This window comes from Balaenoptera physalus (genome assembly GCF_965194825.1).
Source record: "Balaenoptera physalus genome assembly, chromosome: 4".
In the NCBI taxonomy this organism is placed as follows: domain Eukaryota; kingdom Metazoa; phylum Chordata; class Mammalia; order Artiodactyla; family Balaenopteridae; genus Balaenoptera; species Balaenoptera physalus.
Genome location: NC_138891.1, coordinates 80,240,383 through 80,484,175, shown reverse-complemented (window position 1 = coordinate 80,484,175; position 243,793 = coordinate 80,240,383). Strand labels below are relative to the sequence as shown.

Here is a 243,793-nt window from a genome sequence, read left to right as displayed (position 1 = left end):
GATTTTTTTTACTGATATAGAAAATCTATTTTGTGTTTTGATATTTCATCTGGTCACCTCACTGAATTATCTTAATCGTTGTATAAATTTATCTGTTGATTCCTTTGGAATTTCTTGGTAGATATCATATTATATGTAACAAGAGTTTTGCTCCTTCCTTTCTAATTTTTACACAGTCCTTTTTTTTGGGAGGGGGGGTCTTATTGCCTTTTCTTGGCCTTCCAGCACAATGCTAAGTTATAGCCATGACAGAGGATAGTCGCAGGGCTAATGTATACAGCTGTGTATGTTGTACACCACACAATTCTAGGGGTACCATTCACACTTAGATGTCTTAGGTATTCTTGTCATGTTCCCAATTTTAATTCATTGTTATTTCATACTGTGAACTAATATTTCTCAGTGATGTCTCTCCAGGATTCTATGGGGCTGGGGTTGTGCCCTGGTCACAACCTGGAAATAACACCAGAGTGTGTGTGGGACTCTTCTTGCACACAGGGGCCTTCTAACTGGTGTGATCTGAAGGGGACTGGGAAGAATTCTCTGCCACCCAATACCTGTTCATCTACCTGCCGTACCTCCTGAACTTCTGTGAAACACTGAAATAACAAACTGAATACCCAACTGAAAATTAAGATAAGGAGACACAGTTAAATCCCTCATGTAATATATGAAACGATTCTCCCGGATCTCCACAAATTCCTAACAGAGTCAAACTATAAAACCATAGGCAATAAGAGCACTTCACATGCATGTAAGAGACAGGCAGTTAAATCAGAGATCAGTGCACCTTGTTAAATACTGGAAGAGGGCACTGGGTGTACTTTTGACTTGGGCTGATCCATGTCTAGGAATGAACCTTCTAACCTCTTTGATGACTGTGTCCCAGGAAGCACAAAGGCCAAATTTCACTTATGGCCACCTGAAGATAGCAGCTGACCTCTCATAATTAAATTCATACAAGGTGATTTTTGCTGAGTTTCCTCTGGGTGTCTGTCCCCTGCCAGGGCCAAGGAGGGGGAGACTTTTGTTCAGAGTATTTGATTCATTTCCAAAAAACTGTAAATACATGAGCTCATTTTATCCCCATGAGTTTTGTGACAAAAATTTAACGTACATAGTGTAGTGTATCTATTTGCACTATAGAAAGAATCATAATAAAGGGGAAAGAAAAGAAGCTCTATCACTTACTGCCTTTGTGACCTTGGACACACCTCAAAGCTCCAATTTCCTCATTTGTTAAAAAGATAATACAACCTGCCTTGCCTTGCTCCACTGGTGATAAGCCCTGCTCTGCCCACCTCACAGCACCTCCACGTGAGATTATGATTTTGAAATCATTTTGTAAACAACAAAACCTGTGAAATGTGAGTTAATAAGTTTACCAAACTTCTCCCTTCACTGAAAAAAGCCAACAGTTTTATAAGCTTCATTGTTAAATTTTTAGAAATTCTATTCTTATATAATTTCCCTTTACCTGCTTTTTTTCCTCTTTACCCTCTGGCCACACACACACACACACACACATTAAAGTTGGAGAATCCCCATCCTAGATTACAAGCAGGTGCTGGGGTTACCTTAAGCAGTGGGGATTCTGAAGCAGATGTGGAGAGAAGGACGGGGGACAACAATCTTAAATGCCGCAGGCCCCGGCCTCACAGAGACTTAAATGTAGTTCAAGAACTAAGGTCATGCAGGATCAAATGCAGCTTAATTGACCTGGTTATCTTTTTATTCCTCATTGTAGTGCTTTTAACCATTGTTAGTACTTTCCTTTTTGCTGCTTCTCTGCCTCATAGCTTCGGCCTCCTCACAGCCCTTCCTGGCTTCATGACCCACCTTCTGTGTGTGCATATCAGAGCCCATGCAAGGCAGGACTGAGATCTGTGGGCACTCACACTGGTCTAATATTTTGTCTTTCTTTTCTTTTCTCCTTTCCTTCCTTCCTTCCTTCTTTCTTGGCTGTGTTGGATCGTTGCTGCTCATGGGCTTTCTCTAGTAGCGGCGAGTGGGGACCAGTCTTTGTTGTGGTGTGTGGGCTTCTCATTGCAGTGGCCTCTCCTATTGTGGAGCATGGGCTCTAGGCACGCAGGCTTCAGTAGTTGTGGCACGTGGGCTCAGTAGTTGTGGCTCGTGGGCTCCAGAGCACAGGCTCAGCAGTTGTGGCGCACGGGCTTAGCTGCTCTGTGGCATGTGGGATCTTCCCGGACAAGGGCTCGAACCTGTGTCCCCTGCATTGGCAGGTGGATTCCTAACCACAGTGCCACCAGGGAAGTCCCTGGCCTCTCTTTTAATATTCTCTAAATATTTGATGAAAAACTATTTAGTGGCCGGTGATTTTTTTTTAATTGTGTACAAAACACATAACATGATATTTACTATCTTAACCATTTAAGTATATGGTTCAGTAATGTTAAGTATATTTATATTGTGCAGTCACTCTCCAGACCTTTTTCATCTTGTAAAACTGAAACTCTATACTTGCTATTCCTCACAGCCCCTGGCAACCACCATTCTACTTATTTTTAACTTTACTGAAAAAATAATTGCAATATAATTATATACAAAGTGTACAACGTGATGATTTGATATACACATACACTGTAGAATGATTACCAAGATCAAAATAATTAACACATCCATTCCCTCACAAAGGGAACAAAGTTAACTCGTGTGTGTGTATGTGTGTGGTAAGAATGCCTAAGATGTGCTCTCAACAACTTTCAAATAAATAACACAGTATTATTAGCTGTAGTCACCATGCTGTACATTGCCACCATTCTTTCTGTTTCTGTGAGTTTGCCTACTCTAGGTACTTCATATAAGTGAAGTCATACAGCATTTGTCCTTTTGACTGGCTTATTTCACTTAGCATAATGTCCTTAAGTTTCATCCATGTTGTAGCATGTGTCAGAATTACCTTCCTTTTCAAGACTGAAAATATTTCATTATGTATATACCATAGTTTGTTTATCCCTTTATCTGTTGATGGATATTTTGGTTGCTTCCACCTGTTGACCGTTGTGAATAATGCTGTTGTCAACATGGGTGTGCAAATGTCTCTTCAAGACCCTGCTTCCAATCCATAAGTAGAATTGCTAAACCATTTGGCAATCCTATTTTTAATTTTTTTGAGGAAACTCCATACTGTTTTCCATAGCGGCCACACCATTTTATATTCCCACTAGCAATACATAAGGGGTTCTAATTTCTCCACATCCTTGCCGTCACCTGTTATTTTGTTTTTGTGATAGCAGCCATCCTCATGGGTGTGAGGTGAGGTCTCATGATTTTGATTTGCATTTCTGTAGTGATTAGTGATATTGAGCAACTTTTCATATGCTTGTGGGCAAGTGATGTTCTTCTCATACAAAATGTTTATCATGTATTTCATAGTCAAAATAAGTGATTTATCCTGTGCAATTTTCTAACCAGATGACTTCTTGGAAGGCAAAAGTGTTTACAGAGAATAAAATAGTCCACTCATTCCCTGCAAATAGCCCTACACCACACATGATTCTGTTTCTGCCTCTGCCAATTTCAGGAAGTTGTCCAGGTGGTTGGCTGGAGTGGCCCTGTGTATAGGCATATGAGTGCCCCTGATGGCTCCACAGAGACTAGTCTGCACTGTCAAGGAGTGTTTTAAATCTCCACCTCAGGGTGATGACTACCTTGGTAGGAAAGAAAACAATTTATGGTTTACCTCGTTACTGATCTATTCCAACAATGTTTTAGTGTCCTTTGAATATGGCAATAGCCCAGTCAGCGGGCCCTTTAATTTGGCCCCGTCTGTATATCTGATATTCAGATTCACTAGGAGAGGATCTGAACGGGTCAGTGGATCCCTTGTCCCTGGGAGAGAGCCATTACAGCATCCCGCACAGGCCCCAGGAAGCCTATGGACCCTTGGTTCAGGAGCCACTCTGAGGGCAGCTCTGGGTGGGAGAGGCCTACCAAGCATCCCCCCCCCCGCCCCCGCTGGGGTAGGGTCAGTCTGGGCGCGTTTATGAGTCTCCTTCCCAAGGACAGAGATGGAGGCTGTGAACACGAAACGGTAACGCCATTTATCCCCTCAGTAACTGTCTCACAAATGTCGGCATTTTATCTGACACATCCTGTCTTCTTTTGCCATGAGGGGACGGGAGAGTAGTACTTTTTTCTATCAAAAGCTTTCCTTGATCTCGTGCATTTCAAAATCCCAGAGCTCACTTTAAGTCCCACCTTGCTGCCAAAACCCACTCCTCCGGCTTCGGAGCTGCCAGAAGGAAGAGTGAGCTTCAATCATCGCCACTCGAGCGAGACGGAAGGGTTAACAGTGCGGCAAGGAGGCCGGCGGGGTCGGCCGCAGGCCAGGCAGTCCCACCCTGCCTGGTGCCTGATCCACGGAAGGGGCCTCTCTGAGGACTCTTGTTTTGCCATGTTTGTCAAGGCATTTGGACCTGATGATAGCATCAAAATGTAACACAGAGGAGACTGGGCAGCAAAGGCTCTGTCTGTTGATCTGAGGTGTAAGCTCCCCTGTGTGGCTTAGTTTTATAGGGGTGTGTGTGTGTGTGTGTGTGTGTGTGTGTGTGTGTGTGTGTGTGTGTGTGTGTGTTAGACGTGTGTAGTTTTACAGGTGTTGTATAAATATATATACAAAGTACATATATACGTGTAGGTTGACAGATACAACAGAACCAGAGCAGAGGTGGATTTAAGCTAATGAAGCTTAGGTTTCTGGCCCTTCACTTACATGTGCTCCTCCCCACGTCATATGCTTTTGTAACCCTTGCAAAAGTAAGATATTTAACCACAGTTGTTTTAGATGATTTCTACTCACTGTCATATTTTACCTGAAGTCAAGCGGGGATGGAATGGCCGTGGGCACGTCTGGGATCAGGCTAAGGGCAGTGAGCGGGGGATACACACAGTGTGGGCGCACGGCGGCAGTTACCGAAGCAGAGCTGAGTTACTGCGAGCTACCCAGCGTGGACGCAGTCCTGGGAATGCCCCACTCTGCCGGCTCATCCACCGTCCTGACAGGAACGTGCAGGGCCTGACTGTGTCACCACATCACCGCATCCTGTGGTGTCCAGCACAGGCTAAAGGAGGGGGTGGAGGTGTGAAATGTGTGGAGCGACTACTTAGTCTATGGAAAATTCTTCCAAATATGAACACTTATATGAAAAAAATCTTGATAGAGGTTTTCTTAAGTTGACAACAATCCTTGACGTAGTTGTGAAGATGAAACTTTTCTCTAATATCATAGTAAAAAGCAAATTTTGATCAGCAGTGCTAGAGGAAAGACCTATCTTTCTGTTCTTTATATTACAAAATGACATTACAAAATCATTGTCCTACAAGGAATACAATTCACTTGCTATTGCTGTTGTAATAATATCAGAAACTGGTGGCTTAAACGATACAAAATGGATTATCTTACAGTTCTGGAGGCCCAAAGTCCAAAATCAGTGCCACTGTGCTAAAATCAAGGTGTCACCCAGACTGGTTCCTACAGGCAGGCTCAGGGGAGAACCCATTGCCTTTTCCAGCTTCTAGATGCCACCCATGTTCTTGGTCTCTTCTTCCATCTTCAAAGCCAGCAACGTAGCACCTGACCTCTTTTCCATCATCACATCTCTTTCTCTGAATAAACCCAGGAAAGCCTTTTGAGAGCTCTGGTAATTAGATGGAGCCCACCTGGGTAACTCTGGGTAACTAATTCCCTGTCTCAAGGTCTGTAACCTCAATCACAGCTGCAAAGACCCTTTTGCCATATAAGGAAACATATTCACGTGTTCTGGGGATTAGGATGTGGATGTCTCTGGGGGCCATTATTCTGTCTCCCACAAGGAGACAATCAAGATATCATAGAGGAGTGTCAGGCAATTAATTAATTAAAATGCTAGGCTATTTTTCTGGATTTCATGATGTTTGCTACTTGCCCTTTTTAGTATTTGTTATTTATTGTGATTTCTCTTCTCATTCTTTCTCACAAATACATATTCTCTTTGGTACCTCATTATGTATCTGAAATTTTGTACTCTTTTTTGTAAAGAAGACTCCTCCAATTGTATAAGCCTCAGACCCCACACAAGCTGACATATGGGCACCTCTACTCACCCACTGACTCAACTGAACTTGATGAAATCTCTCCCGCCAGCTGGGGAGAGTCTGCTGCTGGCCGGGGTGGGCGACCCGTGGGCTCACAGGCCAGCAGGGGAGCCAGGGAGTGCTAAGTGGAGCTGACTGGTGTCTCACAGTGACCCTCCTTCTGTCTGGGCCCTGGAGAGTCACTTTCCCAGCAAATGCAGCACATGGACATGCCCTAAGGGCTGCCCGGAATGACATCTCTGCTAAATTTCAAAACCTAACAGGCAGCACCTTGGACCTCTCACTGGGCATCTTCTTTCTTGTACCTAAAGACAACCAATTCCCATGTCAATACCTGATTTCTGGCCCGTTGGCCTGGATGTAGCCACAGCACCGTTCCGGTGGTCTCTAAATATTTGATTCCAAAGGTTACTAGTTGATGGCTTCCCATCCTCCTATTTCCACCCCCAGGCAAAGTCCTCCCAGCACCTTCCTTCTACTCCTTCCCTTTCACATGTTCCTTCTATAGTAGAGGAGCGTGCATGTCACACATTTTTCTGATGTTTTCTAGTTTGGAGTCGAGATCAGCCACCTATCCCGCATCATTCATGCTGAGGGTGCTGCATCTCACAGCCTAATCCCCTGAGCAACAGGAAATGCCGGGTCCTGAAGCAGGGTATCAATTCAGCCTAGTTTAGGAACCTGAAATTGCTGAGTCCTCTCGCAGCACCAGGCTCCCTCTGTGAGCCTCCTGTAACCTGTCATCCTTCTCTGCTGCTCCCAGCTCACCCCTGGGCTCCATCTAGTTCCCATCCTCGAGGATGCCTCTGCAGTCCTTTCCTTGCTCCCTTTTCACCCATGAAAGTAGCACCCTGTGCTACTCTCCTTTCTCCCCTCCCTCCCCACTCCGTTCCTCTCCTCTGCTCTCCCCCCCACCCCCCGGCCCGGGGATCCTTGTTCCTTCTACTGCAGAAACAATTCACGTTTTCTTTAGAATTTACCCCCTTGTCCTCTGGTCTCGGTATGCACCACTCTCCTTCCTTTCTTCCTCCCCAAGCTGGAATCTTCTCCCTGAACAGCATGCTCTCCACCCACAGTGGTTCCCTCTGGGCCCACTTCTGAGGGACACGTGCCTCTACAGTTCCTCCTCCACTTCTCTTCTTGCCAGATCAGCCTGTGGATGGACACAGATCAGCTGGTAACATCCCCAGAAAGGCACACTCTCCTCTTCCTTTTCATGCTGAAGGCCATGTCGGCCTCTTCCAGCAGGTTCCATTTATTTATGAGGATCCTGAGCACCAGAGAAGTTAGTGAGTAGAGAGAGTCAAAGGCCGGTGGCAGGGGCTAGGCCCTCTTGACAATGACAGCAGGACAGTACCTGCCACATCTCCAGCCCCAGGGAGCAAAATCCAAAGTCCTCTGACCTCCAGGTGACAGTAGGACAGCTGGGTCCTGTTTGGTCACAATTAGTCATTCCCATGTGTACCCCCATGTATGTCATTCATGGAAGACCTTCCTTCTCCCTAATTTAATAGGAGACCTGGGGACTTCAGCAAATGAAGTTACTGCATATATTTAAATCAGCCTGGTCAGGCCACTGCTGCATGCACCCAGGACTGAGCCTTCAACAATGTCAATGATTTCTTAGGCAGCACACACTGTGGAACCATCCTGAATGTGCAGCCACCCCAAAGCTCTCCAAAGGTCCTTTGCCAAAGCTGTTTTTTCTAAAGGGCTTAGTAAAAGGCCCTGGCTGGTGAGAAACAAAAGAAAAAGCTCCAACATAAACAATGACGAAAATACAAAGGGTAAGAACCACTGAATCTGCAGAAAACAGGCAGCATCAGCCCCAGAAAAACTGCAGGTCCTTTTAGTGGTATGGCCATCTGCTCACATGAGCCTCTGCTTAGAAAGTGAAGGATGTGGAATACAGATGGAGCCTCCCTGGAACTGGTCAAGAGCCAGTGGATGGACACATGCTCCTCTGACTGTGAGAAGGAGGACCCGCAGCTCTCCAGAGGGTGCAGGACCAGGTGCCTCTGGATGTGGCTGGAGTGACAGCAAAGTTCCTTGGTCCCTTCTGCTGTAACCAGCATTGAGATGGCAAGAATTGAGGACCTTAGGGAATCACTTTCTGCCCAAGAACAGAGAGCTACCTCAAAGGACTCACATGACATGGAGGGCTCTGTGTGAAATGAACTGCCTAGGAACAAGTGTGCACAGACACGAAGGCGGTTTAATAAATGGTTCACCCACTCAGAAACACATCTTGTGAAGGATGCGGCACAATGTTGAATTAAGAACACAGGTCTTGGGACTTCCCTGGTGGCGCAGTGGTTAAAAATCCACCTGCCAATGCAGGGGACACGGGTTCGAGCCCTGGTCTGGGAAGATCCCACATGCGGCGGAGCAACTAAACCCATGCACCACAACTACTGAGCCTGCACTCTAGAGCCCACAAGCCACAACTGCTGAGCCCTCGTGCCACAACTACTGAAGCCCACGCACCTAGAGCCCGTGCTCCACAACAAGAGAAGCCACCGCAATGAGAAGTCTGCGTACTGCAATGAAGAGTAGCCCCTGCTCACCGCAACTAGAGAAAGCCTGCACAGCAACAAAGACCCAATGCAGCCAAAAAATAAATTAATTAATTTTAAAAAAAGAACACAGGTTTTGGAGTCAGACTGACATGGGTTCAAATTCTGGCTCCACCTCCTACTAGCTAAGCAATGCCAACTAATCACTCGCCCAAAGAGGGGGTGAGGATGTGTGCACTCAGGGCAGCAAGCCCCAGTCACATACAAACACTGTTTATTAATTTATTCATCCATTTATTGATGGCTCTTCCTTGCTGAGAATTTATCCCATCTTTGGTATTCAGCCTAAATACTGGATTTTACAATTAATTATTTTTGCAAAGGCCTCACTGAAGAAGTATTTTACTTTCATGGAATTGAAGAGGCGATCATTTCCACCCTCTGCTGGCTAGATTTCACACATTCCCAAGCAGCCAGGAACAGGTGCAAACCTCAGAGTAAATACAGCTGGATTGAATTGAAACGGCACAGCTAACTGGTCTTATTAAATTCACATGAAAGAGAGATGTGGCTGGCACATACCAGTCACCTAGTCACTGTCATCTTCCTGCCCACAGGGCATCATTCTGTAAGGAGGGCTGATGTAAGAGTGGAATAGGATCAAGACTGGGGGTGTCGGCTGGCACCCCATCGACCCCAGTCCAGATCGACATCTAACAAAGCTCCAGGCCGTCTGTTTCCATGATCTCTTGCCAAGTAACAAACCTCCCCCAAACTTACTAATTAAACCAACCACCATTTCATTTCCTGTCACGCTCCTGTGTATTGACGGGGCTCTGCTGGGAGCTCCTCTGCTCCACACAGCATGGGGAGACACTCAGCTGGACTGGGGCACCCAAAAGGGCTCGCTCACATGTCCAGAGCATGGTGGGGAAGCTGGAAGGCGGAGGCAGCTGGGCCTCCCTCATGCGTGTCATCCCAGGGCCCTCCCTTTACACGTGGCCTCTGTGCATGGCAGCAGGGTGGACAAACTTTCTCACATGGTGGTTTAGGCCATAAGGAGGTTAAGATCTCTAAAAGGCATCTACCCCCTTGTCTCCCTCCTGGCACAGCTGTGTGGGGACGTGTGGGTGCAGAGCCCGCTCACTCCACTATTACGGGTCTCTGAACCTCTCTGTTCCCCTGGGTCCATCAGGAGAATCTGTTTTTCCAAGGGGGAAGCCTTTGTCCAGTGAGGTAGAAAGCTTCCCATAGTCTACCCAGTCCTCTGGCTGCCCCTGGCCCCCCAGTCTAGAATGGGGACTGGGGAAGGCAGGGAGCTTCTTTTGTCTCTTATACTCCTGGAGACAGGTTTCCTCCGGCTCCCTCTTCCAAGAAGGAGAAATCCAGGAAGAGGCCGCCTCCACAGAAACCTGGGGGTGCCTGGGGGTGAGGGGGAAGAGGGCAGGGTGCGGGAAAGAGCGAGGCTCGGCCTGGCGCTGAAGCATCCCAGAAAACGGCTCTGGCGCAGGCCCTGTTGGAAGCAGCGCCCACCACCCGCATGAATGTTGCAGGACAAGTCTCCTCTCCCGCTCCCCTCCTCCAGCCGGCTCCGGGGCCCCTGGGGAAGCCCAGCACCCACCGACAGAAGCCTGAAGAGCCTCCGCCTGTACCCCTCCTGTGGCCCCGACCCAACTCAGAGGCAAAGGCAGGGCCCCCAGAGGGTGTGACTAGTGTCCGTGTCGGGAGGGGACAGGGAGCCAGGGTGCTCCACGCGGCCTACCTCTTGCTCTTTGTCCTCTCGCAGCACAGCCATGAAACGCAACGCCCGGCTCTGGTGCCCCTTCCAGAACGGCACCTACGAGATCACCCGGAAGGCCCGGTGGCAGTGCCAGGCCTGCCGCCTGCGCAAGCTCCCAGAGAGCGGCTGGAGGAAAGACGGCGCAGGCGGGCGTGGGCACGTGAGCCCGAGCAGGCTCGGGCCGCGGGATGTGTGCGGGCGCATGCGCAGACGGGCAGGCGTCGGCCTGAGACCAGGTGCCTCTCCTGAAGGGCTGGAGGGGTGGAGCGCGTCTCCGTTCTCTGCTCTGGGAGGCCAGGTTCTCTCTGGCCAGGGTCGTGCCCGCCTCTCCCCTCTGTTGCGCTTGTGTGATTCATTTTGTTCCCTTCATAGTTGTTTAAGGCAAATTGGGGGCGGTGAATTGGGGACGGGAAGCTGGAGACGCGTGGTGTGCTATGACCCCCCGCCTTCCACCAGCTTCCCAGCCCCGGCGTCCTCCAGAGGAACTGTGTGCCGCCAGTGACTGGGGGGTTCTCATTTCCCCTGTCCAGCTTTGGTATAATTGTGCTCCCAGGGACTCTGAGATTAAAGAGCATGCGGAAAAGGCTGGAAGCTTCCAGAGCGTATTTCTCTCCATCAATCACAGAGGGACCCGAGACCTTGGGCAGCCTTTCAGGGGCCAAGTTCCTTGGGCATTTGGGCAGAGAGCCTTTCCTGCAGACCAGCAGTCCCTGCCGTCCCCTCCCTGCCAGGATCCCCACAGCTTTGCTCTGCACACACAAGTGGGCCCCAGAAGTCCATGGAAGACCCTAAGGCTACCGGCTACATAGGAAGTGGCTGGAGTCGATATTTCTTGCTAAGCAGTAGTCCCAGCTCTCTGGGGTCTCGGAGACCCAGAGATCTTGGGGGACTCTGAGGAGTCTTGTTGGTATCTGATCCACCAGAAAAGAATAATCAGGTGCATTTATTGAACAACTATTATGTACCAGGAGCTGTTATTAGGCATTTCCTGTGCAGTGTCTGATCCTAACAGCAGTGTGAGGTGAGCACTGTCACTGCAGATTACCAAGAAGGAAACTGAAGGCAAGAGAGGTTAGGGAGCCTGTCAAGGTCACCACTAGAAAGTGGCAAAACCATCACTCAAGCCGGTGCCTTAAGATCCAGAAGCCTCAGCAATTCCCATCGCTCCACGAAGTTGTCTTGAACCCCACAGTCACAGGCAGCACACCCGTCCTTCCCCAAGTGTTTCTCCACAGGAGCCCAGAGTCCTCGAGAGTCTGGAAAAAGGCAGGTTTCTTGTCACAAGCATGTCCCCATCCCCTACTCCTGCTCGAGCCCCTGCAGGTGCCTGAGGCTGCTCCTGGCTATCCCTGCAGTGATCATGTCTGACACGGCCGTGGCGCAGAAGCGGGCCTTGATCAGGAGGAAGAAGAGGGAAGAGATTGGGACTCAGCCCCCTGGAGCCCAGGGTCTGACTGAAGAGCAGCAGATGATGATCAGGGAGTTGATAACCGCTCAGATGAAAACCTCTGATAGCATCTTCACGCATTTCAGGAATTTCTGGGTATGAGGCTTTAGAGACGGCTCAGCTCCTGTGCTAGCTCCTCAGAACTCCAACCTCATTCCCAGGGGTTCTCAAAGAGTGGCCCCTGGACTTGCGGCAGCAGCAGCATCCGGGAAATTGTAAGAAATGCAAAACCTCAGATCATCCCCTATCTCCTGAATCAGAAACTTTGAGGTCGGGGCCCAGCAGTCTGGGCCTTGACAAGACCCCTCAGGTGATTCTGACTCATGCTCAGGTCTGGAACTCTGCTCTCTCCTTCTGCAGCAGGTAGAAATTGAGTCTGAGCCATAAATGGAGTTATGGAAAGCTGAGTTGCCCCAGGGTTGCTGGCGTTCAGGGCTTTATGAGGACAGGGGCAGGACCTGCAGGGGGCAGGACATTTGTGAACTGGTTTTACTGAACCAAGAAACTCTAGTGATCTCAGCAGTGGTAGCCGTGTCTGATCCTGGTGCCCTCTTCCACCTGTGCTCACAGGTATGTCGGTGACCCGTCCAGCTCAGAGAGCTGGTAGCCAGTGGCCTCCAAAGTCTGTTTCTTTCCATATTTAGCTCCCAGATCCTTTTCTCTGAGTTTCCTGAGTGCAAGGTCAGGGATGCTTGGGACACACACGTGACCAGGCAGGGATGTGAGGGACCATGAATTAATAGATCCACCTGATAGGAGAAGACCAAAAAGAAGGAACAAGTGCTGTGTGTGGAGGTGGGGTGTACACTCTTGCCACTGTGCAGCCACTCAGGGTGCAGCTGTGGCTGTGTGTGCCTGTCTGGGGCCTGTGTCAGAACCTGTTTGGGAGAATATATGCTGTCTCTTCTCTCCCCCTTCAGGCTCATGTCCCAGCTGCCAGAGGCGCTTAGCAGTGCCCACAAGATTCGGAGTCTCTGCGGACTCAGTCAAGTGAAGAAGCTGCCAAGTGGAGCAAGATCAGGGAAGATCTATGTTCAGTGAAGGTCTCCCTGCAGCTGCGGGGGGAAGACGGCAGCATCTGGAGCTACAAGCCCCTGGCCGACAATAGTGGGAAAGAGATCTCTTCCCTGTTGCCCCACATGGCTGACACGTCAACCTACATGTTCAAAGGCATCATCAACTTTGCCAAAGTCATTCTCCTATTTCAGGTAGGACACAGGGGCCGGGTGGATGGTGTGGAAAGGAGCAGGAAATGGCCAACAGGTTCAAATGGTCTGGGGTAGATTCCTCTGAATTTGGGGGGCGTTGGTGCCAAAAGACCCTCCTTTACCTCTGCCCCCAGGGCACCTGGTCCTGCTGGGGAATGGAGCCCTCGCTGTCTGTATGGCTCATTAGCTTTGTGACTGCGGCCTGCCCTTTAACCTGTGTCTCAGCCTCCTCATCTGCTAGACAGGGGCTAATAATGCTGTACTGATGGCACTTAATAAACGTGTTCCTGTTTACACACCTGTTTTCAGAGCTCAAGAGTATGAAAGTGTCTGCTTTGTTTGTAACCACTTTGAGTAAAAATGCTGCATTTTTCGAAAATTACATTTTAACTAACTTTACATAGGGCATCCCACACCTAAGAACCAGGCTTAGCAAATATGATCCTGTGGTTAATGTCAAATCAAGGCAAGAGGACTTCAATAATTAACTTTTGGTTAGAGATTTAAGCCTTTTTTGGCCTTCCTTTCTGGGGGGAAAAAGAAATGTGGGGGTGGTGAAATAGAGATATTATATATTTGTATATATTTCTACATTTTTAATATTTATTTTACTATTGCCCTTTACATATCTGAAGACTGTTGGTGTGAGAACATAAAAATGCATTATTTGAGCTTCCCTGGTGGCACAGTGGATAAGAATCCGCCTGCCAATGCAGGGGACACAGGTTCGAGCTCTGGTCCGGGAAGATCCCACATGCTGCGGAGCGACTAAGCCTGTGTGCCACAATTACTGAGCCCGTGTGCCGCAACTACTGGAGCCCGTGTGCCGCAACTACTGAAGCCCGCACGCCTAGAGCCCGTGCTCCACAACAAGAGAAGCCGCCGCAATGAGAAGCCCACGCACCACAACAAAGAGTAGCCCCCACTTGCCGCAACTAGAGAAAGCCTGCGCGCAGCAACGAAGACCCAACGCAGCCAAAAATAAGTAAATAAAATATATTTATTAAAAACATGCATTATTTAACTTGGTTTGCTCATAATTATTCTATATAAAAATTTAAAATAAATGATTTAAAATGTAGTAATTAATTTTAAATGGTTAATATTTTGATTCAAATGAAGCTACAAGTTAACTGAATTTTAAGAAACAGATACTGGCTTAGCTTTTACCATTTTACAGGAAGGCCAAAGTTGGAGAACATAAATCATTGAGACTATAAATCAAAGCAAACAAACATATTCTCTGCCATCCCTCCAGCCTCTTCTGCATCAAGGGGACAGAGAACGCACTCATTTTTAGAAAAGAAACTGCGGGGAAAGGAGCTCCTCTTTCCAAACACAATGAATGCAGATTTTGCCCCCAGTAATTGTGTCTAATTATACTCATTTGGAAATATAAATGTCATTTAACTGTATTCATATATACATCTCTTCTTTCCCATTGAAATAATTTTGAGTGTGCTATTCACTCAAGAGCCTGAAATGGTTGTTAAACGTAGACTACGATAAGGTGACAGCAAGGTGAGATTAAGGTAGGATGTAGAGTAAACTCCCATCTCCCAGTATTGATTTTAAAAACACCTGGGCAGTTTCACAAACATTGAATTGATATGTACATATGAATTACATATATTATAAAAACTAAGTGCAGTCCAAGCACAGTTAAGATACAATGTTAGATGCACCAAAGAGCTCACACTGGATACTTCCTTTCAGCAGCTTTGTGCATCTCCAGTTTACAGGGCTAGGAGCCAGATTCAACTTTCCTACTCTCAAACATTTGAATTTCCCTATACTCCCTTCCCTGAGCCCTTGAGCAGTTGAACTAAATGTCCGTTTCTAGGCATCCCTGTGGCCCCCATTCTTTTTCTAGGTCTTGCTTCCGTCAGGTGAGGATGGAGTCAGTCTCCAAAGCTCAGGAGAAAAGCCCTTCTAAATAAGTTACTGCTTACCTTCTGGCTGCCCTGTTAGAGCCCTGCGCCACCAATCTCTACCTAGCCCGGACTTTAAGGATCCAGTTAAAGCCTTGACATCAACAACTCTTGTGGGAAGGCCCAGGGTGTCCTCTCCTTTCTGGAGAAAAGAGGATGTAAAGAGAAACATACATTTAATGGACCATCCCTTCCCAGCTTCTGACAACTTGTTGGCCTCATCATGCCATCTTCTACAACTGTTTTAGTTTTCCCCTTAACTGCAGCTCTCCTAGACCTGAAGGTGCTAGTGGGTGGGTGAAATATTTTTGCACCTGAGAGAGGGGTGACAGCCCCATCACTTTTGTTCACTTCCTTTCACAGACTTCTCCATGAAGGGGAGCTGCAACCTGAGTGCTCCCTTTCCTAACTACACTTCTAGAGCACCTTCTCAACTGGCATCCAGCATCACTGCTCTCCTGAGACATGATCCCGCAGGACTGGTTCGTCACAACATTTTGGAAGACCTTAGAAATTAATGATGCAGTCTTTCAGGAGTTCTTAAGTTAAAAAGATATCTTGCTCAATCCCAATTCAAATATGGCAGGAAATAAGATAGTAGTATATCCCAAACAAATGCACTTCAATGCCATCAGGAGACCCATCCCACAAGTGACATCTTGCATATTTGTGCTGATCCCCACCCTTCCCCCCAAACCCCCGCAACTGGTAAACATGTTAAACTATTTTACAAATATTAGCTAAGCCCACCACCACAATAATAATAAAGAGGACCAGAATTTATCCAATATAAATTTGTTTTTATTGAAGCAGCAGTCACATGACTTTATATCTAGCCTTTAGATTAGGCCTGACAGAGTGAGCCAGCCCTAAAAAAAAATGTTTCTTTTTTGCACTAAGAGACATAACATGTTTACATACATCATCCAGTATTGGAAATGAGCAGACTCAAACACAACATGTGTTGGTTACCTGGGAGGTACAGCCCCACTGTTTGTGGTGTTCATATAATTCACAGATACTCCCAAAGACCATTACTAATGGGATGAAAGTTAAAAGAAAATACAGCTACACCAAACCATGAACACAGTAATCAGACAGCAGCTTATACACATTTAAAAAATTTGTCCCTTTCAGGGATGTATTCTTTCTTTTCAAAGCAGTGTCTGCAAAGCTTCCTCTACATCAAAGCCAAAGGTTTCCAAGATGGAAGCTGCACCTCTTGGGGCTATACAATGGAATAAGATCATTTGAAAGAAGGAGAACTAGTGTTCACATCTTGATTTTTATAACAAAGATTCATGTTTCTCTAATTGGAGGAATGAAGTGGTGATGTGACTACATATTGCAGTGGCAGAATAGGTAGGGTGAAGAAAAGAAGTTTGGGTACTGAAATAAAGACCACACACTTGTGAATTTTAATTTCATTTCCAGGCTAACCTACTTTTTATTTAATGCAAATTACAGTACCAGTTAACTATTTCCAAACCAAGTCACATAGAACGAAATGTATTTACAAGGGAATGGGGAAAGGGAAAAAAAACATTGAGCATACTTTTCACAAAAAAGTTTATATTTAAAATGAAAAAAAAAAATCAGTCACAGAGGCATTCAAGTAGTAATAATGTTATACAGATTTTGCTTTTCCTTTATATCAAGACAGATTTGCACAAGTGTTTGCAATAGTTTGTATACAACCCACAGTCCTTTATATATATATATATATATATAATAAATTTTGTTTTTTAGATTTGATTTTAAGATGGAAGTGGTCACGCTAATTGGTATGTGTACAGGCCCAAGTGATCCATCGGCAACACATTTATGAATGCAAATTTTACAGGCAAGCACATTTTCATACATCTATCTGTATCTGCCTGTAGACAGATATAGTAAGAAAAAAAACTTAAAAATTAACACAAGGAAGTCTACTTTGTCAAGCTAACCCCTTATGTACTGGTTGTCATTTTGCTTTTATTGCAGAGGTGCAAAACGGAGCAACAAACTTGAATAAAATGTCATAACCCTTGTGAAAATAATCCAAACCCCAGGGATTACTTTCAAAGCCTCTCAAACATAGACCTTAGTCTGGGACTCTACTCTGCTTCTAGTTGTTTCTCTTATTTTCAGTGGCTCAGGTTTCTATCAGAAAAGACAGATTTTATCATAAAGCATGCTTAGTTTATTTTTCTGTATGGGGAGAAAGTGTTCGACTCTGTGATTAGATGATCACTAACATGAACAAGAAGAATCAGATACAATTTTGGTTTAAAACAAAGAAAAACCCCCAAACTTCTGGGAATCTGGCATTGGCCAAACTTCCTTTGGAAGATTCCAAAGTTAAATCCCTTAAAAAGGAAAGGGAAAAAGAAATGAAATGCCAGTGTCTTTATATCCACAGGGATAGAGAATACAGTAGTCCTCTCAGAAACCTTTGCATTGGTGCAGACAAGATGACTGGTTAGGCAGGCTTTGTTAAAACACAAATCAAAAATACATGTCTAAAAATTAAGAGGACTTAAAAAAAAAAAGGACACAGCATGTTGCTGGAAAGAAGGTGCAGTCTTCTGCTTTGCTGGAATGAACACGTGATATTTCAAAAATAGCAACCTTTGGTTTGGTAAAGTTTGTTTTTTTCTTCTACTCAAGACATATGGAGTACTTGGAGGCAAAACAATTTTGATTTTTTTTCTTTCGAAAAAGGCCTTCATGATGTGCACACAGTAAGAATTAAACTGATTTTTTTCAAAGATAAATTAAAATGACATTTCACTGAACAGGGGTAGAGGTGGCAGGAGGGAGGAAAGTTCCCTTGCGAAAACAACAGTCCTCATCATGCGGGCAGCAATCGTGCAGCAGACACTAGTAATTGCACCACAGCATTTTAAATCACTCATGTATCAAAAACTGATACATTAAGAAACTTTGAATTATAAATCGAATTCTCTCTCTATTTCTTTCTCTCACTTGGGAGGGAAGTAGACAAGGAGAAGAGAGAGAGAGAGGGTGGAAGTCTCCCGGAATCTGCTGTTTGTAAGACCCATGGTTAGGGTTTGGGGACAGAGACGAGCAAAATCTAATCTATTCAATATCCTCCAGCTCTAGGGCTCCCTGGCACTACACGAAGTCCCTGGATGGACCGAGTGAAATGAAACTGGTCACTGCAGCTGAGGAGGAAACAGATGTTCAGAACCAAATCAAAGGCAGGGCTTAAATGAAATGAGATTATGAACATGGTTTCCTCTTTCCACTCCTGAGCATGGTATCACTGAAATTAACTGCGGAAGGGGCAAAGATACTGTGTTATGAGTGAGCTATTATTTCAAAGGGAAAGGGGCGGGACAGGGAGACATGGATAGAGAAACCAATTAAAACTTCCAAAACGAAAACCAAAAAAACAAACACATGGAAGCGAAGGCACTCCAAACTATATAGATACACTATACATTGCTAGAGTTATTGTTACAATAATACAGGCCGGTACCTACTGTACAGAGTTAAAACTATATGGCTTTAAAAAGCTCGTCTACAATTTGTCTGATTATTAAACAGAATCACTGCCCTGAACAGTAACTTTTTGCTCATTAATAACAGTTCCTGGGTCCACATATTTACATACAAAACAATAAAACTTAAATTCAAAAACATTGAAAGAAAATATAATGTACAAGCTTGAATTTGGTGAGGAGCTTTTTATTATTATTATTATTATTATTATTTACAAAAAGATATTCAGAGACCTGGATCTCACTTGTATAAAAGAGTTCTGTGATCCCGCCATGATCCTTGAGAAAGAAAAATCATGCACCTCAGCCCTCACACACACACACATACAATAAAATAAAAGCATTTGACTTTTCTCTCTTCTTCTCTTACCCCATTTGTGGGGGGAAAGTGTTTCCTAAAACAAGCACAGATTTTTACGGACTTTAGCAAGTATACCAAGTCCAGAGTAGTGTCTGTGTCCAAATGTTTGGCTGGGCAGTTTGGTCTGAAAGTAGGTCCATTCCCGTGTCACAGACCTGCCGTCCAGCTTCTTTACAAATCTTTTCTGAAAATGGTCTATCAAAGCCATTCCCTTTAAGAATTATGCTGCCAAATACTTTGATTCAGACTTCTTTCAAATCTTAATTTGTTCTCGGAAGCTTATTATGCAAAGTAAAATTCAATTTGATTTGGTTTGACTGAGTGTGTTTCCTTTCTCATGAACTCTGATATAACCAGAGGTTTGAGAAATGCTTCTGTGGCTTAAGAGCTTAGCTAGACAGTGAGTGAAAACTAAGATGGCTCACAGTTGTCTCTCTGGGTACTGGTTCATGTCAGCAGGCAGTACGACTCTCTTGGAGAGTCACACACACTTTGTTAAGAAGCAGGATAGGGTGCTGGGACCTGCATGAGGGCTGCCAAGACACTCCACACTTCCAAATCACCTGGAGGGCGAGACCCCTAACATGTCCTAAGGTGGCAACAAGGAGGGTGAAGGGAGGTTACACACAATCTGGGGCTCAGCTCTGCAGCCCTACAGTTATCAGCTAACCTTGGAAGGTGTATGGGGAAGGAAGGAAGGTAGGCGGGAAAGGCGGCCATCACTCAAGTGACCTTTAAATGTAAAGTACAACTGATTGTGCCTTAAAGATTCATTAGGTCAAGTAATGGCCCATAAGCACCAAGGTGACTAAGGTTCATTTTAGAGTATATAAGGCCCGCATAGATGTCAACCTTAAACATATAAAACCAAACTAGTTGTGAAAATCTATTTCCTCACTGCCAACATAATCCTTCAATTCTCCTTGCTTTCCAAGGAATATTGCTTTTTCTTCAAAAACAGAGACTGATTCTTACACTGTTCACTGATTATACAAAGAAAAACAGAAACAAAAATTCTTAACTGGGTTTGGGGGGAAACATTCTTCTCATGCTTCAACCAGTCAATTTTGATACTGTGGACAAAAACAAAAAAACAAACAGACAAAAAAAAAAACCCCAAAACAAAAGGCAGTATTGAATCTATGTATATAACATATATACACACATTTATATAATCAGCTTTCCCATAAAGTCAGCAGGTACAAGTGACTGTTTATATCATTTTGATGTGTAGTTTTTAATACTCCTACCATCTAAAATCATAATGGTCTATCTCACATGCATCAATAAATAAAATTTAAAAAGCATGAGGTTAAAAAGGCTGAAATTAAATACAGATTCTAGATTTGGATTTAAAATCAGAACTATGTGCAGAATGTGGCACTTCCTGCAAGCTCATTTTGCAATTAAAAAATATGAAAAATAAACCAGTAGACTGTTACAGTTCACATTATTTAACTATGATGTCCTCTCAAGTGTATCTTTCCAAGGGAAGCAACTTTAGAAAAAATCGGGACAAGTTCATCCACAGTGGTGAGACCTGCCCCTGGCCTGTCCCCTTCCTCCAGGTTCGTCAGCTTTTGGCCTCTGCAGTCAGAGTGGCCAGCTCAGCACCCTTTTTAGTCTCCTCCTAGGTCACTAGATTAAAACTGTACTAAGATTTATAGAGAGCCTTTGGTCAGGCAAACAAAGATCCACACACAGAGCACACATGCTCCTCCTTTGACAGCTTCCTATGTAAGTTTCTTCACCACTAGCACTGATTAAGAGCAAAATAAAACCTTAACAAATCAATTAAGAATTTTCCCCTTATAGATTCAAACTTTATTGACCTCCTGGGTTACAAATGACACACATTTCCTTTTTTGTCTGCCACACCTGCCATCAACATGCCAAAGGCATGTCTTCAAGTACCCGAGGATATGGATTAATTTTACAAGTGACATTTAAGTCCCCATTGAGTTACACCTGCTAAGCTCCCAACCAATTTCAAGCTGTGCACTATACCCAAGTCTTACACTTGACTTTAAAAGAAAACAAAGTTCAAAAAAACTTCCGCACAGAACAAAGTTTTCTTCTTTTGTGGAAGGGGCATGAGGCAGGAGTCCTGTTTTTAAAGTATACAACAGCAGACTTTTGATTAAAAAAAGACTGTCGTGGGAGAGAGACTGTGTTCTAGTGCTCCGCTTTCCCCTCCCCGCGACCCCTCCCAACCCCTGGGTCTCCCTCAAAGTGAGAATACAATGAAGTTGGTTTGTATTTATAGATATTTTACAAGGTTAAATAAGGACAACAATAATAATAAAAAAATTGAACACTAAAATGAACAGGTTTTTTTTCTCTTTTTAATTTTCTTTCCAAATGTGACCAGTGTTGCTGAGTGACACTCAAGTAACTGGTGGTTTTTCCTGTGCAGCTGGCTGCTCGGGACTGTTCAGGTGGAGTTGGAAGCTGATGCGGAAGCGGCGTTATTGGTCTGTCCACGGTCTCCAGCATTAGCATCTGCAAATCAAAAGCCCCAAGAGAGAGCATGAACAATGCTGTAACACCCCAGAGAGAAAAGTACGTGGCCTCAACTGCAGGCTGAGAGCTATATCTGGAACATTGTTTTGAATATGGCCAATACTATGAAATCTTAATTTCTTTCTGCTTACAGTTAAGTATGTGCCTTGGCCAGGTCTTGGTGCAGAGAAGATGGTATCTTTGAGTAAGTTACAGACTCAGGGAGCCAGAGACCATTTCTGTCAAAGCTCTTGCCACAGCTGGGATTAGCAGAGCATGAATACTCAGCTGGAGTCTAGCTCACTTGAAAATAAATGAACAGTGTACAGCTGCGAAAACTTGCTAAAAATTCTGAACGGTGTTACAATATGCCATCTGCTTAAGTGGGTGAATGAGTGGAGGCAATGAAAGTAATATGGGTCAGTGGTAATGGGAGAAGCACCAAGCATAAATCAAACTCAGCTGCTTGCTTTCTAGGTACAGTCCCTCTTCGTTATTCATACAAATGGAAGACACAACCAGCAAAAAAGAAATAGCCATTGTAGTACCAACTCCCTTATTCAATTCAATAAAGCATCTTATAGTCAAAGGTCTTAGCACTTGAGCTTACTTTGCCTAATCCTTTAAAAATACATATAACTTTACAACTAGCTTGAACCCCTGCCCCCCCCACACACACTTTTTAAGGTCCATTATTATTTCACAGCCTCCATTAACATTTAAACAGACATTTAACTGTGTCCAGACTGGCACTCCATCTTGGGTAGGCAAGATACTACCGTTTCAGAGGCTTGTCAAGTTGCAGCCCTGTCATCACACACGTGACTGGGAATATACTGCTAGGCAAATTTTCTCTCAAAAACTTCACACTAAGCCCTGAGCAAGAAGGGAGGTGGCTTGACTGAGATGGGCAACTTCCAAGAGCCATTGCCCTAGAAGTCCACTGCCCTTGGCTATCAAGGCTAGGGACACCAAAAAACAGACTCAGAAGTTTTGTCTCTATCTGGAGACTGTAGGTCTCCTGTATCCTATGTTGAGTAGAGTAAATGTTATGGTTGAACGCAACATTTGGTCCTTGGATCGTTCTACTTTGAATTTTTTAATTGAGCAAGAAACAAAAGACCCCAAGGATATACACAGCAACTGTAGCTTAAGGAACTCTTAAGGATTAGCTATTCAGTTTATCATTTTGATAGCCACTCTTTAAAAACTATACTTCCTTCCTAAATTCCCGATTGTTCCTCAAAACAATCTACCCTTATATACATTTAACTCAGCCTTTGGGGAAAAAATGTTTACATCTCTTAATAAGAATGGTTGTGTTTAATTCATTTTACTTCCTTCAAAACATCTATAGCACTATTTTCATGAAAATAAGCACAGACATTATCACATCAGGATCCACGCGTTAGTTTCATATTGCCCATGGCATGGCATCATGTTAACTTATCTGCATGGCACATGGACAGGTGGCAAGAGACGGTATATGATATATAGCATATAACCTACTCTCCAAAGGCAGGTAAACAGCCTTTCCGAATAATTAGTCAGTAATTGCACTAATACTTCATTCATAACTCCTGGTTTTTCTTGGATATGCCCTACTTGGCAGGAGTTTTACTCTGAATGATCATCCAAATTCTGTGCATCAATAACCTAACATCAATTCCTATCCAGGCCACAGGTTCCTATAAGGCTTTCTCTGGAAAAATGTTCATTTTCATAATTTAGGCGCAGGCTACATTAAAGACAACACTCCTGAGAAAGCCTGGAAGGCACAGAGATATTTCAGAATTATAATGCTCCTCACAAACCCATGCTTATTGCAGCATTTCTCATGTTTTGGATGACACTCAGAACCTGCATGATTATCATCAAACAGCACTTCTCTCTCATTTTCAGCATGTGAAGATGACAGGTAAAACTGTCACATTCTGGTCTTCCTCAGGACTTAAGAGATCAGCACACATACCAGCAGTGTTAGCAGCTCTGGCCATAGCAGCCATTAGCTACTGGCCAACATTCACCCAGGCTCCTCTACATTGCCAGCCAGCCCATTACATTAATTTACTCTTTGGCAATATCTTATTTAGCTACTAATCTGCTATTGTCCTTTCAGCGGCTATTACCTATGAGCTTATGACATTCCCAAAACTAGTCTTCCCTTCCTTGGATAAATTCAAAGGCTGCTTGTATGATCATAATAAAAAGCATAAGCCTTTTAAGTGGGCATATAACCAGAAACAAAATCACGTTCTGAATAATAAAATTTTAAAAACATTCATATTCCTCAGGTTTGGAATTTAATGATCTCTTATTTTTCTTTGAATTATTTCCAAATCACCTGATGAGTAAAATTTTAACAGCTAATTATTTTGATTACCATTATCCTTGATATCACAGGATAATATAAAGTCACAGCACTGGACTCATTCATCAAAAACAAAGAAACAAAAACCCTTTGCCTAGTGCAATGAACTCTACTTAAAATCAAATTATACATGTCTTTCCTGAGAAAGGAGAGTTCTCTGCTTTTCAGAGGGAGACAAAGCACAGGGAGGAGAAAAGAAAAACAAACAAACGTGAATCTCCATAAACTCAATAGTAGCTCCAACAGACTGCCTGGTTTACTAAATGAGCAAAACTATGCTCTTAAAGTTCTTCTTGGTACATGCTTATTTTGATCTCACTGTCAAGTCTGTAAATTTATTTTACAGAGTTGAATCTGAATTAATATGGACCCTCTATAATAAAAATGTTCAATAATTTAAAATTCTGATAAACTGTCAATAGACTTAGATGTTTACTGCAATTTCTGTAACTTTTCTTCTCAAGCATTTAAAACAGTAACTTTTTCTTTGACATTCTTTTTTTTAATATTCTTTTCCATTATGGTTTATCAGACAGGATACTGAATACACTTCCCTGTGCTATACATTAGGACCTTGTTGTTTATCCACTCTATATATAATAGTTTGCATCTGCTAACCCCAAACTCCCAGTCCATCCCCCCCAACACCCCTCCCCGTTGGTAACCACAAGTCTGTTCTCTATGTCTAAACAGTAACTCTTTTAAAAGCAGCAAAGCTCATTTTGCTTCTCCTTCATTCCCTTCCCTTTACATATGTACTGGTAAAAGTGATGCAATCCGGCATTATGATTTAAACTAAGATCTTTTGATTATAAAGGATCCAACTATGAGGAGTCAAAGATTGACTATATAGTCTCCTGTTTTCAGTCTTGAGATGCTCTTCTGAAGTTCACAGTGATACATCTTCCTTAAATATAATCCAATTTCACGAGGTTGTACAACTTAATAACTGTGTGATTTTGGAACAAGTTATTTAACCTCTCTACCCCCAATTTCCCCATCTATAAAATGGTGATAATACCACCCATCTATGTAATAAGGCCTAAGAAGTGCTTAGTAATTGTCCAATAAATGGAAAGGTAAAAGAGACATCTAGAAATACACAGATGTATAGTTTAGTGTGACTGCAATAACCACCATCAACACCACAGTAAGTACCAGTGGTAGCAGCTGTTGACATCTGGGTGCTTACCAATGTGCTAGACATCATACTAAGTATGTTGTAAGCATGTCATTTAGCCTACAAAGCAAGAAACAGGTACAATTATTGCACCCATTTTGCAAATGGGAAAAAATGGATGCACAAAGCGATGAGATAATGTGTCCAAGGTTATAGAGCTAACAAGTGGAGAGCTGAGCACAGAGGGAACAGAGGAAGAATATGATTACCTTTATGCCTGTAGGAGACAAGCAGGAAAGATTTCCTAGCAAGGGGAGAAGAGAGGACTTTCATTCAGACCTAACCCCTACATAATCCAATGTGATTTCCAGAGGCCTATTTCTATTAACTAAAGAGTTACACTACATTAAAACAGGTGAATTTATAATATGAAGAATTAAGAGGATGGCTATTTTATTATCTAATTTTCAAACAGTCTGTATGGGGAATACAGAGATACAAGTGTTTTGGAAACAACTATAGAGCTGATATTTCACTGACTTAAAACATTCCTAGAAACCAATGCTCATTACCACCCTTCTGATACTGCTGCACAATAAACCAACCAACCAACAAACCAAACGAAGGATGGACTTGAGGGAGAAAGGAGAGAATAATCAGTTTTGGGGGAGGAAGGTATAAGACCATTCTTTTACATTGTGGTAGCCACCCTCAAAGATGACTTCAATGAGGCATGCACCTCTTGATGTCCATGCCCTCATGCAGTCCCCTCCCCCAGTAAATAGGGCTGACCTGTGTAACCAACAGGATACTGCAGAAATAATGGTGCGTGATTTCCAAAGTTAGGACATAAAAGACACTGTGGCTTCCACCTTCTCCTCCTTGGATTGCTTGGCCTAGGGGAAGCCAGCTGCCACAATGTGAGACACTCAAGTAGCACTACGGAGAGGTCCACATGGTGAGGGACTGGGCCTTCTGCATACAGCCAGCACAGATTCACTAACCACACGAATGAGCCATCCTGGAAGTAGAGCTTCCAGCCCCAGGCAACCAGCCTTCAGATGTTGGAAGCCCTGGCTGACATTTTGGCTACAACCTCATGAGAAATCCTGACCCAGAATTATACAGTTAGGCTGCTTCTGAATTTCTGCCCCATGAAAACCGTGTGAGATACTAAATGTTTATTCTTTTTTTTTTAATGTCTTCTTTGTCTTTTATTCTTTTTTTAAAATTTATTTATTTATTTTTTTTACTTTCGGCTGCTTTGGGTCTTCGTAGCTGCACGTGGGCTTTCTCTAGTTGTGGCGAGCGGGGGCTACTCTTCGTTGCGGTGCGCAGGCTTCTCATTGCAGTGGCTTCTCTTGTTGTGGAGCACGGGCTCTAGGCGCTCGGGCTTCAGTAGCTGTGGCTCGCGGGCTCTAGAGCACAGGCTCAGTAGTTGTGGCGCACGGGCTTAGTTGCTCCGCGGCATGTGGGATCTTCCCGGCCCAGGGCTTGAACCCGTGTCCCCTGCATTGGCAGGCAGATTCTTAACCACTGTGCCACCAGAGAAGCCCGAAATGTTTACTCTTAAGCTGCTAAATTTTGGGGTATCTTGATACACAGCAATAGATAACTAATGCATACATATAGGTCAAATAACTTAAACACCAGTTAGGGTTTGTGTTCACAAGCCCATGAACCAAGTCCCTCTACAAAATTAGGTATGCTCCTAATAAACTGTATAAGCAAGAAAGATTGCATCAGATGTTCAGTTGTTCTTCCCCTAATGCTGAGAAGAGTCTATGGTTCTATGACTTTTGTACTGGATATGGCAGAGGGAATTTGTGCATGTACCGTATTGAGACCAATTTTACTCTGTGTGACATCAGATGTAAAAATGACAAGTTGGGCAATCCCATAGTGAAACTAAGGGTGAAGCTCTAAGGTATTAGGTTCCCAACAGAGTCCACCAGGCTGCAATTTTTGTCCCAGAGTAAATTTTTATGTACAAAATTCCATATCTGATACATATATTTTTCAGGAGAGGATTCACAGTTTTATTCTCAGATTCTCAAAGATCTGTAAGAGTTGCTACATAATCGAGTCATGGATTTGATGGGCAGCTGTCTCAATTCCGAGGAAACTGCATCATCTAGTTGCTCAGGTGGTAAACCAAAAGTTCTTACCTCGATTCTTCACTCCCCAACCCCCGCCAATGCATCAGCAAGTCCTGTCCATTCTCCCTCCAAATGTGTCTGATCAATGTGTAAATGGGGAGGGGAAGGAGAGCGAATGGAAGGTCCCACATTTACAAACTGTCACCGAAAGGTTTAAATAGAAAAGCAGAAAACAAGGGAACAGGTCAGGAGGAAAGGACAGAGAATAAACAAAGGAGCTGGGGTTCCTAAGGCTCTGCTCAGTATTCCAGAACTATGGGTCTATAAAAGTTAAAACCTTCTAATTGATACAAGTGTTCATTGTCTGGCTCAACAGCAATAATGGAAATGTTTTGTCTGCACTCTCTAATAGGATGACTGCTAGCTACATATGGTTATTTAAATTTAATTGAAATTAAATAAAAATAAAAATGTAGTTCCTTATTTACCCTAAACACGTTTTCAGATTCTCAAAAGCTATAACATCATTATTGGCATATTAGTAGAAGAGCGGATTTCAGATATATCAAATCCTTTTTGTGCTTTACATGTACTTTACAAGTATACTTGGGAACTTTATGTATACTTTTATTTCCTTATTTCCTTTATTATGCTCTCCCAAGCCTATATTATGTATTTCTATTCGCCAGCTATCCTGTTTTTATAACAAGTTAGAAATGTCTCATGACAGGTCAACTCCTCTAAAAGATAAAGTTTTGGAGGCCTGGGCCACGTTGCTTGTACTGTGCAGCTAACTCAAGATGTTGCTATTCAAGCTGTTCCAAGTGGAAATGCCTCTATTATAAAACTATGTCTCAGACATTCATGTTATTAACTGACACGTGAACAAACAACACATGAACCATTACTCACAGAGAATTAAAGGTATACCCCAAAGTTATATTTAAACCGAAATCATAATCCACACTAATGAAATCAAAGTAGTATCAGTATTAAGGAAAAGGATTCAATTTTCACCTTTCTCTTTATACTGTCTACTATGATTTTGACAATTTTGTGTGTGTCATAATGAGGGAGAGGGAGGGGAAACACTCCTCAGCAAAGCATCACCACCTCTCGTGTCATATTATTCCAAGGAAAAGGTGTGGCACAAGACTCCATGGTGGCTTCAGTCATTTAAAAAATAGAACTGAAATTCAGGCGCTAGTGAGCCAATCAATCCAGCAGCAAACCTGGAGGGCTTATCAACAACACTGTTTATACTTGAGCTGCCAGCAGTAGAGGTCTTAGCTGCTGTGAGTTCAGGGGCAGAGCACATTTTAATTAGGAGGCTTGGCTGTTCAGGGTAAAAAAACTGAAGGCCATGGGGACACAGGATATATTTTCATCTTTTAAGTTAAAAGACTTAGTTTAGGAATAAAGAATAAGAAAAGGCATATGAATATAAACAGGTAACTTCAGGTAAGGAACTGAGGAACACTTGAAGAATACCCAGAAGAATGTCTTATAGGACACTCACCAACTTAATCAAGAAGGTTTTATTACATTACTTTTGGAGGAAGGAAGAAGAATGCAGGTAAAATTTTTGACTTAATAGGAAAGAACATGTTTTACATAAAAAGAAGCAATTTCCTAGAAGTGATACTTAGCACTGCTCTGGTGAAAATAATGACAAAGATGGTTTGACTTTAGGTACCTATATGCAAACTCACTAACTGAACTTGAAATTCTAACAGAGGGTAGATATAGTCTCATTGGTGTCAGTGAATTTGTCAAACTGGCACATATGGATGGAAGTCTGTATTTCAAACACAGAGCCAACAGGAGGAAATGGGTATAGCACTGTACCTACACCCACCTTTTTCGTCTACTAAGTTGGTAATGCATAAAAATACACGTGTGCACATGCACTCTGCACCTCCCCCACCCCACTCTGGGCTGGCTAGTGTTGAAGTAATAGAAAAATGAAAAAATATGTGCATTACCAATGTAGACTGGGACAAACTTTCTGGAAGGCAATTTGACAATATGTATTAAAAACTTAAAACTTCCTTATATCTTTTGACTCAGGAATTCTTCTAAAAACTGGGACACAACCCAAATGTCCAAGAATAAGGAATTAGTTAAAGAAATTATGGTACAGGCTTAGAATACTGGTTGAATACTAAAGTCATGTACTCCCCTTCCCCCAAAATAGCATAAGCCCATTAAAAAAATGGGACAGTTATCTCTGTCCACTGATAACTAGACTAAAATATATTAAATAGTGTTACCTTTGATTTTCTTTGGAAGTGAGAATATGGAGAGTCTTATTTTCTAAAATAATTATATATTGTATTTTTAATAGAGAAAAATCCTTGGGTTTTTTTAAAAGTTATATATTTTTATGAAATTCCACATACATTTAGGTTAAGACAAAGAGAAAATAGACAGGAAAGAGTACAGAAGATGAACACCTGAGGGCAACACTGTGGGTTCTGCAGCTAGACAGGGTATGGGTGCAGCTTTCCCAGAGCACGCTATACAAGTGCCACAGAGGCAAAGGGTAATCATACTTGCGGGGGGGGAGAGGGGGGATGAAGGGATGGTAACCATCATTTTAGGAAAGTAAGTATTTGATACACTGACTTAATTTAACCTTTTATTTTTCAAAATCAGTGGAAACAAACAATGGGAGAAATTATTCTGGGTTTAATTCTGCCCAGCTAGAAAAAATTGTCTGGTGATGTAGAAGGTGACAGGGTGACAGAAATTCTGGGGTAAAAATAACTGTAATAGTAAGAAAAAGGCATCACTAGCCCTGGCTAAACTGAAACATGACTTTAGCAAAACGCATTTCAAAAAGTTTAGGGAACAAATAGGTATGATTTTGTAGTTACAGTCTTCAAAAGGGGTTAATAACTAACAAGAAATAGAAAATTATGAAAATCAAAATTCTGACCAACCAAACAATTGCACACACTCTCAATGCAAAGTAAAAGGAGAAGAACCAAAGAAACCAACTAAAAGGGTTTTCTTTGATGGGCTCATAATTTTCAAAGTAGGGCACACATCCCAGGAAGAGTAGAAAATAAAAATGTGCACTTGTCAGAACAGGCCAGATTTGGTTTTAATGAGGTAACAGCAAAAGGTTTTCAAAGCAAGATCAAGAAACGTTAAGCCCCCTGACCAGGTAAAAAGACAGAGAAGACAGACCTTGTCCAACTCTTATCATGATTCCCTTTTCTGTTAGAAGGGTTTTCAACCTGGAAAGGATATAACAAAAATCCTAATAAACAAAATGCAGCCCAAGGAAGGTGAGGGAAATCTATACATTTTAAATGTCTTTAAACCCAGAATCTATAGTGCAACAAACACATTCTAAAATGGATTACAGAAATTCAGTTTACAAATATTTAAGTACTAGAAATTTCCCTAAGTCTTAAAAAAAAAAGAAAAAGATTTCATTTCCATCTTTGACAGAGTTTCTTTTTTGATGGAAAAAATCTGAAAGTTTTCTTGACAACAGCAAAGCATTTTACTTAGTTTTCATAAAATTATTATATAAATGAGTATTGTAAGGTTGGTCTGTAGTTAAGAGACCAGTTATTCAGAGACCATCAGAAGAATAATCCCTAGTAAGCGTTGCATAATCCCATTTAACTTATTTTATCAGTAACTTCGGTAAAGGCAAACAAAACAAAACAAAAAACTAGTAGACTCTGCCTTGTCTTGTTTAATATATTCTATTAGTTGCTTGGATAGAGGCAAAAAATTGATGTGTTTATGAAATGTGCAGATGACAAATAATTGTATAGAAAACCTAACATCCTGGTACTTTTAGAACATATTCAGGATTAGGATTTAAAAATCCTCATTAGTATGGAGGGGATGCTAGCCATCATTAAAATTTGAAGGACTTCTGCGTGCAAGAGTTGGGTTGGTTTTCTATAACCCCAGAGTAGGATCACTGAATGAAAGAGGTATAGGGGGACAAACTTCTAACAAAGTGATACAAAGATGGAATGTGTTACTGAATATTCCAGTTACTGAATATACACAAGCATGGGACACTAGTTCTCAGTAGATAATAAGGAAAGTGAAGTGAAATCAGTGGTTTTCAAATTTGTTTTAATAGCAGAGCCATTGCACTGGAAGAAACCTTACCCAGAAGACTAATATACAAAGCAGAGAGAAAACTGCTCTAGCTGAAATTCCCAACCACATCTCACACTTAACTCAGGTGGCACTGGATCAGATTATCTCTAAAGTGGTTCATATTTGATTAGCAAAACTATAATTCCTCAAGATCTATTACTCTAGATGGTCCAGATGAATGGTCTCCCAAATGGAATAATTGGGAGGATCTGTTGGGGGTGTGGAGAAAAATCAGGTATAAATATCAAAATAAGAAATTATACTTTATGGACTGAGAGTGGTATGTATACTTTTCAGGAGTTTCTCATGTCAATCAGAGCCACAGTCAGATATAATGCCCCCAGGCACTGAGGTATTCTAAAAACAATTTAAAAGAATGAAAGTTTTTGAGGGGAAAAAAACCCCACCACCAACAACATCCATACCCACTAATTTAACACAACTGTTTTAATTTCTGTATATTTGTATCTAGTTCCTATCCACACGCAAATACACATTTTGGCACAGTTACCAACATGGTACATAAGACTTTTAAATTTTCTCCACATAAATTAAGATGAATATTTCCACAAATGTAAGTTTCATAATAATTGTCTTTCATGGTTACATACAAATGGAGATTTCATAATGTACTGAAACGTTTTCCTACTGTTGACCATTCAGATCATATTGGCTCTCTTTTTTTGTTATTATATAATTATTCCTATTCATATCTCTGTACATGGTAGCTTTTTTTCTTCTATTAGATGTACCCTGAAGTTAAGATCCCTAAAGTGGGATTAATGAATAAAAAAGTATGAACTCTGCTGTGATAGCTCTTGTACATAGTAATGCTTTCCAACAGGTCTTTATCCATTCATCTGCAGTCACTACCGGAACCTTGAACACAACACATGGAAAAAGTAGTTGAAACATCTGCAAAAACAGTTCCCTCAGTATTAATGTCATTAAACTGATAGAAGCTATCTTTACTATTTTCAAGAAAGGTGAGAAAAATAGCTATTACTGTGATATTCTATTGTACTGATCAAGGTTCTTTTGGAGAGGCTAGAGAATAACAACTATATATTCCCAGAGTAATCTCACCTTTAGGCCATGGAATAATAACCTTTAGGCCACAATCTGGATAAGAAAAGGTTTACCTTCTTTGCTTTTCCAGAAGTAGCAATACAGAGACTACATTGAGATTTCTGCCTACAATGTATTTAAAATTTAGTAAGACCTAACATCTGAATACCATTTAATAACTTTGGCTACCAAAAGAAATTGACTAAAATCTAAAGCTTATTTCATGATAATATAGTCAGTATGATCCCAGTTGATGGCATCTTCATCATTCTACTTTGTTCCTCTTCTGCTTTTATCCTACCTACTTTAGGATTTAGCTTTGCTCCCAGATCAACATAAATGTCACAGAACTCCATTCTTATTTAAGCCAGCTCTAAACAACATAAAAGCTTCTGAGGCAGCCATCTAGGAGCCTCTGTATTCTGATGATCTTGCTCAAGATACAAACATGTGTGACAGAAGCTGAACTTCAGTGGTGCAGAACATCAGCAGAAATGGTATTTTAACAGATCAGAAGATAATTTCAATGCTTCTCTTCCGAAGTTGTATCTTAGTGATCTAAATCCAATGTTAGATGACTAGGAGGCACATTCTCAGGCTAGTCAAAGTAGATATTCTGCTTCTTGTTGATATGGTTTTGTCCTTAACTAAAAGTGGCTCTATTTTCATGTATATTCTCCATTAAATTGACTTAAACTAAGTAAGCCAATTGTTTAGTTAGAGGTACATACTGCAATTAATTCACCCAAAGACATATTGGGTTCTATTATTGTGGTGATGCACCTAGGGTGGGTGATTAGAAATTCTAATTTTGATAATTTTAAATTAGAAAAATTTCCAGGTTCAGATCTTCAAGGTCTGAGGCTTTGTAGCTTAACAGTTTACTTCTTCATACCTTGGAGCAGACCCGGAAATGCTTTGTGAGGAAAGTTTCAGTCATGTCAGCAGGCATTCATTCCCTCACTGCTTGGGTGGAGAGATGGGGTGTCTATTTATTCAGGTGAGGAGAGTCACAGTTTCTTTCGTAAGAATGATCCTTTTTCATAAGAGGATGGATGTCAACCTGCCTTTCACACGGCTGGTTTTTAACATTTCTGGATCTGTCCTGACTTGGCAATAACAGTAATAAAAATAGTGCAGCAGTTTCCTTTCACTGAAGGTCTACCATGTGACCAGGCGAAGTGTTAAGCACTTTGTACATTTTATATCTTACTTCTCACAACTATATGTAGTGGGTATTTACTATTCCTGTTTTATGGATAAAGAAACCGAAGCTAAGAGAGACAACAAAGAGCATGTATATTTTAAGGTCTTACTAAAGAATATAACTTATACTACCAAATTCTTATTTAAAGTATGTGTACACGCACATACATATATATTTACTTAAATACAGGCGGCCGTTAAGGTCATACAGTCAATCCCTTCATCTAGATGAGCATTTCCTGAGATATGTCTGGTGACATTTACTTTGGCTCTCATAACTTTGGCCCCAAAGAAAACTGTTTTCCTTTAACTACACTGTGGTGGTATGCCTTTGGCTTACACTGAAGGGCACTTAAAAAAGTATCCAAATGGAACTCACCATTACATTTATTGTTGAAACTTTATTGTTGAGAATTTCATTTACTCTTATCTCTTAGAGTACCAAATCTGCGGCCCTAAAGGAGAAATACTTCTCAAACAGCAGAGTCAGAAACACTTTGCTTCTCCTAAGCCACCAGTGTGCTTTTAATCTAATGAACAATGGAAATTTTTAACAGATATCATTTCTTTATTTACTTTAGCCACTAGGAGGCTCAGAGAAATATCTGAAATCCTTTCTGGTAACTATTAAGATACTCAAGGCATACATTGCTTTAATTTTAGCTCTGCCCTTAGCCTACTATTCCTCTATTAAATTCCTCATACCCTGATCTATTTCAACTTTAAAGTAAATTCTCAGGGTCAAAGTCCAATGTCAGTTTCCATATTTATGTTGAAATTCAATTTCAACAGCTATAAAAATGTATATACTACAATAAAATATTTTTTGATGACTGCTGTAACCTGTATCAAAGCAACATCAAAATCAGGTTATATACTAGGATCCTACCAGGCAGACAATTTGCCCAAAACCTTAGTTGCAATCATTAACTAGTTTAGTATTTCACATTTAGAAAATCATTTAAAATTACCCAAAACTTACCAATCATAATTCTCATTGTTATTCACAGTCTAAAACAATTCCTAGAAACTAGCTCAACAAGTAAATGTACTAGTTTGGGGTTAGGGCCTATTTAATGTTTTGAACAATCTGTGCAATCTAACCTTGGCCAGTGAATTATTAAGTTTATTAATAGCTCATCTAAGCAATTCTGTCTTCCTTCTAAATAGAGGTCATAGTTAAAAACAAAACCAAAAACAACCTCTATATTTTTACATTTAAAAAATTCAAAGCACATTTCAGTACATAATTGATTTGTACCATATTACTCTAAGAGAACACTGCCACTCATTTTATAGATTGAGAAAACTAATAAGACATTACTAAAACTAATAAAGTTCATATGACTTTCTCAAGGTTAACATGTGCTGATGAAACTAGAACTAGAAAAGAGACCTTTCTTTCCAAACTTTTTCTGGAATGGAGACAGGCCACAGATTAGAATGAAATGTTTTAAATCCTTATTAGCAACATTCTAAAAGAGTAAGATTGGACAGGAACAAACAACTCTTGTGTCAGACAACAGGAGAGAGATTTTGACCTCACTGTTGAATGCTAAGAACTAGTAATGCAAGATTTTATCTCTTGGAGCATAAACGCCCTTGGGCAAAAACGGGTCTGATCCAACTCAATTCAATGAAACAGATGATTAAATAAAAATGGAGTCAGCTCCTGACATCTGCTTTTTTGGTGCTGGTGGTGGTAGTGGGCTGTTGAGGGGAAAACACCAAATTCTTTGTGAGCCCAACTGTGCTACCTATTATATTTCTAACTTCATTTTAGCTGTCCTTCGGAGGACCTTCAATTCACTCAAGGGTTGGGTATTTTCAGAATATCTGTAATGACAGTAATTCTCACTAAATCAGGTCCCAACATTAGCTAGCTACAGAACCAGCAGTGTACCTGAGCTCTAAGCTGGGAGACCGTGTGGGCATTCTTTTCTTTTTGGATAGAAAAGATTTGGTCATATTCTGATCTAAGTCTTAGCTAAATGTATTGGCATTGCAGTTTTAGCCCTTTCAAATGATTAAATTACACCAATCTATATTCATACTTCTTGAAAATTTGCCTCTCTAGTATATTAATATAATTTACATTCAGGGTGATGGAATTAAAGTGAATTATCTTCAATAATATTACATTTGTACAGACTGCTTTCTGCTATAAGCATCTCACTTGACATATTAATCAAGAAATTATACAGAAAGCATGATTTTGAAAATAACAATTATGGTGACATCACTTAACATTATAATAAGATATTTATACCTCATATATAAAGTATTTATGGGGTCCTTTTGTGCTTTTTGGAAATTAAAGCAACATTTTATTCACATTTAATCATTTGGCTATGTTATGTTTTTGATACTTGGAAGGCACTAAATGTTCACATTCATCAAATGAGATAAAATGAAGCCAAAAACAAAATACGTTTTTATAGAAGAGACTTATGTGTTCTCACCTGAGGCTGCTGTGGTATTTGAAGGGGTTGAAGCAGCTGCTTGAATTCGAGCATGAGGAGGAATAAGGATGGTAGCTAGAGGTGGATTACTTGACAGTTCTAGAGAAAAGGTAAGACACATGTGTTAGAATCCACTCTTAAATTTTACGTGAAACTATTTTATTGGTAACACTAACAGAAGATACAGCATTAAAACATTGGTTTAACAGAAAAAAAAAGACATGATAAACCTACATCTGAAACTAAATCATGAGCTAGCAATTAACATATAGAGAAAGTCCATAGAAACGGTGTGATACATAACAAAGGCACTATCTGCTAAAATTAGGGTATCTCTGAGAACTAAAGATAGGCCGGGGAAAGGTATTGGTCAAAAGTTTGAGGGTAAGCATATTAATAAGATATATTTCCATCTTTTATTAACTTAAATATACTAGGTTTTCCCTTGGTACTCTGACAGTATTTGACTGCAGGGATTGAGGGTGACAGTGTCACAGAAAAGAGAATATAATTGCAGTTTGTACTTCGGCATGCACAGACCAAGTTACTCGATGGCAGGTAAGATTTATCCAAACAGTAGTGGAAACGGGATTTAAGGAACATCTGTTTAAATTCTCACTGCTTTTATTAAAAATGTCTTTACTGAATTCTACTTTGCTTTTTAACTTAGTAAGATTATTACTTTTTAAAAGTTTGAAATAGGCTTTTATCTGCACGTGGAAAGTTTCTGTCAACTGTATACAAACTGGTTTTCTTTAAAGAATTAAGTTCTGTATATGAATCTTGAGAAAAAGATGATATTGGACTTAATAACGTAAACAACTACCGAGACACGGTGGTGAGCTTGTACATAAAAGTATCTGGTGTTAACTTCCGATAATATGACTTCTTCTAGTCTGCCTGGAATAACCCTGGTTTATTCTTGTAGTTCCGGCATTTAACTAGTGAGTGCTTATTTCCATTCTAATAAGTGTCGCTATTAATAATTCTTACTCCAATAATTTGAAGGAATAATTATACGACCATACTAGCTAAAGGAAGATGTTATCCTCTGAGCTACAAGCAATTCACAGTTACGGTACGGACTAAAAAAAGTTAGGAAATAGTATTTTCTTTAAATTAAAGTAAAATTCACATAATATAAAATCAATCATTTTAAAGTGTATAATTCATGGAATTTAGTACATTCACAATGTTGTACAACCATCACCTCTACCTAGTTTCAAAATATTTTCATCACTCCAAAGGGAAACCTTTAAGCAACTACTCGCCATTCATCCCTCCTGCCAGCCCCTAGTAAGGGAAATATCGTTTTAATGCAGTACTTTACAAAGCCCCTGGCAATACTGATTTATTCAACTTGGTGCCTTAGTAGCTAAATTTTGTACTAAATCCGATACTAAATGATAACCAGATTCTGGTAAAAAGAAGCAACATGCTGATGTCAAGATATATGAAAAATGAATGGGAGGAAAAGCTCAAAACTGAAAGAAGACTATTCATTATCCTTTCCCCTTAAATGAGAAGACATATTAGGTCAGCTCATCATATAATAACCTTCCCTGAGTTGGAAAATCACTGCCCTAATGATCAGGTTTGAAGAGATGCTGTTTTCTCATAATCAGCTTTAGTAGCTGTTTCAGTTCTCACTGAGGTACAGAAAGAGCCAAGGTAGTTTTACTTCAAATCAGTCCAATTTTAATGCACAATCTTATACCTAGGAAAACAAGAGAATCACTGATAATTGCCATGGCTGATGACTTTATGGTTCTAAGAATAAAAATTAATGTAAGATGTGGTAGTTACTCTTCAGTAATCCAAAAGAAAGTCAGACTTACCATCCCAATTAAGATTAAAATCTCCTAAAATAGAAAAGCTTCTTTAAAATCCACCCATCCATCTACCCACCCACACCCTCATCCAACTAACAATACTGAGCATGAAAGACTGTGTTAGGTCCCAGGATAGACAGATAAAAAGATAGTTGTCTTTGTCTGTTCAACAGAAACAGAAAATGGAAGGACAATTACACAAATAAGCTGGCAAGAAAGGCATTCAATCGATTCGAGACTGGGACACTTTTAAATTAAAAGATCTCTATGACCATGCGCCCAACATCTAAAAGAAAATCCAAAAGAGGAAAAGATGACCAAAGATTTTAATATAAGACATTTTGACAGAGCTACAATTGAGATAATCTTTAAAATAAACTGAGTATCAGTGGTCTGTGGTCACATGAGGTCCATTTTCTCCCACTCACTCAATCTCTTTTACCAGATCACCTATCCTTGTGTATCTGCATGTCCAATTGAGGGCCATGGTGGTTTTGTCTTATTCTGGTTACGGTGTATGTATGCATACACACACACACACACACACACACACACACACACACACACACACACACACACACACACACACACACACACTTGCAGGGTTTGAGAAAAACAATCCTCTTTTTCCCTAGGTGGTAGAGGGGTAACTAATGAAAGTGAAAGATAGGAAACAGTAAAGAAAAGATGACGATAACCAAAAAAAAGGAAGCTATGGGATCCTGGAGGCTTTGCCACATCTAAAGACACAGGGGAGAGGTAAGTAAAGTTCATGAAACAACTTAAAAGACTAAGTTCTTACCCTAGAGTGAACAGTGGATAGCCTTTGGGGGCAGGGAGAACTTTTGTGAAATTTTTGAGTCACACATCCAAAAACTTAAGAAATTCTAAACTGGACAGCCACATATAGCTCTACATCTCTCCAACTTCTATACACCATTGTCCTTTTCCTCTTCATTAATTATATGTATTCCTTCAGGTCCACTGCTTTCCATCCATTAGCTCTTCTCCACTTCAGAGAGCTTGCTAACTGTCACAGCTTTTGCTTGTGTGAATGAGGAAGCCTCCATGTATTACAGCACTGTTTTCTACACTGCAAGTCTGTCCCTTTTGTGGGGAGAGACTATGGGCACTTCTGTGGGCTGTCACAAGTAGTCCAAAATGCTTGTAATTTTTTTTTTTTTTTTGCATGTAACAATTACAACCTACTCCCAATCTCCCTGTCTATCCATGGCACTGAATAGTAAGGAAACGGAGGCAATGAGTATGGATACAAAATGCACTGAAAGAAAGCAAAAAAAAAAGGATGGCATTTTGGAGGACAGAAAGAGCAAAGCAATAGACATTTTTAGAATCAGGGAAAGTATATGTATTCTTTTTTTCTTTAAATTTTATTGATTGATTGATTGGCCGTGTTGGGTCTTCATTGCTGTGCGCGGGCTTTCTCTAGTTGCAGTGAGCGGGGCAACTCTTCGTTGCGGTGCGTGGGCTTCTCATTGCGGTGGCTTCTCTTGTTGCGGAGCACGGGCTCTAGGCGCTTGGGCTTCAGTAGTTGTCGCATACGGGCTCTAGAGCGCAGGCTCAGTAGTTGTGGCACATGGGCTTGGCTGCTCCGTAGCATGTGGGATCTTCCTGGACCAGGGCTCGAACCCGTGTCCCCTGCATTGGCAGGTGGATTCTTAACCACTGTGTCACCAGGGAAGTCCCAGTATATGTATTCTTAAAGGCAGAGAATATGGAGTGTAGAAGAGATTGAAAATGAAAAGTTAATATTTATTCACTAAATATATGTGTGAGGCTTGAGAGCAGGGAGATTATTAAGGAAACAAGGAAGCCCATAATATAAAAGTGGGTCTAGCTATTGAAAAGAGGTGGGAAGAATAAGAGACCGCATTACTCCAGAGACATGGTTCAAACAAAATGGCAACAGGTTCCAGAATGTTTTAGAAAACTTCATGCATGACAAGGATTTCTTCAACCAATTGAAGATGCCATAAAACTACTCATTAAAAAAAAATCACATAGTAGTTTATGAGGAAACATTATGAATGTTTTGATGGTGTATCAATCATTATGTGGTCCACCATCAAAACATAACGCACAATTCAAACAAAAGTAAAATGAATTTAAAAATAGCTATCAATAAGCCAACCAAGAGAGGTATCAACCAACCAAAAGGTTAACCAAACTCATTTAAATAAATTTTGCTGCACTGTTGACACTAAAAACTATAGAAGAAAAATTCCCATGAAAAGACCACTGTAAGTTAAGCAATCTTTTTAAATGTTAAAAACAAGAACAGAACCTGAATCTAGTTGTTTTGGAGAAACCTGAAGTTTCCCTTAAAGTTTCTTTTCTTCCAAATATAAGATTTCTAAATTTATTGATAAGAAAGGGCGGGTTTTTGTTTTTGTTTTTTTAATTTGCAGGGGTGGGGGATAGGAGTAGGGGTGGGAAGAGGTATATATGTTTGTTCAAACTGTGTTGTGTGAAAGCTGAGGATAAATTTGAGAATAGCAATCAGTGTACAAACCAGAAGGAAGAAATCAACCCTTTATTAACTAGACCTCTTACAGTGATAATAAAATACTAGTCATAAGGTAGAAGGAAATCTTCTTTCTTTGTTATCTTTGAAAGGGCTCAACATACAGACTCCCAAAAGGAGTCACTACAAGAGGCAAACTTTCTTTTTCTTCTATAAGTAGTCTGAGGTTTTCATGTGTGTATCAGGTCTCTTAAGAATAAATGAAAATTGCCAGTGGTTGTCTATACAGTTAAAACTGCTATTCTTTTTCCTATTCACAGAAAATGACTTAACAATGGCATGGTACTTTTTTTCTGAGGAGTAATTCAAATGTTAGGATGGTGAACCTTGATCTTACACACTGAATTCTAATGTTGCTTGTTTGGATATATTTTTTTTAGATGAACAAGTAACCCCATTACAACTGTTTCTCTCCTAACAATTTCAAAGGGCCCAGGAAATCTCTGACCAAGTTCCTAACGTTGACTACATACTCCATACTCATTCAGAAAAGTAAACAAATACTAAACTAATCAGAAGATCAGACAAATAGTAAACAAATTACAAGGCTTGCTCCTGCTGCTTGGTAATATTAGCAATGTTTCATGTGCGGACTACATGATACCTGTAGAAACCCATGACTACTTTGCCTTGGAACTGCCCAAGAGGGAGCATCACAATTTATACCAGTCACCCAAAAAGGTGTGTACTACATTTATAGTAATGCATTGTGTACTACATTTATAGTAATGCATTTGTGTACTACACTTATAGTAATGCATTGTGTACTACATAATGCATTTTGTGTACTACATTTACAGTAATGATACATTTACAAGTTATCTAGCAAAATGTTAGTATTTTTAAAGTCCTGGTGATTAAAAAGAATAAGCTTTAGTAACCTGAAAATCTTAGAACTCCATTCTTGATGAAATGTATGTAATAAGTGTAGCATTTATGTTGAATTCTGCAGGAACCAGTTTGTGGGTTTTTTGTGTCCATTTATACCATGATTTTACATATCTTACCCTTTCATGCTCTATGTTTTTAGCTTTATTTCTCATTTTTTGTCTTTCTGGAGTCAACATTTTTACAATCAGAATTTTGGAGCTGTATGTGTCTTTGAATATCCTTTAATCCAACTACCTCATCTTTTTAAATCAGTAAACTCAGAGATAGTGTCTTGGCCAAGATCTGCACCTAGTTAGAGAGAGACTGGGAAGGAGACTTTAGGTCTGACTTACTCCATATGCAATACTGCATATCTTTATTGCCTTGGTTATAAATCACATACCACCAGTATTCTGGTCTTCCTGGAAGTATATCTGTCCAAACTACACACAGAACTTTAAGTCCAGACATTAGTTTTTCATTGTTTGTTCCTATAACATTCCACATTCTCTCCAGTAGTACAGTCGAGGCAGCAGAGACACTGAAATCTCAGGGAAAGGGAAAATAATCCTCATAAATAATTGATAATTTAGATTCTAAAATTTCGAATACAGTCAACACTGTATGTCAGTGGTACTCTAGTTGCCGAAACTAAAACTAACCTGCCCCCTCTTACTGGCACTCATGAATTTCCTAAGCTCTCCCTTGCAGTGTACTTCCTTGGTTTAGCTTTCAGTACCTAGAAGAGTACAGCTTACCTCGATATTTTCCTCTTCTAAATTATTCATAAAATATTAAAGAATAATTCTGATACCAATTCTCTTGATAAGTATAAACAGCTCCATCTCTCATTTATTTACTAGAATAATCCTTTTATTTATACCCAAATTTCCTCAAGTCCATTTATCAAGATCTTTTATAGCCATTTTTTCACCCAGAAGAACACAATAGAAAAACAGGGATAGCCACGTGAAAGGTTTATAGTTCAGTTAAAAAAAAAAAAAAAAGAGGGGCACTGCAAGTGAGAGCAGTGTGAGTTTCTCTTTAGGATTTGATTCATATCCTACATATAAATCAAGAATTCCTATCTTATGTAAATTTATTCTTGCTATTGTAAATTATAATAAATCTAAAACCAAAAAGTCCCTACTCAAGGTTAGAATATTAGAAGATACTTCATTACCTCAAGGTGGTTGAAACACTATGTCCACTTTATTTTTTTTTTAACTTTTTATTTTATATTGGAGTATAGCCCATTAACAATGTTGTGATATACTATGTCCACTTTAGATGTGGCTGAGGGTAAGACAGGCTAGAAGAAAATTCCCAGGATATAGAAAGCCAGGTAAGCAGGTGGGCTGACCATATTTATGCATATCACTATTTCATAACAAAAAAACTGGTTTAAAAATCATTGCTATAAAGATATGGAGCCTCCTAATTATCACAAATAATGAGTTACAACAGATTTTATAAATAAGTAGTCTACTGCTTTCAGATGAAGAAGTATAACCCTTTGGTAAGCTGGCCTTCTGTAACACTTGCTTTTGTTGCCCACCCCCAACTTGTCCTCAGCCCCTGTTTTCATCACTCCCCTTTCTTTAACACAGTCCTAAACTCATTAAAAAAATCTCTTTCTCTGATCCTTCCCCCATTCCCTTTGCTTTTCTCTTACTCTTCCTTTTACTGTTTTTTTTTTTTCACTTGATTTCTGGAACCCCTTTGCTGTCTCATCACTGTTTTCCTCATGTCCGGATACTCTTGTCCCTGTATCCCAAGACATCCGTTGTCTGCCTGAGTTTGCATGCTATTTTCTGAATGCTCCAAATATTCTGTTTTAACTCTCATTTAAGCAGTCCCCCCTTCTTCTGGCCTAACCAATAAGCCACTCTTCCTCCTTGTTCCCCCACAAAACTATCATTCCCTCAGATAACCCAGCTAAGTGGCAGAGCAGTAGACTCTTCAAACTAAGTCACACTAATGTAAACAGCTGATAATCTATACTTACACCTGCCCAACCCCCATCCTATCCGATGCCCTCAGGGGGACAATGTTTACTAAAGTAATTTTACTTGGTAAAATCTCATAAAATTAGGCTAGAAAATTGGAACTGGGGATGTGTGTGGTGGAATTAACTGGAGACACATCTTTAAACATACAAAACTACCTATTTCCAGTATATTCCAGCCTCGGAATAGGTAAGGAATTGGTAAACAAAGAGAAAATCGATCTCTGTTGGGATTTCCTGATTCTATTTGATTCCTAAGGTCTGATTAAGTTATGTTCAACCTTTGAGATCCAATTACTGAGGGAAAGGGAAAGAAGGGTATGGTATGCTAAAGGTCTGTCCTGGTTTCCAATGCCTAGATGCAGGTAATACTGTCAGTCAGGGGATCCTAGAACACAGAAGCCCCAGTGCCAGAAAAAAAGAGAGGTGTAATAGTTATGGATCCAGAAGGTCAGAAGGATCTCAAAGTTTTCTGTCCCATATCTGTTCACCTCTCTTCTCCCTCTAGCTGATCACAGAAACACTTGTTTTGATTATATGAAAGTAATATTAATTAACATTTATGGCTATTTACTCATGGCACAGTAACAAACATCAAACTGTAGTTAGCTATAAGCTTTACTATATTCTACTCAAGTGTTTAATCTTCATAGTTCTGTTCATATGGTAGGTTTACTTGACTAATTAAAACAACAGTACCAACAACTAGAGGGAACATTAGAAATGCCCAATAAGTACAGGTTGCATGAATTAATAAATACTGTGTGTATTTAAAGTAGCAGGTATCAATCACTCAAACAGTCATTGAGCACCTACTATATGTAGATCAGGGATTACCTTTAGTTTATCTGGGGAAAATAGTATAGACTTCACTGAAGATTTGCTGTAAGGATGGAGGAGGATTTTATTCTACCTACATACAGCAGAACCTCACTAATGACACCCTCCATCCCCCCCTACCTCTGCCCCCACGTTTCCTATCTCTGCACTCTCTCTAGCTATACAACCAACTGGAAAGTCAGTTCTCCTTCTTCATTCTCTTGAATTAGCCAGTTTTATTCTGATCATCCATTAATTGCTATTAATTAGTATGTGCTTTAAAGTTGCATCTGCACAATAGTTACATCTTTGCCCTAGTAAATAAGATGACTATTTGCAAAGACTGCTCCAAACTCAGAATAGGGAGGATCAAACAGAAATAACACAAATTGTTGACATCAAGTAGCACCTCTTTCCTGGACAGCTGTGTCCTTATATGGAAACACTGTTCAAGTATAATAGTGATCTAGAAGGATAGGGAGAAAGTACTACTAAGTGATCATAGCCCAGTTTCAGAATGGCTGCTAAGACAGGGCAGCATTTAACAACTTTAATAAAGAAGGGCCATATTACAAAATGATGTCATGTTCAACTTAATACATTGAGTTTTATGAAAAACCAATTCAAGGATATATTCACAGGGCCCATTCGAAGAGGTACAAAGATTCATGCACATCCTTTTCACTGATATCCACAGAATCACATAAAGAGTCTGACAGCCACAGAGACTGCATGCCACGTCTACATATACCACATCCATGTATACACATATTCTTCAACTCCTCAAAGTCATATGCACATTCAGACATACACAGAGTCATATTTATGTTTGATATTCTGGGCAAATATAAAAAGTCGAAATATCAAAATAAAACATTCTTCATTCCTTTTTAAAAACTTATAACTATTAGATATGTGTGAACAAAGTCTGAATTAAATTATTTACTCTTTAAAGTGAGCCTTTTCTTTACTTTAGTTGATTCTATTATTTGACAATATGAAAACTGCCCACTCACAAAACTCCTTCCAATATTTTAGAGACCATATTCTAAAATCTAAGCCAATTTACTTTCATGTTAATCTGTCTTATGAACACAATTTATTAAAGAACAGGTAAATTGTATTTACCAGGTTCTAAATCATTATATTGCAGTAAGCCTTAGGATCAAATGAGATACCACTTCACACCCAGTGAGACAGCTATTAAAAAAAAAAAGGAAGACAAGTATTTGTGAGGATGTGAAGAAATGGGGACCCTTGTAACATTGCTGGTAGGAATGTAAAATGTGCAAGCCATTGTGCAAAATGGTTTGGTGGTTCCTCAAGAAATTAAACATAGAATTACCATATGACTCAAAAAAACTGAAAACAAGTATCCAAACAAATTCATACTTGTACACAATGGTCATAGCAGCACTATTCACAATAGCCAGAAGGTAGAAGCAAACCAAATGTCCATCAGTACATGAATGGATAAACAAAATGTGGTATATCCCTATGCTATGGACTGAAGGTTTGTATCCCCTTAAACGTCATATGCTGAAGCCCTAATCCACAATGTGATGGTATCTGGAAGTGTAGCCTTTGGGATGAAATTTGGTCATGAGGGTAGAACCCTCATGAATGGGATTAGTGGCCTTATAAGAAGCAACACAAGAGAGGTGATCTCTCTTCACCATATGAGCAAGAAAGTAGCCATCTGCAAACGAGGAAGTGGGCCTTTGCTGAACACTGAATTTGCCGGCATCTTGATCTTGATGTTCCCAGCCTCCAGGACCGTGAGAGATAAATGTTTGCTGCTTAAACCTAAGTGTCCATCGACAGATGAATGGATAAAGAAGATGTGGTACATATATACAATGGAATATTACTCAGCCATAAAAGAAACAAAATTGAGTTATTTGTAGTGAGGTGGATGGACCTAGAGTCTGTCATACAGAGTGAAGTGAGTCAGAAAAAGAAAAACAAACATCGTATGTTAACACATATATATGGAATCTAAAAAAAAAATTGGTTCTGAAGAACCTAGGGGCAGGACAGCAATAAAGATGCAGATGTAGAGAATGGACTTGAGGACACGGGGAGGGGGAAGGGTAAGCTGGGACGAAGTGAGAGAGTGGCATGGACTTATATATACTACCAAATGCAAAATAGATAGCTAGTGGCAAGCAACCGCATAGCACAGGGAGATCAGCTCGGTGCTTTGTGACCACCTAGAGGGGTGGGATAGGGAGGGTGGGAGGGAGATGCAAGAGGGAGGAGATACGGGGATATATGTATATGTATAGCTGATTCACTTTTTTATACAGCAGAAACTAACACACCATTGTAAAGCAATTATACTCCAATAAAGACGTTTAAAAAATAAATAAATGTTTGCTGCTTAATCCACCTAGTCTATGGTATTTTGTTAATAGTTGCCTGAACTGATTAAGACATGATATAATGAAATATTATTCTGCCATAAAAAGGAATGAAATACTGATACATGCTACAACATGGATGAGCCCTGAAAACATGTTAAGTGAAAGAAGCCAGACACAAAAGGTCTCACATTATGTGATTCCATCATATGAAATACCCGGAATAGGTAAATCTATAGAGACAGAAAGCAGACTGGTGGCTGCCAAGGGCTGAAGGAGGGATTAATGGAGACTGAGTGCTTAATGGGTACAGAGTTTTCTTCAGGAGCAATGAAAATGTTTTGGAATTTGACAGAGGTGATAGCTGCACAACACTGTGAATGTATTAAACACCACTGGATTGTTTACTTTAAAATGGTTCATCTTATGCTATGTGAATTTTATCTCAGTTTTTAAAAAAGTTTAGAAATTCATAAAATAACAAACCTAGTTGTTTTAAATTTTATTTTCTTTAGTAATAATAGAAAATTATTAGCCAGTGACTAAAGAATCAAATGTAATTACTTCGAAAATGGTGCATGGTAACAGTGAAGCTGAATCCTGGATTTTTAAATCTGATCAAAGAAAGGTTTAAGCAGCATCTCATTTTCAATCAACACATACAGGTGCACACGCACATTGAAGAGTATGTATCAAAATATGTCTCAATTTAAGGAGAATTATTCTCCAAAATGTATCCATCATAAATATCATCTTGTATGCATTTGAGTTTCTACCAAGTTGTTCACTTGACAAGGGGCTGTCTTGATTTGTGTATTCTGAGAAACAAAGTACTTGCTGGAGAAGATACTTAGCATGAGAAAAAACTCAATCAAGGTTCCCTTCAAAATTTGGGAAACTTTAAAGTTACCTGACAAAAATGGTAAAAAAAGAGGTAAAGAAATTTAGCACATTGGGGCTTTCCTGGTGGCGCAGTGGTTAAGAATCCGCCTGCCAATGCGGGGGACATGGGTTCAAGCCCTGGTCTGGGAGGATCCCACATGCCGCGGAGCAACTAGGCCCGTGCGCCACAACTACTGAGCCTGCGCTCTGGAGCCTGCGAGCCACAACTACTGAGCCCACGAGCCACAACTACTGAAGCCCACAAGCCCAGAGCCCGTGCTCTGCAACAAGGGAAGCCACTGCAATGAGAAGCCCGCGCACCGCAACGAAGAGTGGCCCCCGCTCGCCACAACTAGAGAAGGCCCTCGGGCAGCAACAAAGATCCAACCCAGCCAAAAATAAATAAATAAATTAATTAATTAATTTAAAAAAAAATGAAATTTAGCACTGACTTAGTAGTTTCTGATGTCAAGACTCCACAGTTCCACTGGATGTCACTGCATACAAAAGCCTTTTAGATACCACTTTAAAAAGCAATCCACTAAATAATTATATTATGCAGACAATAAACATATACCTACAGTACAAAAAGGAAAACAATGTATCATATTATGTAAATGGATACATGTAGAATTTCCAATGGTGGTCTCAGACAGATTCAAAAAGTGCTTCATATTAAAAACTTCAGGTGATGTAACCTAAAAAACTATATAGATGGTTCAAAAAGTAGCTCTACTGATAACAAAGACACAGATGTAAAAGATGCATATAGAGTTTGAAAAAAATTGTTTTATGAAATTTGAGATGTAAAAAAAATTCCTAACCTAATATTAACTTTATATAATATATAATTTTAAATATATTCAAGTTAACAAAAAGAACCCTTTTGGGATATTCTACATGGGAAAATAGAGGATCACTTTATATTCAAGGATTACCAGCTTTAGCATTAGAAAAAAGATTGAAAAGAGCTACACCATAAAATGCTAAAAGTGATTATTTTGAACACTAAAAGTAATTACTTCGGGATTGTGATTTTAATTTTCTCTACTTCCTCTGCATTTTCAACATTTTCTTCCATCTACATGTATTACTCGATTAAAACAAAAGCAGTAAGAATTAAAAATAAAATTTATTTTCTCAAGAGGTCTAAAACTTGTATGACATGGAATCAATGAATTTCTGTTCTGGAAGAGGCCAAGAGTCTCCCAGTCTAACCTTCTGCCAAATCGGAATCATCTTATCTACAATATTTGACATCATCCAGCTTTTCCCTGATATACAGATCAATATTCTGAAAACAGCTTGTTCCACTATTACCAGTTGAAAACTTCTTTATTGATTCATCAATAATATTATTTAGTCTCTATTTATGCCAGGGGCTGAGGTCTTTATTTGAGGTATTTTTCTCAGGAGTCCCTTAAGTCTTCACTTTTCCAGGCTCTATATCCAATTCTGCTCCTTTGTATACCCTACCTGGCATTCATTAACATTCTTCTTAGAGAGGCATAGCCAGGACTTAAAACAACATTCCAAATGATTTCCGACCAGCCCTAGTCAAAATTAATAGTCCCAGGATACCTGAACATTTTTCTTAGATGAACGTAGACTACATCAGCATTGCCAGCATTACGTAATAGTGACAGCTTAAGATTATAGTCAACTGAATCATCCAGGTCTATTTTACTAGCAACTTAGATGTCCCAAATCTAAAGTTTAAGCAGCGCATTTTTCCACAATCAATTTTAGAAAAGTTTAAATATGGGGGAAAAATTGGGCTTTATAATAAAGGAAATATATCTATTTCCTCATCACAGAAAGCTCTCCATCCCCCTTCTACATTTTTGGCTTGACTAATCAATCAAAACAAGCAATCTATTTATTCCTTGTTTTATCTATAGGGAATTGTACACATTTAATGTTCAGTTTAGGAAGAAAATCATATCATCAAAGGCAGTGTGGTTGATGAATGAATGAAAAATGAACACAGAAATGGTGAAGAAATGACTATCCCTGGGCTTTTTAGAAACCACCAATGCACAAACTTAGTTTTCTAATCAGTGTTTTCTCAGCAGCAATGATGCCAAGTCCCAGAAGGGATGAGAATTTCTCTTCTACATCCCTTATATATAAAGTTATATTAAGTTCCAAGAAGGGGTTTATAGGACTCTAGTTTTCCCCTTCTGTATAATGTCTAAAATTACAAAAATACAGCCACCAATTTATTCCCAGGTTAAAAAAACTTGATATAAATCCTTGGGAAGCAAGAAATTTTAATATTCTAAGTTTCAGATGCAAAGCTGAAGGTTAAATTATACGTTAGTCTTACTAGTGATAAACCTCACTCAGTGAAATCTCTATATAACTTCTCCAAGTGCCAAGATTTATCATAATATGCTAAAAATTAGAGAAGCTATGCCTATTTGAAACTTTTTACCTGCCATTATTTTGTTCAAAACCATACAAGTGGTAGCCTAATAAGTGGTTAGATAGGATGCTTTCTACCTGCATAAGTACTTAATATGCCTACTTTTATCCTACACAGATTTAATTAACAGAGTGTCACTTCACACACATCTGTAATTTTCCCAGAAATGGTAAAAGAATTAAGTGTTAGGAGTTACCTTGAGTGGTGAAGTTGAAGAGTGCAGGTGTGTCTCGCCCATTTGGTAGTTTGACATTTGGGTCCCGTAATTCATCAAAAAATGAATGTGCACAAGCTTCCAGTGGTGTCAATCGGGCAGTTGGGGTATACTCCAGCAGACGGCTACATAGTGCAATCGCCTCTGGTGGAGTTCGAGGTCGGAAGACCTACAGCATAAAAAAAGAGAAGGTACAATTAATGTTTCCTTGTAAGAATCTTAGCAAATTATCCTCTGAGTACTGAGTTAATTCCCACCATGTACAAAAACATGGTTGCATTTGTGAAAGGAACCTTCCAGAATGAAAGGAGTTAACTGCATATGATTTACCACAGTGATGTGAACTGCTAATTAAAGACTATATGAGAAAAGCTCAGAGAAAAAACTAGGGGAAATGGAAAAAAATCTATATATGCTAATCATAAAGCAGTACAATCAAACATGCACACAAAATGTGACAGGAACAAAATAAAGCCTGGGTTCTGGAGGCAAGCACAACTAGAAGAATACAAAATTAATTTTAAAGTTTTGACTGCTGTGGCAATAGATAAAAGGTTGCCTCTTTTGTGTGATTTTTTTAGCAACGATTATGGATAATGGACAGCACTGTTCAAATTTTGGCAATTAATATCTTTTAAAAAAGAAAAGCTGTTTTACTCTTGGTCTATAAATATTAATGATTTGGTATTAACTCTTCAATAAGCAGAGACTATTGTTATTTGAAGAAATTCTTGAATATCCAGAACTTCGTAAAATGTCCAAAATTGTTTTCTCAGGTAGCTGTTGTCATGAACACGGCCAGTTTACCCTCATTTGAATAAATATTCTAGGGTTTTAATCAGGAATAGAGAAATGTATTTTTCATTAAGAGCTATTAACTCACAGAAAAAGTAAATTGAAAGCTATACTGAAGCAAAATGCAAATAAATAAATTTGCTGAAAGGAATAGAAAGCTTTCTACTCATCTATGTCTTAAAACTCCTAATAAATACATGAAACTATGAAAAATATACTGTGTTCTAAATTATGGACAGTTAAAGAATAACAGCAGAAGGGGAAAAACAAATAAACGAACAGAAAGCCTTTGAAACTAAAGAAAAATGAAACATATATCCCTTGACAGGAAGAACACAGAATCAAATAGAAGGTGTAGTAGTGGCAGTGGTGGAGGTGGACAGACACATAAAGAGAAAGAGATGTGTAAAAATGGAGGGAAATAGACCTAAAAGTAAGGAAAGGACATGTAGATTGTGACAAGGCACAGAGGAGCGTGGGAGGCTTAAGTTTTCCTAAGAGAAAGGCTCATGTAACATTTGGCTATTCGCCTAGGCTGAAAGCAGGAGAACTGGTTACTACTACAGAACTCATTAGGTTATAAGAGACTATTTATAAGAGTACTCTACTCTGAAAATCTTTTTTTATTCCTTTTGTTTTTACACAAAGTTTATTATTAATAAAGATATTTTCCATGGAAATTGAGAAATTGGTTGGGTAGGATATTAGAAATTTATTTCCAAACATTAAAGGCCTTAGTTAATTTATTTGGCTTGTTAGAAAACCCTGTCTCTAAGGTCAAAAACTGCTTTATCTTTATTCTTTTGAGTAATCTGACTTGCCTCAGTCAAGGAGTTACTGTATTATTTGAAATGTTTAGATCTTACACTGTTCTTAGTCATTTTCCCCTTTCTTGCTCCCCAGCCAGAACCATAATCAAAGTGTGAAAGAAAATAATCAGTGGAAATATTTAGAAAATTTTTCATAAAAATATTAAGCACTACTGACATATTTTATCCCTGAGGGCAATTTGCATTTGACAGCATATGGATTTATTTTGCTAGCTAGTCTAATAAAAATGTCTCTGCACCAATATGGTAACACATAAGTAGAATTAAAAGTACCACCACCAAAAGCAGAAATAAATATCTTCTAACATTTAAATGCAGGGTAGCTAGACAGTGAGTGTAGTTTAAATGAAAAAAAAATTTGTGTTATTGCTATTAATAAATCAGTATTGTAAGCTTATTTCTGATTATTAAAAAAAAAAGTCATCCACATCTTTCTGGTTTCTTACTGGCTACAAGTGACCATCCATGTTGGTACTAAGACACATATTAGCTTATTCTTGCCAGGGAATCCTAACTCACAGTATCAAAGAGTTAAAAACAATAAAGAAAAGAATTCATTCCAAGAGCCTAAAATCAAGACTTAACCTGCCTTTTAAAAATGTATCCATTATTAATTTAAACCCCTTGAGAGATTCTTGATGAGAAAAGTCTTGGTTCAGTAATCTATGGATAAAAGTTAAGTGGAAAATTATGTGGGGTCAAAACCCAGTGCACCCAAAGTCCAGATTTCTGACCATAAGACTGGGTGTGATAGCATGCAACTTTCAAAAATTACAGGCCAAACTAGAAATAGCTCTTCTGAATTATGTATGTGTCTAAAGAAAAGGAAACCAGTAACTATTGAGATTTGGCTTTTTTTTTTTTTTTTTTGGCCGCAATGCGTGGCATGCGGAACTTCCCCAACCAGGGATCGAACCCGTCCCCACTTCAGTGGAAATACAAAGTCTTAACCACTGTACTGCCATGGAAGTCCTTGGCTTTTAGTTTCTGCTGCTTTTCATTCCTTACTCATTTAAATTGCCTAACACTTGGAATTTTTGGTTCTGTGGATCTTTGTCATATTTATTCTTGTAAAAATAATAATTTTTAAACCCCTCAACTCCTAAACTTCGGATTAGATGTCAATAAATCACTCAGGAAACTGACAATCTAAATATACTATAAGCAAAACCTATACCATACAGTGAGTAAAAACAGAAATCACAGCTACCTACATTGTTTTTACTATTACATTTCAAGAATGAATAACTAGCCTTTCAAAAAAAGTTTTCCCCCTAGTTTTATAGACCTGCCCTGAAATTTTGGGAAAAAAAAATTAAGTACATACCCGAACTCCTGAGGTGAAATGTCCTGTTCCTGACGAATCCTAAAGATGAGAATGCAGTGAAATAATCCAAACAGGGGAAGTCAATCCAAAAGAGAATAGTCCAGCAAGGAAAAATATATCCAATGTTATAAGAAATCCATGGTGTGGGGGGGGGGACATAGAAAATGTTTATACAGTTATAAACTTTAAACATCAGTCTCCACAGTAGCAAGTCCAAGTTTTAAAAATTATTTCACCACAGTGTATGCAAAAAAATTTGATTGCGCAATGGTGAGGCACAGTAAAGAAACATTTTAATTTTAGTTAATCATGTTCCGATGCCAGTGCGTTTATTAAAAAAATACAAAACCAAAAAAAGTTAAAATCAAAATGAAATCTAGAAGTAAAGTTCCCAAAGTAAAGTGTTTGGTCTTCTACGACCTGGATTCATTGTCCATTGACATGGCTTGGGAGGGGGCATATCAGACTGCTTTTAAAGATACGAGTTCTCAATTTGCTAATTTTCTCTATTAATGAATTTCAGTACACAGTATAAACATTTTTTTCTAAATTATTAGTGATGAGAGAAAAGTAATAAATATATTTAATTTATATTACTATAGATTTCAAGCCAGATATTTTCAATTTGTGTGAGCTAAGAAGGATCAGGCCACCGCGGATTATTCTCCATTTTGGATTGACTTCCCTGCTAAGAGATATTTACTGACATTCTCATTATCTTAGAGGACTCTTCAGGAAATTGACATATCACCTCAGGAGTGCGGGTATAAACTTACTTTTTCTATTGTGGGCTTTGCCCCCTGATACCCTTGCACCCATTACTTAGGAAAAATCATGAACATTCTTTCTTTTTGGAAAAACTCACTGAAAAAAATTCTATATCTTTGAGCACTACAAATTCAACACAGTTCCATCTGCAAATATGCCCAATTCACCCACCAAAAGCTAAACAAAAATATATACAATGAACAATACAACTAAGGGACGGTCACAGTTATAGGTGACATGCATAGTAATGTACACCAACACCTAGGCACAACGGAGCCAATTATGCAAAAGGGAGGTAGTAGGGTCTATTATGTCTAGGTATTGAGAACAAAAAATGGCAGACCTCACCAGTAGCTGTGAATTCCCTTGGCTATTCTAAGAGAATTTAACATTCTTTTAGGATAGTTTCCAGTGGGGGAATTAAATATTTTGCAAAAATAAATAATCCGCGGATTATTTTTAGTCTGCAGACTAAAATTTAGTACACGGATTAAAATCCGGCCCATCAGGATAAAAATCTCTCATGAACTTAAAACACAACCAGGTGGACAAAAATAGAAAACCAGACTAAAAAAACTGAGAGCACAAAGTAAGACTCAACTGGGCCAACTAACAATTAGTGCGCAGACTAAATATGGCCAGCCAAGAATGTCAGCAAGGCCATGAAGAGCCCAAAACACCCCCTGTAAAAACTAAAACCAAAAATAAATAAATAAAACAAAACAGAACAAAGCAAAAAATAAATAAACAAAAGAAGGAAAGAAAACAAAAGAGAAAGGAAAAACTGAAAAGAACCAAAACACTGACATGAACTTTTAAGTGATTCAAATACTACCTCACCTGTGCAGCAACTCATTTTCTTAAATTGAAACAAACTCTCATCACAAATACTAGTCTATAGAAGAAACTAAGAGAAAAAATTCATTTTTTTCCAAAATAAATTCTCTGTGGTACTGAACAAATGCAAACGAATCCTTAACAGAAGAATTATTCAAAATAAATTTGCATTTGGATAACTCAGAAAGGACAGAGGTAATTTTCTCCTTTACATGTCCTAGAATAGACTTTTGCCATCAAACATCAAATATCAACCTGGAGCTAATTGTTATGACTGAATCATAAGCCCCTTAAAATTACCATTTATAAATGGTCATATATACCACATCAAGGCCTATGGTTGATTCTCATAGCATCAGCTTTCAACAATTCCACTGTATTAAACAGCCAACCAGAGCAATGTAAGAATGCCTATGGGCAATGATAATTAATCTAAGTAGAATGCAGAACAAGTACTGTGCCTGTTTCGAACAGCTACTCCTCCCAAGTTTTCATTGTGATAAATGTACAATACAGACACTGTTCTCTGGTCATACACAAAATACACAAGCATCCAATGTTAAAAACTGATACACCATGAACACTCCTGAAGAGCAACCCTAATATATAAAATTATTTGCAATTTGTAAGCCTAAATACAGGACTAAAAGTGAGACAATGCCATGGATTTGCTGACTAGTTAATTATGTTAATTAATCAAGTTAATTAAGAAAAGAACTTAAGTCTACTGAAGTGCTCATGTGCAGTACATAATTCATAAGAAACAAAAACATCCTTTCCTTAGCCACAGCAGAGCCAGCATTCAATACATTTCAGCTGCACTAATTAAAAGGCTTATGGAACTTTCCTGAGCTCTAATACACATAAGGAATATCATTCGTGTGTTGATATCAGCATTTAACTATGAAATGAAATTTCTCCCTCTAATCTCATTTACTGATAAAATAGTACTATACTATAGAAGTGTGAATTACCAAATGTCCACATATCCAATCTAATCTTTCATTGTTCATAAAATGGTTACTATAGTCAGGTTGACCTTCCTAAGAATATAATATTTTCTTTTCATCCACACCTCCTTATCTTAAGGGATAGTCCCCTAAACTACAGCAATTCCTAACTTTAGTGACACCTAAGCAAATCTAAATCCTCCTTCAACAGTACCCACCCTCACTCCCCATAAGCCCTTCTATCACCGTTAAAGGAGGCTTCCTTTTTCCCTCCACCACCCACGATAGAAATCTTCCCTATAATACCTAGAGTATGTGAAACACCTTTGAATACCAATAGCACATAATCAAGTATATGGTTATATATTATTCAATACTTGCTTCAACTGAGTCAGTTATATCATCTCTAAGTTTTTCAAAGAGGAGGACTATATATTTTAGTTCTTTTGCATCCTTTATGGTAGCCAGCACAGCACTGATTACATAGGAGATAAGTGTTTTAAAGAACAATTGATTAAGTCAGAAACAGATTTTTGCCTTCTTTTTCAACCCACCCTCAACCCTATCTTTTGCTCCCCACAAGTGATCTTGAAACTTATGTCTTAGCATTCTTTCTCTTTTATATTATTCTTCCCACATATGGACTAGCCACACTAGTAGCTGGATTTTAATGTGCAATAGTTTCCAAAGAAATAGGGGTAAAGCCAGCATAAACAGAAAAGTGAGGAGGTCTATTCACATAGGAAAATAGATGATGTAGGTAGACAATTCAGTAGAGAACGTAGTATATTTATGAGACAAGTGACAATGTACTAGTTGAGGTCAGCATGCAGATGGGGTTGAGTAATAATATAGAAATTGATTACCTAAGCAATAGAACAAAACAGACAAGTGGCAGACTTAGGAACCAACAGAAATCCCCAACACAGTTTTATGCTTTCTGGAATACATGTGAGCAAAACAAGGCAGATAGACCAGAAAGGTAGAGTGGACTTGCAAAAAAAAAAAAGTTTGACAGCAATTTTTGTTTTGCGCTCTCTAAGACCCTCTGAAGACATTTTTGGTAAAGTGTGAAACTGTAGTTAGAACAGGTAAGTTTACCAAGTGAAAAATCTTGTATTCAAAGGCTCAGGGAATAAAAACCAACATTATGAAGAAAGTCTTTTAAAAAAAATTATAGTGGGGCTTTTTGGTTTAGCTTTAAGCATAGAGAATACTACATATAATAAGCAGCTCATCTGGTCTGAGTCCTTGATGGTTGAAATAACCTCAATTTTCTGCTTACTCTATTAGCTAGCTGGAAACACTAGTATTCATTCATTTCACAGCATGTGGCCTGTGTTCTAAGAAATCAAGTATGTAAGGATTGATTTTTGTAGATAAGGCTTTCTGGGATATTTAACCAATGATCCAAGGTCCTCACATACCCTAAAGACAATTAACTATTAAGTAAACTTAATACTTAATATTAAGTTTTGGCATACATACTCATGGTATGCCAAAAACTCAGCAACAAACATTTTGAGGTAATAGATATTCATTTTATTACTACCATTACAAAAGAGAAATTAGAAACTGCTATAATACATATGGTATGAATTGATAGGTACTACAGGAGTTATGTGGTGGGAATAATCACGTAGAATTTGGATAATTAGAAAATGCTTCACGGGAGAAGTGAGATTTGAGGTCTTGACAGAAGGTCAAGACTTGGTAAGCAGAGAAAAAAAAACGTTCTAAGTGTTCACTAGGAAGAGGTAGAAACGAATGTGGCTTCTCTGGGGAACCATTAGGAGAACAGTTTGATTAGACCAAAAAATTCAGCATGACTGCGTGATCCCTTCAAAGTGAGGACAACACTGTCATATGTAGCTAACATATTAAACAGCAGCACTAGGTCAACTGAAAGAGACCAAGGCCCTTGGGATTCTAATCTACTTCCTACTAACCAGATATATCATTTATGAATTTCATTACTCTGAAAGAATATACAGACATCTGTATTATCTAACTGACCTCACAGGATTACTTATTACTGGGATAAAGGGGAATACTTGTTTTAACTTTAAACAAAACATTACTCAAAATTGGGAAGAAATTTATATAACTATTACAATGTAACCTTATTAGAAACCCTTAATCTACCCTAACTAAACACTAAGCTTTTAAATTCATTCCTTAACTGTATGCATTTAAGGGTGAAGGAGCTGGAGCACTTGGGAAAGACTGGGTTTAACGGACTAGATGCCTCAGGAAAGGTTAAGAGCAGGACAAAGAACTAAATCTCTTGTCTTTCTGGAAAGAAAAAGCAGAAATGATTAGGAGCAGAGTGACTGGATAATCTGTCACCCAAACTAGGACAGTGAAGAGTGTGAAGGAACGTGGCATTAATAATTTCACTGGACAAGCATAAATTGGGACACATGATCACTCTTGTCTTTATGTGTATAGTATGTCAAATTTGCCTAAAGGCAATGAGGAATCAGAAAAATTTTAAATAGGAGTGACAGTATCACATGTGCTTTTAAGAAAGCTGACTTTGACAGCAATGAGGGTGTGAAAGATATGAAGGAGGGAACTCAGGATGTAGGAGGTTGTTTTAACAATTCTATGATACAATGATGGGCTAAACTAAAGTCAGGGCAGTGGAGATAGAGAGGACAAATCACAGAACTACACTGGAGGTACAATCTTTACATTTACTCTGAACTAAAATGAACTAATCCTTTATATGCATATTTTGTTTTCAAAAGAATTTGGAGAAAAGACACAACAGCTAATTGCTATCTTACCAAAACAAAACAAAACAAAACAAAAAAGACAAAAATAAAAAAAAATTTGAGGCACAAAGAATGGGAGAAGTGCTTAAACTAGATCATTACTTCATACCTAATAGAACTGTCATTTGACCAAATCTCCATGTACCAAATGCAGAATATTTCAGCTTCTTCTCTTCTTCCAACCAATCTCCATCTCTATTTAATTCTCAATTTACTTTTATTATCACTTCCTCTTGCTTCCCATCTGGCTTTTATTCTTTTAAGTGTACACCATACACCAGTGGGGAGGTATTTATCCTCCCCACCGTCACTCTCAATATTGGTCCCTGTTTCAAAACATTAGAACATATTTCCTTTCCAACTTAAGCCTCAAATGCTTATCCAATGAATTAGGTTGTTATGGCTATTAAGTAATAGTCAAGGGCATCTTACTGGATTTCTACATTCTCAAGATTCCTGCTATATATCACACTAGGATTATTTCATTGTTTTGTTCTTCTGTTTGCTATCTTTCTTACACATCTTAATACCCTCACCTCAGTGTTTCCACGGTAGACATTTTCTCCCTTGATCTTTTTGTCTGCCTACAGTTTTTGAGAACAAGAGCTCCCGGATCTGGGGATATAGCTGTACTACACTGCCGCATAGGAAAGGAGGGTTTACATGCTCACAGCTTCAGGAAACGGGGCTAAAGTGGGTTTTAACAGAAGACCTCAATAAAGGCAAAGCAGGTTTTGTTTCCAGACTCCTGTTTACCTGCCCTCCAAAGGCAAAAAGCTCTTCTCTTTAGAGAACATTTTGTATGTTTTAAAAAAATAACTCCATTGGCTGCCTAGCATAAGAGAGCATTTCTCAAGTTGGTGTTCACTATCACAAGGCAGGGGAGAGGGGACTGAGTTCCCTCTAGAAATTTTAAATTTTGTATTATTATTTTGATTAACAATCTAGTTTTAAAAATCAATATATTCTGGATCACCTGGATGACACAGTAGTGCCATGGAATTTATATGTCTGAATTTGGTTTTGTGTTTACATCCACAATAACAGCAACCTAATGGTGTGCACTATTAAGAAATTAACATAAGTGTACTATTACATAATAAATGCATTTGTACCAAGTGAGAACCCAATTATGTTACATATATGAATGAAGAGTTCACAAGAGTTTGAAGAGACAAAATAGGTGGGGGAATTGAGTTATTATTCTACACATGGTACAGGAATGGAAGCCTAAATAAAACAAACAAGTAAAAGGGCTTTGTATAGTTTATTCAAGTTTGAAAAGCATTAGTGTAAGATATAGAAACATCAGGAATCCACAAAGGCAAAAGAAGATGTAAAGCATGCAAATTTACCACAAATCTTCTATTGCCTGCATGGCAATTATAATAAATCATTCCTCACATTCCATCCCGGCTAATACTTGAAGAGATATAATCCAGGGGGAAAAAATGCAGAATATGACACACACTAATACCGGTGTCAGTCTTGATTTAAAAAAAAAAAATTGAGGACAAGGACTACTAAATAAGATCTCATGACCTCATTTCAGCATTATATTGGCCAGAAACTCTATACATGTGATGAATACGTAGGTTAGATTCAACCAAAAAGAATTTTACTTTTCTTTCTTCATAAAAATAACATGCTTATTAAAGAAAATATGGAAATACAGAAATGCAGAACAAAGAAAATAAAATCACCGACACTCTTCTTACCCTAACTACTGTTAGCATTTTGGAATATTTCCCTGTATTAATTCAATACACAGAATTCTCTTTGCTTTTCGTTTCTCTTTAACATGGTTGAAATCACTTGTTATAAACACTTTAACTTGGAGTAACTTTGCTGGATTCAAACTGTAACTCAGCTTCTAAATCCAAACAGGCCACCTAGGATTCTCTGAGTTTAGAATGAATGAGAGACCCTAAATATCTTCTGACCCAGATTCAAAATAAACTTGAAGTACAAAGACCAAAGAATGATTTACATCAGAATATTTAGTGTTTATTGTAAACTTAAAAAGAGGATGGGGGAGGGCAACATCTTAGTAAGTGAAAGCTACAACCTATAGTTTTGGCACTAAAATATTACTGAGGTCTTTGATTCTAAACAATAAATAATTAGTAATAAGAGGATTTTCTGAAGTGAAGAGAGGTGAAGAGAGGTGAAGAGAAGTGAAGATAGTGATAACTCAAAGGAAAGTAACTTGAATCATAATACACCTTAGAGAAAGACACCTACTTTTAATCTAAAAATGTAAATTATTTCACCTAGCCCTAAATTACTTCACCTCTTATTATAAAAGATCTATAACCAATTAAATGAACTTGTCAATGATCAAAACATGTTATATATATATATTTTTAAATATACAAAGTCTCTGCTTGAAATACATATTAAAAAGCTGAAAACTTCCAACCCACAAAATATATAATGAAATATATGTAAATTGGGAAGGGGGATGCATGCACGGCACGTAACTAGAAGTTTAAAAGACCAGGCATTAAACACACACACACACACACACACACACACACACACACACACACACACACGAGAAGAAGCTTAATCCTGGCTTTGTCACAGCCACCTATGGAATCTTGGATAAGTCATTTGACATGTTTAGCCAGAGTTTCAGAATCTATAAAATGAGAGATTCACTCTAGCTATAAACCCTATTGAGATTTTTTCTTTTCCCTCTGCATACAATCTCACAAATCAAACTGACATGAAAACAACTTTGTAATAAAATCTCTCTAGAATCATTTCAATTAAGTATCAAAGCAAAAAATAAAGTCTTCTCATAAATTAGTACTTATGGCTCTTAGAATTGGCTCCGTCTAAATGTTGAGGTTAGGCTTTTCCAATGGCTAGTGACACGCTGTTGACATATTAATTGCTTTCAATGTATACTACTAGTATGATCAAATCTTCATTTTATTCCTGCTCCCAAAACACCAATAGGAAAGTAAACAAAAGAACACAAAATATCATCTATAATAAGGTCTATATATTAACAGTTTAAAAAATAACAATATATAAAATGTATATTTTCATATGCTATATGATACTGAACTAATAATAAACACTTCTGTGTAAAGAAATTACTTCTGAATTTTAAGTAGTCAAAATTTATATATAAGATCCTGCTCCTAATGAAATTCTTTATTTGAATGCTATGTATATGTACTGTCCTCATCCTACAAATAAAAACCCAGGCTGGAAACTTTCTACAGGAAGTCAGTGGGGATGAAACTATATGGTCAATGAAACACTGAAGTACAGCTATCTAATTATCTTTACGTGCAGAAGTGCTATTGTACTTTGTACTCTGGCAGCCATCTAGTCTCGAAATAGTTTACTTTAAGAACAAAGAGAAATCCAACTTCTAGTTAACTACTGGTTAATGTGCTTTTTAAAAAACTCTTTTGACTCACCTTAGTCCAAGGATGTGCCTTAATTTGAGGGAATTTGAATTCTGTGTAGTTTGGGTTCATTTCTCTAATTTGCTCCCTTGTTGGTGTCCCCAGGACCTAGATAAAGAAAGCAAGTTATTGCCATATTTTTCTATATACTTACAAATATAGTCTTTATGTCTTAATGCACTGGTTTTACTGGAAAAAGGAATTCCAAAGTTATAAAATACATAGCTCATTAAACAGAGCAGACTTTATAAAAAGACTTTAATTTCTAACTGACTACAGAACCCATGCTATACTACCGTATACAGACATTTATGATAATAGTAATGTTAAATCAGGCTTGTAAAAGAAAGATCACTCAAAAATATTCAAGTAAAAATCAGGCATCCTCGTTCTCTCTAGAAAAACAATCTATTGCAATGATGGCATCTGAAATGAGAGCATCTTTTATTCATTGAGTAAAGTGAGCCAAAGGTTTTATTATTAATAAACTATTGATATTTAGGAGGATCTTAGTCAAACATGGTCATCAATAATTCCATTCAATCACTGAATATTAAGTGAGTGTCCCTGTGTACTAGGAACTACACTATGGTATATGAAGGATACAAAGAACAAGAGATTTCCTGCTATGATAAACTTAGTTATTTGTGTGTGGAAAAAAGTCTAACTATAATACAAGATGAAAATATATCGAGTACTTCATTGCCTCCAGAGCTGTATTAGGCACCAGACAAAGGAAAGTATATGGACCTGAGTGCACAAAGCAGATGATGGGAAGAAACACTGAATACTAAAATGAGTACTTTGAAGAAAGATGACTTTTATTACCCATCGTTATAACTCTAGGGCCTGATATAAAACAAGTTTGTTAAAATAAAATGTTAAGTCATTTACAATTCAAGGATAGTTGTGCAGAAGGAGTAGAATGTAATGATAAGTACTTGATTTGTGGTGAATAATCAGGGCAAAGTAAGAATTTTAGGTTTTTGTTGTTGTTTCTACTTCTGTAGACTTCATTAAAACTTGCAGAACAATCAAAATTTTAAAAGTTTTATTCTTCAAAAGACACTCTTAAGAAAACAAAAGGTAAGCTAGACTGAGAGAAAACATTTGCAAAACATATTCAAAGGACTTCTATCTCGAATATACAAGGACTCTTATAATTCAAAAACAGAAAGACAACACTATAAAAATGGGCAAAAGATATGACCAGATACTTCACAGAAGACACAGAGATGGCAAATAAGTACATTAAAAGATGCTCAATATCACTGATCATTAGGGAAATGCTAATTAAAACTACAAGATACTACCTACTAAGGCGGCTAAAATTAAAAGGACTGACTATGTATACAAAGTCTTGTTGAGAACGTAGAGCAAGTGAAACTCTCATCCAGTGCTGGTGGAATTGTAAAAAAGTTATACTCATCATTCCCTCTCCTAGGTAGTTACCCAAGAGAATTAAAAGCATATGTCCATACAAAGACTTGTATACTGATGTGCATAGCATCTTTCTTGCCACTGCCAGAAAGTGGAAATAACTCAAATGTCCACAACACGGTGAATGAACAAATAGTGGTATATTAATACAATGCAATACTAGTCAGTAATAATAATAATAATAATAAAAACATGGATGAATAATTATACTGAGCAAAAGCAGACGAAAAAAGTACCTACTGTATAATTTAATTCATATGGAATTCTAGAACATTTTCTGCCTACAGTGACAGAAAGAAGATCCATGGTTATGAGGAGCTGGAGGCAAGTATTACAAAGAGGTACTAGGACATTTTTAGAGGTGATAAATATTTATAAACTTCATTTCCTTCTTGTAGTAGAATTCCAGCTTTACAGAGCGAAGCAAGGTGTATTGAGAAGGGAAATCTCTGATCTTTGTAGCTGTAACTATCAGATATTTAAAAGTCAGGAGCTATCTATACTTAAAATATGAAAAATAGAAGTTTTTATTTTTAAATAATAAAGCAAGCACTTATGTTCTAAATTAGACCCTTGATGAAGGGTGTACATGTGTAACATGTAATGGGGAAAACAGTGAAAAAGAAGGGAGAGTGAACTTATCGATAATTCTACCTCCTAAATGCAACTCCACTAGATTTTTTTAAGTGCTAAAGAAAAACAGCAATGACTTGAAAAAAAATGAGTATTTAAAATGCATACCTTCAGGGACTTCCCTGGTGGTCCAATGCAGGGGATGCAGGTTCGATCCCTGGTCAGGGAACTAGGATCCCACATGCTGTGGGGCAACTAAGCCCGCGTGCCACAAACTACTACAGAGCCTACACGCTCCGGAGTGCGAGTGCCACAACTAGAGAGAGAAAAGCTGCACGCCACAACTAGAGAGAACCCCACGTGCCACAACAAAAGATCCCACATGCCGCAACGAAGATCCCGTGTGCCACAACTAAGACCCAATGCAGCCAAATAAATAAATAAGTATTTTTTTAAAAAATGAAATGCATACCTTCAATGATGCTACAACCCACTAATTCCATTTTAAGGCATATACTCTAACCTAGAGAATCTCTTTCCATATATATATATATATATATATATATAGTCTGTAATATATATATGTAGTCTGTAATAATATAATATTGCAGGCAAAAACAAAAATCCAAAAGTAGAATTAATAAACTAAATTGTGGTATAGTCATACAATGATATACTAACTAGCAATGAAAATAAATGAACTAGAGCTACACATACCTCATGGATGAATCTCACGCAGTGGTGAGTTTTCACTCAATAATGAATACATATAGTATAACTGCCTTATATAAAGTTTAAAAACAGGCAACACTAAACTATATTTTAGTTTACATAGTAAAACCAAATCAAAAGCATTGGAATATTCATTAGAAAAATCAAGTATAGATTATTTAGCTTACTAGAAAGGATGTAGGAGGAGCATTACGATATGTTTCACAATAAACAAAATGACACTTAAGAAATGCCCACTCTCAAATCAGTGAGTATTTTTTGCACAGTCTCCCTATATTTATTCAATACCTTGTTAACACAAGGCATGGTCCTAACTCCCTACAAGCTGGTAAGAATGCCAAAAGAAATGAGCGTTGTATGCTATCTATTAGTAAATACATTTTTTTACTGTATGAACACAGATCACATGAACTTATCAGCCATTTGGCTGACTGTCCCATATTTACACACTATATAACTAAAAGGCAGGATGCTCCTTGAAGTTTCAATTCTTATGTTTTTTATTATAGCCTATGAATATTCCCAGAGGAAGTAAATCTGTGAAATATACACTAAAACAGCTGAGAAACTTATGACATGTACAAAAGGTTTGCTTAACATACAAATTTTAATAATTTACTTTATGTGAAAGCAAGAAGGTATACTGTATGTGTGCATATGTGTAGTAACTCCCATATTCTCCCTAAACTCACTGTCTCACAACCACTTAGATCTAAACATTTATCCAAAATTTTATACATGAAAAATCTGAAACATGAGAAAAGTTGCACCTTTTCTTAAATAGTGAAAATGCCCTCGCCTATACCACCTCGATTCTATGATTAATATTTTACCGTATTTGTTTCATCACATTTCCACCCCTCAATCCATATATCGATCCACCTTATTTTTTGATGCATTTGAAAGTCAGTTGCAGACACTAGTACATGTCAGCATACATATAATTAACTAAGGTTCAATATTTCTGGCATTTTCATCTAAGCATTTTTTACATACCTAGAATTCTCCTTCGATATACACCAGGTGCATGGATGTGGAAAAAAATCTTTTATCACAATGGGAAATAATCTGCTTTGATGAATAGTTATGATATAAAAAAGATTCTTAATTATACTTCTTATTAGTGGTCAGTTTAACTGTGTTCTTTACCTTCAAAATGTGGATATTTGTGACTTTTAAGAAACTTAATTACTAACTAGTAAATGGAATCATTGATATATTCACTATCAATTATTTAAAAGCAATTAAGCAAATAAACTAGCATGTTACCACAAAGTGGCAATAGAGATCTCCTTACTCCTTTGTTACTGCCACATGACCTTGAATCACTAACGCCATTAGATGGGGAAAGCGAAATTCCAATGTCACAGTCTGTTCTATGTTTAATTTCTCTTGCCAAATATTCAACTACTATAATAATTTTTCTACTCTTTTTCTTCTCACTTTTAAATCTTGAAAGCACATTCTCCCCAGGCTGGCTAACAGAGATGAAAAGTAGATGGGAGATCCACTAGTCAAGGGATTAGCAAACTTTTTTTAAAGGGCCAGAGAGTAAATACCTTAGGCTTTGTGGGCCATACAGCCTCTGTCACTAGTCAGCTCTACTACTGTAGCACAAAGCAGCCATAAATAAATAGGCAGCAGACTTAATTTGGTCCCTGGGCCCAGTTGCTGACCTCTAATCTAGTCTAAACATTTTTAGAGATGAGAAAAACTGAGGCCCAGAAAGAACAACTTTTCAGAGGTCAGAACTAATCAGAAGCAGAGCTAGAACGTAATTTAAATCTCGGGACTTCCCTGGTGGTCCAGTGGTTAAGACTCCACATTCCCAATGCAGGGTTCAATCCTTGGTCAGGGAACTAGATCCCGCATGCCACAACTAAAGATCCCGTGTGCCGCAACTAAGACCTGGCTCAGCCAAATAAATAAATAAATATTAAAACAAACAAATAAACAAAAAAACAACATAAGAAAGACAAATCTGGGCTTCCCTGGTGGCGCAGTGGTTAAGAGTCTGCCTGCCAATGCAGGGGACACGGGTTCGAGGCCTGGTCTGGGAGGATCTCACATGCCGCGGAGCAACTAGGCCCGTGATCCACAATTACTGAGCCTGCGTGTCTGGAGCCTGTGCTCCGCAACAAGAGAGGCCACGATAGTGAGGCCCACGCACCGCGATGAAGAGTGGCCCCCGCTTGCCGCAATTAGAGAAAGCCCTCGCACAGAAACGAAGACCCAACACAGCCATAAATAAATAAATAAATAAATAAATAAATAAATAAATAAATAAAATAAATAAATTTAAAAAAAAGAAAGAAAGACAAATCTTAAAAAAAAAATTTAAATCTCATCAGTGGCAAACCAATTTTAGGAGATGGTATGAAAGAATCTGTTTATTGACTTGGTTGGAGGACAGACAATTTCAGCTTTTAATATTGGTAGTTGTGAAAAATTTTGATGCTATTAAGTATGAAGGAACAGAGCTGGAAGAGAAAACAGTATTTAAGATATTCAAGAAGAACCTGGAGTTCTCCACCAAGTGGTGGATATTAAGTATATCATTTAGAAGTGAGCTTGAGGATGGAAAAACAGCTTTGGTAGTACCTGATGCACAGACGCTAGGTGGTTGTGAGAGTAAGAGGCAAAGCACGTTGAAGAAGAAGAGTGCTAAAGATGGGGACTCAAAAGACACGAATATATGGAAAAAGGGAAATTTAAAAAGAAGGTTGAGACAGAAGCCTAAGAGACTGGAACAGGTCCTACAGACGATGATACCATGGAGGACAAGGAAAGTGAACACTTAAAGGACTGAGAGGTGGGTATCTGACACAACGAGCCCAGGTAAAACAAAGCCCAAAAGGTGTTCACTGATGCTGGTCATGAAGACTTCCTTTCTGACCTTGGTGAGGTCACTCGTGAGAAGAGCAAGCAGACTATAATCATCTGAAATGAGCAAGTAAAGACAGCATACATAAGTTCTCCTTTTAAAAGGTACATCAGTGAAGGAAACGGGAGAACAAAAAGAAGAAATGTTTACTAAGTAACCAGTATTAAGAGCTCTATGCTAGGTATATTAATTTTCTTTTCTCGTTTAAACTTTACAGATACTCTATTACCCCATTTCACACTTAAGAGAAACCTAACGTTCACTATGGTAAACAGACTTCTCAGAGTTACAGTCTGCCAATGGTAAATAAGGGATTCAATGCATGTGTAGTTGACTCCCTAAAATGGTCTACCTAATATTAAGGGCAGGAACAAGAAAAGGTTTCTAAAAAATAATTTAAAGAGACTTCCCTGTGGCGCAGTGGTTAAGAATCCGCCTGCCAATGCAGGGGACATGGGTTGGATCCCTGGTTCGGGAAGATCCCACATGCCGCGGAGCAACTAAGCCCATGCGCCACAACTACTGAGCCTGCGCTCTAGAGCCCGCGAGCCACAACTACTGAAGTCCACGCGCCTAGAGCCCATGCTCCGCAACGAGAAGCCACCACGATGAAAAGCACTGCCATCGCAACAAAGAGTAGCCCCTGCTCGCCGCAACTAGAGAAAGCCCACGTGCAGCAACAAAGACCCAACACAGCCAAAATTAAATAAATAAAATAAATAAATTTATTTTAAAAGTAATAATAATTTTTAAAAAATCACTTTCTTAAACTCCATTGGTTATACCATAAAATAAAACTGAATTCTTCGGAGTCATGTGGAATATATTTAGATTTTATAAGATCACAAGGCTATAGTTAAAAGTTAAACAAAAAAGTTGGACTTTTCTTGACAACTTAAAAAAAACATGATTTAAATAAAATCTACCTATATCATGGTAAAATCTAACTATATCAATTTAATAAAAGGAGTATCTTGAACTGTTAACTTATGGATTATAGATCTTAGGCAACAGAAGAATAATATGAAGAAATACAGGCATCTATTTGTCTAAACAAGATCAAAAAGTGTAACAAATCTCAAACTTATTTTATAAATTTTTGTAAAAATGCTTTTAATAATTGAGCAATTTTGATAAATCACTTTCAGGCTCCTTTAGCTGTAGATTTTCACTGTAAATCCCATGCTTACTCATGCTTAAGCATATCTGCAATACCAAACATGTAAGTTTAGTACCTTGTATGTTAGTGATTGTTTCACACATGTAGAATTTAGATTGGAATGTTAAATGATGGACAAGTCCCATGGATGTGCACATTATAAGTAATTCTATTGCTTAGAATTTTTAATCTCAAGGCCTAAGTTACAGAAACCATTGTTATGGAATTGCTTTGGGTATAAATATTGTACATATCTAGCAGGGAGCCATAACTACTTTAAGGTGGTCTAATGTAAACTAAAAGCCTTATATAACATAGTACAATTCTGCATAACCTGGCATCAGTAGGTCAATAAATTTGGAATGTCATGCAAAGGCTTGCATTATTTAAAAAAAAAAAATTATCATGGACTTCTCCTTCTAGTCATTATTCAGTAACTGATACTAGAATTGCTCTCTAGAGTAAATAACTAGAAAACTAACTTGACAAAATACTCTTTAAAGAAAAAGGTAAATATGATCCAAAAAGAAGAGGGGGGAAAAACTGGTCAACAGGTACAGATCCAAAAATGACAGAGATGACAGAATTGACAAATAAGGACTATAAGACAGCTATTATATTGAGGAGACACATGGAGGATTAAAAAAAACCCAACAAACCACACAGTAACTGTACAGTTGAAAAGTATGACACGTGAAATGAAAATTTCCCTGGAGGTCTAACACATCACAGAAGACAATCAGTGAACTTTAAAAAACAAAAGAAAAACAAAAACTAGAAACTACCAAAGCTGAAGCATGGAGGTAAAATGGCTAGAAAAACATATGTACGTGTGTTTGGAGTCTGAGTAGGGTAATGGGGGGAAAGATGTAGAAAAACTATTTGAAGAAACAGTGGCCAACATTTTTCCAAATTTGATGAAAATCTCAATGAAACCTATGCAGTATAAATACAGAAAATAACATAACAAGTCACAATCAACTAATAAAAGCCACTGATAAAGGGAAAATCTTTCCCAAAACAAAGGGACACATTTTAGACAGCCAACGATAAGAATGACAGCTGACTTAGCAGAAACAATGCAAGCCAGAAGAAAATAGAGACCTTTCTAAAAAAAGAAACAAGAAACTGGAAACCAAGAAATTCTATATCCAGTGAAAATATCCTTCAAAAGACATTATTAGGCAAACAAAAGCTAAGACAGTTTGTCACCAGGAGATTTTCACTACAAGAAAATACTTTAGGATGAAAGAAAAGGATTCCAAATGGACATTCCTCTCTATACAAAGGAATAAAGACCACCAAAAATGGTAAATACAGGCTATATGTATGACATTTCCCCTTTGCTTTTAAATTGCTTTAGAAGAAAACTGTTTAAAGCAAAATAATAAAGTACTGTAGGAGTAAAAAATGTCTGACAACAAGAGCATGAAGGACAGGAAGGGAAAATGGAAATACATTGTTGTAAGGTTCTTACTTTATACGCAAAGTGGTAAATTATTATTCGTAGTCTGTGACAGAGTAGGATGCCTATTTTCAATCTTAGAACAAACTCTAAAAAAAATGCAACATGGTGATATAGCTTAAAAAGTCAATAGGGAAAATAAAACACACTCATTATAAGCCACAAGGTAGCAGTAAAAGAGAAAAAGAGAGAGAAAGGAACAATAAAAAGAAAACAAATATCAAGGTAGAATACTTAAACCCAAGCATATTAATAACTGCACTGAATGTAAATGGTCTAAACATTCCAATTAAAGGTAGAAATTATCAGACAATTTAAAAAAGAAGACCTAAGTATATATTGTCTGTAAAAAATGAACTTTAAATATAAAGACACATAGATTAAAAGTAAAAGGATGCAAAAAGATACACCATGCAAACACTAATCATAAGAAAGACGGAGTGCTTATTACATTAATATCAGAAAATTGTAGACTTCAGGACAAGGAAATTAAACAAAAACAAAGAGGGACATTTCCGAATGATAAAAGCAATTTTAAGATTAAACTTAAAATTATTATGAATACCGTATGTTGGTAAGAATGTAAACCACTGGAGGTCTCATACACTGCTGGTGGGAGTGAGAAACAGTGAAATTGCTTTGGAAAACAGTTTGATGATTTCTTACAAAGTTTACATACACTTATCATATGACCAGCAATTTCAGTCCTAGTTCTTTATTGAAGAGAAATGTAAACACATGTCTGCAAAAATATTTGTAAACAAACACAGAAACTTTACTCATAATAGCCAAAACAAAAAAACAAGTCAAATGCCCACCCACAAGTGAATGGATAAACAAATTGTGGTATATGCATAGAATACAACTAAGCATAAAACAGAATAGGTAATACAAATAAAACGATGGATGAGTCTCAAAAACATGATGTTGAGCTAAAGAAGCCAGATATAAAAATATATATATACTGTATGATTCCATTCATATGAAATTCTGGAATAGGAAAAACTAATCATCAGTGACAGAAAGCAGACCTATGGTAACCTGAAACAGAAGATGGGAGACTGCAAATGTATACAAACAAGGTGATCAACTGTCACAGTTTACCTGGGACTATCCTGACAAATCCCTCACTCCTGGGCAAATTGGGACATTTGGTCACCCCATTTTTTGGGGTGATTGATGGAAACGTTCTAAACCTTGACCAGGATAGTGGTTATATGTTTGTCAAAACTCATTCAACTGTACACTTAAAGTTGCTACGTTTTATTGTATGTAAATTAACATCTCTATGAAATTAATTTAAAAAGTAAAAAACAGACCATTATGTAATTTGTGATGACGTTACTACCCTAAATACAACCATATGTTTATCCTTCTTCTGTTGCTATCTTAAGGTTAGCATTAAAAGTTATCAGAGTCTGTCAAACCCTAAAATCAGAATTATTATTTTATATACAGTATGTTTAGTCTTTAAGAAAGCAAAGGTATGAGTTAAGATGCAAAGGAATGTAAGAATGCAAAGGTTAGACATAATTGAGAGGCATTTAAAAATTTTTTTCAGCCTCCTTAAGTCACTCACTCAACAAAGTTCCTATGCTCAAGGAGCTCCAGGGCAGAGAGACGTGTACATTATAAATCAAGTTCAAATAGCCAAGATCAGTACAACAAAATAAGCACAGATAATGGGTAAGGTGAAAGTGCTAACAATGCACTGGAGTAAGGAAAAGATTCAGGAAAGGATCCTGAAAGGAGAGGCAAGAGCTAATTTTACTTAAGGAATCTAGGAAGCAAGCGAGTCAGATGCACATTCTATGCGCTCTAGGTACGAAGTGGAGAACAGCATGATTTGGATAACTGTAACAGTTGAGTGCTAACAGAAAATAAGGATTAGAAAATGGATGGATGGCAACATTAAAGGCTAAAAGGTAAACAACTGACAGATTATGAAGAGCAAGATTCTGAATGCATCACCATCTACAATCAATACCACAAACATTTAAATAAATCAACTATCCCATTTCTACTTCTGAGTATATCTTTAAGTTTTATGTTAAGTTTCTATTAGGTTCAGAGTGTATTTCTACCTGATTTATTTCAGCTGATTTATATTTGGAAAATCTGAAATCATATACTAAAACTTTTTCATTTTATAGATTAAGAAAAAGCATGTTTGATGTGGACTTTATCACTTCAGACACAAGACAAGTCTTAGGATTCCGCCAAATATTAAGAGGTGGAAAAGTAATTTTTTTCCAAAACTTTTAGACTAAGGGTACACTTAAAAAATAATTATTATTCCTGGATTTCCTAAAAACTGAGTCCCCCACAACTTAAAGGAAACAAAACTGCACGTAATGTTTTATGCACTTTTCTGTAAGTATATCTCTCACACAATAAAAGGGGCGGACGTTCAAAATTATCACACCACTGGGAAGTGTGTACTCTGAGTTATCTGTTATTAGAATAAGATCTTTCCATTTATTGCAAAAAAGTATTTTTTAAGTCCATTATCCTAGAACATCATGTGGAGTAGGTGGTGGAAAGACTCAAAAGTACCAGAGATTAGCCTGTCACAACCCTTTGGCGATGCTATTCATCCCTTATGATTAAATCAATCATTTCATTTGTACCCAGTCCCATCATGCTTGTTTTAACATTTTTTTCATTCATTTAGTTGCAAATTTAGCTAACACCAATAAATATCAAGTCAGGAATTATGTCTTCAAAGAAATAAAACACAGCCAAGAATCATCTGACAAAAGCTCTGAAATACATTTCTTTCACAGCTTTGCGTTTTAATGGCTCAACACCAGAGGTCGCCAAACTTTAGCAATAGACCTGTATGTGCAGCCTTTAAAGCAAACGCGAAATAAAAGAAATTCTATTAGAAATCTGTTACTCCTCTGCTTAAAATCCTACAGTGGCTTCCAGCTGCTTACAGACTAATGTGTTCTGGCCACTGCCCACAGCTCCAGCCTTCTCTCTCCTGGTAAACTCATATTCTATCCCCACCATTCAGAACCTTAGGCTCAAACCATAAAGCAACACACAATAGACCTGACTTCACTAAGCATCCTTGTCCAAATTAAGCACGTATGTCCTCCATTCCCGTCCTTTCACTAAATGGTGAATATCTTTCCATGTTTCAAGAGTCAGCTCAAGAGTTACCTCTTCTATGAAGTCTTTCCAGATAGGATTTACCTCCAAATAGGATGCTCCTGCCTTTGTACTCTGCTCAGACTTCTGGGATCATACCTGCCTTACTTTATTGCCCTCATTTGTTCCCTTCCTCCCCTCAATGAGTCTCTGAACTCCTTGAGGGCAAAGACCCTCTATGTTCTAGCCCAGAGAGTTCACTAAATCAACATGTTGTTAACGTGGTATGTACCCTGAAAGACTAAAAGGATACATGACCAAGGCTATACATAATAAATTCAATCAAAGCTTTTTAAATAAGCAGATAAAAACTGTGTAACACAGAAGCAAAAGGGGTTATATGTGGCATGGCTGAATAATTAAACATCTTTATTTCCTTTCTGCATAAAAGAAATGTTTATTCAAATTGCATAACTGTCAAGTTGGCTGCCTATATCATAAATGTGACAAATTTCTCTAATTAGAAAACTAGAAAAGATGTTACTGAGCTATTCTATTTCAAAATATTAGTACTCTATTGACACTGGAATCATTTCTACACATTTTCACTTCCACAGGATTGATATAAAATGCTACGTCCTCTGGTATATTCCTACAATTTACAGGCTTTCCTTTTTTAAATCCACTAGATGTAGGTAGCCAAAATATTTAACTCTCAAGAGACACAGATTTTATCCAGTTTCTATCTACCTCTTTCTTACAATATATGAGTGAGATTTTGGTATAAGAATTTTGTTTTTTTGGTGGTGTATGCAATGTTTCCTTCTCAGGGTTCTCCACTGATTTCCAAAAGGCAAGGAACCCCACCCCCACCCCTTCCCCGGCAAAAAAGTGCAGCAATACAAATCTTAAAATCCCATTAGGAACATCAGTGAAGAAAAGAGCATCAAGCTGTCATGTTATTTGAACACAACTAAACAATTTGGCTAAAGCATTTTCTCAGCCTAGAGGGGATAAACTAGTACAGGAGGGTCCCTTTATGTGTCCATGCTGTACTCCATTTAATCCTGTGCCATCTGTCACTTAACTTGATTTGAGTCCTTTGCAAAACTATGGTCAGAGTTTATTGCCTTTCTTAAAATATGGTGAAAACAGCAACACGACCTGACCAAAAGTTCTGTAGGTAGATAGATGCCTTCACTCTAGTCTTCAAAACAAAAATCTTTCAGATATACTTCATATATTATGAAATTCACCCCTTTAAAGTATAGAACTGATTTTTTTTTAGTATATCCAGAGGTGTACAGCCATCAAGTGCTATCTAATTTTAGAACATGTTCATCACCCCAAAATGAAGCCCTGCACCCATGAGCAGTCACTCCCATTTCCACACTCCCCAATTCCTGACAACCACTAATCTACTTTCTGTCTCTACAGATCTGCTTATTCTGGACATTTCATATAAATGGAATCACATTAACATGTGGTCTTTTGTGTCTGACATTTTCTTTATCCATTCATCAACTGATGGACATTTGAAACATTTCTACTTTTTGGCTATAAATAATGTTGCTATGAACATTTATGTGCAAGTTTTTGTGTAGATAAATGTTTTCAATTCATTCCTATGAATGGAACTGCCGGGTCATATGTTAACTCTATGTTTAATATTTTGAGGAAGTTCCAAACCATTTTTTGTTTACACCATTTTACAATCCCTCCAGCAATGTATGAAGATTTCAATTTCTCCACATCCTTACCAATACTAGTTATTGTCTGTCTTTATTTTAGCCGTCCTGATGAATGTGATGTAGTATTCATTATGGTATTGATTTGCATTTCTCTAATGACTAACAATGTTGAGCATCTTTTTTGTGTATGTGTGCTTACTGGTCATTTGTATGTCTTCTTTCGAGAAATGTTATTTGGATCCTTTGCCCATTTTTCTATTGGGCTGTCTTTTTATCATTGAGTTGTAAGAGTTCCTTATTCTGGATACAAGTCCTTTATCATATATATGGATTTGCAAAAATTTTCTCCCATTCTGTGTGCTGTCTTTTAATTTTCTGGATGGTGTCCTTTGAGACACAAATTTTTAAATTTTGATGAAGTTCAGTGTATCTGTTTTTTCTGCTGTCACTTGTGCTTTTTGTGCCGTATCTAAAAAGTCACTGCCTAATTGAAGGTCACAAAGATTTACACCCATGTTTCTTTCTAAGAGTTTTATAGTCCTGGCTCTTATGTTTAGGTCTAACCATTTTGAGTTAATTTTTGTATACGATGTAAGAGGTAGGTGTCCAACGTCATTCTTTTGCATATGGATATCCAGTTGCCCAAATATCATTTGTTAAAAAGACTATTGTTGCCCTGTTGAACTGCCCTTGTCAAAGGTCAACGGACCATAAATGTAAAGGTTTATTTCTAGACTCTCAATTCTACTCCATTGATCTACATGCCTACACTCATGTCAGTACTATACTTCCCCCAACCCTTTCTTGAGGTTTAACTGACAAATAAAATTGTAAGACATACAAAATGTACACAGTGGTGATTTTATATACATATAAAGGATTTCCACCATCTAGTTAATTAACATATTCATCACCTCACACTTTCTTCCCTTCCTTCCCTCCTTCCTTCTTTTGGTGAGAACATTTAAGAGTGTTATCAACTATAGCCACCATGTTTTACATCAGATCCTCAGATCTTATTCATCTTATAAAGTCTGTCCTCTTTTACCAACCTCTCCTCATTTCCTCCACCTCCCTAAGCCCTGGTAACCATTTTTCTACTCTGTTTCTATGACTTGACTTTTTTCTTTTCTTTTTAGATTCTACACACACGGAATACCATGCAGTAGCTGTCTTTCTTTCTCTGGCTTATTTCATTTAGCACAATGCCCTAAGGTCCATCCATGTTGTCACAAATGGCAGGACTTCCTTCTTTCTTGTGTGAATAATATTCCATTGTATATGCACAATAAGTTTCAAAAATGGGAAGTATGACGTTACTCTTTTTTTTAAAGATTGTTTTGACTCTCATTTTTTCTTCCTGAATAAAATTTTATATTTGGCAACAAGTACCCTCCTTCCCCCCGAAAAAGGTGATTACTGTTTTGATTATGCAAATTATTCAACATAAAGTAAAAAAGTCATTCTTGGTTAATACATATTCACAGGAGTCAAAGGCCTTTTTTTTCCTAGGTGAATCTCAGCCATAGTGGTATGCTCAAGGTAGGAGTACAAAACAGAAAAGGGGCTAGGGGTGGGATTAGAATCTCTTGGGTTTAAAAAAAAAAACACCTCACTGTATTTCCCAAACTTTTAAAAATCACACTCCACTTTGAGACACGTAAACATTTTATACACACGTCACCCAGCTCTTGCTTCCTTTGAGAATCACTAACACTATAGTTCTTCATAGCACCACAAGCCAAGATATTCTTCATGTTTTCCTTCTATTATATATGTATCAATAAAATAAAAATTATGTTTTATAAATATGAAATGTCAATCAGTATGCTTTTAACAAAATAAATGCCCCTCTACAAGATTCCAGTGTTTCTTTATATTGGACCCTGAAATTAAGCAAACACACCAAAGAACTCAAAATGCAACCATGTGGAAGAATCTGCAGTTGATACGTGAAGTGTATTATATCCCACAAAGAGTAATTCTGTGGATGGTCTTCTGAGTCGGGTTGTAAACTATAACTATCAGTACAACAGTTTTGAGGTCACAGTGTCATGAAACTTAGGTCTGTGTGAAAAAAGTTTCTTTGCATAAATAAAACATATCCTGGCAACTTAGTAAATAGTTTTATACTGCTTGTTTTGGGGAAATTAAAGATTTCAAATGGATGTCATTATTCTCAAGTCAAAAGCTAAACTAGACCACATTGCCAGGAAATAACTTCTCTGTGCCTGGGCACACTTACATATAAGCGCACAGAGATTTAACCAAGTATTAGTATTACTGTAGAGTCAGTAAAATTTCATAGTAGTTACTTAAAACTTGATGTTTCTTCTGGTCTATGTACAACATATTAATGTAAAGATGTAGTTGAGGAGTTTTACATTAAAATGATTATTCTAATACTCATTTACTCATTCACTTATTTTTAAAACGTTGACATTATGTACATAATATTTATACTGCAGGCAGTTACTACAAATTGTAACCATAGTTCCTTGCACTAGTATAGGGATATTTAAGCTAGGGATTCTGGATGAGCTTCAGAAAGTCCAAAGTTCATCTGATATCATACGCAAAACTCTGGCATGACTGCATTTTTCTGGGGGAGAGTCCACTGCTATGAACAGATTTTCAAAGAGGTCCATGATCCAAAAGCTACTAAAAGTTGCTGCTCTAGTCAGTAATAAACATAGAAAAATTTAAACAATAATACAAGAATGAAAAAAGCAATAAATTTTTTTTTATATATTGCATACTATATTGATACATTACAAGTAAAAATCTGTACCACAATGTGTAATGGGGTGTACTTACTTGTTCTGGAGAGTGGAAAAAGGAGAGAGAACTAAGTTTAACATGCTGTCCCTGCAGTCTGTTAACAACACAAGAGCTCTATAATACGACAGCACAAGAAATATCACCAGGTAACATATGATTAAGCTCCAAATGCATGTTAGCAAAGATATGTCATGGATCCGTCAAAAAACTTAGGAAAAAAAGTATTTTATACTTATTAAATTCTGATTTAGTTAGTATCTGAGACCTCTATCTGAAAGACTGTTTAATGGTGAAAATGTTAAGACAGGAGAGAGTGCACACACAGGTGCTAAACAACTCATAATACGGAGATAACTGAAAGCTAAACTATTTGCTAAACAAAGATGATGAAAATGACACTGAGCTGTACTTGAAAGCAAGGAATCCACTATTACAACCTTGATTGCTTTAGATGAAGCACAACTAAATCTAGTCCAAAGACATCACAAACTGATTTCGTATACTCATTACAATAAGATTTAGGGGCTGTTTCCTTTATTTTGTGGTCACACTTTAAAAATACTAAATTAATGGGTTCTAGACAACAAGTTGACATTAAGTATCATATTGTTTTCCCCAGAGCTACAAAATACCATGAATAGAGTACACCAATTTAGCTAAAGATGAATCAGACAGGATTTTCCTACCACCCAACCCCTCCCAGATAACAGTAGTGGTGGTACTCATCTTTGTCATTATCATCTTTCTAGGATTAAGGTAAGGATTAAATGTGGTAATATATGTAAAGTGCTTAGCCCAGTGCCTGGTGCAGAGGAAGTTCTCACTGAGTGGTAGCTTTTATAATTAGCAGTATTTTACCAATATCTGAAAATGTAGACTTCTGAGGGGCCAGATAATCACTGATCTATTTGTCTATAAATTATACTGCAAAGAGCCGTCAGTCAAACTGGAAGACCAGGAAAACAATGATTTAGACAGACATTTGTAATAAAATGCAGCTCTCTTAACTCTATGTAACTGTTTTTATTTGTTTCCTAACAAAAGATTCTGGCACAAAACAACTGAAAACATCTATTTTTTTCATAGTTCCTGGGATTTCAAAAAGCTGATTGTTTAAAAAACAAATCAACATCACAGAACAGTAAAAAGTGAAAATCCTCTTTTTTCCCTCTCTCTCCTTAATTCCACTCTCCACTGCTCAACCTTTTTCTACTGATAGGCATCACAAGAAATGAAGTCCACTTACTTAGCTATAATAACATAATCAAAAGATTATTTGGATCTGTTATTTACTTTCAAATTTCTAAAGTTTCTGCTAGAGATAAGATTTTACTAGTTCTTACCTGTGTAAAAGCCATCTACACAAATATCTAAATTGAGTAATTATTGCTAAGAGAAAATTAAACAATAGCTTAGTAAAGTTATTTTAAAAGGGAAATTATGTAATTTTAATTGCCTTATAACAAATTATTTAAGTATGTTTTACACCTCAATGTTCATATCAGAAATATTTACAACAGCCAAGACATGGAAGCAACCTAAATATCCATCAGCAGATGAATGGATAAAAAAGATGTGGAAGATGTGGTGTACGTATTTACACACGCACAAAACAGAATACTATTCAGCCATAAAAGGAATGAAATAGTGCCATTTGCAGCAACATGGATGGACCTAGAGATTATCGTACTAAGTGAAGTAAGTCAAAAAGAGAAAGACAAATACCATATGATATCACTTATATGTGAAATCTAAAATATGACACAAATGAACTTATTTACGAACAGAAACAGACTCACAGACACAGAAAACAAACTTATGGTTACCAAAGGGGTAAGGTTACCAATGGGGGAGGGATAAATTAGGAGTCTGGGATTAGCAGATACGAACTACTATATATAAAATAGATAAACAAGGTCCTACTGTATAGCACAGGGAACTATATTCAATATCCTGTAATAAACTATAATGGAAAAGAACATGAAAGAATATGCATATATACGTATACCTGAATCACTTTGCCGTACACCAGAAACTAACACAATGTTGTAAATCAACTATAAAAATAAAAAATTAAAAAAAAACGATCTATATGTTTAATGTCATGTTTTTCTAAAAGAGATATATCCACATTTAAAAGGCTAGTTACTACAGTTATGAAAGCTATAGAGAAATTCTATCATCTAGAGGTGGACTCTAACTACTTCTGCCTTTAAAGCTCTTCCATTAGAAAGAAATGGTCAAATTATTACAAAGCATAAGTAAATGTTTATGGAATAAATCAAAGTATATCTCTAGGAACATTAATACATTTAAAACTTGAAATTCTACAGAATGGTTGGTTTCTTTCAAATATTAAGTTCTGTGATATTTTAATCCAAAAATTCAACTCTGGACTGAAGCTTGCCTTTCCTTACTTGAAATTTACATTTTAAAATTTGGAGGCGGGAAAGAAACTATTAGTAAAACCTACAGCATTCCCAGGTCCAGAATTTCCTAGACTGCTTCAACTTCAATCCATCTGGGGAATTTTGGGGACCTCTGTCATTTATATAAGGATGTTAATGATCAAATCTTTGAGAAGCTAAATATGTAATTTCTTTTCAAAAGCAATAGTTTATCACTTTATATTATTCTTTTCAGAATCAATTATGTATTCAGAATAGAATCTACAATAGAATCTATGCAGTCATTAAAAAAATCAGTTAGTCAACATACACTTCTTCACATGAGAAATACATTTAATTATTTAGTAAAAAAAAGTCTACAAAACAGATGGCACTTTTGTTTTAACATACATACGCACAGAAAAGTGTATAAAAATATTCACAGAAGTTATTTTTCATGATGTACCAGAACAGAAAGTGATTACTTTTGTTCTTTTCTTTGCATTTGTGTCTGGGTATATTTTCTGCTTTGAGCATATAAAATTATAGCATATATAATTATAAAAAAGTAATCATCATTAAAACATACTACCTTTTCCAAGTCTTCAGAAGACTCTTTAACCCCACTGCTATGACTTATGGCAGAGGTGCCAAAGGACAATGCTATATCACTGAACCTATGGTTTGTGAAATTCCTGACAGATGTTCTCCCGAAATGTTTTATTTTTATCCAGGTATCTGAAACCACATCAAATATTTCTTAAGGGTATTTTAACTAGTACGTTAAGGAAGAATTTAAGAAAAAAAATCTTATTATCTGAGAAGTCCCAAACAGAATCTGTTTACAAATGCTTTGAAAATCCAAGCACTTTTTGATACTCAGAGATTAACTGGCATAATGAGATTCTGATCTGATAATCCTATGTATGAAATCAACTTCAGAAAGCTAAGTGCTTTTCATGCTTAAAAATGATTTCTCATGACTTTCAATTCCATTCTGCCTTATACTTCTAACTTACTCTGAAGATGTATTTTAATTTTATTCTAAATATTTTTCAAAAGCCTTATTTGAGGGTAAGTAGGGAGGTTAAGGTTAAGCTAAGTTAGCTCAGTTCAAATATTACTCTGTGTTACTCATTCTGTAAATTATTGGCATGGACATCCAAGCCAATAAAATTTAATAAACAACATATACAACAACAATCACACTAACTTTTCTTATTAATTCCCAGGTAATTCCAAATTCATGAATGAACAATGATCTAGTAGATTAATTCAATTTAAATACTTACTGAAAACTATTTTGGTGTCCTTGGATATTAAAACACAACAGGGGCTTCCCTGGTGGCGCAGTGGTTGAGAATCTGCCTGCCAACGCAGGGGACACGGGTTCGAGCCCTGGTCTGGGAGGATCCCACATGCCGCGAAGCAACTAGGCCGTGAGCCACAACTACTGAGCCTGCGCGTCTGGAGCCTGTGCTCCGCAACAAGAGAGGCCACGATAGTGAGAGGCCCGTGCACTGCAATGAAGAGTGGCCCCTGCTTGCCGCAACTAGAGAAAGCCCTCGCACAGAAACGAAGACCCAACACAGCCAAAAATAAATAAATAAATTTAAAAATAAAATAAAATAAAATAAAACACAACAATAAAAGAAAGTCCCTGCTCAGAAAGTTTATAAAATAATTAGGGAATTCTACCATTTAAAATTTATAAAGTTTGCTGTACGATTGTCACTTTTTGCATAAACTCAAAATCAGAGAGAAGAGTACCTATTGTACTGGGGGCAGGGGTGTGGGGGGCTGCGTCAGCTACCTCCAGATACTCCAGAGGAATACCCATGAGGCTTTCAAGAGAGAAAATGGAAAGAGCGGAAAGGAACAGTGACGTAGATTCCCTAGTTACCGAAAGGACTAAGTGTGCATGACTAACATCTCAAAAAAGCTGAGACTTGAGTTGGGCAACTGTGAGACCACTTTTCACGGAAAACTCAAATCTATTCTTGAAGTCCCGATTAGCAGAAATGACAATATTTGCTTAAAATATAAAATGTCTTAATACATTTAACTTCGAAAGTTAACCTATACAACTCTTTTCTGACATACAACTTAGATCAGGAAAACTGGAACAGTTATATCAGAATTAGTTAAGAGTTCTTATTTCAATGAAACATCACAGATATTCAATATGTAAAGTACAGATACACAGACAGGATCAACAAGACTTAGAGCTAACAAACACACAAAATCCCTAAAAAGTTTATTAACCTCCATGCAATAAGATTTAGAGCTATACTATACACACATACACACCCCTCCCAATACAATGTCTATTAATTAACCTCAATGTAATGTATAACTTTAGGTCACCAAATGGGTGGTAAACTAATACTGATATATCATTTATCCTGGGTAGTACTGCTTAAAACTGTAAAAGGGACTGAGAAGCTTGATATCCCAAACTGCCCTGGGATGTTAACTCCATTATATCATCTTCAAAACATCTATAGAAAGTGATCTTGGAACTTCAGTAGGTGATGACTATGTATAAATGCAAGATGACAAGATAACATATAAATGAAAAGAGGGTTTTGTTTTAGAGATGGCCTGCTACAACAAATTAATCATGGACAAACTTGCAACAAATAAGCCCTAAATAAAAATGAAGTCTTAAACCATCAGTAACAAACTGACAGTTTCTACTAAAATTAAATAAGCACAGACCAATATTACAAGGACTGACAAAAAGTGGTGAAATAAGCTCTGGACTTAAAGGTTTATAAGATATGAGATATAGGATTTATCACAGATACTCAGTTCAGCTTCCTAAACAATTTCATTTGTGTCATGTATGAATTCATTAAAATTAATGACAAAGAATAAACCATCACACAGTTCTAAACTATAATCAGTAGAGAAATGACGCAGTTCTAATAAGCTAAACATATTTGACAAATAGAATGTCAATACGCCAGGAGAACTGTAGTATGGTAAACTCAAGCACATCAACTGAAAGCCTGGGGATACAAGAAATGCTGAATGGTTGTACTGACTAAGGGTCAGCAAACTATGGCCCAATCTCTGTTTATGTAGGAAGGGCCCAGGAACTAAGAACTGATTTTAAAGATAAACATTTGCAATCAATTTGATGATACGAAACACTGACTTTGAACCCCAATTAAGAGAAATGTTATAGCCCCCTCAAAAGAAATCCATTCCTCTAATTAGCAGACTTGAATTTCATCAATGAAAAATTTGTGGAAATTTGTTTTTTTGTTATATTGAGTTGGCCAAAAAGTTTGTTCGGTTTTAAGTACAAATAAAAGACACATTTTTCATTTTCACGAAGAACTTTACTGAACAACGTGTTCAGTAACTGAACAAACTTTTTGCCCAATCCAATATATCTCAGACATCCCTAACTTTCATTTTAGCCCACGAAGCCTAAAATGTTTTATCTAGCCCTTTATAGAAAGTTTGCCAACTCCTGTATTAGAATACTAATTTGAATAATAATGAAGAATACATAGGCTTTTAGGAAACAAGGAAATCAAACTATCTGAACTTAGATCTGAGTGTAGTGTGGGAATCAGGAAGGAAGTAGATCTGTTGAACTAAGTTTAAAGTTTCAATTTGAAACTAAAAGATGGTTACTAAAAAAAGACAGCAAAATATTAGTGATCTCAAGTGCAAATCATAAGAAATTATATAGATAGTAAGGAAGATTCTTGATCACACATGGGTGTTTTCAACCACACTTGCACACACTGATACCTAGCAAAATCATTTTATCAAAAGTAACATATTCTTATAAATGAAGTACAAGGATTTTAAAATAACTTAATCACCGTCCTGTGTATAACTAGAAAAAGCTACTGAGAACCAACAAGGACCTACTGAATAGCACAGGGAACCCTGCTCAATACTCTGTAATAACCTAAATGGGAAAAGATTTAGAAAAATAGATAATGTATATGTATAACTGAATCACGTTGCTGTACACTTGAAACTAACACAACATTGTTAATCAACTATACTCCAATATAAAATACAAAAAATTTTTAAATGAATAAATAAATAAATAAAAAAGCTGCTGAGGCTCAGCACAATAAACACTAAATTCAAGCTGCCCAGATACAGAACAGGCTGCATTCCAAAGTAGCGATCTGATGTTGGAAGTATTCAAGAAAACACTGAAAAGTCATGTCAGGAATGTAACTAAGAAGCTTCTTTCATTGGATGGAGAATTGGACTACATAACCTCTAAGGAGATTTTCAATTTTCCACTTCTGTGAAACATTTGGAAAATCAAGAATAAAGGCTAATAGACAGTAGGTGTTGTTGCTTTGGACAAACTATAACCTTAGAATCAACCAATCTAGTGGTCTAAATACAGAGACACTAGATATTACTAAAGGGGGGGTGAGAACTTATTTAAGATCTCAAATATTAAAAACTTTAAAATGTCAGTGCTGCTGTTCTTAAGAGACAATATGAATTCCAAAATAATAATACTTTGGATCTGATGTTGTTAATAAAGGTGTTGACAGACCTAATAAATAAAATTATAAGTAAAAATTTACTTAAATTATAAGTAAAAATTCTGTTTCTATCAAGTGGTCTAGTCATACATACTCATTTTTTCATTTTATAAATATTTAAATATTGACTAAATACAAGCATCTCCTATGTGCTCAGCAGAGTATTATGAGCAGAGAGCACATGGTGAACAAAAATAGACATAGCTTGGGTTTTCATTCAGTTTATATACATTTTAGTGATCTATTGCTTTTAAGTACTTTAAATAACAGATATATCCCTTTCTTGCATCAGATAGCCAAAATAGCTTTTCTAGGGTCACATAACAAGAGAATAACTCAATTAGAAAGCAAAAGCTGGGTTCTTAAACTTCTTCCATAGCTGAACTTGCTATGTGATCTTAGATCACGTTCTCCATTTCCTCAGTTTTTCATGAGTGTGTGACAGATATGGATTCTTAGAGAACAGCAATAAGATTCCTTCCAGTTCAAAAATTCTGATCCAATCTTCTCACCTTGATTATTTCTACCAATTGATCCACACCACTGTCCCCTGGAAATATTGGTTGTCCTAGCAACAGCTCAGCCAACACACAGCCTGCAGACCATACATCTGAAGAGAAAAGAAAACAAAAGCTTATTAATACTCTGTAGCTTAAGTTGCATTAAAAACTGTATTCATTTTCTAATTTTACTTTGGTCAGAGAAATATCACAAGGAAAAGACTGTATAATCCAAAACAGAGGGAAAAAAGTCATCAAACTATCCTTAATGCATTTTAAAATTGTGTTAAACTTACTAAACAGGAAACAGGACAATAAGAATATTCTAATAAAGGGTAATATCTATTTAATTATCAAATACCAGATGTTCAAGTCTTCAACAACCAAGATAGGGATTATAGAATGAAAACATAGCACATGATTATTTACTTATTATACTTAAAAATAAGTCAAAGTGATACATTCTCTTCACATTGACAGGTACTTATACAGAGTAGCAGAAAGCAAGGGCTTAATCTCCTATATACAGGGTTGTAAGCCAATGGAAATTTCTGAGAAAAAATTTTAATACTTTAAATGGTTAACTTTTGTCTTGTAATATGACTGACAAAAATGTGCTTAAACATATGAATATTTTAAAATGCAAAGATAGAAGAATACATTTTATTCTACAAATTACAAAATATAATTCACTTTTAAGTCAAAGCAGAAACCTCAATCTTGGGAGAAAACTTTAAAAAAATAATTTAATTAATAAATTTTAATAATTTATAAATAAATTTACTAAATAAAAAAAATAAAGCGTACATCCTGGCTTACCCACGATGGTCCTGGTCTAAATGACTGTCCTGGGATAATTATGAAGAGCATCCCCTTTCTCTCTTAAAAAGTATTACCAAATGAAAAGACAAATTATATGGGTACTCTATTTAGAGCCCATTACCTAAGACTTCCTGCAAGAAAAAGCGAATTTTCAGTTTCTGGATTCCTGGGTTTTGTATGAATCAGCAAACAAGTGTTTTAGGGAGATGAACATAAATCATTGCTGGGCTTTCCATCTACCAGTAGGGAAGGAGAAGAATGGTGAATGGCATGGGGACAACAAATAATTTTATCAGTCTGATGTGGTAAGATGCACTAACAAGAGGAATTCGAAACTAACACAACATTGTAAGTCAACTATATTCCAATATAAAATAAAAATTAAATTAAAAAAAAAAAAAGAGGAATTGGAAATCCCTGCTCCAATGACTACATTTTACTGGCTTGGAAAAATAATGACAGAAAATTCATTTAAGAAATTCAAGTTGATTTTGTCCAGCTACTCTTTCACTTTTAATACCATTGTTAAAAATATTTCCAAAATATATTTGTATTAGAACACTTTTAAATATATTTATTTTTGTTTATTTATAAATCTTCCAGAGTCTTAAGAAGCAAGTATCCTAAATCTAAAAGGGAAAGCCAAATCTAGGCTTGTTAGGGTTCAAAAGGCCCCAGCTGTATCAGTGGCCTATGGTGAGTGCTACGCCTAGAACATCAGAATCTGGTTTTAGTCATGCAAAGGAGGCTACTGGAAAGCAGATACTCATAATATCCAGAAAATTGATTCCTAGTAGAGGAAACAGATTACACTGGCCCTTTTTTTGTGAGAAGTATTCCCAAAGGACTGCTAGGCACATGGACATTTATAGAAGTAATATACTCTTAAGAGGGTTAAAGGTTTATGTAAACATGCCTTAATATGTCAGATAATATGGTCATGACTTTTTTAAAAGAAGCAAACCAGGACTTCCCTGGAGGTGCAGTGGTTAAGAATCTGCCTGTCAATGCAGGGGACATGGGTTCGATCCCTGGGCCAGGAAGATCCCACATGCCATGGAGCAACTAAGCCTGTGCGCCACAACTACTGAGACTGCGCTCTAGAGCCCGCGAGCCACAACTACTGAGCCCACGTGCCGCAAATGCTGAAGCCCGCGCACCAAGCCCATGCTCCACAAGAGAAGCCACCGCAATGAGAAGCACATGCACTGCAACGAAGAGTAGCCCCCGCTCGCTGCAACTAGAGAAAGCCCGTGTGCAGCAATGAAGACCCAATGCAGCCAAAAATAAAATAAATAAATTAAAAATAAATAAAAGAGGCAAACCGCATTTATTTTTTTGTTTGTTTGGTATTTGTATGCTTTTGGACTAAGGAATTCTCTTCAGAAGCAATATATAACAATAAAATAAAGTTGACCTCCACCTGCATGCCACCCTAAGGTTGCTCCTTTCTTAGCTTCCTATTCATGTCCAACTGATCGTACTCTGTATGTGCACTACTACTAGTGGGCTAAAATGAGGTAGACGAGGAGGTCAATGAAGAATGAAGCAAACTGTCTCTATTCAATTCCTTCTATCATTAAAGGTCTTTTGTGACAAATTCTACAGAATCGGTGGGTTTATCCAAACTACTAATGAAAAAATCAGATTGTTCCTTTTGAGCTGACTTAAATAACCAACTGAGACAGCACAGCAGGAGTGTCAGTAATATGGTCATCCTACCACTTTAATCATAAACTTAATGGATGCAAATTCTCCAACTGGTGATCAAGCTCAGAACGGAATATTTCAGGGGAATTTTTTTTTTAAGTGAAGAAAAGGCATACTTAGAATTTATTTAAAATTTTAAGTTAAAAATAACTGTAATCCTAAAGAAATCACACAATCACAAAGGAGTAGCTTATAATACAAGAAACGTAAAAGTAGAATAGTAAATATATCTTAAATTCTACACATTTTTGCATATCAATCTTTAAGAAGAAATATATTTCAAGGCATATTTATATTTAAGTACAGATTAGTAATACTAAATTACTAAAAACAAGATGCAATAAATAATTACAAGCCATTATATTCAGGTCCATTACTTACCTATACTAGAGGTATAATCAGTGGCTCCAAAGATCAACTCTGGTGCCCTATAGTACCGAGAACAGATATACGAAACATTGGGTTCTCCTCGGACCAGCTGCTTTGCACTAATAAAAAAATCAAAAGCAGAAATTCTTTAAATTAAATCTAAACCGTATCATTGCTATCGTAAACTGCTATCATTCGCAGCACAATGCTTATCTAAGATTCCCATAATTCCAATCATGCAATATATAAGAAAAAGAAAATATAAACCATAACTGTCTCTGACAAAACAAACTTATAATTTTAACATATCACTCTGAAAAAAGAACAGTAACTTTTAAAGAATGCATTTGTTAACTGTCACCTGAGGAAAAAGATTTTTAAAAAATCACAAAATGATAAATGTTGAATTTCTTCTGCTCTTGTTCCCTGAATTCCACCTTTAAAATACAAAGAAGAAAGGGCAGAAAAATGAGAGGTACTTCCCCTCACCAAAAAGCACAGTAATAGATTATAATATAAGAATGAATACTGCTTACCCAATATGTTTTTTAAAAAGGTAAGAAATTGGCCACTCTCTCAAAATTTGACTTCTGACTCAGAGTGAGTATCCCAAGGCTTGCAGATCCAATCTACTTTATTTTTTCCCACCATTTGGTCAATTTATTAACTGTCTAAACATTCGTTATCCAATAAAAAAAGATAGGCCCTTTCCTGTAGGGCAGAGATAATTCACGGTCCATGAATTCTAATTCTGCTGTCGTAAGTTAAATCACACATTCTCTTAATCCAACTTTCCTTCCCAAATACTTTGTGGCATGTATTTTAAATATTAAAATTAGTTTCTTTTGAAGTACCTCTCAAGAAAACTTGAAGGCACACTGAAATAAATAAACTGCTATAGAAGCTAACCATTTTGACATAAAATAAAAGGAAAGATAAATACAGTAAATAAATACAAACAACAAAATCAAAATAGTAAAAAAGTAAGTAACAAGAAAAGGTAAAAAAAATTTTTTAGGCAAAGGTACAGGAAAATCAGAGTAGAGATAGATGAAAGTAGTCACAAAGGTTTCAGTTTGAGCTTTCTTTTCTTCCATTTATTTCTGGTCGATGATAAGTCTGACCATAACCTGGTCTTCCTTCATCACAAGTTTTGAAGGTGGGAGGCAGTTTATTTAACATTCTCACCAAGGTTTGACATACAGCAGCCATTTCATAAACTAATAAATACTAATCCCTGTTTTTAGGCTGCGTGAAAATTAAGACACTTTTTCAGCAAAACTGATAAAACCTTTCTACCTTATAAAGAATTTTCTAAATTAACAAGACGGATTCCAATTATTTAGTCAGAAAATTCACTGATAAAGAAGGTAATATTAGAAATGCCACTTGATGGAGCTACCTTCAAAGTGTATCCCAAACTCTACTTGCTCAAACTGTCCATTAAAAACAAAAAAGGCAGCTTTGTTATCAGAGCTATTAAAAGTGAACTAGGCGGAGTCAAGATGGTGGTGTGGGAAGACACAGAGTTAGCTTCTCCCCACAACTAGTGTGCCTGCCAGCCGCTGGTGGGGAACGCTGACACCCAAGGAGATAGTAGGAACCCCAAAGTGAACCGGTAGGAAGTAGGGGGACTGAGGGGGGCGAAGCAGTGGAGACCAGACAGGATTTGCGCCCCTGAGGCCAGGGAGATCAGGAGAGGCAGGCGGGAGGGACTCTCTGGGAAGAGAAGGACAGGAGCAGAGGGTGATCACCTGGCCCACTTGGGCTGGGGAGCCTGCTGAGCTCTCAAGCCAGTACCCCGCCTCCAGAGCCCCAACCAGGCCATGTGGGTCCTGGGGGCATAAGAGGGAGGCTGGGGAGATGAGGAGTGGCAGGTGGGAGGAGCCATCCAGGAGGGACAGGAGAGAAGCAGAGGGCGACTGCCCCGCCCACTGGGGCCCCAGGCAGCCTGCTGAGCTCCCAGACCGATCCCCTGCCCTCCAAAGCCCCCTCCAGGTCTCGTGGGTCCTTGGGGGCATAGGAAGGAGGCCGAGGGGAGAACAGGAGAGGCAGATGGGAGGGGCCCTCCGGGAGGAGAGGGAAAGGAGCAGAGGGCAACTGCCGCACCCACTAGAGCCCAAGAAGATTGCTGGGCTCCCCTGTGAGGTCCCCCCCACCCTCTGAGACCAGGGCTGGGGGGGCAAACCTGGGTCCCTTCTGTTCCTTGAGCCTAAGCCCCACCCCTCACAGCCCCCAGGGCCTTTTCCAGCCCTGTCAGTCCTGAGCATTGGCTCTGCCCACCGCCCAAACCTCACCTTTGCTTAGGCCCCGCCCTCCACAGCCAAGGCCTCCCCCCGCCCCTTTTTTTTCTTTTTTCTTTTCCCTCCTCCTCTTTTTTACTATTATGGTACTGATGTGCCTTCTGGTTGTTAATTCATCTATACTTTTATTTTTATATTCTTCCTAACATATCTGTTTATTTTTTACTTTGTTACTGTTTTTTTTTTGCTGCCCCAGGCAGCTTGCGGGACCTTGGTTCACGAACCCAGGGTTGGGCCGAAATTCCTGCGGTGGGAGCTCCGAGTCCGAACCACTGGACTAACAGAGAACCTCAGGCCTCAGGAAATGTTCGTTGGAGTGAGATCTCACGGAGTTCCTCATCTCAGCGCCAAGACCCAGCTCTACCCAATAGCCTATAAACTCCAGTGTTGGAAGCCTCAGGTCAAACAACCAGTAAGTCAGAAACACAATCCCACCCATTAGGGAAAAAAAAAAAAAAGAGATGGCTAAAAAATATGTCACAGATTAAGAAGCAAGGTAAAAACCTACAAGACCAAATAAATGAAGAGGAAATAGGCAATCTATCTGAAAAGAATTCAGAGTAATGATAGTAAAGATGATCCAGAATCTCGGAAATAGAATGGAGGCATGGACTGAGAAAATACAAGAAATGTGTAACAAAGATCTAGAAGAACTAAAGAACAAACAGAGATGAACAACACAATAACTGAAATGAAAAATACACTAGAAGGAATTGATAACAGAATAACTGAGGCAGAAAGACGAATAAGTGAGCTGGAAGACAAAATGGTGGAAATAATTGCTGAGGAGCAGAATAAAGAAAAAAGAATGAAAAGATTGAAGACAATCTCAGAGATCTCTGGGACAACACTAAATGCACCAACATTCGAATTATAGAGGTCCCAGAAGAAGAAGAGAAAAAGAAAGGGTCTGGGAAAATATTTGAAGAGATTATAGTTGAAAACTTCCCTAACAGGGGAAAGGAAATTAGTCATCCAAGTTCAGGAAGCACAGAGAGTCCCATACAGGATAAACCCTACGAAAAACACACCAAGACACATATTAATCAAACTAATAAAAATTAAATTCAAAGAAAAAATATTAAAAGCAGCAAGCGAAAAACAAAAAATAACTTACAAAGGAATCCCCATAAGGTTATCAGCTGATTTTTCAGCAGAAACTCTGCAGGCCAGAAGGGAGTGGCAGGATATACTTTAAGTGATGAAAGAGAAGAACCTACAACCAAGAGTACTCTACCCAGCAGGGATCTCATTCAGATTCAATGGAGAAGTCAAAAGCTTTTCAGACAAGCAAAAGCTAAGAGAATTCAGCAGCACCAAACCAGCTTTACAACAAATGCTAAAGAAACTTCTGTAAGCCAGAGACACAAGAGAAGAAAAAGACCCACAAAAACAAACCCAAAACAATTAAGAAAATGGTCATAGGAACATACATATCGATAATAACCTTGACTATAAATGGATTAAAGGCCCCAACCAAAAGACACAGACTGGCTGAATGGATACAAAAACAAGACCCATATATATGCTGTCTACAAGAGACCCACTTCAGACCTAGGGACACATACAGACTGAAAGTGAAGGGATGGAAAAAGATATTCCATGCAAATGGAAATCAAAGGAAAGCTGGAGTAGCAATACTCATATCAGATAAAATAGACTTTAAAATAAAGACTGTTACAAGAGATAAGGAGGGACACTACATAATGATCAAAGGATCAAGCCAAGAAGAAGATATAACAATTATGAATGTTTATGCACCCAACATAGGAGCACCTCAATACATAAGGCAAATGCTAACAACCATGAAAGGAGAAATTGACAGTAACACAATAATATTAGGGGACTTTAACACCCCACTTACACCCATGGACAGATCATCCAAACAGAAACTAAATAAGGAAACACAAGCTTTAAATGACAGAATAGACCAGATAGATCTAACTGATATTTATAGAACATTCCAGCCAAAAGTGGCAGAATACACTTTCTTCTCAACTGCACATGGAACATTCTCCAGGACAGATCACATCTTGGGTCACAAATCAAGCCTCGGAAGATTTAAGAAAATTGAAATCATATCAAGCATCTTTTCTGACCACAACGCTATGAGACTGGAAATCAATTACAGGACAAAAACTGTAAAAAACACAAATACATGGAGGCTAAACAGTGTGCTACTAAATAACCAAGAGATCACTGAAGAAATCAAAGAAGAAATAAAAAAATACATAGAAACAAATGACAATGAAAACATGATGACCCAAAACCTATGGGACGCAGCAAAAGCAGTTCTAAGAGGGAAGTTTACAGCAATTCAACCTCACCTCAAGAAACAAGAATAATCTCAAATAAACAATCTAGCCCTACACTTAAAACAACCAGAGAAAGAAGACCAAAGAAAACCCAAAGTCAGTAGAAGGAAAGAAATCATAGAAATAGAAATGAAGAAATCTATAGCAAAGATCAATAAAACTAAAAGCTGGGTCTTTGAGAAGAGAAACAAAATTGATAAACCCTTAGCCAGACTCATCAAGAAAAAAAGGGAGAGGATGCAAATAAATAAAATTAGAAATGAAAACGGAGAAATCACAACTGACACTGCAGAAATACAAAGGATTATAAGAGACTACTACAAACAACTATATGCCAATAAAATGGACAACCACGAAGAAACTGACAAGTTCTTGGAAAGGTACAGTTTTCCAAGACTGAACCAGGAAGAAGTAGAAAATATAAACAGACCTATCACAAGTAATGAAATTGAAACCGTAATTAAAAATCTTCCAACAAACGAAAGTTCAGGACCAGATGGCTTCACAGGCGAATTCTAACAGGCAAATTCTATCAAACATTTAGAGAAGAACTAACACCTATCCTTCTCAAACTCTTTCAAAAAATTGCAGAGGGAGAAACACTCCCAAATTAATTCTATGAAGCCACCATCACACTGTCACCAAAACCAGAAAAAGATATCACAAAAAAAGAAAATTATAGACCAATATCACTGATGAACACAGATGCAAAAATCCTGAACAAAATACTAGCAAACAGAATCCAACAACACATTAAAAGGATCATACACCATGATCAAGTGGGATTTATCCCAGGGATGCAAGGATTCTTCAGTATACACAAATCAATCAATGTGATGCACCACATTAACAAGTTAAGGAATAAAAACCATACGATCATCTCAATAGATGCAGAAAAAGCTTTTGACAAAATTCAACACATATTTATGATAAAAGCTCTCCAGAAAATGGGTATAGAGGGAACCTTCCTCAACATAATAAAGGCTATATATGACAAATCCACAGTAAGCATCATACTCAATGGTGAAAAACTGAAAGCATTTTCACTAAGATCAGGAACAAGACAAGGATGCCCACTCTCACCACCCTTATTCAACATAGTTTTGGAAGTCCTAGCCACAGCAATCAAAGAAGAAAAAGAAATAAAAGGAATACAAATTGGAAAAGAAGAAGTAAAACTGTCACTGTCTGCAGATGACATACACTATACATAGAAAATCCTAAAGACGCCACCAGAAAACCAGTAGAACTAACCAGTGAATTTGGTAAAGTAGTAGGATACAAAATTAATGCACAGAAATCTCTGGCATTCCTATACACCAACAATGAAAAACCAGAAAGAGAAATTAAGGAAACACTCCCATTTACCACTGCAACAAAAAGAATAAAACAACTAGGAATAAACCTGCTTAAGGAGGCAAAAGACTTGTACTCAGAAAACTATAAAACACTGATGAAAGAAATCAAAGATGACATAAACAGATGGAGAAATATACAATGTTCTTGGATTGGAAGAATCAATATTGTGAAAATGACTATACTACCCAAAGCAATCTATAGATTCAATGCAATCCCTATCAAACTACCAATGGCATTCTTCACAGAATTAGAAGAAAAAATTTTACAATTCATATGGAAACTCAAAAGACCCCGAACAGCCAAAGCAATCTTGACAAAGAAAAATGGAGTTGAAGGAATCAGATTCCCCGACTTCAAACTACACCACAAAGCTATAGTAATCAAGACAGTATAGTACTGGCACAAATGCAGAAATATAGATCAATGGTACAGGATAGAATGCCCAGAGATAAACCCACACACATATGGGCACCTAATTTATGACAAAGAAGGCAAGAACATACAATGGAGAAAAGACAGCCTCTTCAATAAGTGGTGCTGGGAAAACTGGACAGCTACATGTAAAAGAATGAAATTAGAACACTCCGTAACACCATACACAAAAATAAACTCAAAATGGATTAAAGACCTAAATGTAAGACCAGACACTATTAAAAGTCTTAGAGGAAAACATAGGAAAAACACTCTCTGACATAAACCACAGCAAGATCTTTTTTGACCCACCTCCTAGAGTAACGGAAATAAAAACAAAAATAAACAAATGGGACTTGCTCCTAGGAGCAATCAATATTATGAATTTATATCATTCCAAAAATAAGCTATGCATCTGTGTACATATGCCTATACTCTCTGTGTTTTTAGAATACAAAAGGGAACATACTATACAGAGTCTTGACCTTGCTTTTTTGAATTTAATAATTCTTAGAGATCATTCCTTTTCCATTCACAGAGAGCTACTCCTTTCTTTTTAACAGCTGCATGTATTACATTATATGTATTATGTACCATAATTTATCTGGTAATGTTCCTACTGCCACCATTTATATACAATTCTATGATAAAAATCCTGGTATATACAATATTTTGTAAATGTGTGAGTATTTGTAAGGGAACAGTTCCTAGGAGTTAAATTGCTGGATGAAAGACTAAAATTCTGACAGAAGTTACCAAAACTACCCTCACAAGAAACTGCACTAGTTTATAGTCCCTGAGTAAGGGTAACAAAAGGTAACGAAAAGAGTATACAGGGTGGGAGGGTGGGGCTGGAGAGGAGGGAAGGAAGGGAGAAGAAAAGAGAGCTAGCTTACCTTCCAAAGTCACAGAGTTTTAAGACAGCTGTATCAGGATCCAACAAGAGGTTCTGTGGTTTAATATCCCGATGGCAGATTCCAAAAGAATGGATATAGGCTAAACTTCGGAACAGCTGATACATATACAACTGGAATAAAGAGTAAAAATTAATTGAATACTTACTTTCTATCCCAAACAATTCAGAGTCCTTATGCAGGAAACAAAGTAACAGATTTCCAGAAAAGAATAGTGAAAAGCTGGGGATTGTTTGCACTCAGTCTTTCTTAAACAAGTTTTATGTCATTTCTCTATCCATTAGCTAATTATAGTTTAGTTAACCAATGTTATATTTGTACCATCTTTTAATAACTTAAAAAAGGAAAATTTACAATGTGCTGTTATAATTTTTATTTTACTAACATCTCACCACAAACCTTTTTTCCCCTAAACACAGATTTAAAAACTCAGAGGGGTATTCCAAATCATGTGACTAACAAGTACCAATGTTTAGACCAGAAGCCAAGTCTTCTGTTTTTTAAGTTCATCATCCTTTGTCAGGGCCAGAGGTTATTGATACAGAGGTCTGGGAAAACTCACACGTGAACTGAGAAAATCTGTTATCAATGGACTATCAAGACATCAGTAAATCTATTAATAGCAACACCATTCTTCTGTTAATATCCTTCAGAATTAAGTAGACTTCAAAATGCCATTTAAAAACAGATTCTAGATGACTACTGACATCAATTTAAAAGAATATTTATTTCAATTTTATTACAAAACAACATACACTGAGAAACTGGGTCTGTGTGGGAGAAAGAATTAGACTCTTGACTGGAGAAGAGACAGTCTTTGTGAAGAAAGTGAGTATATCTTAAACCTTCTATTTGTTCCAAGGTCAGTGTTCTGGTTCACTTATAAATTTTTCTGACTCCTCACCTTCTGACCTCTACCCCAAAGTTATATACCATGAAAAGAACTTTTGAAATGATTCAAATCAGAGATACCAGTATCTTGGTGAAAAACAACAAAAAGAGAGTTAAAAGTCAGATAAAGCACTGACATAAGGTATCATCTACATATGAAGTGGTCTTGACTCCTACAAAAATATACTGAATCACCAATTTACAGGAAATACTGAGGACAGAGGAACATATTAACACCACTATAGTAATCCCATCAGCAAAATCCATTTTATTACTATAAAGCTTAAAACTATAACTATTAAGTAAAAACTTCAATACTCAAAACATTCAGAATCAATGCCATTTTATTTTCTAGAGCTATTTGTATAAAAGGTAAAATGCAAAAAATTGTACTTAGAAAGCTGAACTTTTAAACTTAACTCCTAGTTAATTTTCACAATGTCATAGTTAAACAAATAATCTGTTTCTAATAATCTACCACAACTTCAGTCGTAATTATGTTGGATAAACTGCAAGCCACTCTAACATGAGTTGTATCAAATAAAAAAGATGACATTGACATCAGGTACCAAAAATTAATTAACACCTTAATAGAGCCTGTGCATATTTAAAATTATGAAAAGTTTAAACTTCAGCTATGGACACACTATATCTATAAATGGCAATAAAACATTGCATTTGGTAATATTTATAACCATATTTTTATAATTTTATAGGATACGCTTGCTCCTATTTCAGCCTGTGGCACAATAAGGGTTATAAGAAATTAAATTAAAAGGTGCTATAGGTAGCAAAATAAAAACCCATAATTGTCTGTGAAAAAGTTCATTTGTCAGAAAGATGACAAGTATCTTTAATACCCGCGTCATGAAAGTTTAAAAAGGGAAGACTTCACGCTTTAAAACTGTACAAAAATTTAATGAAACTCTAGCAATACCTACTTTGCAGCTTTCCCCCCTCAGAATGAGATGTAATAATATAGTTAAAATACACCCAGCGCTCTCCCTTGTTCATAATAACTAAAATGGGAAATTGTTCCATTTTTACATACCTTAACATAGATCACAGGGAGCGTCTGTTTGGCTCGACTATAGTGTCTGGCAACTCTGTATACTGTTTCCGGAACATAGTCCAGCACCAGATTAAGATAGACCTCATCTTTCTGAAAGAGTTTATTAAAAACAAACAAACCAAAAAAACAAGATTAGGAACTAGTCTTTAAATATTCAAATTAGAGTAAATTCTCTATACATTCACTTATTCAGATTTTTAAAGAAAAGATTCATGTGTTCCATTTTAATTATACAAAATTAATTCAGAATATAACCATAATAGTAAAAACAAGTCTACCACATTTTTTTTACTAACAATTTCATGGCAAAAACACAGCCATTTCAAGACTGTTAAGATTGCTAGTCATATTTAAACTGTTATTTTGGTTATATGATTTTAGAGGATATTACCTGTCACAAAACTTCATATTTTCTAGTTTGAGAATCAGTGCTCTTATATCCTATCAGGAAAGGTGTCATGGTAGTAAAATAAGTATTGAACTGGGAGCTAAGAAATGTGCATTTCTAGCCCTAGCTCTGCTAACTGATGTATGCAAGTCATTTAATCTCTCTAGGCTTCCGCTTCTTCAACTATAGCATGAAAAGTTGGACTTCAAAATTTCTCCTTAAAAAGATTCTATGGTTATTTGATTAGTTATATTAGTTAATTAGTCTATAATTAGTAAAATAATCACTTGTCTTCTAAAATTAACTGAAGAAAAAAAAAGAATAACTTATAAGGCAGCGAGTTACCATACTCACAAGTTTACTGCAGGTCATATGTTTAAACATCCATTCACAGCAGCATAAAGACACCAATCCAAGATCAGTGGAAAGAAAGAAGGGAATTCCAACTAAGTACCAAGTAGGAAAGAAGAAGAGAGTGCTACCCTCACCCTGTTCATGTGAATAATATCAGATAAGCAAACTGAAGCAGAACACAAAGTTGAGAATCACTGTGTTCAAGTCTAGAACTGGCTACTGAGTAGGAATATCTGCAGGTAAAACTTCACAATCTTCCCAGTTTGAAATCATCTTACCTGCCAAACTAAAGTGAAGAATTTCAATTTTCAGCATTTATTGAGCATTTTCTATATGTCAGTAGTCATTGCAGAGGAAGTAAGGAAGTAAGGGTGCAGGTAAAAGACATGTCATCTAAATTGAGTATGAAAGGGGCATTTCAGGCAGAGAGAAAACTATATTCAAGATGTGAGGTCAGGCTTCCCTGATGGCACAGTGGTTAAGAATCCGCCTGCCAATTCAGGGGACACGGGTTCGAGCCCTGGTCCAGGAAGATCCCACACGCTGCAGAGCAACTAAGCCCATGTGCCACAACTACTGAGCCTGCGCTCTAGAGCCCGCGAGCCACGACTACTGAGCCCACGTGCCGCAACTACTGAAGCCCGCGTGCCTAGAGCCTGTGCTCCACAACAAGGGAAGCCATGACAATGAGAAGCCTGTGCAACGCAACGAAGAGTAGCCCCCACTCACCGCAACTAGAGAAAGCCCGCGCGCAGCAACGAAGACACAACACAACCAAAAATAAAAAAAAAAAAAAGATGTGAGGTCAAAGAACAGAGCAGATCTCAGGAAACAGTTTAGTGAGGCAGCATGCCATTGACCCTACTACCTTTTCACTTTCCCTCAGTCTTTCATGTTCTCCTCTCTTCCCTCCATAGCTTAAATTCCATGGTCTAACATTACCCTCACTCTCTAACAAGGGAGTTAGTAAACAATAGCAAAGGCCTGTTTTTAAACTCTTCTCCCATCCTCACCCTCAGCTGATACCTTGCTTGTACCACTACATGTACCCATTTACCAGCATCTACCCCCAGATGCTTTTCCTTCACTACTCTAACTAGAGATAAGCTGACCAAGCTCCTTTCTAAGGCAAACTCTGCTGCATGTGAACAAACTACTGTGCTTTTCCTATTCACACTCATTGTTTCAGTAATTTTTCTTTCTCTGTCGATTATTCTCTCTCTGTGAGAGCATTACAATCAGCACATAAACTTGTTATTTCTCCCATCGTTAAAAAGAATCTCTAATCGCACTAATCACCACCATCCTATTTTCTGGCCCCTTTAACAGCAAAATTCTTCAAGAGATGTCTAAACTGACTTTCTCCAATACCTGGCTCTTCTCATTCTCTCTAAAACTTACTCCAATAGAATTTCACCACCACTATTCCACAATAATTATTCATCAAGATCAATAATCTCCTTGTTGCTGTATTCAATGCTAATTTTCAGGCATCATCTTTCCCTCTCTTTTACTTGACTTAGCACTACCATCTGACAAGTCGATCACGTTCCCTTCTTTGAAACACTTGCTTCACTTGGGTTTTAGAACACTATACTCTTCTGGTTTTCATCCTACCTTAAAGACAGCTCTTCTGGCTCTCTATTTCTGGTTCCTTCTATTCTCCTTTATCTCTTAAGGAACAGAGGATCTTAAGGCTCAGTCCTCAGACCTCTGTTCTTTGTGTAAGCCCACTCATCCAGTCTAATGGCTCAATACTACTATACACTGATGACTCCCAAATTCATATATATCCTGGGACCTCTGCCTTTAAATCCAGGCTAGTATATCCACTAGCCTGGACTTAAAGGCAGAGGGGGAAGTTGGGAACATGATAATGAAAGCAGTGTGAGCAGCTGGAAACCTCCTACAAGAATCCAAGGCCTAGACTAGGGCATAGGTAATAAGGATTTTTAAAAAAGGAGGTGGGAGACAGGTATATTGGCTAGTTAAACAAGAGAGTAATAGAGAACCTGAGAAACAAAGAAGTTTGGATTAATTTAACAGTCTCTAAACCTGGGCAACTAGGCAGGTGATGAGACAAGGAACGTAAAAAGAGCAAAAAGGTGTGAGGGAAAAAGTTGAACTTTTATTTAATGAATATCAGAACATTTTAGGTAGCTTTGTTCCATAGGTGGTTGGAAATACATAGGTGGTTGGTCAAGTCAAACTCAGAAAACAAGAGTAGAGCATAGCTAGAGATTTAGGCAATAGCTGAAACTGTAAGAACAAGAATCACTCACCTAAGAAGAGTGTATACAGTAAGAGAGTGAGGAAAGGATTGAGTATAAGATTCTTGAAAATTAAGAACGAAACTTCCCTTAAGACATTAGGGGACAACTCAGCAATGAGAACTAAGAGGCATAAAAGCACAAGGAAAGACGAGCATCGAAAGATCCAAAGTTGAGTTTCAATAATGATGAGATGTGGAACAGCAAAGTGTTTCAATGGCAGGAAGGATGGGATTGAAAAGGCTGTTGGATCTGGTATACCATGGTTCAGTGACGGTGTTGGAAAGAGCAGTTTCAGAGCATGGTGCCAATAGCAACCAACCTGTACTGAGTTCATGAGTGAGCAGATGGCAGGTAAGAAATAGGAGGCAGTTAATTTAGTTTGTTCTTACAAAATCTCTAGTGGTGAAAGTAAGGAGAGAGCTGGGAGCTGGTAACTTGAGGGGAAACAAAAGTCAAAGAAAAATTTTAAATGTGCTTTTTGTTTGTAGTTTTTAGTGGCTAAGAGACCCAAATTTATTTGTATGCTGACTGGATAAAGATAGAAAAGTTTTAAGAAACAAAAGAAAAGGGACAACTGATGAAACAAGGTTCTAGAACATCACAAGAACAGGAAAACAAAAACACAGAGAAGTTATACCGTGTAGTAATTAAGAGGCAAGGTTAGCATGAGTCACACAAACTACACGGAAGTCCCAACACTGCTACTACAAGTTATGTGACCACAGCAAGTTACTTAACCTCTTGAAGCCACAGTTTCCTGTAAAATAGTGCTAATGATGATACCTACTTTAAAAGATTGTCATGCGATTATTAGAAATAATCATACACAGCTCTTGAAGCATATTACCTGGCACATAATACTTAATTTTAACTTTTATCATCTTTAAAAAGAAACGAGACAGTTACAGAAAGATAGAGAAGATGAAAAGGCAGAGGGCTATATACCAGATGAAGGAACAAGAAAAAACCCCAGAAAAACAACTAAATGAAGTGGAGATAGGCAACCTTCCAGAGAAAGAATTCAGAATAATGATAGTGAAGATGATCCAGGACCTCGGAATAAGAATGGAGGCAAAGATTGAGAAGATGCAAGAAATGATTAACAAAGACCTAGAAGAATTAAAGAACAAACAAACAGAGATGACCAATACAATAACTGAAATGAAAACTACACTAGAAGGAATCAATAGCAGAATAACTGAGGCAGAAGAACGGATAAGTGACCTGGAAGACAGAATGGTGGAATTCACTGCTGCGGAACAGACTAAAGAAAAAAGAATGAAAAGAAATGAAGACGGCCTAAGAGACCTCTGGGACAACATTAAACGCAACAACATTCGCATTATAGGGGTCCCAGAAGGAGAAGAGAGAGAGAAAGGATCAGAGAAAATATTTGAAGAGATTATAGTCGAAAACTTCCCTAACATGGGAAAGGAGATAGCCACCCAAGTCCAGGAAGCGCAGAGAGTCCCATACAGAATAAACCCAAGGAGAAACATGCCGAGACACATAGTAATCAAAGTGGCAAAAATTAAAGACAAAGAAAAATTATTGAAAGCAGCAAGGGAAAAACGACAAATAACATACAAGGGAACTCCCATAAGGTTAACAGCTGATTTCTCAGCAGAAACTCTGCAAGCCAGAAGGGAGTGGCATGATATACTTAAAGTGATGAAAGGGAAGAACCTACAACCAAGATTACTCTACCCGGCAAGGATCTCATTTAGATTTGATGGAGAAATCAAAAGCTTTACAGACAAGCAAAAGCTAAGAGAATTCAGCACCACCAAACCAGCTCTACAACAAATGCTAAAGGAACTTCTCTAAGTGGGAAACACAAGAGAAGAAAAGGACCTACAAAAACAAACCCAAAACAATTAAGAAAATGGTCATAGGAACATACATATCGATAATTACCTTAAACGTGAATGGATTAAACGCCCCAACCAAAAGACATAGACTGGCTGAATGGATACAAAAACAGGACCCATATATATGCTGTCTACAAGAGACCCACTTTAGACCTAGGGACACATACAGACTGAAAGTTAGGGGATGGAAAAAGATATTCCATGCAAATGGAAATCAAAAGAAAGCTGGAGTAGCTATACTCATATCAGATAAAATAGACTTTAAAATAAAGAATGTTACAAGAGACAAGGAAGGACACTACATAATGATCCAGGGATCAATCCAAGAAGAAGATATAACAATTATAAATATATATGCACCCAACATAGGAGCACCTCAATACATAAGGCAACTGCTAACAGCTATAAAAGAGGAAATCGACAGTAACACAATAATAGTGGGGGACTTTAACACTTCACTTACACCAATGGACAGATCATCCAAAATGAAAATAAATAAGGAAACAGAAGCTTTAAATGACACAATAGACCAGATAGATTTAATTGATATATATAGGACATTCCATCCAAAAACAGCAGATTACACATTCTTCTCAAGTGCGCACGGAACATTCTCCAGGATAGATCACATCTTGGGTCACAAATCAAGCCTCAGTAAATTTAAGAAAATTGAAATCATACCAAGCATCTTTTCTGACCACAACGCTATGAGATTAGAAATGAATTACAGGGAAAAAAACGTAAAAAAGACAAACACATGGAGGCTAAACAATACGTTACTAAATAACCAAAAGATCACTGAAGAAATCAAAGAGGAAATAAAAAAATACCTAGAGACAAATGACAATGAAAACACGACGACCCAAAACCTATGGGATGCAGCAAAAGCGGTTCTAAGAGGGAAGTTTATAGCTATACAAGCCTACCTAAAGAAACAAGAAAAATCTCAAGTAAACAATCTAACCTTACACCTAAAGAAACTAGAGAAAGAAGAACAAACAAAACCCAAAGTTAGCAGAAGGAAAGAAATCATAAAGATCAGAGCAGAAATAAATGAGATAGAAACAAAGAAAACAATAGCAAAGATCAATAAAACTAAAAGTTGGTTCTTTGAGAAGATAAACAAAATTGATAAGCCATTAGCCAGACTCATCAAGAAAAAGAGGGAGAGGACTCAAATCAATAAAATCAGAAATGAAAAAGGAGAAGTTACAACAGACACCACAGAAATACAAAACATCCTAAGAGACTACTATAAGCAACTTTATGCCAATAAAATGGACAACCTGGAAGAAATGGACAAATTCTTAGAAAGGTATAACCTTCCAAGACTGAATCAGGAAGAAACAGAAAATATGAACAGACCAATCACAAGTAATGAAATTGAAACTGTGATTAAAAATCTTCCAACAAACAAAAGTCCAGGACCAGATGGCTTCACAGGTGAATTCTATCAAACATTTAGAGAAGAGCTAACACCCATCCTTCTCAAACTCTTCCAAAAAATTGCAGAGGAAGGAACACTCCCAAACTCATTCTATGAGGCCACCATCACCCTGATACCAAAACCAGACAAGGACACTACAAAAAAAGAAAATTACAGACCAATATCACTGATGAATATAGATGCAAAAATCCTCAACAAAATACTAGCAAACAGAATCCAACAACACATTAAAAGGATCATACACCACGATCAAGTGGGATTTATCCCAGGGATGCAAGGATTCTTCAATATACGCAAATCAATCAATGTGATACACCATATTAACAAACTGAAGAATAAAAACCATATGATCATCTCAATAGATGCAGAAAAAGCTTTTGACAAAATTCAACACCCATTTATGATAAAAACTCTCCAGAAAGTGGGCATAGAGGGAACCTACCTCAACATAATAAAGGCCATATATGACAAACCCACAGCAAACATCATTCTCAATGGTGAAAAACTGAAAGCATTTCCTCTAAGATCAGGAACGAGACAAGGATGTCCACTCTCACCACTATTATTCAACATAGTTCTGGAAGTCCTAGCCACGGCAATCAGAGAAGAAAAAGAAATAAAAGGAATACAAATTGGAAAAGAGGAAGTAAAACTGTCACTGTTTGCGGATGACATGATACTATACATAGAGAATCCTAAAACTGCCACCAGAAAACTGCTAGAGCTAATTAATGAATATGGTAAAGTTGCAGGATACAAAATTAATGCACAGAAATCTCTTGCATTCCTATACACTAATGAGGAAAAATCTGAAAGAGAAATTATGGAAACACTCCCATTTACCACTGCAACAAAAAGAATAAAATACCTAGGAATAAACCTACCTAGGGAGACAAAAGAACTGTATGCAGAAAACTATAAGACACTGATGAAAGAAATTAAAGATGATACCAACAGATGGAGAGATATACCATGTTCTTGGATTGGAAGAATCAACATTGTGAAAATGAGTATACTACCCAAAGCAATCTACAGATTCAATGCAATCCCTATCAAATTACCAATGGCATTTTTTACGGAGCTAGAACAAATCATCTTAAAATTTGTATGGAGACACAAAAGACCCCGAATAGCCAAAGCAGTCTTGAGGCAAAAAAATGGAGCTGGAGGAATCAGACTCCCTGACTTCAGACTATACTACAAAGCTACAGTAATCAAGACAATATGGTACTGGCACAAAAACAGAAACATAGATCAATGGAACAAGATAGAAAGCCCAGAGATTAACCCACGCACCTATGGTCAACTAATCTATGACAAAGGAGGCAAAGATATACAATGGAGAAAAGACAGTCTCTTCAATAAGTGGTGCTGGGAAAACTGGACAGCTACATGTAAAAGAATGAAATTAGAATACTCCCTAACACCATACACAAAAATAAACTCAAAATGGATTAGAGACCTAAATATAAGACTGGACACTATAAAACTCTTAGAGGAAAACATAGGAAGAACACTCTTTGACATAAATCACAGCAAGATCTTTTTTGATCCACCTCCTAGAGTAATGGAAATAAAAACAAAAATAAACAAGTGGGACCTAATGAAACTTCAAAGCTTTTGCACAGCAAAGGAAACCATAAACAAGACGAAAAGACAACCCTCAGAATGGGAGAAAATATTTGCAAATGAATCAACGGACAAAGGATTAATCTCCAAAATATATAAACAGCTCATTCAGCTCAATATCAAAGAAACAAACACCCCAATCCAAAAATGGGCAGAAGACCTAAATAGACATTTCTCCAAAGAAGACATACAGACGGCCACGAAGCACATGAAAAGCTGCTCAACATCACTAATTATTAGAGAAATGCAAATCAAAACTACAATGAGGTATCACCTCACTCCTGTTAGAATGAGGATCATCAGAAAATCTACAAACAACAAATGCTGGAGAGGGTGTGGAGAAAAGGGAACCCTCTTGCACTGTTGGTGGGAATGTAAATTGATACAGCCACTCTGGAGAACAATATGGAGGTTCCTTAAAAAACTAAAAATAGAATTACCATATGACCCAGCAATCCCACTACTGGGCATATACCCAGAGAAAACCGTAATTCAAAAAGACACATGCACCCGAATGTTCATTGCAGCACTATTTACAATAGCCAGGTCATGGAAGCAACCTAAATGCCCATCAACAGACGAATGGATAAAGAAGATGTGGTACATATATACAATGGAATATTACTCAGCCATAAAAAGGAACGAAATTGAGTCATTTGTTGAGACGTGGATGGATCTAGAGACTGTCATACAGAGTGAAGTAAGTCAGAAAGAGAAAAACAAATATCATATATTAATGCATGTATGTGGAACCTAGAAAAATGGTACAGATGAGCCAGTTTGCAGGGCAGAAGTTGAGACACAGATGTAGAGAATGGACATATGGACACCAAAGGGGGAAAACTGCGGTGAGGTGGGGATGGTGGTGTGCTGAATTGGGCGATTGGGATTGACAAAAAAAAAAAAAAAAAAAAAAGAAACGATACCACATTTTTTCCCCCTGTACATCTAAAATAAGTGATTAGGTGTTAGAAAGAATAAATAAAATGAATGTATGTCTGATGACCCTATTTCTTGTAAAATAAGAGATAGGTTATATGTAAAACTGAGGGTAGCAAAAGTAATGCTGAGGGCTAAGGGAAGAAAATTTCAAAGATCAAGATTTAGGTAAGAATTAGTTCCAAGTGAAGGTGAGGTCTGATAAACAGAATAAACAAATAAAAAATGCTGAACTGGTGTTGAAGGGGTTGCTGTGTAAGTAGAACCCGAGGAATGGTAAGTCTTGGGTTTTGGAAGGGTCATTAATACGGATGCCAAAATTATTCTTTTTTAACTATTATTTGATTACAAGGTTTCTTGATTTTAATAAATCACTTGACAAAGTTAATCACAATATATTTATAAATGACCTGGAGATGTGTACGGTAATTTAATTCATTTGCTAAATAATCATATCAAAAGTGAAGAATAAAAAGACTAAAAAATGAATACTAAGTTCAAGAGAGATTTCTAGTTGTAGGGCTACAAACTCTGTTCTTCCCTTGTCCTAATCAAATTATTGTAAATGATTTCCTTTATTAGGGGATACAAGAGCAAATGGCTAAGCAAGAAATATAAATGTATGAAGCCAAAATGTATAATGCAGTAAGAGGCAGTGGTTGGTAAATCAGATAGTACAAGACTTAACTAAAAGCATTCTAATTAAAAAAAAAAAAAATTAACAATGTGCTTGCAAAATAAAACACATCAGAGGATGAATCTGGCAGTCAATTTACAATTTTCTGACTTTAACACAACCACCTAATATTGCCACAAACCTAGGAAGAATGGCTTAAAATGGAAGACTAAATATGAATTTAAAGGACTCTAGTAGTCTAGAATGCTAAGCCAAACCCACAACATAAAACTTAACAAAGATAAATATAAAACCCTATGATTAAAATCAAAGTATCAATTTATTATGTAGAATGACAGATTAAGACTTAGTAATTCATCTGGAAAATAAATGATAGGTGTAACTGAACAGAGCTCAAAAGGAATCAACATTGAGATGCAGCTAATGAAAAAATTTGACGCAATATTAGGTTACAGTAGAAGTACTGTGTTCAGATCAACAAAGATAATTCCACTCTACTTTGTACAATTCAGGCTTCATTTGATGTACTGATGATATCCATTTTTAGGCAGTATATTTTATTCATAATATTAACAAAACAAAACACATCAACGGAAGGTTATCGAAACCATGTCTGTGATAGGTCAAATGTTCTCATTTATTATACTGTGAGAAATATGGAGGCTCAAATTATATTTGGAGCAGTACTTTGCAGATTAATATAAGCTTATCTTTTTGCTCAAATAAATTTTATTTATTCACTTCATTAACTAATCAACAACTTGTCAATTTTCTTTAGCACCATAGAGGGGGTCTGTCCATTTTGTAAGTATAACTATCTCTCTGACATTTAAAAGTTGTCATTTTGACTATCTTCATTTTCTGAGACACTGGAGGTGTCTATACTCAAAGGCACTTTGAACAACCCTTCACTTCATGGCTCTGAACTTGTATTCAAATCAAATCCAAAAATTGTATATATACAATTAGTCCTAAGACTGAAAACCGAAACTAACAACAAGTAATACTACCACCAATACCAATTTGAAATAAATGGGCTTAACATCATATTCTTTAAATGCTCTTGTTAAACCTACAGATGTTCTGCTGTAAATTAAACAGCCTCAGGAGTAATCCCTGAGGGGGAAGTGCCCATTCCTAGGAAATGTCATCACAGCAGAGAAACTACTATTTTCACGTTTCCAAAGTAGCTTTGTTTGGAGGTTTACGTAAAAGATAATTCACGAGACTGAGGATACTAATATTTCAAGAAGAAAGAAGGATCAGGTTTCTGCATTTCTATCACTTGTAATTTTCTGGAAAATCTCAGGCCTGCCGTTTTCTTAATGTAATCTCTCTCTTTTGAGTTAGCAAACAGAATGCCTGAATATTCACAGATTAGCAGTGAATTGTAAAAGCCAAGTATAAAAATACAACATAAAGAGTATCATTTAGCTGGAGATACTGAAAACAGTCTACTAACATAATGAGAAAGTACTAATTTCAGAGAACAGTTACTAGGCTTCCAAATTACATGATGTACAACTTCGGGAATATTTCTCTCAATGGTTCAGTAATCATTTTTATTAATAAACTATTCTCTAACTGCTGATAATCCCTCCTCTATGAACTCCACTCTAAAACTGTTCACTGAGTTAAGAAATTTGAATGACAAAATTTTGATCACACCTAACAAAAACTCAGCAAAAGCTGTGATAACTTCATCCATTGGAAGACAGAGACTACTTACTATGATGCTCTTACCCCCAAATAATTTTTCAAGTCAGGGAAACAAAATTGCTTGAAGCTGCAGTTTTAAGTAGAACCATGCTAGCATTCTAAAAATTTGATGGGATGCAAAGCAGCATATAAGAGAACCCAGTAAAAAGACATCCAACAAAGTACCATGATAGCCCTGGATTCTCCTCAGAATTGGGTTTAGGGAACTTGCACTAGCAGAAAAACCTTCAAAGTAGATGCCTTTTCTCTGATGAATGTGCCAGGCTGGCTAAAGATGGAAATAATACGAACAGTAAAGTGGGTGTGGATTAGGAAAAAGAGAAACATTCTTTTGCTTGGGAGACTGAGGGAGGGAATGGGGAAAGAGATGAGAACCTAGCATACAACAATGATTACGGCAAGCTTCATCCTTATCTCACACCTTCAAAGAAAATAAATATCAAAATTACATAAAAATGTACCAGAAGAAAAGATGCTTGCAAATGTTGTAGGGCAAAATATTTATAAGCTATTAAGGAAAATAATGCCAATCTGATTACATAAAAATGTAAAACATTTATACTACTTTCAAAAAAACCAGAACAAACCAAATATATGACAATTTGGAAAAAAATTTTGCTTACACAAGACAAAGAACTAACTTGTTTTTGTTTAAAATGCAAATGAGACTTCCCTGGTGGCGCAGTGGTTAATAATCCACCTCCTAGTGCAGGGGACATGGGTTCGAGCCCTGGACTGGGAAGATCCCACGTGCCGCGGAGCAGCTAAGCCCGTGAGCCGCAACTACTGAGCCTGCGCTCTAGAGCCCACGAGCCACAACTACTGAAGCCCACATACCTAGAGCCTGCGCTCTGCAACAAGAGAAGCCACCGCAATGAGAAGCCTGCGCACCACAACGAAGAGTAGCACCTGCTCAATGCAACTAGAGAAAGCCCGTGCGTGGCAACGAAGACCCAACACAGCCAAAATAAATAAATAAATAAATAAATTTACAAAATGCAAATGGCTCTTATAAGTCAATAACAAAAGACTAACATTCTAATAGAAAAAAATGGAAAGGGGCACGAATACATGGCCATACAAATGGCAAACAAAAATGTAGAAAGATGCTCAACCTCATTCATAATTAAAGAAATACAATAAAAATAACAATCAGCTACCATTTCTTATATATCAAATTGGAAAAGAACATTCAATCTGAGAAAACTAAGTATTGGAACAGTGTCACTGTCCAAAATGCACCATTATACACTTCTGGTGAATGTCCCAACTCTTGCAATCTTTTGGGAAGTCAATGGGCTAATACATTCATCCCAAAGTGAAGATGAACAGACACCCATTTCAACTCAGCAATGCCATTTCTAGGAATTAAGTCTATGAAAACAATTCCGTGTGTGTGTGCTTATGTATATGTGCATGCACATACACAAAGATGATTGAAGATTTGTGAAAAGAAATTTAAAATAATCTATATGCCAGAAAGTAGACATGCTCAAAAACACAAACCAAAACAAAACTGAGGCCCACATTAATGGGGGTATGTCAAAGGAGAACAGATGCTAACTGCAAAGAGCTCCCAATAACCAAAGCAGGAACAATTTGATTAATAAAATATAGTATTAGATTATAACCCAAAGTATAAAATAAATACGCATGAGTCCACACTGATATAAGTAAATAATAGATTAATAAATGGGGGAGAAGAGACAATCTTTCACGCAAAAGAAATCCAAACAGTTTATGTAGCAACTTTGCCCTTAAGGAAAATAACTCCCCTCTTCTTAGGTGTGGGCTACGGATAGTGATTTCCTTCCAAAGGATACAGCATGGAAATGGGGGAAAAAGAGCAACTTTACAGTGGCGAAAACTGAAAAATACAAGGTCAGCCAGGTAATCAAGATTAATAGCATGTCTTATTGATAGCACATACCCTTGATATGATGTGATGAAAACAGCACTCTGTGGTCTTTTTCCAAATAACCTATAGCCCTAGTTTATTATGAGATAAACATCAGATGAATTCCAATAGTGAGGCAGTCCACAAAATCTCTACCTAGTATTCCTCAAAACTGTCAAGGTCATCAAAAACAAGGTAAGTCTGAGAAATTGCCAGGGCCAAGAGGAGCCTAAGAGGCATAATAACTAAATGCACTATGGTAGCTTAAACAGGATCATGGAAGAGAAAAAAGACATTAGGTAAAAACTAAGGAAATCTGGGACTTCTCTGGTGGTCCAGTGGTTAACACTCCATGCTCCCAATGCAGGGCACTGGGTTTGGTCAGGGAACTAGATCCCACATGCCTCAAGTAAGAGCTGAATAAGTATATAAATATTAAAAAAAAACAAAAACTAAGGAAATCTGAATAAACTATGGATACATAATAATGTTATCAATACTGGTTCATTAATTCTAATAAACGTACCATACTAACATTAGATGTTAACAACAGAGGGAACTGGGTGCAGTGTCTATGCACATAGACATAAAGGCCATATTATTATGCTGTTATATTAACCTATGATATATGTGCTCATATATGCACATAGGAAATTCACCTCTGTGGAAAGGGATTTGGGGAGTTAGGGATTAGGGTAAAGAAGATTTTACTGTTGTTTACTGCCTTTCTGTGTTACCTCAATTTTTTTATAATATGAATGTAATAATATTTTAGTTTTAGTAAAATATTAAAATAACATAAAAACAAGGTAATAATTGACATTAAAAAGAAACTCTTAGATTCACATTTTCAAGCAGATGATAGTTAGCATCTTATTGCTGTTAGTAACATTTATAATTTATGAGGAGGTCTTGATAATTCATCCACTGCAGGAGTTTTACATTACCTATATATTTATTCTCTAGGTCACACTCCAATAAAAACGTCAGCATTTCATCAGTAAAAGTTTCATCCAGATTATCAATGTACCACTTTAGTAGAAATCACCATAAAATTTTAAGGAAGATACAAAACTGGCCTTATTTAGGCAACCTCTTTATTTAAGTGAATAAAATTCCTTGCTATCAATAATTTTCACACAGTAAGAAAGGCGAGAGAAAAAAAAGTGACGGGGGTTTATTTTGTAAACTTGGCCATGTATACACTTAGCTATAACTCTGTATACCGTTTCTATATGTATGCCATTTCTGTAACAGGGTCTCATTTAATTTAAAACAACAACATAACAAGAAATATTTTTCATATAGGGAGGCTGACCTTGACCCAAACAATTATGAACCCACTTTTACTTCTTCAGCTTCACCTCCCACTACTGTCCCCACACTCCCCTAACTTTATATACCTGAAATTTCAAAATACCTGTATCTCCTTACACAGACTATATGCTGTTTAACTCCAACAAACTTTTCAAACATCCTGGACTTCTAACTTGACACATACTTATTCTGCACTATTTATCAAAATAGCTCCTATTTGGCCTTCAAAACCCTGAATAAGCATCACCTCTCCTATGTAATTCCTTTGCTGACTCCTCTGGATAATTTATTACTTTCCTCCATCCTATTTCTGTTCATAGTACAAATAATTGTCTTTCCATGTATCATTTTGCAGTATTATTTCTCTTCTTGTCCTTCTTCAAACTCATTTAGACAGATCTTATACTTTGTCTTTGTACCTAAAACACTACACAGTGCCAGTAAATTGAAATGAAGTAAACTTTACAATGTGAAGAGAATAGGAGGTTGGAAAGAACACAGACTTTATAGTTGAAGAATCAATGTTTGAAAATGGTTCCCATGGTTACTAACTAACTATATAACATTGGACAAATTCTTTAATCACACAAGACTCCAATATTCCCAGTGATAAAACTAACGAAATAGTACTATTATCTATCTAGAGTACTGTTATGATGCTTAAATGACAAAAATGCATTAAAAAAAGCACTTTATAAATCATAAAATTTTAAAAGAAAAATCTGTATTTTTATTCACGATTTAAGACATTATGTAATTCTACAGTTAACCAAAAGAATATCTCTACGAATTTGAATGTGATAAAAATTATATATAGGATATATTATATTTATTTGGTATATGTTTTATAAAGTATTAGTAAAAGGTACTAATTTTTTGTGTTTACTTAAAATTTTTTTAGCTAATGAGGTAAACAGACATAGACGATTACCATATGCTCAGTCATTACTTTTTAGTCTATCCCTCTACACTACAGTATGCACCCACTATAGTTGGAGGCCTCTTTTTATTCATCTTTTCTACCTAGAATAACAATTTCACTAAGTAGTCCACAAACAAAGTGCAGAAAATAGTAAGAGGGAGAGCAGGACTTCTGAAATAGCAGCGCAAGGAGTTCAGATTTTCTCCTCAGCAAAGCAAAATGATAAAATGATTAGCAAACAGTCGTGTAAAGTATCTGGAAATTGTTCTAAGGGTGCACAGCAAGTGAAGAAACAAATCTTGGTAAGAACTGCAAGACTCTATGGCATTTTAGCACAGACCTGCTCCTTTACCCTGCCATCCTACCTCCATGTTTGGGAAGGTCTACCCAGCACTCTTAAACCAGACAGCACCCTCTCCGCTCAGCAACCAATCAGGAACTATGGTTTCACCCCAGGAGGGAAAAGCTGCACCCCAAGTTGCAAAAGACTTATCCCAGCCAAGAGAACTGTGTCTCCCTTCCCCCACTCAGTCCCCACTAGTAAGTCAGAGAAGGCCTACTCCAGGCAGAGTAGGCTAGGGCCCCGAGAGCCTCATCCTCAATTTGCTCACAGGGAAGATCTCCTACTCTGAGAGGGCCAACTTGTGAAGACCAGGGGCTGCCATTGCATTGTGCCTCCTCCAGTGCCCTACATAAAGTGGGGATGTTACTCTGGGAAAAGTGAGTTCTCACCCCAGTTCTAGGCCAGCAGAAAAGGGGTTCTGTCCAGAGGGAAAGGCAGGCTAAGTGCTCTGCTAAAAGAGACTATTTGCAGTACAGTAGGAAGAACTCTAGCCTACAGGCGTTGCCTAAAAACAGTGGAGATCTTTGTGGAGAGCAATTAAGAGGTGGCTGGTAGGTTCATAACACAAACAAGGCAAGGGAAGGCACCAGAAGTTTAATAGAAAGGACACAGATAGCCAAGAAGAGCCTACTTGGGATTACAGTCATCTCTGGAGGTCGATAAGAATGTGTACAGGTGCTAGCTGAGCAGCATGCAGGACAAACTTGAAGCATTCCCCAAGTTGCACACAGATACATCAACGTACAGCAGAAGCATCACTGGCACAAGGGGCTTACAAGCAACCTCTGACCAAACATTTGACTAAACAATAAACTACACTGACTCAAGAGCAACTCCCAGGAAGTAAAATCACATTCATCCTGGCAGTCAAAAAGACTGTGAATGCCCAAGGCTGTACCCTCTCAGGAGCAATCAGAGGGGAAAGTCCAAGCTATTAGTCCCTGGTTCAACATGTGGCAAAAAAATATGAACTCCCTGAACTGTGATAGCAGCACCCAAGCCACTCAAACATCCAGTGGTTAAGGATAAAAATATAACTGGCTAATGGGACTTTAAGCATAGCCTCTGAACAATAAGTGACATTTAAAAGAGGAAAGATCTCTAATCAATAAGCTTAACTTCTAGCTTAAAAAACTAGGAAAAAAAAAAAAGGCAAAATAAACCCATAGGAAGAAAATAATGAAGACTAGAACAGAAATAAATAAACTGGAGAATACAAAGGCAATTTAAAAAACTTAACGAAGTCAAAAGTTGGTTCACTGAAAAAAAGAAATCAACAAAATTGACAGGCCTTGAGCTAGACTGACCAAGGAACATAAGAGAAGACTCAAATTATTGAAACCAGGAATGAAAGAGGAGACATCACAACTGACTTTAAAGAAACAAAAAGAATTTTAAGGCAAAAGTGTAAACTTTATACCAATAAGTAAGATAATTTAGATGAAATGAACAAATCACCAAAATGGACAAAAGAAGAAATAAAAAAATCTAAGTACACCTATTACAAGTAAAGTAACTGAATTAGTAATTTAAAATTTACCACAAAAAGTGACCTGTTGTAAATGGCTTCACTGGAGAAACCTACCAAACCTTCAAAGAAGAATCAATACCAATTCTTCACAAAAATTTTCAAAAAAAATAGAAGACAAAAACACTTCCTAACTCATTCTATGAGACCAGTATTACCCTGATACCAAAACCAAACAAAGCCATCACAAGAAGAGGAAAGAAAGAAAGATGACTAATTTATATTCCGTATGAATATAGATGTAAAAATCCTCTAAAAAATACTATCCAGCAACATATAAAAATTATACACCATGACCAAATGTTATTAATTTCAGAAATGCAAGGTAGGTTTAGCATTCAAAAAATTAATGTAAAATACTTTATTAACAGAATAAAGGACAAAAACTCCCAAGAGATGGGGGAAAACCATTTGAAGAAATGCAACAACCTTTCATGATAAAAATGCTCAACAAACTAGGAATGGCAAGGAACCTCCTCAACCTGATAAATGACATCTACAAAAAACACAGCTAAAAATCACACTTAAAAATGAAGGACTAAATACTTTTTCTCTCTAAAATTGGAAACAAGACAAGGATGTCTGCTTTCATCTCTTCTCAACATCATGCTGGAGGTTCTAGCCAGGGCAGTTGCAAGAAAAAGAAATAAAAGGCATTCAAGACATTATATTTTGATAAAAGGGTCAATTCATCAAGAAGATATAACTATTATATAATATATTCACTAAACAACAGAGTTCCAAATACATGATGCAAATATTGATAGAAGTGAAGGAAGAAATAAACAATTCTACAACAATAGCTGGGAGACTTTAATACACCACTTTCAATAATGGACATCTAGACAGAAGAGCAATAAAAAAAATAGAGGACTTGAACAGCACTGTAAACCAACTAGACCTAACAGATATATATAGAATACTCTACCCCAAAACAGAAGAATACATATTCTTCTCAAGTGTACATGGGATGTTATCCAGAATATGTCATATGTTAGGTCACAAGACAAATCTCAATAAATTTAAAAAGACTGAAATCATACAAAGTTATCTTCTCCAACCACAATGAAATAAAACTAGAAATCAATAACAGAGGAAACCAAAAGATTCACAAATGCGTGGAAATTAAACAACACATTGTTAACAACCAACAGGTCAAAGGAAATTAAACAACACACTCTAAAACAAGAAAAATTAGAAAATACTTAAGAGATAAATGAAAACAAAAACACAATATACCAAGACTTATGGGAGGCAGCGAAGGCAGTACTCAGGGAAATCTACAGCTGTAAATGCCTACATTAAGAAGAAGATCTTAAGTCAATAACCTAACTTTACACCCTGAAGAACTAGAAAAAGAAGAGGAAACTAAACCTAAACTACTAGAAGAAAGAAAATAATAAAGATTAGACCAGAAATAAAATAAGAGAACAGAAAAAAACAAAAGATTCAAGAAAACCAAAAGTTGGTTCTTTGAAAAGATCAAAGTTGACAAACCTTTAGCTAGACTGACAGAGAGAAGACACAAATAACTAAATCAGAAATGAAAGTGAGGACATTACTACTGACCTTATAGAAATAAGGACCATAAAAGAATACGATAAACAACTGTGTGTCAACGAATTAGATAATGCAGATGAAACTGATAAATTCCTAGAAACACACCAATCACTAAAATGACTCAAGATGAAATACAAAAATCTCAACAAACCTGTATGACAAGTAGAGATTGAATCAGTAATCAAAAACTTCCCCAAAAGTCCAAAGCCAGCTGGTTTCAATGGCAAATTCTAACAAACATTTAAAGAAGAATTAACAACAATCCTCTCAAAAGCTCTTCCAAAAAAACAGAAGACTAAAAAAAAAGAGTAAGTAAAGTGTTTAGGTTATAGTCATATAGTAAGCACCATATCAGTTTGGGCTATTATTACTATTTACTATTAGTATTACTATTTACTATTACTACTATTACTATCATACAGCAAAAGGCTATTTATTCTCTTCTAAAAAAGTTCTACAAAGTAGACACTGTAAAATCTCCCCTTGTTAATCATTACTAAGACATTTTTTTTTCTTTTAAAGAGACCACCTTTATTTTAAGGATTTTTACATTGAAGACTTCAAAAAGTGGTAGGTTTTTAGAGCTTATTGACCTGTATTTAAAAGGAACTGTTGACAGAGATTCACCAGAAATAATCTGAAAAAGTGGGAAAATACAGTTAATACTACTGAAACCTACCAAAATAACTCCAGGACATATGGTTTATCCGACATAAGGATACCTCTAAATGCTGTCACCGATATGAAACTGACTGCTTCTTTTCTAAACACACAGTGGTATAATTAACAATATTCAATCACTTCTGTTCTTTCCTGAATATATAAAAATTAAAATACCAATTTAAAAACTAATATATTTTTCTCTTTCAATGTTTCTTACAGATACAATTTCAATATTTTCATTCAATAGTGGTGTGGTTTAAGAGACTTTTCATTCACAAGTCAAACAACAATCCACCCAAAGGGAACTGACAGTCTATAGGCTCATAGTGCAAATAAAGAGTTCAGGAATGCAGCAACTGACCTTTCTAAAGTACAAAACGGATAAAATTCTTAGAAGATACATGCAATAAGCTCTACTAAGCACATGGCCATAGAACTGGAACATTTGATAATTTTCCTGGTGATTTCAATGGGACTCCAGATGTTTCCAAACTCAACTTGAACTCTCATCTTAGGCTTTGGATTTTGCTTTTCCCGTTTCGCTAATGACACAAACATGATTCAAATCCCTGAAGTATTCATTATAGTCAAGGGCACATCCTACAACAAACTTGTCTGGAATTTCAAATCCAACAAAGTCTGGTCTATATCCAACACATCGAGGAGTCTTTTTCACCAGCAAGCTTGCAACCTTGACCATCTTTGGATTATGCTGCTTGACCAAGGAAAGCAAGGTGTACATTGTTTTGCCAGTGTCAATTATATCTTCAACAATCAAGACATTCTTTCCAGTTAAAGTTGAGAGATCATCTCCACCAATTACTTTTATGTCACCTGTTGACTGGTCATTATGGTAGCTCTTCAGTCTGAAAAAATCTACAGTCACAGGTATAGATCTATCATTACTTCTGTTCAGTGCTTTGATGTAATCCAGCAGGTCAGCAAAGAACTTATAGCCCCCCTTGAGCACACAGAGGGCCAGGATGTGATGGCCTCCAATCTCCTTCATCACATCTCGAGCCAGCCATTTGGTCCTGTCCATAATTAGTCCATGAGGAATAAACACCTTTCCCAAATCCTCAGCATAATGATTAGGTATACAGAATAAATCTAGGTCATAACCTGGTGGATCATCACTAATCACGACGCTGGGGCTCCGGGTAGCCATAACAGAGCCGGCCGGGGAGCGGGCTGAGGGCAGTCTGGGGAGGAGGATGCCGGCGGCGGGGCTGAGCAGGAGGCAGAGGCGCACGGGAGGCGGTGCCGCGCGGGAAAGCAGAGTGGTCCGCCCAAGCGCTCTTCCCCGCCGCCGCCTCTGCAGCTCTACTAAGACATTTTTAAGTGTTACATTTCTAACACACTGCTTCTAGAGAAATCTACATTCTATGCTAAATGGTATAGCAATACTACACAGACTCTGGACACACAGACTCTGGAGTTGACTCCTAACTTTGCCACTCGGTAGTTGTAGGACTCTTAGGTAACTTACTTAACTGTGACTGCCTCAGTTTCTTCTTCTATAAAATGGGGATAATAACAGTATACCCTTTCTTCACTGGGTTGCAGTGAGGTTTAAGTGTCTGGACGCATAGCAAGTGCAACATATATTTGCTATTATTAAACAATAATTTGTAAAATAGTAAGTTAATGTGTTAATTATATGCCAGGTGCTATGATAAACACTTAGTAAACATTATTAAATGTTTTCCTTACAAAATCCCTACTGTACAGATGACAAGGGTTGAAAAGGGCTTACAAAGGTAAATATCTTGCCCTGTCATACTGCTATCAAGTGGCACAAATAGGATGCAAACCCAAATATTTCTGGACACAAAGCCAGAGCTCTTTACTTTTCAGAATGGATTCACCCCAACCTTTCCTCTCCAGGGCTAGTGACAAACAGGCATAATCAAGCACAGCATTCTTCTCCCTGATCCCAGAAGCACTGGTACAATCTTCACTTTCTGAACACAGCCCTCTACACAGTTACTCTCAACAGAAAAGTTGGTACGAGGAATAAAATCAATTTGCGAACCTTGCTATTTAAACTGTCTCTCTTACAAATAGAGGGAGAGTTTTATTCAAGGAAGATAGCCTTTATTACTCAAGTAATCAATCTATGATGAACCACAGGTAAAACATTTTTACATGTAAGGCTACTTAGAGAAATATTTCTTACAGAAAACTATTAATTGATTTAAATAAAATTGAAAGCTCCTGTAAAAACAAAATATGATTTCCATACTCCTACAGAGACCCAGGGGTCTACAAAGGTGAGCCGCAACTCAAGGGAAGGTAAAGTCAGCTGGTCCCACATCCCAGTTTCAACCAGAACAACTTTGCTTTTTATCTATTCTACCTGTAGAACAGGGGTTCTTCATAAATTTCACTTAGGGGGAAAAAGGTTCCTATTGCTAAATATTAATACTAAAAAACACTATTCTCTAAGATACTTGGAATTCACAAAACTATTATAAGCCCAGACTGTTCAAAACCTTTAAAAAATTCCATTTCTCTCTGATCAAGGAGAAAGAGTACTATTTACTCTGAACTAAATCAGAGTTAATAAAATCTATTGGTTAACCTGGAGTATACTAATTGACTGCATGATGCTCCAGTTACTACAGCAAATACTAATAATTCCAACCAGAAGACTAATGACTAGGACTAATTTGGTCACATTTCTAGTCCCTGTCCTGACTAATTCCTCCTTCTTCTAGCTACACTGGCTACTCTCTTCCACAATTATAGGCTGAAAGCTGATTACATATAATTCCTAAAGAAAAACCGTCTTTAAAATGGCAGGGTGGAGCACAATAAAGAGAAGGTCACCCAAATAGGTATAACCATTCAGTCCAACTGTGGTCAGTGGAAATATTTGTCAAATATTACAGTGGTCCTACTTGAACCCAGAGCTGGAAAATGCTTATGGACAAAAATTATGATGAGACTTTTGGGTAGCTTAGCTACAATTCTAAAATTAAAAATAACAATAGGGGAACAGTTAAGAGTATTATGTAGTACAAAAACCCAGTGGAATATTACATAACCAATAACTAAAAATATTATGAGGCAAAAAGGGAAAGCTTTTATGAGATTTTGAATACTTAACAAGGTTAAAAATAGTTATTCATACAACTATGTAGAACATGAACATATAGAATAAGATATGTAGTACTGAAGTCAAAAGCCAGGATAGTGAGTGAAAATTTTTCCTTTTTTAAAAATTTCCCAAAAAGGAGTAATAGAGGCTCAGACAGAAGACATACCAAGAGAGAGAATGAGGAAGGCTCAGGACAGATGGAAATCCACACAAAAATGTAGAAAGGATCAAATATTCAAAGAGAGTAGGATGGGTAGAAACCCAATGAATGAGGGGTACAGAAACCCAGAGGAAGAGGTTGAAAAGAAGTAGCCAACAGAGAGAGAAACAGATGGACAGATAGACACCAGAGTTAAAGAGGAAAAAGAAATATGAGGGGGTGCCACAGACCAAGAGAGTGGGACAGAAACCCAGAGACAGAAAGAGACAAAGAGCCCAGAGTGAAAGGGCCAGAAACCCAGAATGTGGACAGAGACTGAAGGAAAAGGAGATAAAAAGCTCAGAAGAAGAGAGTGATTGAAAATCATAAAGAAAGAGAATCAGAGATGATGAAGATGATGAGAGGATTACAAAATATTCCCATTTATATTTAAACATATCCACAGAACCTGACAAGAATTTCATGCCTAGAATGATGAAACACTGAAATCTTCTCTTTCTCATCCTCACAATGCCATCAACTCATTCTAATTGCCTCCTCACACCTCCTTTAGGCTCATGTTCTTACCAGAGATCTCCTGCTCAGAGCTTCCCCTAAGCGATCTGAAACCCCAAAAGAAACTCTTCACAGAGCTTCAAACCCCAGTCTCTTCAAAGAGGGTTATTTTCACTGCCTTGCCCTAGACAAAACCTGGATCCAACCCAAAGGCAATGGATTCCTTGCACCTCTCTCAAATGAAGACTGCTCTCAACCCTCAACATATTCTAGGACAAGAGAACAATACTGATAAACTGCTCTTTGCTCAAACAACATCACCTCTCCCTCCTTCCTGACTCCTAAGAGCTCTACAACATGACTACACACCCTATCTACCCAACCTTGTCAATGTCATCTCTCCACTTAGAGTCCCACCACCACCACCTAGAAGTCTTACATGTATATGTCTACTGGGTATCTCTATTTGCATATCACAGAGGCATTTCAAACTACTAGTTTATTTCCTCCCCCTAAACTCTTCTAACATATATACATAGGCATATATAATGCTCTTCACAAGACATTTAGATCCCTTTCTAAACAGCAGCTCTGAGTTCACTCTCAGTAACCTACTCTTGGAGAGTTAGAACTAACAAACCTGAGCTCTCATACCTAGAGCAGAATCCATCTTCTCATATGAGAAATATTAGTTTACTACCTGGTCTCTTGAGTGATGTTAGTCCTGCCAGAACAATTCAGAAGCAAGGAAGTGAAGATCATGAGTAGGGGAAGAAGAAATTATCATTTTGGTGGCTGGAAGATTATGGAAGTTCCTTAACCTATATACTTCTGCATATCTTTAGAAAGCCTTCCCTTTTTTGACAACAGAGGATCATTATTTTCAGCAACACATCACAACTTTTCTTCCTTTCTTTCTGTTCTCTTAATGGAGCTATCCAAAATTAAAAGGGGTCTTTTTTCACTTTGGAAAACTTACAACACTCAAGAGAAAGTTCTGAGATAAATGAAATATTAGAAAGTATATGTATTTCTTTTTTATAATAGAGAGAAGTGCATTGTCCTTCCGGTTATCTTCCCTTAATGACTTCTCAATTGCTCTTTATCTGTAAGACCATTTAAGATAAATAAGCAGCTCTGAATAGCAGCAGGGAGGAAATCATCCTCTGGGGTACATAGATAACAGTCAGTCCATTGTCACTCCTTCCGAAGGATTAAGTAAGGGTAAGGGCAGACTGTGATGGGGGCGTCCACCAAACCAAAACCAGACAGGTAAGCCTTTAGGTGCTACCACAAAAGGTAGCCTTGAAAAGGTTTGTTCAAAAGGTTTGTGCTTCCCTTTCTGCTCTTTATCTTCATAAGAATTAAATGAGTTAGTATTTGTAAAGCACTAAAACAGTGCCTGGCATACAGGAAAAGCTATATACATACATACACATATATATATATATATATATATATTTTTTTTTCTTTTCCACTATGGTTTATTACAGGATATTGGATATAGTTCCCTGAGCTATACAATACGACCTTGTTGTTTATCCAGGGAAAGCTATATAAATTAAGTAATCAAGAGAAGATGTTTAAGGGGCTTTGTAGGGAGGCCTTTGCAAATGAATCCACATGCAATTCAGTGGTTCATGGAACAAATAGTTCTGACCTTTATTTTCCTCCCTGGGGTATTATAATGTCTAGCATCTAATAACAAAACCCATAGGGATGCGAAATTCCATTATAAGAGTGCTGTGAACACAACAGATGCTCCATAATTTTATTTGGGAAGGGATAGGAAAAAGTAAAGACATGTCAAAACAGGTAAGATCAAAGACATAATAGGCAGTTTGCTACGTTAAAAAAAAAAAAAAAAAAAAAAAAAGGAGCATGAACCAAATAATGGGCTTTAGGAACAAAAGAGCTCAAATATTTGAGGGTTTATGGTCCTTAATACAAGCAGAGGCCATCATTTAAACTTAAAAAAAAAAATTTAAAAAAACACCTAAGAAATGAGAGTCACTAAAAGGCCAATTTGCTAATTACGGTTGTTAAAACATTAGCTATCACACACACACACAGGCGCGCGTGCAACAACTATATATCTGTACGCATGTATATCATAATTCTGGCTTAATACATAGGTATTTTCCCATATTACAGGCTCTGTCATGAAAAAGGAATTTCTAAGAAAATAATCTCAATAAAATTTAATGGAAAATGATTAAATGGTACACTGGGAAATATGTGAGTAAAAAGAACTGGGCTAGAAATCAAGAGGTATTATGGATCTAAGGGCTTTGGGACAGTATAAGCATGGTATGTGAGGTCCAAAAATATCAAATGAACTTATCCAAAGTAATGTTTATTTAGCCAAAAAGATGAAGTGTTTATTACTTGCCCTCCCCCTTACCCCAAACCAGTGAAGGAAGACTGAATCTGGGAAGAAGGAACAGTGAACAGACAGAAAGAAAAAGACCATGGTAAAACAGAAGAAACTGATTTTCTATGCTTCCAACTCCAGTGAGTACAATGACATTAACCGTTGCATCTTCTAAAGAGAAAGACCAAGGGGGTCGGGGTAGGGGGCCAGGGGGATTCAAAGCATGAAATCTTCTTTAATTATCCTTTGCTTTCACAGAATTAAATGTGATCATAAATAGTGATCACTTATTAAGAAGTTCTGTAATATTATATCTTTCCCAACTTTTTCCCTAGCCAAGGATAGGTTAAACTTGCTTCCCAATGTTTAAGTCTCATTCTGGTCCTACCAAAGTCCTCCTGCTTCCCCTTCCCCTCCAACACTTCCACTTAACAATATGACTTCATTTTCCTCCCTCCAATAAACAGGTGAACTATCATGGGGCTCCAGGAGCACATAAGGAACACAAAAGGTTTTAAAATGTATACAAATTTGCTTTAGAACTGAAGACAAGTGTTTTAAAAAGAAGAAAATTCTTAAAAATTAATCCCCTCTATCATTTCATTAACATTTTCCTGAATAACTAATGATATTCAATAATCATATCTTGAGGTCAGAATCACTAGGGCCTGTGTTTTGGAATACTTCCATTCAATGAGCAAAGCTGTTTCAAGGGGAGGGGGGGATATGGACTATTTCTAGAAGAATAACAAGTCTATCACAATATTCAGTATCAACGTTCTACAAGACTTACCTTTTCACCACTTGAGTAGAAGAAATAACGCAATCGGACTATGTTACAGTGATCTAGCTTTCTCATGATTTGGAGCTCTCGGTTCTGAAAAGGAAACACATGAAAATATTTTTTAAAGGATAACTGCTATTCATATTGACTAAGATGCTTCTGAAATAACATTAAGCACTACAAAGAGCAGGCTACAGATATGTTACTAAAAAGTATCATCTATAGACCGGTCTGTGAACTATTTATTACTGTTCTGCAATAAGATAAATATAGAAATTGAGAATAAGTGTTCAGACTCTTTTATTGCAACTTGAAAGAATAATTTTATATCTATGAATCTTATAATTAAAAGTGGGGCCTATATTTTGTATTTTCTTAAAATTCACTTTTCTCATAATTCATTTTTATTGTATTTTATAAAAAATCAGTCTTCAGTGAATTGGAAATTTTTAAAACCAGTACCTCACTACAAATAGCTTGAGAAGCACTGGTCTACAGTATGTAAGAGATATCTGAAAGAAGCTATTATTACTATAATTTTTGCAACTATAATAAAAATCAAACTTCTCACCAAACAAATAAATTTGGGTGCAAAGAAAACTCTCACAAACCCTATTATTTTCCAAGATACAATGAAAAATCTGAGAGTTAGCCCCATTAGAAGGGCTCAGTTGCCAGAGTTAAAATATGACATGCTGGAAATTGTACAGTCCTGGTAAATTTATAGATCCCACAGATAATATTCCCTTTGGGGAGTTTCAAAATCATGCTTCAAGAAAATAAAACATTAAATAGTATGACAACTTCCTAACACCATGAATTTTGCAGTAATAAATTTGAAGAGTACATATATATTAACAACAATTCCAACCATTATACTTAGCTGTCAGAAATCCAGTTAATAAAGTCCAAATTATATAACACAGAGAAAGAATACCAAAATGTCTGTTAAGCGGACAGAAAACATACAATTTCAATTACAATGGTGATTTAGAAGAGCTAGAAACATAAAAGTACATACCTGGGAATTTGGAAGGTAAATGATGTTATGGTTAGAAAACAAGGCCAAAATATAGAGGGGTGGGGGGGTGTACTGCGGACACAGAGCCTAATAAGCAGAACTGTCCTAGAGCAGAGTGGGCTCCAGTTCTTGCAAGATGGTAGCAGAAATAAGCAAATGTTCCTCCTCCTCTAGAAACTTCCGATAGACTCTATGATGGTTCTAGCATGTCCTCTAAAAGGAAATAGGAAACTCAAGATGACTCTCCTTCTGTTCCTGTAAACTGACTGTGAGAGCTGGGCTTATGTACACAGCGATATTGAAAATCCTTTTATAAAATATCAATCTTTCACTCCATTACTTGTTATAAAATGTTTATAGCTGAAGCAATAAACAGAAACTTAAGACAGTACAGTATACTTGCTTTAACAAAAATAATAACTTGTATCAGACTCTGAGTTTTGACTGTTACAGAGAAGGACACAGAAAATTTTACAAATTTCAAAACTTTCCATTTCTTCCAAATTGAAGCTATTTCTGAAGTATGGCTATACTTTGCCAATTCACATCTAGGTAGCTAGTTTTGTGGGAGAACTGCTAGTAAGCTAAGACTCACTCCTCTCAGATATTAAGATTGTTTTTAACATAGACAGCCATGTTAAAATAAGCTATTTTTCCGGACTCATTAACCAAGGTAACAGAGAACTATTAAATTCCCAGATAACAGAAGTTGTGTTAAGGTTATGCATATGATCTTTTATCAAAAAGAATGCATAAGTGAAGCAAGTACAAGGACCGATATATTCATCTAGGGACTTCCCTGGTGGCACAGTGATTAAGAATCCGCCTGCCAATGCAGGGGACACGGGTTCGATCCCTGGTCCGGGAAGATCCCACATGCCAGGGAGCAATTAAGCCCATGTGCCACAACTACTGAAGCCCGCGCACCTAGAGCCCGTGCTCCGCAATGAGAAGCCTCCGCAATGAGAAGCCACCGCAATGAGAAGCCCATGCACCGCACCGAAAAGTAGCCCCCGCTCACCGCAACTAGAGAAAGCTCGTGCACAGCAATGAAGACCCAATGCAGCCAAAAATAAATAAATAAATGTATAAATAAATAAATGAATAAAAATTTTAAAATATGATACAAATGAACTTAAAAAAAATATTCATCTACCCTTACTTCCTGTTCATATTCTATTATTTTTGAAAGGAGGCTTAAATTTTCTCATTTTAAAATTCCCCAGGACTTCCCTGGTGGCTCAGTGGTTAAGAATCCGCCTGTCAATGCAGGGGACACGGGTTTGAGCCCCGGTTCAGGAAGATCCCACATGCTGCAGAGCAACTAAGCCCCTCCACCACAACTACTGAGCCTGCACTCTGGAGCCCGTGAGCCACAACTACTAACCCTACGTGCCGCAACTACGGAAGCCCGCACGTCTAGAGCCCGTGCCCCACAACAAGAGAAGCCACTGCAATGAGAAGCCCGCATACCACAATGAAGAGTAGCCCCCACTCGCCACAACTAGCAAAAGCCAGTGCACAGCAGCGAAAGACCCAACACAGCCAAAAAAAAAAAAAATTTCCCCAAAAGATCCAGAATATAAATTTCATAGAGCAATATTTTAAATTATTAATCAAGCCAATATTAGACAAAGTTCATGTCTGAGATGCATTTAATACACAACTATCCCAAGCCTAACCATTTTTACTGAGTCATTCTTTATTAGTACACTAATGACATACTAATTCTACAGAAAAAAAATTGTTATTCTACAAATATAGTGCACCTATTCTGTGCCAGGCATCATTTACAATATTAAGGATATGGCAGTGAACAAGACGAACAAAGTTCTTATCCTCACGAAACTTTCAGTCTATGGAGGACAGGGAGGAATAAACAATATATTTTCATGTAAAGTAAGAGGACAGATCATGATAGAGAGAAAGGGCTATTATTTTAGATACGGAAGTCGGAGTAGACCTCACAAAGAAGGTAAGATCTGAACATAAATCTGAATGATATAAAAATGAGAACCATGTGAGGATATGGGGGAAGAGCACTACAGTTACAGGGAACTCCAAATATAAATGCCTAGAGGTGGGCTTGGCATATTCAAAAATAGCTAGAAGAATAATGTGATTGCAACATGTTGAGTAAAGGAAGAGGCGGGAGACAAGTACAGAGACAGGCAGGCAGTATGTCATATAAACTCTCATTAATAATGGTGAGAAACTGAATTTCACACTAAATGTAAAGGAAAGCCAATGAGGCCAAGAAAATGACATAATCAGACCTACTTTTTTAAATGATCATTCCAAAAACTAAAAATAAATTTGGGGGAGAAAGTGGATCAAGAGTTCTGTTTGAAATCCTTATTAGACAACCAAGTGAAAATACTGAGGCTCAAGGTAGAAGTTGGGGCTGGAAATATATGTCTGGGAGTCATCCGCATAAAGGGGACTCAAAGCAAGGGGACCTAATAATATCACCTAGGGAAGAAGTTTAGAAAAATACATATATATATTCATATATCTATATCTGTCTATCTGTATATCTGTCTATCTATCTACCTATCTACCTACCTATCCATCCATCCGTCCATCTGTCTGTCCGTCCACAGGTATAAAAAGCAGTAACTCAAGTGAAGTAATCGGTGAAGTAAGATGAAAAGCAAGAGAGATTACCTTAGAAGCCAAGTAAAATACGTTTTCAGAAAAAGGCCCTGACCATTTATATCAAAAGCTGCTGAAAGGCTGATTAAGATGAAAATAGAAGACAACTGGATATGGCAAATGCAGGATGTTAGTGACTCTTACAAGAGTGATTTCAGTGGTGACAAAAGTCTGACTAGAGTGAAATAAGTTGGGGTTGGGAGACAAGAGAAAGAACTAAGAAGTCAGAAAGTTCAAAAAGAAATGAGATTTTCAGCTCTAGCGGAATGAAGAGATCAGCAAATTCACTCCCCCAAAACACCTGTAAAAAGAACTGCATTGTAGAAAACAATCATTTCAGGGCTCAGGAAATCAACCAAAAGCAACAACAAATCAAAAAGCATTTATTCAAGAAACACTGCTAGATATTGGAGTTATGACAGTGGGGGCTGGTGACGTTCTTGCTAGGGAATACTACCTTCCCCCACAATCACCTCCCAGCTCAGCCCACAGCTCTGCTACCCTGAGGATGCAACACCAGGTGGGGAAAATGACAGACTGGCAGAACACTAAGAAATATAACAGGGAGATCCTGAAAATGGAGAGGCTAAATAAGTTCTGCACATACCCTTGGGCTGATTTAGAGGCTGTGCACATATGCATGGGAGATCCAAGAAGGCCTTGGAGAAAGTAAAAGCTGAGGCTGACTTAAAAACTGCCTGAATTTTTAATGTACAGAACCCGTGTACAGAAGCATCCAAAAAATGATGGAAACTTTATAAACTCAAAATGTTGCGACATAATCTCTAACCAATAACTGGCTGACCACTAAGCCATGCAGACAAAGAGTAACTCCTAAGAAATGAGGAGAAAAAATTAAAATTAGAATAAAAATTTAACACAGAATTCAGGGGCTTCAAACTGGGGAGGAGAAAGATTCTATAGATTAGTTTCAGGTAAGTTACAAAAAAAAGAAAAAGAAAGAAAACCCCCAAAACAAGTTTCAGGGGGAATAAAAAAAAAAAATTAACAGAATCCAGAGTTGCTACAATATATTATCCAAAATTTCCAACTGTCCAAGAAAATTGTGAGACCTGAAAACAACAGGAAAAGTTGACCTACACTCAGGTAAAAAAGAAAAGGAGCCAGCAGAAACTGACTCTGGGTAGACACAGCTGTTGGATTTAGCAGACGAGAATACAAAGCAGCTAGTATGTTCAAAGAATGTTAAGCTTCTTAACACTGGCCTTGGCAATGATTTTTTAGATTTGACACCAAAAGCAAAAGCAACAAAAACAAAAATAAACAAGTGGGACTACCTCAAATTAAAAACCTCCGCACAGCAAACTATCAACAAAATGAAAAGACAACCTATGGAATGGAATAAAATATTTGCAAATCATATATTAGATAAGGGGTTAATATCCAAAATATATAGAACTCATACAACTCAACAGCAAAATAAAGAACAAAACAAAACAAACCTCAAATAATCTGATTTAAAAATGGGCAAAGGACCTGAATAGGCATTTTTCCAAAGAAGACATACAGATGGCCAACAAGTACATGAAAAGATGCTCAAGATCACTAATCATCAGGGAATGCAAATCAAAACCACACCTGTTAGAATGGATATTATCAAAAAGGCAAGAAATAACCAGTGTTTGTGAGGATGCAGAGAAACGGAACCTGGGAAATGTACACTGGTGCAGCCACTATGGAAAATAATAGTACACTGGTGGATGTACTACTGGTGGAAATGTACATTGATGTAGCCACTATGGAAAATAGTATGGAGGTTCCTCAAAATATTAAAAATAGAACTATCTGAGGAGCTTTTTATGGAAGTGTTACCATTTTTTTTTTTTAATTATTTTTGGTTGCGTTGAGTCTTCGTTTCTGTGCGAGGGCTTTCTCTAGTTGCAGCAAGTGGGGGCCACTCTTCATCGCGGTGCGCGGGCCTCTAGCTATCGCGGCCTCTCTTGTTGCGGAGCACAGGCTCCAGACGCGCTGGCTCAGTAATTGTGGCTCACGGGCCTAGTTGCTCCACGGCATGTGGGATCTTCCCAAACCAGGGCTTGAACCCGTGTCCCCTGCATTGGCAGGCAGATTCTCAACCACTGCGCCACCAGGGAAGCCTGGAAATGTTACCATTTTGACCTCTATTATTTCAGTATATCATCGTAATGAATAAAGAGTTAAAAGCAGAAAAAAAAAAAAAAAACTATCAAAGGATCCAGCAATTCCACTTCTGGGTATATATCCAAAGAAAATGAAATGACTATCTCAAAGAGATACCTGTACTGCCATGTTCACTGCAGTATTATTTACAACAGCCAAGACATGGAAACAATAAGTGTCCATCAACAGTTGAATGGATAAAGAAAATGTGTGTGTGTGTGCGTGTGTGTGTGTGTGTGTGTGAGAGAGAGAGAGAGAACATTATGCTAAGTGAAATAAGTCAGACGGAGAAAAGACAAACCCTGTACGATAACACATGTGGAATCTAAAAAAGCCCAACTCATTCAAACAGACTACAAAGGTGGCTACCAGAGGCTGGAGGTTGGGGGAAAGGGGGAGCTGGTCAAAGAATATAAACTTCAAATTATAACATAAACAAGTTCTGAGAATTTCATATACAGTATGATGACTATAATTAATAACACTGTATTGTATATCTGAAAGTTGCTGAGAGAGTAGACCTTAAATGTTCTCACTACAAAAAAGAAATAGTAATTACAAGCCGTGACATGTTAGCAGATGCTATGATGGTAATCATTTTGCTATATATAACTGCATGAAATCAAAATGTTGTACCTTAAACTTACACAATATTATACATCAATTGTATCTCAATAAAGCTGAAAAAAATTTTAATATATACTAAATTAATATGTTCAAAGAATTAAGGGAAATTATATTTTAAAAATTAAAGAAAAATATGATGACAACTACACAAGTAGAAAACTTCAATAAAGAAATATTAACATTTAAAACCTGGAAATACTAGAGATGAAAAGTGTAACAACATAAGTAAAAGATTCACTATGGGTTCAAGATAAGATTTGAGGTGACATTTTAAAAAAAATCTGTGAACTTGAAAACAGAGAATTAGAAATTATTCAATTGAAAACCCCAAGAGAAAAAGTAAAACAGCAGAAAAATGAACAGGGCCTCAGAGACCTGCTGTAGGATAATGTCACACCTACCAAACAACTAGAAATATGTATAAAGGCAATCAGAAAAAAGACCTACCAAAATATGGATAAAGGCAACATCAGAAAAGAGGAAAAAGGAGAAAAAATATATTTGAAGAAGTAATTGCTGAAAACTTCCCAAATTTGATGAAAAACACTAATCTACTGAACCATAAAGCTTAATGAACCCCCAACAGGATAAACACAAAAAGATCCACACAGAGGCACAGCACTTTTGAGCTGAAGCCACAAAAGAAGAATAATGAAAGCAGTAACAGAAAAATGATTCATCATATACACAGGGAAAACAATATAATTAACAGCTGACTAATCATCAAACTAATGGAGGCTAGAAAGCAATTAAAAAAAATTCAAAATGCTGAAAGATAAAAAACAAATAAACCCTGTCAACCAAGAATGCTATATACAGAAAAATTATTCTTCAAACAGGAAAGGAAAAATAAAAACATCCTCAGATTTTTTTTTTTTAAATGGTGAATATTCTATGGCAGAAGGCCTGTCTTTAAAAAATACTAAAGCAACTGTCTCAGGCTGAAAGGAAATGACACCAGAAGGTAATTCAAATACACAAGGAGAAATAAGACCACTACAAATGGTAAATATAAATGGGAAAATAGAAAAAACTACACATTTTCTTTTCTTAATTTCATCGACATAAACTGTATAAAGCAATTATGATAACAGTGTGTTAGCAGGCTTATAACAGAAATAGATATAATACATATGACAATAATAGCAGGAAGGAGAGAGGAGAAAATGAAGGTATTTTGGAAAAACTGTGCTATATTTTACTGGAATTAAGTCAGTAACTAAACTGAAGCAGACTGTGATAAACTGAAATGCACATTATAATTCCTAAAGCAGCCACTAAGAAAATAATTTTTTTAATATTAAAAATCAACACTGGACCTAAAATGGTACACTAAAAAACTTGTTCAACACAAAGGGAGGCAATAAATGAGAACGGAGGAACAAAAACAACACGAGAGATATAGAAAACAAAGAGCAACATGCAGGGGTAAATCTAGCCATATGAAAAACTATGTAAAATGTGATTAAGCATACAGTCAAAGGCAAAGATTGTCAGACTGAAGAAGAAAGCAAGCTCCAACTATATTCTTTCTACAATAGGCACGCTTTAGATTCAGATTCAAAGACATAATAACTTGAGCATAAAATGATGGAAAAAGATATGCCATGAAAACAGCAACAAAAGAGATCTGCAGTGGCAATGTTATTAGCAAAGTAAATTTTAAGAGAGAGAGAAATATTCCCATTTCCTACCAGATAAAGTCTAAATCACTTCATAATCTCGTCCCTGTTTATCAACTCAATCTTACCCTCCGCTCAAGGCCAATGTGATCATAACTAGATCCCACTTCTCACTCTTCTTAAGTATATTATTTCATTCCCAGTTCTAAGCCACTGATCACACTTAGCATCACTGGAATGTCTCTACCTTCCCTCCCTCCTACATATATTCTACCCATCCTTTAAGTTCCTATTTAACTCCCACCTCTTCAAGGCCATCTCCAGCTGCCCCCACTCACACTAATCTTTTCCAATATCTAAATTCCTGTAGCACCTAAGAATTATTTTGGAATTTATTATATACTCTATTGGCTTTGTTTTATTTTACAACTATAGTTCAATGCTGTTATATAAAACACTGCTTTTCAAAAAGTAGCTTATAAAAATCAGATATATCACTGGAGATACACACACACACACACCCCTTGCCCAACTAGCTTACTATAAGTGCCTTTAGAGCAAAATATGGATTTTGTCTCTTTCTATATCACCCACAGGGCTCTCAAAGCCTAGCCAAATTAATAGTTTCATTTGCTAGTTCATCTAATCTCCTTATTTTCTAGACAATGGAGTAGCCAGGGCTTGGTCTCTCACCTCTTTTCAGCTATCTCAATTATCTCTTCCAGTCTCAGGGCTTTAAAGGCTGATGACTCCCAATTTTATATTGCCAGACCAGATCTTTCCTATGTAATACTCCAGAATCTTCTAGCCAACTGCCTACTTGACAATTCTTCTAATATACATCTCAACTTGACATATCATGAGTAAAATTCCTGATCTTCCTTAAACCTGTTCAACTCATAGCCTCCCTGTCTCAATTATTGACAATTCCACTATTCCAGCCGTGCAGGCCAAAAATTTGAAATCTTGATTCCTCTTTCTCTCTGACCTCACCTTCATTCTGTCAAGAAATACTGTTGGCTCCACCTTCAAAATATTTCCAAGATCCCAGCAACTGCACTGTGAAGCAATTTAATAGAAATGCAAATTTATGTTTACACAAAAAACCTACAGTTGAATGTTCATAGCTGAATTCAGAATAGCTACCAGATGTCTTTCAATGGGTGAATGGATAAACAAATTGTGGTATATACATACTATGGAATGCTAGTTAGTAATAAGAAAAGAGAACCAATTATTGATACATGCAACAACTTTGATGAATCTCCAGAGAATTATGCTGAGCAAATAAAGCCAATCTCAAAAGGTAACACACTATATATGACTTCATTTATACAGCATTCTTCAAATAACAATATTACAGAAATAGGGAACAGATTACTGATTGTTACAAGGGGTTAAACTGGAGGTTAGGATTGGAAAGATGGTGGGGAGAGAAATGAGTATGGTTATAAAAGGGCAGTAAGAGGGTCCTTGTGATGGTGGAACTGTTCCATATCTTGACTGTAGTAGTAAATACACAAACCTACACATATAATAAAATTGGGGAGAATTAAATACACACAAACACACACCTACAAAGTAGTACAAGAAGATATGGAGAAATGTGAAAAAGACTGGTGGATCATACTAACGTCAATATCCTGGTTGATACTGTACTATAGTTTTGCAAGATGTTACCATTGAGGAAAACTGGGGAAAGGGTACATGAGATCTCCCGGTGTTATTTCTTACTATTAATTGCATGGTTATCTACAATTATCTCAATATAAAAACGATTTATATGTGTGTCTGTGTGTATATATATATGCATGTGTGCGTGTATCTCCAGGATCGGATCATTTCTCACCACCTCCCTAGTGCAAGTCTTTTCGGAGGCTTTTGCCTAAATCACCAAGTTACTTCCTAAATGGCCTTTCAGCTTCCCCTGTTCACCTTCAATATGCTCAACAAAGCAGGCAGAGTGATCTTACATTTTAAAATGTAAGTCAGATGGTGGCATTTCTCTGCTTAAAATCTCCAGTGGTTCCCCACTTTGAACAGAGCGAAAGCCAAAAACCCTTACTGTGGCTAACAAGGCTTCTACCAATTACCCATCCACGACCACTCACACTGTCCTTACTCAGTGACCTCACTACTTGATGCTCTCTCACTCCTCACCTACCATACTAACCATCCAGCTGTTCCTCATATACTTCAGACACCCCTGGCAGAGTTTTTGTATTTGCTATTCCTTCCATCTGGACCCATCTTCTCCTAAATATCTGAATATTTAGTCCCTTTCACCTACTTTGCGTGTTTCCTCAAATGCCACATTGTCACACCTTAGCACTCACTCCTAGCATTCCTTCTCCTCCCTCTTCTTTGCTTTTTTTCCTCTCCAGAGCAACAAATTACTGAACACATTATATCTATTTCAGATATTTATTCATTATTGTCCATCTCTCCCCATTAAAATATATGCTCTAAAATGGCATAGATTTTTGTTTTGTCCATGTTATGTTATCCCCAAACCTAGAACAAGACCCAGGCCGGAGGAAGTACTCAATAATCAACTGTTGAATTACTTAAATTGATGACAAAAACAATACATCACAATGATGCATTTCATTGTAAGAAATGTCACTGCCAGTCAGAAAAATGAAGGAGGAACTACAGAGACAAGTAAGTTCCCAAATCATGAACCTCAATCCTTCACAACACAAAGACTACTCCCCAATTCAGAAGAATTAAGCTGTGATGTCTACCTTCTCTCAAATCACTCTCCAACTTATCATTCAAGATTAAGACCTAGTCAAGGGCCCTATACACAAACGGCAACGATGCAGACCTGAAAATAACCACTTGAGCCAGGCTCTAGCCCATGAAAAAGCATGTACTTATTTTTTGTTTTTTGTTTTTGTTTTAAATTAATTAATTAATTAAATTTTTTTTATGGCTGTGTTGGGTCTTCGTTTCCATGCGAGGGCTTTCTCTAGTTGCAGCAAGTGTGGGTCACTCTTCATCGTGGTGCGCGGGCCTCTCATTATCGCGGCCTCTCTTGTTGCGGAGCACAAGCTCCAGACGCGCAGGCTCAGCAATTGTGGCTCTCGGGCCCAGCTGCTCCGCGGCATGTGGGATCCTCCCAGACCAGGGCTCGAACCCGTGTCCCCTGCATTGGCAGGCAGATTCTCAACCACTGCACCACCAGGGAAGCCCTGTACTTATTTTTTTATTGACATATACTCTTAAGTATGTCAATGAAACACTATACTTATGTGTCAATGAAAGAATATTTTTTAGAGTATATGTCAATGAAAGAACTCAGGAAGATACAATTACCTTAACAAAGCCTTGCAAGATGCACTGATGTGAAAGAACCTACCAATCAACTGAAAAGTCTCCATGCCTAATTCCCTATCCTCACTCACCCACTCCCCTGCAAAAAACCCCAAGTTTTTCTATTCAATATGGAAGTATCACCAACAGTCAGGTACTACATAGCAATGACCAGATAAAATTGTCCTCAATAAACCCTAAATTTCAGCTTAGTTGTTATCTAGCCCAAACCGTGTCTGTGAATGTAAACCATGTAACCACAACTTTGAGGGGAATCCACAGCAAGATATTCTATCATACAAATCATGAACTCCCATATCTGATACTGAAATACATGATCTGCTTAATATTTCTCATTTCCAATGTTTGTCTTGATTGTAAACTCCTTGAATGTACAGATTGTATCATATCCCTTCTTGTGACCTACATAACATCTAATTTAGTCCTTTGCACACAGTATATACAGACTGAGTTGGCTAGCCTTAGTTTACACTTGATCCTGTAACTCAAAAAGTCACTGAAGGTTTTTTAGTGGAAGGGTATGGTATGGGAGCTTATTCAGATAAATCTGGCTAGATTATCCCAAGCCAAAGATGGTAAAATCTAACTTGAAGAGAGAAGGTCCTGATACTTGGATACTGCTTCACAGCTTTAAAAAGGTATTTTATACAACTTCTCTCATACTATTCTGAGGAAAAAAAACCCTTATAAGCATTAAATATTTCCGCTTATATCTTATCAACAGAAAACTAATCCAGAGAAGTGAAATAACTTGTCCAATTTATTTAATAAAGGGCTCTATTCAATATTTTTTGAGCATTAGGAAAATGAAAAACTAGTAATGGTGGCAAAGAGGCATAAACAAGTACAGATATTATAATCACCAAGATTTGTAACTGAAAACTAGAAAAAAAATTAAGAGAAGTAAATAAAGAGAAAGACATTCCCTAATCTATTCCTTAATAGATTAGAAGACTTTACATTAAGATGGCAGTGCTCCCAAAATTTAATGTAATCTGATCAAAATTCCAGCTGCATTTTTTTTAAGATAATGACAAGGTGACCATAAAATTCATATAGAAATGCAAGGGACTCAAATGAGCCAAAATAATCTTACTAAAGAAGAAAAAAGTTGGAGGACTCACACTTCCAGATTTCATATTGTACTACAGAGCTAAAGTAATCAAGTCAGTGTGGTGGTGGCACAGACACATACATAGATCAATGGAATTAAACTGAGAGTCCAGAAATGCCTACATTTATTTGATAAAGAGTGCCAAGACAATTCAACAGGAAAAGAATAATGCTGCCAACAAATGGAGCCTGGACAATTGGATATCCACCTGCAAAAAAGAATTATAAAACTCTTAAAAGAAATCAAAAGAGTAAATCTTTGTGACCTTGGGTTAGGCAAAGATTCTTAGATATAACACCAGAGCATGCGCACGCATACACACACACACACACATAAAGAAAGAAAAAACAGATAAATTCGGTTTCATCAAAATGAAAAACACGTGTACTTCAAAGGAAACTATCAAGAAAGTGGAAAGACAACCTACAGACTGGAAAAAACATTTGTAAATTATATATCTGGTAAGGGGTTGGTATCCAGAATTAAAAACTCTATTCAAGAATAAAGAGATTTTTTTTTAAACATCTTTATTGGAGTATAATTGCTTTAAAATCTATTTTTAAATGAGCAAGGAAGGACTTCTGGTCTCCAGTCTGGCATAGGAGCTTGGAAGTCATCCCTCCCATCTTCACAAGAAAAGAGCTGAATAAACTGAAAACCAACCCTCTTCTTAAGTCCATCAGAGAACTGAGGTCACAGGGCAAACTGCTGCCCTAAAAACTGCAGACAAACAGGCAGACACACAGAATCACAGCTTACTGGAGGAGAAGCCCAGGAGCAGAAATTGCCTGTAGAACCAGTACCAGTACAGGAAAACTTAAACTGTAACTGACGGAGGTGCAAGTGTGGACAAATCTCAGAGTTAAAGACTCCAGAGGGTGGACCATACTTTTCTCAGTTTGACCTCCAGGAACCTTACCAGGTTCTCACAGTGAAGATCTAAGAAAAATCTGCTGGAAGCAGGAAGAAGAAAAAAGTAGCCATTTAAAAATGGGCCTAGGCCTTCCCTGGTGGCGCAGTGGTTACGAATCCGCCTGCCAACGCAGGGGACACGGGTTCGAGCCCTGGTCCAGGAAGATCCCACATGCCACGGAGCAACTAAGCCCGTGTGCCACAACTACTGAGCCTGCGCTCTAGAGCCTGCGAGCCACAACTACTGAGCCCGCGTGCCACAACTACTGAAGCCCGCGCACCCTAGAGCCCATGCTCCACAATACGAGAAGCCACTGCAATGAGAAGCCTGCGCACCACAACAAAGAGTAGCCCCCGCTCACCGCAACTAGAGAAAGCCCGCGTGCAGCAATGAAGACCCAACACAGCCAAAAATAAAATAAAATAAAAAAAAATAAAAATAATAAAAATGGGCCTAGAGCATTCTCTTCTTCTTAAGACTTCCCATAAGAAAAACTATTCCATAAGAAAAACTATTCTATCAGACCTAACTGAACTGGGGGAAAGGAAATGCCCAACTCTAGCCTTGTGTAGACTTCCAAGTGGGGGAAGTGAAATAACCAATTCTAACCTCATCTAGCCTTCCATGTGAAGGAAGGGAAATATAAAACTCCAGCCCTCTCTAGCCTTCTTGTCTCACCTATTGGGGGTAGGAAGAACAAAAAGTTGAGAAACATATATAAAGGTCAAGCCCAGAACACAGGCTCATTAAGACACTGAGACAATTTTAGGAATATAGAACACTTTCCCTCCCTCCACACCTTACCACCACTTATATAGGGCTCCCCTATAATAGCAGAGAAATATAATGGAAAGAACTGCATGTCTCAGACTTTATTTAAGAAGAGTTTTCTCAGGAAACCCAAAGACAAGAGGAGAGACAAAATAAAATGCCACCAGGGGAAATTTTAACTTCTGGCACCTACAGCTACAGTAAACAGTAAACACAGTCTAATTCCTGCCAGATAAACATAAAACCTCACACTAAAGGCCTATATATTTTCTTAAGTGACTTTTACTCAGTATATCGTGTCCAGTTTTCATCATAACATCACAAGGAATACTAAAAGACAAAAATCAGAGTGTGAATACACAGAGAGCAGGCATCAGAACTGAACATAGCAGAGATGTTAGAATTATCAGAGTAGGAATTTAAAACAACTATGATTATTATGCTAAGGACTCTAATCAAAAAAGTAGGTTAACACACAAGAAAAGATGGGTAATGTATACAGAGAGATGGAAACTCTAAGAAAGATTCAAAAGAAATAAAAAACACTGTAACAGAAATTAACAATGCCTTTGATGCGTTCATCAATACACTGGACATGGCCAAGGAAGGAATCAGTGAGCTTGAAGAAATGTCCATAGAAACTTCCAAAACTGAAATGCAAAGAGAAAAAAGAATGAAAGAGACAAAACACAATATCCAAGAACAACGTGGGACAATTACAAAAGGTGTAACACATGCATAATGGGAATAACACAAGGAGAAAAGAAGAAGGAAAAAAAAAAACAGAAAAAGCATTTGAAGCAATAATTGAGAATTTCTCAAAATTAGTATCATAGACTAAACCACAGGTACAGGAAGAGGACAAATACCAAAATATCTACACCTAAATATATCACATTTAAAATGCAAAAGATCAAAGACAAAGAGGAAATCTTGAAAGAAGCCAGAAGAGGGGAGAATAAAAACTCACTTATTGACAAGCGAAGATAAAAAATTACTCGGACTTCTCCTCAAAAGTCATGCAAGCAAGGGAAGAGTAAAGTAAAATATTTAAAGTGTTGAAAGGAAAAAACCCCAACAATCTAGAATTCTGTATCCAGCAAAATTATTCTTCAAATGTAAAGGAGAAATAAAGATTTTTCTCAGAAAAATAAAAATTGACAGAATTTGTCAACAGTAGACCTGCTATCCAAGAAATGTTAAAATATAAAATTCATCAGAAAGAAGAAAAATGACACAGGTAAGATCAGGTCTGCATAAAGAAAGAGCATTAGAAAAAGAATAATAAAAGTAAAACATATTTTATTTTTCTTAATTGATCTAACATATAACCATTTGTTCAAAATAATAACAGCAACAATACCTTCAGTGATGATATCTTACAGATTAGTGATATTAATGACAGCAATGTCATATGGAATGGAAAGGAGGAACTGGGAATACTCTGCCCTGAGGTACTTTCACTATCAGTGAAGTAGTATAGTGTTAATTGAAAATGGACTTCAAAAAGTAGTAAAATGTACACTGTAGACTCAAGTACAACCACTAAAAAAAGTTAAAAAGAAAAGTATAATAGATATGCTAAGAGAGGAGAAAAAACAGAATCCTATAAAATGCTCAGTCAAAAACAGAGAAAGCAGAAAAACAGCAAGACAAAAGAATAAACACAGAACAAGTTCAATGAATAGAAACAGTAACAAATATGGTAAAAATATGATTCAACTATATCAATCATCTCTTTAAACATCGAAGGCCTAAATATACCACACGAAAGACAGAGACTATCAGTGGATTAAAAAAAAAACAAAAACGAAAAAACATTAAAGTTGCACAATGTTATAAATCAATTATATCACAATTTAAAAACATAAAAATAATTTTAAAAATAAGTTTTAAAAAGACCCAACTCTATATAATCTAAAAGAAATCCATTTAAAATTCAAAGACACAGATACATTAAAAGTAGGGATGGAAACACCAGGAAAACTACAGACCAATATTCCTGATAGATACTGATGCAAAAACCCTCAACAAAATACTAGCAAACCAAACTCAAAAGCTCATTGAAAGGATTATATACCTTATAAACATTACCAAGTGTTTTTTTTTAACTTTTTATTTTATATTGAACTATAGTTGATTAACAATGTTGTGATAGTTTTAGGTGTACAGCAAAGTGATTCAATTATACATATACATGTATCTATTCTTTTCCCATTTAGGTTGTTACATAATATTGAGCAGAGTTCCCTGTGCTATACAGTGGGTCCTCGTTGGTTAACCATTTTATTTATTTATTTTTAAATTGGAGTATAATTGCTTTACAATGTTGTGTTAGTTTCTGTTGTACAATGAAGTGAATCAGCTATATGTGTATATATATATATCCCCTCCCTCTTGGACCTTCCTCCCAGGACCCCCCATCTCACCCATCTAAGTCATCACAGAGCAACAAGCTGAGCTCCCTGTGCTATACCACAGCTTCCCACTAGCTATTTTACACATGGTAGTGTATTTATGTCAAACCCAATCTCCCAATTCATCCCACCCTCCCCTTCTCCTGCTGTGTCCACACGTCCGTTCTCTATGTCTGTGTCTCTATTCCTGCCCTGCAAATAGGTTCATCTGTACAATTTTTCTAGATTCTACGTATATGCGTTAATATACGATATTTGTTTTTCTCATTCTGACTTACTTCACTCTGTACGACAGACTCTAAGTCTATCTGCATCTCTACAAATGACCCAATTTCGTTCCTTTTTATGGCTGAGTAATATTCCGTTGTATATATGTACCACATCTTCTTTATCCATCATCTGTCGATGGACATTTAGGTTGCTTCCATATCCTGGCTATTGTAAATAGTGCTGCAATGAACAATGGGGTACATGTGTCTTTCTGAATTATGGTTTTCTCAGGGTATATGCCCAGTAGTGGGATTACTGGGTCATGTGGTAGCTCTATTTTTAGTTTTTTAAGGAACTGCCATACTGTTCTCCATAGTGGCTCTATCAATTTACATTCCCACCAATAGCACAAGAGGGTTCCCCTTTCTCCACACGCTCTCCATTTTAAATATAGCAGTGTGTACATGTCAATCCCAAATTGCTTAATTATCCCTTCCCCTCACCCTTCCCCCTGGTAACCGTAAATTCGCTCTAAGTCTGTGAGTCTGTTTCTGTTTTGCAGATAAGTTCATCTGTATCATTTCTTTTTAGATTCCACATATAAGCGATATCATACAACGTATCTCTTTCTCTGTCTGACTTAACTTCACTCAGTATGACAATCTCTAGGTCCACCCATGTTGCTGCAAATGGCATTATTTCATCCTTTTTAATGGCTTAGTAATATTCTGTTGTATATATGCACCACATCTTCTTTATCCATTCCTCTGTCGATGGACACTTAGGTTGCTTCCATGTCTTGGCTATTGTAAACAGTGCTGCAATGAACACTGGGGTGCATGTATCCTTTTGGACCACGTTTTTCTGCAGATATATGCCCAGGAGTGTAATGTAAATTGGTACAGCCACTATGGAGAACAGTATGGAGGTTCCTTAAAAAACTAAAAATAGACCTACCATATGATCCTGTAATCCTACTCCTGGGTATATCTCTGGAGAAATACCATTACCAAGTTTTATACCTGGAATGCAAAGGTGGTTCTACATATGGAAATCAATCAATGTAATACATCACATTAGCAACATGAAGGACAAAAATCAAATGATCATCTCAACTGATACAGAAAAAGCATTTAACAAAATTCAACATTCTTTCATGACAAGAATGCTCAACAAACTAGAAATAGAAGAAAACTGCCTCAACATAAGTTGTATGTGAAAAGCCTACAGTTAACATCATACTCAATGGCAAAAAACTTAAAGATTCCCCTCTAAAATCAGGAACAAGGAAAGGACGCCCTCTCTTGCCACTACTATTAACACAGTATTTGAAACCCTAGCCAGAACAATTACAAAAGAAAAATAATAAAAGACATCCAAATTGGAAAAAAAAGTAAAATTATTTCTGTTTACAGATGAGATTATCTTACACGTAGAAAAACATGAAGAATTAAAAACAAAAAAACCCCACAAAGCCCTGTTAGAAATAAGAAACGATTTCAGCAAAGTTTTAGGATACTAAAACAAAATGAATACAAAAATTGATTGCATTTCTATAAACTAACAATGACCAATCAAAAAAGAAAGCAATCTTATTTACTATATATAGCACCAAAAAGGACAAAATACTTAGGAAAAAACCTAACCAAGGAGGTAAAAGACTTGTACACTGAGAACTATGAAACACTGCCAAAAGAAATCAAAGATAGAAATAAGTGGAAAGACCTCACGCTCATGGACTGGAAGACTTAATAACATTAAAATGTCTGTACCACCCAAAAGTCATCTACAGATTCAATCCAATCCCTATCAAAATCCCAATGGCATCTTTTGCAATAACAGAAAAACAAAATCCTAAGATCCTATACAGACTCTCAAATACCCCAAAGAGCCAAAACAGTCTTGAAAAAAGGAGGACAAAGTTGGAGGTTTCACACTTCCTGATTTGAAAACAAGCTACAAAGCAACAGGAATCAAGACAGTATGGAACTAGCATAAACACAGATATATAGACTAATGGAACAGAACAGAGAACCTAGAAATAAACCCTTATGTGTATTTTCAACAAGGGTGCCAAGACTACACAATCGGGAAAGGATAATCTCTTAAGCAAATGGTGCTGGGAAAACAGGATATTCACAGGCAAAAGAAAAAGAAGAAGAGGGACCCTTACCTTACACCATACACAAAAATTAACTCAAAATGGATCAAAGTCCTAAACAGAAGACCTAAAACCACAAAAATCCTAGAAGAAAATATAGGGGAAACACTTCAGGACGTGAGCATTGGCAACATATTTGACCTTTGGTGACTAGTTTATTTCGCTTAGCATAATGTTTTTGAGGTTCATCTATGTGTGACAAGTGACAGAATTTCTTTCTTTTGATGACATCAAAAAGCTCAAGTGACTACAGCAAAAAGAGACAAATGGGACTACATCAAACTTTAAAACTTCTGAGTGTTAAAGGAAATTAAAGCATAAGCTAACTTGTATGTGAAATCCTTTTAAAAAAAAAAAAAAAGGTCAAACTCAGCAAAATAGAGTAGAATTATGGTTACAATGGGTTGGGGGTGTGGGTGAAATAGAAAGATGCTGGTTAAAGGGTACATGCCTTCAGTCATGAGATGACATAGTTCTGGGGATCTAATGTACAACATGGTACCTATAGTTAACAGTACTGTACTGTATACTTGAAATTTGCTAAGAGAGTAGATCTCAAGTGTTCTCACCATGCACATACAAAAAAGGTAATTAAGTGAGGTGATGAATATGTTAATTACTTCTTAGGGCAATCATTTCACAATTTATACATATAACAGATTATCACATTGAACACTTTAAATATATGCAATTTTGTCAATTATACTTAACAAAACTGGGGGGGGGGGAAGAGTTCAGCAAAAAAAAAAAACCCCAAAACAGAAAAAATAGCTAAGTAAATCAGTTTAATGTTACATATTTTTTATAAAATAAAGAAAAGTAAAGGAATGGAGAACAATATACCCTACAAAGACTGATCAAAAGAAAGCTGAAGTAGTTACATTAATTTCAGACAAAGAGAACTACACAGCAAGAATAATTATCAGGGATAAAAAGGGACACTACAGACATTACATAATGAAAAAGGGATCAATTCTCCAAAGAGACATTAATTCTTAAGGTGTATGCACCTAACAACAGAGTCAAAATATTTGAGGCAAAAACTAATGGAATCACAAGGAGGAACAGACAAATCCACTATTATATTTAGAGATTTCAACAACTTTTCATCAGTTATCAGTTATTGATAGATCCAGCAAGCAGAAAATCAATGAAGGACATAGTTGAACTGAACGACACTATTAATCAACTGGATCTAATTAACATATTTACAGAAAATTTTATCCAACAGTTGAATACGTATTCTTCTCAAGCTCATATAGAACATTAGTCAAGATAGACCTAATTCTGGGCCATAAAACATACCTTAGCAAATTAAAAAGAAGTGACATCATACAAGGTATGCTCTCAGACCACAGTGAAATTAAACTAGAAATCAGTAACAGAAAAACAGTCAGAAAAAAAAAAAACTTGGAGCATAAACAACATACTTCTAAGTACCATATGGGTCAAAGAAGTCTCAAGAGAAAATAGAAAATATTTTGAGCTAAATCAAAATTTGTGGATGCAATGAAGGCAGTGCTTACAGGGAAATTTATAGCAATGATCAAATATATTAAATAAGAAGAAAATCCAAAATCAATATCTAAGCTTGCAACTTAGAAAAGCAGAAAAAGAACAAATTAAATCCAAAGTAAGCAGAAGAAAAGAAATATAAATTAAAGATGAAACTGAAAACAGGAAATCAATAGAGAAAAATTAGCAAAATCAAAAGATAGTTCTTTGAAAAGATCAATAAAACTGATAAAATCTAGCCAGGTTAGCTAAGAAGAGAGAAGACATATATTACTAATATCAAAAGCAAAAAGATGTCATCATCACAGATCTCATGGACATTAACAGATTAAAGGAATATCACGACAAACTCTGTACTCACAAATTTGATAACTTCGATAAAATGGGCCAATTTCTTGAAAAACACAATCTACCAGAACACACACAAGGACAACTAGATAATCTGAAAAGGTCTGTATCTATTAAACAATCTGACATACAATTAATCACCTTCCAAAATAGAAAGCACCACACCCAGATGAGTTCACTGGTGAATTCCACCAATCACTTAAGGAAGAAATTATATCAATTCTCTACAGTCTCTTCCAGAAGACAAAAGCAAAGGGAATATATCCCAACTCATTCTTTGAGACCAGTATTATTACCATAATACCAAAAACAGAAGATATTACAAGAAACAAAAACTACAGACCAATATCTCACATGAACATAAATGCAAAAATCATCAACAAAATATTAGCAAACTGATTCCAACAATGTATAAAAAGAAGTATACACCAAGACCAAGTGGGATTTAGTCCAGGTATGACAAGCTGGTTCAACATTTAAAATTAATTAATATAATCCAGTCCATCAACTGGCTAAAGAATTATCTGATCATATGTATAGATGTAGAAAATGTATTTGACAAAATTCAACATCCGTTCATGATTAACAAAAAAAGAAAAAAACAACTCTTAGCAAACTAGGAATAGAGGGGAACATCTTCAACTTGATGAAGAACATCTACAGGGACTTCCCTGGTAGTGCAGTGGTTAAGACTCTGTGCTCCCAATGCAGGGGGCCTGGGTTCGATCCCTGGTCAGGGAACTAGATCCCACATGCATGCCACAACTAAGAGTTCGCATGCCACAACTAAGAAGCCTGCCTGCCGCAACTAAGACCCGGCGCAACCAAATTAATTAATTAATTTAAAAAAAAAAAAGAACATCTACAAAAAATTCTACAGCTAACTTTATACTTAATGCGGAGACACTATGTTTTCCTGCTAAGATCAGGAACAAGCCAAGAAAAACTTGAGACTCTCACCACTCCTATTCAACACTGCATATGCAATAAGACACCCACCCCCCAAGAAAATAAAGGGTATACAGACTGGGAAACAGGTAAAACTATCTTTGTTCACAGATGACATGACTGTCCATGTAAAAAATCCCAAGGCATCAAAAACGAAAAACACCCTGGAATTAATAAGGGACTATATAGCAAGATTGCTGGATACAAGATTAAGGTACAAAAGTCAAGCACTTTTTTATATACCAGCAATGAACAATTTACATTTGAAATTAAAAAACACAATACAATTTACATTAGTACACAAAAAAAGAAAAAAAAGGAATACTTAGGTACAAAGCAAACAAACTAGATAAAAGATTTATATGAGGAAAACTATAAACCTCTGAGGAAAGAAATCAAAGATCTAAATAAATGGAAACATATTTCATGTACATGGAGAGGAGGACTGAATAGTCAAGATGTCAGTTCTTCCTAACATGATCTATAGATTTAATGCAATCCCAATCAAAATCCCAGCAAATTATTTTGTGGATATGGAACAGTCAACACAATACTGAAGAAGAGTCAAAAGACTGACACTAACTGACTTCAAGACTTATTATAAAGCTAGAGTAAAAATGGATGTGATATTAGAGAAAGAACAAACAAATAGATCACTGGAACAGAACAGAGTGTGCAGAAATAGCCACAGATATAATTAACTGAACTTTGACAAAGGAACAAAGGCATTTCAAAGGAGAAAGGACAGTCTTTTCAACAAATAGTGCTGTAACAACTGAACAGCAAAGAAATGAATCTCGACACCGATCTTACATCTTTCACAAAAATTAACTCAAAATGGATCACATACCTAAATGTAAAAGGCAAAACTATAAAACACTACAAGATAATATGGGAGACAATTTAGGTGTCCTTGTGTTTGGCAGTGACTTTTTAGATGCAACTCCAAAAGCACAATCCATGAAAGAAAAAAGTTGTAAATTGGACTTTTCACTAAAATTAAAAATTTCTGGTCTAAGACACTAATGAAAAGACAAGTCACAGACTGGGAGAAAAGCACTGTAAAACACTTATCTGATAAAGAATTGTTAACTAAAATACACAAAGAACCCTTAAAACTCAATAGAAGAAAACACTCAACCATTAGTAACGGGCAAAAGACTTGAAAAGACACCTCACCAAAGAAGATATACGGATGGCATATAGGCATATGAAAAGATGTTCAACATCGTATTTCATCGGGAACTGAAAATTTAAACAACAGTGAGATACTAATGCACTCCTATTAGAATGGCTAAAACCCACAACACTGATAACACCAAAGGCTGGTAAGGATGCAGAGCAACAGGAACTCTCATCAATGCTGGTGGAAATACAAAATTATTCTGCGCAGTCACTTTGGAAGATAATTGGGCAGTTTCTTGAAAAACTGAACCATACTCTTACCGTACAATCTAGCAACTGTGCTACTTGGTATTTACCCAAATGACCTGAAAACTTTTATCTACACAAAAACCTGCACATGAATGTTTAGAGCAACTTTATTCACAATTGCCAAAACCTGGAAGCAACCAAGATGTCCTTCAATAAGCAAATAAAAAAAACAAAATGTAGTATATGCATATAATTTTATTTTTTCAGAGAGAAAAAGAAATGAACTATCATGCCAAGAAAAGCTATGCAGGCACATTAAATGCATACTGCTAAGTGAAAAAAGTCAATCTGAAAAGGCTATGTATGTACTGTTTGATTCCAAGTATATGACATTCTAGAAGAGGCAAAACTACAGAAACAGTTTTTAAAAAAATCAATGGTTGTCAGGGTTGAGGTGAGGAAGGGAGGGATGAATAGGTGGAGCTCAGGGAATTTTTAGGGCAGTGAAACTATTCTGCATGACACTGTAATGATGGAAACATGTCATTATACATTTGCCAAAGTCCACAGACTATACAACACAAATACTGAACCATAATGCAAACTATGGACTTTAATTACTACTAATACATCAATATTGCTACAATTGTAACAAATCTACATTAACACTAAAGGTTGAAAACGGGGGAACTGAGTGTATACAGGAACACTGTACTTCCCATTCATTTTTCTGTAAAACTAAAACTGCTCAAAAAATAGTTATCTGTTAAAAAGAGAAAATTTCAAATTAAAAAAAAATTTTAATGGGTAAAGAAATTCAACAGACAGGGACTTCCCTGGTGTCACAGTGATTAAGAATCTGCCTGCCAATGCAGGGGACACAGGTTCGAGCCCTGGTCCGGGAAGATCCCACATGCCAGGAAGCAACTAAGCCCGTGCACCACAACTACTGAGCCTGCTCTCTAGAGCCCAAGAGCCACAACTACTGAAGCCCGTGCACCTAGAGCCCGTGCTCTGTAACAAGAGAAGCCACCGCAATGAGAAGCCCGCGCACCGCAATGAAGAGTAGCCTCCGATCGCCGCAACTAGAGAAAGCCCACATGCAGCAACAAAGACCCAACGCAGCCAAAAATAATAATTAATTAGTTAATTAATTTAAAAAAAAGAAATTCAACAGACATTTCTCCAAAGAACACATACTAATGGCCAAGAAAAGATGAAGGGATGCCCAACCTCATTAGCCACCAGGAAATTCAAAACAAGGCAAGATGTATCAGTTTACTCTAAGACAGATATCTCAAAAACCAGATAATAATAAGTATTGGCAACGATGTGGAGAAACTGCAATGTTTATCCAGTGCTTGTGGATTGTAGAATGGTACAGTGGCTTTGGAAAACAAGTTCGCACTTCCTCATAATGTTAAGCACAGAGTCACCATATGACCCACCATACTTCCAAGTATATACCCAAGAGAACTGTTAAAAAAAAAGAAAAAGTCCCCACAAAAACTTGTATGCAAATGTTCAGAGGAGCATCATTCATTATAGCCAAAAACTGAAGACAACTCAGATGTTCATCAACTGATGAATGGATAAACAAAATGCAGCATATCCATAAAATGGAGTATTATTCATCCACAAAAAGTACTTTAAGTACTGAGACAGTACAACGTGGATGAACCTTGAATACATTATTCCAAGTGAAAGAAGACAGAAACAAAAAGGTCATATGTTATGATTCCATTTATATGAAATGTCCAGAATGGGCAAATCCATAGAGATAGAAAGTAGATTAGTGATTGCCAGGGCCTAGGGGAAGAGGAGGATGGGGAGGGACTATTAATAAGAATTGAATAGGGAACTATTAAAAGAGTTCCTTTTTGAGGTGATGAAAATATTCTAGAATTAGTAGTGACAGTTGCACAACTCTGTGACTATATTGAAACCAATGTATATACTTTAAAAGGGTGAAAGAGTGTTTACTTTAAAAGGGTGAAATTTATGGTATAGGAATTATATCTCAATAAAACTGTTAATAAAAAAAGAATCAAGCAGCTGACCATCCACAAAAATTGCAAAGCCTTTAATGAAACTAGTCAAAAGAGCAGATCTAACTCCGGGTGCTAAACACTTCTTTGTAACTTACTACAGACATATAGGAATTTGAAAAGGCATAAACACTAAAGAATAATAAAATTAAAAGAAAAAAAGTGAGAAAACTCAGAAGTGTACTATGCCTCATATTAAAGATTTTTTTTCTTTTTTCGTTTTACCTTTTGACCCCCTTCACCTATTTCTCCCACCTCCTGCCTCTGGCAACCACCAATCTGTTCTCTATATCTACAAGCTTGTTTTTTGTTGTTGCTGCTGTTCAATTTTAAGATTTCATACATAAGAGAGAGCATATGGCATTTGTGTTTTTCTGTCTGACTTATTTCACTTGGCATAATGCCCTCAAGGTCTATCCATGTTGTCGCAATGTCAGGATTTCCTTCTCTTTATGGCTGAATAATGTTCCATCATACACACAACACACACACACACACACACACACACACACCCCACAATTTCTTTATCCATTCATCCACTGATGGACACATAGGTTGTTTCCATATCCTGACTATTGTAAATAATGCTGCAATGAATATGGGGTACATATATCTTTTCAAGTTAGTATTTTCATTTTCTTCAGATAAATATCCAAAAGTAGAATTGCTGGATCCTATGGTAGTTCTATTTTTAATATTTTGAGGAACCTCCATACTGTTTTCCATAGTGCCTGTACCAATCCACATTCCCACAAACAGCACACAAACGTTCCCTTTCCCCGCATCCTTGCCAACACTTGTTATTTCTTGTCTTTTTCATAATAGCCATTCTAACAGGTGTGAGGTGATATCTCATTGTGGTTTTGATTTGCCTTTCCCTGATGATTAGTGACGTTGAGCATCTTTTCATGTACTTGTCGGTCATCAGTATGTCTTCTTCAGAAAAATGTCTATTCAGCTCCTGTGCCCATTTCTAAATTGGATTGTTGGGTTTTTTTTTTTATATTAGCCTGTTATCAGACATATGATTTGAGAATATTTTATCCCATTCAGTGGGCTGCCTTTTCATTTTGTTGATGGTTTCCTTTGCTGTGCAGAAGCTTTTTAGTTTGAAGTAGTCCCACTTGTTTATTTTTGCTTTTGTTGCCTCTGGTTTTGGTGTCAGATTCAAAAAATCATCACCAAGACCTACATCAAGGAGTTTACCATTTATGTTTTCTTCTAGGAGTTTTATGGTTTCAGGTCTTACATTCAGGTCTTTAATCCATTTGGAGTTAATTTTTGTGTATGGTGTAAGACAGTTGTCAAGTTTCATTCTTTTGCATGTGGCTCTTCAGTTTTCCCAACACCATTTATTGAAAAGGCTGTCCTTTCCCTGCTGTATAGTCTTGTCTCCTTCACTGTAAATTAATTGACCATGTGTGGGTTTATTCCTGGATTCTCTATTTTGTCCCACTGATCTATGTGTCTGTTTTTATGCTAATACCATATTGCTTTAATTGCTGTAGCTGTGTAATATAGTTTGAAATCATGAAGCATTATATCTCCAGCTTTGTTCTTCTTTCTCAAGAATGCTTTGACTATTTGAGGTTTTTGTGGTTCTATAAAAATTTTAGGATTATTTGTTCTATTTCTTTGAAAAATGACATTGGAATTTTGATAGGGATTGCAGTGAATCCGTAGATAGTTTTGGGTAGTATGGACATTTTAACAATATTGATTCAATCCATGAGCACATAATATCTTTCCATTTATTTGTGTCTTCAACAATTTCTTTCATTAATATCTTAGAGTTTTCAATATACAGGTCTTTCATTTCCTTGGTCAAATATATTCCTAGGTATTTTATTCTTTTCAGTGCAACTGTTAATGAGATTGTTTTCTTTATTTCTCTTTCTGATAGCTTGTTATTAGTATACAGAAATGCAAGAGATTTGTGTGCACTGATCTGTATCCTGCAACTTTACTGAATTGGTTTGTTCTAACAGTTTTTTTTTTTTTAATGGAGTTTTTAGGATTTTCCATACATAATATTATGTCATCTGCAAACAGTGACAGTTTTATTTCTTCCTTTCCAATTTGGATGCCTTTTACTTCTTTTTCTTGCCTAATTGCTCTGGCCGCCTTCTATTAAGTTTTATTTCTCTTTCTCTCAAGCCATTCAAGCCACGAAAGGCAGAAAGAAGACATTCAGGACCACAATATCATGCCTCCATTTTTTTCTCTCTGGAATAATGGAGGCAATAAAACTATATATAATTTTAAAGCAAAATCAATACAATCCTTACCAATAAACCTTTGTACAGTCTCTGAAAATTCAATTCAATTTGAAAAAACATTTTACCAGTCATCCTACATAGGCACTTGGGAAAGTAGCATAATATAGTCTATATCCTTAGGAAGTTTGGTATGTCAACTATGAAAATGTGCCTCTCAGATATCCCACTGCAGGAAACATTATTGACCAATGGTCCCAGCTGCTGAGCTCTCAAAGCTATTCTCTTGTTTGGGGCCAAGCCAAGCTTCTCATGAGCTGTTCCCTGCCAATGACTCAGCATGGCAGACATACTTAATGAAACTTTTCCCAGGAGACACTGGACTCCTCTGATGGTTCAACCTTGCACTGAAAAAAATCCAAAGTAAATAGCAGTTTGTAGTAATTCAGAAGCCTAAAATTAAAACCAATAGAACTTAATTATAAGGAGTTTTAAAATTTAGTAAATGTTCTCATAATACATTGTTTCATTTGATTCACACAACGTTGGAGTAAAAAGGGAGCACAATACTTATTGAGTTCTTTTATGCACCAAACACTGGACTGGGGCATTGCTGTAGTAACAGCATTCCCATTGTACACATGATGAAATTGAAGCTCATAAAGTTAATGGATATGCTTAAGCTTACAAAACTAATAGTGGACCAAGGTCTTATTTCTCCTTTGTTGTCTCCAGAAAATAATACAGAAAATACAGAAAATAATCATATCCCTAAGGACTGAGCCCAGACATTCTCCCTCCTCACTCTCCAAAATGGTATATATTAAAAGTAGGGCTCAAACTCTCTATTCACAACAGAACAACAGTGACACTTCACTTCACCCCCACATCCTAACTACAGAACAAATGAAACTAAGCAGGACACCTGAAACCTATGACTTAGTTCAAAGGAGAACTGAAATTAATAGTTAATGAAGCTAAGATTACTAATTAATTAAAATGTAGCTTACTGATTTTCAAATTGGAAAAGCCAGCCTCAACAACCATCTGTAGCCTTTGGGATTGATTAATCTTCTCCCTGCTCTAATATCAAAGGTCTTCTACATTAGGTACCTAGCTGGACTCTACCCCTAACACCACAATAGCATTTTCTATCACAAGCACTTTCAAAATGGCCAATTGAAGTAGCTTAATTTTAGTTATTTGCCACAGTATGATGGGTCCAGAAGGAAAAAAGTATTCAAATTGTAAGTAAAACACTACTGAAATGAAACTTGTTACACCAGAAATTCTTTAAAAAAAAAAAGGTTCAGTATCTTAGATATAGTTTTCATGACTACAGTGCAGGGATAATTACTCTTGTTTTCTTTCTATCTCTGACCATTCTTTCTCTTCTTGTTTTTTCACCACAACAAACTGCCTCTCACTGACACCAGCAGGTTAAGCATGTTGGTTTATGTAATTGTGCAAGAAGATCCTATTCCACCTTTTCCTGAAAATATGTAATTATTTAATGCAAAATACATGATTATTTAATCCTAGGTAGCAGCTACGTAAAAATTACAAATGTGAAACTACAGAATTTTAAGTTGTCAGAAAAATGCCTATTTTATGATAATCAAGAGAAATGAATTGGTCAATACACCAAATTTTATACTTCTGGAAACAGCTAACATTTAGCAAGGCGAACAAAGAATACTTAAGTTTCACAAAGAAAAGGTGATACACTGGAAAGAACTGAGGCTGGTGTCACACAGCCTGCCACGTTATAGCACTTAGCAGAAAAAAATAAAAAGAAAAACAAAATTATATAATAGCAACAAAAGCAATAAAATACTTAGGAATAAGCTTAATAAGAAATGTCAAAGCCTATATAAGTAAAACTCCTAAAAGATACAAAAGTAAACTTGAACAAATGGAAAGGCATCTCTTATTCCTGGATAAGGTAATTCCGCATCATGGACAGGTGATTTAACTCCCTAAGTTAGTTTATAAAGTTGATGAAATTCCAATTAAAAATATCAACGAGCTTTTTCATGGAGTTAGTCAAACTGTTACCAAAGTTCATCGGGAAAAATAAACATCCAAGAATGCTAGAAAACATGAAAAAGAAAAGCTACACGGGCGGATTAGCCCTACCAGACATTGAAATATACTATAGAGCTCTATAATTAAAACAATGTGGTACTGACTTAGGTATATGCAAATGACCTAGTAGAACAGAAGGGAAAGTCCAGAAATAGACCAAATTACGCATGGAAATTCAGCATATAATAACAATAGCATCTCAAATCACTGGAACAAACATAGACTTTTTAATAAATGAGACAAATGATTAATGATTTAGAAAGGATAAAATTAAATCAATAACTCATACCATACATAGGAATAAACTCCACACACAGGAACAAACTTCAAATGGATCAGGGATCTAACTGTAAAAAGTGAAAACTTACAACTGCTAGAAAATATGGATGAATTTCTCTTTAACCTGAGGAAAAGGCTTTCTGTAAGACTTTATAAGGAAGAGGCTTTCTAATCACAACTAAAATTCAGATATGATAAAAGTGGACATTAAACACATGGAAAGATGTTAAACTACATTCATAAGACTGTAAATTAAAACTACAATGAGATACCATTTCTCACCTATCAGACTGGCAAAAACTGAAAAAGTAAATCAATGCATGTTGTCAAAGCTTGTGGGTAAATAGGCATTCATATATTACTAGAGAGAATGCAAATCTGTACAAGCGCTTATGCAGGAGAATTTAGCAATATCATACAAAACTACATATATGTTTATGTTTTCATTCAGCAGCCCTAGTTCTCTTAATTTATTGTGAAGATACACATCTAATAAAAAATACCTATGCACAAAGTTTTTCATAACAGCCCCCTTGGAGATTACAAAATATTGAAAAGTAATTCAATATCCATACATAGAAGAATGGTTGGAATCAACTCTGCAATACTATGAAGCTCTAAAAAGGATGAGAAAAATCTCTGAACTGATAAGCAATGACTTTCAGGAACTATAGTTAACAGAAAAGGAAAGTACAAAAGAGTATCTCTAATACTACACTTTGTGTAAGAAAGAAACCAAGAGAACTACAGTCACCCTCTGCATTCATGGATTCCACAACCAGGAATTCAGCCAAGCTGGGATCAAAAATATTCAGGGGGGAAAAGCTCTGGAAAGTTCCAAAAATCAAAACTTCAATTTGCCACATCAGCAACTATTTACATAGTATTTAAATTGTATTTACAACTATTCACATAGCATCAACAAGGTATTATAAGTAATCTAGAGATGATTTAAAGTATATGGGAGGATGAGCTTAGGTTATATGGAAATACCACACCATTTTATATACGGGACTAGAGCATCTGCAGATTTTGGTATTCACTGGGGGTCCTGGAACCAGTCCACTGTGGATACCAAGGGATGATTGTACACTTACAGCTCATTTGTGCAAAAGAAACCCAAAAAAGTAAATCAGAACATAATGAGATTGGCTATCTAGAGGGAGTGAGTGGAAACAAGACAGAGGGAATGACATCTGTGTATCTCTGACTTTTAGAACCACATTAGTGTTTCACAGACTGAAAATATAAATTTTTTTTAAAAAGTCAGAAAGAATGGGGATAAAATTCTACAAAGGGATACATACAAAAACAGATGAACCAAACTGTATTTCAGTTGAATAACTTAACTATGATAAAGGGAAAAATTTTAATTTTTTTTAAAAGCAAGAAAAAGAAGAACTAACCGAAGTATCTTCTGAACAGAATATACTGGTTTGATACAGCAATGATAAAATGTAATAAAGCACTCTGGAGTCAGACTGCTTGGATTCAAATACCTGCCCATCTACCCACTTGCTAACTGTATGACCCTGGAGAAGTTAATTTATAATCTCTTTGTGTGTAGGTTTCCTTATCTGAATAATAACAGTACCAATACCACAGTACTAACGGTAAAGCTCCTATAAAACTACTCATGTAAAAGCCTTAGATCACCTGGCATATTTTAAGGATTTGATAAGTATTTGCTATCAGCAACTATTAATTCAAAAACACATTAAGTGCGTGGATATCCTGGAGACACACATAATAAAAATGGAGTCCTTGTCATGAAAAAATTTGGAATTTCCTAGTTTATGAACAATAAGTGTTCAAGGAATCTAGACTAGCAAGATCCATAGGGCTGGCTGGAATCATCTGGGAAATTTCATAAAGGAAGAATCTGACCATGGATCTTTATATATGCACAGGGTTTAGACAGCAGGAGAATGCGAGTGACAGAAAGGAAACTGATAAAAGCAGAGAGGACATAAAAACCAATACATCTCAAAGATAGTGATACATAAGGTTTGTAAAAGCTGAATATCTGGAGATAAGGCAAGACTATGGAAGCTCCCAAATGTACAATTAAAACTGGGCAGTCTTTATTTTCTAGGCTATGAGGAACCCAAAGAAGATTTGTGTGTAGGAGAAACAACATGACCAAACTGAACTGTGGGATTATTCTAATGTTGGTATGCAGAAGGACTGGAAGTGAGAAGATCGGAGGCAAGAGTCTTACTAGTGGTTAAGCCAAATAATGACAAAGGTCTGGCTAGAATAGCAGTGATGAGAAAAGGAAAGAAGGTATAGCTCAACAAGGCAGTGAGGGAAAAAAAAAAAAAAAAAAAATCAACCAAATTTGGTAATCACTGGATATGAGGTATGAGAGAATGAAAGAGCCTGAATGACAGGTAAATGAGAAAACCATTAGAAGGAAAGAGCCACAACGAATGGGAACCAATAGAAAGTATTTCCTTTAAGATTGAAAGTTTAAGTCAGAGTCAGATAAGAAACTTTGCCAATTTGAAATAACGGTACCTTCAGATATCAAGATCCAGTGGGCACTGGGCAACATGGGACTAGTGCTTGGGAGAGAGAGAACTGAAGACAAAAACTTTAGAATTTTTTTTAAAAAATCTCTTTAGAAAGTTCAAGACATTCTGGAGCATACAGACACTAGGCTGTGTGCTATTTCAGAGCAGTGATCACCTCTTTTTTTTTTTTTTAATCCCTTAATGTTTAGCACAGTTCCTAGTACACAGGAGACTCTCAGTAAAATGTTGCAGAGGTGGGAAGAGTAGGGAAGGGAACAGAGTTGCATGGCTTGTTAATGGCAGGGCCTTGATTAGAGCACAGGTCTCACTGATTCTCCACTATACCATAACGTACAGATGACTCTGACCATCTATGTACAGGACACCCTAAAGAGACGGTGTAAGAAATAAAAATAAACTGAACTGTGGGGAGTACTGCTTTCTAGGGGCAGATGAAAGGGAGACATAAGAAGATAGCAAAGAAAGGTCAGTTATGGGGGAAAAAAATGATAGTGTTGTATCACAGACTCAAAGGAAATTTTTCAAGAGAGGAAGCATAGTCAACTGTATCAAATGATCATATGCTACAGGTAATGTTTCTCTGGTCTCCTACACCAATGACAACCAAGGCAGAGAAAGGTCACATTTTAAAACAGAAATTAAGAAATTTTAATCTACATTTCACAGCATTTTAAATACATGTATCACTCACAGCAGTTCAAAAAAAATATTGCAATCTTCAGTAAATTTTATCTCTACATAATACACAATGTGAAATAAAGTCACTACAGTAGTTGAGCTGAAAAAAAATTTGTTCAATAAATGAAATTTAAAGCAAAGAGAAACAATTGAAAAAATATTTACATGCACTGACAGCAACAAAATACATGAAATACTGAAGGTCTTACCTTAAATCTCTTGTCCTGCAATACTTTCTTGATGGCAACCAGTTCTCCTGAATCACAAAGTTTGGCTTGATATACCACACCAAATGACCCATTCCCAATCACTTTAGTGTCTGTATAGCTGACTTCTTGTGGCCTGTCTGGACCCTGTCCAGGAGTTGCCACCACTGTGGTCACCTTGCTGCCATCCTTGTCTCCTAAAAGAAATAAGGGATAGAAAAATGAGAACTGTAAAGAATTCAACAGAGAAAATTGCCAAAGTATACCAAGTAAACTATATTCTTTACTACAAATTATTTTTAAATGCTCATCTTAGTTTATCACATAGTATTACTTCAACTATTTGTTTCAATTATAAGTAATTATTTTAACCACCATTTACTCAGTCATTCCACAGACCAGACACCATGCTTAGTTTATATATATGACTTCATTTAATGAAAACAACCCCATGAAGTAGACAAAACTGTTCCTATATTAAACATAATGAGAAGAATGTTACATTTGTCCAGTCAAAAGGTGAATGATGGACCCACCAAAGAATCCTTATCTGTCCAACTCTAAAGGCCCTAATTCTTTCCTCAGGGCTTTCTTATTTTACTTGAAAATAAGATAAGTGCATTTGAAAAAGTCTAAATATGGTGACTCTATTCAGACCACTCTCCCTTTAGGAAGGTAAGGCTTTGAGTTTTTGCTTCTCTGTGTCTTATTTCTTCTTAAGAAAATAATGATGCCTTTCCAAGAAAGGTCTGATGGGTAAAAGACATAGGGGAATGTTAAATTTGGGGGTAAGAGATGCAAAACTTAAAAGAAAAATCAAACCCATTCTGAACTGAGCCTCATTCATAACTAGCTCTCCAGCTCTGGGGTCTCTGCCCACTCATGACCGTCTCCTTACCTCTTCTGCCTTCCCTCCCCACCAGTAACAATCCAAAGACTCTCTTCAATTCAAGCTCAAGAGCCACCTCCTTCTTGACTAAGCACAGTTCATATCTCGGAATTCTTAAACTATTCTAAACCATTCTATACTACCTAGCACTTAATTTTAAGAAGCTTTAAATTGTTCTTTTAGTGATTTCAGAATACACAAAGATTCTAGGGACTACAATCGTTGTGAAGTAGCAATTATGACTTTGTGCTTCTTCTCTCCTTCCTAACAAATCTAAAACCAATTCTCAGTACAATGTAAGTCCTTAGGCTCACTGACTAAACTTCACTTCTTTTTCTTCTCTCTCTGACTCTTCCATTATAGCAATTTTATTTTTAAGATGCTCACTGAATTCATACTAACCTCATAGAAGAAAAATAATGTAATATTTAACCCTAGATACCAAACCAAACAACAACAAAAAAAACCCCTGCTATCTTAGTAAAAATTAAAAGGTTTACTCTGTTCTCTTTCGAGCAGTTAGAGAAACTGCTGAGAACTCTTACAGACTATACTCTCCCACTAGAAGGAAATCCTGGGTATACAAGGAACAATGGCTCTTTCTGCCTAAGCATCTTGGAATTTTTATTCAGAAATCACCAAGCTCTTCAGACTGCTCCATCAGAGATCTGAAATAGCAGAGCTGTAAAGAATGGCAAGGTAACACCGGGGGTGACTTGGTATGAGCATTAGTAATGCATGGGACAGTCAGCAGCTAGTGTGCCAAGGAAAAGCATGTCACCATTTGGCACTGCAACTTGCTGACTCAGCAATAAAATAACAGCTGTATAAAATTTCACTGTACGAAAGAACTTTCCGATTGTTTCATCTACTCTAACACTTAAATGGAGGGCCATGTTTACTATGCAAATAAGGAAAGTAAGAGAGATTAACTTGTCCAATATCATAAAGCTTTAAGCAACAGAACTCTTTTTTTTTTTTTTTTTTTTTAAAGAATTTCACTTTATTTATTTTTTGGCTGTGTTGGGTCTTCGTTTCTGTGCGAGGGCTTTCTCTAGTTGCGGCAAGCGGGGGCTACTCTTCATCGCGGTGCGCGGGCCTCTCACTATCGCAGCCTCTCGTTGCGGAGCACAGGCTCCAGACGCGCAAGCTCAGTAGTTGTGGCACACGGGCTTAGTTGCTCCGCGGCATGTGGGATTTTCCCAGACCAGGGCTCGAACCCGTGTCCCCTGCATTGGCAGGCAGATTCTCAACCACTGCGCCACCAGGGAAGCCCAACAGAACTCTTTGCTCACATCAGGCTGCCTCTGCCATACTTTACAACCTTCCTACTACAGCTGAAAGACCAACTTCATATACCATTACCCACACCCGCCCCTGCCAAGAAGCAGATGTTTCTGAAAATATAATGTAAAAAAGGTCAGCTCCAGAATAATAGTAAGAGAACACATGAATAATCTTTTGCAGTTTTCAGTCCTCAATTATTCATTTATTAATAGCTAAAGAGCTTTTTCCAAAGGTACTTTGGCAACATTAGAGTTTGAAAGTTATCCCAAAGCAAAAGCAAATGGAAAACAAAAATGGAAAACAATTGATTCTGTGATGTTCAAACAATTTAACTTTTGCTACTAGAAACTGCGTAACTTTGGATCTTAACAACAGAGCAGCATTTTAAACACTGCTACCAAGAAACCAAAATCCTCATGAAATGCTAGAATTCATAACAGACATGCCTCATTAAAAATAAAAAAGTCACCACTTTGCCCAATACTGAATTTCCCAGAATGCATGGTATCATGAGTTTCACACCAACTACAATAAAATTGGTCCCTAAAAAATACCACTGTCTCTCAGGAGCAACAACAGCAAAGCAGTGGGAACAGCTCAGTTTCAGGCACTCTCTTCTGGCCAGAGAACTCCTGGGATCCGCTGTTACAATTAAAATTCACTCAGGTGGTATGAATTTCCTATTCTGATTAGAACATAGAATTAAATCCCCTATTCTTTAGCACAGTGGATAAATCTTAAATACATAAACCACAAAAGCCTCCTCATAAAGCAATGGAAAGGTGGTATGCAACAGAACAACCACTTTCAATTGAACGCTGCTAAATATAGAATACAATTTTACAAAAGCCCCTTAGATGTATCCCAAAATGATACGTGCAGCCTTGTTCTCAGTCTCTCAAACACAGCAACACCTTGTGGTTACATTTTTTTGTCTTCTGAAGTCACTCCTCAGAACAATCGATCCATCCAAAACCCAAAAGGCCACTTCGGGCATATGTAAATATTTAGGAGGTATCTGACACTGACATTCTAATTTTAGTATTTCTTAATGATTCAGAGCTGATAAAAAGCAACTGTGACCCTTTTTAACTAGGAGGTTTTTAGAGATGTTAATAAGTCATACTACTAAATAAACTGAACAAAGTCAGCAACGACTATCTATATTAAATCTTCCTTTACCTCCAGGAGAATGTCTCCCATGTAGAAATAACAGAAAATTAAAAGTCTACAAAGCCCAGAGAAACCAGCACACCCGGTATGATACAAGGAAGATACAAGGTATTTTTATGAAGCTTTTTAACCTAACAATAGGATTAGTAAGGAAACTAACTCTGACTATTGTTTCTCATGAAGAGATATAACAGATAGCTATTTCTATGGATGTTCAACAACAATATAACAAACAGTCTATTGAAAAATATTATATAAATTACTTAAAAGAACCAAAAAACCTTATTTTCAGGCATGATTAAGATAGTCTGAAGGGGAAACAATGACCACTGTCAAATTTTCAGGTTTTTAAATTAAAGTTCAAACAACTCTTTATCCTAAGTATATGGCTAAGGAACTTCTATTAAAGCAAGATGTCCTCCCCCAAATAAACACAACAGCTTAGAAACATGAAAACAACATAAAAATTAATAAGCAAAAGAAATAAGAAACAAGGAACTGAGGTCCACAGAAAATCAGAGTTAGACAAATTCTAAAATAAACTTATTATTGTCAAGAAACAGGGCCTCTACTCTATGATGTGGAAGCTCTAGCGAGAGTGCAACTGCTCTCATACCTTGGAGCAAAACTATGAAGAAAGAAAGGGAATGCAAACTAAGCAGCTGAATCAGTCAAATCAACCCTAATGTCAACAGCACGATAAAAAATTTTAGGACAATTTCTATGTAAACTTGTGATAAATATCTTTCTAGCAGGGCCTTTCCCCTTAGACATGATTCATCTCCACATGATTCTACCTAAAGAACTGGAAACAAAAAACAAAAAATTACTAAATTTCCTTTGGGGATAAGAAGAGTAAACAAAGAGAGGCAGGGAAAACAAAATGGACAGATGTTATACATGAGCTGGCTTTTGGAGATGTTTTCCTGTATATCGCTTCTAGAAATGAAAGGAAAACATAGGGTGATAGAGGATAAAGATGAGCCAGAAAAGACCCCCAAGTCCTTGATAGCGCAATAATACCACATTTTCAATCACAGGCAGATACCATGCCAATGGGATTAACAAGCATCAATTCTGAAGAACCATAAAATTAATCTTAAGAAAAAAAAAATCAGTCAAGTTTTTGTCCTTAGAGAGAGGCATAATGGTGTTAATATGGGCTCTGAAGTCAGACCAAGGTTTGAATCACATATTCTACCAGTTAGTATCTATAAAATGTAAACAGCTGCCACTTCATAGGGTTGTTGTAATGATTAAATAACACAGGTTAAGCAGTTTTGTTTTGTTTTGTTTTTTAAGTACATGCCATATAGTGAGTGCTCAATAAATTATAGTTTCTCTGAAGAATTACTGGTAGTGGGAACTGGAAAAAAAATTCTTCTGTTGTGCTATTTTACCACCAGGTACATGCCCTACTACAGTGCTCATCACAATGTTCTATAATTATTAAGAGTCCGAGCCCCCCACTTGACTATGAGCTCTTAGGAAAGCCAGACATGACCTAAATCATTTAGATTTATTTCCCTAGTACTTATTAGCAGAGGGTTCAGCACAATGCAGGTGGCTCAGCAAATGTCTGCTCTTGAATTTATATAAAAATCACTCAAGCAGAATTATTAGGATTTGGGAACTGACTACTTCCTGCTAAACAGCAGTGTTTTTACTTCTTACACTTGCCATTGATCAGATACAAATCCCTAGGGATAAGGTATATAGAAGCCTTACAAATAGCAAAACAGAATGGGGGGTTTACTGAAAACATGGCAACAACAAGCAGCCAAAACAAATAACACAATTTGCCACATGTGTATCATTTTACAGGTAGAATTACTCTGTTCATAACCCTTTTCCAAATAATTTTGGTTTCTTCGGAGCATCAATATGCAACAATGGGTAAGAACTGGGCAGGGGACATCTCTGAGCTCTGAAGCTCAATTTACATCAATACATACATAAGTATATTCCTTGAGCACTATTCTACAGTTTGCAAGCACCACTCACAGTGGACTTTAAGAGTCACCTGGGAGAGTTTACTAAAAATGAAGATTCTAGAATTTCACCACTAGAAAGACTCAGTAAATCTGCAGTAGGGCTCAGGAAACTATTTTTAATAAGCCCCCCCGCCCCAATGATTCTTAATGCAGTTCTAGCTACCATTCTTTTTTTTTTTTTTTTGGCTGAGTTGGGTCTTTGTTGCTGAGCGCGGCTTTCTCTAGTTGCGGCGAGTGGGGGCTACTCTTCGTCATGGTGCGCGGGCTTCTCATTGCAGTGGCTTCTCTTGTTGCAGAGCACGGGCTCTAGGCTTGCGGATTTCAGTAGTTGTGGCTCGTGGGCTCTAGAGTGCAGGCTCAGTAGTTGTGGCGCACGGGCTTAGTTGCTCCGCGGCACGTGGGATCTTCCCGGACCAGGGTTCAAACATGTGTCCCCTGCATTGGCAGGCGGATTCTTAACCACTGCGCCACCAGGGAAGCCCCTAGCTACCATATTGTGAGAAAGAACCATAATACCATTTAATTCGTACAACTTTGTGACGTACTCGGATAATCATTTAACAAATGGGAGAAACTAGGATGTTTGAAAGGTTCATTGGTAATTTGCCCAAAGTAACCCCTTCAATAAAGTGTACCCACAGGATTCAGACCTATCCATTTACTCTAAAACCTGTACCCTACTACACTACTTTGCTTAAGACTTACGCCATGAAAATAACACACAGGGGTCAAGGTCCTAAAATCAACTTTCTATTTTCAGCAAAACTGAAAATTTTAAATATTTTACAGAAGATTCTGATGGAAAACTCTTCCTTCAAGTTATCTATACTCCTTTTGAACTAATTTTAATTTACTCAATTTTTAAATCTTCTCTTAAAACCCAAATTTTACTTTAAACCAAAATCAGAATGAACCATGCTAATTTTCAACAGCCTGAATTTAAATATTATTTTACTCATGAACCATGAACTGGAATCAAGCACATTTTTTCCTTTTTTCTAACTCAAGTGAACTGGAATAAAATCAAACCAAACCCAAAATTAATAAATATTTTACTTGGTCTTAAGCCTTCACTTGAAACAATATCAAGATGTATCAATATTTTAGAAACAGGTTTATTTCCCATGGAAGTCTAAAAGGCTTGCAGCATGTGTCTAAAGAGCTTTGGCTTTTAGGAACTAACATTAGAATCTTTAAGTCTTAAACATGCTTATCTGCTTGATTTACAAAAACTGCCCAATTTGGGGCAGGGAGAAAGTAGACAAATACGTTAAAATCTTTCTTAATGAGGAAGTTTACCATATTACCAAAGAAACAGTATACCATACATGGGTGGGAAGAGTAAATGGTAAACACTTAGACTAAAGAAACAAATAATTACTTTAAAAACTCACTGATCAGTGATCACACTTCTGGCAACTTCAATATTGAACAGCCGTGAATCCAGAAGAAAGCCAAAGAATAGCTCTCACAAAGCTGATATATTTTATTGTAGTCTTTAGTGAGCGTAATGTTAAAATCAGCACTCTATAATTTCTTTTTAATAGATTACGTCTGTTCTTGGCCTGACACACATCCCCTCGATGCTCAATATTACCTTCTGACAACCCAAAACCCTGACTCAGTCTTGCTTTCTCCTGAACTACGCACCAAAGTTATCTCCACCCCTAAATCCAAACTGCTTTTCCAATAGCACAGCATACAAATTTACAAGCGTTTTTATATGCATTTTAAAGAAGTTATTAACCTAAAATTTTATGCTATATTTCAAACAGCAGTAAAGGAGAGAGGGGAAGGACAGGATCTGTTTTCTCCCAGAAGACTTGGTTACTCTAGGTTGGTCCCATGTGCTTTATCAATTACAATTTAACAACTAATATCCAATCCATGAGGGCAACAATTAAGTTTATCACACGTTTCTTGCTGTAACCCATTTTATGCCTATGCACGCAGCCGGCTGTAAAATATTTGCTCATTTATAAGTGAACAGCTTCCTACGGGATTCCACTAAACTTTGAAATCTGCCAAAATTCTTAAAGTCACTAAAACAAGTACCTCTAATTCCTCCTCTAAAATGATACAAGACTCTGTAATCTCTCAAAAGGACTGGGTCACTCAGTAGACTGAGAAGAAAATGCAAAGACAAATTCAGTGGTTTGACAATTTTCCCTGGGACCAACCCTGATCACCACACATCATCTTCACCAATAACATATCTGTGGAGCACTTGATAGTTTATGAACATGTTTAGACCCATAACCTCACTTTATCCAGGCAACAGTCCTATGAGGGAGGTAGAACCAATAATGAACTGTAGAACTGAAGCTCAAAAGATAAGCAAAATGGCCCAGGTCGTCCAATTCCCAAGTTTAATACACTTTCCAATGCCTATAAAAATGGAGGCAAACCAAGCCATTTATTTCTATTCCAAAATAAATCCATAAAAATAACTCAGCCAATAGTACCACACATTTTAAGCATCCTCACACATTTTTTAAATTTTTATTTATTTAGTTATTTATTTCTGGCTTCGTTTGGGTCTTCATTGCTGCACGCGGGCTTTCTCTAGTTGCAGCAAGCGGGGGCTACTCTTCGTTGCGGTGCATGGGCTTCTCATTGTGGCTTCTCTTATCGCAGAGCACAGGCTCTAGGCGCGCAGGCTTCAGTAGTTGCAGCATGCGCACTCTAGAGCGCAGGCTCAGTAGTTGTGGCACACAGGCTTAGTTAGTTGCTCCGCGACGTGTGGGATCTTCCGGGACCAGGGCTCGAAGCTGTGTCCCCTGCATTGGCAGGCGGATTCTTAACCACTGCGCCACCAGGGAAGCCCCCTCACACGTTTTAATATAAACTGCAAAAATACTTTTTTTTAAAAAAATTATTTATTTATTTTTGCCTGTGTTGGGTCTTCGTTTCTGTGCGAGGGCTTTCTCCAGTTGCGGCAAGCGGGGGCCACTCTTCATCGCGGTGTGCGGGTCTCTCACTATCGTGGCCTCTCTTGTTGCGGAGCACAGGCTCCAGACGCGCAGGCTCAGTAGTTGTGGCTCACGGGCCTAGTTGCTCCGCGGCATGTGGGATCTTCCCAGACCAGGGCTCGAACCCGTGTCCCCTGCATTGGCAGGCAGATTCTCAACTACTGCGCCACCAGGGAAGTCCTGCAAAAATACTTTTAATAAAAAATTGCTTCGTTTTGCCTGAGACATAAGGCTACCTGATACATAAGGCTATCTAAAATGAGTAAAATGAGGGTCAGAATTCCTCTGAGGAAAATCAAATCAGTGACCTGATAGCAAACATTTAAGTACTTCAACAGATTCATCACAATACAAAATAATAATCCACTGGTTAACGACAGCTGCTACTTTTGCAGGAACAGAAGAAACATTTCCTGCCTTTTTTTTGGTGGGGGCACGTCTGCGGGGGCGGGGGGTTTGTGTGGTTTATTCTAAATAAGAAACCTAATGGGGACAGAAAAAGCAGGGAAGTATGATTTTTCTAATCAAGAAACAAAAAAGAAATATGAAGACTAAATCTCTCTACGTTACACAGTTTTAGGAATCTCCTGTTGATCTGGCTGAATTACAGTATTTCCCTTTTTTTTTTTTTTAAGTTTTAAAAATATTGATTAATTCATTTAAAAATAACAGAAATAACAAAAATAAACCCATTACATGTTAACATAATTAACATACAATATTTCACTTTTCATAAATGTAAAGATAACAGCATATTTGCTTAATAATGATAATAATTGAATTTATTTTAAAAAATACCCCCAAATCTATATAATATTTGGGTGGTGGATGCTGTCCCACATCATGAAAAACCAACTCTGAAATATGTGCCAATATAAATACCAAATTAGCACACCGTTCCTCATTCCCAGTTCTAAACAGCTTCCAAAGATACCCAGCACCAGCTACTGACTAACACAGGGATGTCTAACTCAACACACTTTCTTATTATCACCTTCTCTCTCCCAGAACAGGAATCATTCACATTGTTATACTCTCCCCCCACTCCCTTAAACTTGCATTATTCTTATGTCAATTAAATCCACCTCAGACAACAGACATCCTAGGTTACTTCACCTTCTGTTTTTTGTTTGTTTGTTTGTTTTCAAGTTGTAGTTACCAAAAGAAACTTTCTCCCCCTTTCTTTTCCCTATCACTTCATTCCACTCAAGAACTAAAAAAGCAACCTTAACCACAGCTGGTAAGCAAAAGGATAGCACTTCTGCTCTTACACCAGTATCAGGAGAAAGTAAAGCCGTGAGTTAAAAAGCCAATCCCATCAATCTATTAAGCTCCTGAAAGTACCCAGAAAGATGTCAGTTTCCCATAGTCTCTATCTACTCCTCATCTCCCTCAGATTAAATCCCTTCATCAATCTAGTAGTACCAGCATTTGGAAGAATTTTTCCAAACTAATTTTTAGGGGGGTTTTAGTTTTACTAAAATAATATTATAGTATTATATTATTATAATACTATATTATCAGTAATAATATAGAGAATATTATTATTCTCTATTATTTTTCACTATAGTATGTAGATATCTGAGCTAATTATGGCTTAGTTAGGCTTTTGTAGGATAGCCTGGGAACCTAATTATTTTTATTTTACATATTTACAAAACTTTCAATGAAAAATTATGTTCTGAGATCCAAAACAACTGATGAACTTTTAAAACACAATCTGTTTACAGGCTAAGACTATTCTGTATAATCTGGGAGGAAAATAAACATAAAATTTACAGGTTAACTTGTTAAACTGTTTAAGTGGAAATGAGATAGGGTACCTCCTAAGAACTTTACAAGAATCTCTTTAACTATGAAAAATAAAATAACCAGGTAATAAGAGTTCTGTCAATTCCATTTCTATAAGGAACACCATACACTTTCAAATGGTGGTTAATTAATTTTTAGTTTACATTTATAACTACATAAGTAATGATACTATGTTTATAGTTAATAAGAAATATGCCTAAGAGAAAAATATATTAAATAGCATTGTCCCAACTGATTCTAATCCTTTGGAATCAAATCCATATTGGTTTTCATATCTACCCCTTTCTTCCTTCCTCCAAAAGCTGACAACATCCCCCAGTACTCTCCCCACAAAAATGGACTTTAGAGAACAGAGCAATGCCATTCAAACAGGACAAGTCCCAGGCCCATCTCTCCATGGAGGAAGAGTAATGACAGATCAACTGGGTCAATTCACAAAGCAGAGTCTACTCTGCATTTCTCCTCACAAAGCTCTGCTACAAGAGAAGCTAACTGGGCTCTGTTAAATAAAGAGCATTGGAATGACACAGTCTTACACTCACAGTGGGACTATAATAAGAGTTGGCTCCAATTGCCACTGCCTAAGAAGTATGGCTGATCCTCTTACTAGTGGGTCACAGAAGAGCATGCTGGGACACCCCCATGCCAGGGTAGAGTAATTCTCACACTGCTGACTCATAACTTATAATGTAAGAAGCCTAAGAGGACTTAAAGAAAAAGAACTCTCGTCCTTGGGAAACACCTACCTTGCTAACCTTGCCTTTTCAGATGGTCTCTGTCATCTCCTACTGTTACCTACGTGACTCAATGATAAACCAGGACAGGACCAGCGTAAGCCTATAACAGTGACTGCTGGCTAAGTTCCTTTTTTATACCATACCCCCACAATCTACAGAAGCACTGGAACACATACTCTAAAGTCAGTGGGAAAGTGAGTACCATTTAAAATGAGAACAAGAGAGACAGAAATGCAATCCTACACTTCAAGTACTTGTATTTTAATAAATCATCTGTGTGTGGCTTTATAAAATATTAATTCTCATATGTGTTTGTGTTACATACAACCTTTCTAGTTTGTAAGTATTCTCTCATATTAATGGCACATAGTAGGCTAACTGTAGAAAGTTTCAAAAATCTTGAGAACAGAAAAAGAAGATGCAGTTGAATTTCTGGTTCAAATACATTGTTATTGATTAATTCTTCACGTGCTTAATAAGCATTATCGGGGCCTCCCTGGTGGCACAGTGGTTAAGAATCCGCTTGCCAATGCAGGGGACATGGGTTTGAGCCCTGGTCCAGGAAGATCCCACATGCCACGGAGCAACTAAGCCCGTGCGCCACAACTACTGAGCCTGCACTCTAGAGCCCGCATGCCACATCTACTGAAGCCCGCACACCTAGAGCCCGTGCTCCGCAACAAGAGAGGCCACCGCAATGAGAAGCCCATGCACCAAAACGAAGAGCAGCCCCCACTAGCCGCAACTAGAGAGAAGCCTGTGTGCAGCAACAAAGACCCAACGCAGCCAAAAATAAATATAAATAAATTTATTTTTTAAAAAATGAGCATTCTCTGTGTACTAAATCAGTATTGTGCTAAGAACTGGGGTCCCAAAAAATGAATAAGATAAACAAGAACCCTTCCTTCATGGAGTTTTCTGTTCAAAGAGAATTTATTTATTTATTTATTAATGAAATCTGGATTCAATATTTATTCAAAATCTGGGTTCAGTATTTCCTATAACATAATAGAGCCAGGTACCTTACTAATTATTTTCACATAATACCTTACTTAATCTTAATAATCCTGTGAAGTTCATGAAATTACTTCCACTTCACAGATGAGGAAACTGAGACTCCAGGAAGTTAAGAGACTCACTGGAAATCACAAACTATGAAGAGTGGCCACGTTAAAACAGCTATTCTAACTCCAAGTGACGACTCTGTTACTAATATATCAATCTGCTTCTAAGAAAAGGCCAAACAGGAAAAGGAACCGCTGGCTGCCCAGATTATGAAATTAACTTTAACAAGAAACGAAGTTCCAAAAATCTTTTTAAAAACATTCTGGTGCAAATATATACAAATAACAGGACCAAGACTGCAATGAAGACATTTCTGAGTTGATTCCCTCCAAGACTCCATCCAATACAGCCCTCCATTCTGTGTACATTCATGCTTCACAGATGAAATACACTGTAATAAAAGTTAATTATAAAGTAAGTATCTGTAGAACCATCATACTTTCTCACCAGTTTCCATTATAAAAAAATGAAACTACGAACCCACAGAAGAGCTTAATGGTAGAGATAGAGTTTAAGGCTTCAGAGATTTGATTTGGTAAACAGTCTCGTGCAACTTATGATCTTGTAGATCAACAAGGTCAACAGAAAACCATGTGAACTATTACTCTTAAAATGTTACTTTAAATCTCATCAAGGAGAAATATACTATTTCCCCCTATTTTTGAGACCCCCATACACACAACCCATAGTCACATACCTTTGTCCCAGGCCCCTGCATTATCCAAAAAGGAGCAAATAAACATTAAGGGAGAAAAGAACAAATGTACCAAACAATCCAGGTACTATAACAAATAGAGAAGAAACAGTGGACTTCAGAGACCAATAACAGCAGTTGAACCTTGACAAATTCACTAATATATCCATCAAAGCAAGTGAAGCAACACGCTCCTGCAATAAACTGTGTCCCAAGTAGACAACAGAACCCATAATTTACAAATGTCCTTGGAAACCTGAAATGTTTGATTCCAAATTTTAAAAAGAGAGAATACTTTAGTTGGGCTATTCCACTTCTTGGGTAGGATAAATATTCCACATAATCTAGTCAACAACATAAATGGACTCCAGAAATTAACCTGGCACTGACATCTTAAGCTTTCCTTTAGTGACAGATTTTCTCGAGTCATATTTCTGGGAGAGTGTAATAGACAATGCTTATGTCCAACACATGTACATAAAGCCTAATTTACCACTAATTTTCTAATTTTTCAGCTTACGTTTTCAACTATTAGTAGTGTTGTCACATTGAGAGTTAATACACACACTTAATTAATACCCTCCCTCTCTTCTCTAAAAACTTCCCCCCTTGAATGTATTCATCCAAGTACTTATTTCTTCCTAGACTAGACAGTGGAAAATCAACAATAAACAACAAACTCCTTGCTTTCATGGACCTAGAGCCCAGTGAGAAAAGCAAAGATTATTTATACAAATAATTTTCCAGTTATATAACAACTGAGGTAAGAGTATGTAAAAGAGAACTACAGGATGCAAGGAAGCCCATAATGGAGGATCTAGAACCTAATTAGGGTTGGGTCACCTAGAGAGAGTGATATATTTTGGTTGAAATCTGAAGAAGTGTGAAGGGGGGAGGGACAACAGGATGGGAAAAGATAATAAAGGCGTGTTAAAAGAAAGACATTGAAGGAGTTCAGGAAAACAGGGGAATAAAAGAAGGGTAGTCAGTCACAAAGATAATATATTGCATGATCCTGTTTATATGAGCTGTCCAGAAAAAGCAAATCTACAGAGACAGAAGGTAAATTAGTGGTTGCCTAGGGTTGGGGAGGGGCGTGGGGGAGAAGATAGGGAGTGATTGCTAATGGGTTAGAGATTTCTTTGGGAGATGAGGGAAATGTTCTAATATTAGATTGTGGTGATGATTGCACAACCCTGTAAACACACTAAAGATAAATGAATTGTACAATTTAAATGAGTGAACTTTACAGTATGAAAATACATACTCTCTAAAAGTGGGGGCACTCAAAGCCCAAGGCAGCGTGGTTAGAGCAAAGTGAGCAAAAAAGAATGGAGGCAGGGGAATGGAGAAGAGGCCAGGAGCTGTATTACTATGCAGGTCTGTAAACCATTTCAGTATCACTAGATTGAATTAAATGACTTCTTGTCTGATACCTCAGTATATATTCACCGCAACTCAGAAATGGTTATTTGAAGAATAGATCCACTATCTCCCCAACTTTGGCTTTACAGCAAAAACAGGTAGTTTAACTACTTTAGCTATCAGATACTTTAAATGAAACTGATGTCATTGAGAAATGAATGGTTTCTAATTAAGCAGACTATTTATAAAATTAGACATTTTGGCAGGCTACCTCTAGAAAAACAATGACCATCAGTGAAAATAATACACTACAGCATGGTTCCTAACACTGCTCATACTTCTAAAAGCAATTCTGAAGGAAAATGGTGAAAAGACAACGTACTGAGAACTCTCTCTGATACTCCTCAATATGGTAAAAAGTAGAACATGAAAATGCCATAGGCAGCTACGGCGTTGGGAGTGGCAAGGTAGGGGAGGGAGGGTCCAGGAAAAGTCCGCAGCTAATGTCTTTTACCCCAGAAAACCCCTTACACACCACCTGTGAACCTCAGCAAAGGCTGAAAGGCCAATGTCTTCAAGGTTATTATACTAAATTGAGGGAAAAAACAGAAGCCCACAAAGGTGGAATGTACCCATGGCTTAGTGGTGGAAAAAATGCTCAGAAAGGATTACACTGGCTAATAGACTTCTTTACCTACTATACCCCTCAGGCTACAGAAGAGTGGTTGAAAAACAATGGCCACATTAGTGGAAGACAAAGATACCCAAACTAAGGTGAAAAAGAAAGAATTCACTGATAGACATGGTATCAAAACAAAAGATCTGGAAAGAGCTGCCCAATTTAACCATAAGAAAGTTGAAAAAAACTGACACAAACACACTACAGGAAAAACATGCAAAAGCCAAATCAAACACTTATCTGAAAGAACAGGAAAAAAATTCCTTCCAATAGTGAGAACTTAAAAAGAACGTAATTAAAACAAGAGTCCAAAGATAAGGTCATAAAACAACAGAAAGATTAAAAAGAAAAATTATTTTGGTCCTTGTATTAGTTTCCTGTGGCTGCAGTAACAAATTACCAAAAACTGGGTTGCTTAAGAGAACAGAAATTATTCTCTCACAGTCCTGGAGACCAGAAGTCTGAAATCAAGCTGTCAGCATGGCTGCGCTCCGTCCGTAGGCTGTAGGAGAGAACCCATTCCTTGCATCTTCCAGCTTCTGGTAGCTGTCCACGTTACTTGCATTGTAGCCTTGTGGACACATGATTCCAAATCTCTGCCTCCATGGTCACATAGCCTCCTCCTCTGTGTGTCTGCTCTCTTCTGTGTATCTCATAACGACATCTGTCAGTTGGACTTAGATCCTACCAGGATAATCTAGGATGATCTCATTTCAAGATCCTTAATTTAACCTGCAATCTGCAAAAACCCTTTTTCCAAATAAGGTAACATTCACAGGTTGCTAAAGTTTGACATGGATATCTCTTAGGGACTCATTTTTCAGCCTACCACAGTTCTCAATTTGTTCCTTAGCTTAGCAAAACAACCATAGATCTAATAAACTAGAAACAGCAAAGAACAGAAGAGACTTGGTGAAAAATTAATGCAAGGGGGAAAGGAAATCATAGTAATGCAGAGGGAATCAATGAAGAGATTAAAGTAATTCTTGAGAAGATAAAAAATGTGGAGAACAAAAATGATAATTATTGCTCCAAGAATGGATTCCAACACATGAGTAGAAAAAGTATTCACAGATACAAATTTCCTTGAAATTGAGCAAACTACATCTGCAGGACAAAAAGTTATGGTGTATACCAGAAAGAACTGACTCAGAATGGTTGAAGTATCCTGGTTAAACTAAAGGATAAAAAAAGATTCTATCAGGCATCCAAACAGAAAAAAAATTAGTCACCTACAAGAGGAGGGGGGCAGGGGATGTTTGAGGAAAAGCCAACAGACTAGCTATGAAAAAACAAGTCAGCTTTTTTGTACCACTGCTTGGTTTATGACTTTGGCAAAGTCAAGGAAGCTCCTTTCTAAACCTCACTTTCCCTATCTGTAAACTGAAAGGAGTGAATAAATATGAGCTTTTAGATCCTTTTCAGGTCTTAGAGTATATGATTTCATGGCAGCCAGATGAAGAGGATAAATTTCAAACACTAGGTTTTAGAACCTAATTCTCACCTTCCAATTTTTATTCAGTTACAGGCTGGGAAATAAAGAAGTTACTATTTCAGTCACTCCTCCTACCCCCAAATATAGCTATCATTTATACCCAGCAAATTAGCAAATATTAAAAAATAAAAAGTAAACACTTGAGGTTTAACAAGGAGACAATAAAACTAGGCATCCTCAAACACAATTAGCTCTTACTGAGTTCTAGAGGTTTTATCAATTTACACTTTCACTCCCAGTGTTGGAGAATTAGTATCTTAAAACTATTAAAAAGTCTTAAAATTGTTCCCAAATATCAAGCAAGAATGTTAGAAAAAAAGTTCACTTAATGAAGAAGGAGTATTCGTTAGGGGCAATGAGAAGGTATCTGCTGGAGTAAGGGCAGTGAAAGATAAGGTGTGAGAGAGAACTGAAGGTTTATATATAATATAATCTCCAGTAGTAGTCTCAACATTTGAGCCAAAGAGACCCTGTAGAATTTGTTATTGCAAGGGGGTCTCCAAATCCATAAACAAACCAACCATTGTTGGAATTGCACAATAAATAATGTCATACACACAAATATATACACATATGTATATAGATTATTAAATATGAAATCCTGTATTAAGTATATTTTTCCTTAAAAGCATCAACAATGACAAACAACAACAAAACCCTACCCTTTGCCTCAGTATTTCCCTTTCTAGGAATATGGTGGGGAAAAAAGTAATCAGAAGGACTTCCCTGGTGGCGCAGTGGTTAAAAATCCACCTGCCAACGCAGGGGACACGGGTTCAATCCCTGATCCGGGAAGATCCCACGTGCCGTGCAACTACGCCTGTGCGCCACAACTACTGAGCCCGCGCGCCTAGAGCCCGTGCTCCGCAATGAGAAGCCACTGCAGTGAGAAGCCCGCGTACCACATGGAAGTGTAGCCCCAGCTCGCCGCAACTAGAGAAAGCCTGTGCAAAGCAACGAAAACCCAATGCAGCCAAAAATAAATAAATAAAGAAAGAACATAAACATTAAAAAAAAAGTAATCATAAACTGAGAGAATGACTGCTTTATGTACATTCATATTCATTGAAGCAATATATGTATCAATAAATTGGAACCAATCTAGATACTCCAAAATAAGAGAATAACTAGGTAAATATGATAATGCTCCAGTGAACAGAATATTAAACAACCATTAAAATTAACTTTCAAAGAATATTTAAGTTTACAAGGAAATATTCATGATTACATGAAAAAGCAGGTTACAAACTGCTATATACTGTGTGATCCCAATGTTGAAAAAAATATTACAAACACATCAGAAAGTAAACAGGAGCTTTACTCTGGATAGTGAGAATAAAGACAAATTTTCTTTTTTGTACCTCTTTTTAATTTCCAAATTCTCTATAATTGAGCATGTAAATTTTTTAAAGATGAATTTGCTTAAAGTTCTAAAAAGATACTCTTTTCACAGAAGTATTACTGTTATAATCTAACGTTTCATCACTGGGTTCTAAAATATCCAAGTAAGCTTAAGGAACTGTCTAAACTAAAAAAAGAGCAAATGCCTACTTTCTGAATGTCTCATCCTTAGTTTTAAAATAGAGTATAATCAGTATTATGAAGAGATGGATTGAGTGCCTCATAGCCAATGTTTATTTTTCAGTTAAGCATTGATTCTTATATTCAATACAGAAAAGAGTGACAAGAAAATAAGCTGGATAAATCATGACTCATTATGATGTACATTTAAAAGATATCCTAAAGGGCTATCCGTATTCAGATTCAACTTTTATGAACCACTCTGTGACTGTTCATTTAAATCATAAAACAATCAATGAGGTATTATTACTATTTAATAAATAAAAGAATTGAACAGGCCAGCCCAGAGCCTCACCATACCACAACTAGAACCTACTAAAGCCAATTTACATCACCAAAAACCTGTTCCTCCCCCAACAAACTATTTGAAATTGTCCAAATTATACCACTAAGGCCATAGATCCCTCCAGCCTACAAGAAACTTTAAGGACTAAATCTATCACACGGCATATCCTTGTTTACCTAAGTCTTCACCAGAAATACAAGCCCCTCTTATTTGCTATTAACTCTCATCCCCCATCTACTCTATATATCCTTCTCATCTGAGTCAACTCCTCGACTTCCCCTTCTACAATGTCCTCTGAATTCTTACTCTGATCAGCAAACTCCCATCTGCTGGCCTTAAGGAAAACATAATTTCCCCCAAGGATACTACTTTCAGAAATCCCACAGAGGCTGATTCAATTCCTCGACACATCTCAAATAATGTCCTTCCTGCTCCTTATTTTCATTTCAGAACCTCTGGTCATCCAAAACAACCCCCACCACCCCGCAAAAAGAAAAAAACCTTGCTTATAATTGAGGGATTCCTGTCTATTCTGTTTCCTCCTCTACAAACCTCTAAATGCTGGAGGTCTTCTGGTCTGGGTCCTAGACCTCCTTTCTCTTCTGCCACTATACTTTCCCCAAATTTATCTTACACATTCCCAGAACTTTAATTACATGGTATTCAAATTATTAACATTTGAGAGCTGTTGGTTCTCAAATTTATTTCTGTAGCCCAGACCTCTCTTTCAACCTTTAGAGACCCTTATATTCAACCTCCCATTTCAGTGTTACACTTGTCTAAATCATGTCCCTGATTAAAATACTTGAAAGGGTTCAACATGTTATACAAGACTCTACAAAATCTGGTTGGATTCTCACCTCATGCCATTCTTCCCCTTGCTCACCATCCTCAGGTCACACTAGGCTTCTTTCAATTTATTAGATACACAACGCTCTTTGCCTCCACAGGACTCTTTTACATATTTCCCTGTGCCTGGAATGGTATTTTTCTAGGCCACTAGCAGACTCCTTTTACCTTTTAGGTCTCAGCTTAAATATCACTTTCTCAGAGAAACCTACTCTATGACCATCCTAACAAAGTAATTTTCCTGTTATTATCCTCTCACTGTAACCAGCTCTTTTCCTTCAAAGTATTTATCACAATCTGTAAATATAAGTAAATACACAAATAATGTCCTGACCACATTAAATATTCAAACTATATCTTTCAAATGAATCGAAAATCAGTGAATGAATGGACTTACCACAACCATATAGCTAACACACAAGAAAGCAAGATCTGCCCAACCTAAATCCAGTGTTCAACATACAACAATAATGTCACTACAACTCCTCATCTCAAACTTAACGTAACTAACTTTAATATTTAACTAGATTTAATAATACTTACTGTAATAAAGTATGGTAAAGTTTTGAGATCTTAGAATGTAAAAATTACAAGGATCAGAGTGCTCAGAAATGTAATGGGAAGTCTGAATTATTGAAAAAGTAATAAAATAATTTTACTTTAACACTTCTCAAAATATTTCTGAAACACTTTCTTATCTGAATAAGCAAAAGACAATAAATTTAGCAGGCAGAGCTCCAAATTTTCACTCATAGAACAATTGTTTGGAATGAAACATTAAAATTTACAGAAAAAGCAATAATTTATGTTCTTAATCCAGTCCATAAAAACCTATTTAACACTGGTTAAATAGGCCTTAGTACTAATAGTACAAACCTGAGTTCTGGGTCCAGGAAGCAGGACCGTGTAGTGAAAGAAGGCTGAGGGTAAAAGAAGAAGGTAAGAGTTCATTTGAGTCCCTGGGTAGCCTGCTTGTTTTTTGACTCTGCCATGTCCTAAGCTTCTTTTTCCCATGCCCTGATGCATGCATTCAACAAGGGACAGAGGAGGAAGTGGGAAGAAAGAAAGAGAAGAGCAGTATTTATTAAATACTTGGCAACAAGTACAGTGTTGGGCATATCCTATTTCACTTACTCCCACCAACCCCACAAGGCAGTTATCATCATCCATTGTTTCACAGGGAATAATTAACTTTAAGCCTATGCTCTTTCCACTACTTCTTAACCAATTCTAATTAAATAATTGTATAATTAACTGTTTAATGTACTGTCCACAAGGAGATAAGACAGGTCTGCATTTTATACCAGTTTTCATAAAAGAGCTCAAAATCTCTTGGATGAATAAATGACTGAATCAATAAATGAATGAGTGAGCAAAATAAACTGAAGCTCCATCTCCTCTGTGACCTGTCCTAACCATTCCAAATTATGATTATTCCTCCTCTGGAGTCACACTGACTGTCTCTATCTGTGCTGTCTAACACAACAGTCACCAACTACATGAGGCTATCGAACACTTGAAAGTGGTTAGTCTGAATTGAGACGTGCTGTTATTACATAACACATTTTGAAGACTCAGTATAAAAAACAGAATGTAAAATATCTCAATAACTTTTATATGTATTACATGTTAAAATGTAGTAAGTTTTGAAATTGGTAAGTGTAAGTCCTCCAACTTTGTTCTTTTTCTTTTCAAGATATTTTTGGCTATTCAGAGGCTGCTATGGATTGAAGTGAGTCCCCCCGCAAAAGACATATGCAAGTTCTAACCCTCAGTACCTCAGAATGTGACCTTATTTAGAAATAGGGTTTTTACAGAAGTAATCACATTAAAATGAGGTTATTCTGGTGGCCCCTAATCCAATGACTGGTGTCCTTATAAAAAAGGGTATTCTGGAAACACAGACAAACACATAAAGGGCAGACAATGTGAAGACACACATGGAGAAGACACCCAGGTGAATGGAGTGATGAATCTACAAGCCAAGGAATGCAGAGGACTGTCAGCAAACACCAGAAACATGAAGAGGCAAGGGAGGATTCTTCCTCAGAGCTATCAGAGAGCATGGCCCAGCCAACATCTTGATTTTGGACTTCTAGCTTCTGGAACGGCGAGACAATAAATTTCTGTTGTTTTAAGCCACCTTGCTTTTGGTACTTTGTTATGGAAGCCCTAGAAAACTAATACAAGATCCCTTGTATTTCCGCATGAATTTCAGGAGCAGCTCATCAATTTCTGCAAAAAAGCAGTTTTGATAGAGATTGCATTGAATCTGTAAATCAATGAGGAGTACTGCTATCTAAACAATATTAAGTCTTCCAATCCATGAACCTGGAATGTCTTTCCATTTATTTAGGTCTTCTTTAATTTCTTTCAACAATGTTTTGTAATTTCCAGTGTAAGTTTTGTATTTCCTTTGTTATATTTATTAAATAATTTATTAGATTTGTTAAATTTATAAGTATTCTATTTCTTTTGATGTTATTGTAAATGGAATTGTTTTCTTAATTTCATTTTCAGTTTGCTCATTTCTACTGCATAGAAATAAAACTTTTTTTAAAAAATTTATTTATTTTTTATATAGCAGGTTCTTATTAGTTATCCATTTTATACATATTAGTGTATATATGTCAATCCCAATCTCCTGAAATACAACTGACTTTTATACAGTGATTCTGTCATGCTAATAAACCCACTGATTCGCTGTAATAGCGGATTAATAGTGGATTTCTTGGACTTTCTATACACATCTGATCTATACACAAACAGAGACAGTTTTACTTCCTCCTCACCAATTTGGATGCCTTTGATTTCTTGTTCTTGCCAAACTGCCCTAGCTAGGACTTCCAATACAATGTTGAATAGAAGTGGCAGGAGTGGACATTCTTATCTTGCTCCTGATCTTAGCTTATCCATAGCAATTAAGAAACACATACTTCTCTATCCAGAAGTTCTGTAACATTGAAGAACTGAAGACACATTACCTTAAAAAACTCATACTCTTTTTGGAAAGATTAACTCAAAATCTAAAACAAATTATTCTAAATACATAAGCAAGCAGATAGCGTGTAATTCATCACATACAAAGAAGTGAAATATGTTTTCATAGACACTACAGCTCTTCTTTCACCATCACCTTTTACATATAACTGTTAGTCTTGAGCTATTCGATATTTATTGAGTTTAGAAAACAATGAGCTTGCAGAATGAAGTAAGCACTCAGTTTTTTATACTTTACGCACTTTAAATGATGATTATACTAGGTCAGTCATTAAACTCCCTTATGTAAATCTGCTTCTGCCAGGAAGTCATCAATAACAACAGAAACAGTCCAAGTATAATGTTTATTCTTGTTTAGATTAACACCATTATTATTTCTCTAGAACACGCTGTAGGGAATAAAGTAACAGAGATTAGAAAATTAAAAGTATATAAAGCATTTGGGGGTTCCTTTTTTTTTTTTTTAAACAGATCTTTATTGGAGTATAATTGCTTCATAATACTGTGTTAGTTTCTGTTGCACAACAAAGAGAATCAGCCATATGATAGGCAACATACTGTACCACTTTATATTACATATTTTTCACTTAGCATAAGAATAGTTTTTACACACGAGGAGACTGAGGCACAGTTAGGTAACTCGTCCAAGGTCACAGCTAGTAAATGGCAAATTCAGAATCTGAATAAAAGAACTGACTTGTCCTAGAGCCCAAGCTCTTACTCAATATGCTACTACCTCCTAAACTACTCTTAAACTCTATAGATCAGGGCTCCCCTGGTGGCGCAGTGGTTAAGAATCCGCCTGCCAATGCAGGGGACACAGGTTCGAGCCGTGGTCCGGGAAGATCCCACATGCCATGGAGCAACTAAGCCCAAGTGCCACAACTACAGAGCCTGCGCTCTAGAGCCTGTGAGCCACAACTACTGAGCCCGCATGCCCCAACTACTGAAGCCCATGCACCTAGAGCCTGTGCTCCGCAACAAGAGAAGCCACCACAATGAGAAGCCTGCGTACCGCAACGAACAGTAGCCCCCACTCGCCACAACTAGAGGAAGCCCGTGCACAGCAATGAAGACCCAACACAGCCCCCCCCCAAAAAAAAAAATTTAAACTCTATAAATCAAAACGATGATAATCTCAAGTTCCTTATTTTATTTTAATAATCATAACTAACACTTGAGCACACCTCCACTGAAAGAGGACATCAAAAAAGCATGACAGGTTTTCAAAAAAATTGTGGTAGATCAACTAGACATCTACTTGTAAAAAAGAAAAAATTTGAATATAAACTGAGCTTACACCTTTTACAAATATTAACTTAAAATGGATCACAGATCTAAAGTCAAATGCAAAACTATAAAACTTCTAAAAGATAACACAGGAGAAAATCTAGCTGGCCAGGGGTTTGGTGATGACTTTTTAGATACAACACCAAAATCAAATTCCATGAAAGAAAAATTGATTAGTTGGACTTCTGCTTAGCAAAAGACACTGTTAAGAGAATGAAAAGCCACAAACTGGGAGAAAATATTTGCAAAACACATATCTAATAAAGGACTTGTATCCAAAATATATGAAGAGTTCTTAAAACTCAACAATAAGAAAACAAACAACCCAATTAAAAACAGGCAAAAGACTTGAACAGACGTCTCACCAAAGAAGATATACAGATGGCAAATAAAGTATGAAAAGATGCTCAACACTGTATGTCATTAGGGAATTGCAAGATTAAAATAAGATACTACTGCAAACCTATTAGGAAGGCTAAAATCCAAAACACTGACAACACCAAAGGCTGGTGAGGATGTAGAGCAACAGTAACTTCCACTAATTGCAATGCTAACTGCAATAACTAATTGGGAATGCCAAAGAGTACAGCTATTTTGAAAGATAATTTGGCAGTTTCCTACAGAACATATTTGTATCATACAATCCAGCAACCGCACTCAAGGATATTTACCCAAATGAGCTGAAAACACGTCCGCTCAAAAACCTGCACACAAACGTTTATAGCAGCTTTATTCATATTTGCCAAAATGTGGAAGCTACCAAGATGTCCTTCAATAGGTGAATGGATAAACAAACCTTGGTATATTCACACAATGGAACAGTATTCAGCAATAAAGAGAAATGAACAATGAATGCCACAAAAAGACATGGAGGAACCTTAAGTGCATATTGCTAAGTCACAGAAGGAAGTCTACAAAGACTACAGTACTATATGATTCCAACTACATGACATTCTGGAAAAGACAAAACTATAGTAAAAAGATTCCTGGTTGCCAGAAATAGGGAGTAGGTCTTAACAGGAGGAGCTCAAACTAAGGCAGCAAAACTATTCTGTATTTGTCAGAATATGCATTTGTCAAAAACCATAAAACTATCCAACAAAAAGAGTGGGCTCTAATGGCAACTATGAATAATAAACTACGGACTTTAGTTAATAATAATGTATCAATATTGGTTCATCAATTTTAACAATGCAAGATGTTAATAACAGGGGAAGCTGTTGAGTGTGTGGAGAGGGAGTATATGAGAATTCTCTATACTTCCTGTTTAATTTTTCTGTAAACCAGAAACTGCTCTAAGAAATAAAATCTATTAATTAAAAAAAAAAAAAAAAAGGCATTACACCACAATGGTTCTAAGCCACTAGAGTGTGTACTGCTTGGAAAATTTACTCATTACCAAAAATTTGAGGGGACAGAGTGGTTTGAGTTTTTATTTTGCTTTGTCACTTTATTACACATGCCTGGTTCCCATCCCAAATCTAATAAAAAAATAAAAGCCTTTGGGAGTAGGACCCTAACATGTTTAAGTTTATAAAATTCCCCAAGTGATTCTACTGTCAATATGATGCAAAAGAGCCAGGAACTTTTGAGTTAAACAGACTGGTTGACTGCTGATTTGTACTGAACTAGCACGTAACATAACTTCTTTGCACCCCAATTTCCTCAAATGTAAAATGAGAGGATTAAACTTGACAAACAAGAACATGAACCAGAATACTAGGGTCACTTCTGGCTCAAAATTTCCGTCTCCTCTACATGAATATAAGTTTGAACTGGAATGATTTCTAAACCACATACTCCTTTACTTATTTTAATCAAGACAGACAATTTTTATTGTTTTAACTTAAGTGATACAAAAGACCTATAAACTACACCTAAACTGTCTTACCTGATCAAATAAACCAATGCTTTTTCTATCACAGTTCTCTTCCCACAAGAACAAGAGCATTTAGTCTTTTGCAACTGTTTGGGGTATTCAAAAAGATCATTTAGGGTGTAAGTTAAGAATTTGAGATAACTAAGAAATCAGATACTCTCAAGAAAACAATCTAATAGATAGACTGCTATTATCTCTCACTGGTAGCAAATTTCCCATATTTCCTAACATTCACAAGAGCAAAGACCAGCACACACTAAACTCAATGCCAGTACAGTTCAATTTCCTTGTTTAAAAATTGGTCTAAGTATCATGCTGAATGTCAAAAGTCTCACCCTAGAAAACGAAAATCTACCATCTACCTCAGCACCTAGTACATTAAGCAGCACTTGTGTACCATATAATATGTATATAGGGAACAATTAAGTATTTTTAGTTAGCAAATAATTGTTAACCATTTACTATATACCAGACACTATGCTGAGCAATGGAAAAGAACAGTGAGCAAAACCAAGTCTCTGTCCTCATGAAGTTTACACTTTAAGTAGAAAAGACAAACTAATATATGCCAAGCTGTAATAATTGCAATTTTTGAAAATAAAGCAAGATAAGGGATGGGGCATTTACTGACTGGGAGGGGCCACAAGAGAGCCTTCTGGAATGATGATGAAAATGTTGAACACTTTGCTTGATCTCTGTGGTAGTATATTCACTGAGTTGTACACTTAGGCTTTGAGTAATCTGCGATATATAAGTTGTATATCCAGGTGTTTTTTTAAGCTGGCTAAAAGCAACACCTAGAAGCTCCAATGATGATTTCCTCTTGATTACCACAGTTATTAATATATTTCCAGGTTTAGGGACTATATATACTCACAGCTAAATAAAATTATACCTTCTACAGCTACATACATGAATTTGTTTCATTATATATATATTTAACTTTCAGCTGTAATACACTTGCCTCTATTGCCCCACAGTTCTTTGCTTAAAGCCAACCATTTAGTAAGCACTTACTGTATACATACAAGTTAAGCCAAAAGAAAAGCAAACTCTTGCCTCAACTTGCAGTAAAAGATAAAAGGAATTCTATCACTAATCACGAAAAATATAAAATGGGATATACATGTCTTTTTTAAGAAAACTATCTTTAACCATTTAGTACTTCCTCCTTTCCCCACTGACCCCAAATTCCAGAGTTTTGTTTTAAAGAGGAAGGCAATGAACACAAGAACTGTGCACTCAGATCATTCCATGATCCATGAAGGAAAAGTCCATCGTACTGACCAAGAGCACCTAGTCTAGGGCCAGACAGCTGGGGTTAAATTCTGGCTCCACCATTTATTAGCTGTATTACCTTAGCCAAGTTTATTTATGTCACTTCCCTGTGCCTCAGGCCCCTCATCTGTAAAACAAGGATAACAGAATCTACCTCATAGGTTATAAATGAGTTAACTGATGTACTACTGTGCTTAGAACAGTCGCTGGCACATAAAAAGCACTAGACAGGTGTCGACAATGACAATGATGATGACTCCTCCTCCTCCTCCTTCTACTTCTACTGGTAGGAAATCTTATGAGGACCAGAACCTAGGTCCCACAAACAGGTATATTAATCTAGTAAAGAAAAAGTATAGATAGCTAACAGCTAATGGCAATAGTAACATATTCCATTTTTGTTCCCATTTACACCCAGACTAACTCAGTACTTTTAGAATGACTTTGTCCTGTATTAACGCATCAACTTAGCACATTCCATCTATCTTGTTCCTTATATCTGCACTATGCAGGTCATATGATGCCTAATTAATGGCACAAAATATTAAATTAAAATCAATTAAATTGCCCAGTACAGAAGAGAATAAAAAGTGCCTATATATGACAAGGGGGGAAAGTTAGTAATTAAAACAAATCAAGTCCCCTTTTAATGGGCTTAGCCAGATAGCCTCTCTTTGATAAATGTTCATTCTCCCCAAAAGGAATCTTTTGCTTCCTTTATCTAGATGACAATTCAAACCAAGAATTTAACCAATAACTGTACCTACTATGGATATAGCATTTCCCTAGATACAATCAGAGGAAGTAAAAGTTGTTTAAGACATAATTCCTGCCATGACAGACTAGTTAGGAAAAGTTTAACACAAAAGCAATCAATTCACTCAGTCAACAAACACTTCTTGAAGGAGTAATTCAATACCTGGCTCCAGGCCTGGCACAGGGTTGGTTTTAAAGTCTACTAGGGGAATACCAGTAAATGGATAAGATTGCGTGATGGGTATGTTAAGTAAAACAAAAGTTGTAGAAGGTATGAAGGAAGCAAGGAAGAGGGAATAATCTAGAATATCAGAAGATTTCTTAGGAAAATAACATCTGTGCTAGATTTTGAGAGACATATAAATTTACCAGAAAGAGAAAAGAGAACATTTCAGGCACATACCAGAGAGACTAAGATGCCTTCTGAATGAGAAAATAAGCCAAGAGAGGTAAGCAAGGGCTTTATGCATGATAAGAGTCTTAAACTTTATTCAATAGGGAATGAATAGTAAATAAAAGATTCATGCAATGGGATATATGGTCAGACTTCTGAATATTCACCTGGAGTGGTAGACACGGTAAAGACAGAAAATCCAAGGGAAGGCAAATCTTTTCTGTAAAGGGTCTGACAGTAAATATTTTAGGCTTTGCAGGCCATGTGGTCTCTGTTACAACTATACAACTCTGCCGCTGTAGCATAAAACCAGCCATACACGATGAACACCTAAAACTAATGAGCAAAGCTGTATTCCCATAAAACTTGATCTACAAAAACTGCTGACGGCTGGCCATAACTGGTCTTTGGGCTACAGTTTGTGAACCCCTTTCTAGGCAAAAAGTGATAAGGTCCTAAACTAAAGTGAGGTCTATAGAAATGAAAAGGAAGAGATTCCAGAGATATTTAAGGGGTGGAGTGGACTTGAAGAATGACTAGAGGTAGAGAATTAGGTACTCATATAAAGAGGAAACAACTCTGACTCCCGGGAACAAACCCAGGGATCTCCATGGATAATGGTGCCATTTACCAAGAGAGAGACTAGAAGGAAGAGTAATACTAAGGTTTCATTTCATTTAAGGAAGGAGAGAGGGTAAGGAGAGAAAAGGATTTCAATTTTAATATGTTCGGTTTAAAGTAGTTGTGAAACATCCAGGTGGTAATTCCAGCAGGTCTGGAATTCTGATGATATCTGGGTTAGAGATCTCAATTTGGCCACAGAAGTAGTTAAGATCACCCAGGGAGAAGGAAGGTAGAAAGAGTAAGAACAAAGGGCTGAAGTCAATATACAAACATTAGGGGGAGGGCCCTCTCCCTCCCTTCCTGCAAAGGAAGCACCCTGCAGGAAAGACTCAGAGGAAACAACCTGAGAAAAGGAAAAGCAGTTCCAGTGGAGTGCAGTGATAATGTTCACTGCAGCTAAATTAAACTACAGGATACAATCTCTGTGAGGAGGAAGAAATAAGTGGGCCAAATACTGAAGAGGTCTAATAGGATTCTGGATACTCTGGGCAGAAAGAGCAAAACCGGATGCATAGAGGATAAAAACAAATGACAGCCCAGAATAAGTAAATCCATAGGGACAGAAAGCATATTGGTGGTTGCCAGGGGTTTATAGGAAGACTTGAGTAGGTGATTGCTAATGGACACAGATTTTTCTTTCAAGGTGATAAAAATGTTTTGGAACTTGATAAAGGTGGTGGCCACATACTGTGAATGTAAACGCATGTATACTTTAAAGTGTTTGATTTTTTTGCTGTGTCAATCTTATCTCAATTAAAAAAAAAAATGACAGGGAGAAAGTCACTGGGCAAGCCAGAGAACAAAACTCTGGGAAATAAAACTGAATAGACTATGAGAAAGCAGATTATTAAAAAAGCCTTCAAAGAAAGGCAGGAAAATTAATCAGATTAAAATAGGCAACAGAGGACAATTTTAAACATCTCTTCCAGTTTTCTTAACTAAATAGGACATAACTCAACTGTTTAGTTAGGGAACCCAATTTGCATTATGTAGGAAAGCTGTAACTGTGAAGGAAATAAGATAAAAGCTGTTTGTAGGTATAGCACAGCTACTCAGTGGAGTAGGTACGTGCTTTATCACTAATAAAGGTTTAAAAGTATATGACTGGGTAATTGGAAAAAATCACTATACTAAATGTGGGAGGTTTTTTTTTTAATTGGAGTATCTATCGTCCATTAAATGTGGGAGACTGACTGTAAAAGTTCCCCCAATTTTTCAGGTCTCCCTATATTTACACGCTTCACAGTGTGACTTTGTAGTCTTTCCCCACCTCTTGAATTTGAATTGGACTGATGACATGCTATGGCCAATAGAAGGCAGGAAAAATGACAGTTTGCCAGTTTTAAGCCTAAGCCTCAAGAACTCCTGCATGCTTCCATATCTCTCTCTTGAAAATATGTTCTGCCACAGTGGAACAAGCCTAAGTCAGCCTGCAGGATATCTAAAGACATGTGGCCCAGTCACCCTGGTACCCCAGCTGACATGCACATGCACATGCACATGTGCCGTGAACATTAGCACTGCACATGCCAACCAGCAAATCATGAGTGAGACCACGCTAGACAAGTTAGTCTTAGACAATCTATTGACTAAATCCATGAGAAATATGAGCAAACCCATGTAAGATACGTAAGCCTGGTCCAGATCAGCAGAACTACCCAGCTGATCCAAAGACTCATGGGCAATAACAAATGGTTGTTTTAAACCATGTTTTCAGTGATTTGTTACATGTCAATAGCTAACACACACTAATGATACCAGTGATGACAGGTAAAGGCCATTAATCTGGTGCAAAAGCTAGCTTTATGTCATCAAATACTCACTTGTTCAGTGTGGTTTAGGTTCTATAGATATACAACCTATATCTTAAAGAGAAAAAGAAAACCTATTAAATTTGTACAATTACTCTGTGATTAGGAATCTGAAAACCAATCTACTAAGCCACCACCACCCTTTTTTCTAAAATTTTAGCAACTTAAAACCATTAATAACAAATACAATTTTTGATAACATGACATTTCTTTGGAAAAACAACTATCACATAATGGCCACTGACTGTACTTAGAGGGGAGGTATTTATATGGTTAACTAAAACTGGAGTTTTTAGGGTTTTTTCCTTTTGCTTAAGTAAGGGAATTCTCCAGGAGTTTCTATATTTTCCAGAAGAACTGTATCACGAGAGCCACTTTTTAATACAAGACAATTAAATCTTACTTTGACAAGTCAAAAATACTAAACCTTATTAATCCAATACCTCCCACAAATGGTACAATAGTTTTCTCAACTGGCAAGCACCTAACATATTTCAACAGAGGACAGAGATCTCATCCCCCTTTCAATGAAAAGCTAGCACTGCTTTAATAGTCAGGTCACTGACCTAACACTGCCAATGCCAACAAGCTCTACCTACTGCTGAGAGGGTGATTTTGTAGCAAGGCACGAACCAAGGCACTCGTGTTTCATTTGGTATGATTGCAGATATGGAGAGACTTGCATACAGGAAGTACTTTTTTTAAAAAGAAGCAATGAAACCTTTAATGTTTTCTTAAATCATTCTGAATTTAACATGGTCTTTTTACTAAGCCAGTTATCAATAAAAGTAAAACCTGTTTTTATGACATTTAAAACAAGTGAAAATTCCCGTGTGGGTTTAGCAGCTTTATAAATTTTCAACTCCATTAACACATCCAGAGACATTCTCAGAAGGAAACAATTTAGTTTACTATTTTTAAACATATTAAATGCTCCTCTCCTTTATAAAGGGGGTCTGTGGGTGTTACAGAAGTTCAATGGTGAGGCTTACGTACATTCACAAAAGCTACAAAACAGGATTTTCCATCCATTAGTGTTTTACTATACCAAAATAAGGTATAGATTCTCAACAGAACTCTAAATTGTTTGAAAGAATAGTACAACTTATTTGATAGAAGGAAGAAAAGAATGACTAAATTGACGGTTATCAAATACTAGATAATTTCATTCTCTGTCTTTTTTAAGAGCTCAAGTCTCTCAAAAAAAAGGTGAATATAGGCTTTCTCAGACCAAGGTACAAACTCTAACTTCCTGCCCTCCAAGTACTGCCCTGGGTTAAATTACAGGTTACCCAGTGGTTTTGATACTAAGCCTGCAATATTAATGAGCCTCACCAGGTTACATTAATTTCCTGTCCTAAAATAGGAGTCTACAGCAACCCCTATTCTCCCACACACACACACACACACACACACACACACACACACACACACACTCTCTCTCTCTCTCTCTCTCTCTCTCTCTCTCTCTCTCAACTAAAATACCCCATAACATAATTCTAGGTCATTTTTACCCCCCTCTCATTTTAAAATACTTTTTGTATTCGATTCAAAAATAAAGGGATTACAGAACCAATTTAGAGGTATACAGCATTTCAAATGCCTCTAAGAAAAACCTGCCCTCAACAGGTATAACAACCAACCAACCTATCTCAGGAAATAAATCTCCTTCTTTATATATGCTGCAAATTCTCACTGCCCTCCCAGACACATAAAACCTACACTATGCTCTATTTTAATCTAGTCCCTTTTCAAATATAGTAACACCTCTCTAATCAAGAAAACATCCAGGAACATCAAGCCTAGAAAATCAAAACCCTGGAGACAGTAACAGCTAACAACTGTTAATCTACCTGCTCTGTACCAAGCTGTGTTTTTAATGGGTTACATCATTTATCCTCCATAATGGTCCTGTGAGGTAAGTACTATTATCATCATTTTAAAAATAAAGAAAGTCAAGTTTTGAAAGATTTTCCAAGTTCAGAGTTAGTAAGTGTTGGAGTTGGCATTCTAAAGCAATCTAACTATGAGCTCTACATCCTTTAAGTGAAACAGCAGTAGAAAACCATAGATAGATACATAGATAGATAGATCACAGATTAAGCTTTATGGAAGCAGCCATCCCCAGATCTTCCTTACAATTTACTAATTAATATCAGTAATCTCATTCAGAGCACAATTCTAACAACTGATTAATAGACTTCCCAGTTCAGTTACTTAGGCAGTACATTTGTAGGAACAGATGGTATTACTGCTAGCATCAACCACATTAATGAGTGGTGGGGACACATACACTTGCAAGGAAAAGATGAAACTGACCATCAAAAAGCTACATGATTATATTAAATAGCCCATTTTAGAATGGGGCTCTTCAGCAGAACAACAGTAGAGTAACTCATGTTTGTGACAACTGAAATATCATAAAAAGGTATCAAAAACCATAGTCAGTATTATCTAAAATATACATTCTAGAAAAATTTTTAAGAAAAGAGCAAACAAAAAGTTTGAAATCATTTCTATAGAAAGTCCAAGATGACTGTATTTCCCCAACTCTTAGTTCAACTCTTAATTCAATCTCTTATTCTCCCCTTTCTTCTTCCTTAGAACATAAACACTCTCAAATCCCTATGTTTTTGTCCACTTCTAATTCACACTCCCCTAGCTTCATAGGCAAGCTTCTCAAAGAGTAGCCAATACTATCTTCCACTTCTTCACCTTTAACCTCTTTGCTATAACTTCCATACCCAGCCCCCCAGGTAAGCTGTTTTTGCTTTAGTCAACAATGCCTCCTTATTCTTAAATCTAATGAACCATTTTCAGGCTTATTTGTCTTTTTAAGCTGGATTTAACATTTCAAATCCCTTTCTCCGCTACCCTCATCCTTCTTTAAATTCTGGTCAGTTGCATTCTACACCACCACTCTTCCATTTTCCCCTCTTCTGACTACTTTTTGCTGGATTTATGTTCCTCTGCCTGTCTCTCAAATGTTGAAGGGTCCCTATCCTTCTCTTCTCCTGCTAAGAATTCGCAAAGGATGATCTTAATGTTCATTCAACCACTTATGCTACACTGCTAACTCTCTAGCCCACACTCTCTCCTAACAGCTTTCCAATGCCTCCTACACATCTCCACCTGAATATTTCCAGGCCCATCAAACTCAACATGGCCACAACTGAACTCATCTTGGAAAGCAAAAGAACAGAGCCTTGGAAAGTGTAGGTGTACAAGGAGTTTTATTTTGTTAGGAGCAGAATATATTCCCTATTTTGGTAAACTTCATTATCCACCCTGTCTTTCAAGCCAAATAGCTAGGAGTCATTCTTGACTCCTACCTTCTCTTAACCCAGACAGCCAAACAAATCATCAAATACTAAAGGAAGATTATACAACCTTAATTTTTTCAAGACCACTCCCTACTCTTCACTCCCTCATCATTTTTCAACAATAGCTTGCTTAGGCTCTCCCATAATTTCATAATTGCTTACAGCTATAATAATACTTATCACATAACATGTTTATTATTTCTTCATTAACCTGCAAAATTAGTGACAAGGGAAACGAAGTCTTGTTCTTTTTATCCAAAGTACCTAGGAACACACAAAAAGTAATAAACATAAGTCTGACGAGCAAGGGATCCCAAGAAGCTAAGCAGCACATCAAAAGATGTACAATTTATTAAGAATGGAGCAGGAATTTACGTACAGTTCAACTTGCTAGCATTTTTCAATACTGAAGTAACCTCCACCACAGGACAGCAATAGTAGCATGTCTGCAGTGCTCTGCATATTCACAGTGACAAAATATTCTTTTCTCATTTATGCTTCTATGCACATTTTAGATTTCCTACAGTGATTATACATCACTTTCATAATTGGTGAGCAAACTATTTTTCAGAGCAATATGCCACAATCATCAACAGAAATAAAAAATCTTTAAGTTTTAGGACAATATATGTGAAACTGAAAGTTGGGGTTGAGGGAATGCATCAGGAACTTAAGAGAATATACCAAAATAGAGATACAACATTAAGCAAAGATTGCTAAGACTAGGGCTTTCAATCAACAGTTAAGCTCAGGCAGTAACAACTGAGCAAGGTGGAAAGGTTTATAGCTTCATTCTAGGCAGTCAGTCAATGATTTACAAGAAAATGGGACTTTCAAAAGATGTTGGCTAATGAGTGGTGGGAGGGTAGTAATCAAATTCATTCCAGATTTAAATTCGGTCATAAAAATACAAGAAGAAAATATAATTGAATATTTATGTCAGCAGTTCTCAAAGTGTAGTCTAGATCTCTGGATCCTTTCAGGAGACCCATGAGGCCTAAACTATTTTCATAACAATAATATTTCACATAACATAACAATGCCTTTTTCACTCTCATTCTCTTTGCAAAGAGATTTACAAAAAATGTAAAATTTCTCAATATTTTTATTTGGGAAAATATAATTATTTTTATTAAAAATGTTGTTAGGGACTTCGCTGGTGGTGCAGTGGTTAAGAATCCTCCTGCCAATGCAGGGGACACGGGTTCGAACCCTGGTCCGGGAAGATCCCACATGCCACGGAGCAACTAAGCCCGTGTGCCACAACTACTGAAGCCCGCGCACCTAGAGCCTGTGCTCTGCAACAAGAGAAGCCACCGCAATGGGAAGCCCGTGCATCACAACGAAGAGTAGCCCCTGCTCGCCGCAACTAGAGAAAGCCCGTGTGCAGCAACGAAGACCCAACACAGCCAAAAATAAGTAAATTTATTTAAAAAAAAAAAAAAAAAAAAAACTTTATGGTTGTAGGCTGCCCTCTCCAAACCTTAGTTCTTTCCTTTGCAAATTTTAAATAAATAATTTGCCCCCAAACCATGAAAATCTCAAATCACAAAACTATTAGATGGCAGAGCCCAGATTTGACTCCAGGTCTCAGAAACTCTGGAATTCAAACTATCAATATATTACGTTAAATATCACCTGTATACCAAAAGGTTAACAGTGGATCAACAGGACTATGGCTCTCCCCATCCCAGCTACCTTTCTTCTTTTCTTCTTTTCTCTTCTCCCTAATCTTGTATTTCTTGCCATAATGAATATATTTTATTTTTTATTAAGAAAAAAAGAGAATTTTTATTTTGAAATACTCTGGCTCAAAATTTGCAGAACAGCTTCCAAATTCAGTACATCTTGTTATTTAACATTACCTACGTGCCCCCAACCCCGCCAAAAAAAGAAAACCAGATTCCTCTGGGGAAATGTTATAAAAAGTTTATGGACTTCAGCATCAATAGGCCTGGTTTAAAATCCAGGACTTATAAGCTATGAACCGTAAGCAAATGACTTAAGCTCTCTGAAACTCACTTTTCTTATTTGTAAAATACTGACAATAATTCCTATCTCTCAGGGTTGTTATAAGGACTACGTGAAAAGAATAAAGCAGGTAAAACGTATAAGACAATAAATGTTAATACCTTCAAAAAGACATATACATTCATATAAACTCTAGCTCAATAGCAAATTGATATTAAAATTATGCTGTGATCATACATCTCAATACTAGTTAGTGGCTCATTTTCTATTTCAATTTAAATGAAATCAAAACCAAAAATACCCAAGAAAATAAATTCTCCTGCTTTTGGGAAATCCCACATCTAGGAGAAGCACCTGTGAAACAAACATTTTTACTATCTCCTCTTTACTGAATCTGTCCCACTGACTTTTGTATGCTCAGTAGTCTAACAGAGTGCCTAGCATATAGTTGGCCTTAAGTGCTGGATGAATAAATGTGGAGACCTTGGAAAATCTTACACTCTATAATAATGAGACTCATTATCACTCAAGTCTGAAAGCCTTCACACAAAGCTGTGGTGCGAATTAACATTCAACAACAGTTTTGATTTCAAAAAAGCAATCATGCAGCAGTTTCATCAATCTCATTTCCTCACAACTTGTTATTTCCAAAGAAATATAACTAAAAACACAAAATCCCTGGGATGAATCTCAAAGTCAGAGAGAGCAAGAAAGCTCTTAAACCTTAGTCCAGCTCCCTCACAAGGACCAAAAAGGCCAGACTCTCACAGCAAGCTAAAAGGTTTTTCCCCTACTTATTAGTCTTTTTGGTATTCACTTAGCAAAAGTTAATAAACAATATCATAAAAGTTAAATTAATAAAGAATAATTCCTGTTCTGGAATTATTTAGAAATAAATTCAGAAATTTCAACTTGTTAATAAATTTAATTCTATTACTAGACTGACAATGAAACACCACAATACAAAACAACTACGGAATCCTGAACTGTAAACACTTAGAATTTCACCTCCATCAACTAAATAAAACATCCAATCATTCCACAAATACTGAGTACCCTCTATTCACTGTTCAAAAAATATTTACTGAAATCCTATTATCCAGGCATTGCTTTGCACTCTGGAAATACACAAGGCAGGAAAGAAACAAAGATCTGCCCACTCCCTGTAACTTTCATTTTAAACAGGGGAGGAGGGAAGAGCAGACACAAACAAAATAAATTAAATATAACAAGGTGATAAATGTTTTTTAAAAAAAGTGCAGGGCTTCCCTGGTGGCACAGTGGTTGAGAATCTGCCTGCCAATGCAGGGGACATGGGTTCGAGCCCTGGTCTGGGAAGATCCCACAGGCCGCGGAGCAACTGGGCCGGTGAGCCACAATTACTGAGCCTGCGCGTCTGGAGCCTGTGCTCCGCAACAAGAGAGGTCACGATAGTGAGAGGCCCATGCACCGCGATGAAGAGTGGCCCCTGCTTGCCACAACTAGAAGAAAGCCCTCACACAGAAACGAAGACCCAACACAGTCCTAAATTAATTAATTAATTAATTATTTTAAAAAAACTGCAGAGGAGGGAAATGGAAAGTGCAGAATTGGGGAGCAGCTACAACTTTTAAAATAAGGGGCAAAGAAGGCCTGACTGAGAAAAACATTTTAACAAGGTCTTAAAGATGAAGCTAAGTAAAACTAGCACAAGTTCTAGTCCTACATAGATCAGATTCATAAGCAGCAACCCGGTGAACTAATTTTCTTAATTCCTGAAAAGGGTAGGAACAAGACTGAAACTATAAGACTCAGAAGATTTGAAAGAAACCAATTTTTAAGGAGGAGAAAAAATAATTATAAGAATTACTGGACTTCCCTGGTGGCGCAGTGGTTAAGAATCTGCCTGCCAATGCAAGGGACACGGGTTCGAGCCCTGGTCCGGGAAGATCCCACATGCCGTGGAGCAACTAAGCCCATGCGCCACAACTACTGAGCCTGAGCTCTAGAGCCCACGAGCCACAACTACTGAGCCCGCGTGCCACAACTACTGAAGCCCGCGTGCCTAGAGCCCGTGCTCCGCAACAAGAGAAGCCACTGCCATAAGAAGCCTGCGCATCTCAACGAAGAGCAGCTCCCGCTTGCCGCCCGCCGCAACTAGAGAAAGTCCGCGTGGAACAACAAAGACCCAACGCAGCCAAAATTAAATAAATAAATAAATAAATAATAAAATGAAAGATATAATGAAATAAAATTTTTAAAAAAGAATTACTAAATTCCTACTGGAAAAGAGAAAATACCTGATTATAATACCATGAAAATATAGCAAGCAAAAATATAGCAAGTCCCTTTCTATTTCCTTCCTTCCTTCTTTCTCCCCTTCCTCCTTCTTTCTTTCTTTTATTTATGATAAAGCTTCACTGCCAGCAACCACAAAACTAACATATAAAAGACTTCGTCATTTTGCCATTGTCAGGCTTCAAACTTTATATGCTTCACTTAACTTCCTACTCTTTCCATTTCTAATCCCTAGAAAACACCATCAAATTAACAGAAATCAAAGACTACACTTCATTTTAATCCCTATTTTATGTGTTCACCAAAAGTTAGTTACTAATGGATTTCTACTTTAAAGGTACTTAGAGAATTTACTGTTCAGGAATCCTGAAGCAAACCCTTTTGCAAAATCAAAGAACATTTTAAAAAATAACAGGTTTCTTGTTAGACAATATATGTTCACTGTAGAAAAACTTAGAAAAATTAAGATAGCAAAAAGAATAAAAGTAACATATTTGAACAACAGGATTATAACTGTATAATTACTGTACAATAAAGGGTTATAAGCGTAAGTATAAACATTTGGAGAATATTCTCAGTTTTCTCTATTTTGTTGCAGTTAATGCAATCACACTGCACATAATCCTTTGCAATGTGCTGTTTTCACTCATTCTTATCATGAACTTATTTCTATGTTAAATATTCTTGTACATCATCATTTTTAATCCTACTGTATAAATACTATAGGATTGTAGAAAGGATTAAATAAATGTATGGCATGGATGAAGCACTATTTAAGTAGTATTACTGTTATTAATCCCAGGATTAAATTTTTGATAAACATTCATGTAAAACTAAATTTATGAGCATAGCCTTAATTTTTTTCCTTAAAGTCCCAGAATTAGAACTTCTGAAACTCTCCAAACTGCCCTCCAAAAAGAATACATAAATTTACTTTCCTTCTGCAATACAACTCCCAAAACTCTTGTCACCAACTAAATATGATCTTTGTAATCTTTGCCAATTTCACTGGGGAAGAAGGGGTACAATTTTGCCTCATTCTATTTTTGTATTTCACCAATTATACTAAATTGAACACTTTTTTCACATGTTAACTATTTTTATTTCTCATTATGTGAATTGCTTATCAAAATATTTTGAAGTGAATGACTCTAATATTCATCATCAGAATACTCATATATTAGATTTGTTTAAAGCACGTTAATGCACACTGCCATTCTACATAAACATTTGCTTATGTTATATACTTTAAGATAATCCTCAACTTAGTATCTTCCTCTAATATTTTAAAAACAGAACACTAGTACCAAAGTCTGGGGGGGTGAGGAGGGTTCAAATTAAAGTCTTTAAAACCACCTAATTATGTAATATATAGTATCTCCATTAATACATTCACTTAAAAGAATGAAGCAGATACTTAAGTATTGACAAGGAAACTTTCCATGATATATTAACAAATGAAAAAAGGATACAGAACATGATCCATTTATAATTTATGGTGAAAATAAAACAAATAGAGTAAGAAGAATAGGGAACCAGTCGCTGTCCTAGGTGCTAAGGACCCAGTGATAAACAAGATAGGCAGGTTTTTTCCTGTTTTTATGGAGCTCACTGGTGGTTAACAGGTATACTGACTTTACTTAGATTTCCTTTTAGTGAGTGTTAAGCCACAACAGAATACAATAAAATTTTCTCAATTTCTTTCCAAATGTAAGTTTGAGTCTAAGAAGAAAGTAAAGAGGGATAGAGCTACACACACTACTTTCTGGATTTTAGAGCAAAAATTACAATACAGAAAACTTAGTAAGTTATATACACACACACAAAAAAAATATTATTGACTAGTGTTAACGAAAGAGAAGAAAAAAAGTCTCAAAATCATTTTTTAAGTCTTAGTTATACTCACGAATCTTTTTCATTATCCAAATTTAAAGCTCAATTGATAATATTACATTGAAGAAATCAAGTTACAGAATATTCATGATATGATCCCCATTTTGTTTAAAAACTATCTGTAGTATATTAAATGCTATACACTCGTAGAAAAATATCTTGAACTAACTTACTAGTAGTAATTTCTGGAGATAGGAATAAAGGGAAACTGAGCATATGGGAATCAGAGACAACTTTACAAATTTTATTGTATACACTTCTATACTGTTTGAGTATTTGTGGTAAAATAATATCTTTATTCCATAAATAAAAAATAAAATACTTTGACGTTTCAGTGCCAGAAGAAGAACCAGGAACTTGGTCCCATCAAAATTTCTCTATGTAATACATTAATGTAATCAGTATGGAACTGCTTGAATTAAAAAATCAGAGTGTTAGGCAGGTTTAAAAAGCAGTAAGGAAGAGCTCCCTATACCATGAGTGATTTCCAGGATTTCTGTTAAGTAGAAAAAAATACAAGGTGCTAAATAAAGTGTAAGTTTTATCTAAGAAAGAAAGAGAAATATGACTAAGTATATATACATTTTTTGTAAACAATGAAAAACTAATAAAAATGGTCACTTATGGGGGAAGGAGAGGATAGAGGCTAGATTTTTCTGACTACATATTGTAGTTTTGGTTCTGGAACCATGAAAATGTTTTACATAATTATAAAAGTAATCAAAAGTAAATCAAAATGAAAACAGATTATTCCCAAAAATTGACAGCAAAATGAATAAACCAAACTATATATCAAATGGGTGGCTTAGAGAGCAATTATTTCAAATGATTTTAAAACAGTAGTTTGACTATACATCCCTAGTATAATTTGTAAGAATTCTTTTTTTTTTTAAGTTGGTCCAATTTTATTGAAATCTGTTACAGAAGACAATTCAAATAGGAACCACTGTCTGTGGTTTTAAGGCCTACAGAAATCTGAGTTACGTTTTACTGCAAAATATAAAATACATTAATTCAAACTACAGCGTCAAAAGATTTTAATAATGAATTGTATGTCCTCATTAAGTTAGATATTTGCAAATGTTTTCCTAAATACTTACAACTAATTTAGAGATATCTTTTAAAGTTCAAATAGCCAGTTTAAGTTTGAGAAAACATACTTACTGTAACATGAAAGATGTTCACATTGAGATACTTCAGCCCCAGCTTCACAAACTACTGGAAATTAGGAGATACTCTGTTGCTAGATGAAAAAATATCACTTACGTCAGGGAAAATTATACTAGACTACCAGTTTAAAATGAGCAATAGTTCACATTATATTAGAGAAATTCTCTTGCCTTACAAATGCAAAATAAATCCTTCAGACTCCCTTGTCTGTAGAGACCACCAGCTCACTACCCAGGCTCTGAAACTCAGCACAGTTAGGGAAAAAACAAGACAGACTTCAGTATGAGAAGGAGCCAAAACATTTCCCAAGGGAAGCATTTCTGATTTTGTTTTTGTTAAGCATTCTCTTGATCTTTAAGCTCATTTAAAAACAAAAAACAAAAAACAAACCCCACTCAATTCCCAAGATCAGTTTGAAAATGAAAAAAATAGATCTGATGGCTCTCACAGCAACCTTCATCATGTCAAGGCAATGGTTTAACTCACATCTCCTGATATTTCCTCCCCATTTCCTACTGACAGCGTCCCCCCTTGCCCTTACAGAAGTTGAGGTTCCCTGTAATACAGACCCTTGGTTTTCTTAGCGTTATCTAAAACACATATTTTGAAAAATGTGTTTAGTAAAAATACCCTTCAAGTCCTGACCTAATTTCCTGATATATAAAGCACATAAGAGGTGGTGTCCCCTGCGACTATCTAAGGCTTACCAACTATTTAGGAGGTTCCCTTGACTCTTAAATTTGCCTTTAGAGGTTAAAATTCAACACAGAAAAAAATTCAGTTATCAAACATGTATTCCTAATTTAGAGTAAAGCTATATTACATAGCAAAACTCCACTTATTAAACTTTATCTCATGCAAACTTAAAATTTTAAAAATAGTAATTCCAGGCCCCAAGGTAGACCATGAACCTACTTAGATGCAAATATGGTAAACACTTAAAAAATTTTTTTCCAATCTTCCTAAAAGAAGTGTGTTTTGGCTGATAGATCAACATTATACGTCTGTTGCTAAGGTACACAATTTTTGACCTGGTAACTGAAATCATTCTGGTAATCTGACACATGACCAAGATGCTAAGACTACAGAATTAAAGGCATTCTTTTGGATTCTGTCCTTTAATAATTTTTAAGTGGAAAACCATGAAGAGGCTTCCAGCTCAGTAGAGACATTGATTAAAGCTTGGTAAAAATGGGCAGGTTCGCAGACCTTGGGTAACGCAAGTCAAATTCAACAGGCCAAAGGAGTGAGTTTTTCATGATGGGGCTCTCACCACTCACTGGTTTTGGGCCAGTTTTCCATAGCCTCCTCTCCCAGCATCATAGTCCTGACGATACTCATCTCCTACCTGGCCCCCAGAACACCCACGGCCATACTGCCTGCCCTCCTTAAAGCCTGCGTCCCAGTCTGTGCGAATGATCCGGTCATCTGGACAAGTTCCATTTATGTACCGCATGGCATTTTCTGCATCTGGTCTTGAATAGTATTCCACAAAGCAGAACCCTGTTTTCTTCATTTTTATCCAGGCCCATGATGATTTTCTTTATGTCACCACTTTTGCTTAAGAGTTCATAGATTTGGGGGCTTCCCTGGTGGCGCAGTGGTTGGGAGTCCGCCTGCCAATGCAGGGGACACGGGTTCGGGCCCTGGTCTGGGAAGATCCCACATGCCGCGGAGCGGCTGAGCCCGTGAGCCACAACTACTGAGCCTGTGCGTCTGGAGCCTGCGCTCCGCAACGGGAGAGGCCGCGATAGTGAGAGGCCTGCGCACCGCGATGAAGAGTGGCCCCCGCTCGCCGCAACTGAAGGGAGCCCTCGCACAGAGGCGAGGACCCAACACAGCCAAAAAATAAATAAATAAATAAATAAATAAGTGAAGTTCTTTAAAAGAAAAAAAAAAAAGAGTTCATAGATTTGTTCTTCAGTTGTATAAGAGGAAAGATTTCCAACATACAATGTACAGCTTTTCTTCAGTAATTTTTCCTGTTCTTCATTGTCACCCATTCAGGAAACACTGCAGAAATTCTACAAGACAGTATCTTACTACTACCTAAATGAAGCTATAGGCTTTAGACTGCAGAGATAAACAACAGCAAAAGTTGAATCCGTTCACTGTTTGAATCTTGCAGGATGCTTGTAATTCATGATGGTTATGATGTGGAACTTTCTAAAGTAATGAGACCCAGAAGTGCTGGTCCCGGTACTGGCTCAGCTTGACGTAGGAGTCGCTGCGCAGCGCCTTCAGGAAGCCACCTGACATAGTGCAGAGAAGTGGCCGAGGACTCCGCCACTGTGAGAATAACGAAGCCACCCCGGCAGTGGCGGAACTGGCAATTGTTTTCAGCAACCATTTTCTAAAATAAGCTCAAAATAATAATACTAATACACATATGTATATATAAGTAACATGGCAAGTAATTCATTACTCTCCAAGACTTTCAGCGTAAAAGAAAAGAGCTATAAATATAAATCTTAAAAAAGTTAAAGGGAAAATCTTATAATCCTAAACCCTTAAACTGGAAACAAAATCAGACTTAGAAATATTAGTATGAACTCATGGTGTATTTTCTTTTCTTTTACTTTTTAAAATTTTTATTTATTTATTTTTAAAATTTTTATTGGAGTATAGCTGCTTTACAGTGTTGTGTTAGTGTATTTTCACATTTAAATAATCATACAACAGACTAAGCAAAGTTGCAGAATATAAGATCAACACAAAAATCATTCACGTTTTTATACACTAAGCAAATGAACACTCTGAAAAGATTAAGAAACAGTTCAGTTTACAATAGCATTAAAAATTTCAATTTAATAGCATAAAATACCACTTATGAATAAATTTAACCAAGGAGGTACAAGCCTTGAAAACTACAAAAGTTACTGAAAGAAATTAAAGAATACTTAAATAAATGGAAAGACATGCCATGTTCATAGATCAGAACACTTAATATTAAAATGTCAATACTACCCAAAGCAATCTACAGAAGATTCTAAAATTCAAATGAAATTGAAAAGGATTCTGAATAGCCAAAATAATCTTTTTAAAAAACTAAGTTAGACTACCTAAACTTCCCAGTATCAAAACTTACTACAAAGCTAGAGTAATCAAGACAGTGTAGTACTGACATAAATACAGAAATACAGATCAATGGAACAGAACTGAGAGCCCACAAATAAACCCATGCATCTCTATAGTCAACTGATAATCAACAAGGGTGCCAAGACACTTCAATGGGAAAAGAACAGGCTCTTCAACACATTGAACTTGGACAACTGGACCCTTACTTCACACCATATATAAAAATTAACTCAAAAATGGTTCAGAGACCTAAATATAAGAAATAAAATATAAAATCCTTAGAAGAAAACATATGGGTAAAACTTCATGATTTTGGATTTGGGAATACTTTTTCAGATATGACACCAAAAGCATGAGAAGGAAAGAAGCAGGTACATTCAACTTCATCAAAATTTAAAACTTCTGTGCGTCTAAGTACACTGTCAAGAGAGTGAAAAGATTACCCACACAATGGCAGAATGTATGTTCAAATCATGTATCTGGTAAGGGTCTAGTATCCAGAATATATAAAGAAGACTTACAACCCAACAACAAAAAGAAAAAATGGGAAAAGGAGTTGAATAGACATTTCTCCAAAGAAGATATACATATGGCCAAAAAGCCCATCAAAAGATGCTCAACATCATTAGTCATTAGGGAAATGCAAATCAAAATCACAATGAGATACCACTTCACACCAACTAGGATGGCCATTATCAAAACATGGAAAATAACAAGTGTTGGAGAAGATGTGGAAAAATTAGAACCCTCATACACTGCTGGTGGAAATATAAAATGAGGCACCCACTGTGGAAAACTGGCAGTTCCTCAGTAAACACCCAAGAAAACTGACAAGTGTTCAAAAAAAATTCATACACATTCACCACAGCACTATTCACAATAGCCAAAATCTGGAAACAACCCAAACATCCATCAACTGAATAAACAAAATGTGGTATATCCATACAATGGAATGTTATTCAGCCATAAGAAAGAATGGAGTACTGATACATGCTACAACATGGATGAACCTTGAAAACACCTATGCTGAGTGAAAGAGGCCAGACACAAAGACCACATGTTGTATGATTCTACTTATGAACCATCCAGAACAAGCAAATCCATCGTCAGAAAGCAGATTAGTGCCAGGGTCTGGGGAGAGATAGGAATGCAGAGTGACCACTTAATGAATACAGGATTTCCTTTTGGAGTATGAAAAAGTTCAGGAACTAGATAGTGGTGATCGATAAACAATACTGTGAATGTACTTAATGTCACTGAATTGTACACTTTAAAATAGAAATGGTCAATTTTACATTGTTTATTTTACCACAAAAAAAAAAAATCACACACATAGACACACCACACCCCCTAGCTCTGTCCAATAAAAGGGCCTACAAACAACACAACCATAGCAACAAAGACTCAGATGATGGTCTTTAAATATAATCTTACACTAAAAGGAATCAAAACCCCTTAGAAAAATAACTGGTTCTAGATCCAAGACAGGTGATGTACAAGATGAGCCTGGAACATCTTTTTATCCTGGAAAACCGGGCTACCAAAGATTATTGAGGTTTTCTCGAGGAATACAGGAGCCAACATGAAGGGGCTCCCACTAGCTAAAGATGAGACAATTTGAGAATTAAAAAGAATAACTACAATGGATTATAACAAACATATCCAAAATCTGGGGTTCATATTGATTCTTAAAGAAAACAAAACAAACAAACAAAATCCTCACTGGCCACCTCTATCAAATACTAGGAAAAGAATCAAGCATTTATTCTACTGTTCCTCAGAATAATCATACAATTGATTGAAGTAAAGAAGTTCTTTTTTATAGAAGAGCTCCAGCAAATAAAACAGAAGGAATAAAAAAATATCACCACCATCAGACAGAGTGATCTAGCTCAGGATTGGCAAACTTTTTCGGTGTCAATAAAGAGCTAAGTGGAAAGTGAAAGGGAGAAGAGAAGCAGAATAGGAAGAAGAATGAAACTGTGACTCATTCTTCTCTTCCTTCACCCTAGTTAATGACAAGGTAGTGAGGTGCTGCTACTAGCTGTTCCTTTAAAAATGTCCTGACAAGGACAAAGAGTATCTTATTTTATAAGAAAAGGTTTCCCATGAAAATCACTCTGCCTCAAGCTGTGAAAACTGGTGTTCTTAGAGCCCCCAAAGATCTTGGCTATTTCAAAGCAGGAAATAAAAATTTAGGAAAAGAAAAAAATTTTTCAGGGGGGTGGTGGGGAGGCTCTCTCCCCCACTTCCTCAGAACTGAAGAGTAATAAAAACTGAAGGAAGAAAAATACCATACTCTGCTTAACTCAATTCACAGTTAATAGTCTTAGTGGTTTTGAAAGGCTCTAAACAGTTTTCCAAATTTTCAGAGGGCACCTCAGACTATTTAACTCTACTGAGCAAGACTATAGACATCCAAGTTGGGAGAAAAAAATCTTCACATTCCATAGTAATCTGGTTTGCCCACCATAGTTAAACATTTAATAACTAATGGTCAAATACAAACCAAACTGTCACTGCATACAGACTAGCCTGAAAACAGTTTTCAGGAGAAAAATATTTAGTATAAAAAGACTGACTAGGGACTTCCCTGGTGGCGCAGTGGTTAAGAATCTGCTTGCCAATGCAAGGGACACGGGTTCGAGCCCTGGTCCAGGAAGATCCCACATGCCACAGAGCAACTAAGCCCGTGTGCCACAGCTACTGAGCCTGTGCTCTACAGCCCAAGAGCCACAACTACTGAGCCCATGTGCCACAACTACTGAAGCCCGGGCGCCTAGAGCCTGTGCTGCACAACAAGAGAAGCCATGACAATGAGAAGCCCACGCACCACAACAAAGAGTAGCCCCCGCTCACCGCAACTAGAGAAAAGCCCGCATGCAACGAAGACCCAATGCAGCCAAAAATAAATAAAAATTTAAAAAAAAGATTGACTACACAGTCATTAGATCTACTCAAAATACACATCTCACACTAAAAACAAACAAAAACTTTATGGGCACTAGGTCAACATCTGCTGATTATAAATAGTACTCACTGAAAAAGTGCCAGATGCCTAACAGCAACTGTAACTTTCTTAATGCCCTACAAAATATACTCAAGATAGGACTTTCATTATAGGCATACCTCAGAGATATTGCAGGTTCGGTTCCAGACCATCGCAATAAAGTGAGTATCACAATAAAGTGAGCCACACAAGTTTTTTGGTTTCCCAGCACACATAAAACTTATGTTTACACTACACTGTAGTCTATTAAATATGCAATAGCATTATATCTCCAAAAAAACAATGTATACACCTTAACTAAAAAATACTTTATTGCTAAAAATGCTAACCATCATCTGACAACACAGGGTTGCCACAAACCTTCAGTCTGTAAAAAATGTGGTATCTGCAAAGTGCAATAAAGCGAAGCACAGTAAGACGAGGTATGACTGTAATTTAATAAGGCAAATGGTGATGATTTTTCCTCAAGTAAGTTTAAAAAAAGATTTGGAGGCTTTCCTTATGACCACCCTACACATGCCCATTAAGAAACAAAACAAAACAAAAAAACAGAATACAGAGAGGTAACAATCTACACCTAAGTCTTAATTACTTTTATTACTACTAATAATAATGGCAGCTAAGGTTACTCTGTGCCAGACACCTTACATGGATCATTACCTCCTTTAAGCATCACAATCACCCAGAAAAGTAGGTATTATTATCACCACATCCTGATGAGGAAAATGAAGCTATAAAAAGTTTGTAACTTGTCTAAGCCCACTATACCTGATGAAAGAGGGGGTTCTGGCCTTATAATGTCAAAAATAGACATAAAGCTATACATAACTAAACATACTAACAAATCTCACTCTAAAAGCACTTTAATTTCCCCTCTGGAGCATGGAATTCATCCATGCAAAGCAAAGGACACAGGCCATGTGTCAGGTAAGTAAATTTATCCGTTCCTTCTTCCCTAAGTAGGGCAGCTTAGTCTCTTTCCTAGTATTATTGCTAAATTGCTGTTTCTAAAGTGTAAAACCCAAATGGGCAGTTCATTACAATTATATAGTAGCACAGTAAAGTCAAAAGAGCAAAGATTTAGGAATCAGAGAGATTAGGGATCCATTCCCAGTTTTGCCCTGTTGCTAGTTTTGTGTTCTTTATCCTCCAAAAGGGCCTCAGGTTCCTTGTCTGTAAAATGGAGATATCACCTAGGTCCTGTACAGTAATGCTCTTATTTTTATTTTTTTTAAATTCTCTTATATTTATTTATTTATTTACTTACTTACTTACTTATTTAATTTTTGGGTGTGTTGGGTCCTTGTTTCTGCACGAGGGCCCTCTCTAGTTGTGGCAAGCGGGGGCCACTCCTCATCGCGGTGCGCGGGCCTCTCACCATCGCGGCCCCTCTTGTTGCGGAGCACAGGCTCCAGACGCGCAGGTTCAGTAGTTGTGGCTCACGGGCCCAGTTGCTCCGTGGCATGTGGGACCCGCCCAGACCAGGGCTCGAACCCGTGTCCCCTGCATTGGCAGGCAGATTCTCAACCACTGCGCCACCAGAGAAGCCCAGTAATGCTCTTTAAATGTTGGTTCCCCTCCCTTCTCTTCTAAAATAAAAGCAAGATCCAAATACCTAAGGCAAAGACTCCAAAGTGTGATCCAACGAACACCAACCCTTAGAGAGACCCTATAAGCAGTATTTCCTAAACTTCTTTATCCACAGAATATTTATTACAGCATAACATTGCTTAAAGGAACTAGTGTAGGAAATGCTGACCAAAGGATTTTACATAGGTTAAAAAATAAAATGAAACTTTGCTTCAGATGATAGCTCTTTCGGCTCTCAGTGTTCATTTTTATCCACTATCTACTTCCTGCCTGCATTCTGGATAGCTGAGCTGGCAAGTAAGTGCCTTGTGGATATATGAATACTCCATTTATAAACTATTATACATTAAAACCCAGATGTCCTCTTATAAGTGTGGTCTGAAAAATCTAACAGGGCTTGTTACTGCATTGTTAACAGAAAACAGTATTTTTCCACTAGTCTTCCAGTTACAGAGTAGAGGAGACAGGGAATAAAAAGTTCACGTATCAGTTTTCATTTACCAGAACTGTAGGACATAAACTAAATTACTACAAACATAATGTGTATCTGGCCTCACCTGTAGAGAAGAAGGCAGTACAGAGAATGGGAGCCAATTACACTGCATCTGAATTTTGTATCATCACAGGATTTTATTGTAATCTGACACTTAAAACACTTATCAACTAAGAAAAGTTCCTCAGAAGCACAGAAAATTTACTCCAAGTCATGGAAACTATAAATGAACCTTTTAAATTAATATTTAACTACCCTAAAAGCTACAAAAATACTACTTAGAGAGAAAAACATGATTATGAACTGATATATTAAAATTTGGTCTCTATGCTCAAGACTCACTGCTTTAAATTTCTGATTTATTTTTCAACATTCAACATTTATTAAGCATCAACTAGATAAAGAGGATCTTCATGTGCAACAATAATGCAAAGCAACAACAAAAATTATTGAGGGACTTCCCTGGTGGTCCAGTGGCTAAGACTCCACCCTCCCAATGCAGGGGGCCTGGGTTCAATCCCTGATCAGGGAACTAGATCCCACATGCCGCAACTAAGAGTTCACACGCCACAACTAAGACCCGATGCAGCCAAATAAATAAGTTAATTAATTAATTTTTTAAAAATTATTGAGACAAGTGACCTCAGGAAACAATAAGGATGGAAGCAGGTGGGTGAAGTCTAATGCTTGCCTTGAGTCAAGCTATGATGTGTCAAACTCAAAATCGGTGTCTTCAAGTTACCAGAGGTGGCAAGGCTCCATTTTTGCACATCATTCACATTCTCTTAGGACAGTAAAGTAGTTAAGAAAAGAGTTCTAGATTAAATTACCTTGGTTGGAATCCAAGCTCTGCCATCTGCTGGTTCTGAAACCTTGGCAAAAGTTACCTAACCTCTCTAAGCCTCAATTTCCTCAATGATAATGGGATCTGGCTCATAACTGACTTTGCAATATGGATTTCAACTATATTTGTTACCCATCTCTTATAGCCACTATTTCATAGACAGGCTGCATTAATTTTAAAGCAAGGTATTTGCTCTTAAAATTTTTACTTCAAAAGGATAAAACAATTTAACTTTACTTGTATATGGCTGACAATTTACTTTCTTCTTGGTAAGCAACATTAATAAAAAGTAAAAGTTCCAAAGCCCTACCCTAAGAAACCTTAGTTCAACCAATTTCCCAGAATCTTCCTATTTTCTTTCCAAATTATAAAGATCACATAGTGCAGCAGTTAAAAGAACAAATTCAAAGTATGGCTACAAAATTTGCTGGCTGTGTAAGGCCCTCTAAGCCTCAGTTTCCTCATTTGTAAATTGTATTTGCCTTACCAGATTGTGGTAAAGATTAAATAAGATAGAAATAAATTGCTTAGTATAGTGCAATGACATAGTAAGTACTGAAAAACCTTTTGTCTTTTATTTAAAGTCTGGCGGCCTGAGTTCAACATGCTGGGCCTATTCCCTACTAGTTGTGAGATCCTGAATATATCAATTAAAATATTTTTAACTCCATTATCCTTAAATGGGGAGAATACTGCCTCAAAGCATTATGAAAGTTATATGAAATATCAGTCCTTGGCACACAGTAAACACTCAAACAGTAGATACATCTGAATTATTCTAGTTCTAAGATATGGGCTACCATCATAGCATCTAGGGAAACTCAATACTCATCATAACCACAATCTTTTTTCTAATTAACTTTTTCCCCAACCCTCACTCCTCTGGTCAACAGCAGCATTTCTTACCTCTTCCCTAAACTTTAGAAAGTACATAGGCTTTCCCAGGTATATATAAGAAAAAAAAATATGTTGTTGTTGTTAATTGGGACATAAAGCTACATTTTTAAACAATATCTTACTCTTAAATTAATAATGATAGTTGACAAGCTGTACAATTTATATTGATGCCATATACAAGACAGTGGAGTCAGAAAATTTTCTGCCTCTGGGGATCTTTCTTTTCTAAGGACCCCAGGAACTGGCCCACCTGCTCCTACTTTAGAAGTCATGACACAGTTCCTTTGTTTCTTACTAAGTACTCATCCTCCACTATAGCAGAAATAAAATACTAGAACATTTCCACTATCCTTTGAAAGTGCACAGCCATTCTTTAACTTTCTGTAAATTGACAGGAGGTAAATATATACTGTAAAGTCTCAAAACTCTCTCAATAAAGGTTATCCCTGATGTTCAACGAATTTAAATAGAATTATGCTTTGTTCTTTAGTAATTCCTCTTAGGTTTCAATGGCACAGCAAGCATTTGCTACTTACAGAGAAAATAAAATAAATCTCTTCTAAGAATCATGCCCTAGGTCAGCCAAACATCTCACAATGTATACAATTAGTCAAAGAAGCAGATACAATGTTGCTCAGTAAAAACCAAATTATTATCCTGACATCATGATTTCTCAAAACCCAATACAGACAGCCAAATTTTACAGCTATTTAAGAAGTTAGATTATTTAGTGAAGAGAACCCTTATTGCTTATTAATATTTCTTACTTTCTCTGGGAAAGCTCTTGAATTGATATACTAATATACACTAGTATATCAGACAAACAAACACTATCCGAGAGACACAAAAAGAAGCCCTGTAAAAATTAAAGTTTTCATAAATCCCCACAATACAATTATATGTCTAAGTACATCCATGGTGAAAGGGCCTGTTCATATTTAAGTAGTCTGTTTACTTTGTCTCTTGCAGAATAAGCTACTTGGTAAAAATAAGGAAACTGATTTATCACTTTTCATTATTCTAAATCTCTCTTCTACCCTCACCCTCTCCAAATAAACTCCTGGAAGGCTTGGGGGTATTGTACTAGCTGGACAGGCTCAATGTTTCAAAGGTATTGTGCTTACCAACCAGTGCAACCTAGCATCTGAGTTCTTTCATTCAGCTATCCATCCAGAGTTCACACCACTCTGTGCTAAGCACACAGTATAACACAAGTGTCTATATCTCTGTGTCTCTTTCCTTTCCCTACTATTGTTCCTTTGTGTTTAAACAAAAACCCAGGTTTAACTTTATAACTTAATTTCTTGTATCAAAACTTAAATGTTGGGTTTCCCTGGTGGCGCAGTGGTTGAGAATCTGCCTGCCAATGCAGGGGACACGGGTTCGAGCCCTGGTCTGGGAAGATCCCACATGCCGTGGAGCAACTAGGCCCGTGAGCCACAACTACTGAGCCTGCGCGTCTGGAGCCTGTGCCCCGCAACAAGAGAGGCGGCAACAGTGAAAGGCCCGCGCACTGCGATGAAGAGTGGCCCCCATTCGCCGCAACTAGAGAAAGCCCTTGCACAGAAACAAAGACCCAACACAGCCAAAAATAAATTAATTAATTAATTTTAAAAAAAAAACAAAACTTAAATGTTTCTAGAAACATCAGTGACAGTTTGATGACCTGGAAACTCTAATACTATCATGTATAGTATACATGTAACTACCAAGATAAATTGCTTTCAATTCAAATATGTATTAAGTAACCCACTATAGAAAGCACTGTGCTCCACACTACAGGAAATACAAAGGTGAGTAAAATACCGTTTTTGCCATACTCGAATTTATAATCACCTAGAAAGAGACAAAACAAGTTAACTAGAACACAAGGCAGCACATAAGAGGAGTGATTGTGCTACAGGAGTTACATGCAAGTGCATTTCATGCCTTGGAGTAAAGGGCGAGGAAGACTAAGTAGTTGAGGTGGCGTATGAGACTCTGAAAGCTGGGTGGGTCTTTGAAACAGCAAGGGGAGAGAATTTACGACAGAATATTCAGACTAATAAGATCTCATTGGGACCAGGACAATCATGGCAACAACAACATCTAACAAGTATACCAATAAGAATTTTAATATACTTTTTAAGTGTGCTAAAATATGGGGAAAAATCATTACCTCCTATACCAAGGACGTTTCTGAAGAACATAAATCTCTCAACCTCCTTTAATGTGGTGTAAATTTCAAAATAAACTGAAGACATGACTAAAAACAAAACAAAGCAATGAGACAAATCAATGAAGTGTTTTTAAACTACATACACCTTATCTGTTCCTTTAGAATATATATATATATATATATATATATATGATTAGGCAGATTGACAACAATATTACACAATAACGTAATTCCTGGAAAATTCTAACCCTGTACTGCTCAACATGTGGCTATTAAGCGCTTAAAATGTGGCTACTACAAATTAGTATGTGCTATTAAGAGTAAAATACCCACTAGGTTGTGAAGATTCAGTACTCAAAAAAGATGGCAAAATTTATCATTAGTAAATTTTATATTCATTACGTGTTGACATAATAATTTGGATACACTGCTTTAAATAAAATATATTCTTAAGATTAAGTTCACCTGTCTTTTTACTCTTTTTAATGTGGCTCCTAGAAAATTTTAAATTACATATGTGACTCACATTTGTGGCTTCCATTATATTTCTATTGAACAGGTCTGGTTTAAACAACCTCTTAACATTTATATTGTTCAGATTTCTGTACTTGCTTCATGTTGTTGCTTCATGTTGGCATGGTAATCACTTGATCACAATGATACTAAGTAACCTTCCAAACATCTTGCCTCAGTGTCTAGATACTGAAAAGGTGAGACACCTGCCAAAAAAGTGTGTCAGCTTCTTAACTACCCTTTTGGAGCAAATGTGGAAAAAACAACCAACTAAAAACTTTTCCAGATACGTTTACCAAACAGTTAATACTCCAGGCACTGCTAGCTGATGTCATGAGACTATGTTAGATAAGAACTACTCAGGGATGCAAAGAGATGGGATCCAGGAAATAGGACAGTGGACCCTAAAGAGCAATGAAAGAAGTTAGAGGATGACAGCTGTACAGCAGAGGCCTGGAGAACAACCAGGCCAGATCCCAGTAGGACAGCACTCCAGGAAAAGAATGGAGGGTAGGGCAGAATCTAGAGAATGCTTAATAAAATTTGAAGGGAAAAAAATGAAGACTGTGATCATTGCAAGCTGTGCAAGAGAAAGAAAATGGCAACAAAAAAGTGTAAAAAAAAGTTGAAAGCAAAGGAAATGTGATTGTCACTTCTGAAACAGTTTGGTAATTCTTTAAAATATTAAACAGTTACCATATGACCTAGCAATTCCACTCCTAAGTATACACCCAAAAGATCTGAAAATATATGTCCACACAAAAACTTGTTCACAAATGTTCATATCAGCATAATTCATAATAGCCAAAAAAGTAGAAACTATCCAAATGTCCACTGACTGATGAACGGGTAAACAAATGGTGGCATTTCCATACAATGGAATATTATTCAGCAATAAAAAGTAATTAAGTACTGATAAATGCTACAACATGGATGAACCTATAAGACATTATATGAAGTAAAAGAAGCCAGTCACAAAAGGCCACATATTTTAAGATTCCATTTATATGAAATGTCAAGCATAGGCAAATCCATAGAGACAGAGAGTAGATTAGTGGTTGCCTGGAGCTGGAAGGAAGGGAACTATGAGGAATGACTACTAATGGATACAGGGTTTCTTTTTGGGGTGATTAAAAATGTTCTAAAATTAGATTGTGATGATGGTTGCATCACTCTGTGAGTACTGGGAACCACTGAACTGTACACCTTAAATTAATGAATTTTATGGTATGTGAATTATATCTCAATAATGCAGTTTTTAAAAGGAAATGTAATCATTGTACACTATTCACCTTAATGTCTAGATACTGAGTGCTGATCTGAATAATAACTTAAATAAATAATTATTTAACTAAAAATGGTGGTACAATTACATTAGTAAGATAGTAAAAGGGAGATGGTGATGACAATAAATAATATCTAAAAATAATTTTAAGACATAGACAAATAGTACACTAATTAAAATTATGATAAAACTACTAGAGGAAATAGCTGTCATAGTTAAGGTTGCCTCTGAGAAACAGAAATGAGGGAGAGGAGTTATGCTTCTATATTGAGACTTTCTGCACTATTTGATTTCTTTAAATCATATAATGGAGTGTATTACTTAATAAAAAAAATTTTTTTTTAATTTTTTAAGACTAAGGAATGCTTGGTTTAGGAGCAGAATGAAACCATGCGCTCTTAAAGAGGTAAAAGGCACAGGCTTCATTGACATTGACGCACTCTGCGCCTCTGATCTCTCAAGAGAACAGGTTTTCTCATCTAAGATGTTCAAAAAATGGAAAGTTAAAGGAAAATATCAATTATCTTTTATCTTTTTCTTTACCATGAAATAAACAGCTATTTCCAGCAAGAACACACATAATATCTACTTGACCTTATAGGTCATTTCTCAAATACACAAAGAGTGGCAAATATTCTAAATGTGCCACTAAGCGTTCATTGGTTATGCCTATTATCATTTTACCTCTTATTACCAAGAGAAGCACTCTCTCATCTTTGTATTTACTCCCCATCCAACTCATATTCAAAAAAAAAGGGTTTAGTAATCTACTAGGATGAAAAACAACAGCAATTTTCTAGAATAACTGATTTAAATTTTGTCTTAATTCTAACACTCTTATGCTAAAGCCAGTGTTAATTTAGGTCTGTATACACAAAATGTAATTTCATAGCAGAAATAACCTGTAAAGAGTCAGAATATCTATGGAAGGATACTTAAGAAATTGGAATGCTGACTGTCTCCAGGAAAGAGGACTGGTAGTTACAGAGCAGGAGGAGGAGGAAGACATCACTGAATACTTTTAAATTTTGAATCATCTGAATAAATTCCATTTTTAAAAGCAAAATATGTAAATAAGACAAACATGGAATTGTCTATCATACAGCATCCAATTTATATTATTGTGATTGTTACTATACATTACATAAATATGATATACATATATACATATAATTTATTATTATTATTGAAACCCTACCAACTCAAAGCTTCCCTCTTCCCTTCAGAGTTCAAATAATGTGTAAAGTGCGAAAGCTCTGAAATTCCAGTAAGACAGCAAATGCACCTACAATACCGTCAGTCTGATGCCAGGCATAACTCCAGCACTCCAATTCTCTAGGTGCTGCCTTTACGAATTCAAAAGTCTAGGATTAGCAACTCGACTCAACTCAATAACTTCCACACAGATCATGAAGAAAGTGGTTAATCAATTAAAAAGAATTAACTGATTTTACAGAATAAGGGGAAGTAGAGGGAGTCACATTTTTTTTAATTTTTCTTTTTTTTAAAAAGTTATTTATTTATTTATTTATTTGTGGCTGTGTTGGGTCTTCGTTTCTGTGCGAGGGCTTTCTCTAGTTGTGGCAAGCGGGGGCCGCTCTTCATCGCGGTGCGCGGGCCTCTCACTATCGCAGCCTCTCTTGTTGCGGAGCACAGGCTCCAGACGCGCAGGCTCAGTAACTGTGGCTCACGGGCCCAGCTGCTCCGCGGCATGTGGGATCTTCCCAGACCAGGGCTCGAACCCGTGTCCCCTGCATTGGCAGGCAGACTCTCAACCACTGCGCCACCAGGGAAGCCCCGGGAGTCACATTTTTAAAAGATAGGTTAGCCTTCCTTAGAAAGAAATCTGAAACATCTTCTCACTTATATTAGTCAATTAAGCCCCTAAAAATTTCTTAGACCTCCAAAAGACAAAAAAAGTACTTTGTCATGATTGTCCTTTTTCTTCAGGTCAACAATTAAGATACCCACCTTTTTGATTCTCATTATAGAGGCCGTAAGTGTATTTGGTAAAGTGACTCTCTAACAGCTAATCATAATTCATAAGAAAGCTTAAATGATTCCATGCAGTGCCTTCTAAGCATTCCACAAAGGTATGGGCATGTCAAAATCCAAACAGCAACTCCATATATACCACAGAAGAAAAAATAAGACAACAAATCTTAAATCAGATAAAATGCTGTTGCTGAGTAATATACATAGATGGGCAATGGAAGAAAGAGTTGTAAACGATACTCTGCGCTAGCATACTGAAGACTTTAGTACCTTCATCCGTATCACTGAAAGCCAACTGGAATTGGTCAACCAGACAGAGATGACCCGGTTCTCTTCCTCATCACTTCAGGTAACCAAGAAATTAGAGACTGTTTAATGCAGTGAGAAGTTGAGAACCCCAGCTACCCAGAAGAGACCTTCCTGCCTCCTGTCCTTTTGAGAGAGTGAAGTTAGTATAATTTAACCTTCTCTAGACCAAAATTTTGAACAATTATCAGAGTGATTTCCCCTGGGGTTGTGTGAGGCTACACTAAGTAATCCCAATATGCTTGTTTTCCTGAACTGTCTATACTTTTTAGAAGGTGTAATGCTTAATATCAGCGTAATTCACTTCCTTCTAATTTGCAGTTTAAAAAAAAAAAAAAAAGACAAGTGAATGACTTAAAACTATGTGTTAAAGAATAAAAAGAGAACTCTAAATAAAAGCCAAAAAATAACCTATGAGGAAAGAGCATGCACCATTTGTGTGAGGATTTTAGCTGCTCAGGAGCCTTTTTTGTTCACTTCCTGATTGTCAAATACCAACGAATTCCAAAAAGGTGATGTTCCAAATAACCCAACTGCACATTGATGCATAGCTGTTATTCTTTAACAACAAGTACAACAACAACCTGAAGGCTCACAGTTCCAGACATAACAAGTGTCCGATAGATACTTGACTAATTAGTTGTGTACATATAATAAAATTTCATGAAGTTTGCTGTCAAATATTAAAAAAAAGAGTAGAACACTTAAAATACTTCACAACCTATAGGAAGAGATGGAGAGAAATAATCCTTAATAATGGCTAATTTGGAGAATCACATTCTAATATTACCTGGAAATATAAATACACCAGATTTACTTACGATCAATCAGTACTTTTCAATAAAAACCAGTGCTCCAACTGAACATTAAACAAAAAAATACCATATACTACTTATTTTTCTTTTTGTGCTGACATAAGCCCTAACATTTTCATTTTCAATGTTTGTCTTAACAAGTTTTCCCTGAAATCTTAAAAGAATTGAGAATTTTTTCCAATATAACTATAAGTAATTAAATACTATATTTGCTAACAGGCATGCCTGAAACTAATTTCAAAAGCAGACTAATCATGAGTCTTACACAGTCACTGCTAAGTTATCAATGAAAGACTATCCTAAAAGAAAAGGCACTTTAGCTTATCTCTGGAATCCAAGTGTTAAGGCAACAGCAATCCATTCTCTATAAAATATACAATAAAGAGCAAGAGCTCTAGAATCAGAATGCCTGTATTTGAATTCTAGCAGAGCAAACTTCTAGTCAGGTAATCTTGGACAAGTTGCTTCCCTTCTCTAAATGTCATTTACCTATCTATAAGGTGGATATAATAGTATTAGCTACTTTGTAGAGTTGTAATGATTAAAATGAGCTGTTGCATGTAAAGAATTTGGCAGATTGCTTATTAGCATTTAATAAACATTCAACAGACATATCACAAGTCAATCACGTTATTATTCACAACCCCTTTCTATTAAAGCAACCTACTTATTTTTGGCTTCCTAAGCCAAGGAATTCAACATGATACAATTAATGATAATGAAAAAATGTAGTATTAATGTTACTGCTTTGCACCAATGTTACCAATATTTTTGCCTGCCTACCTACCATCTCTTTGGCGTTAGGGCATGCTTATTCAATCCTAGGACTGTACGTTCATTTAAATTATACCACCATCTAAAATACAAGTTTCTATGGGAGTTTGCTAGTGGCCTAGTGGTTAGGATTCCAGGCTTTCACTGCCGTGGCCCGGGTTCAATCCCTGGTCCGGGAACTAAGATCCCACAAGCTGCGTGGTGCAGCCAAAAAAATGTTTAAAATTTTAAAAATAAATAAAATACAAGTTTCTAGGAAAATAGTGCCTCGTTTGTCAGGAATGTTTACTTTTCATTATTAAATTGATTTGAAAGGACAATCAAGAAATTAACAACTCCAAACTATATTAATAAAGGAACACGTTAAAGGTTCATATTCATGCCATTGTTGGCCATGGTATCCTGGAGACAAAAGGAAAACCTGGTTTGGCAAAATTAGTTTCGAAATAACCAAAACATCACTGCCTCAATATGATCACACTAAAATGCTTCTAAGAAAACTATTCAATACAAAAATATAAGATTCAACCATTTACAGAATTTCAACTTGCACACACTTTGAAAGTACACCTTTCTCCCCAAAACATAAGCAAAAGTGAGAAAGGAGATCATAAACTAAGAATCCAAATCTACAAAGTTGTGTCTCTGCATCTTGTTTCAGACCAAGTATATTACAGACATGAGCATAAACTGAAATAATTTACTTAATGTCCATCACATGCTGAATATTAACTCATTATTTTAAAAAACTAGAATAAAAACTCAATAATAAATAGAATAGAATAAATATCCCTTTATTTTATCAATTTAATGGTAGGAAACTTGGGAAAACAAATTGTTCTCCTTTAACTCTGTCAGTTTTTCCTTGCTGTTTTATTCACACAGGTCTTCATATAAATATACATTTCTACACCGCACTCAACCAAGGTCAAAGACAATTTATATAACCAAGGATGATTTGTACAACCCAAGATAGAAGCAAAGATTGCAACCTCTACTTTAAAACCAGTGAACCATGAAAATGCTTCTATCCTTGCAATCATGCAGGTTCCCTCTCCATACTATCCCCTCCAACCCCTCCCCCCAAAAAATAGGCTAGAAAATGATGCTAAACATTCCAATAAATTCATTTACTCATGCTGATTATGTTCTTAGTAGAACAATATCTGGGAAATCAGGTTGGTTCTGTTAGTACCAGCATATAATCCCATCACACCCACGCACTCTGCCCCTCCATTCTCCACCCCTGGAGCATCACAAGAGACACCACAATCCCACAGCCTGCCCAATCCCACCCCTGTCCCACAATCCCATGAGAGTTATTAAATGTATGGAACTGCGGCACATGCACGTTTCACAGCCTTCTCTACACATAATGCACACACAAAAACAGAGCTCCCTTGGTCTCAGAATCTGCTGCTGACACTTAAGAAACTCTGGCTTCCCCAGCCTTGCTGTTTCTCCGAAACAGTATCTCACACCAGCAACCTAAGTCCAAAACAAGGGGCAGACAGCACAGGGTACAAGTATATACTGATTTTCAGCTGAACTATGCAAGTGAAAAGAGAAGATGTCGCCTCATTTTCTAAATGCAATTCCCAAACAGTCATAAATTGATTTGTGAACCTCTGGGTTCCCTTGAAGTTTTTTCTTAGTACCTGTGCCTTAAAGTCATTTCACAATTAGCATTCTAGAGGTGCATGTAACAAGAGAGCATGCAATTTTTATGTGAAGGTCTAGTTTTTTAAACAACTCTGGAAAGGTCTGGTTGGGAAAGGAATGAAAACAATGAAAATAAAAGTCTGGTTTTCAGTTTCACACATGAGCTCTCTTCCACAATGAATAATCTAGAAATTGGTTAAATTCTAATAACCTGATTTTTTTATGTCTCAGAGAGATTAAATTCCCTCGGGAATAGAGAAACTCTAAGTTGCCACCTGCTCTTTGGTTTTAGTTGCCATACAACTAAATACTGCACAGTAATATGCAACTACTATTAATTATTCACTTCATTAAAAAAAAAATTGATCTAAAAAAGTTTTGTATGAGGAAATAACTTCTCCTTGACTTAGCTAGACAACTAGCTAAATTTTCATTAATAGTTTATCAAAAAGATTTATTACTAATATTTTAACCAAAAATCACCATAGACAGTCCCTTACTTTCTCTATTTTGAGTAAAATATCATGTGATTCTACAGAAGAACTTCATAACTATTTACATTTATTTAATAACACTTGAATATGGATGAGGACAAAAAAAATGGGTTCACCATAGTGAGTAAAAAAAAAAAAAAAATTCAGGGACTTCCCTGGTGGCACAGTGGTCAAGAATCCGCTTGCCAATGCAGGGGACACGGATTCGAGTCCTGGTCTGGGAAGATCCCCCATGCTGCGGAGCAACTAAGCCCGTGAGCCACAACTACTGAGCCTGTGCTCTAGAGCCCACGAGCCACAACTACTGAGCCCACACACCAGAACTACTGAAGCCCGAGCGCCTAGAGCCCAAGCTCTGCAACAAGAGAAGCCTCCACGATGAGAAGCCCGTGCACCGCAACTAGAGAAAGCCCACGCGCAGCAACGAAAACCCAATGCAGCCAAAAAGAAAATTCAAATATACTGTTTTAAACTTAGCTCAACAAAAAAAGGCAAAAAATACTTGTCATAAAATCAACTTTTAATTTCTGCTGGAGTCTGCATATTACCATTATTTTAAACGCAAGGTTTACTTAAAAATAACCATTATTTTTGAAAAACTAGTTTCAAGCATGTACCGAAGATTAAATTAAAGGCTGTATAAAATACCTAAAATTTTTATGTCACAGTTTAGCCCAAAAAATATTTTCATTGTTTTCAAATAAATTACCATCGGGTTATTATAACTAGGTTTCAAGTGTGAGGTTTTTTAATCTACATAAAAAATTATTTTCTTTTTTAGGACTTTAAATGGAATGCATATAAATAAAAACCTTCAGTTTACTACTCCTGAAAATAAATCTGACAGTTTTGGGTTCAGAAAAATTAGAAACAATTCAAGACTGTAAAGTTAAATATCACTGCCAGTAACCAACTGCTGCCTCTGAATTTCAAGAAAACCTATTGTATATTAAATTTTTTAAAAGTGAACTCAACTACCCTCTCATCTCAGCACTTTCTCAACTTTCCCATTACAATCAACAATATAACTTGGTGGTCAAATCTTCCAGACCAGTAACATCAGAATTTATTTTTAACTCCTGACTCCTTCCCAAATATTTCCCTTCAATCCAATCCAAAGCCCTGCCAGTTCTTCATTCACGCTGTCTCGCAAATGTGTTTTCATCTCATTTTCACACTTTATATTCTTTCATTCTTCATGACATACCCTACTACTTCCTAAAATGGCTCTGATGTCTTGTTTCTAACCCATCAACTCAGCTGCCCAAATCGTCTTCAAATATTTCGTTCAGCAACCTACACTAAATACCAATCTCTCTTGAATCTCAACCAAACTTACAGGCCCCCTTTGCCCTCCATCAGTTAACACGTTTCTCAAATTCCATCTCTTCTTATTTTCCTATTTAGGCCCCTTTCATTCAGATTTACTAACCTGCTTTATAAATACAAAAATACAAAAATCACTACCTCTGTGCGTCTGTCCATTCCTTCCATCTAGAATCCTCTATGCTTCTCTGTCAATTCAAGTTACTGCCTCCTTTAACATCTGTCTTAAAACACACCTCTACAGAAGTCTTCTCTGTCCGGCCCTCTACCTCATCCCTTCATTTCTTGTCCCTCTGAACGAAGCATTCTGTTTGCATTTATAATCTTGCAGCCATCATGATATTGTTTTCACATTTTGACCTATAACCTGTCTCAACAACTGACAAGCTTTTCAGGCCAAGGACTATAATTTCTTACATATCTCTCATTTGAAAAGGGGTCCCTTAGAACACTAGCACTCCAACAAACGCTTAATTACTCCCCTTTCTTCCAAAATGTCCTTAAAGTCAGGGTTGTCAAAAACACATAATTAGCACTGATCTACAACTTTTAAAATGTTAGGTTGACCTATATGGTAACAGAAAAGTCAACATTTTAACCTGCACACTTTGCAAGAGTTACTCCATCCTCAGGCAACATCCACACAGGATTCAAAGAGAATCCTGGAAACTAAATGAAAAGTCCCCAAATTTAATATTATAAGCTATCCTATTTTGCTCTCTGAAATAGATCTAATATATTAATTACCTAAAATTGATTTCGAGTGGTTTTTAAACCAAGATGAAAAACATCCTAACACTCCAGTACCACAAGAGGCTCTTAAGTAGCTATCATAAGATTTGCTTCATCATAGCAGAAAATTACCCCAGAACTTTAAAATATTCCTCTCAAATGACCCCATAAAGTGCTTAGAAAGCTTGACCATTCCCTGAAAGATGCATCATCAGCTTCCCTCTTCACATACCCTGCATTCTGAACTAGCTAGTCACCAAAAAAAAAAAAAAAAACTTAACTCTCAAAAATAATCTCCCATTCAGTTATTACCTTAGACTACCCTGTTTCAGGCAAGTTCCAAAAGCCAAAATGAACTGAAATCCTGAGTTCAAATAAGAGTGATCATTTTATGTTGTTTAAGGACATAATCTATTTCATGTAACAGCATATACTTCTTAAAAATCTCAGTTCAATTCTCTCCTTCTAGGCAGCAAAACAGTTTTTCTTTACCCTCATCATGCCCCTTTCTGGAGGAATAAGGAAACAATATAGATATTTTTGTCAAATTCTTTAAGTATGTTTAAATAAACTGTCATTAAATACCATATAAACATATCCACATATAGAGAACATTAGAACATTGGACACATAGTATAGACTTGAACACTCAACATATACTTTTCTGCACAAATCAGGGAAGACGGTACAGTCTAGCAACAACCTTGAACACAGCCCAAATATCCCTATTATATGCAGGACCACAGCCTTCTGCAAAACCTATGATGGAAAGGTCTAAATCCATATTCTTCTAACTCCATAGTCTTATCTAAATTCAACAGGAAACCAATGCAAGAGTATTTTAGTCTTAAGAAGGAACCCCTGAACTCTAGATCATTTAGCAAGTACTGAGTGCAATGGCACCCTAAAACTGAACTTTAATGATGAGTCAGTGACAATTAACATTCAACTTAGCATTTGGCAACATGACAATACAAACCCCAATCAAAACTTGGATGTACTTCCAAATTACCTTTTGATTAAACGTTAATTCTATAGTGGTAGATTAGTAATGTCAAAATGGGAAGGTTAAGAGATAACATATTATACCACTTATCCAATTTAGAACAATGCATGTTGAGATACTACTGCTACTGCATATCAATCAGCCCCACCGGTCCCTTCTAAAGGGAAGAATCAAAGCTTGCCTCCAAACCAGAATGTGGTTACGGAGCAAGTTCATCTCTGGATTATGAACACATACTTTGTATAGTCACATAGGCAAGAAAGAAATGTTAGGAGACAGTGACATTTAGCTCCTCTATTAAGTATACAAAACTATGATAACCCCTGAGACCTGTGCTAACTAAACTATCCCTCATTCCAAAAGACACACTCTGCAAAAGCACATAATGGTTTATGAGTCTTGTCCTTCGCTTTATTCAAAAGGATGAGCAAGTAAACACTTCCATCGCTATTCTAAGATGGAAAAACTCAACCGCTTGATAAAGCTATCAACTGCAAGAAAACTATATGAAAAGAACTAAGTTTCAGATCGAATCATCCAAATAAAAATCATATTCCCTCAATTCAAGGTTAATAAGACCGGGGGAGGGGATATGGGAGGAGAAAAGAGGGAGCTGCCTCATCCTTGACTGAAGACAGGTTTTTGCCCTTTTCCATTACCTCCGACTGTTATATCAGAAGGTCTCATATTTTAAGATCCTGATATTTTAAAGTCTCTTATTTAAAGGATGAGGTGGAAAAGGGATGTAAAATAAAATCAATACTCACTGCTAACTTTCATGCTGCCAAACGCTGAAGGCTGCTGCACTGGCTTGCAGCTCTCCGCAAAGGAGGTGGTTCTGGGCCGCCCTGACATGATCACTCTCTTTCCGAATCACCTTCTTTTCCTTCCTTCCTCCTTTTCTTCCTTTTGTTTTATGTTGGGGTGTTAGGTTAATGATAAATGCAGCATTAAGTTCTCCCACAAGAAAAAGACTTCGTCCTCTTGGCTTTTCACTCCTTTTGTACAGCTATAAAAAAAAGCGAGCGATGTATTTCTCCTTGAAGACAGATCAGTACGGATATTTAACATATAGATTGATCGGGAGCTGGGAAAAAAATACAATTCTTTCCCCTCCCTTTCCTTGGAGGGGAGAAATGGTTGGGAGGGCCTAAAAAATATATATCACGTGAAACGGGGGCAGATACTTGATTGAAAATAAGTACTCTGAATATTATATTTTCCTCGGGGATTTTTTTTCCGAGTCAATGAAGAAGGGAAGCGGCGGAAGGATCACGAGTCTCACGCTTGAAAAGAAAGGGGGATGGGAAGGAGGGAGGGAGAGGGAGGGGGTGGCTCGGAGATGCGTCGGGAAACGCTGCGGCTCCGACAGCGGCGGGATCCGGCAGCCTGACGGCACGGGCCCGGCGAACTGGAAGGCGGCGGAGTCGCGAGTCAGTCAGAGGCGGGCGGTGGCGGCGACTCCTCTCCTCATTGCGCCAGGAGCAGCTGCAGGCGGCGGCTGGATCCAGCGGCCATGGCGGCGGCGGTGGCGGAGGCAGCTCCCTTCAGACCCCAGGCAGCGGCTCCTCGACTGCTCCCCATACGCCGGGGACATGGGAACCCAGCAACCGCTTCCGTCCCTCGGGGCCCCCTCCCCCGTCCAAGGCACCAGCGCGGCCGCCCTCCCGCCCCTCGCTTCTGCACGGTCCCGCTCAGGAAGTGTCCGCGCTTTGCCCCCAGCCCGGGCCCTGTCAGTGGCTGCGGGGCCGGCTCCTCCTCGCTTCCTTCCTTCCTTTGTCACTCGGCCCGGGCGGCGGCGGCGGCGGCGGCGGCGGCGGCGGCGGCGGCAGCGGCAGCACAAGCCTGCATTCGCCCGGGTCGGGGGCAGCTCTGTGTGAGGAGTGCCGTCTGCGCAGCCGCCTAGCTTTTCTCCACTCCCCCTCCCCCCTCCTACTCGTCCTCCGCCTCCTTCCTCCCCCACCCAGCCTTACACCGCCCAGCGCCCCCGCGTCCGCGTAACAGGCGTCTGGGAATCGCCGGCCGAGCCGAGTGTCCTCCCCCTTCGGCAGGGGAGCCGAAGCCCGAGCGGAACCAATCACGGATGTCGTTTGTTTGCGGATCCTCCCGGAAAAAGCCGATCGACCTGAGGAGCCAATTAGAAAGTGTCGCTGGAAATTCACGCCCAAGGACGGAAAATGCCGAAGGTAGCCGACCGAGAAGAAGGTGGGTTCGCCTTGTCTTGTGGCTGGCTGGAGGAGAAATTCGACAATGGCAACAGTGACCAATCAGAGTCGCCGGCCCTCAGGAAAAAGCTTGAAGAGTTAAGGACGGTGAAGCCCGGAGTCGCTGGTGAAACCGCACGGCTGGGCGCCGGGGCCGCTTTGTAATTGGCCGAAACTCCGCTGGGAGTGCACCTCCCTCGGTGATTGGTGAAGGAATGGGGCTTCCGAGGACAGTCTGGCCAGTCAGGACGTCTCCTCCCTCGACGAGGTGGGGAGAAGTTGAGAGCGAAGGGAGGGCATCTATAAAGCGCCTTCTCATTGGCCTGAAGCTCTGGAGCCGGAGTCGGGGCAAAAGGGAAAAGGAGGGAGGTCGAAACCGGTAGCGGCAGCCAATCGGCCCTCGCTGCCGTCCAATCGCAAGACCTAGCTGCAGTGTGATTGGCCTTCGGCCTCCGGTGGCGGTCCCAGGAGCGGGGAGAAGCGCGACTGGGGTCGTGGCGGATGGTTAGACGGGCTCGCCTGCGGCTACTTGCAGCTTGTGTGGAAACCGCAGATAGGGAGCGGGAGCCTTTCGCGAGCCGGTGTGAAACTGCTGCGGTCGGCGGCGCTGGGCTCGGAGCGCTCGAGCGAACGGAGGGTTGAGGGGTCTCCCCACCCACTGGAGGCTCTCGGCGGGGCGGGGCTAATTCTGCGCGCCCGAGGCGCCCCTCCGCCCAGGAGAGCGCGTCCTGAGCGCCGGCGTCTTCCCCGGAAGGGCCAGACGGATCCAGGGCGCCTCCCCGGCTGGGTGCGAGTTCTTGGGCGCTAAACTGAGAACAAAGCTTCCAGAGAGGCAGCGCCCCTCGGCGGCCGCGCCCCGCCCAGTCGCGGAGGCCATTGATAAGAGTGAGGGCGACTGCGCCTCGTGCGCCCGGCCAAGCCCGGCCTTCCAGAAACGCCCCTGAGAAATGAGCTCATGCTGGCTGCGCGCGCTCCTCGGGCGCGACTGCCCAGCGCAGAACGGGCCCCAAAAGCAGGTGAGGGGAAGTGCCGTCAGGTCGGATATCCCGAAGACTGAGGAAACGGGGAGTCAGAATAGTCCTTTGTAGTTTTTGGTTCTTTGGAACTAGGGTGACCTATAAAAGTACTATATAAGTTGGTTTCGCACGTAGGCCAGTAGTCAGATTCCCGTGGTTTGCCTAAGGACAGTGAGGTATGGCTACAGAAAAAGTAGAAAGGACAGTTGCCATCAATCCCGTGGTGTCTGTAATTTCCACTTGCAGAGTCATCCCTTTCTGTTAAGATACTATCTCTGGGAGCACATATAAAAATACACATACTTGGTCAGGTTAACTAGCTGTTGCTTTGGAAAACTGATGAGGAAGTTGGGACAGAACAAAGTAAGCTTTGATGGGAGAACGGAAAGGTCTAGATAGTGTTTGCAAACTCAGATGTCTACAGGGGCCAGAAAAGCAAAGCAAATGAGTGAAACTGGCCTGGTGTAAAACAATAGGGAATGATAAGCAACGTGGCAAATTGGAGTGTCCGTGCTGTAACTGAAAGGAGCAGCTGTTCGGCTCTAGCAGATTGTTGCCCTGAAGAATGTGGATCCAGTGTTCTGAGGTATTCTGTTTTTTTCCCCCAAGAGAAACCGTAAAGCAGGATTTTTGCATGAAACCCCTCGATTTTTACACCAATATTTCCAAACCCTACAGGCCGAATTAAAAACATCCCGGGGTAGATGTGGCCAACATGCAATCAATTTGTAATCTCAAACCTGGACATAGGTTTTTTAATATAGCCCAGGAGTGGTAGCAGCTCTTGTTCTTTGCAATGAAGACAGGTTTTTTATATACCCCAGGAGTGGTAGCAGCTCTTGTTCTTTGCAGTGAAGAGAGAACGTGAGGCTTCTGGATGTCATGGAGAAGGGTAAAGAATGTTAAAAGCAAACTCAGTGCATGGCAATTTTGTCAAATGATTGTTGCCTCTCCCTGCAAACTATTATGAAAGACCTTTGCCACTAGTCCCTAAAACACTGAGGCAAAGCTCGAAATCCTGCCTTCCTCTTTACTCCCCATCCCTACTCCCAGTTATACCAGCAGGAAAGTGAATAACAAATGTTTAGGTTATACAAATTGGAAACATGGCTATTCTTTTGTATATAATAAAGTACAAAAATAGTCTACCTTAAGGTTATGATTAGTAGCTTTACTGTTGCTGCCTTCAAATATTTTGAACTGATGCTGTTTAAAATAAAAAAATCTGACCAAGAGGGGGGAAATTTTATAGGAAAAAAAAAAAAAAGTAGTTCAATCTAGAATTAGGACATAAGGAGGGAGAAGTTTAGGAAAAAATAGAGAACCACTGAAATTAACATTCCATGATTGTTTCTCTGACCTTTCAAATTCTTCCTCTACCTTCCCACCTGCTGTCAACCGTTTATCAGTTTTTAATAATTTTAATAGTTAATGTTTCCTGAGTGTTTATAATGTGCCAGACACTGTTCTTAAGTGCTTCACACATGCTATCTCAAATTATAATCGTATGATGTAAGTACTGTTATCACCTCCACTTAAAAGATGAGGAAACTGAAGGTCAGAAAGGTGTACTGACTTATCTAAAGTCCACAGAGCTAAAGTAAGCAGAACCAGGATTCAGATCTCTTGTACTTCTCTCTCAAACATAGTCCCCACCTCTCCTGGTCTTGCTTTATCTTAAATTCTAAGCCTTATGTCTTCAACTGTGTGTGCCTGGTTGTGAATACATCCCCTAGTTTGGTTTCTAATGGTTTGGTTTCCTTTAGGGCTCATCAGGTGGTGCCTTGCAAATATCAGTGATTCTGAGCCACAGTAACCAACCAGAGGACTAGAAAAAGATGAATAAAGGAAAGCTGGGTGATACAGAACAGGTAAGTAGTGTAGTAGAGGGGGGAAAAAAAAGAGGTTGGTGAGCCTGTCCACAAGGTAAGAGTTATAAATTAAAGTGCACAATGAACTGGCTTCTATAGTAATTACATGTATTTGTATAGCACTTTGCACTTAGGAAGTACTATTACGTTAATGAAGTTTATGAAGTACTGTTATGGAACTATTATTGTGTTTACAAATGAGGAAACTACACACTAGAGTAAGTGACTTGCTCAGAATCACTTAGCTGCATTTTTAATTGAAACTAGAAGAAAATGTATGCAGGTTTAATAATGAAGATAGCAGATAGAATATGAGATGCTGTTTATTTAGATGAACCCAGGGTCAGTCAGTACAAACAGAAGTTCACAAGCAAACTCTTCCTAGGACCTCATTTAGTTAGCCAACGTATATTAAACACCTAAATGTTGTCGGGTGCTGGCCTTCAAAATTTAATAAGATATGGTCTCTGCTCCAGATACTTGCAGTCAGATACTATAAGATGGAAAAGAGTTGTTTAGTAATGAACCCTAGGAAAACCCTCCAATAACAAGGTCAATGTGAAGATGAAGAGGAAGGAACAAATTTTGCATTTACTGAGTGCCTGTTCAGTCCTTCCCTAAACCTCAAGAGATTGCCAGTATTAACTCTTTTGTTAATAGATTGGGGAGGGGGGATGAGCAATAAGTACATTGATGAAGGCCACACAATTAGAAAATGGCAGAGCTGGAATGGAATCTACAGCCGAGTATATTTGATCCAGCTTCTTTATATTAGATTACTCTGCTCTCCATCAAAAAACAACATTGTTTATCCCATTTATGTAAAACTGCATATGTGTGTGTGCTTGCACACCCACACATAGGAGTCTAGAAATATTCATTTTGATGGCATTTTGGATGATACTTATTGTATTCATGATTTCCAGTATTGTCTTCATTTTCCACCTTTACATAAGAAACAAAATACTTAAAAAGAGAAAACAAAGGTAAGACTGCAGAAGAACCAAAGAAAAAAAGTAGCAGTGTGAAATTGCTCAATTTGATTTATAGGACACTGTGCCAAGTCTTAGGAATACAGGAGTGTGAAGATGAATAAAAGTCATTCAGAGGTGACTGTCTTGCTCCAGTCTTAGGGGGAGCTCTTGTAGAGTGGAGACGTGTAAACAGACACCACCACAATGTCATCTGGGCAGCTATGGAAGAAAAGCGGCCCAGAGATCATTTTCCAAGTTGTATTTAAACTACCGGTCTCCAAAGTTGCGTGTATATACCCAGAGGTTGTATAGGATGATCCTTTGGAGTGCTAGAACTACTAAATCTTATTTTTATCTTAAAACGTAAGAAATTACCTTTCCAATGGTTAATTTACTGGTAGACAGTGGTGCCCTCCTCAGTCCCTATGTCAAAGGAAGGGGTCACATGGTCCACCATACAGTTTTCCTAAAGGAAGGGGATGAATCCACAGCCTAGAAGGGATTGTGAATATACGGTACCCTCCTGCTTTTTAAAATTTTCAGCAACATATGACACTTTACTTGTGCTTAATTAATGGATTTGCAGTCATATTATTTGATTTTTAACTAACTTGACCCTCATAGATTGAAAATGATTCCTGCAAATAAAGTGTAGATAAAAGAACAAACAAAATGGCAAAGCTCACATTCTACTCTTAGTAGGAACTCTTCATCAGTCACATCAATAGGTTAAAAACAGTAATGAGCTAATCAAATTGGACAAGAAGTAGGCCTGAAATTTTTGGAATTCTCAAGAATTTTTGAAATATGAACCATCCACTATTTTTTAGTCAAAGTTTACCCTAAGGTTAAGTATGACAGATATAGCAAATGCCAGTGTGAAGTCTTCACAATTAGCAAAACATTTAAAGACTATGCATCTGGGACAGTTAATAATTTGGAGGGGTGGGGGATTAGCGGTGAGAATAAAAAAGTATTGGGGGGACTTCCCTGGTGGCACAGTGGTTAAGAATCCGCCTGCCAACGCAAGGGACACGGGTTCGAACCGTGGACCAGGAAGATTCCTACAAGCCGCAGAGCAACTAAGCCCATGCGCCACAACTACTGAAGCCCACGCGCCCGTGCTCCGCAACGAGAGGCCACCGCAATGAGAAGCCCGCGCACTGCAACAAGGAGTAGCCCCCGCTCACCACAACTAGAGAAAGCCTGCGTGCAGCAATGAAGACCCAATGCAGCCAAAAATAAATTAATTAATTTTAAAAAAAGTATTGGGTCTTAAATAATATCGTTTTAAAATATTGCTTATTATGCTTGTTATCCTTTTTTATTCCTGTATATGTCTTATATATACATATCATATTAACTCAAGAGTATATGTTTTATAAATATGCAGAATATTTGGGGGTTAGCTCAAGAATATATGTTTTATAAGTATGCAGAAATTTTGGGGGTTGATATTAAAATTTTTTACTAGTACAGTATAAGAACAAAAAAGTTTGTAGACCACTGTTTTTTTTTGTTGGTTTTTTTTTGTTTTTTTTAATAGATCTTTATTGGAGTATAATTGCTTCACAATACCATGTTAGTTTCTGTTGTACAACAAAGTGAATCAGCCATATGCATACACATGTCCCCATGTCCCCTCCCTCTTGAGCCTCCCTCCCATCCTCCCTATCCCACCCCTCTAGGTCATCACAAAGCACTGAGCCGATCTCCCTGTGCTATGCTGCTGCTTCCCACCAGCCAACTATTTCACATTCGATAGTGTATGTATGTCGATGCTACTCTCACTTTGCCCCAGCTTTGCCCTCCCACCACATGTCATCAAGTCCATTCTCTATGTCTACCTCTCTATTCCTGCCCTGCAACTAGGTTCATCAGTACCTTTTTTTTTTTTAGATTCCATATATATGCATTAGCATACGGTATTTCTTTTTCTCTCTCTGACTTACTTCACTCTGTATGACAGACTCTAGGTCCATCCACCTCACTACAAATAACTCAATTTTGTTTCTTTTTATGGCTAAGTAATATTCCATTTTTTATATGTGCCACATCTTCTTTATCCATTCATCTTGTAGACCACTGTTTTAAACAAAGATTAGTTTTTTAGATGATGGAAGAGAAGAACATTCTGGGCAAAAAGAAGTTATGCAATGGCGGAAATATATGTTACAAGGTATTCAGAGAACTGGAGGTAGTTTGAAATTATGTAGCATGTAAGATCTGCGCCTAGAGAAAAGAAAGGGAAACAGACTCAGATAATAAAGGTGTAGTTAAGTAAATTATGTTCTACTAAGTCCATATTATGTAAACAGAAAAAAGAATAAATACAAAGACTAATAGCAACTCAATACTAATTAAAAAATATAGAACTTGATTGTATATTACCATATTTCCAATTCTGCAAAATATGAACATTTGTATCAAGTGTGGAAAGGAAGACAGAAATTAGAATAATTTTGTTAATATATTGGGATATTATAGATGAAAATATTCACTTTAACTTTTTATGTCATATTTTTACAATAAATTAATGTTTGTTGGGTTTTAAAAGAAAATTGGCTCCCCTCTTTTCTTCACTGTGATTCACATATTCCTCAGAATAGCTCTCATTACATGGAATTCTTAACAAAAACTCCAAATTTCTCAGCAAAGCTTTCCAATGCTAACATTTCTACTGATGATAATCCTTTGTAATATAAATTATATACTGTATTAATAAAACTAGCCAACATTTGTTACATGCAAGACATCTGCTAGGCACCTGAATAAAGAAGTACATGAGCCACCTGAGTGGCTCTGTGCCCTCGGTGAACTTATCCTCTGGGGAAACAACCTCATGAAAAGCTAAATAAGTAATTATTTAAGATCATATTTGAATCCATAAACAAGTTGTAAGGCAGAACATAATTTGCTAATATGGTTGTTACTCATGCTCAAATGAATTGGTCATGCTGTCCTATTTAAAATAGGTAAATGGAGGACACTTCAATCTAAAGTGAATCTTAAAGGATAGGTAGTAGGATTTGGAGATGAAGAAAGGAAAGAGGAAATAAACTATTTTCTGCCACTTCATTTCCAACCCATCAGACAAACCCCCTTCTTAGTAAACTTAGGTGGATCCAGCTGTCAGAGCAATTAAGGACAGTGTGAGTCTGTTCATCTGACTGTAGGAAAGCCAGTTTGGCTAGAACAGAAAGCCGATAAAGGAGACTAATGGAAGATAAAGCTTAAAAGGTAGTTTGGGGCCAGATTTGAAAAAGCTTTGAATGTTACACCAAGAAATCTGGGCTTTGTCTTGTAGACAGTGGAGAATTATGGGAGGTAGCAGATGTAAGACATTGTCACTGCAGGAGAGCCTCTGAGGTAACATACACTGTGTGGTTTTTCCCGTTGCTGAAAATGTGCCCAGGGTAACAAGACAACATATTTGATCATGCTTCTTATAACCAATGAGGTGTGCCCAAATGGGAAAATAATGGATGACTACCCAAAAAGAAGAGGGACAGTGTTTGAAACATTGCCACTATGAAGTAGACTCTGGTTATATTAAAAGTTTCATATCAAGCCTTTGATCATATAAATACTCTAACATCTAAAGGAGTATACTGTCTAAAATAAAAAGAAAGCAAACACTCGGTGAATCCTTTTAGTTTTTTATGCTTGTCATATTTTTGCTCCAAAGAGGGTATAATCATGCAGTTAATACATTAGAACTGATTAGATTATTTTGAGCTGTTTCAATTTTATTTCGTTTACTCCATTTCTATTCACAATTTTAAGAAAGGGCTTCTTTAGACACGAGTGTTAATATTTCCACATTGAACTAAATAAGTGAATTCACATGAATTGAAAATGACAAGTACGTATTGATTGAATACTTTGACTCAAGTATACTTCTTTACAACATTCTAGGTGATTCAGCCTTGTTTTATGTGCATTAAATATATTAAAAGTCTGCAAAACTCTCAGTTGGAACAAATACTTTAAGAACTCATTAGCCAGCAGTAAATCAGAAATGGTCATATTTTCTTGTTCACATGGAACTAGGATTCAAATCTGAGAATACAACAAAACTCTTTAGGTCTTTAATCTATGTCTGGTTGATGCTGAATGTGAAAGTTACAAGAAAATTGTCATTTTGTTCCTTGGCTATTAAATAGCTTAACTTGGAGTTGGGGGAAACATTTGTAGAGAAATTAAGTCCCATGGATTATCCAAGAAGGAATTCCAGAATGCAGAGAGGGCCTGTCTTCTTCAGTCAGGCCACAGTTTCATTTGGATTGTGGCCATCAAGAGGCATCATTGCTCTGACTTCATTCCTGTGCCCTGTGGGATGGAATTCTGAAAGGGGATGGGAGAGAATGCACAAAGCCCCAAGGAATGTGTGTTCCTGTATGACATCCAGATCAGAGGGTAGTAGGAAGTACCATATATCAGACCAGAAAGGATTCTTGGCGGAAGGGTTTATAGCTCAGTTTTGTAAACCCATTAATATTTTGCTTTGTCTATTATTCATTATTTTTATAATTTATACTGTATATGTATTGATAGTGCCCATTACTTGAAGATAAAAGTAATAATTTAGGAAAAAGAATCCTAAATGATTCTTACTACTTTTTAGGAGCATTCAAGAGTCTCAGAAAAATACTAACACAGATGTTTTTTTTCTTTTTGCGGAATCAACGTGTCTGAGACAGCTGAGCACGTCCTCTCGTCAGTACTCTTCTATTTTCTCGAATTATTTCTTTACAATTTGAATACAGTTTTACATTTAGTCTTCCTATCAAAAGTGATCCAGTTGGGACTTCCCTGGTGGTCCAGTGGGTAAGATTCCACACTCCCAATGCGGGGGGCCCAGGTTAAATCCCTGGTCAGGGAACTAGATCCTGCATGCATGCTGCAACTAAGTCTGCATAACGGAACTAAGAAGTCTGCATGCCGCAATGAAGATCCCACATGCAGCAACAAAGATCCTGCAAGCCGCAACTAACACTGGCGCAGCCAAATAAATAAATATTAAAAAAAAAAAAAGTGATCCAGTTACTCCAATTTTTATCGTTAAATGCTTTGGCTGTGGTTCTATAAAATTTTTATAAATGTTGCTGGGTTTGTGTTTGAAAAACACAATATTGAATATCCTGATTCCATTAGGAAGTGTTTATTATGTGTCTGCTGCATGCCCAGAACTGTGCCAGATATGGTGGGAAACACATTTGCTCACAGCAAATTGAGAAAACTAAAAACTATACATGTTTAAACTATATATGTGTTTTAATATTTTCAAGGTCAAAAGGGTATGGGCTCCTTCAGAATTCAAAACAAATCTCTTACAGAGCAAAGTCAGCTGTAGCGCTATGTAAGTAAACTATTCCGTAAAGGTTAAGCTTTTAATCTAGCATGAGAGGAGTTAAAATGAAGTACTTCTAAGCACCAGAGAAACCATCAAGTGAAAAATTCATCAACAGGAGTTGCCAAAAGACACACATAGTTTACCTTTTATCTTTCTTCCTGCTTAAATGGAATTACATGGAGATGTAAAGCATTTCTTTTGATCTCAGTTGATGCTGTGCACATAATAGGAACTCAGTAAAAGCTGGCAAAATGAGCAATATGATTACAATTGAAAAAGTGAAACCTAATTATAACCGTTAAAATTAGAACTTTATAAAATATTTGCATATGGAGAAGGACTCTGAGGAAATGTCTAAGAATGAAAATATTTGCTTTATTGATTTGTTGGTTTTCTGAAAGTTTTTTCTTACATTAAATTTTTTTTCCATTATTGTTGCTGCAATATAACTTGGGTATCAAATTTTAAAAAATAGGTGCATTCAAATACTTAACAGAGAATCACAGCTTGGGACAAACCTCTGTCCACCACTGGGGTTCAAACATATCTTGGCATAGCTGGCAAATTAGTGGGTTTAGACTGCCAAGAGGGTGATTTACATAACGGTTTTGGCAGAAAGACTGCCAAGAAGTGTGGGTGCCATCAAGGAGGGTGTTGGCCAGGCTACTTTTTGATCAATTTGCACCGCTACAATGCACTAGTCAGTATTCCACTTGGTCAATGCCCATACCAGGCCAGCTGAACCAATTCTGAATGTTAACTCTTGGATTGAGAGGACAATGCTTACCTATCTTAAAGATTCATACTCTCATGCAGTCTCATGGACTCCTTGGAAAGCACCATAACCAGAAATAGGAGTGCACTAAAATCTTTATTACATCACAAAATATAATCCGAAGATGAGTGATTGGGCCTTGTTTCTACTTCTGAGGAAATATGATACAATTTTGCAGTATTGGAGACTACAGCAAACACAGAAGCATTTTGATTCCTTGAGAACCACACTGGAGATCATGAAAATGTCCAGTAGAAGGTTGTGGTGACCTGGCTTAATGGGACTGACTCAGCGATGAGTGCCAGAAGTGTTCAAAGACAACAGAAATCTCAGCAGCAGGCATCCATGTGGCCACAGACAAGACTTATTCTTGAGTCCATGTAGAACACTCCCCACGGGCTCTTAGAAATTATGGGCAGGGGACTTTGCAAGGAGCTGGAGGTCCTGCAACAGCAGGGAAGCCAGGAGCCAGTGAAATATGGATTATAAAACCATTACTAATAAGTTCATAAAGAATATGAAATGTGAGAAGTGAATCTGCTGAATCTCCCTCAGTGCTCCCCATCCCCCACATGCTACTTATCAGTGTGAGCATTTCATGGAACTAAGCTTGCTGATAGTTTTTAAAATACAGGGCTTGGGACTTGCCTGGTGGTGCAGTGGATAAGACTCCATGCTCCCAATGCAGGGGGCCCAGGTTCAATCCCTGGTCAGGGAACTGGATCCCACATGCATGCTGCAACTAAGAGTTTGCATGCCACAACTAAGAAGCCCATGTGCCACAACTAAGAACTGGCAAGCCACAACTAAGGAGCACAGCTGCCACAACAAAGACCCCGTGCAACCAAATAAATAAATAAATAAATGTTTTTTAAATAAATAAATAAAATACAGGGCTTATTTTTCTTACAACATGACCCATAATACAAGTTAAATACAATTCTTCATCTGGTTCAATGAAAGAAACAGTGATATGTTCCAATATTGGGAGAAAAACTAATAAATAAAAAGACAGACTTTATTATTTATGGTCCTTTAAAGAGTAATTTTAGATGTATACATCCAAAAATGCTGTTTTTAGAACCTAAATCTTGCCAAAGAGGCAACTCCAGGGGTTTACCTTTCATATAGTGCTTAATAGGCTCATAATGAACATTATAGAATTGGACAGGTACCAGACAAAACCCATAAGGTAGATGAAACAGGTAATAGTACTCCCATTTTACAGATTAAAAATGGAGGCAAAGAGAACTATAATTAGGTTTCTGGCTCAACTTTACCACATCGATCAGTAAATATTTACTGAGCAGTCACAGTTATATGGCATTCCACTATGTTCTTGGAATAATATATATTTTTAAAGGCATGAAGGTATGCTCTGAGCAGGCAAGAGAAGTCTCTCATAAAATGAAAGTACCTTACAATGTGACATCGTTTTAAAAATTTTTTTCATGGGCCTTCTTTTTCTCATTGGTCTATTTACTCCCTTTATATGGTGTAGTAATTGGTGTTTAATAACTGCATAAAAATAAACAGACCCCTTGAAAACAAATACTGTTGGAGTACAGAACACTATTCATGGCATCTACCATATGAATCAGAGATTTTTTTAAAAGAAAGATGTACATATAGAGTCCCACCAGATTTGAAATACGGTTGCAACTGGAGTTTAACTAGTGAACACACTGAATACTTATTATGTGCAAAGTGGTGTTCTTAATGAGAGTGAATCAAAAAAGAATATGAGACATGATCACTGCCCTTAATAATTTTTTTATAAATTTGTTTATTTTTATTTTATTTTTTTGGCTGTGTTGGGTCTTCATTGCTGTGCGCGGGCTTTCTCTGGTTGCAGCGAGTGGGGGCTACTCTTCATTGCAGTGCGCGGGCTTCTCATTGCGGTGGCTTCTCTTGTTGCAGAGTGTGGGCTCTGGGCGCATGGGCTTCAGTAGTTGTGGTGCATGGGCTGAGTAGTTGTGGTTTGCGGGCTCTAGAGCGCAGGCTCAGTAGTTGTGGCGCACGGGCTTAGTTGCTCCACGGCATGTGGGATCTTCCTGGATAAGGGTTTGAACCTGTGTCCCCTGCATTGGCAGGCAGATTCTTAACCACTGTGCCACCAGAAAAGCCCCTACCCTTAATAATTTCTAATCTGTATAGGAAGGGATAAGACAGATATATTGAAAATAAACAAACAACAGTCCTACTGTATAGCAGAGGGAACTATATTCAATATCCTGTAAAAAACCATAATGGAAAAGAATATGAAAAAGAATATATTAAAAAACTGAATCATTTTGCTGTATACCAGAAACTAACACACAAAAAAAGCCTCAATAAATATTTGTTGAATGAATAAATAGATGGCTGACTATAATAATTCATTATTGGTCCACGGTAGCATATGATAAATACCAAGAAAATGAGAGAATGCCTATATATAGATAGGAGTTCAGGTGATAGTTGGAATAGAGAATGGAATACTCTACTGGTCAGACCCATCTTGCATACTCACTCCTGCACATAGAGTAATGTCCCTACAAGAAAAAGAGGAATTCTGTTACAAAAAAATTTTAAGGTGAAAGGCTGGGACAGCACACTGACAAAACTACAGTTACCCCTGGCCACTATAGGCCCATTTAGTTTAAATTTTTCAATAGGGTATTTGCCATACCCAGAAAGCAGCAGGAGGTGCAAGGCCAGTGCCTAGAAGGAAATCTGGAGCTATATCAAGAGAACAAGGGATTATCCACTAACTCTGTAGGATGAATGAGGCATCTAAGAAACAGTGGAATTTAGAGAACAGAGTTGAGATGTTGACTCCCTCATTTTTAAGGATTGCAAAGGTATGGAAATAGTAGAAAGAATGGTTCGAGAGGGTAAGCAGTGGACCATTATATCAATTTTTTAAAAAGACTGCAAAATGATATTATATTTATCATTAGGAAGTCATTAGAGTCCTCTATAACTATGTAGAGTCAGAATTAGGAAGGTGAGGTCAGGTTGCAGATCAATTTTGAATAGCCAAAAGAATAATTCAGCTGAAGAAATCAGGGATTACAGGTAAGTAAGAGTATACTAAGAAGATATGTGGATACTAATGTTTATCTTGGAAGCAAAACAGAAATTGTTCTGATACCAGTAGTGTCTTGGAGGAGCAACTTGAGGTCAGTATGATGATCACTCTAGAAGCCAAGAGTTGGCACAGAGACAGGTATTCTTCTAAGTTAAGATTTGCATTACTTGGTCATACAATGGAAAATTGAGCTTAGTTTGGAATCTCCTTCTTGGAAAAAGTACAATTTGAGATAATCCACGTTGACGTTTTATACATTTACAGGGAACTTGGTACTCTATAGGATTTTGGAAAAGACACACTAAAATTTATCTCCAAAGTGAATGAGTACAAAGTTGCAAATTTCAGAGACTGGCTAAAGCTTCATCAAGCAATCTGATAGATTTTTTTTTTCTTTTGGAAAGTGGCTCAGGACCCAGTGAATCTGGGGACAAACTTGAGTACTTTTGCCAGGTGCCCATTTAAAAGACTGATCCCTGGGACTTCCCTGGTGGTGCAGTGGTTAAGAATCCGCCTGCCAATGCAGGGGACACATGTTTGATCCCTGGTCCGGAAGTTCCCACATGCCACGGAGCAACTACTGAGCCTGCGCTCTAGAGCCCACGAGCCACAGCTACTGAGCCTGCACGCCACAACTACTGAAGCCCGCACACCTAGAGCCTGTGCTCCGCAACAAGAGAAGCCACCACAATGAGAAGCCTGCGCACCACAACGAAGAGTAGCCTCCGCTCACCTCAACTAGAGAAAGCCTGTACGCAGTGAAGACCCAACGCAGCCAAAAATTAATTAATTTATTTATTTAAAAAAATAAAGACTGATCCCTCTCCTTGAACTTTTATGTTGAGGCCATAACCTATTGGCATTCAAATTACAATTTATGAAAGAGGCCTCATCATGCTCCCTAAGAAACAACTTGTTCCCTGCCAAAATTAGGATTACTTTACTTTAGGAAGCGGGTGCCTACTATGCTGACAGCCAAATGATGATTTGCCAAAAATATCAAACTGCCATAGTGGATGGCAAAGGAGCTTCATATAACCCAGAAGGGAGAGGGTATTAGGGATGGCCTTCCAGGCAGTTGATGAGGGACCTGCTGAAGTCTGTGCTGAAAGCAAAATAGTTATAATTGGGCATGGTACTAACTTAATGAGCTGACAAATCGGAAACCACATTGATAAAGGTAAATCACTGGGTAGGGGTTTTAAGCCCTAAGTGTTAAGGCCTAGGGCAGGCATAGCAAAAATGAGGACCTGTGGCACCATTTATTCCATTTCTATGCACGTAGAGACATGGATGACAGATAACTCAGTCTCAGGGTCCTTCTCAGTCTCAGGGTCCTTCTCAATCAACACAGCATTTTAAGTAGGCACTGCCTATTAGTGGGATCTGTCAGGTCATTCGAAACCTATTTCCTTGCCTGTGAACTGCTCCCATATGACAGATGCCTGGTCTACCCTTAGGTGAGAGGATAATGGTCCTGAAGAAAAGGACTTGGCTGTGGGAGGGGCTTTCATCTCACAAAAGGCTGGGGAACACAACTAAGTGAATGTCCACTCATGAGGATGTCCAGGAGCTCAGGGATCCACTTGCGTTCAGCTCACCCCCAGAGGTGGACTGCCATGCTTCATTACTCACAGCCCACTGCCCAAGAGTACCTGATCTGAGTAGACATCAGCTAAGCAAACCTTTCCATAAAGAGATGCTAATGCAGCCAGGCTGCCTAAAAGAGTCTGTGGTTGGTTGCTTCTTGGCCTTGGCTTAGGACTATTTCTGCTGTTGGAAAACACTTGGTTTTTGAGGGGATGTAATGAGACAACACCTGTGAAAATTGTTCGAAATCTTTAAAGGCCTGTACTCATGTAGGGGATATGGGTGAGGATGATTATTGGGAGACAACAAAGAGTTAAGCCCAGAATTTTTCCTTAGGCTTACAATTTCTTATTTAATTAGTTCTTTTCCATAATACTGGAGTGGAATATTTTCCCCTCTGGGAGGCCAAAATAATGAAATGAATGCTTGACTTTGTTATTACTGTGTATGTATAACATCCTTAAATCCACTCCAACACATCCTACACACTTGTCAAATTAACTCTCACACCACTGTCATCACTTCACCCAGCTGCTCAGGAACCTAAATTGATTACCCTGTTGTAGAAAATTTAAGCTCTTCTGTCTTGCATTCAAAGTTGTCCTTCAAACATCACTAATTATTAGAGAAATGCAAATCAAAACTACAATGAGATATCACCTCACACCAGTCAGAATGGCCATCAACACAAAATCTACAAACAATAAATGCTGGAGAGGGTGTGGAGCAAAGGGAACCCTCCTACAACGTTGGTGGGAATATAAATTGGCAGAGCCACTATGGAGAACAGTATGGAGGTTGATTAAAAAACTAAAAATAGAACTACCATATGACCCAGCAATCCCACTCCTAGGCATATACCTGGAGACAACCATAATTCGAAAAGATACATGCACCCCAGTGTTCATTGCAGCAATATTTACAGTAGCCAGGACATGGAAGCAACCTAAATGTCCATCAACAGAGGAATGGATAAAGAAGATGTGGTGCATATATACAATGGAATATTACTCAGCCATAAAAAAAGAACAAAATAATGCTATTTGCAGCAACATGGTTGGACCTAGAGATTGTCATACTGAGTGAAGTAAGGCAGACACAGAAAGACAAATATTATATGATATCACTTATATGTGGAATCTAAAAAAAATATGATACAAATGAACTTATTTACAAAACAGAAACAGACTCACAGACTTTGAAAACAAACTTACAGCTACTAAAGGGGAAAGGTGGGGGAAGGGATAAATCAGGAGTTTGGGATTAACGTATACACACTACTATATATAAAATAGACAATCAACAAGGACCGACTGTATAGTACAGGGAACTCTACTCAACACTCTGTAATGGCCTATATGGGAAAAGAATCTAAAAAAAGAGTGGATATATGTATATGTACAACTGATTCACTTTGCTGTACACCTGAAACTAACACAACACTGTAAATCAACTATACGCCAAAAATTTTTTTTAAAAATTAAAAAACTAAACCCAAAGTCCTCCTTCAACTATACACCCCTTCCACTCACCCACCAGCCTCCACCACCTTTCCAGTCTCACCTCTTCCTGCTTCACATTATAGAAGCAGGTACTGTTGGAACTGGCAATCATCAAAAAGATGGTGCTCCCAATGTTCATAGCAGCACTATTTACAAGTGCCAAGATATGAAAGCAACCCATGTTCATCAACAGATGAATGGATAAAGAAAATGTGGTATATGTATACAATGGAATACTATTCAGCCATAAAAAAGAATGAATTTTTTCCATTTGCAGCAACATGGATGGACTTAGAGGGCATTATGCTAAGTGAAATAAGTCAGACAGAGAAAGACAGACACTGTATGATATCACTTATATGTGAACTCGAAAAAACATAACAAACTAGTGAACATAACAAAACAGAAGCAGATTCACAGATATAGAGAACAAACTAGTGCTTACCAGTGGGGAGAGGGAAGGGGAGGGGCAATAGGGGTAGGGGAGTAAGAAGTACAAACTATTATGTATAAAATAAGCTACAAGGATATATTGTACAACACAGGGAATATAGCCAATATTTTATAACTATAAATGGAGTATACCCTTTAAAAATTGTGAATCACTGTTTTGTACATGTAACATATAATATTGCACATCAACTATACTTCAATAATTTAAAAAAAGATGGTGCTCATCCAATCTTCATATTTTATAGTTGGGGAAACTAAAGCCCAGAGAGGTGAGGTGATATTCCCAAGGCCACACACAACCCTTCCACTGTGGCCAAGACAACATGCTTTCCATTCCCCACACAACTTGTTCCTCTGGTCCTAAGCACTGGGACAGGATGGGTAGAACCCGTACCCGGAGAACAGCATGGCATGGGATAACTGATGCATGAAGCAATATTGAGAATTAAAAACCCAATGTGCCTTCAACATACTGTGTTTACAGCAAATGTCCTTTATGTAGAATTTGCCACCCTCTTAATAGGGAATTCACTAAAGGTGGAAATTAATCTGCAAAACTTTTGTTCTACTGGCTTTGGAAGGAATATTTGTGACAATTGTCCTCTATCTAAATAGAATGAATTGTTCAGGTCTAGAAATGATTAAAGGTATGTCAGGGTTTCCCTGGGGAATGGCCCATTGAGTTATTATTTGCCCAGTTTTTTCTCTGAATTGAAGCTAATAAGGTCATTTCAAGGGTAACTGTATTGAGGAACCTCAGTACAATCACCCTGTTACAACTTGCCCAGCTAGAAGCTAGGAAACCACACCTTCTTTAGAAGGTTTATGTGGTTGAAAATGGGAGGTGGTTAGTGATTTAAACCTTACTGATTATCATGAATGGCAGGAAGAGGAAAAAAGTGAAGGAAAAGCCTTGATTATAAAAATATTGTTCAAGAAAATCAAAGGAAGTTTTGTAAATGTTCAAATACATAATGTAATTCAAAATGAGACTGATCAACTTTCTACATCTGCTTTGATGAGTAGATAAGAATACTTACAATTCATGTATTAAGTATTTGAATATAAATTTCTCCTTATAAAGTATTTGAGGGTGTTTTTTATAAGTTTTCTTTACTACTTAAATCATCACCATGGAACTTAAAAAAATAAAATATTTCCCATCATCATTTTTATATATATATAGACTATAGTACTTATTCAGATTATTAAAAATTCCAAATAAATGGAGCCTGAATTAAGGAAGTTTTAATATGCCTACAAGTAAGGGCATTAGTCTGAGTGTCTCGGTCAAGATATAGTACTTTTCACATTTTACCACTAACAAAAAAAATCTCTATTCCACTAGGACCTGTCCACAACAAAGCCCAAAGAAGCAGACTGTCTTCTACAACTCTGTCTTTCTATTTTCTACAAAATAGAAAATGGTTGTTCGTTTTAGTATAAAAATTCACCCCTCACCCCTGCTTACACACCCACACAAATCCTCAAGTAATTGACTCCTCAGGAAGATGCTTCATTTCGTCCATGGCTTCCCTCTATCCTGGCATGTGGCAGAGGAGCCCTCCATGACCCAGGGTGAGAAGCAGGGTGTGATTGATCTATATTTAGGAAGACTTGACAAGTCATGTCATCTAATTTGAGTGGGGAAAAGTGGTCACACTTTGCATAAGCAAAATCTCAGTAAATGTTTATTAACTGGAATATTGTTGACTATTGAGAACTTTTTGTAGCTGAAAAACTCTATTTAGATATAATGTATTAATAATATAAAGATCAATATTAGCCAATCAGTCTTTTGGTATATAATTCTTTTAAGCTCATGACTCAAGAAAAACAGCAAGATTTGCTTTACCACTTCTCCTCTCAGGTGGGCTCCAGTCTCTTCTCTCTGCTTATTCTCACATCTGCAGTTGAACACCATTCCCCTGCTTGAGATCAAAGTAACTTCACCTCTTTTCAATGTTTTCTTAACATCACACCACTTCTCAAAGAGCAAGGAGGTGAGGGCTATGCTTCCTGATTTTTGCTTCTTGCTCCAAGCATAGATTGAAAATTCTTTTATTTTATTATTATTATTTTTTTGGCCATGCCAGGCAGCATGTGGGATCTTAATTTCCAGACCAGGGATGGAACCCGTGCCCCCTGCAGTGGAAGGGTGGAGTCTTAACCACTTGACCACAGGGAAGTCCAAAAATCCTTTTATTTTCAATTGAAGTATAGTTGATTTACAATGTTGCATTAGTTTCAGGTGTACAGAAAAGTGATTCCATTTATATACATATTCTTTTTCAGATTCTTTTCATTATAGCTTGTTACAAGATACTGAATGTAGTTCCCTGTGCCATAGAGTAGGTCCTTGTTGTTCATCTATTTTATATATAATATCTGTTAATCACAAGTTCCTAATTTATCCCTCCCTCCCCTTTCCTGTTTGGTAAAAGTAGGTTTGTTTTCTATGCCTGTGAGTCTATTTCTGTTTTGTAAATAAGTTCATAAAAATTCTTTTTTGCTTGGCTTTGGCATTATGGGTACATCTTGATCCATTCCAGGGTTTGTCTTCCTGACACACCAGATGCAGAATGGTGTAGTGCTGTCTTTCTTCTCCTGGGTTAAATGCACATCAGACAGGCCTCATATCTTATTTGCCATGCCCACAGCCTTTCACAGAGGGAGCCCTAGATAACCTTCACCTGCAGGCCCCAGCCTGCCTGAGCCGTGAGTCAGTTCTCCCTAAGGCCGGAAGAATAGCAGCAGCCTCTGCCCTAACAGTCTGAAATTAGGCTTGCTGCCCACAGAGTGCTAGCAGTGAAGAATTGGGGCCTGTGAGGCTTTAGAGTAACATCATCTCTAATCTGTGTTGACCTCATTCATGTAGCTGGGAGGCAGCAGGGTGCAGTGGAAAGAGCAGTGGCTAAGGAGCCAGGCAGACCTGGAATGTTAAAGTTAGTCTGCCCCTTCTGACCCTTAGCTGTGTGACCTTGGACAAGTCACTGAACCTCTCTGAACCGTCTGCTTCTTTTCCATAAAGAGGAGGTTGTCTCTAATGCCCATCCCATATAGGGGCTCTTGCTGGTAACTATATTTAGTTTTTCTATTACGCTATTTAACAATTCAATACAAGTAGAGGCTTCCTTCTTAACTTTATATCTCAAATTATCTTTGCCTGATAGGAGGATGGAAATTTTCCCTAATATAAAATTAATATTTAAATCCTTTAAACCATAAAACTATTGGAAGGCAGGATGCCTAATCTTAATAATAATAATTGCTAATATTTAGTGAGGGCTTATTATGTGGTAGGTACTGACCTAGGCACTTGACATGGACTGTGGTACTTAATCCTTGCAACAATCTTAGAAGCAGGTACTATTATTCTTGCCATTTTATAGATGAAGAAACTGAGGCACGAAGATGTTAGGCAACATGCTCATCATAGCTAGTAGGTAGAGAAGGATACAGCAGAGATTGGGAGGGAAAGTTAGTAGTTAAACCAATAGGTTATTCATTTTCTACTTAAAGCAATCTAATTCACTCCAAGTAATAATGAGTACATATATTGCCTACTGTCACATTTGTTTGTTGAGTATCTTCTGGGTGCAAAGCAATGACTAGGAGGTTTGCGCTATGGAACATTATAAAAGGAGAAATATATGGTTCCTGCCCTCAAGAAAATCAAAAGCTAATAGGGAAGCAGACCGAGAAATAGTGAACTCCAATACAGGTAAAATACAGTAAGTCCTTTAATAGTGCTGCAAGCCAAGAGCCACTGGGCCCAGAGCAGAGAACAACATATTTCAGTGGTATCCAAAATGCTTGATTACAAAGTTTATCTTTGAGTTGAGACTTGATGGACAAGGAGAATTTTGAGAGGCAGAGAAGTGAGAGAAAGACATTCCAGGCAAAGAAACCACATGGGCAAATACTCACACGGAGTCACTGTTGACTCACTAACCTCAGTGCAGGGCTTGTTCCTGGAATAGCAAGGAGTTTGGGGTTTCTATGCCTTAGGGTATCTATGAGGAAGTCCTAATTTGGTAGATGATAGTAGAACCATAAAATCTTGGAGTTGAAGGGTCCCCTAAGGTCATCTAATCCAATAACTCATCCAATGCCTAAATCTCTTCTAAAATCCTCCTGCCAAGTGATCATAAAATCTAGGCTCATACCATCCTAGAAAAGATATGTTATTATCTCCTAAGGCAGCTGATTCTATCACTATCTGAAACTGTATTTCTCAGTTATTTATTTGTTTACTCGCTTATTTTCTGTCAGACCAGAACTCAAATTGCAACAGGGTAGGGACTGTCTTGCCTATCAGTGCCTAGCACAGAGTAGGCATACAATAAATATTTGTTGAAATGAATGCATTCAATTTCAGGACAACTCTGACATTCATAAAGTTCTTAGGTGATTTCCTCAAGACGGTCTTTTACGTATATGAAAACAACTATAATAACTCCCTTGTATTTTCCAAGCTAAATATCTCCAGTTGGTCAGCAATTCTTCATGAGGTATTACTTTAGGGCCCTTCACTATCCTGGTTACTCTCTCAAATAAACTCCACTTTATCCCTTTATTTTAACGTGTTGTTCAAAGAACAAAAGACAGTAGTCTAACTTTGTGACACCCTCCAACTAAAGAGGTCCGCTCACCTCTCGTTCTAGGTCTTACAGCGTGACCTAAGTTGGCCTAACTTTGTTGAGGTCCACTTCACACTGCTGTCTCATGTTTCTAACTGCCAGCTAAGTACACTCCTTCCCACTTCCTCTACCCCTACTATGTTCTGTTGCTTTCTCACATCAATCCTGTTTTAACTTGTACAGGTAGATTTTGAAAATCAAGCCCAAGACCTTACATTTAGCAGGCTATTACAATAATCCAGGAGAAAAAACACAAGGCACTGAAC

The 243,793-nt window shown here is 37.3% G+C and overlaps 3 protein-coding genes and 2 pseudogenes across 10 annotated transcripts; 2 read left to right on the top strand and 3 right to left on the bottom strand.

Moving 5' to 3' along the window:
- Positions 1-10,244: 10,244 nt before the first annotated feature.
- On the top strand, positions 10,245-17,551 carry NR1I2 (nuclear receptor subfamily 1 group I member 2). The gene is given in 5 exon segments (XM_082460981.1): positions 10,245-10,890; positions 10,946-11,153; positions 11,585-11,935; positions 12,773-12,803; positions 12,806-17,551. Coding segments are annotated over 5 exon segments (1,392 nt in total). The 5' UTR covers positions 10,245-10,405; the 3' UTR covers positions 13,123-17,551.
- GSK3B (glycogen synthase kinase 3 beta) lies at positions 15,758-221,902 on the bottom strand. 6 transcript variants are annotated; one of them, XM_082460066.1, is made up of 14 exons: positions 220,838-221,902; positions 176,303-176,443; positions 156,552-156,745; positions 123,311-123,394; positions 96,878-96,988; positions 94,918-95,048; positions 87,646-87,752; positions 84,745-84,842; positions 61,499-61,594; positions 52,724-52,762; positions 49,754-49,940; positions 35,811-35,909; positions 30,133-30,182; positions 21,278-21,347 (listed from the first exon to the last, which is right to left on the bottom strand). In XM_082460066.1, exons 1-13 carry the CDS (start codon positions 220,923-220,925, stop codon positions 30,178-30,180), a joined length of 1,380 nt encoding a protein of 459 aa, XP_082316192.1. In that variant the 5' UTR covers positions 220,926-221,902; the 3' UTR covers positions 21,278-21,347; positions 30,133-30,177. The 6 variants fall into 6 exon arrangements, with proteins under 6 accessions (XP_082316189.1, XP_082316190.1, XP_082316193.1 ...); XM_082460063.1 differs by lacking the exon at positions 30,133-30,182 and having other exon boundaries at positions 15,758-21,347; positions 220,838-221,900; XM_082460065.1 differs by lacking the exons at positions 21,278-21,347; positions 30,133-30,182 and adding an exon at positions 31,027-31,953.
- Positions 112,009-123,298, bottom strand: LOC309659875 (hypoxanthine-guanine phosphoribosyltransferase pseudogene; annotated as a pseudogene). Its single transcript has one exon. The product of its transcript is annotated as a hypoxanthine-guanine phosphoribosyltransferase pseudogene (transcript).
- LOC309659879 (nuclear cap-binding protein subunit 2 pseudogene) lies at positions 197,465-198,624 on the bottom strand (annotated as a pseudogene). The gene has a single exon. The product of its transcript is annotated as a nuclear cap-binding protein subunit 2 pseudogene (transcript).
- LOC309660390 (uncharacterized protein) lies at positions 221,099-228,696 on the top strand (the record flags this gene model as incomplete). Its single annotated transcript, XM_082460980.1, has 3 exons — positions 221,099-221,124; positions 221,324-223,290; positions 225,057-228,696. 2 exons carry the CDS (start codon positions 221,099-221,101, stop codon positions 222,069-222,071), a joined length of 774 nt encoding a protein of 257 aa, XP_082317106.1. The 3' UTR covers positions 222,072-223,290; positions 225,057-228,696.
- Positions 228,697-243,793: the final 15,097 nt, after the last annotated feature.

Excerpts from the sequence above, each read along its gene's own strand:
- GSK3B (XM_082460063.1), bottom strand. The coding sequence starts at position 220,925 with ATGTCAGGGCGGCCCAGAACCACCTCCTTTGCGGAGAGCTGCAAGCCA. Across the intron at positions 87,753-94,917 it reads AAACTCTGTGACTTTGGAAG|TGCAAAGCAGCTGGTCCGAG; the intron begins GTAAGCTAGCTC and ends TTTTTTTATTAG. Across the intron at positions 35,910-49,753 it reads CTTCAACTTCACCACTCAAG|AACTGTCAAGTAATCCACCT; the intron begins GTAACTCCTAAC and ends CCTTTTCTCTAG.